Source organism: Centruroides vittatus, unplaced genomic scaffold, assembly GCF_030686945.1.
Source record: "Centruroides vittatus isolate TY-2023 unplaced genomic scaffold, ASM3068694v2 contig_300, whole genome shotgun sequence".
Classification (NCBI taxonomy): Eukaryota; Metazoa; Arthropoda; class Arachnida; order Scorpiones; family Buthidae; genus Centruroides; species Centruroides vittatus.
In genome coordinates this window covers 925,349-1,196,099 of record NW_027121917.1, presented here as the reverse complement: position 1 = coordinate 1,196,099, position 270,751 = coordinate 925,349, and the positions used below count along the sequence as shown (strand labels likewise).

General features: G+C 30.6%; 5 protein-coding genes and 1 long non-coding RNA gene across 13 annotated transcripts; 3 read left to right on the top strand and 3 right to left on the bottom strand.

The window, feature by feature from the left end:
- Positions 1-32,256: 32,256 nt before the first annotated feature.
- On the bottom strand, positions 32,257-34,500 carry LOC136972699 (uncharacterized). The gene has a single exon (XM_067267308.1). It carries the CDS (start codon positions 34,498-34,500, stop codon positions 32,257-32,259), a length of 2,244 nt encoding a protein of 747 aa, XP_067123409.1.
- A 1,539-nt stretch (positions 34,501-36,039) lies between these two features.
- LOC136972698 (uncharacterized) lies at positions 36,040-37,861 on the top strand. The gene is made up of 2 exons (XM_067267306.1): positions 36,040-36,066; positions 37,439-37,861. Exons 1-2 carry the CDS (start codon positions 36,040-36,042, stop codon positions 37,859-37,861), a joined length of 450 nt encoding a protein of 149 aa, XP_067123407.1.
- A 7,040-nt stretch (positions 37,862-44,901) lies between these two features.
- On the top strand, positions 44,902-85,198 carry PICK1 (protein interacting with PRKCA 1). 8 transcript variants are annotated; one of them, XM_067267269.1, is made up of 11 exons: positions 44,902-45,056; positions 49,448-49,554; positions 64,133-64,373; positions 71,424-71,490; positions 72,631-72,720; positions 74,638-74,754; positions 76,288-76,421; positions 76,493-76,585; positions 76,669-76,769; positions 78,510-78,604; positions 84,680-85,198. In XM_067267269.1, exons 1-11 carry the CDS (start codon positions 45,033-45,035, stop codon positions 84,922-84,924), a joined length of 1,314 nt encoding a protein of 437 aa, XP_067123370.1. In that variant the 5' UTR covers positions 44,902-45,032; the 3' UTR covers positions 84,925-85,198. The 8 variants fall into 8 exon arrangements, with proteins under 8 accessions (XP_067123370.1, XP_067123369.1, XP_067123376.1 ...); XM_067267268.1 differs by having other exon boundaries at positions 44,902-45,079; XM_067267270.1 differs by having other exon boundaries at positions 44,915-45,056; positions 49,445-49,554.
- Positions 85,199-94,749: 9,551 nt separating this feature from the next.
- Positions 94,750-101,053, bottom strand: LOC136972686 (octapeptide-repeat protein T2-like). Its single transcript, XM_067267294.1, has 3 exons — positions 101,016-101,053; positions 96,267-96,436; positions 94,750-95,429 (listed from the first exon to the last, which is right to left on the bottom strand). The coding sequence occupies exons 1-3, from the start codon at positions 101,051-101,053 to the stop codon at positions 94,750-94,752; spliced, it is 888 nt and encodes a 295-aa protein (XP_067123395.1).
- Positions 101,054-107,319: 6,266 nt separating this feature from the next.
- Positions 107,320-242,275, top strand: LOC136972674 (metabotropic glutamate receptor 6-like). Its single transcript, XM_067267276.1, has 7 exons — positions 107,320-107,729; positions 161,641-161,795; positions 187,886-188,056; positions 188,124-188,268; positions 207,646-208,182; positions 208,269-209,513; positions 241,939-242,275. The coding sequence occupies exons 1-7, from the start codon at positions 107,360-107,362 to the stop codon at positions 242,076-242,078; spliced, it is 2,763 nt and encodes a 920-aa protein (XP_067123377.1). The 5' UTR covers positions 107,320-107,359; the 3' UTR covers positions 242,079-242,275.
- On the bottom strand, positions 177,084-177,632 carry LOC136972671 (uncharacterized). The gene is made up of 2 exons (XR_010880373.1): positions 177,280-177,632; positions 177,084-177,205 (listed from the first exon to the last, which is right to left on the bottom strand). It is a non-coding gene; the product is annotated as an uncharacterized lncRNA (long non-coding RNA).
- Positions 242,276-270,751: the final 28,476 nt, after the last annotated feature.

Here is a 270,751-nt window from a genome sequence, read left to right as displayed (position 1 = left end):
AATAGACTATCGTATTAATCTGAGCTGTGTTCAATAATGCAGAATACTGAAGAAATTCATTTTGTTTTTTCATTTTTTGTCTTTTCTTCCTGTAAGCACCGTAAGTAGGGTTTCCGCTAGCAACAGCGCTTTAAAATATTACAAAGTTATAACAATTCAGAGACAAAAATGAAGAAAAGTATTAAAAAGAATTATATCATAAAATTTTATCCTCCGTGCTTTGATTTCTGCGAAGTTATATCGTCAAAATTAATTTTTCGCATATTTTATGTTCTATTGAGAATAATTAGATTTGGGAAAGAATCTGTATTTTTAGATAACATATTTAAACATTGTAGTGGAGTAACATTAGTTATACCTGCATACGGTACAAAATATTTTTATTTTCGTCGTATAAATCGTTACCATTTATATCTCGATTATAATCATTCTTCCGCTAAATTTAAATCAGTACAATATTTTGTAAGGTATCCTCGTTCATCGTCTGTAATATAGAGATATTGTAAAATAAACCAAAAATGGCACTATGCTTTTCAATTTGCTTAAATCTTTCTTCTATAAAGATTATTCCTCGATAGTTACCATAAAAATTTGTTTTGAGAGTATTTTACATGCATCCATTTCTTCATAATCAAAAAAACATTTTCCTTTTTTTTTTCATATGACTTCTTTGGATACAAGAAGAGTGTCGTATTTTGTACATATTTCAATTTGTTATTAACTTTGATTTTAAGAAACCATTTTCTCTAACATCCTTTAAATAATCAGTCAATCCCTTTAATATTGACGTTATCGGTCTCAATTTTTTGCATATTTTTGCTTATTTTATCTACTGCAGATAAAAAAATTGTATCATGTAACCGCCGACAGCACAAATTCAAAATTAATTTCGAATATTTTAAGTTTTTCAAATTTTTATCGAATTTTATCGAAACAAGACTTTTCGTGCCATTAGCGAGGTTGAGGCCGAAGTTTTAAACGCGAAAACGTGTACGTCGGACGTTAAGCGCTACTTTCCTGTAAGCCTAGAAGTTTGACAATGGCGTTTGGAATTTCGAGCAAGATTCCACCGACTTTCCAAACACCATTGTCAAACTTCTAGGCTTTCAGGAAAGCGGCGCTGAACGTCCGACGTACACGTTTTCTCGTTTAAAACTTCGGCCTCAACCTCGCTATTATTTTCGTATATTTTAATGTTTAGATTTTTGTAATTATTATTATTTTCTGTTTTATGAATGCATTAATATGGTGCAGAGAATTATTGCGGTTCAGTGTAGTTCCTGTGGAGCGCTAAATCTAATTACCGTGAAAAGGCAGGATGGCATAAAAAAAATTAAAAACTAAACTTTTAAGGGCGGGGTCCCGGGCAAATACCGCAGTTGTTCGACTCTAACTGTGGTACTGACTGAAAGCAGTTTTTTCAATGCTTATCGTGAGTTCGGCAGTGCTTATACAGTAATTGTGAATGAGCCCGATATATCCGTGGCTTAACACCCTTGAAAAATTTTTGGGATTGTTCGCCCAAATTCGATTCTCAGTTCAAATTTGGTAGAACTCTGTGGTCGTTAATGATTTTATCAAGGCTGGTTTTGATTAATTTTAAGTTAAAATGTTAATGTTTTTATCAAAACCAGCTCCAATCGAAACATTATACGAAATAAAAACGATTCTATTAGTGCAAGGTCTGGAACACGATATCGTGATGCATTGCAGCAGTCACCATATTGAGTCCTTTAAGGTCCTGTCTTAACCAAATTTTTTATAGAAATGCCGTATTGTTTTTTTCCGATCTCAATTAGTTGAAATTCTAGTTATCTATTTTTTTTAAATGGTTTGGTATTTGGCATCGAATTGTAAAAATTTGTCAGCCAAAGGTATGAGATTGTTCCATTTTCCCGCTTACAGATCCAGGAGACTGATGATTTAAGAGTTAATGTAAGTAATGGTTTATTAATGATTCTATACAGAGAAACCAGATTTATTGGAATTCTATAATAATAAATTTTCATCTATGTACTAAACTTTCTTAATCTACGTTAAGAAAAAACAACCTCAGCTTACATTTTAAAAGCCTTTTTTTAACAATGCTTTTAGGCATTAACATGCTTTAGGACATAAACATTGCTTTTTCAAATGTCAGAAAATATTTATCACAGGAACCACATAATATTATCATAAGAAATATTCACTAATCAATTATTTTTCAAAAACATTTATATTAATTATATTATTATTATTATTTATTAATTATTGTGAAGATTTCTGCTGAGTGAGATGTGTAATATGATAATAAATATTTTAATAAAAATAATGATTAACTTACTTAGAAGACTACAGAAAATTATTTTTCTCTTCTAATTGTTTTCCTTTATCAGAAATAACAGCCATTCAAGATTGCTTGAATATATTCAATAAGAAAAATTCAACTGAAATTTAGAGCATTTATAATTACTATTGCTTTTATAACTTCATATTTCGATACAAATAATGCTATTTGCTGCATATGATGTCTTTTAGTGTGACCATGTTGCATTTTCTGAAGTAACAGTTTTAGTGAAATTGAAAAATACTGTATCAGATTACTAATAGATATTTCTTTTAAATATTTCATGTTGTTAGACGAAAACAGAAATCCAGTATATAAACTGTTTTAATATTTAACACATAATCTAAAATGTTTGTAGTATGCATCATTAAAGTGGTTTTAATTACAACATTGAAAGTCCTCAGATCAGTACTAATCTATAGACTGTGGTAAAATTTTAGTTTTCTGACAGGTAGTATAACAGCATTATGTAACTTATTACACAGAATAAATATTATATAGACTGAAAACATACTTTAAAATTTATAATAAAATACAGTAATTGAAATTAAAGCTTTCAGTCATTTATTAATACTAAATGTTTACTCTTATCAGCCCTTTTTTTTCCGCCCAGTGGGCACTAAGAGGGCCTCTTATAGCAAGCCCATTATGGGTTCGGCCAGGCCCACAATGGGGCGGCCGGGTGGTGAGGGACGGGGACCGACATATCTGGACGGACCACCCCCCGAAAAATTCCTGGGGATTTTTCGACCCGTCCGGATTCGATCCCGGGTCCCCCAGGGCGGCAGGCTGCTAACCTTGACCGCTCGGCCATCCGGCCGCTCTTATCAGCCCTAGTGACCACTATATCATTAGCATTCAACCATTTTTAGCTTGGTTAATGCACAATTCTTTATGCTGCCTCCTAGAGCATTTTTCAGTTTTGAATGCCGTTTTCCATCTGTAATAGTCCTTATCTACTTCACACATACCTACAATTCCTCTTTCTACTTCCGCTACTACGCCTCTCCAGTTTCTATAGTCTTCTATTTATTAATATTTCAAAATAATTGAGAGTAATGTAACATAGTACAAATTGCATATTCTAATGAGTAATTATGTTGCTTAATGAACATTTTATTATAAAATAAACAATAAATGGAGTTGATATTTGTTGTTATTGTCTACAGTTTAATAAATTTTTATAGATATACTTATTTAATTCTCTATAAAAATAATTAAATTTAGTTTGTATACATTACTTCCTTCATCTAGGAACCTTCTTATTATCTCTTGCAAACGCTTTTGAAGGTTTATTTTACGTAATTTATAAAGTTTGTGAGAATGGTTTTCTCTTCTCCTGATCTAATTTTAAGTTATTGGCAAGCGCCAAATCCGACAGAGGGCGCTCAAAATGGCTGCCGAAACAGGTAAGGAACCGACAGGAAACGTTGTCTTGTAGAAGGTGAAACCGTTTTGGATGCTGGACACATCGTATTTTGTGGATTAAACTCTAACAACAACACTGAACATAGTTTTATTTATCATAATAGTTATGTTTTTATATTAGAACATGGTGTATACTGCTTAAAATATTTAAACACTTCTCACCGTTACACGTTAACAGGTGAGAAGTGTTTTAATTCTACACGCGATAGTCTTTTATTTTATTTTTAAATAATAATTCTTATGTAGTCATGACGTAGCGGTAATATTCCTATTCAAGTTTGAAAATTATTCTTTTGAAAATCTGAAGCCGTCCACATAAAAAGAAAAAAATGTCTAATTTTTTTTTTTTGTAAATGGACATGCCTGTCGAAAAATTGTTTTTGTACGCAGATCGGAAAGAAAATAGGTAAATTTTCTATCTTCATATACATATGTCGAGATAACTTTCCAGTCAAATTTTTAAAAATATTCTTAATTGAAAATATAAGTTAATTTACGTTTTTTGTTTTCATTTTAGTATTATGCTCGGCTATCACATGTTTACGAAAACCAGACAGCCCCGCTTTGCACGTGCATTCTCCCCGTAATTGAGATGTATTAAAACGACAATATCTGAGATTACAACACTAAAGCAACAACGTAAACTTTCAGTGTTGTTGTTAGAGTTTAATCCACAAAATACGATGTGTCCAGCATCCAAAACGGCTTCACCTTCTACAAGACAACGTTTCCTGTCGCCGATACAGTCTAGAATTTGACATAAATTCAATGTATTTAATAAATATATAAAAATATAAATACGGCTATACAAAGATAAAACTTGCTTCTGAAAGACAGAAGCAAAGTTTTATCTTTGTATAGTCGTATTTATATTTTTATATACCGTATTTTACGGACTATAAGACGCACTTTTTTTTCGAAAAATTGCCTCCAAAATTCAGGTGCGTCTTATAGGTATTTTTTAAAAAAATTGCTTAAAAATTCAGGTGCGTCTTATAGTCCGTAAAATACGGTATTTATTAAATGTAAATAACGCCGGCCATGTACACTACTTTATATTAATTATTTACTTTATAAATTCAATGATTTGTTCTCCATTTGGTCATCGCAGTAGTCGTCACGGATGGAAACTGAATCGGCTCAGGCATTGAACAAACACATGGTCGGTTCCTTACCTGTTTCGGCAGCCATCTTGAACGCCCTCTGTCGGATTTGGCGCTTGCCAATAAAAATGTTTGTTCTGAGCTCCTATTTTCAGTTTCTATAATGTAAAAATGCATGTGAATATAGAAAACTAAATATATTCTTATTTTAACAAATATCTCCAAATTTTTTCTCTAATTCTGCATTTCGAAACTAAATAAATTTATCTGCCTACTTTATTATACGAACCATTGACGTAGCTTTATATTTTGAAACTTATTTAGTTAAAGCCTTTAATTACAGACGGCCGTGTGGCCGTCGGCCATGTTTGTTGTATATTTTTCTACTTTTATTTATTAGTTTTAAGTCTTTCCTGTTTCTTTGTTCTAAAATTCTTTCTAGAACGTTCTTTCTTAATCCTTCTCCCGTGGGGGTAAGACTACTACTTCCGAGAACGTGGGAAAACAAAGGAGGGTGTTGAGCCTGGTGGCAAAACGGCTGAAAAGAAACCATTCTGGTGGCGAGATCCCGAAGAAGAGGTACGAGGAAGGCAGTGCTCGAGATTGCGCAAAAGAAAGAAAGAAAAAGAATACGAGAAACTGCAAGGAGCTGAGGGTTCCGAGAAAGAAGTGGAGAACAGCGAACATCTAAGTAGAATATCGAGACGAGTGAAAGATAAGAAGGTATACGGCGAGAGAGAAATCAAAAGAATATTAATATAAAAGGAGAAAAGAATCGGAAGTGTCTTACCCCGGCACTTGTGCAGTTTAGGGGGTACGGCTATTTGAGAGGTTTTCGTCCATAAAATTAATCAAATATAGACTGATTTCACTCGAATATTTCCAAAACACGTATAATTTGTTGGAAATGATCGATATAAAATATGCTACGAACAAAAAATTGTCGGAATACTTATCGAATGTACTGTATCCCGTTCGAAGACGCTATTGCTTAAGCTTGTTTTCGTCGCGGAGCGTCACATCGGACGGGACGCGTACGAAGCGTGTCACGTGACATTTGTCGGTGCTATTCGGTCACGTGACTACTCATCTCTGACGTGTTTCCTGAGAACTTATTCTTTTTGCGAAGAATTCGCTGAACTTTGGAGACATCATTAATAGAAATATTAAAACATCATTCCATTCTAAATATGGATTAAAATCATATAATAGCATATCATAATGTGATATATAACGAATAATTCTGCTCTGTTTTAAATGGTCTAATCTCTTTCATGTCTTAAACAAAATTGAATTATATTTATTTACATCAAGACATTAGACATCTTATGTTGCATCTGACTAATATTTATCATCATAATATATATATCATGATAGAATTATTATCGTTAGCCAGCGGTTTTACCTTTGTTGCTTCATATAATCAATAATAATAATAAGTCGTTTCTAATAACAAAAAAAATTTAATAGTATATTATGATCTATCACGTGATGTCTCCAAAGTTCAGCGAATTCTTCGCAAAAAGAATAAGTTCTCAGGAAACATGTCAGAGATGAGTAGTCACGTGACCGAATAGCGCCGACAAATGTCACGTGACACGCTTCGTACGCGTCCCGTCCGATGTGACGCTCCGCGACGAAAACAAGCTTAAGCAATGCGTCTTCGAACGGGGTATATTCGATAAGTATTCCGACAATTTTTTGTTCGTAGCATATTTTATATCGATCATTTCCAACAAATTATACGTGTTTTGGAAGTATTCGAGTGAAATCAGTATAGATTTGATTAATTTTATGGACGAAAACCTCTCAAATAGCCGTACCCCCTAAACTGCACAAGTGCCCTTACCCCAAGATTCATCGATTCGAAAAATCCCGGGTATTTTCTAGTCTTCCTCTCTGTCCTTTATCCCTAATTTCCATCTTTTTCATTTCCTTTAGTTATAAGTTAGTTGTAAGTTTAGTTTTTAAGTTAGAGTAAGTTAGATCGTTTTACGTTCATTTGTCACATCCTTCTTTTTGTTGGTTTGATTATAAAATGTTGAACGCCTGTGTATCTTGACTAGACATCAAACTACGTTATACTTTAAAAATTAAGGACCTAAACATATTTTACAACAAATCAACAGAAAAAAAATGAATACACGATAATGTTATACAGTTATTTCTAGTATGAACATTGGTTCTTTATACCATTTGGTGGTTCCATTTTTACATAGTAAATTACATAGAATCTGATGACAGATAATTCTGTGTTTGCGGTAACTCTTTGGCATCTGCTTCACTATCATGGACTGATTGCATTGTCAGATGATCAGATTCGAAGTTACTGTCAGGAGATCGGATGGCTGAGCGGTTAAGATGGCAGCCTACTGCTCTGCGAGGACCCGAAATCGAATCCGAACGGATCAAAATCCCCAGGAATTTTTCGGAGGGAGGTCTGTCCGGATATGTCGGGTACTGTCCCTCACCACCCGGCCGCCCTATTGTGGGCCTGGCCAAACCCATAATGGGTTTGCTTTAAAAGGTCCTCTTAGTGCCCACGGGGCGAAAAGAGTTAACTATTGAATCATCAAAGAACAGGTTGCTGGCTGAACAAGCGATCAGTAGGAAAAATTTTAGCTGTTCGCTGCATGAACCCGAACTAATTAGAGATGCAGTAAAGGAGTTTGCTACCAAAGATATAAGAAGCGACAAAAAGAGCATAAAGATTGTGCAGTATTGCTAATGGAAAAAGAAGAACAGAGCAGCTGTGAAATAACATTAACTACTGTGTAAATTAGGTAATAAATGGTTTTTTAAATTTATATTATAGTGTCTGTAATTATAACATTATGAATGTACTATGATAAAGTATTTATACAGTAGAGCATCGAATATCCGACCCCCGATTAACCGACTTATCGGTTAACCGACCGCGTTCTAGTCGGCAAATTCAAATGTCCGCTAGTGACGTGGCGCTACAATATTTGGCTATATCTTGGCTACTTTAATATTATTTTTGTTAAATTTTTGCACGTTTTAGCTGGCAGCACTGTCTCGACCATGAAAGGGAGGCTAGTATTTAAACCGGGTCTAATACACTATACTAATAATGTATTTTTTCATACTTTTTCGGTTATCCGACCAACCCCAGTCTCCAATTAAGTCGGATAATCGATGCTCTACTGTAATTACGTTTTAATCCTGAAGTTTTCTGAGTAAATAATCTGGGTTTTTTCCCATCCAGACCCAGGGTCGGATTTGAGGCGATTGGAGTGATTGGTGCCAATTGGGCCCCACATCACATCAAAATTTATTTTTAAAAGTAGTACATGTTACAAAAATAAATATCTAGGTATATTATTATTAAAAATAAAACAACATATTTCAATATGTTGTTTTTTAAACTAAATTAACTGTTAATTAATTTTGTTATTTAAAGTTTAAGAGGCCCCGCGAAAAAAAAAAAAAAAAATTCAATCGGACCTCTCACCTATTGGATCCGGCGCTGTCCAGACCCAAGTTTTCTTATACTTCGCGAATGGCAACCTTGGTCGAAAGAGACCGGCAGAGGGCGACCAGTAAAGCCAGACGACAGTTAAAAAAAAGCGGGAAAAGTGCCGACATTCTGAAGAATAGCCAACATAGCGGAAGGGAACATTCAAGGGTTAAAACTCGTCGACGTTATACAATTCAGTAATTATTACTGTTCCTACATTTATTTATTAATAATAATTATGTAATTTGAATTTTATAAATAATTTGTAAGAGAAGCGCCAAGTATTCCAAAATTCGAATTTGAAATTAGTTCTAAATATTCTAGAATAATTGGCCGGCGTTTTGTATCGAGAAAGTTGTTTTTTCTAATTTATTTAGTGAACAATTTATTTTATTTATTTAAAAAGTATAAAAGTAATCGTCCGTTTGATGAATATTGAATGTATTCGTCGTTATTCGGTAATTTTTATCGAACAGGCAGGAAAAAATTGCAACTCTGAATAAATAATTCAGTTTTATCTGGAAATATCAATTTGTTTCTCTGAGAATACAGCCTTATTTCGATATTGGATAATTAGAAGTCGAGTCTAGTCCCCGGCCAAGAGAATAGGACTTTGCATACATTTAATATTTATTTCGGATCATTCGAAATTATTATGGCACTGAAGTAACGCGTTTTTTCTTTTCTATTTCATATTCAAATATTTCTTTACGATTTGGCTGTTAAATTGAAAATACAGTGGAGCGCCGTTAAGCCGCGATGATTGGGGTCCAAACTGCTTAACCGCGGCTTAGATGGTCCGCGGATTAAATATTTTTTTGATAATGCATAAATTACAATAAATGAAGTGATTTACGTTATTCTCGAATTAAAAATAATACACTGTATTTTAAATACGAGTCTATTTTTTGCGGATTTACCGCGGATTAACTTTGTAGCATTGTAAGATGTGAATCGGTTACAATGGCGGCATCAGCCGTGGATAAAACAGATTAATATTTGAATTTCATTGTAAGTTATTTTATTGTATATTGATAAATAAAAGACTAATCTTCTATAAATACTTCTTTGAAGTTATAAGCCAGCATTTAAATATTTAATCCACGATAGTGCAAAATTGGGATCCAAAACATGTAAGCCGCGGAAAAATCCGCGGCTTAAGCGAATTCGCGGATTACTGGCCCGCAGCTTAACGGAACTCTATTGTATGTCGAATTAAATTAGAAGAAAATTATTGTGCATTTAGAACGAATTTTATAACAGTTACGAGTTAACAAGCACTAAGAACACTTTCGTACCTAACTTTAATTAATTAATTAAATACTTATTAAACAGAAACTGTCAATTATTATATCTAGGAAATCTCTAACATCAATTATTGGAAACGTGAAAATTACAATGAGATATTTCTTAGTGTCATTAACGATATTTAGCGTTGCATTCGTTTTCTGCCGGAAAAAGTTTGAATATTAAACGTATTTTCGGGGATTATATAGATTACTCCCTATGGAATTTCGGGACTTTGATTATTCTGTATACCAGTGGCATGCGGTGACTTTTGATGACAGGGAAGCTGTGTTTCTGTAAGAAGCCGACTTCCAGGGGCAATCAGTTAATTGCACGTCAGTGATGGTCTAGGTCAGGGTCGGCAGTTTGTCAAGTGAGAAGAGCCAAATTGTCATGGAAACAAGATACCAAAAGTACCAGAGAGCCGCATCGAGGCTTAACTGCTTGACCGATCGCCGACCAACTGTGTTGAAGGACGTCCCTAGTGCGCGTTACAGGCATTCCGTGACAATAATAAATTCCTATTACAAATATACTGAATTATCTATACTGTAGAGCATCGATTATCCGACTCAATTGGGAACTGGAGTTGGTCGGATAACCGAAAAGTATGAAAAAATACATTACAGTAGAGCGTCGTTTATCCGAATCAATTGGGGACTGGGGTGGTTCGGATATCTGATTTTTTTCGGATAACCGATTGTGTACGAAAAAATATATTAACCTATCCGATGTTGAAATTTTTCTCCGTTGCGTGTCGCTTCGTGTTGAATTTTCGTCGATTTTAAGCCTAACGAAAATTTTTATAATAATCGAAGCTATTGTGTCGTTAAAAATTATTTCTTTATTTTGCACAAAATAAATACAAAAATAAAGAAAAAATAGAAAATTAAGCCTGGTTTAAATACTGGCCTCCCTTTCATGGTCGAGTCGCTGCTGCCAGCTAAAACATGCAAAAATTTAACAAAAATAATATTAAAGTAGCGAAGACATAGTCAAATATTGTAGTGCCACATCACTAGTGGACATTTGAATTTGCCGACTAGAACGCGGTCGGTTGATCGGGGGTCGGATAATCGATGCTCTACTGTATTGTTATTGGCCATTGGCCAAAAGAATAATAACAATTTATACTGTTAATGTAAATAATTTATATTGTTAATTTAAATGTGTGAAATACGACAGGGGCGCCTCTAGTGGCCGTTTTCGGCATAACGTTACACAGACGGACGGACACGCGTTCAATAGGTTACATACAGGGTGGGCCAACGAAAACGAAACGGCCAAGTGTTCGTGTTCTTCCAAGCAAATCGCTCGGACAGGTCGATTTTATTCTCGAGGGGACATCTTATGCAATAAAGTTTTTGCGATTCTGAATACAACAGACAACAAAAAATTTTAAAAACTCATTTATTTTGTATTAACTAAACAAACATTTATTTCGAAAAAAAACTCATTTATTTTGTATTAACTAAACAAACATTTATTTCGAAAAAAAATGTTTGTTTAGTTAATACAAAATAAATGAGTTTTTAAAATTTTTTGTTGTCTGTTGTATTCAGAATCGCAAAAACTGCAAAAGATGTCCCCTCGAGAATAAAATCGACCTGTCCGAGCGATTTGCTTGGACGAACACGAACACTCTGCCGTTTCGTTTTTGTTGGCCCACCCTGTATATAGATATGCTTTAAATGCTACCACTCACATGCGATTCATATTGATCAACGCGAGTGGTCGTGTGCGGACGGGCTAAAGAATGGTATGCCGTACGAGTTGAAGTTTGTTCAGCAGCTCTATCTCATAAACTCGTAAGTTATAAGGCTGCTTGAGATGAGGTGAGATTGGAGTTTATGTCCGAAGAGCCGCACTTTTCTGACCCCTGGTCTAGGTTCCATTCATATTCATTTGTTCGATAAGCCAGTAAAAACTGTAGACTTCTCTAAATGTATTTTTAATATCACAATTACATTCTAAATCGCTAGCCACGATATAAGGGCTAAAATTAAAAATATATTATAAAAACTTACTTGGTGAAATAAAATGTGCGGTGGATATACATACCTGGTATAATATATTGTTGAAGTGTATTAATATACTTTTAAAGAAAATTATTATTAAATATAGCTTTGTAAAGAAACGTACATAAAAATAACATAAAATATTCTTTACTTTTTAAATTTTAAAACAATCCACTTAGTCAAATAGCTCGATACGAGTGGCTAATGGAAGGAATCGGAGACGGTCCAGGTAGGTGTGCAGTGTGTGCATGCCAAATCCCGAGGGTGCCGATACTGGTCAATGTCAAATGCCTCTTGTTGCATCACTAGTGTACCTCAAAGAATGCGACAGGGTTGTTGTAAATTTTAAATGTTTCTCACCAGTTCTCAAATGTTCTCTAGCTGTAAAAATCTAAATATGTTAAACTTAATATTAAGTAGATTGTCTGTCATTTGTTTTCTAACTAATTTGTTTTAGGATCAGTGTCTACAAAAATTTCCAAAATTTACAACTTTTTAGTCACTCTCATTAATTTGGATAAATTTCTGTCTTTATTACCTAATATTACAAAGAAATCAGTCCCCAGTGTACTCTGCTAAGATTGGTTAACTGAACCAATCTTAGCAGAGTACTTAAACAAAAACTTTAAAAGCTTTTGTTTAAGTAAAATTCTGGCTCTTTTGGCAGGGTTTTCTTTGCGTCCCCAATTCCCTAATCGCTTAATTATTTTATTACTTCTTAAGTAGACAAGTTGAAAGCAGTACTTTGTACCTGAATATTTGTAGTCTTGGGAAAGAAGTGGAAAGACAAATTTTTATGACAATGGATACATAAATTGTAAATTTAAGGAATATAAACTCTAGAGCTTCATTTGTACCTTGTGCATCTCATTCATTAAATTTGGTTGTAAATGATGCTGCCAAAGTAACAGTTAATTTTTTAACATTGTACAAGAATTGTACAAGCTGTTTTCTGCATCCCCTTATAGATGGAACGTACAAAATTGTACTATCACTGGTTTAACATTGAAATCCGTAAGTAATATAAACTCTAAAATGGCATAGAATGCACTGTGAAAGGCAAGAAATCATAAATATGATAACTTTATTATTTTTGGTCTCCAGTCCAAAAGTAGGGTACTGTTGAACTCTTCTCGGTCCCGAGTTCAGATATATACTCAGTCTCAAAATTCCATAAAGAGTAATCCAGTGTTTTTCAACTGGGGTGCTGCAGCACCTTAGGGTGCTACAGTGCCACGATTGGGGTGTTGCAAAGTTTAAGACCTTTAGGCATTTTCTTGGAAATTTACTTAAGTGTAGTTTCAAGATAACTCATTATCAGTATTTCGACAAAATTCAATGGACTTAAATTTTGATTTTGAACACAGAAACACTATTTTTGCATTAAAATGCTGCTTCAAACTGTCAATTTTTAAAATTTTCTTCCCAGGGAGGGGACTCCCTCCCCGGACCCCACCCCAGCATTGTACATAATATTCGTTTTCACAAAAAATTCATCTGGTCTGTTAGCGCCCCTTATTCAGATTCTAGATCTGCCACCAGTCAAGGGTGTGTTTTACCATATCCAAGTATTTTCTGATATTCAACTTCTGCAGTTTTGCAAAATTCTTTATAAGGCTTTTCAATGTTCAGTGTATATATAGAAATATGAATATATTTTTGTAATAATATTTTCCACATCTTCGGGCAACAAGTTGACAGCTGTGTTTGAATAGCGTTATGTATTATGTGCGCTTTTTTTTAAAATTCTTTCTGCCCTGAGACACTAAGAGGGCCTCTTTTAGCAGGCCCATTATGGGTTTGGCCAGGCCCACAATGGAGCAGCTGATGTGGTGAGGGATGGGGCCCGACATATCCGGATAGACCATTCCTGAAAAATTCCTGGGGATTTAATAACTCATCCGGATTCCAACCTGAATCCCCAGAGTGGTAGGCTGCCACCTTGACTGCTCACCCATCCGGCCTTTGTAAGTGGAGTTGCTGCTAAACTACAGCTCGTGAAGTAAGATGTCATTCTGACGGACATGAAAGTGGGAGACACTAAGTATTTGAACTTTGTAGCATACTTATCGACAGACTGGAAGTGGACGTCAATATATGAACATTTATTTTAATTTTTCCCTGTCATAATCAAATTGAACCCCGGTGCCACTGCTAGCAATAGAACTATGCAAACCTATTAGTGATTGCATTACCAGTAACCGGTTTACCAGTATACAGGTAAATTAGGAAAATTATACCTATTTATTTTCCTAAAATTTCCGTAGGTATTTTCTGTGGGAAACAGATTTCTTTTTTATTTTCCCCATAATATAGCGAGAAAACAGTGCATATGATGATAAGTCATTCCATTTGTAATTTAAGGTTATTAAAAGGAATTTTTTCTAATTTTTTTTTATAACTTGATTCCCTGTATTATACTCAGAAATCAAGACCTGTTTTTGGAGTATAATACAGGAAAATAACCCAGAAAAATTGAACAAATATAAATCACACGAAATATCTAATAATGTTAACAAAAATATAATTTTGAATAGGATTGTAGAAATAGTCAAGCACTTATCAGAAAATGAAAAAACAGATTCTAGTGAGAGGTGTTCATTGCTTACCTAACCAACTTCTCACATTGACAAGAGAACAAAGTACACAATAGAAAAGTCGAATTTAACAACAAAAGAGAAATTGGACTTATTCATTAAACATAAAACGAGCGTAGATACGATAACGGTAATATAAGTAAGTTTAAAAGTGTGAAAGATATAGTTAAGAAATTAATTATTTCTTAGAGCAAAGAATACAAGGAACGTATCTTAAAAAGTTTTCAATGCTCTAATGACAGTACTTCCAACTAGTATTGATTCTGAAAAAACTTTTTCTAATGCAGCTGCCATATGTATGAAAATTAGATCTAGATTAGACGACGAGCCTAAATTTATTGTTTTTTCAGAGCCTACTTTCAAAATAAAGGAAAACATAATAGACATTGAAATAATGCTGATAATTAATTATGTTATAATAATCGCTATTACAAAAATGTTGTTTGTTTAAATTGATAGAAAACTTGAAAATAAATGGTTGTCCAATAATTCTGTCAGCAATTCAATTTCGTTTTAAATCATTTGTTAGTACGAATTTACTGGTAATTCCGAATATAATTACCGGTAATGTAATACCCGGTAAATTTGCAGGCACTAAAACCTATATGCTTACTCTTGCTAGTTGCTAGCTTTCTAAGGCAGCAACAGATGAGAGCTCTGCGCCACGTAACATTTAACAAACAAAATGTTCGCTTATTTGGATAGCCTGTGAACACTCACTGCCCCATTGCTGCAGCTGCGTTCCCCAAAACATTTCCTGTCAGTCTTTGCCATGAACACAAAGGGTTTTGTCGGTGCGGCATTCTTTATTACCGATGCTCACACACGCCTTGGTACTGATATGTGTGATACAAAATGATCTTTATAAATCTTAAACATAAGACATAAGTTTATGACACATAATTGACAAAAACTTAATCTTTCCAAAAAGTCGGGACTTTTTAAAATGCCACAGGACGCAGGAGAAATTGTTAAAAATTGGGACTGTCCTGCCAAAAGTGGGACGTCTGGTCACCTTAGTGTTATGTTCTAAACGACTAATGCTGTTCTTGTTCTCTGCGCAGTTTAGATCTTGAAGAATTGTGAAAATAAATAAATATGGATTATAAAAATTTTTTTCTAAACAGATTTATTCTGGATTTTTTCAAAATAAACTGTATGAATGGCTGGCTTATACTTAAAAAGAAAAAACTGTAAATTGATTTATGTTTATAAATAGGATCATTATATGATATAATTTATTAAAAGAAATAAAAGTAACGAGGATAATTATTCTTTTTTTTTATAGAAAGTGCAGAAAATCAACCTGATGAAAGCATTAAACAGATAAGCTTTTTCTCAAAATCTTCTTTTACTTTATTGAAGAATGAATTACATAAAATGCAAACTGTAAAGGAAGAAAATGCAAAATTAACAAAAAATCGAGTTCAGTATGAACCTGTGGTGTGCTGTGACATTTGATGATAGGAAAGCTGTGTTCTTGTAATAAGCTGACTTCCAGAGGCAATTAGCTAATTGCTTGTCACTGATGGTCTATGGCAGGGGTGGCGAACCTATGGCACGCATGCCCAAAGTGGCATGTAAGAGAAATCATCTGGCACGTAATGTATCATATGATTTCTGTCCTTTTCAATCATCCTTTCTGTTTATCACCTGATCATCCTTTTTTCAATCAGATTTTTTACATTTATTCAAATTAAAGCGTATTCGTTTAATTTCTTTAAATATCATTATTCGAAGTCTAAGACTTTGGCACGCATTAACATCTTTAAAGCTAAGTATGCTTACAATATGGCACGCGGACTCAAAAAGGTGTGCCATCCCTGGTCTAGGGCAGGGGTCGGCAACCTTTCTTTTGTAAAGAGCCATTTTAGGAATTATATTTACTAAAATAATAGTTAAGGAGCTGCAAGTCAGCAACTTGAATTATGAAATATATGTTTTTAAAATTGAGCATAAAACGTGTTTTTTTTTTTTTGTTGTTGTTGTTGTTAAAATGGGTTTATTTGTGCTTTGCTTAAAGGTACTGTAATAAAATACACTGCAATTCAATTATTTATTATCAACGTTACAATAGTCAAAATTATAAAATATAATTATTAATTTAAAGTAAAAAATAAATAATTTTATACATCCATACATCTAAATTAACATTTTCCTTCAGTAAAACAGTATGCTGAGATTTCAAATATTTTATAATATATTTAACTTGTATGAATAAAAAAGTTAAAATGTAGAACTTCATAAAAAATAATAACAATATATAGTTTCTAATGAGATTTTTAATTCTAATGAGATGCTGAATTTCATGAGAAAGTTTGTCAAAATTCGGTAAATATGATGTTACCTTTATTTTCAAACAAGACGTCAGACTCATTCTGTTCAACTGATTTTTTAGTTTATTTTGAACAAAATTCATGTTTGAAAATGTCTGTTCGCAAAAATATGTCGATCCGAAAATCGATAGAAGTCCATTTGCATAAGTTTTTAATTGAATGTAAGTATCAGGCACTGTTTCAAGTATCAAAAACAACTTGATCTTGTCTTTTAAGATTTTCTATCTTAGACCATTTATGCTGTGAGGCAAAAGTAGATTTCTGTCTTTCTAAATTTTGTAATTCACTTTTAAGATTTACAAATTTTGAATTCCACATTTCTTTGATTATTCCATATTAATTAGAAAAAGTAGAATAGTGATTTTTCTACCAATCCAACAAATTACAAAAATTATCTTAACACCTGTTTTTTTTTTAATATCTTACATGCAAGAAAACAAATAGATAATATTCTCCGGAAATAATATAATTGTAATAAACCTACTTGATAATACAGTAGAATAACTTCTATATAAAAGATATCCAATAGAGCACAAACTAAAAGCAGAAAACTTACAGACCACTTACTAACACAAGAGCAACACTGTAAGTGAGAAATTCTTGAATCATTCGAAATAAAAACAGTCATAAATTCTAGGGACAAACATCATCTGTTTTTTTCAGTCGTAAAAGTAAGGAAACCTTTCTATTTACAGTACAATAAGCATTTCTCACGAGCATAGTCTAATTTTTACACTTTGTGCCATCTCAGACTTGATATTGATAGTTGCGACCAGCTGTTCCGTTCTTTATAAACGCTTTTATATAATATTCTTACTCTGACAGTGAAATTAGAAAGTCTTTTAAAAAATATTAGTGGCATTTAAGAGTTATCTTTTCCTTTTACTTAAAGTAAAAATAAAGTTATATGTATATTATTTACTAATTTAAAAAGAGTTTCAATTATACATTAAAAGAGCTGCAGGTTGCCGACCCCTGGGTTAAGCTTTTGTTTCAGTAAAATTTCGACTTTTTCAGCAGGGTTTTGTTTATGTCCCTAATTTCCTACTCTCTTGATTATTTAACTACTTCTTAAGTAGAAATAAGTCAAAATCTGTTACTTTGTACTTGAATATTTGTAGTCTGGGAAAGAAGTGGAAAGACAAATTTTTATGATAACGGATACATAAATTGTAAATTTAAGGAATATAAACTCTAGAGCTTCATTTGTACCTTGTGCATCTCATTCGTTAAATTTGGTTGTAAATGACGCTGCCAAAGTAACAGTTAATTTTTTAACATTGTACAAGAATTGTACAAGCTGTTTTCTGCATCCCCTTATAGATGGGACATACTAAATTGTAATATCATTTGTTTAACATTGAAATCTGTAGGTAATATAAGATGGGAGAGCAGAATAAATATATCAAATATTTTAATAGATTTTTTAAAACTCCAGTAAACTCCTATGGTTGGGTTAAGTCATAAATCTACTCGTGATGCATATAATGCAAGAGTGGCCAAATATCTAGCAGGCAGGCGGCTAACAGCCCAGAACTGGTCCTGGATAGAATCATTGAAAGCGTTTTGGTGTGTAGCTTCCACCAGCTAAACCACCTGAGGTTGGAGCTCTGTAAAACACATGCGCAAATGCCTATAATCTGGCTGCTTTACACCATTCAGTTATTCTCGCCGTGGAAGCTGTCCCATAAGCGCTTCCATTCTGCCACTGACGTTTGAATATACAATAGTAATCTTATCATTTTTTTACATGTAGTAGAGAAATTTGTAATAAGATATATAATGCAGTTATAATAAAATATTAATTTTAATGAATTTAAAGTACGTTAACATATGAAAATAATTGCACAATATGTATTTATCTTTTAGAAAATACAAGGGAAGCGGTGCTTCCACCGCTTCCAAGGACGGCATGCCACTGGATTCTAATGACCAATGGTTATAAATATTGGATTAATTAACTGTGTAAATCTTATTAATATTATAGCAGTTTGATCCTGAAGAATTTTATAGACTTCTAGAAGCAGTAGAATGTCAAGCCAAAATTATTCAAGGTGTTAGTAATGAAATACCTCGATACATCATTAATAAATTAGGACTCAATAGAGATCCAGTTGCAGGTTTGTTTTCATCTATAAACATTAATTAATTTTTTTTAATAAAGATTAACTAAAATGTTCTATATTTACTACAATTTGTAACATTTATAACTATTTTTTTTTTTTAAAACATTGTTTTTGTATGAGATCATTATTCAGAGTTGATGACCTATTTATACGTACAGTAGAGCATCAATTATTCACAATAATCAGAACAAGACACTCTTGGACAACCAATTTTTTCTGATGACAATATTTTTACTTTTGTTGGAACTATGTAATTCTGATACAAAAAAAAGAATACAGTACAGAAATTTAATACATACAATTGATGAGAAAATTTTGTCTGATTTATTAAAAATAAGCATTAGTCTTCCCTTGCAATCTATAACGTAGCTGCTGATAAAACTTTAAATTCAAAATTAAAAAAATACATAATACAAAAAATAATAATAATGGGATATCTCAATAGCATACCTATAGAAGATCATCACCAATCATTATTACATGAAAACTTCATAATTTCTGGAATTCGTACACTCTGAAGTCAATTTTCATTAATTGATTTTCCAATAATCGACACACTATTGTACAGTACATTAGTGTTAATCAGGGCTATTTTTCAGCAGGCCTTTGCTAGTATGCTGTAATAGCAGTTAGAGTGCAGTTAAAATATGATTAACAGGAATTTTGTTATCACATTAGTTGGATGCATAAAATCAGCATATTATTATTATTATTATTTCCTTATTCTGTTATTTATTTACACTTAAGATAACTGCAGCATTTCTTCAGTTGCCTATAATTACTCAAACTTATGGCTATAATATATGTATGTACTGACGGTACATAAACGTTAATTTATTCCAGGATAGCCATTGCTTAATTGATCAATCATTAATTGGATGTAAAGTTGTTTACATGATAAAACTCTTAGTAGGTTTGAAAAGTCTCTAGGTAATCAACCTTTTCTACCCACAAAATGTGTTTCAACACTTACTCAGTAAATTTGTGTTTTGATAGTATTTTGGATATGTGAGTAAGCATAATTGAGATTTTAAAAATCTGTAAAAAAAGAAGCATTTGAAACATGAAAATCTTAAAATCCAAGAACAATTTCTGGAAAAGAAAATTTAGTATTCAATATGAAATTTCGAATACTTATACACTAAATGTTTGAATTGTTCCATTTTCTTACATATTTTGAAATTATTTTTATTTAAAACATTTTTAAAGCATTTTATGTTTTATTGTCGGAATGAAGTGACGACTAATACTTGACTTCATGCATTCCTTGTCAACATTATCACTCTAGAATGAGTTGTCCGATCTTGATGAAATTTTCTAGGACGATTCATCATCACTCAAGGATGAACTGATTAAAATTTCAACTCTCAAAAATGATCCATTTTTGTAGAACTTGAGATAGGGGTCAAAACGAAGATTGCGTTTTTCTTCAGTATGGATCATTTTTGAGAGTTGAAATTTCATCCAGTTCATCCTTGAGTGATGATGAGTCGTCCTAGGAAACTTTGAGATTGGACAACTCATTCTAAAGTTATAATGTTGACAAGGAATGCATGAAGTCAAGTGTTAGTCGCTTCCTGCACGCACGTGTAGAAGCATCATCTAGTGGTCGGAAAATATGACAAGCATTAAAACAGTAATTTTGCAAGGTAAATGTTATTACTAACTAGATACGCAACAACAAATATAAAGAATTTTTATAGAATAATAAGTTTAAAAAAGTTTTCTTTTTAAAACGTGGAGCAGCAGCGATCAATATTGATGGCTTTACGATCCATTCTTTCCTTCGTCTTCCTATCATTAGTACAAAATTTCGATCTCTAAATGGAGAAGCTGCACAGAGATTCCAGAATAAGATGAAGTCGCTCAAATTCATCATCATCGATGAAATGTCAATGATTGGTGCAAGAATGCTTTACATGATCGAGAGAACATTGAGATGAGCCATTTGGTGGATTCTTTATCTATTTGGTGATTTTTCGTCAGCTTCCTCCTGTTAAAGATACTCCTCTCTACTCGAGTGTTTTTTACAATGTAATGTCCCAACAAGGTCCCTACCTTGTTGGGACATTACATTACATTCGCATTTGATTCTTTTCAGAAGTTCATTGAACTTAGTAATTCTCATAGACAAAATAGCACAGATAGTTCCTTCACAGATGTCTTACAACAACTAGCTTCAGGTGATTCTCTGATACAGATCTGAACGTTCTGACGACAAGAAATCGAGCCCATTTATCCAGAGATGAACTTGATCAGTTCCAAATGGCAGTAGAGCTATATCCAACAAACGAGCAAGTTAAACAAAGCAACGAAGACTACTTGCAGTCATCTGGATGCCCTCTTGCTTATATAGCATCTGAAAACACTCCAGATATTGCCCTGCCATCGTCCAAAGATGACTCAGCTCTTGGTCTCTCCAAGTATTTGAATCTCTCAGTTAATGCCAGAATCATGAGAGTCAACTTATGGGTGCAAGGAGGTCCCGTCAATGGTTTATTAGGAACTATATGCTACATTATATATGCTCGTAATGCTCGCTCTCCAGCTCTTCCTCTGTTTATCTTAGTGGAATTCGATAGCTATCAGGGACCTTTCATCTATGGTAATCTGTTTTCAATAATCCCCATAATACGCTCTTCGAACGATGGCAGTATATTGTGATCTCATAGACAGTTTCCCCTTACCTTAGCATACACGATAACTATACATAAATCACAGGGTCTTCCAAACAACTCTTTCAAAAATCAAAATAGACATAAGGAAAAAAGAGATAGCTATTGGTCTTACCTATGTTACATTGAGTTGAGTGAAAAAAATAACTGACTCAGTATTTTTAGAGTTACAGATTGACTCATAGCGATCTTTATTGTAAGTCTAAGGCCCATAGTGATATAAAGAGTTTTGTGAGACGTTGGCATTAATTAATAGCTTATTCTGACCTTATATTTGTACCTTTAAATGATCCAATAGAAATCAAATATATTGTTGAGAACGAATGATTCTTTTTTCTTTTTTCACTCATAATCTAGAAAATAAAGGTGTGAGCAGCTTCGTTCCGACTATACGCTGATACAGCGTTACTTAACTAGTTATATAAATTTAGGTGGTGATGTTGCACTAATGAATTTGATTCAACTGATTTTCAAATGGATGGAAATGAGGTATTTCATTTTAAATTATTTAAAAGAAAGTTTTACTTTTTTTAATAAATGGAATAACTAAATTTTGAGATTTAGAAATCAGTAATGTATTTTAAAATATTTTATATTTATAGAATTCTGAAAGAGTAACAAATAAACCAAAGTCCCCAGGAGAAGATGATTTTGAAACTGTAAAATTAATAAGCAATGGAGCTTATGGGTAAGAATTATTGACAAATTTTTTTGCATCTTTATTTCTAGTATTGATTTCTTCGATTTAATAGTAATTATTAAATTAAAACTTTCATATTAGTGCTGTGTATCTTGTTCAGCATAAGGAAACCAGGCAACGATTTGCGATGAAAGAGATCAACAAGCATAGTCTTACTCTTCACAATTAAGTCGAACAAGTATTTAAATGGAATAACTAAATTTTGAGATTTAGAAATCAGTAATGTATTTTAAAAGATTTTATATTTATAGAATTCTAAAAGAATAACAAATAAACCAGTTATTCTTTTAGAATTCTATAAATGTAAAATCTTTTTAAATACATTACTGATTTCTAAATCTCAAAATTTAGTTATTTGCATTTTTCACCGGATGCTCGCCCTCTGGTGTTTAAAAACAAAATTATTCTATCTGGGTCGTTTGATTAATTCTTGTGTATTATCAGCAGTAAAGATGAATAACAATAGAAAAAGCAAAGCTTTCTGTTGCATTCTAAATTGCAATTTCAAAGATTTACGGGAGCCTAATATAAGTTTTTGTCTATTCTCACACAAAAAACAGATGATTATTCGGAAATCGGTCGGTTATATTTATGAGCTTCTCCGAATTCTGAAAGAGTGGATTAGACTGTTAAGAATTTGCGGTTTTCCGATTGTCCAGCTTTACACGAACAAGTTATGCTGTCAATTTTAAAAGATACTTTCTTAAAGTTTAAAATGCCAGTAATTTTGTGTGGTACACAGGGTCAGATTTGAGCATTTCGAAGCCCTAAGTTGAACTCTGTAAGTCACCTTACCAACCATTTACAATTTTAGAAGTCAATCATAAAAAGAAAAGAATTAAATCAGACTATCTCTCTGATTCAATACGGTTATTGGAAGAAAAAGATGTGAGGTTTCACTAGTCTTCTGTTTTATAACTGAATTTAATTAAATTTTTATACCCATTCCATTAAAAATATTTTTAAAAAATTGGTTTTATCATTTTTTTAAAAGACCTTATGTTAATTCTTAGAAAAAAAATTAATGAAATACTACACAAAATAAAAAGTAAAGTATATTTTGTTGGTTTGTAAAAAAATGTTTATTACAAAATTCGACTTATTTTTTTTATTTTTTTTTTGTACAAATGTCTGAGGCTCCTTGAAAGTCGAAGCCTAAGCAACAATTTACATAGCTTTTTACTTGTAAATCTAACCCTGATAGGACAGTGTCAAAGCTGATGTTTTTAACACAAAGGGCACAAATATGTATAGAACGATCTCGCTCACTTGTTTCGATACTACATAATGACGTATCCCGCTAGCAATAATTGTTCTGCTACTATAAAATTTCTTGATAAACAGCTACAAGCAGCATATATCAATATATCGGACAGTAATATATGATTAATTTTACATTACTAGTTACAAGCGACCCAGATAAAGTAGCCATTTTGTAAAAATTCAGCACCCTCTATAGTTCATGAAAAACGCGAATTCCATTTATTAAAAAAAGTAAAAACTTTCTGCAACTACTTATTCAACTTGATTGCGAAGAATAAGACTATGCTTGTTGATCTCTTTTATCGCGAATCGTTGCCTGGTTTCCTTATGCTGAACAAGATACACAGCACTAATATGAAAGTTTTAATTTAATGATTACTATTAAATTGAAGAAATCAATACTAGAAATAAAAATGCAAAAAATCTGTCAACAATTCTTACCCATAAGCTCCATTGCTTATTAATTTTACAGTTTCAAAATCATCTTCTCCTGGGCACTTTAATAAACCAAAGTCCCCAGGAGAAGATTTCTTCGCAATCAAGTTGAACAAGTTTTTGCAGGAAGAGATATTCTGAGCTTTACAGATAATCCATTTGTTGTCAGTATGCTGTGTAGTTTTGAGACAAAAGTAAGATTTAAATTTAATAAATATATATGATATATTTAGTTAGTTTTAAATTTGGATTAAAAACTTGAATTTTGCTGTAGAAAAATTGATATAATTTTAAGTCAGAAAACAAAATTGTTTTTTAGACATTAGAAAAATACAAAATATAATGCAATGCAGTGCTTTAGTAAATCTCTTAAATTATACAAGTGTTTATTATATTATTTATAAACAGTTTATAGAACATCCATCTTTTATTTTTAGGAATTAGATAAATAATTGAAATTCAGTATAAATATATATCTGTTATATGAAAAATATGTTTATGGCAATTTTTTACTTTTTTAAGTTCGAAATTTTTAAATTATAAAAGCTCTAAAACAGTTTCAAAATCAATACTCAAATACAAAACTTCATTAAATTATGTTTTGTTGCAAATAAAGATCTTTAATCAAATTTTAAAATTTTTTAAAAACACATTATCAATCCCTTAATACAAAGATATAAGTTACCATAAACAGTTGTAAAGCTTATTACATATTTGTTTTGATCAATAACATGTATCCAAACAGTTTAAACTTTTTCAGCGCTCAAACTGATTCTAAAATGGCTAGAACTGTTAGAAAAGGTGAGCATCCAACTAAGTCATTTGCAGAATGAGTAATTATACTTAAATCTGTTAGAACAATTAAATTAAAAGATTCAGCTAGATTACTAATGCATAAACATTATAGACTAAAAGAATTGGCAAACTTAGATTCAATAATAAACAATCTAATAGTAATATAAGTATTTCTGATTGGATTAAGAAATATTTCCTTCAACCAGTTATTAACTTAGATGTTTGTTAAATATACATATCATCATTTTTATTGAACCATTTAACATTGAATGACAATTGAAGTTGTTTGAAGTAAAATAAATATTTGAAGAAAGACATATTAGAGAAAATTGAAAGTTTTACGGGGAATTATTAAGGGAACTTATTTTATATATCAAACTTATATTAGTATTTTCATTTCATATCAATTTTTATGAAAAATATGTAAAAAACATAAAAAATATTATGAAGTATTTTTCTCTGGAATTTTTTAAATTACTGTTCTATAATTTAACACTAGAAAACCCAATACTAGAATGTTATTTGACCACTTTTGATTTTTGGATGTGTTTTTGGTATTATCATTTTACCATGTTATAATTTTTAATCATTTTAGGGAAAGTTTATTTTTGACTAGAAATCATTGTTTTCTAGGATAAAGTTTCTAAGATAATACTGATTTTATCTTTGGCACCTGTTGGCAGTCAACTATGGTAAAATCAGTATTATGTAAGGTGTTTTCATGCACTTTTAATGATAACAGTTGACTAATTTATTACTTATAATCCAAAATGCTTTAGTATGTAGTACCAGTACAATAACTGATGAAAGACATTTACTATCCCCTGTTCTGGGGGACAGCTGTCATAAAATACCAAATGCAATGCAACATCTGTTTGAGTTGCATTGCATTTGGTATTTTATGAGTCATTGCAAAGAAACATTATGTATCCTTTGTTCAAGCATGATCTTACTACAAATGAAATTCTGAAACTGCAAGGTATATGTGCTTGTGTTTATGAAAGTAGTAAAAGTCAAAAATGAGAAAACATTGATTTCTTTTATTTCACAGACTATTCATAAAAGTTTACAATCACATTAAAAAATTAGTTTTCAACAGTGAAATATATTTGTGTTTTTTATGATCTAAAAAGAAAAAACAAATATAAATGTATATTATATGTTACCGGCAAAACCCGATTTTTATGCCAAACTAGTTTAGAATTATTATTCAAGTATATTAATGGTTAAATATATTAATAGTTAAAATAAAATTAAAAGGCAATCAATTAGATTAACAATATTTATTCAAACATAGCCTACTTAATTATAAAAAAATGAGGTTAATGTTACCCTAGATATCGAAGGTGGCGGCTCGTCTCCAATTCTAGCAAACAGAAGAAAGGAAAAGTGGGGACGCACGTTCTAGCCTAACCTAAAACCTATTCTAATAAATTACCATAATTATTAGCAACCAAATTATTAGAATAGGTTAGGTTAGAACGTGCGTCCCCACTGTTCCCTGTCTTCTGATTGCTGGAATCGGAGACGAGCTGCCATCTTCGATACCTAGGGTAACATTAATCCAAAAACAGTATTGATTAGAAGTGACACAACACTTGTACAAAACTATAAAATAAAAATAAGCTAATCAGTACTTCTCAGTTTGTATTTTTTTTTTTTTTTTAAGCCATGCATTGTTAAAGGTAATTAACTTTCGAAAATATTTTCAAAAATTCAAACGAAATAATAAAAATAACTTTTAAAATCAAACTAAAATTAAAAATGAACTTATTTGTGTTTTATGATGAACTTAAATTAACCATTAATATACTTGAATAATAATTCTAAACTAGTTTGGCGTAAAGTCGGGTTTTGCCAGTAACATATATACTGTTAATTTTTACAAATTCAAAAGCCAAAAAGACTTCTCAAAAGCTGGAACTTTCTTGTAGCAAAGTAAAGATGACTTTCCTTCCTTTTTTCCAGCAAAAAATGAAATATTTTTCATTATTTTGATGATGACAGAAAGTTAAAAAACCCTGGAAGCATTTTGTGCTAAAACCAAAGGGGAATGAATATATTATTAATAAAGAAAATGATGCATTGTCACTAGTCTGGCAATCTGTATTTGACAATCCCCTGCAACTAGACAACTCCAGCAGTTACTAAAAATAAATGATTAAATGAATACACATTTTTTATAATACAGAACATACAATATTGTTTGTTTAAGTCATCTGTGATAACATATAAATTTTATTTTTATTTCATTTATTTCCGTATAATATTTAAAATTTTTGTATTTGAATTCTTTGTACAATTATGTTGTTAAATTATTTCTGTAACTGTGTTTTAATGTTTTAAGAAAACATCATTTTAAATGATAGAAAATTGCATTATTCTAAACAACAAAAATATAAAGTTTGGAAAAATCTTTGTTTCTTGTTAAATACAGTCTGAAACCTGAAGCAGATCTCTAAATGATGCCAAAAATGTTTGTGTTAAAATAAAAATATTTTGCTGGAAAAAGTAAGGAAGGTGGTCTTTTGGAGAAATTTTGTAGCAAACAAATCAAAAAGGATCTTTATAATCAGCAGCAGATATCTCTGACTTAGTCTGAAGGTAAAGTCAGATCCAGGTGCAGTTCTGAGTTTGAAAACTTTAGCAAGGAATTTCAGCTTCTTAGAAGGATGAATAATAGAGATTTATTATTTCATCAGAGTGATCCTGATGATTCTTCAGATGTATTACTGGATCACATTGATATCCAGTCAAGTAAATAAAACTGAACAAGAATGCAAATAAATATAAATTTTACAATTGGGAGATGCTTATTTCTGCTTGGGTTGTCATGACAAACGCATTCCCCATCTCATATGTACAAGTGGTGTGCTTGCTCACGGGAGCCAGAGGTGGTCTTCCTTGACGGGTTCCTTGTCATCACTCAAGGAAGTGGAAAGTGTAATGAAAATACAGTAGAGCATCGATTATCCAACTTAATTGGGGACTGGGGTTGGTCGGATAACTGAAAAGTCGGATAACCGAAAAGTATGAAAAAATACATTATTAGTAGAGTGTATTAGGCCTGGTTTAAATACTAGCCTCTCTTTCATGGTCGAGCCAGTGCTGCCAGTTAAAACATGCAAAAATTTAACAAAAATAATATTAAAAGTAGCCAAATATTGTAGCGCCACATCACTAGCGGACATTTGAATTTGCCGACTAGAACGCGGTCGGTTGATCGGGGGTCGGATAATCGAATGCTCTACTGTATAATAGCTAACACAACTCTGAGATATATGTTTCCTCTTTATACTGGGTCTCTTTATATCTTATTTTGCTCAATTTTCTAGAGAACATTACAGGTTCTCTAGAAAATTGTTTTCAAGAAAGATCAGATATTGATGGTTAGGAGTTTGACATTGATGGGAAACCATGGCACCTGTAAACGGACCAAGCAGTAGAAGTCAGAAAAATGTTCTTTGAGAGAATGCTGGTTCTATAGATCTTGCAAAACTATATGAAAGAAGAGTTCCCAGCCAATACACTTTGCCTATTCGTTAGTGATCTGGTGTTGCATGTAATAAAGAAATGCACTGAAACATAATTCCACATTATGCTTAATGATAATTTATGGAATTTGAGCTTAGAGAAGTTAGAAACCTTCTTTGCTCCACTGTGCTCAAGAAGCAATTGGTGCAAGGTTTTTAATGTTCAGAGAGTAGTTGAATCATGAGTGGGGGTCCTTCCTTTTTCACTCAAACAATGGCAAAAATAAATTTTTAGAAATCATGCAATTCCTTCAATTTGACATTAGAGCAACCCATCAGCAAATAAATTTTGTTTAGCTTCTGATATTTGGAACAAGTTCATAGATAACTGCATTGCATGCTACAAGCCATCTGAGTTCCTGACTGTTGATGAGCAGTTATTCTCATCCAAATATCAATATCCCTTCACTCAGTACATGCATAACAAAGTATGGTGTAAAATATTGGCTGATTGAAATGCTAAAGTTAAGTATATTTTGAATGTATTTTCCATACATGGGAAACGATGAAGTGAGACCTGCAGATAGAAGTTTAAGTGAATATGTTGCTCTTCATCTCATGAAACCATTCCTAAATAAGGGATAAAATGTCACATCAAATAATTCCTTTACATCACTCAAGCTGGCAAAATAACTGAAAAAGAGAAATATGAAGAGCATTTGGAAATGCTTTACAATCATAGTGTCTTACAAATACTGTGCACTCTGTGGGCACACCTCTTATAAGGCAATAGACTGCCACTAATACACAAAGCACATGTGTACTAGTATCAGCTTAGTTAGGTGTCACCAGAGTGCATAGCAAGAGCACAGCATTTGTCAGTTGGAAAGTAGGGAAACACATGGATAAAATGGAAGGTGACTATCATGGACAAAGATAAACTGTGTGGTTTTTGTGGAAAGAAGATGATCAGCATCGGAAATTTATAGATGTTTAAATGCAATATATGATCAGGAAGGTTTTGCACGGAATACTATGTACAACTGGAATAAAAGGTTTGCCAGTGGCATGGAAACTGCACACAGAAATGTAAGTACTGATTGTCTGACTCCCAGGAACATTGAGATCATGTCTGAATTAAAGAATGAGACAAGCCACAGGCATGCAACCCAGAACACCACTATTCGTGATGATTTGAACATGAAAAAGGTGTATACACATTGGGTTTCATTGGACTTGACACAGGCACATAAGGGCAACAAAAGGATGGAAGACTGTCACTGGCTGCTGAAAATATACAATGAATATCTAGATTTTTTATTGATAAACCACTAACTGGAAATGAGTCATGGTGTCACTATCACATACCAGAGAAGAAATTCTAATCCATACAATGGAAACATCCAGGAAGTTCTCAGCCCAAGAAATTTCATGCTGTTCCCTGTCTTTTGGGACAGTTAAGGAATGCTGTTAATGGACTTGCTTCAGCAAGGAATGACTGTTAAAAATGAGGCACACTGTGAGATCCTTTTACGGCTTAGATACAGGATCCAGCAACAGCAAAAGAAGTGTTTTCAAGTTCAATTTTGCTCCGACATGACAATACACAGCCCCAGCGACACTGACTGACAAGTTGTCATTGCTGGAGTTTGCTGTTGTGCCACATTCACCAGACATCACTTTATCTGATTATGTTTTATTCAACAACATGGACTCGCTGCAAGAAATTCACTAATAATGAAACTTCAGGCAACTGTTCATGAGTGATGTCTTAGTACCTCTCAAAGAATGGTTCTATAATGTCATTATGAAGTTACCAGAGATGGCAGTGGTGCATTTTTGTTGATGAGGAGTATATTGAGTGACCCCTTGTGTGTTGAATCATGTTATATAATAAATAAGGTATAAAAAAATCACTATTATAAATCATTGCCAAATGCTCATATATTCATACATTGTTATGGCTGCATCCATGCATTGCTTTAATGTCTTCATTTCAGAAATTGGCTCAGCATACACAATAATTTTCAGATACCCACACAAGTAAAAATCAAGTAAAAATTCAGTGACTTGATAGGCTAAACAACAGGCCAAGAGAAAATGTCCAGATACTGAAAAACGAATTGGACCATCTGTCTTGGCACTAGTGAATTTTATTATATGTTAATAAGATTATTTGTAATAGTTTTTTTCAATGGGGTTGGTTGTTCTGTATATACAATTAAAATACTATGATGTTAAAGTTTTCAACAAGGAATTTTTAAAAATAAAAATTTCACAAATATACAAAAAACGTTGTTTTCATTTTCTATTGTTTCAACACACCAGTGACAATCCAAAACTTGTCTCTGTATGTGAAAATTGTTTTGGACTGTCACTGGTGTGTTGAAACAATGGAAAAGAAAAATGAAAACAAAGCCTTTGTGACCGTTGGCCATAGTAATGTATATTTTTGTATTTGATAAATTTATAAATTTAAGTTAGGTTTAAGATTTCTTTTGTTTCTCTCCCTTTCCTGTTGACAAAAAAAAAGACTTCCTTCTTAATCACTTTACTATCTAATTGTTTTACTACCTGATGGGGAGTGATGCCTCCGATGAAGAACAGTGTTGTTAAAAACAAAGTAATAAAAAACAGAGAGGAGAGGAAAAGAAGAAAGAAAGATGGAAGGGATCTCGGCTCTTGACGAGAAAGGTCGTGGAGCATGGGTTGTAAGTCGGAGCGACATGGGATAAGAATTGGAACTCGACGAGTGAGGTCGAGATGGAGAAGCTATCTAGTGTTAAGGTAGACAAAGAACTTCCTGATGAATTGCCAATCTTATTGGACGGATTTGACAGTGGATTTATTGACAAAGAGAACGAGAGGTATCTACTGAAATAGATGATCGGAGGCATCAGTAACCCCGCCCTGTGTCACGGAGCACCCAGAGCAGAAATCCCGGGTATTTCCACCTTCCCCTTTTTCTGTACTTATATTTTCTTTTTCTTCCATTCTTATAGTCTGCAAGTAGGTTTAAGATAGATAAGGACCCTTGTAATATTAGTAGTATTGTTTTATGTATTCTGGACTTTGTAATTTCACCGCCTACATGTTGGGATCCAGTGTAAAATAACCCTGTAGCGTAGCGTATAAAAGTATAGTTTTGTAAATTAACAAAGTGTGTTTGTTAATCCTCGCTTACCATTCGCTGTCGGTTATGACACCTTTTTGTATATTTGTAAAATTTTTATTTAGATTAAAACTTTAAAATACAATGTCTAGATGCATTTTTGCCTCAAAAAATGTTGAGGTAGAAAATACAACCACTTCAGGATGGCTGTTTTTATATCACACTATCTTATCCCAGCATGCATCCATCACTACTCCTGTATTCAAATATGTAAATAACATTAATTTGAATAAAGGAATAGCACTGGATGCATGATGGGATAAGATAGTGTGATATAAAAACAGCCATCCTGAAGTGGTTGTATTTTCTACCTCTAGATGCATTTTTGCCTCAAAAAATGTTGACATTGTATTTTAAAGTTTTAATCTAAATTTTCTTAAAATTCCCAACAATGAATTTTTAACATTTTGCTATTTTAATCCTTGAAAGTTGGTATTGATTGGGTATTTTAACTCAAAAGATTTTTCCTATAAAAATTTTTTAAGACTTTGTATTGTTTGTTCTGCTAGGAATATACAGAGAGCATCAATTATTCAAACACCGATCAACCGAAAGCATTTCAGTCAGACTGTGTCATGCTGAATTGAACATTTTTGATACTAGATTAACTTCTAAAGTATAAATTTTTTGTTTTTATATTTTTTGATATATTTATTTTGTTTTTATATTTTTGATATATTTATTTTGTTTTTATATTTTTGATATATTTATTTTGTTTTTATATTTTTCAGTATATTTATTTTGTTTGTATGAAATAAAAAAATAATTCTTTCTTCCACGAAAAACCTTGACAATTTAGTGTTTTTATACAACTGCTAACGTTTTCAACCCCTTCGGGGTCTTCATCAGGCACAGCACAAAGGTAGTTTCAAATGCCCGTGAATGGAACCAAGAAACCAAAGCGAGTTCTATTCCAATTTTTGAAATCAAAGAAATTGGAAGATAAAAATGGAACATTATGCACGAGCTATTATCTATTATCTACGCCTGCGTACTATTTACGTTCGCCGCTCTTTAAATTTAAAACAAATTAATGCAATATTAAGTTATTTGTGGGTGTGGACTTCCCTCATAGCAAAATTTCCAGGCTTGCGAGATGTTGATTGCATCCTTGTAGTTGATGCACGTGTTGTGCAAACCCGCTTTATATATCTCTAGGGTCTCCAGCGTTCTGAGTTGGTCCGTGTGTTGTGACATTCTGATTATACGGGCGTTTTGGAGGTCGGCAGTGATTCCCTGCTGTGTGGCATACGTTGCCAGTGTGGTAGATAGTTTATTGTTGGCAATGTCGTACCTGTGCTCTCGGAGTCGCTGATGGAGGGAGCGTTTGGTCGAACCCACGTAGACCAGACTTCTATTAAATCTGTCATCCCACAGGGGAACCTCATATACGCCCGGTGCGTGTTTCATGTCCAAATTGTCCTTCCCATTTCGAAGTAAGCTGTATACTGACCGCGGTCTCCTGTAAGTTATTTTATTTCGGGTGCTGGATGCGATTTCTCTGTATATCGCATCTAAATGGTGGTTGTACTCAACTATTTTTCTTGCACTAATATCTGCGGATCTTACCCCGGCTTGTAGGTTGTTACGAGTATTTCCCCGTGCGTACTTGCGTGCCATGTTGTACACTATTTTCCTATCATAACCGTGTTGAGATGCCACTTCCTGGATACGGCCTAGCTCGGCCACTGTGTCTTCATACTTCGAGTTGTGCGTGAACGCGCGCTTAATTAGTGCCCTAAAAGCCGCTATCTTATACGAATATGGATCCTCAGAGGAAGCTGGGATGAACAGAGGTACATGGCATTGTTTGTAAAATACTTTATGCGTGATTTTATTATCCCTTATTTGAATGTCCAAGTCGAGGAAATGTGCGAAGATGTTGCTTTTTTGTTCCAATTTAACGCTTAGCCCATACCCGTTGGTGTTCATTGCATTGATAAACCCATTTATGTCTGGTTCTGCCTTCCATATGATAAGGATGTCATCTACATACCTCCTGTAGAGGAGGATGTTGGTAAGGAATGACGGGATTATTTGTTGTTCAAGTCTCCTGATCACTAGCTCGCATAAGTCACCCGATAGTGGGCTACCCATGGGGACACCTCGTTTTTGTACGTATGTTTTGTTATTAAACCGGAAAAAGGATGAGTAACAGAGGATATGCGCCAATTCTAGTATCTGTTTGCGGTGTGTATAGGCGTGTGGTCGGGCGAGTAATATATCCCTGATCTCGCAAAAGCACGGCTGTATTTTAATGGACGGGAACAGTGATACAAAATCAAGAACGGTGATACACGTTGATTCTGTAGTGGTAAGAACCCTCAATGACTCCACCAGTTCGATCGGATTCCTGATAGCCCAAGGGTACGCCCTCATTTGGTCACACACAAGTTTGTGTATGGCCGATTCTAAAGCCCTGGTGGGGGATCTGGCCTTGTCTAGGACTGGTCTGAGAGAGGGTAGGTCCTTATGAGTTTTGGCAAAGGCGAACAGCCTTGGCACGTCAGGGGACGCCACAACCGCCCTACGCAAGCCCCACTCTCCAGCTAACTTGGTTTGTGTGAAACGTTTCACCCTTGCCTGTAACCTTTGGAGGTATCCATCTTCCGCGTTTTCACAGTCAGTGTCATTGATGTATCGTTGCATCATAGCCTCGTATGTGCATCTCTTCATTAGTACCAGGGACTTGCTTTTGTCAGCTCTGAGGATAACATTGTTTTGTTGCCTTAACCATTTCCTGGATGCATGTATAAGGCTCCAGAACCCGTCATCTTGCCTCCTCTTGTTGTTTTCGCTTATCTTGATCACCACTTTCCACCTGTAATATTCCTTTTGGACCTCTGGAAGCCCGGTAATCAGGTGTTCCACGTCAGGCATAACTTTTTCTGGTTGTATGATATGATCTCCAGGTGCATACAGCGGTCCGTGTTTTAGTGCACGAGTAAGGTACGAAGGGGGGGAAATATTGTCCCAGCAGACCAGCGAGAGATTCTGTGACGTCTTCTTAGGCTTCTGTTTACCAATAATCCACCTCAATTTCTTTCGATATCGTTCAGAAAGGCTTCTTTGTAGAATTTCTTGATACAGCGCTACCTTCCTGTTTAGCTCGATTAACATTGCAGGATTTTGTCTATGCATAATATTCTCTAGGTTAATCAGAGTTTTGAGTTTGGAGAAAACATTTTTTCTTACTGATCTTATGGCTTTTCTCAAGCATAATTCACGGAGCTTCGGTAACAGCGATTCACATCCCATCGGGAGTCTGATTCGGAACATCGACATAGGGTATACGTTTCTGTTCCTGCACTCTATAAGAAACTCCAATTTGCCCTTAGCTCTAGTTAGGGCTAACACCAATTTTTTGTATGAATTAGCCGGCATAGCTTGATATAACAACTATACTTCTTACTGTAGACTGGATGAAACTTAATTCTTTCTTCCACGAAAAACCTTGACAATCCAGTGTTTTTATACAACTGCTAACGTTTTCAACCCCTTCGGGGTCTTCATCAGGCACAGCACAAAGGTAGTTTCAAATGCCTGTGAATGGAACCAAGAAACCAAAGCGAGTTCTATTCCAATTTTTGAAATCAAAGAAATTGGAAGATAAAAATGGAACATTATGCACGAGCTATTATCTATTATCTACGCCTGCGTACTATTTACGTTCGCCGCTCTTTAAATTTAAAACAAATTAATGCAATATTAAGTTATTTGTGGGTGTGGACTTCCCTCATAGCAAAATTTCCAGGCTTGCGATATGTTGATTGCATCCTTGTAGTTGATGCATGCAATCTACAAGGATGCAATCAACATATCGCAAGCCTGGAAATTTTGCTATGAGGGAAGTCCACACCCACAAATAACTTAATATTGCATTAATTTGTTTTAAATTTAAAGAGCGGCGAACGTAAATAGTACGCAGGCGTAGATAATAGATAATAGCTCGTGCATAATGTTCCATTTTTATCTTCCAATTTCTTTGATTTCAAAAATTGGAATAGAACTCGCTTTGGTTTCTTGGTTCCATTCACGGGCATTTGAAACTACCTTTGTGCTGTGCCTGATGAAGACCCCGAAGGGGTTGAAAACGTTAGCAGTTGTATAAAAACACTGGATTGTCAAGGTTTTTCGTGGAAGAAAGAATTAAGTTTCATCCAGTCTACAGTAAGAAGTATAGTTGATAAAAAAATAATTTTTAACGATACAATAGCCATGATTATTATTATAAAAATTTTCGTTAGGCTTAAAATCGACAAAAATTCAATGCGAAGCGACATGCAACGGAGAAAAATTTCAACATGGGATAGGTTAATATATTTTTTCGTACATAATCGGTTATCCGAACGACCCAGTCCCCAATTGATTTGGATAGTCGATGCTCTACTCTATTTTAAAGTGTCCCTGTAGTTTGCAATTACCTCATATTCTTGATGACTATAAAGTAAAACTTTGGACTGATCAAGCTCTATGCAAATAGCATTCCTAAAAACATATCCCAGATAAATGTATGACATAAGTGATATAAACTTGTACAAAATTATATATATATAATGTACTGTACATTATATTGTGAAGTGTGAAGCGCGATAGGAATACACAGACACGTGAATTCAATTAAAACAAATTTAATTTCGCGATAAACAATATATACAGATGAGTTTTTGGATTTCCTCGGTCCAATTTCTCTTACTGTCCGATAGTAACAATAACCCAAGTAGCTTACGTTCTTCGCAACTACTAGCCCCGACAATACTAATGAAGCCCGCGCGATCCTTAACTAACTTAAACCTAAGGATAGAAAAGTATAGAGATAGGGAAATGAGAAGAATTGATAGGATAGTGGGGGTAAACATGTATTTTTCTCAGTAAAAATTTTTATAAATCTTATGTGAGCCCTGAGAAATTTCCGCTTTTGACGAAAAATGCAAAGCAAATGATGTTTCTGTTCGGAAGTACGTATGTTTGCGAACAATTATTTTCAACCACGAAATTAATCAAAAATGACCACCGATCAAGACTGAGTGATGCATGATTAGAAAGCTGCGTACATGTAGCTACCTGATCAATTTCGGCTGATATTGATCAGCTTGTATCGAAAAAACAGTGCCAAATTTCTCATTAAAAATTTCAAGTAAATTCGTTTTTCTGTTCTTTTCTTGTTTGTTTTTATTTTGCATTAAAATTTGTATATAAAATCTTTACTTTTTTTAAATTTTATATTTTTTTATTCTAATGTTTATTATAAATAAAGTTTTGTAAATTATTAACAAGTGTTACTTTATGTGCGGCCCACCAAAAAATTTTAAAATTTAAATTGATTAAAAAGGTTGATTAAAGGCCCGTTGATTAAAAAGGTTGCTCGCCTCTGGTTTAGAATATTTATTTTTATTAGGTTGGGTTAAGTGTTCTTGTGAGGCAAGGTGTGTGAAAGCAAATGGTGTCAATTTTGTTTCTTTTTCAGATTTACTTAATGAACAGTATTATTGCAGCATTCTTCAATTATCTAATACTAGAATATTAAAGTTAGTACTTTTAACCTCCATTATTGTTGCCCACCAGCAGCTCTGAATGGATAAAACTACTGAACACTGGTAGTTGGATGTGAGTTTGTCTCATCAGTAGACTGGCTAAGTATGAGGAAAACCCAGAAAACTACATGTGTAATACCTAAATATGGACCAGTTTTGACAGTAATTTAATTTTACAATATTTCCAACCAGTTCTCGCTTATTTTCATACTTAAATTTTTATTTATGCATTTTTTGTTCTTAATGATCTCTATACTTTCTTTGAATTTGCAGTTAGAGAGTTTAAGAAACAACAATATTAAGTTATTGTTTAAATCTATCACTTTTATTAATTTTGTTTTAAAATCTGTTTTGGTTTCATAAATACATTATTTTATGATGATAATCTTATATTGTGATTGAGTAAATATTTTTTTAAATTTTAAATTAACATTTAGTGTTTTGGATAGTGTAAGTTTATTATTTTAATTTAAAAATTAATAAATTTTGAAATAAGTTATTTTTTTAATCATAGCTTTAAAGTTCATGAGATAAGAGAAAAAGTTTTTCATATTAAAATATAATTTGACGTAATATAAATTTGATAAGTTATTAAATAAATATGTATATTTTACTTGAAATATTTTGCAAATAGATAATCATTGGTATAATTTCAACATAATTAATAATTTTATATTTTCTTCATGCAGGAAGTTTTAGATCAAGCAGGTGCAGTTATATGGATGGATGTTAACTTCAAAATTATTTCCAGTCAAATTGATGGTGTGTTACAGAAGGCTCAAAAGGAAAGACTTGTTTCTTGGAGCATTGATCAACCAACATCAACTCTAACGCATCCTAAAATGTTTGATTATTTTCAAACTAGACAAGATAATTTTTATTTTCATCGCATGGTGGAACCCAGTCACATATTACTCTATAATATTGGACTTATCCATCAGCATTTGATGCTCCCTTGGGTGCAGTGTGCCTTGACACCTGATTGTATAGCTCCTATTGGAGTTCAGAGTTCTGGATGTCGATTTGATAAAAAGCCACTCTACAGATATTCTGGTTGTCACAGATACGATATGTCTGCACTGAATGTGATGTTGCTTACAGTTCAATTATAGCATATTATGAAAACAATGATGAGTCACTTAACTTATTAATTTACTCAAAAGTTTATTGGGGATTATGTTTGATTACACTAATATCAACAAATTGTAAGTCATTTGGCAAATTCCATTGTTGCCTTAAATGTCACATTCAAATATTGCCAAAGATAAGTGAAAAATCAGAAGAGGGGATTGAAAATTTTTAATTTGTTTTTTTTAATTGCCTGAAGTAAAATTATCATTATTATTATTTTTTTTATTTTTATTTTGCCATATGTAACTCCGTCCATATGTTTACAAACATTCTGTTTACATTTCAATTTTCTAGTCGTCTACTATAAATCTTTTTTGTATGTGGTACATCAAAAGAACATTTTTTTCTCTTTGGATAAGTCTTATTGTGAAAATAGGTATGAAGAAAAAATTGAGACATTTTCTACTATAGACAAACTTAAACTTATAAATGATCATATAAAAATTTTAATATCCATTTTCTGCCAGATTCTTTTAATTCTCTTTGCACTTGATTGGAATAATATTGATATTAAATGAACACCTACATATGACGATGTGCACCACCAAAGATATACAGTGAACAATATGGTTCAACTCAAATCTGTTTTCCATGCAAATCAAAATCTGAGATGATGATGGTGATTTAAAGAAGAAAACAAATTGGAGATGATGGTGATGATTAAGCATACAAATTCATATTTTTCAAGAAGATATTGTTTCTCTTTTGAATCTCTAATTTAAAAAAATTAATGATTCATTAAGTTTTCAATTTGTCACGCTAGTCATTTATTTATTTTTTTTTATATTCATTGCTTGATAGTCATTTCTGATTTGTAAAAATTGTAAATTTTTGTTTAATATTGTTACTGGTGAGTATCGTCCACAAAACATTTTCTTTCTGGGAATTAAAATAATTTAATATACTACTGATCACAAGAAATATTGTTTGAAATCTTGAAACTCAGTTATATTCTTTTAATAATTGTAGTTATGTTTATTTAACAGAAATGTATTAATTGTTGAATTTCTCTTGAAAGTAAAGACAAATAAATTTGGTGTTGCTAAACTTTCATACTTTGCAGTTTTTTATATATATATATATGATTTTATTATGCAGTTCAATTATAGCATATTATGAAAACAATGATGAGTCACTTAACTTATTAATTTACTCAAAAGTTTATATAAATTGATATGATTTTGTAATAAATTATTAATCAAATTGCATCTTTTATATTTAAATTTTATTTGAAAAAAATTTATATTCTTCAATAGTTGAATAAATTTTACTGTTAAATTATCTTTAAAGATACTTCTTATACTCTTAAAAATTATTCTGGATACTTAATATAAATATTTTCCAGTTCCATATAAATATCTAACAGTATAAGAAGAAAATAAGATACTATTTTGAACTTCATAATAGGATACTACTTCATTGACGCTGAGAGTTAGTGATATCTCTTCTATGTTGCTTACAGAATTATGTTAGTTCTCAAAATCTGTTTGACCGATTTGATTAAACTTTGCCATTTTCCATTAATTGCGACGAGTAATCCAAAAATGTAATAAAAAAATGGGGTTAATTCAAGAGTTGAAAACCACTCTAAACAACATTTGCTAATGACACAAAAACTTACAATTTATATTTACATACAGTACGTGAAATAAATTCCTTAAAGAAGTGTTTACTAATTGTGACATCAGTGAATCTCTGTAACTGCCGTTTGTACAGTTACTACATACGACTGCTACAGCTGGATAGCTTAACAGTTAAGGTGACAGCCTACCGCTTTGAGGAATCTGGAAACGAATCCAAACGGGTCGAAAAATCCCAGAAATTCTTTCGGAAGTGATCTGGACATGTCGCACCACATTCCTCGTCACCCCTGTGGCCTGGCTGAACCCACAATAGACTTGAATAAGAAGGCTTTCTTAGTGCCATGAGGATGAAGAGAGTAAAAAACAGTTACATTACATAATTTCACAAATAATGGATAGAAACTAACATTATTATTACTGTATTTTCGCGGAATGACCGGCATGCCAGTTAAACTGCAACTAAAATATAAAAATCAGATATAACAAAACTAGTTGTTAATTAAGTGTTAAAGAAAACATTCTTCCTGGTACGATAAAAATAACAATGTAATTTGACTTACTTAAAAAATCATTTTACCTAAACTTTTGGGACAAACCTTAGACGTAGTTTTAAAGGAAATGTAGATTTGAATCCTATTATTCATAAAGGGAAACATACCTAATATTGCCACACAGCAAATTCTCCCCGCTGCCTGACCTATCAATGAGAGGCACGCTTGCTGAAACAGCATCACCCAACGCTGTTCATATCTAGACGCGAAACCCCAACGACATACGCTAAAGTCGTGTCAATTCCTCGTTCTCTCCCGCTAGATACGACCCCTCACCACCCCTCTCGGCAGGATAAGCGATCCATTCCCTTCACACCTGGGCAAACAGCCGATATTTCGACCTTGTCAAAACGCATTTCCCAGTTGGAATCCGTGGTCGAGGCATTACGCTCGGAACTAAGCCAGCTTTGCATGATTACCCAGTCTATCTCGCTTAACTCATCCCAGGATTCCCACCGGCCTATATGTGAATTAAATCCAGACAGGGAATCTGCCACACCCACCACAACTAAACGTCCCTCCCACCCAACAAGTCCTCTGACCTCAGCCCAACTTCCAAAGAAAAAGAAAAGCCTTAAATTTCGCCCTGCCGAACCATCGGCGGCATCTGACTCCAACGGCCCGCCCTTGGATATGGATCTCACGTGCTCCACGAGAATGAGTTCACTAGATGACCCCTGCACAGCCTCACCAGCAGAGCAGGCTAAACTTCGCCGCCGCCCATCCACAACCTCCAACCGAAATGTCTAATTTCTCTAGCTACTCGCACTACTTGCGTTTGGTGCACTGGAATGTGAGAGGTCAAACGCGACCTTCTTCTAGCAGCATCGTGGCTCCGTAACGTAGACGTCCTCCTGATACAGGAGACATGGTTAACACTGGACATAGTCTTTACCATTCCAGGCTTTACTCTGTTTCGCCAAGACCGCACCACTGCCCAGGGTGGGGGTCTCTTAACAGCGGTAGCTAACCAGTGGCCCGCACGCCTTTTGCCCCCGATGCCTATGAGCCAAAGCTCATAGGCGTCGGGGATTCGATGGGATTCGAATGGGATTCTTCTTGGGATTCGATGCCTATGAGCTTTGGCTCATAGGCATCGAATCCCAAGAGACCCTGATTTACGTTTCACGGGCCCCCTTCTCTCTTGTTAACGTTTATTCCCCACACGGCGTCCAGCCGACTACCCCTCTGGACTCCCTCTTGTGGGACGACCACTCCCCTTGTATTGTGTGTGGGGACTGGAACGCTCATCATCCCTATTGGGATAATGAGTGCAACCGCCCAGACGGCGCAGACCGCATCTTATTCGATTGGTTCCCATCAGTAGACATGCTGCTGGGACGGGGAGCCGACTTACTTTGTGGCTAAATGCCATTATTGTACTGTACAGTTGTATTTTATTTTATATTAGAATATATATTTTTCTTTATTTCTTCTTCCTATTACTATTATCTTCTCTTTCTGGAATTTTCTCCCACCGGTGCTTAATTAACGGCGCAACAGCAGGTGGTCTCTTAAAGACAATGGGATGGTATGCGGCCCTTAGGGTAGAACGGGGACCAAGTGGTCATTCTTTGGCTAGGAGTGGACGCAGGGCCGGATTTTAGGTGATTGGAGCGATTGGTGCCAATCGAGCTCCGCGCTTGAAGGGGCCCCGCATCACGTCAAAATCTATATATTTAAAAATAGTACATGTTACAAAAATAAATATCTAGGTATATTATTATTAAAATTAAAACAACATATTTCAATATGTAAATTAACAGTTAATTAACCTTGTTATTTAAAGTTTGAGGGGCCCCGCAAAAAAAAATTCAATCGGGCCTCGCACCTATTGGATCCGGCGCTGACTGGACGAGGAAAGACGCACCAAAGGTAGCTCTCCACCACGTTTTTTGGGACCACGTGGGGACGACAAAGAGGTACGAGGGAAAGAAGGAAAATCCCGATCGAGAAAAACGTTTAAGAGTATTTTTTTTTGTTCACATCTGTCAAGAAATTTACGTTTTAGAGAAGAAATTAACATTTTTCGCGATTAAGAAGAGATCCGTCCAACATATATATATCGCACCGTAATAACGCCAAAATATTTGGGTACCCCTTTCTTTTTCATTCTATTCTTTACTTTATTCTTCTACATTTATCTATCGTCCTACATTAATTATAATTAGTTATAAGTTTAGTTGTAAGATATACATATATTTTAATTACTCTTAGTAGACTGCTTATTTTGTAAAAAAAAGAAAGGAATCGTCGCGAGATTTAACATATGTCGGTATTCTCGCCATAGTGTCGGTAACTATACTAATATATATACCTGTCGGGGAAAGAGATTTTTTTTTGCTGGCATCCCACAAAAATTCCTGTATCCTGTTACGCGAATTAAAGATTCTGATTTTAAAAATTCCAGTTTCTTTGTGTACGGTATTCGCGCACCTCACAACTTCTATCCTAACGGCTCATCGGCCATTGACCTGACCTTCTGCTCCCCGGACTTATTGGGCTCCGCCTCGTGGCTCCCTTGCGCTGATACATTAACTAGCGACCACGCCCCGATCTCTATCACTCTATCCCTCCCGGGCACCCTTAGCCCGACGACTGCCCCACGTCTTCATCGTACCACAAATTGGAGTCAATACTCCAATAATCTTGATCAGCTTTGGACCTCCAGGGATTCATATCCCATCTCTTAACTCTTCGTCGACAACATCCACGAAACTATTAACGCTAACACGACAATTCGCTCTATTCCTCCCTCGGGTACACCGCCGTGGTGGACCCCCGAATGCAGCCGCATTAGAGCGCCAAAACGTCGTGCGTTCCGTCTTGCCTGTAGGCGTGCATCGTACTCCTGGTGGGACAAATATAAACAATTACAGGTGAAACTCCGTCAGAAGACCCTCCAGGCTCTCCGAGAGTGGTGGGGTCGTCTGTGTGCCTCTCCCCCTCTCAGTCTACGCTCTACCGCATCTTCCGCCGGCTGAGGTCACCTCCGACGATCACGGACACCCAACGTATAATCCAAACGACGGACACTCTCCTCAGTCCTATACAGCAGGCAAAAGCCTTTGCATAATTCTTTGGGCGTGCTCGTCCAAGAGGCACTTTCGCCCCTCTCAACGAACCCCGGTCAGGGTCTCCTATGTGCAACGATTCCCCCTTCCACTTTCTCGAACTTTGCTTTGCGCCGGCTTCGAAACACAACTCCGGGCCCTGACGTCGTGAATGCTCAAGCTCTACGGACCCTCCCTAATGTGGGCCTCTCGGTCCGGGATATAAAATTAGAAGCTTTATGTGTGAAGCATTCACCAGCGAAACCGGGTGACGTTGGTGCTCTGTAAAGCGCATGAGCCAATGCCTATAATCTGGCTGCTTGGAAGTTGACAGGCAGGCGGCTAACAGTTCAGAACCGGTCCGGGATATAAAATTAGATGCTTTATGCGTGTGTTGCTTCTACCAGCTAAACCGGGTGAGGTTGGTGCTCTGTAAACCGCATGTGCCACTGCCTATATAATCTGGCTGATTGGAAACTGACCCGGTTTCGACACTCCTTCCGCCACTGAATTATTCGAATATACAACAGCAATCTTATCGTTTTTTTTCACATGTAGTATAGAAATTTGTAAAAGATACATAATGCAGTTATAATAAAATATTACTTTTAATTAATGCAAAGTACGTTAAAATATGAAAATTTATATTTTATAAAATACAAGGGAAGGTCATTGGAAGGTGGAATCGGCGCTTCTATCGCTTCCGATGACGGCACGCCACTGTTATGAATATTGTATGAATAATGTAATTGCTTTCTCGCTAAAATTTAAAGTAGCTATAGCATGAACATTATTTCTGAAATAGGTTTCATTCGCATATGTATAAATTAAAATGATAGCTTTAAATATAAATAAATATATGACTATCAGTTACTTTCCGCCATCTTTCTGGATCTTTTTGTGAGCCGACTCCACCGGAATTCAGACGGTCGGCTATTTCTTGCCACAATTTCTGGCGATCTTTTACGGTAAAGGAAGCATCTAACTTCCCTGACATTAGTTTAAGGTTGTCTTCCATAAAATTAACGAGCATCTCGAACTGGCGACTTGTAGTTCGCTGGCTTCGTTCTCCTTTCTTCGACATTTTAAAACAAACTATTTCACTAGCGCTGATACACGACAATGCTAAAACCACAGGCCGGATGGCCGAGCAGTCAAGGTGGCAGCTTACCGCTCTGGGAACCCGGGTTCGAATCCGAACGGGTCGAGAAATCCCCAGGAATTTTTCGGGGGGTGGTCCGTTCGGATATGTCGGGCCCCGTCCCTCACCACCGGTCACCCCATTGTGGGCCTGGCCGAACCCATAATGGGTCTACTAAAAGAGGCCCTCTTAGTGCCCCTCAGGGCGGAAAGAGTTAAAAAAAATGCTAAAACCACGTGCTTCGCTTAGAAAATGGCGGGTTGCAGTCACGTGACAAAAATACAATGTTAACTAAACTATGATTGGTTAAAGCGTAACAGCTATCGATAGCATGGGACCCAGACGCATCTCAACCGACTACCCTGTAGCGAAACCCACTTAACGTGGAGCACAGAATAGCGATTTGTCTAAGGTTCATTAACTGCCTTTCGCTAAGGGGACTTATCGAATGTCCAGTGTATCGCTCTCGTAGAGTTATCAGAAGAGCTCAGAATAGGTCCCCAGGTCCCCAGAATGGTAGACTGAACTTTTATCACTTTGGCTATTCAGATGTTATAATAATAAATTAATTAATTAATTAAGTATTATAATTGAACAAAGCAGTAGGTCTTTCAACTCTCAGTGAAAGATTATAAATTCTTTTTTGGCTAATTTTTAAAATATTAGCTATAGGTTATGAACTGGCAACACTTTTGTTGAATTTCGTAACTAGAGGAAGTGAGAGAATGTAATTGGTGTGTTGTTAAAGTTCTCGAGTTATTTATTAAAATTGTGAACGATAAACACCAAAATAAGTAAATAACGATGCTCGAGTTTGAAGATGGATGCTTCTTGGAGGAAGACAAGATGTACGTTGCAATGTGGACAGGTGGTGGGTTCTGTTATGAATCGAGCATATGTTGCCATTTAATTTATATTGTGATTATTTCAATCTTCTAGGTAAACTTTATGGATGTTAAGCAACAAGATCAGAGATACACATAATATGAAAGTTAGCTTTTTAAATACACTATCAGATTATATTAAACACTTTCCATCAGTAATAAACATAGCTACACCGTTGTACTTTTGCTCATTAAAAATCAATTGTTTATTAAAAAATAAACAAGTAATTGAAAAGTGTTTTTGTAGTGAGCATTTGATAATTATGAAGACATAAGCAATGTTGTTCTAGTAAATTTTTTATGAGTTATTAACGTCATTCATGTTTATATTAAAAGTTTTCTATCTTTGGCCATGTAAATATTCATTTTTTTATAATATAAAGCAAAATACCCTGTTTTACAGATTGTACAAATAAATTTACATTGCTGTAATGTGGATCGGACTAATGCATTGATTCCCAACAATTATGGCACTGTTAAATAATAATGCAAAGTTTGTGGCACACTATTATTAAATATTATGGGACCAGCCAATGGGTCAATTATGAAGCTCTCTTTAATTCTTTTTTATGATAGTTTATTGGAACAAACTTCTGAAATATAGTTGGTAACTTGTAGAATTACATTAATTTGCTTTTACGTATTTTAAAATTTGTCTTTTTTTTTTTTTGTCGTATGGCATGCTAAGAATGGTTTCATAACACACACAGTGGATTAACTACCACTTGAGATTGCGTAGATCTCTTTGATCTTGCCCCTGTTTCATTCTTGAATAGAATAAAATGTCATTAAGTTATGTTAAATAAAATATCAATTGAACCATTAGTTTTCAGCTTTTATTTTTTATTTTATTTTTTTGTTTTTGGACCTCTTCTCTTGGGTTAAGCCTATTCAGCTTAATCACTAATTTCTGACTTTATAGCATACCAGTTGGGAACCACTGTACTAATGGATAAGTTTACTTTTTTGAGAAGTTTAAGGTAATTTGTGTAGAAATCATTATAAAAATATTTTAAATTTAAATGGGGATTTAGCATTTGACTTTAGTGTTTAGTTCAAAAATAGATCAATATGTAATAATAAATTTACTGTTTATTTTAAAATATTTTAGTTGTGCAAAACAGATTAACAAATTTGTTAACTTTTTCAGGTTTCAAATTTTAAATCATAATTTAAAATTTTTTCTCTAAGAGTAAGTATAAATAGCAAACAAGATTTTCATTATTCTCATATTTTTATTGTAGCTGAATATTGTTTGCAAATGGGAATATGATTTTTAACATTTATTATTATAAAAAGAAATTTATAGTGGACTGGCAAAGGATAAGTTAAAAAATGTCTATAAATTTTATCACCATCAATCTTTTTCTTTACAGAAATGATCATGATAAATTAACTATTCATTTTACTGTCTAATTATTAATTTAGATAAGAAATGGCACCTAAATGTCTACCTCTAGTAGCAAATTACTTATTATTAATTATTTTAAAAAATAGCAGATTTATAATCCAAGTATTTAAGGCAATTGTTTGGCTATGTATTTAACTTGATGCTTTGATTGTTCATAAAAAATCTTTAAATTATATTTTCATCAGGATAGATAACAACAAATTGTTGAAATAATTTTTTGTTATCAGGCCTGTTTGGCCTGTATGCAGAATTTGGAAAAGAGTGAGGTTTTTAAAAAAAAAATTACTTATTTTATAATATAGTTTATTAATTTTTACAATCTAAGTATTAATTAAATAGAGTAATGAGTAAAACAAAAGAACTGGAGAAAGTATGACTTTTTCAGTTGCAGAATATGCTATTACAGATATGCTATTGACACAGGTCTTAACAACATGGTTCTGCCTGTATTCAAAAGTGAGCATAATGTCATGGTATCAAGGGAAGATGCTAAGGTTATTAGTCTGACCACAGATCTAAACACCATAATGCACATGGAAATATTAGAAATTGTAAGGTTAACAGAACTTTTGATTGAGTCAACTACTATAATACACATTCTCTTTCCAATGTGTGGAAATCAGTTTATGAAGTCTAGATTACTTTTAACATTTATATTGTTATTTACCCTGTTTTAACTTTTGCAATTAGTTTTTATTTACATTATTTATTTTTATTGATGTTGTTTATTTTTATTTGTCCTTTGTTGTATTCTTATTAACAAATTTTAATTGTTCTTGTTGTTTTTCATTCAAATTTGTATGTTCAGTTCTGTAACTAATGAAAATCCATAAACTGGGTCAAAAATGTTTTTGTGTATTAAAATACAAGGCTACTTCTGGAGTAATTTAGGGTGTTGAGTTTTTATTCATGTAGAATAGTGCAATACAATAGACTAAGGAGAAACTGAACATATACAAAATATATATGTTATATACAACATATTGTTTTATTCATATGAAAAATAAATTCAAACTGGAGAATATTCTAACGATATTATACATCAATGTTTTTGTTTTCCAGCACAAGTTTAATGGGTTGACTAATGTTTTTGATCTGTTTTACAGTTCTTCAGGTCTATCTCTCAATTACCTTATTCTTGTTTTATTTTGTTAAAATTTGAATATTGAAAGTTCTTATGATTTTATTTTTATAATGATTTAATTCTTATGAGAGATAGATCTGAAGAAGAACTGTAAAACAGATTGAAAATGTTAGTCAAAACATTAAAACTGGTGCTGGAAAATGAAAAGGTTAGTGTATGATATTATTGTTATTTTAACATAACATTTTTCTGTTTGCATTGGCAAATTCATTTACAATGTCTTCACTAGAAAGACTGCAATTTCATTAATATCTTTAAATGTTTAACAAAACAAGGCCAGTTGGTTATTCTAATGATATGGAATTTTCAAGATATGCTTTTAGTTGGTGTAGGTTAGAGAACAATTTACTATCACTGTGGTAACAGGTAAAATGGTTTGGATTTTCAAAAGTTAACTTACACTGAAGAATACTTCACTTCCTTCACAAATGTCTACTATATGGAAGATGAGATCTCATTTCTTTTCATTATAATTTCCAATTCTTCTTCACCACAATTGCTTCTGCCATGAATTTGTTTACATTGATATTCAAGAACTGACCCAAATTTTGTATAGAGTCCAACTTCATTGAAGTTTATCTGTCTTTGAGGTGACTGACAGTTGAAATTGCTAAAAATTTTGCCTTGATTAATGACTCTAGGTTCAATATGGCTATTCATCTAAAAATGATATAAACGTTGTCACACAGTAATATTCTTTTGATGATTCAATTTTGATATTGGTTTAATATTGCTACTACTATCTTAATCTTGTAATGTTGAGAGTGATATTATAATCTTCCATAAGAGAATATGTTTTTTCAAATATATAGAAAACTTCAGTGGCCGGTTCCCTGATGTTTTTCTAATTCCCTGGGAATTTTGTACAAAGAGCATAGCTTCAGCCAGGTGCAGGTCTTCTTGTTGAAAGAACACACTCGGAGGTGTGAAGATGGCATGATGTGTTACAAGGATTTAAAAGCAAATTTGGAATTGACAATTTTTAATGGTATTTATTAGTTGAAAAACATCAGCTACCATTTTTGTCTTTTGTAACTGAGAGTTTTCTATGGTTTCTGCCGTATTTTTTTTTGCAGCTTGCAATAAATTGGCTTGGATTGGTCTATCTCATTGAATAGTATTTTTTCAAATTTAAATTACAGTGGAACTTCGCTTAACGAGCGTAATTCGTTCCAGAATCTGACTCATAATGTGAAACACTTGTTAAGCAAAACAATATTTCCTATAGAAATTAATGTAAAATATGATAATGCATTCCACGCCAAAAAAATACTCAAATATTTTATGTATAACATTTATTTAAAGAAAATTATGCAATATACATTGTTAAGGAGCGTGAATCATCATCATCTTTTCTTATAGCGTGGAATTAACAAACCTGTAATGCAAATTTGGTTTGCAGAAAACAAAACAATATGCAAAATTTTTTGGCTATGTATTATAATTAAATATAAAAATTTATAAAGGATTTCATATATCAGTATCAAGGGATCAATATGAGATTTGATATATCAATTAATATTATATATAATAGTAAATAAAAAGTAACCTAATAAAAACATTTCAAACAGTTTAAAATAATGTATTTATTTTTAAATTTAATTTCTTAACAAATGATTGTTTGTTAGCTAATTAAATTAAATTATTATTTATAAGTTCTCACTTTTTTTTTTATTTGAGATATTTGTCACTATTTCTAATTAATTTTATTTTTATTTTATTAAATATTTCTTTAATTCAGTTTGTTTGTTTGTTAATTTTTATATGCAGTAATTCCATGCTATTTTAAATGCTTAGTAGAGAGACATATTGAAAATGTTTGGTGATCCAAGATATCAGTATCATTTATTATCTACTATAGACTTGGATGATATGTATGCACAGTCGGAATTGTTTGAAGATCGCATGTATGTTTGTTTATTTTTATTTTTTAATTATTTTTTTTGTTTAAATTTTAACTTCTTAAGTTTGCTTTTATTATGTTGAGTTTAATCTTTATATAATAATTTCATCAATTATATATAATGAATTGTAATAGTGTGATTTATATTTGTTTATTTTTCAATGTTTTTTTGTAATTTTTCATAAAACTAGTAGATATTAAATCTCATTTATCTTAAAAGTTATGTAAAGTTAAATTTAGATTTTGATTATTAATTTAGGTGTGTTATCTATTAAATTTGTTATGACTAAGCAAAGCAAATTTAATTTTCTTATGATTGTTAGATAATATATAATAGTGATATTTTGTGCTTAATGTAATATGTGCTTAATATATAATATCAAGCACAAATAAAGTGCTTGATATTATATATTAAATGAAAGTTTTTTAAAATAAACTTCAATATTTGATTCATAATTTATATCTGCAATTTTACTTTAAAAAAGAAATTTGTTACTTATGTCACCACTTAGAAACTTCATTATAAAGTCAATTATTTAAAATTATTATTAAAACTGTATTTAATTTAAAAGAGTAAGTGTACCCAGACTATTTGGTTTTGCAAAAACACATAAGAATAACAAGATCAGACTGGTGGTTGAAAAGTGTAAAGGACCGACATATAAACTGGAGAAGCGCCTGCATAGATATTTATCGGAGCAGATGGAGAATAACCATTTTATTACGAGGAACCTGTTAAACTTAGTAAATGAACTCCAAACCGTATCTTTAATGGATGGAAAGATTGGTTCAATCATGGACTTTGAAAATCTATATTCGTCCATAAAACTGGATTCATGTTATCATGCACTAATTGACACCTTACGCATATTAAACCCAGACCTGGTGGCCTTCCCTGAGGATATGGAGGTGCTTGTGGACTTGATATGTTTCCAATCATTCTTCAGATTTGAAGGCAAGATATATAAACAAAGGAAAGGAGTGCCAATGGGAAGCTCAATGTCAGGCTTACTCTGCGAGTTGGTTCTACTAAATTAGAACAAATTACTATTAGGAATTTTAGAGAGGATATAATCTTATACAAAAGATATGTAGATGATGTATTCATTTTAGGGAGGAATTCAGAAGAATACAACATTTTTTGAATGAGATAAATTCTAACAAAGATGGTTTAAAACTAAAATTGGAGCAACTTAGTGCAACAGAAGTGCATTTTTTAGACATTAGCATTACATTTGAAAATAGTTCCTTAAGCACAAAGGTAAAGCACAATATATCAAGCCTACCCACGATCCACTATACATTCCTTCCTCATCCAATGATCCTCACACGTATAAGATGTTGGCATTTAGAGCTCTTATTAGAAAGGGCATTTAATTATTGTTCCAATGTGTACGACAGGTGGCAAGAATTAAATAGGATCAGAACCGTTGCTAGATCCTTGGGATTTAGAGCAAAAATCATTGAGGAGTTAATAAGATCATACTCGGATTCGGTGCCAGATTAAGCCTCTAGCGAGCCCTAGACAAAATTTAAATTGGGGCCCCATATAAATAAGTTGCTTGTAAACAAATCTTAAATAATGTCACTTAAAATTTTTATTAATAATAGAGAATACAAACACTAATACAATAATAATTGTACAACAAAAGTTTCTGATACAATGAGAAATGTACAGCACTTTGTCGTCTAGGAACGCATCTCTTGCTTAACAAGGGGGATGCGTTCCTAGGAAATCTGTAGCAAGTTCTTTGGTTCTTTGTCTTCAGAATCTCTATTTTCCAGTTCTACACGAATTCCTTGTTCTGCCAGTTCTTGACGTCGTCGTTGGTAAGGCTCTTACCAGAAACCTGCAGTAACTCCCCAATATCTTGCTCATCTACATCTGTGTCGATTAAGTTGACAGTTTTGTCAACCTAATGATACAGTGATAGACTCTTCTTGATAAAAATTCTTGGATATCTCCAACCATAACTTCTTCCACACTTCGTTCTGCATTTATCAGTTAATTCTTGCCAAGCAAAGTCCGTATTTCCTATGGCATCCATGATGTTATATTTTTTCCAAAATTGAACAAAACAAACATAGATTTAAGGGAAGTACAGTGCTACGACGAATTGTTACCTTTTGCTGATTGGTTCGTGTTTGGGAATAATTGTATTATATATGAATCAATGAAGTACCGCATTAATTTGAATCAGCATAAATTTTGAGCATTTTTTAGGCGTCAAGCAGACCGCGTTATATCAGGGTCTTACTGTATATAATTTTAGCCATTTATTAATCAGTCTTTTGAATGTTTAAATTTTTCGTTTTTGGATTTTCATTTCAGAAAATTGATCAATCTAGCCGCTTCAGAGTGTGTCTTTCTTTAGTAAGCATTGTTAAAGACAGCCTTTCCTGTCCTATCGAATTTCTTAAATAATTTTTAACTCATTTTAAAATAGAGAAAGATTCTGCACTGAAGCCTGGCCCCTTCAAATTACGGGCCCTAGACATTTGTCTAATTTGTCTATTGGTTAATCCGGCCCTGCTCGGATCCTAACAAAAAGAAGATAAAGGAGAATATGAACAAAGAACTTACTAAATTCACGTACAACAGAGGAATGTCCAATATCATGAAGGAAATTGCCAGCTACAAAAATACAAGATTAATATACAAATGGGCTCCCACGGTTTATAGTCTACTTAGAAACGACAAGGATAAGATCAAGAGGGAGGAACAATCTGGTGTGTACAGGATACCTTATAAAAATGATCAACTAGACATGAACAAAGAGTATATAGGTGTCATCACCAGAAATTTGAGCAAAAGGCTTAAAGAGCATGTATACGATATAAATAAAGGGCACTATAATACAGCACTATCCAGAGTAGCACAAACAGAAGGTTTGGTTGTTGAATGAAATGAAACTTTTTTTTTTTTTGTAAAAGTTGGCAGTTAAGGAGACACTCTCTTTCTGCTCAAAGAGCACTAAGAGAGTTACAAGAGTGTATATTTGGTTTCAAGAATGATTCACCAATGCATAGGGAAGCTGACCATTCGGTAGTCTGTGGGACAACAGATGTAATATACCGAGAAGAGATAGAGATGTAGAAGTATCACCAAGCCTCTGAGCATTCTATGAACTGTATATATAGCTTATTATACTAATCAAAATAAAAATAGAGGGCTAAATCTAAACTTATATACAAGAATAAATACTAACCTAAGACTTAAGTAACATATAGTTGTAGACACCAACACCCAAACATAATATACATATAAAGACAAGAAAAACAAAACAGTATATTTGGTTTTTTCTTTTTTTCTTTTTTTTATTTATTTATTTATTTATTTTTATTGTATTTATTTATTTCATTACTATTATTTTATTTATTTATTTTTTTTAATATCTTATTTTTATCATTATTTTATTAAACCTTTATAAGGAGTATACACAGCAAACGAGATATAAATGCTGGATTTCAAAAAAAACAAAACCACAAGTCGAACACTTCCCAAGCGTTTAGGACTGTGTGATATATTTTCGAATGATGCGTGCAGATCCAAGTAAGGTGGCCTTTTGCAGCTGACAGATGGTGATTTTGTCAATATTTATGGTTTGCAAATGCCGGCCAAGGTCTTTTGGCACAGCCCCCAGTGTGCCAATAATCACTGGGACCACCTGTACTGGTTTGTGCCAGAGTCGTTGCAGTTCAATTTTAAGGTCGTGATATCGGTTAAGTTTTTCCTGTTGTTTTTCATCAATTCGGCTGTCACCCGGTATGGCGACATCGATGATCCACACTTTTTCCTTCTCCACAATCGTGAGGTCTGGCGTATTATGTTCCAAAACTTTATCAGTCTGAATTCGGAAGTCCCAAAGTATTTTGGCACATTCATTTTCAACTACTTTTTCGGGTTTATGGTCCCACCAGTTTTTTCCTACAGGTATATGGTAGTTGTGGCACAGATTCCAATGGATCATTTGGGCCACATAATTGTGTCTCTGTTTATAGTCTGTCTGTGCAATTTTTTTACAGCAGCTGAGGATATGATCAATAGTTTCATCAGCTTCTTTACACAATCTGCAAGTTGGGTCATCAGCTGATTTTTCAATTTTGGTCTTAATTGCATTTGTTCTGATTGCTTGTTCCTGGGCTGCCAAAATCAGGCCTTCTGTCTCCTTCTTCAGTGCTCCATTAATAAGCCATAACCAGGTCTTTTCTTTATCAACTTTTCCTTCAATTTTGTCCAGGAACTGCCCATGTAACGCCTTGTTACGCCAGCTGTCAGCTCTAGCTTGTAATGCAGTTTTCTTGTACTGATTCTTTGTTTGCTGTGCTTTAAGGAGTTTTCTATTATTGACAGCAATCAGTGCAGGTTCGTTACTTTCCTTGACATATTCTGCCAGTGCATATTTTTCTTCTTCAACAGTTTGTTTTACTTGTAAAAGTCCTCTACCACCCAACTTTCTGGGCAAATACATCCGGTCTACATCACTGCGGGGATGTAATGAACAGTAAATGGTCATGAGTTTTCTCGTTTTTCTGTCCAGATTGTCCAATTCCGCTTGTGTCCAGTTTATGATACCCGCAGTGTATCTTATGACAGGTATAGCCCAGGTATTTATGGCCTTGATGGTATTACCTCCATTGAGCTTGCTTTTAAGAATTTTTCTGACCCTATGAGTGTACTCTCTGCCAACCACAGTTTTCACCTGCCCGTGTCTGATGCTGTCCAGCTGCAGTATGCCCAGGTATTTATAGGCTTCTGGCTGATGGCACTTTATGGATTGACCATTTGGCATATTTATACCCTCACTTTCAGTGATTTTGCCCCTCCTCAGTGCCACAGTTGCGCACTTGTCCAGTCCAAACTCCATCCTGATATCAGTGCTGAAGATTCGGACAATGTTAGTCAAAGAGCAGATTTCAGCTTCACTTTTTCCGTAGAGCTTCAGGTCATCCATATAAAGCAGATGTGAAATTCTGTGAGATTTTTTTGATATTTGATAACCAAGGTTTGTTTGTTTTAAGATTGCTGACAGAGGAATCATGGCAATGATGAAAAGCAGTGGTGACAAGGAGTCTCCCTGAAAAATCCCTCGTTTGATGTTGACCAATCCATAGCTTTCATTTCCAACAAACAGTTCAGTCTTCCAGTACCGCATCATGTTTTCAATGAAGTTAACAACCTTTTTGCAAACCCCAATAGTGTCTAGGCACTTGATTATCCAGCTATGTGGGAGTGAGTCAAAAGCTTTTTTGTAGTCAATCCACGTCATGTGTAGATTAGTTTTTCGGCCTTTGCAGTTTTCCAGAATCATTTTGTCAATTAAAAGCTGATCTTTTGTGCCCCTACTTTTTCGTTTGTTGCCTTTCTGTTCATCTGGCAAAATGTCATTCTCTTCAAGATAATCTTGAATCCTATCAGCTATGATGCCAGTCAGTAATTTAAACATAGTGGGTAGACATGTGATTGGCCTATAGTTTCCAGGAGCTGTTCCCTTTACTGGATCTTTTTGTATCAAGTATGTTCTACCAATTGTTAACCATTCTCTGATATTTTCGTTTTGCAACATCTCGTTGAATTGCTGAGCTATTTTTCCATGCAGACAGGTCAAGTATTTAAGCCAAAATCCGTGCAGTTGATCATTGCCAGGTGAAGTCCAGTTCTTAACTTTTTTTACTCGTTTGTTAATCATTTCAGTTGTTATTTCCATCTGTTGCATTTTATTCTTTAAGAATTTTACTTCAAACTCCTTTATCCATCCAGCATTTTTATTATAGTCCTTCTCATTTTCCCAGAGTTCTTTCCAAAACTCAATTGTTGCAGCTTTCTCAGGTTGTTCAGCTACTCTGTCTATTGTTTTACTCAGACTCTGATAAAACCGTCTTTGGTCTGACTGAAATAGTTGGTTTTGTCTGTACTGGATGATCCTGGCCTCGTATCTTTCGATTTTTCTCGCTGTTGCTATAATTTGTTGTTTTACGATTTCCAGAGCTTCCTCAATTTTTCTGGTATTCAGCCAATACTTTCTAACCAGGTATTGCTTGATTTTATCATTCTTTAGTTTCTTTTCTTTCATATTTTTCAAATTACTCGCTTCCGATCGTAGATTTTTGATTTTCAACTCCAGCCTGACCTTCCATTTTGGTTTTCCATTTGATTTTCTTGGTGGCTGCACTGGTTTTAGGAGCCCCAGCTCTTCTGTTACTATCACTGCAGTACTGTAAGCAAACTGATTTGTCTGCTCAATGGATGTTATTTGGATAGTAGAAAGTAATGTATTCACGTCCTTCATGATGGGTGCCAGGTATTTTCTAGGTATTGTTTTTAAAGGTGGAAGGCGCTTTCTTACTGCGTTTAATGCAGCATGAGCCATGATTCTGTCCTTAAGCTCTTGTTGCCTTGTTGTTAAGGTTCCTGGTTGTTCATCCAGTGCATCAGCTGCTTGTCCTTCAAATTGTTGTAAAGGGTTCACATTTACTTCCGGTTCGGTTTGCTCAGCTGCTCCAAGTGTCACCGGAGCATCTGCCACTGTTAGTTGTGAGAACTGCTGCCCATCAGTCTCACTGAGCCCCTGAATCTCTTCAAGTTCAAGTTCACTGAACACTTTATTTCTGATGATGAATCTTCTTTGATCAGCTAATCGAAGTTCAGTTATTTGTGAATCGGGGTATTCTTGTTTCCACAGTTGGTGCATCCTTTTTTGGTAACCACGTTTTTGAGGTTCTGATGCATAGTAGCATTTCATAACCGCATGGTTCTCTGACATTGTATATTTCTGCCGCTTCTGTGATTGTTCATTTGAATTCTGATTCTGTAGCCCACTTGTCGACGGCTGCCCAGAATCAGCAACATCCGCCGCGGCCCTTTTTATCCTGGGCGACGACCGAGCCAGTATAGACTTGGTTTTCATTCGTTTCTCCATAGTGATAATGGGTTGGGTGCACTTAGTTCCACTCCTCAGCTGAGACCTCTCTGGCTTGGTTGAACCTACTGGTAGTGAACTACCACCAGCACAGCACTCAGTCTCCTTGGAGCAGTTGAGCCCCCCCACCATGGCAAGGTGGCACACCATGGGGGGGTATTATCATTATTATTATCGTTATCATTATTATTATTATTATTATTATTATTTTTTTTAAATATAAATTTATATATACATACAAGTAACACAAACAAATACAAAACATAACAAATTATAAATTGATGAAAACAGTAGTCAGTAGTGGGTAGGTGCAGATCAACAAACAGAGTACAGTAAGGATAGGAAAACGTTACTTGTCTAGTTTGGTCCATATTTGTTGAAGCTTTCTATGATGCAAAGTTTGAAGATTTTAAGATCGTCTTCATTCTGTGTGAGTTCACTTAGTGCCACGGGCCAGGTAATTAATTTGTTTGTGAAGTGTGTAATGAGTTGCCTCCGCCAAGGGTCGAAAAGAGCACAATTATATATTATGTGTTCTACAGTGTCGGGTACATTATCTCCACAGTTACAGTTCGGTTGATTTATAATTTTGAATCTAGTTAGATAATTATTAAATTTGCCATGTTCTGTAAGTATTTGTGTTAGCCGAAAATCATGGGTTATAATTTTGCAGTTGTGTCTAGTTTCTAATTTCGGGAAGAACTTGTGTGTAATCTGTCCTTTATTATCTTCATGCCAACGAGTTTGCCATGTCCTGATTGACCAATGCTGGAGATGTAAACGAGCGAATACCACAGGTACGTCACTGTATTTAATTGTGTCATTTAGATAAGCGGTTGTGGCAAGCAAGTCGGCAAGCTCATTGCCGCCACAACCTGAATGGCTTTTTATCCAAGAGATTTGCGTGTTGTGTTTGGTGTAACTTGCTTTGAAGAGTAGGTAAGTGTTGTAGTATAGTTTACTGCTAATTTTAGGTGTGCTCAAAATTTTAATTGATACGTTTGAGTCTGTACATATGAGTGTGTCGTTATATTTATATTTTAGAATGTATCTTAGTGCGTGATTGATGGCTAATATTTCTGCCTGTGTTATTGTGCAGTGATTTTCTAGCTTAAATGTTGAACATTGAAGTACTTTATCATTCTTGATGTGACAGAAACCAGCACCCACACCATTTTTTTTATTTGGAGCCATTAGTAGATATGATGGAGCGTTTGTTAGAAGTGTATTTGACTACTGCTTGTGCATGTGTGTATGACGGGTGAGGGAGGGCGCGAAAATCGACTGGAGAGTCTATTTCATAATGTTTTGTATTTATGATTAATCTGTTTGTTTTTATTGTGTTGTGTAATTCCATTTTACTTTTTATGAGTATGTCTATAGGAATTTTATTGGCTATTACCAACGTTGACTCTCTTGAAAGTGTTCTGTATCCTTTTATCATTTTAATGCAGATTTTTCGTTGAAATTTTAATAATTTTTCACAAAGATATTTGCGATTTAGCGCATGACCCCACACCTGGCAGGCGTATGTTAGTTGTGGGAGGAGAACACCTTCATAGATAGTGTCTAATGTGTTTGAATTTAAACCCCAACGTAAGGTAGCGACTCTGTGTAGCATTAGCAGCATTCGCTCAGCTTTTTGTATTTTTGTATCTATATGTTCTTTCCAAGTGAGTTTTGAGTCGAGAGTGCAACCCAAGTATTTAATATCTTCTTGATATTTTAAATATTTACCTTGTAGTCTTAACGTAGGTATTTTGTGCTTACCTGCTTTGTGTATTAGCATTAACTTAGTTTTATCCGTATTAAATGTAATTTTGCACTCTTCCCCCCCGTTTTCAATTTTACGAAGGATTGATTTTGCTTTGTTTTCTAGTGCTTTAATGTTATCAGCAACAACTGTTACGAGGGAGTCATCAGCAAAGCAAAACAGTTCGCAATGTGCTGGTAGTTTGATATCAAATATTGTGTTCATTAGGATGTTCCAAAAGCCTGGCCCACAGGCAGAGCCCTGGGGCAGCCCAGGGAGACATTCCTGGTATAAGTGTTATTGTTGTGTATTAGTGTTGTGCATCTGTTTTTAAAGTAACTAACTGTTAGATCATATAAATTTTTTGGGCAGTTATATCTACGTAATGTGTAAAGTATCTTAGGAATCCAGGCACGATCAAACGCCGCGGAGATATCAAGGGATATTACTAAACAGTAATCTTTGTTATCTTGACTATTTTTAATTATTTTGGTAACTGCAGATAGGGCGTCTACAGTACTACTTTGTGGGGTAAAACCAAATTGTTTTCTATTAAGTATGTTATTTTTGTGAAGGTGATAATTAATTCTGTTTATTAGTAATTTTTCCAAAATTTTTCCCATAACTGGTAGGAGACTGATCGGCCTGTAGTTTTTGGGTTCACTGAGAATTTGGGTGCCAGGCTTTGGAATTAATTTGCATATTGCCATCTTCCAGGTATTTGGAAAGGTAGCTTGTTTTAGACAGCTATTGTAGATATTGTGCAAGATATCGGGAGTTATCTGGAATATATGTCTTACTATCTCTGGAAGGATCCCGTCGTGCCCGGGTGCTTTTTATTTTGAAGTGCTTTTATTACATTTTGGACCTCATGTATCTGAAACAGGGAGTCATTTTCCTTGAGATATGGTTCATTAATGCAGAGACGAATTGAGCTATGATTGCTATTGTCTGTGTTTTGCTCATCCTTAGGATAAAAGTAGTCAAGTATTGTTTTTGCTTCATCCTCGCTAGTCATACATTTATTTACATTTTTATCCTTTAATAATACAGTTTGTTTGTTGATATTGCTTTAGTGTTTTAGAAATTTATATACTTCGCCCCATGGGTTTTGATTTCCTACATCAGTACAGAATTCTTTCCAAGAGTGTGCTTTGGATTGTTTGATTAATTTTTGGTAATTATTTCTTAGCTGGGTATATGCTTGTCTTAGTGTCTCTCGTTGGGATTGTTGTTTACAGCGTTGGTACTTTCGCCTCGCGTTATTTAATAGTCTCCTCTGTAGGGTTAGTTCGCTAGACCACCAGGGAACTGATTGTTTATGTTTGGAGTATGTAAGGATATTTTTATCACAGCAATGTATGATTTTCTTCGTGTATTCTTCGACTATTTCGTTAATGGGTAGGTCTAATTGTAAATTATGTCTAATGCTTTGTGCTTCATTATTGTAATCCAAGTTAAAGTTATCCCAATTTGCTTTGTGTATATTATATTTTTTAGTTATTGCTGTGTTTCTTTGATGTTGATTTCCTATAAGAAAGCTAAATGTAATATATCTATGTCCTGATAGTGTTTCTGTTAGCAGTGTTGACCAGTCTGTAATATGCTGGCCTATGTTCCCAGTGGTTAGTGTGAGGTCTATATGGCTAGAACCCTGGTGGTTATAGAAAGTAGGCGGGCCTTTAGTGTTTTGTAGTGTGATGTTGTTGTTCAGTATGAATTCGAGAAGTGCAACGCCACGGCCATTTCCAACCCTGTTCCACCATGCTGTAGATCTGCAGTTTGAGTCTATTCCTATTAGTAATGGGTAGTTTGCTTTTGTTAAAAGGTATTTTATGTTTGGAATCTGCTCGTTAACATTGCCACTTGGTCGGAAATAGGTGGAGTTTATTAGTAATTTCGAATTATTAACTTCCAAATAAACTGTGGTCATTATCTCATTGCTGAGCTCTTCTATTAAAGTAGCCCGTAGTTCAGCGTTGCAAACAACAATGGCTGTGTATTGATTCTTTGTGTGTACTTTGAATCGCTGGGGAAAGCCCTTGACCTGATCTGTATGGTATGGTTCTTGAATTATTGCTACAGTAGAGCGTCGATAAGTGGAACCAATTGGGGACTGGGGTCCTTCCAGTTAATGATTTGTTCCAGTTTCCGACTTTGTACGAAAAAATACATTAACCTGTCCGATGTTCAAATTTTTCTCCGTTGCGTAGTATTCGCTTGCCTGTTGAATTTTTCTCCGTTACATGTCGCTTCGTGTTGAATTTTCGTCGATTTTAAGCCTAACGAAAATTTTTATAATAATCATCGAGGCTATCGTATCGTTAAAAATTATTTCTGCATTTTGTACAAACAAAATAAATATATTAAAGAATATAAAAAACATGAAAATTATACTTTAGAAGTAAATTTAGTATCAAAAAACATTCGATTCAGCACGACACAGTCCGACTGAAAATCGTTCCACTTTCCGGCCATTCCACTTACCGATGTTCCACTTATCGACGCTCTACTGTATATCTGTACTGTTTTCTGTGATATATTTTACCAGGTGGTCCGTAGCACTAGAACCTCTATCCAAGTTAATTTGTATGAAGTTAATTGAGTTTTTCTTTAATATTTGCATACTCTTGCTTTAACTACCTCACACTGATATTTAAAGACGGACAGTTGTGATTTCTGGCTCCATGATTGGTATTAACTTTATCTTGCTCTCTTCGGCATGATTTGTTATATTTCTCACAGTTGATGCATTTTAACTCATGTAACTCACACTCGCATTCACGTGAAGTATGACCTGCTTTTGAGCAGTCAGGGGCAGTGAATCCCGGCATTACATTCATTTCCAAGATGTCCATATTGAAAGCACTTGTTACAGCGCTTGAAGTTATAAAAGTCTCTTATCTTTGAGCTGTTCCAGCCTATTGAGATTATGTCTCCATTGTCCTTTAATTTCCTGCGACAATATGGCATTAGTTCCAACACCCAAGCACACAATTCCGTATGCTCGTTCTTGTTGATGGGAAAGAGTGGTCTGAAGTTGTCTTCTTGCAGTTCTGTGTTATATATCATCAAGTTCTTTTTGACGTCTGTGTTTTTCCAGCTCAAAGGTATTTTGTTTATTGTAACCCTTGGGTTTTGTTTTCTGGGAGCCTTTGCTTCGAATTTGTTAGAATTGTTTATTTCAGATTTTAGTCTCTCTGCTCCCTCCTTGGAGCTGCATCTCAGTATAACTTCATTTCTTATTTGTCTCATATCCTTGATGCCTACTTTTATTTCTTTAATGTCAATTGTCTTCTTTAGTTCTTCATCCATCTCGGTTGGTTTTATTTGTGATTCCTTTGGAAACACCATTATGTCTGTTTCTGTCGTCTTACGTATTGGTTTTTTCAAGATCTCTGCATATAATTTTTTCTTAGGTTCAGGTTGAATAGTCATGCTTTTAAGTGTTTTCAACTCTTCTTCAAGCTTAAGGGTTCTATCCCTTTCCTCATGGTAGAGTAACAATAAGTCTTCAAACAGTTCAGACACACAATCGACTGGTGTTAGGGCACTCTTTTTTAAAACTTTATTGATGTTTTTGCTTTGATTAATGCATCTCTGTATTTCTTTTATGCTGTTTCTGTATTCTTTTACTTTGTCACCTTCGTCTTCTTCTACTTCCTGGATATCCTTTGTTTCATCTGCAGACATTTTGAGCAGTGATTCGTACAAAAACAGCTCAAAAGATTTGCGTAAACACAATAATAAACTACTCCTTAACTAAATTCCCTATCCAATAATATAAGACAAACGGGAAATCAAGATGAGAAATTTTTACAAATTGGTAACTAGACAAAGAAATAGTTTTACTGAAAGTGAATTAAAAATAAAACTACTGAACTGATTTCAAAAATACAAATGGCGCGTTAATCTACGTAACAAGCCGGGTTCAACGATATTTTACTATTGATAACCCGCATAAAACTAAAAATGTGTCTAACACGTGTCTAACAACTAGATCCGTAAGCCTAACTAAGCTTAGCTGCCTTTGTTTAAAGGTAAAAACTTTAAACTCTAGTAGCTTTGCAAATAATTAACAGAAATTAATGAAATAACCAGTGAAATGCTCAGAGTAACTTAATGAACAAAACTGTGTATAAGAAACACTCACCAAACAGCGTTAAACCACTAAAAAAATCCAAAAAACGAGAAGCGCACGAAAGTGTGACCTCTCACTACTGAGACCAACTGCCAACCTTGAATGAATGTCAATGGAATGAGACTAGGATTGTTAGATAGGTGCACTCACCATCTTTAGCAATGACTGTAGAAAAATTTGAAATATATAGATCCAGTCTTACTGGTAAATGTTTGAACCACAAAGATGCCACAAGTTTACCATCAGTATGGAAATATATGATCAATAATAACCCAATATAATATAATATAATATATATAACATGCACTCAGTCAATATAATTAAGTATATTGTAGTTCTATCTTGAGGAAACCGTGTTTTGTATTTTCGTTTCTTTTCTTTTCTTTCGAAGACACAATGTAGTGACGTAAACTTAAACACTGGGCGAATTTTTCATCCTTTTTATTCGGTTGGAACGCTAATGTATTACCGAATAACAAGCGATGAAAAATTCGCCCAGTGTTTAAGTTTACGTCACTAACATTGTGTCTTCGAAAGAAAAAAAAAAAAAAAAAAAAAAAAAAAAGAGACAATATAATTAAGTATATTGTGTTGATATATTTGTATTTTTTGTTTATTTTATTTTACTTTACTTGAATACATGTATTTTAATTAGTTCAATTTAACATTTTTATATATATTTGTTATTTAAATGAATTGTTCGAATGGATATGAAAATTTGAATTTTTTTTCACATAATCATTCAAACCTGGAACCAATACAAAAAACGTTCCAGAAAAATTCAAAGTACCTGACAATGACCTGTAGATCAGGTTGAAAACGTTTGTAAGACAATAAATATCGGTTCTCAGAAGCGTAAGGTGTGTGTGTCAAAGTATTCAAAGAATCTGAGTGTATTTTGAAATGTTAAAGGAATTGATAATTATAAGAAGATAATTTTCTAATAGTAATTGTAAGAATATTATCATCACATAATAAAATTTTTTGTTGTACAACAACAAAAATGTTTATGAAAGTAACATTTTCGGTCAATTTTAATTACCATTAGATATGTTATTCAGATATCAAACAATTTGGAAAAGCTAACAATTTTGCTGCTGTACAAGGTTGTATGTAGTTTATTGAGTAATTTACTGAAGCAGTTAGTATTTGAATTAAAAAATTGAATTTTAAATTAGTTATTAAAGTTTATCCAAGTATATTAAGTACTTGGAATTAAAATTAGAGGGATGTTTTAAAAATTATAAGTAATACAGTTGACAATATAGTTTTTTTCCACTGTATTTATTTTCTTCTAAACTTGATTGATATACAGAAAAAAAATAAACAAATAAATATGTTTTAAGAATTATATAAGAAAAAGTAAACTCTTGAAAGAATGAACAAAATTATTATTAGCTTTAAATATTGAACTTTGTCTATTTTTGACCACATACCTTTACTCTTGTATAAAATCATTAATTGATTAAAGATTTCTCCTTATTTAAATATATTAAATGTTTTTTGAGCTTAATTCAGTTCAATCTCTTCAAACATACTTAAAAACTCAACATAATGTTAATGTTTTCAAATTTGATGGAACAAATTAAGTTTTTTGAATATTTTACAAATTTTCAGTAAATGTTTAAAACAAAACAATGTTTAAATAATTAACAGGTACTGAAGATTTTTTTGAAAGTTTTGTAAATTTTTTAATGAAAAACTTAATTTTATTATATCATCATAACATCATCATAATTGTACTTTTAATGAATGTTTTATATTTTAGGGGTATGACTATTACCTCAGGAAATGTGACAATTAAGAAAGATGACAGTAATTTGATAGGTATTAGTATCGGTGGTGGAGCACCTTATTGCCCATGTTTATATGTTGTTCAGGTATTTGATAATACACCAGCTTCCAGAGATGGTACCCTTCAATCTGGAGATGAAATTGTTGGTGTTAATTCAACATCTGTGAAAGGCAAAACTAAAGTTGAAGTAGCAAAAATGATACAAGCAGTTAAGGTATGTTTAATCGATTTTTAACCATTGCCTGTTAAAAGATAAACAAATATTTAAAAACTTGTATTTTTTGAGAGTTTCAATTGTAAAGTTTATAAATATTATTGAATATATTTTTTCAGCTTCATCTACTTCATCTACTATTCACACATGTACTGATGATTAGGAAAGTGGCTTAAGTTATTTTTCATTTGGAGTTAAATTTTTAATTTTTATAAATTCAAAAGCCAAAATATATTTTTTGATCATGAAAAAGAAAGCACAAATATATTTACTCTTGCAAAATATGTATTTTTTATGTAAATGTAAAATTTTACAAGTAGCTTGTGAAATAAGTTCAATATTTTTGATTTAGACCATTTTCATAAATCAGTGACATACACATATCATATATACAGTAGAATTTCCACTAGCCGTAGATGAGTCCAAACGTGGTAAACACTTTGGGACTCATCTACGGCTAGTGGAAATCCTGTTTTTATCCTCTGATTTTAAGAGGACACGTTAAACAACTAAAAAATGTATAACTTGAAGATGTATTAATTATAATTATTATTGTTTATTCATGTATATGTTATGTTGTCTATCAAATCATACAGATTTGTGTTATTGTTTATTAGACTTCTTTCTATTATATAAAATATATTTTCAGATATTTTCTCCTCTTATCAGCTTTTACATTCAATCTTCCTGTATTAAATTACTATTGTGTTAAAGTACCTTATACTTATAATAGTTAATTTAAATACCTAAAGCTTGCTCTGAAGTTTCATGTATTCTGTAAACACTATTTATTAAACAATAAAATAAATTATATTAAATTTTAAATTAAAACATTACATTGCAAATGCATATCCAATAACCATTAAAAGTTCAAGACTATATTATTTACAATTGTTTGATGAAAAACTTTCTTAAAAACTTAAAGCATAATTCTAGGATTTAAAATGTTTTTATAAGTGTCATTGCATCATGACACACAACACCAACAATATTGCATGCAAGGGACTTAATACTTATAAGTATTGGTACTTGTTACACATACAAAGTTGTTACTTTATTTGTATGCATTTGCATAATACTCCATTCCTACAATTTAAAATGAAGTTTTTTTTATGAAACTTTTAATTTTAATTATAACTATTTAATGCAAATATTAAACCAGTATTTTAGTACCTTAAATAGAAGTCTAAAAGAATTTAAAAAATAGGAAAAACTATAAACATCTTCATTACGTCCTTTCACACACCTCAAGAACAAAACTGTCTTTTTCTTAATGAAGCCAATCTTTTGTTAGAGGCTACTTGTCCACCATAATATGCAAAAGACCATTTTTTCACATATTTTTTATGTTCATATTTAAGATTTTGTTTCAATCATTGAACTTTGCCTGTAAAATCTATGCACATTGGATTTTGTTTTGTACCATCTTTCTCTTTATTTAAAAGTTTTATATAACCGTCATCAGTATTACAGTCATTTAGGCAGATTGCCTGAAATCTCTTATCTGTGCTGTCAAGTGACCAACACAGGCAGAACTCAAACATTTGCATAAATTTTACATAACACTGTGACATTCTGAGGGTGCAATTAAATTAATTAGTAACTTAAATTAACCAAGAAAAGGTCAAGTGATGACAAAGTGGAAAACCCTCACACATCCTATTTCTCACAATTTCTTGATAGATAAAACAAGTCAAATATTCCTCCAGATTAACAATTATTACTCAGGTTGTAACCTAAGACCTGACCTTAGTCAATATAGACAATTAGTCATGGGGAGAACTGTCAAAAAACCGAAATTTATGAATTCGAGCCACGATGATGGCTAGAAAATGGCAATAAATTCATCGATACATCCAATTCTTGACAGCTTGTATCCGCAACACCCAGACCTAAATTGAACTTTGAATGCATTACATCATGAGTTGCATCAGTCATTTCTCATGCGATTTGCGTATAAAAAGGGATTGTACCTGATCATCGGGCAGACATTCCTTTAGAGAAGCAGGAGAGTGAGCTTCCACTGGCAACAACCTTGCCTTGCCTGCTCCCGTCTCTGATGATGATCCTGACATGGACGACTATTCACCGCCCCTGGAAACATTGGTCTATGAGGTATTTTATACGTAAAGAATTGTAAACTCTCTCTCTTTGTGCCGAGATTAGGGCCTAGATTAGCAAGCATGCATATCGCGAACTGCATAAGTAATCTTTGTCATTTGGTTTATACTTTGTAACTTTTAATCGCATATAATCACCATATTTTGCCATATCTTTGTAACCTTGTGTATCCTAGCTTTAGATACATATTAAACTTTTGTTGTGTTTATTTTAAATCTCTCTACTTTCTGGAAATGCAAACACCTAATGACTTACTCAGCGCGTCTCCCCACTCGATTGTTTAATGAGCCCTCCTAATTAAAATAGTGTTACAAATCATAAGTTAGGATGCTAATTATCCTAACTGGTGTCAGTTCCTGACCAGAAACCGCCATCATGTGATTTGTGTGTTTCCGTTAAACTCCCAGCCATCCACTGACAAACAAGAGTGGATTTTGCCAATCCGTGCCGAGTACGTGGCATTTAGGGAACAGCCCGTGTCCCCGGCTACTCACAACAGAGTACATCACGATTTCAAGCATATTTCAACAGCCTGCTGCAGTTCAATTTCTAACTGTAATTGTTAAAAATAGCATTCATCCTTAGGTTTTGTCCATCAGTGTATACTTTTACATTTTCATAAATGTAGAAGTATATATTGATGAGACTTATCTTTACTTTTATTAACTTGTTCTTTAAGTTTTCTTGTTTTGGAACTAAATGTTCACTGTAACTATTGTTGCCAAAAGATCCACTGGATTATTTAACAGGCTATTGGAGATTTTGATAGACTTTAGGTGGCACTTTATACTTTTATTAATATAAATGGTCACCAAAATGTGATAGGATATGTGTATGCTACAGTTAGATTAAGTTTTGTTGTGTTTGTATTTATTTTCTATTTCTTAATTATTGTGTTCCTTTATAAATTAGTTATTATATTAAAGTCTAAAAATGTTACAGACAATAATTGATGTGTTTAACCTTATAGATCAAAGTTGTTAAAACCATTACATTTTGATTAAAATTTTGGTTATCATCATTATCAACATACAGTAGAGAGTCGTTAATCTGAATCATAATTGCCGGTTATCCGAACGATTTTCAGTCGGACTGTGCCGTGCTGGATTGAACGTTTTGGATACTAGATTTACTTCTAAAGTATAATTTTCATGTTTTTATATTCTTCAATATATTTATTTTGTTTGTACAAAATAAAGAAATAATTTTTAACGATACAATAGCCTCGATTATTATTATAAAAATTTTCATTAGGCTTAAAATCGACGAAAATTCAACACGAAGCGACACTCAACGGAGAAAAATTTGAACATCGGACAGGTTAATATATTTTTTCGTACACAATCGGTTATCCGAACAAATCATTAATCCGAACAACCGCAGTCCCCAATTGATTCGGATTAACGACTCTCTACTGTATTTTCAAAATTACAGGTTAAAAGTTCTGTAGATCCAAGAAACAAGAATAATACATTTTTTTCATATTTAGAAAATATCAAACCCTTGTTTTTGTATTATGTTTTTATATTTAAATAATTCATATTGTTATTTTGTTTCAGCTAGTATTTGTTAGGGATAAAAAGTATTGTTGCATATATTTAGTATCTATATGATATATTTATAGTCTATGATGGCAAAATTGTAAATAAAAGTAATATTGTTAAAGTAGCTATAATTATAATGATAATCTAAAATTTGAAATAGAACATAATAATAATGCTATTATTGTACACAATATTAGTTATATATATATAAAGTGTGAAAATACAAACATTGCACCAAGTTGTAAGCTGTATCTTGTATCTACAATATAATAAACAGTTAAACCATAAAAAAAATGTTTTGAATGAGTGTTGTCCAGCTGTTTTCCCTTTGAGTATTTTAACTGAACAAAAATGTGAGAATTCGAATTGACCGACAAAATAAAAATTTAAATTAGTCTTTATCTTGACATCAATAACCAAATTCCAAACCGAAAACCTACCCCTTCCCCTCGAAACTTGAAACTGAGTCACACTCAGAACTAAAGACAAAATTCGCTTATTGGCGAGAAAATTAATGAGGGGACGAAATAAAAAGGAGGGGAGCAAGAACAGAGGGGTCGTCGTTCGTAGCTCCTGCCTCTAGTCGGACTCGAAGCCACTACGCCGACTTTCTACGCCATTACGGATTTTGTATTGACTCTGTCATCTGACTCCGACACTTGTTGAGGTATGACGACCACTTATTTGTAAACTCTCTCTCGGGTTCGAACTTTCCTATGTTAGTATTTAATATCTCTGTCAATGTTATTCAGTGTAACTGTTCTTTATTGTTTCGTAATAAATTCTGTTTGTTCTTGTAACTGGTGTCATTTATTCGAATCTTGCCTCTGTCTTATCAACGATCCCGCTTTTTCCTCCTCCACTCGACCTGACAAGTAATTAGTTCCAGACTGGACAAGCCATCCTCGACAGTGGGCAGGTCATAACCGACCTGTGAACTGAGAAAAGGAGGTCCGACTCTGTTCGACCTCCCGGTGATCCCACAAATATGTTTTTGTACAGGTCTTGAGACAAGTATAATTTTGTAATTTAAACTATGCCATTATTGTTCATATGACCTGAGAGCAGAGCAGGGCCTAGATGTATTTTCACCTGAGGCAGGAAGATAAGTTTTTGTATATGTATATGTTTTTTATTTATAATAAATAGTAAATAAAAATAAACAAATAAATGATTTTGGGAACAAAATGCAGTCAAACCTGTTTTTATGCGGGGGATAGGGACCGCATTAAAAAAAACGCATTAAAAAAATCGCACGAAACTTCACGAGGGGCTATAAAAAATAGTTTTCGCAACACAATTAAAAAAATATTTTTTTATGCGGTGAATAGGGACCGCATAAAAAAAGTCTCACGTAGAAAATAACTCAAAACCGTACGAAATAGAATTTATTGACAACAGATGTCAGCACTTGACTGCATCGTCTGATCTATCGTCTGTTTTACATATTTTTGTCCAGGTGGTGTTTTGTTGACTTAAAAAGTAAATTATTTCATTTTTCGCATATTTATGCAATAATATTACTATAATAAGTGCATTTATGCTATAATAAGTTTATTTAGCTATGATAAGTCAACGTGAGACATGACAAATCGCACGAGACTAGTCGCCAACTATACCGCACAAATAAAAAATCGCACAAAAAAAACCGCACAAATAAAAATCGCACATAAAAAGAGCGCATAAAAACGGGTTTGACTGTATAGTTATTAATTATTAAATAAAAATGTCACAGAATGCTGTAATAGTACAACAGTAGTAGGAACATTTTATGTTCCTATTATTGTTAAGTTGCTGTAATTTTATTTGTAATATATGTAATTTTATTACATATATTACAAATAAAATTACAGCAATGTAACAAAAGAAAAACAAAATAAGTATTACACATGAGATGAATTAGAATATTACAAATTTTTCAGTAATTTAATTTAATAATACAGACAAAATAATATCTAATACTTATAGAAATAAATGTCTAATATAGAATCTTTTTTTAAAGTTTTACTTTCTTTGCTTTTAATGAAGCTAATTCATCAATTATTTTATCAAAATTAATTTGTTTTGTAAATTCCTGTTTGATAAAATTACCATATTTGACAATTTTTAGTTTACTGAAGTCTCTTTCACCAGAAGCTACAGTAACAGATAGTGTTAGGAGTATTAGTACACTGCACAAATAATGCACTTTAATGTACAATTAACTTGCCCAAATGAGTACACAAGTTTTGGCACTCTCACTTGATACTATTAAGTGCACCCAAGCAAGTATGCAAGTTTAGACATATTTGCACCCTATAGCTTACTAGGGCAATATCATTGCTCGCTCTTTGCTGCACTTGCTTTGTATACATTTTCCTGTATCTTTCATTTTTATTATGTTTACTACTTCTGTACATACACGTTTTCCTTTGTATTTATTTTTCATGTATGTTTCATGTATTTTGTGTTATGTTATTGTATTTACACATTTGTTACTTGTACTGTATCTCATCTTTTTCTGACATTGTACTCATGCTTGTTTGTATTTTCCTGGTTATGTTATACGGCACTGGTTACGTACCCTTTGTATTTCTTGGTACCATACAATAAAAATAAATGAATGAATCATATGAGAAAATAAGTGTATTAAGTGAAAGCTTCTGACACAAATCATTAGTGCACTTAAAGTATTTGATGAACATTGCAAGATAAATGTATCTTGCAATGTTTCATCAAATACTTTAAGCACACTAATGATTTGCATCAGACACTTGCTCAATACGCTTGTTTTTTATTTTTTTTATTTTGCAATTTATTAACTGTTATTTTTACCAATCTGGCACCTTTCCTGTTGTTCAACTGAGGCAAGTGCCTTGTTTGCCTTACTCTTGTCCTGACTCTGCCAGAGAGGATCTGCATGCAGGTCCTATGAAAGTTAATGGCATAGTGTACAAAATTCTCATCCTCAAATTATAATTACTTCATGTAAAAGAAGATGAAAAATGCATGGTGTTCAAACTAATGAATACTTATTACTGATTACCTATACTCCAGTGCAATTGCATTTAGTAATTAAGTTATGTAGCAGATGCAAGATACAGCTTGGTGTAATGTTTGTTTTTTCATCTTATATATATATAATTAATATTGTTTATAATAATAATAATAATAATACTGTATATATTGTATAACTAATACTGTTTATATAAAAAGTTTTTATACAAATTGAACACACAGAAACGGTGATGCAAAACACTTAGGTTGTGTTATTGAAGATAGTGAAGATTGGAGCTGCTAAATAGTTTTATTAATATTATTGATATAAATGCATAATTGTAAATGAGAATTGAAATTCCAAAACTGCTTAACATTATCATTTAAATTTTTTTTTTTTTAATTTCAGGAGCAAGTGACAATAAATTATAATAAATTACATGCTGATCCAAAGCAAGGAAAAACATTGGATATTGGTAAGATTTGAAATTTTTTAGAATTGATTGATTTCTTTAAACATTTGTATTCTATCTTTGAATCTCTTGTTAACTGTTTTAACTTATAATTATAATGTTTAAATTATAAATACTGTTTTTGACTGAACAAAATTTATCTAATTTAAAAATGTAATATGCTTTTATCATTTATAAATCAATTTTATGTTTAATTTAAAACATAATGATATATATTTAAGTTATTAATGAGAATTTAGTATTAACATAAACTTACATTGAAAATTTGCTATTGTTCATAATACATAATTAAATTTGTTTTCTAAAAGAAATAAAATTAGTTTTTATTTTGTAACATTATGTGCATTTACTTTTTTTTTATACACATGAGATACTATTTTTGCATTAATTTATTTGCTTAGTTTTAAAATATTATTGTATCTAAATAAATAAATTTGTCCAAAATGAGATTTAAAGTTATTGAATATGATATACAGTAGAGCCTCGATAAGTGGAACCAATTGGGGACTGGGGTCCTTCCAGTTAATGATTTGTTCCAGTTTCCGACTTTGTACGAAAAAATACATTAACCTGTCCGATGTTCAAATTTTTCTCTGTTGCGTATCGCTTCCTGTTGAATTTTTCTTTGTTGCGTGTCGCTTCGTGTTGAATTTTCGTCGATTTTAAGTCTAACGAAAATTTTTATAATAATCATCGAGGCTATCGTATCGTTAAAAATTATTTCTGCATTTTGTACAAACAAAATAAATATATTAAAGAATATAAAAAACATGAAAATTATACTTTAGAAGTAAATTTAGTATCAAAAACATTTGATTCAGCACGACACAGTCCGACTGAAAATCGTTCCACTTTCCGGCCATTCCACTTACCGACGCTCCACTTATCGACGCTCTACTGTAATAAGAAAAAAATATCTTATTGAACTTTGCCACAACATTTGTTTTAATTTTAAATTTTTTTACAAACTTAAAAAGAGAAAAAATAATCTAAAGTTTTTATATATTGTACTGTACATCCAATATAATTATATCTTTAAATATACTGTAATGAGTACTTCTAGAATTAATGACAAAATTATTTTATATAATTTCTTAATGCATGTTTTGATATCTCATTATAATAATAATTTTCTCTTTAAAGTTTTGAAAACTGTTAAGCATCGCATTGTTGAAAATATGAGTTCTACTACTGCAGATGCTCTTGGTTTAAGCAGAGCAATTTTGTGTAATGGTAAGAATATGCATGTTTTTATTTAATATTACTGTATAATTAGGGCTTAGACTTTTGTTACAACAAGGTTTTCTTGCTGATATGTAGGAAAGTCAAACTTTGGTATTTGACTTTCCCATTGATTTCTGAAGTGAATGACAATTTCATGTAACATATTTTTCCATATTTTGCCATATCCTCATATTTTCAAAATTTTCATTATTTTTGGCAATCAACTTATATTAAACTTAAATTATTTATTGTATTTACTTGCATATAAGATAAGGTTTTTATCCATTTTTTACTGCTTCAAAAACCTATATGTGTCCTATACCGGTCGTCCTATATGTGTGAGCAAAGGATTCATTTTGTTTTTGTATAATTTTTGTAAACTGTGTATTTGCATTTTTTCCAGATTCTCACTTTTTGGTGTTTAAAAACAAAAGTATTTTATTTGGATCGTTTGAATTGTTCTTGTGTATTGTCAGGAGTAAAGATGAATAACAATAGGAAAAGCAAAGCTTTTGAATTGAATTCCAAAATTACACGGGAGTCCAATATAAGTTTTAATTCATTCCCATGTGAAAACAGATGATTATTTGGAAATCAGAATTTGAAGAAACTCGTAAGTGTAATTGACAAAGAGTGAATTCAACTGTTAAGTATTGGCAAAAAAGATTCCCGATTGTCCAGCTTTACGTGAACAAATTATGTTGTCGATTTTACAAGATTTTTCCATAAAGTTTAAAATGCCAGTAATTTTCATGGGACAATGTGTGCATTTACATGCATTTGATATTTTATTTGTAATTAAATGTAATAAAATTAGAAGTTTTTTAATAAATCTAATTTTCTTTATTTTGATCTTTAAAGTCACACCTTGTCCTATATGCGAGATCGTCTTATATTCGAGTAAATATGGTATTTTAATTTAAAATTGGTGTATTTATTAACTATTTTGGAAAAAAAGTTCAATTTGGATTAGGACCCAAACATGTAATGCTGCTTACCATGCAGGTGCTTTATCAAATTATACTACCCAGATTTCCATCTGACTTTTGCTTTCAGGTTAATTAATTTAAGAGATATAACCAAACATGTCACTTGCCACAATGAGAAGGGTGACTTTATATCCATGACCATGACTTCAGCCAGTTAAACTTTCATACCAGCAGGTGGGGGTGAAAATATAGTAATTAACTAGATTGTATGCCTGAAGTTCATTTCATTATAGTTGTAATTTGGGCTTGGTTGTTTATATAAATTAATTTACGGTTAAATGTTTAATTATATGTAAATTTTAGAATAATCAGAATAGTTTTTAAATTGTAATATAGATACTGACCTACAGAAAAATGTATTAATTTGATATCTGAGATAATAAGTGTAATAAAAATTTCATATTATCAGTAAAGATTCAGAAACTATGTAGTTACTACTAGGAATCAAATGTTTTTGTTTTTGAAATGATTATAAAACTTTATTTTTTATTAATATTGATAGGCTTTCTTTCATCATTATCATTTGATCATGGATGTTTGCAGATTGTTAAGCTTTTATTCAATGAAAATAAAATATTGTTTGTTAAAAAATGGCCAACTGTAATTCACATAGTAAAAAAAATTATTTTCAAGAATACAAAAAAGTTTTGTCTTCATAATCTGTTGTTTCACAATCACCGTTGAAAAACTAAAAGAACAAAAATCTTTATTATACAGAGAATCTTTATAATTATACAGTCATCTCTGTATAATGTTTATTATTAGACAAAACTGAATGAAAATTTTTTATATAAGCATGTTGTTAAGTATGTTAATTGCTTAAAATAATTTAAGAAATATCTTAAATAGAATGTTAGGTTTTTTCCTATACAGTATCAAGAATTTTTTCCAAGTTTTAATTAGTTTTAAAATATTAACAAATACTTTATTTTTTTAGATAATTTAGTTAAGAAATTAGAAGAATTAGAAAGAAATGAACATTTATACAAAGGACTTGCAACCCATACTAAACAAATGTTAAAGAAGTTTTATGATATGTGTGAAGTTTATAGAGGTGAAGTAAATGCTTTTAATTAAGTTTTATTGTGTGTAGATTGTTTGTTAAATGTACATTAAGTTTTATTTTTTAATATATTAGTTATGAAAATTATTTATAATGAGATATATTAAGTGTTATTATTTTACACAATAGTTTATCTGTTGTGTTCTTTATTCACGCAATCAAGGCCTGCTCTAGGGGCGGACAACCCGGACATTTGTCCAGGGCAGCATTTTGGTTGTGAACGTGACAAAATATTTATAAGTTAAATACTTAATTAATCAAAATTTATATTTGTTGATTTTTTTTCTGTGGCTAAAATTACCATGCAATTTACATTTCGTATTTATTATTTTTGCCTAAAAGCTAAGAAAAATGTTTGCATTCCATGATTCTGAAGAAAACAACCATAAAAGAGGGCTTTTGGGCCAAAAGGAAAGCATAAGCAACAATGTTAAATTTTGACTGTACTACGAGGTACATACAAATACTTATGTATATTTCATTGACTTGCTTAAATTAAAAGAAAAGGTACAATGACTTGTATCTACAATATATCTATATATATCTACAGTATATGTAGTACAATGTATCTACAATATATCTATAGTGATGTTTAATGAAACTGCATCACTTTCATTTTTAATCTTATTTACATTTTTTAAACTATTTTATTATTAAAAATTATTATTATTATATATATTAAAAGTTACTTACAAAAGAAGTGGATACAACTACATTCTGTGAAGCATGGACAAAATAAGACATCTGATGTAATCTAATGACAAATTGTGCTAAAAGACGAATGCTTACTGAAATTCTTTCTTCCTCGGAAAACCTTGACAATCCAGTGTTGTGTGTTTATACAACTGCTAACGTTTTCAACCCCATAATATTCCATCTTATCTTCCAATTCCACGATTTCAAAAATTGGAATAGAATTCGCTTCAGTTTCTTGGTTCCATTAACTGGCATTTGAAACTACCTTTGTGCTGTGCCTGAAGAAGACCCCGACGGGGTTGAAAACATTAGCAGTTGTATAAACACCCAACACTGGATTGTCAAGGTTTTCCGAGGAAGAAACAATTATAATTCATCCCGTTTACAGTAGGAAGTATAGTTGCGTACTGAAATTGGTAGTGTGTGCTGCTTCTTATCTGTAACAGTTGTTTCCATTTAGTTGTAACAGTTTTCAATAGGGTTTAAGTCTGGAATGTTTCCAGGCCATTTGAGGCCATGTAAACCTCTCCTTGTAATATATTGCTAGAACTAATAAAATTATCTAAACAGATAACAACATTACAAAAATGCAGTAAAATAACAATATTGAACTATTTGTAGGAAAAAGTTATTGGTACTTACTGAGTCTGCTCCATCCCACAGATTGTGTTTTGACTCATATGAAAAATAGCTTTCTTTCACTGTCCATATCTATAAATGAAGTTTTTAATTTTATATCAATAAATTTTAATGTAATTTAATTTGAATTATTAGATTTTTGGGTTTAAAATTGAAGTATTTATGTGTTTTCTTGTTTAATTGTTTTAGCTTTTGGTGAAGTATTTGCTGAAATAGGTGTTAGAGAACCTCAACCATCAGCAAGCGAAGCATTTAGCAAATTTGCTAAAGCGCATAGAAATATGGAAAAACATGGAATTAAAATGTTAAGAACTGTTCGACCAGTAAGACAAAATTAAAAATTATAGTAAAGGAATCTTTTCCTGAGTGAGTTAATTTTAATTTCACTATTTAGATGCTAACTGATTTGGCAACTTACATTACCAAAGCAGTTCCTGATACAAAACTCACCATTAAAAAATATGCAGATGCTAAATTTGAATATTTGGTTAGTAGTTTGTTTATATTTCCATTATTATTCATTATTAGATTTATGAAAAATAGAAATAATTAAATAATTTTTTTTTTTAGTCTTATTGCCTTAAAGTTAAGGAAATGGATGATGAAGAGTATACATATCAAGCATTACAAGAACCATTATATCGGGTAGAAACTGGCAATTATGAGTATAGGTATTACATTATAATTATTTTAATTTAATCAAGAAAATTATTAATAAAATATTAATTAAATTTGATTAAAACATTTTTTAATGTGAAAGTAGAATTTTTATATTTGCTAGTGATAACAGACATTTTAAAAAATAATTTTAAACATAAAATTAAAAAAAACATTTTAAAGAGTATTTATAATTAACAATTTAAAATAGTTTTTTTCTTTAAAAACTTAAATTATTTCTGTTAAATAATAATTGCATATTATCTTTTTTATATTTCTAAATAAAATATTTTTGCAAAAAATAAAGAATTTATATTACAGAAGAATGCTGTATATTATGAAAATAAAAAAATAAATTGTATTATACTAAATAATAATTAAAAGAAAATCAGTTTTTTTTCCTTTTTATCTGAAAATTTAATAAAAAATAATTTAAGAATTAATTACTTTCATGGAGAAAGAATTAGCCTTGGAGCTAATTATCTTTTCCTATTTCAGCAATGTTGAAATAAATGTTTTTAATTTTTACTTTGAAATCATATATTTTTAATTATTCTCATAAAAATATTTCTTCTATAAAATATTTTTAATTTTTTTGTTTGAAGATATTAAAATTTTTTCTTCTAACAAAAAAATTACTTTGAATAATCTTGAAACAATATTTTACGTCATTTCAATGATTTGAAATATTGAATGTGGTTTAATAGATAATTTTTTATAATGTATGTAATAATATATTTTATAACAAAATTTTTTTAAATACTGCTTTTGCAGATTATATTTTCAAATATTAATAAATCATTGCTTAATTTTTATTATATGATGGAAAACATTTTAAAATATAACTCAAGTTCTGTTGGACATCCATTATATTACTAAACATATACATTTTCTTTTAAAACAGAATAGTTTCATTTACCTTTACTACTATTTACATATTTATTTTCTTAATGTTTTCTTTTCTTTTAAGGTTTTAAAAATTGTATTTAAACAATCAACTACATTGATAAAGAGTCTAGTATTTGAAGATAGAATTCAGAAAATTTTTAAAATAATTTGAAGCTATTTACCATTATTAATTGAAAAAATGAATACCTAGCTTTTTATTTTGTTTCAGGAAATAATAATTTTCTCTGAGAAAAAAAATGTTTTTAATAATTTATTCTTTCTATAATAGTTTTTAATAATTTAATAATGCTTTCGAATCATTTTAAAATGAAAATTTTAAGATTTTAAATGTCAAGTTTGTTAAATATTACTTAATGTATTGAAATAGATTGATCATTGTAGAAATTTAGTTTAAAAACTATTTTAAAATTTTTTATAATGCAAAAAGTTTTGCTTTAAATTTGTTTACAAAAGAAAATTAAAAAATTTAAAACTGAATTTATCATTAGCATTATTGTTTCAAAACTCTGAAGTTTTTTATATGGATTAGAGGAGTTATGTAAATTAACTTATTGTTAAACTCCTGAAAAGTCTCTTTATGTTTTGAAAATCTCTTAAAAAATAAGATATAAATTTAAATAATTTGATATATTTGAGTAAAAGCTCTTTAAAAAGTTTATTTATTATCAAATGAATAAATATTTAAATAAAATATATATATTATTGAAATTTTGTGTCTGGTGGCAAAAAATGAAGATACAAAATTATTAAAATATATTAAATATTTTTAAAAATGAAAGCTATTATTTTTAAAAAAAATTTTAATAAAAATTAAATATACTACTAATATTTTAATATATTTGTAGATTAATTTTACGATGTCGACAAGATGCCCGAAGCAGATTTGCTAAACTTCGCTCTGATGTTTTAATTAAATTAGAACTTTTAGATCAAAAACATGGTAAGACATTCTGTAAATATTTAAAATAAATTCTATCAATTATTATTTTGCATATTGCTAAATTTTAAAAATATTGTAATCCTTGTTTTAAAATAGAGATTTGTTGATAATAATTTGTTCAAGTTTTGCTAAAACCGAATTAATTTTCTTATTTTACTAAACAGCTAAAGATCATTTGATTTTAAAATTAGTTAATGTTTGTTCTAGTCTATATACTAGCAAAATATGACCTATTTTAACCTTTAACCGGTGCATACAAAGTTTAATCATCCAAAACAAACATTTTCCTATTTCCTTCTGGGTTCTTCTTCAGGTAAATTAGCTGGATCAAACTCTAATATGAAAATTTGAACTAAGCTGAACAATGTTATGTTTTGAATGTCTGATTCGTTTGCGTATTCTGTCATGTGACGTGTTCGAAAGTGTTTGAATTTAACCATCAACCTCCAAACAGTAGTGAATGTTAGGTCAAAATACATAAAATACATGTGTGAGAGATGAATCATCGATAATAATCTCACACGTTCCCAAGTTTTTTCTTTACCAAAAAAATTAAGAGTAGAATGCTATCTCTCCATATCTAGTAATGCCTGCTATGCCATGGAAAGGCCAATCTCGTCCCTTGTATTAATGCATGTGGATGTGCTATAAGCCTTAAAAATTTCCATTTCTTCTAACCATTTTAGGTAGTCAGTGTGTGGTGTGGTAACAATTAATTGTGCTCTTGTGAAGTCTGCACAATTTTGGGGTCGGTGGCATAAGTGGAGAGTGAGGTGATACATCTATTGCATTGTATATTGGAGATGTGCTCCTTTAACCTAACCCCCAATGAATGTTTAGTCGATCCTATGTATATCGAATGTCTATTAAACCGGTTATCCCTAAGCGGGACACTATAGATGCCTAGTAGTCTCTCCATACTGGATTGGTCTTTTCTGTTACGTAAGATGTCTAACAGAGTAAGGCATCTCCTGTAGGCAAGGGTAACATTACGTTTCTTTGCGATGGTACTGTATAAAGACCTCAAGAGGAGGTTGAAAAAAAGAGGTATCCTCACAATATCTATCCTCTGGTTACTGCTTTGTGGTACTGCAGAAATATACTAAATAACAGTGAAATATATTATCAGTTAACATAAAGTTTTGAAATGTATTGTCACTGTTATCTGAACTTTATAGTGGTTGTAAACCTTTAGTTTTAATATCTAAGTAACAATTTTAGAAATAATAATTATTGACTTTAGAGTATATTATGATCCTTCCTAAATAAAATTTAAATATTTTTGAACTAGAGTAGATATCAATGATGAGTACAAACTGCAAATGAATTAATTGGAAATAATAATTTTAATTTATTTGAGCCATTTATTTTGAAAGTGGGGCAAGCTCATTTTTGAAAAAATGAAGATTATGATAACAGTAGATAGAATTTAATATGATCTTTATATCTGTAAACAATCTATAGTCAAAATAATTCAGAATCCTTAATATTTTGACAATAGAAGTTTTGATGATTACTGGTATTGCAAACATGTTTATTTTGAAAATGGTGCAAGTCTATCTTGGATCAAAATTATTATGCTAACCAGATATTTTTACTGTATAATTTAGCTTAAGTAAAATTTAGCAATACTGGCAACACTATGAAAACTTCAAAATTGTGTAATATTTGGGTATTTCTTATTCAATTCAAATAGTGTACATATAGTGGTATAAAAGTTATTTAAAATTCTTGATTTTTACCATAATGAGAAAGATCAAGTATAAATTTTAAAATTATCTTTTTTGTATAAAAAAAATTAGTTCATTTACATACATCAGAAAAATATAAGGATATGATAGATTTATTACTATGTATACCTCCTATTTATTGTAAATACTTTAAAATAATAAACCCTAGATAAAACTGAAAATATAAAGTAATAAATAGATAATTTCAATTAAAATGACTAATGGTATTTTTTTTTTTAACAATTAAAAATTATAAGAAATTAAGTCATCTTCCTTTCTGTCATGTTCTATTACCAGGAACAAAAACGGTCTTCCTGCATGGACACATGCTTTTATTAGATGCTATGCCTCTGCCTTTTGTTCCTGATGATTGGATGTAATGAAAAGGAAGTCTACTCAGCTTCAAATTTTTAATTTTTTAATAGATAATTATATAATTTTCTATAATTATAGATATATCACTATTGATAGTATTAAACAATTTAAACTGATTATTTGAATTTTTAAAAATTTTCAAAAGGAATATGAAAAAATTTGAATATGCAATCTTTACACACACTGTCAATTACAATATTTAGTATTTTCAGTTAAAAATTTTCTAAATGTTGTTATTTATATATTACATTGTTATTATGAGCTAGAAACACATGAAAGTTATACATGGTGTCTATAATTAAAATATATTACTTTAGATCACTCTGGAGATAGAACTCTTAGAGCTAGATCAATAAAATTTTAATAGGCATGTTTATCTCGATACACGAAAACTATTGACAGAATATCAAAAGTAGTTACAATTTCAGCTGCTAGAGAACTGTAATGGTGCAACTATTGCAGCAACATTACAATAACAGTAGTGCTATAAAGACATGCTGCAAACTTTTGTATTTTCTAAACTACAGCAGAGAGGATGTTTGAGTGACATCACATATATACAAGATGGTTCAAGACTCCATACTGCAGCCAATGTGAGAGACATACTATATAACACATGTAGCAATGAAAAGGTGATCAGTTAGTCTTTTCAAATGCATTGGCCTGTTCATTTTTTGTCCAATCTCACACCTTGCCACTTCTGGTTATGGGGCTATTTCAAAAGCTGGGTTTTTACAGGTGAAGTTGTATATTGTCAGAACTAAAAAGGCAAATAGAAAGAAAAAAGCAAATCTCATTATTCCTGTGAGGTCCCAAGCCTGGTCTGAACTCTTGGAAATTTGCTCCCCAAGAAAAATTGGATATTAGAAATTAAATGCAGGGGTTATAAAATATTTTGTTTCAAATGTTTACTGTTGGAATTTCAAGTGACGTATACTTCAGAATACAGTACAGCATAGATTATCCAAATCAATTGGGGACTAGGGTTGTTCGGAAAATCGATTATGTACGAAAAAATACATTATTGATACAGTATATTAGTATATCCCATGTTGAAATTTTTCTCTGTTGCGTTGAATTTTCGCCAATGTTAAGCCTAACGAAAATTTTTATAATTATAATCGAGGCTATTGTATCATTAAAAATTATTTCTTTATTTTGTACAAACAAAATAAATATATTGAAAAATATAAAAACAAAAAAAAAAATTATATTTTAGAAGTTAATCTAGTATCAAAAACATTCAATTCAGCACGATACAGTCTGACTGGAACCGATGTTTTGATTGATAGGTGTTCGGATAATTGATGCTCTACTGTACTTGCTTTTGAGAGTGAATATGCACCCCTGATTTAAAGTGTGAAATCCTACAATCAGCAAACATTTGTGGTTGGGATTGGAATTTGGTGTCAAATTAAATATCACCTTTAACCTTCCCCACAGTCCAAGTTGGTCCTGAATTACTCTTGGAAACAAGTAAGAGATCAATCGAGAAGTGAGGGGGTGGGGAGCCAAAATTAATTGGGATGATTGTTGAGGGACCAACCCCATTTAAAAGCCCTTATCTCAAGAACAAGGACTTTTAAAGGAACTCGCTTGATCCCTCTTCATCAGTCTTCTTAATCAGTTATGAAGCACTGTTCTCCCTCTGAACTCACAATATGCCAAACTCTGTTCATCCTATTACTACTATAGATGGTTGGATCACTGCCATATTGCTTTGACTATTGTAGGCAACTCCTCATTGATCCACAAACCATGGATAAGTGTGCTCCCAGTCAACAGGATCAACTGTTTGTTGCCTTGAAAATTTTTGACATTCTATTATTCCCAACAGGCACATCAGGCCTCTGACTTGATAAAGACTCATCTCTAAACTTGGCTTGTGAAATCCAAGGAGAATTCAGGAAAATTATATAAGAACCTCTCTTTCAAATAAGCAGTCTTGCAAGCAACTAAAGTTCCCTGAGTGCCATAAAACACCTACATGATAAATTTCATTGATTGTGCCATCCAACCAGCCAACACTCTCCCTGGAGGAATTTTGGCTATTTCACAGAACATTTGATATTTGACCATGACAACCATTGCAGGACCTCACATTCCTGACATGTTACATTTGGCTGTTGCTAATGTGATAATTTGATTGTAATATGTGACTAAGAATGACAGAAAGCATGTTGAACAGTTTTTGTTGCTGCTGTGACAGTAGCACCATTTAGATACTGTAAAGTATTGGCTTGTAAACAGAAAGGGAACAAAGGAGGCACCGACCTCACTAATTGGATTCAAGGGTGGTCTGGTTGTAGACCACTTGCCAGGTGGTAAACACATGGCAGTAAACAAGATGGTGACCACCCACATTGGAGCTGGCAGACGTGAAGGTAAGTTTTACCTTCATCCGGTGAAAGCTGTTTGCAAGGAAGATCTGTAATTGGTCAGAAGTTCCCATCCAAAAAGTCCTTAAATTGGAGAGTAGGTGGGATAGAAGTGGAGAAAGGAGTCAGGACTCAATGCATACAAGTCTCAGATGCTTGGAAAGCCTGCTGAGGTTAGAGAGAAAGAGAGAGAGAGAGCATACTCCTCTGCTGAATATCTTGGATGGGTAAATGCTGAGACTGGACAAACTGTGCTGGTAGAGCCAATCCATCAATTGACTGAGATCCCCATGGACTTAATTTCTCAAAGGCCAAACTAGAACGTGAGGCACCATGCTTCATGTATCCTGTGTTTACTGTGTTTTCCAACTTGTATAGTCTATATATATTTTGTAAATAAAGTGTACAAACTGACTATCTCAAGTGTGGAGGTGTGCTTCCACCAAAACTATACCAGAACAATTTCAAGTCGTGTTTAATCTGACAAATCACTCAAGGAGACAGAGTTTAGGGAGGAAACTTCACTGATACATAGTAGTGAAAATTGTAACTATTTTTGAAACTTTGTCTATATTGAAAAATATGCCTACAAAATTTTATTGACCTATCTCTAAATGTTTTGTCTCCAGAGTGGTCTACTTGGTATACTTTAATTATAGACATCCTGTATTTATATTTGCATTATTGCTCATAGCTAGGCTTAAACCACAATGTATTTAGCAGCATTGTAGAGAAATGAAGAATGATACTGATCTGTGTAAGATCATAAGTAATTTATGATGGAGATTGGATTCAACTGAAATCAGATTACTATAATTCATAATAGATTTATGGATGCATATCTTCCCATATCACTGTTTTATCTAACATTACTAAATTGACTGAGAAGAGTTTATTTTATTTACAGATTCTCAAAAAGTTAGTAAGCAGTAATATATGCTCATTTGTAATGATATATAGTGCTAATCATGTCAGACATGTAATTATAGATCAACTAAATTCATATGAATAATTTACTTGAAAATATATTATTTAATATATTGATTATTATAATTAAAGTACTCGTATTCAATGTTGTATAGAGAGATATTTAACAGGCTGAATGCAACCAAATCTGATAGGTAACATTTTGGGACATGCAAAAAACATTTCTGTAAAAAAAGAAAAAAATTAATATCAAAACTCATCACTATGCTGTTTCTATATTGTCAAATTATTTTATTACTAATAAATTATAAACGTGATTGCATTAGTTTAGTTAAATAATATAAAATTTTATATATTGAGTAATCAAGTATACTAAAAACTTTGTTATATGATATTTGATTGCAAAAAAACTTCAGTAACTGATTTCGAAATTTTCAATTATTACAGATTACCGGTATCTTATAAGTTTGTTATATTTTTAAACTACTCAAATTATTGTATTTATTACATAGAAATTTTGAGTGATTTCTAGATAGCTATTTAGAATTTTATACATTTTCATTATTTTGCAATCTTTACTAATGTTGAATAGCAAAGTTTTTGTTACATATTATTTGCACCAACATTGTCAGTTAATTATTGAAATTAATCCATTTAATTTTCAGTTCAGGATATAGTATTTCAATTACAAAGGCTTGTATCAGCTCTTGCACAATATCATACAGAATGTCATACTGTTATGAAAGCGACTAATATTTTTCCAATTGAAGTGGATCTATCCAAAAGCACATTCCATTATTCCGATCCGGCAAACAGTGCTTATCACGATTTAGAAGACGAGGATGATGACGACGAGCTTTTGACGGCCGAAGAAGTGAAAGAAAATGAACCGAATTTACTTGGGGATTAAAATATTCTTCTGGGAATCAATTTGTTTAAAATGTTTGTTACTTTAGTATTATATTTTTTTGTGATAAGTTTAAAAACTAATTTAAATAAAACTAGTCATTCCTAATGTTAATTTCCACATTATTCTAGTCACGTTTCCTTATATTTATATATAACATTTTACTATTGAATTAAATAAACAATAGTTGTTTTTACTTTGAATTTTATTGAAATAATCAAATTATTTTGAAATATGTAAAATTTCTTTGAATAAAAATTTTTCCTTTGTTAAGAAATTATTATTTAACTTTTTCATTCTTTATTTTAGCTTACGTTTAAAGATAGATATTTTATTAAATAGAAAAATGAAAATCATTTTATAAGCATGAATTTAGGTTGGGTTTGATTTCAACTTTAGATACATTATAAATCAAAATATTCTAAAATTCGAATTATAAATCAGAAACCGTCCGTATAATTTCCAAACTATTTGAATGTTGCATCAAAATATAATTCGAAAAATAAGTCAATTAAAATTACACGTCCAGATGTGACTCGCTAGTTACTGCTTTTACGTGTAAATCCTCCAATACAGATCGGATCTCCTATAAACATCGACTATTTACTCTAAATTGCTAAATGGACGCCGGAATGAATATTGCTTGCAATGAAATTGCTATGCAATTGCTATGAAATTTCTTGCAATGCTTAAGAGAGTTCTGTTCGTGCTTTGGTAATTGTTCCGTGGTAACCCTTAAAAAATATTTTTTCTATGACTTCCGGCGCAACTGAAGTATGCGGTAAATAATTCGTGAGTGAGCGCATCTTTTTGTATTTTCTGTTTCGAACTCTACAACCGATAGGCCTTATAGCGTTGCTTTCAAATCGAACGCCATTGCCTACGCAAAAGAACACTCCAGAGAAGCATCATGGAAATTCGAAAGTGCATCCAAAGCGAATTCGTAAGCAGAGGAACAAACATGACGCTCTTAATAAGGCTATGAAGAATATGAGTGAAGCAAAGAATCTGGCAAGAGGAGGTGCAAGATCAGAGAATTAGAAGAAAAGGTTTCTGCATTTGATCTGTGAGCAGCGAGAGATGATGGACAAGGCTTTACAGTTAGACGAAAGTGATAAAGAAAACGTGGTGTTTACAGATAGCAAAAGGTGGCTAGAAAAATTCATGAAACGTAATAACTTGTGTCCAAGATACGAAAGACAGAGGTTGCGCAAAAAGATCCTATAACGCTACTCGATACGCTAGTGTGGTATATAATGACCATTTCCAACGTGCGAGAAGAAAAACGCATCAGTATCTTAGAAATCATAGATTTGGACGAAACATTTGATGCATATGAAAACATTGTTTTTTGATATGCATCTATGTATGGAAGCAACGCGATTGCAGCAACTGATAGCAATTGTGTTACTATCAAGACAACAGGTCACGAGAAATCATTTTATTATTGTTTTAGCAGCATCGCGAAAGTGGGCCTCCCTTCTGTACGAATATTTATGGATTGACATCGACATTCCATCGACCAATAAGTTTTCTATTTATTAAAATACTGTAATGAGAACTAGCAACAAGCTTCGTACGGATAGCAAATGCTTGTCAAAATAATAATCCGGCAATTTAAAAAATATTCGAAGAATCCAAAAATGACCATTATTACTGCATCTGAAATCGCAATTTAGAAATATATTTACATATTTTGTCGCGATTTTCTCATTTTTAAATTTTAACATTTTCTATTTTAGCTGGAAAACAGATACATTGGTATTGGGACGAATAGTTTTAATATGATCTGATCTTTATTTTGTATTCATTCCTGGTTATAGGACAGATGAAGTCATTACGCATCCTATATTATATTACAATAGTAGTAAATAATTATACTGCAATTACTAAACTTAATTTAAAATTTTGATTCAAAGAAATGCTTTGAATTACTTAAATTTATTGAATATTTGAATGTTTCGCGATAATAGCGAGGTTGAAGCCGAAGTTTTAAACGCGAAGACTCGTACGTCGGACGTTCAGGCCGCTTTCCTGTAAGCCTAGAAGTTTGACGATGGTGATTCAGTGGAATCACGCTCGACATTCCAAACACCATTGTCAAACTTCTAGCTTACAGGAAAGCGGCACCGAACGTCCGACGTATACGTTTACGCGTTTAAAACTTCGGCCTCAACCTCGCTAATAATTAAAATAAATTTACAATTTCATTTTAATTTCAATTGGTTAGTGTATTCCATTCACTTTTAAGTGAATGAAAGAAGCTAATAAGTCAAAATTTTAAGTTGTTCTTTAATCAAATTCGTTTATGCGTATTAATAAACTGATACATGGGTCATTATATTATTGCAACGACAGGAGGGATTCTGGATAAATTCGGTGAATTAAAGCTTAGACTGGATCGTTTCAGTCTTGATACAATTGTTGCTAGAACTGCATATCAGTTGTGACACATAGCGGGCAATTTTCGAGTCATTTCAAAGAAATCGAAATAAGTGCACTATACAATAAATTATGAGTTTACAGGTATGTACAGTACTTTTACCTATTCTATTATATACTTCACAATATTTACACGTTAAACAAGGCCCTACAGATTTTATATACTTTTTTGGAAGAAGCAACTTTTCTTGGATTTCCGGTCCGAATCCATCATTAATTTTTTGTGATATGCCTAAATCCTTCATTCTGTCTAGTAATAAGATTGTAGAAATTAGCCGAGACTTCTTGCTGTCTGAGGGAATATATGAAGACACGAGTGAATGAAGTTATGTTACAAAATCAAAGTTTTGAGCGAATATTTGTTGTGTAAATATATCCACGAAATAGTGTATCGTAGAATATTATAGTCTCATTTAATTTCTGAAATATTTGATGGTGATATATGAAAGAAGAATGTATTGCACCTTCATTTATGCAGGACAATTGAATGATTGTAACATAACACCTTCATCCACTCATGTCTTCACATATATTTAAAAACGAACAGTCATTTAGTTCACACACTTCTCACTGATCGAATTCAGCAAATGAGGTTTTAAATTAAACTTCGTGACCGCTATATGTGTAGAAAACTACAAAAATTTGATAATACTGTGTTTTGAGTCGATAGAGTTAACTATTTCAGCGATTTTTTATTTGATATAAACTGGCCCCACAATACACAGAAAACGTTTTCCGGATTTGAAGTAATCAGTTCGGCTCTATTAGAAATCGGAAAACTTTTGGATGAGGCCCAGGAGGCACGAAATAAAAATGTAAAACTTTATGGCAGAGAATTTTCAAGAAAATTTGAACAAAAACCTATAAAGATATAATTGCAGACCTAGAAATTCCCATTGGTGTTCGTCTATATCAGGGCTTCTTAAACTATGGGTCGCGACCCCATTTGGGGTCGCTTAGCGAAATCTTGGGGTCACGAGATTTTAATGTAAAATATTGAAAATAATTTGTCAGAGTTTGAAAATGGCATGCTTTGTGTCGTAGGTTTCGTGAGTTGCACTTTGTGTCACTTCTAGTGCAGCGAGACAACGATTCAGCAACACTGATTGTAGTGTGAACTAGTGGTGGTGTTGCTTTTCAGTGTATTCAGTTGTCTCTGTTCCATTGTAACACGAGTGAACTGTGGTAGTACACCATTATTGTTTTTGCAAATTTGTATATATCTTCAATATATATGTATATTTTCATTGTATTTCATATGTATATTGCAAAATATTTATATAACTTTATTTTATATTGGGGGTCGCGAAAAAAATCACAATCATAAATGGGGTCGTGAATAAAAAAAGTTTAAGAAGCCCTGGTCTATATCTCTATCGGTTCTTCCCAATCTCGAGATAGTTAGATAGATGAAATTCGAGACCAGAAATGGAAAGCTTAGGAGCCGGAAGCCCGATTGTCAATATACGAACGTCCTGTTTGGACCGGACGTTAAGTTATTTCAATTGAAAAATGTTCTCCAGAACGGTGGGACACTCTTGTTAACAGGAAAAGTATGATATACAGGGGCAAGACACTACTAAAATCAAGAGCATCGTGCATCGATATCTTAAAATTACAGCCCGGCATTGTGACGATGTCATAATAAATAATTCTCGTTAAAATATGCATCTAATATCATCCGATACTTACGTTTCTTCCGTACGAAAGTAGCCCAGGAAAAGAATCTTAAAGATCTTTTCTTTTCTCTCGCAGTACTTGATATTAAAAATAATAATAATAATTAATTTTGTTATATTAGACCTACCGCAACAACTAGAAAATACTTTTTTTATTCTATGATTTCTAATCATTTCAGAATAAGAGTTACTTCATATATCAGTTATTATTTTTCGGTTTGTTTGTCGAATTTTATTTTTCTTGTCGATTTAATTTTAGGTGTTTTGTTATTTATGTTAATTTTCTATTAAAAAAGTTATATTATTAAATCTGTCGTTCATCGGTTTCCATATTATTTCTAGTGGAAAGTTAAAATATTTTTCTTTTGTACAAAATGGCAGCTACAACTTCAACATCTGTTACAACCGAATGTATTGACAGTAAAATACAAAAGTTACATTTTATTATTTAAAGCATTTTATTTTTCTTACATGAATTAAAGAGATTAACATTTATTTGAATTTTAGAATATAAAAATAAGTTTTTCTACATTATGAAATCCATTATATGAATCCTCAATATTTATTGAAAAATAACATATTTAATTATTTTATAAGTTTAATATATTTAATAGTAATATATATATATATTGTAAGAAATTTAAAATGATTCATTTTGATGCTTAGGATATAGAGATGCATATATATATATTTTTTTAATCAGAGTAAAAAGTTTTAAACGTGGAAGAACCCCAGAGCGATAAAAGTAGTAAAGATATGAAATATTTTTATATTCTTTCGTTCTTATAAATATAAGCAAGTAGAAACTTTAAGTAAAATAAAAATTGCAGTCATTTATTTATTTATATTATTTTTTATTCATATAATTCAATATAGAATTTATGAGTTTCTCTATTTAGAATTCGTGCAACAAAGTATTATAGTTCGGATGGAATTAATGAAAATTAAATTATATATGACTCAATTTAAAATTATAAGGTCGGTTTTCTGCACCACCAGTGGTCGAGTGGTTAAAACCACTGAACACTAATACTTGGTAGCAGGTTCGCGCCTGAAAACGGGTAGGCCACGCGAAGTTTTCCGGATTTTCTTCACGTGTTTAACAATTAAAATCGGGCCAGTTTCCCGCAGAAAATTACTTTCGGGAGGCACTCCCTTGACATATAACCTTTATTTCATCAATCAAATTCGATTTTACTTGTAAGTTTAGCTTTGAGGTTAGGATTGGTATTTTGCAGTGGTTTATCTGTTTTTCTCGTGAATTTATTTATACTTAATGGCAGCATTGATATTAAATTACGAAAAGATTGAAATATAAATTGTAAATTTATTATTATTTAGATAATAATAAGAAACAGAACAAAGAAATGATCGACACAAAGCAAGGGTCGAGAGAATTAATTGAATTCGAGGACAGAAAATGCTGATGAGAGATATTCATGCGAGGTTGAATCCATGGCAGAAAATGATGATGAAGTAAAGAAATATTTTCTAATTTTCCTTATTTTACTCTTATAAACCCATTCTCATTCCTTGCTAAACTTTCAATCTCAATCTTTTATATTTTAAGATTTTCGCTTTTTTTTTTTTTTTTTTTTTTTTTTTTTTTTTTTTTTTTTTTTTTTTTTTTTTTTTTTTTTTGTCTAAAATGATTCTATACATTTTTCATTATTGCAAAACTGTTGGACTGCAAATTTTAAAAAAATTGTAGATTTATAGATTCCCACTGTCGTCCGTCTGTCCGTCCGTCTGTTAGTCTGTCAGTCTGTCCTTTCTTAATCTCGAGAACGTTCTTAAATAGATGAAAGTGGAGATCACATATGGATAGCTTAGGGTCAGAAGTCCCGATTACCTCTATACTAACTTCCGGTCTAGATCGGAACAAGTCACTATTAATTTGAGGTGGCGAGCTTATATTTTAAATTAAATAAATGAAAAATATGATTAAAAATTGCAGCCCGGCATTGTGACGATGTCACAATAAATAATTGCTTGTTTACAATAGATTTATTAAGATGAAGGAACTATTATAACCAGTTATGTTGGATGATTCCAAAGCGTAGGGGATAGAAATAATTTAAGAAATGATTGACTGTGAAATACATGACCAGAGTACTAAGCGGTGAAACGTGTATCAGAATATTAAAATTATTAAAAATATACAGATTAAAATTAAGGAAAAACATGATGAAAATAATGAAAACTTCGAGAGCAAAAGCCACGAACTATATTAACTGTAACTACTCTACTGTAACTATTGCTTTTCATCTTTCTCTGATAAATTATATGCTAATAAGATCATCAAAACTTGCAATTTTAAACATTATTATCTTGAAAAGTTTACAAGATATTAATGTTTAAAATTGGGAGATTGTGAAATTGGGACAAAACGCTGAAAATGGATCATTTATTTTCGGTGTACATTCACAAAGTTCATGGAAATCCGTAACATTTTGGCCCTGTCCTCCCTTTGAGAAAAATAGTTGAAAAGTTTCAAACATTTAAAATAAATAAGCAAATAACTAATAAATTAAGCTTAATAATAAAATAAAGATTCAATAATGTTTTATGCTTGAATTTACAGTTATATTTTTATGAATTATTCATTTAGATTAACTTTAAAATATAATCTAAAAAATAATTATATTATATTTAGTATTATTATAATTAAATCAATTCATAAATTTCTTAAATTGGATTAATTAATTAAGTTTAAAATGAGTGAAAATAGATTTAATAAATCAATTTTATAGAGTTGAAATTAACGTTGTATCGGTCACGTTTCTGAGTTGTAGTTTTAGTCGCTATATACATAAAGTTTTAAAAGTTTAATTTTAGTTTTGGTTTTAGTAACGATATAACGAGGAACTGCTGTAGTTTAATACAATTCTTCAGTAATTAAACGCAGTTACAAGACAATTCATCTCTCCATCATTCGCGCACACAATCCAGTATCACCCACGTATACTCTTTTGCTTACGTAGTTAGCCAATGAAAAAAGAGGAAGAAACAAGATTACTACAGCAAATACGACGATAATAAGTTAATTGAATTATTATTTATTTTAAAGATCATTAAAGATATTTAATATTTAATCTTTAAAATACATTTTAATGCGTGTTATGTAATTTATGTAACATGCAGCAGTATCTAATTTATAATAAACGTGCTCACAATATTCATTAAAAACTGATCTTTTAAATTATGTAAAAGTTTAAAATTAATTTGTACATTTTATTAAATTAAGAGATTATTAAATTAAAGTTTTAATTTAAAAACTGTAAAGAGTAATTGTTAAATAATTGATAAAATGTGCAAATTTTTTAAATAGAAATTTCTGAAGAAATCTATTAGAATTCGACTCTGAACAAATGGATATTGTCCAGAGGTTTGACTGACGGGAGAATAAAAAATGTCCGTTGTTTGGAGGTTAATTTGCATGCATTTTTGTTCAAAAAAATTCCTTAAAATGACCGTTATTGAAGTGGCTGTTCTTGGGATGTGTCCACCATTGAAGATTCGACTGTGTGTTATATATTTTACTGTAAAATTATTACACCAATACAGTCCAACAGTTCTAATATTGTAATTATTATCAACATTAATCTAATTAAAACCATTCATCTTAATCATATTTTAAAAATTAATCCATAATTTTTAAATATAAAATGAAACATTTTTGAGGATTATCATCATCATCATCATCATAGAGAGTTTAATAACATAAAAATAATACAATCCAAATTAGCAATACAAAAAGAGAACAATTTCTCTGTTATGGGGGGAATAATACAAGTGGTTGGAAAGGATTACATTTTTGAGGATTATCTGCTATATGTATAATTCAGTCAACTTAAAAGACTTTAAATATTAACTAGTGACATTCTTCTTGAGGTCAGAACTTAGTTATTAAAAGAAAATATATTAAAAAATAAATTATATAATCAAAAAGAAATTTTTTTTTTAAATATGATTGATTTTAAAATAATTAATATCATTTTAATCATTGTTATATTTTAAAGTACAGTGTAAACTTAAACATATTCTTTATAAAATCATTATTTTTTAATAAAATTTAATAGAAAATTTTTACTACGGATCTCTCTCGATAAAAAATAATAATCCTTTAAGCTTTAATCTAATACTTTTTAATTTAATTTCACCGGCCAGCCGGATTGACGAGGTGACTAGAACCAGCCTACCACGCTGGAGGATCGGGATCGAATCCATAGTGCCCAAAAATCGCAAAAGTAATTATAATTCTCTGTTTAAACTCTAATTTTTTCTGATCATCTTGTAAAGAATTTTTTAAGTTTTGGATTAATTTTAGCGTCATTAACTTCTTTGAAAATAAATATTATGATTATTTTTATGAAAAGAATTATAAAATAACTTCAAAAGAATTTTTCAATTATTTAATTTTTTCTTTCTTTTAAGAAAGAGATTATTTTCAAGTTTCGATTAATTTAAGTTTTTTAATATATACACAGAAAATAGAAAAAAAATATGTAAATTAAAGAAAAAATTAATATATTTAAAGCCACCTGATTTATTGTATACTGCTTTATGAAAATAATTAATTGACTGAAGAATTATTTTCATAATTCATTAGTACGATATGGAGTTAAATTAATTTTATTAATAAAATTTACGAATTAAAATAAATTGTTTAATAAACGTTAGAAAACATTTAAGTAATTTATAAGTTTCGAATTATATCTTTAATTATTGGAATAAATTGTAAATATAGACCCATGTGTTTTAATTTTTCATCTGCAATTTTCGATGGCAAAATATACCATCGATTTAAAACGCAGAAACACTTTTCATTAACTTATAATGCGGTAAATTTATCTCTGGAATTATCTAATTTATAAGTTTTAATTGAAATGTTAAAAGTATTAGCGCTATTTCCGTGCTTTTCCGCATACAAGTTACGTTTTCATTTCACCGCCGCATCATACTAAATCCTTTTCGATGGCATTTTAAATGACAGAGTCCAAATTTTAGTTAAATTTAACAATTATAATAATGCCAATTCGCGTAAGTGAAATGCAAACAAGATGAACAGATACAGCGAAGTTATGACAATCTCTCTTAACTTAAACCCATCAGTGACAAGTGGATAAGATATATGCTCTCCACCTCAAATTAGTAGTGGATTGCCCCTGTACAGTACATCGTACTTTTCCATTAGCAACAGAGTCGTGCAGGTCATTTAATCTAACTTCTTCGGTGAAAAATTTTTTGAATTGAAATAACGTGGCTTCTGATGCAAAATGGAAATTCATATATTGTTAATCGGGGGCGCCCTACCCATAATATTTACATATCTGGTTTTTTTCATCTATCTAATTCGTTCTCGAGATTAAGGAAAGACGGACGGACGACAGTGGGAATTTATAGGTCTACAATTTTTTCAAATTGCAGCCCAATGAAAAATTTTCTTGAACTGTTTTTAAAAAAAATTTGAAAAAAACTCAAACTTGCTTTGCTTTGAAATGACACGTGATTTTGGTGTTAATGTGACAATATCTTCCATATCATTTACGCGTTATAATTACTCTCAATGGCATTTCGCGCAGTTACAATTTGATAAAGAGATTTACTGGTGATAGTATTGTTTTAGGTTGTAATTCCATGAAAAGCGACACAAAAAAATACCCTTTCGAACAATTGTATACGCTAAGAAGAACACTATGAGTCGTCATGCCGGCCGCCCCGTCGCGCCTCCTCCCGCGCTCGCTTTCGTTCCTTGGGTACTGCTTGATGTCATCCTCGATCGTTTCTGCGCCTCCTCTGTTTCTTCGTTGGTACCTCTCGCCTGTGTCCCCCCTCGTCTTCTTCTTGTCTGCTTTCTTTGTCTCTGCCTTCTTCTTTCTGCCTCGCCCCCCTGGGCGGGTTCCTGCCCGGGCGGTGTCTCCCGGCTGGCCTGTTCATCTGCGCACCTCTCCTTGCCTGGTGTCGGCGTTCGCCCTGGCCGCCCTTCGCCCCGCTCATTGGCCCGCCCTCCCCCCCGTGCCCCCTTCCTCTTCTGGCGCGCCGCGCCCGTGCCCTGGTTTTCTTCCCTCTGCGCCGGTGGTCCCTCCCCCGTTTCGCGCCTTCCCCTCGTTCTTTCCTCTTTCCGCTTTCTTTTTCCTCTTCTTTCTTTTTCCTCTTCCTCTCTCTGCTCTGTCTTCTTTCTTCTCTTTCCTTCCCTTTCCCTCCTGTCCTGTCCCCTTCCCTCCTGGTCCGCTTCTTTTTCCCTCCTCTTTTGCCTGTCCCCTTCCGTCCGTCGCCCCCCCGTCCTCGTTCCTTTCGCCTCGCGCCCCCTTCCTCCTTGTTGGCTGTCTGCCTCTGCTCCTTCGCGTGCCCTGCCTTCCTTTTCCTCCTTCTCTTTGCTCGTCCCTTATCCGCCGCTCCGCCTTTTCCCTCTTTTCTCCCTTTGCTGCTCCTCTCCCTCCTTCTTTTGCTTCCTTCCCAGTTCTCCTCTCGCTTTCTTCCCCCTCTCTCTGCTTGTTCCCCTCCCCCCCCTGCTTCCCCCTCCGCCGCCTCCTTCCCTTTCTGCTTCTTCGTGGTTTTCTCGGCCTGGTTGCTGCGGCCCTTTTTTGCCTCTCGTTCCCCTTCCCCCTCGCCTGCTCGTCCTTTCCTTCCTCCCGTGTTCTCTCGCCTGTCTGCGCCGGTCTTTCGCCCTCCCCCTGCTGTCCCCTTTGCGCTCGTGCCCTTTCGGCTCCTCTCTGCCGCCCTTCCGCCCCCCTCGTCCCCACCCCCCCCCCGTCCTGCTGTCCCTTTGCCCTTGCCTGCCCCGCCCCCCGTCGTTTCCTTTCGTGGCCTCCTTCTCCCTGTGCTTTTCTCCGGCCCCGTTCCGCCTTTGGCCTCTGCCCGCCTCTCCCTGTGCCCCCCTCCTGCGCAGCTCCCTTCCGGTTTGGCCCTGCCCCTCCTTGTTTCGTTGCCGCTTCGCTCTTTCCGCCTTCACGCGGGCCCCCCCTTGCGCGGTCTCCCCTGCCCCGCTCCGGTCTCCGTCTGCGCTTGTTTGTCCCCCCTCCCCTGCTCTGTTCTGCGCTCCTCGTGGCGCCTTTTGCTCCCCCTTTTGTTTTCGGCCCTGTGTTCCGCCTGATCTTCACTGTCCTCCTCCCTCCTTCCCCTCTTGTTGTCTTTGCGGCCTGCTCCATTCTGTCCGCTTAGCGTTGCCTCGCGGTCGTTTTCTTCAGCTTCCCCGGTTCTCTTCTTTCTCGTCTTCCTTGCCCTTTCCCCCTCTTTGGTCCTCTTCCCCCCATCCTCCTTCTTTCCTTTTTCTCCCCCTCCCCTCCCCGCCCCTTTCCTTTCTTTTCCTTTTCGCTTTCCTTTTCTTTTCGCTCCTTTTGGTGTCTGCCTCCTCCTCTTCCCCCCCTTCCTTACTCCCCCCCCGCTCCTGGCTGTTTTTCTCCGTCTTTGGCTGCTCCTTTTTCCCCTCTCCCCGTCTTCCCTTCTTTTTCCCTCCCTCTTTTTCCCCTTCCCGCTCGCTCCCTTTCCCCGCCTTTCTTTTCTTCCGCTTTTCCTTCCTTTGCCCTTTCTTTGGTGTCCCTTCCCCTTTCTTTTCCCTCCCTGCCTTTGCGCCCCCTTTCCCCCGTCGCCCTTTCCTTCCGCCCCCTCTTTCCCGTGCTCCTCCCTGCCCGTCTGTCTCTCTTTTCTTTTTCCCCTCTCCTTTCCCCTCGCTCCCTGTTCTCTCTCCTCTCCTTTCCTTTCCCTTTTTCACTGTTTCTCTTCCCCTCTATCGTCCGCTGCTTCCTCCCTTTCTTGGCGCTGTTTTTCGGGCTTTCTTTCCCCCCCCCTCCCCCTTCTTCTCTTCGCCCTCTTTTTCCCCTGGGCCTCCCCCTTCCCCTCCTGATTCTTCCCTTCCCTTCTCCTGTTCACTCTTCCCTTCTTTTTCCTGTCATCCCTGCCCACGCCGGTTCCCCGCCCGCCCACGCTCGCGCCCCTTCTTCCGGCCCGCACCGTTTTGCTCTTGCTCTTGTTTTCTTTCTTCTCTTTGCCCTCCCGCCCCGTTTCCTCCCCCGTTCCGGGTCCGCCCGGGCCCCTCTATTCCCGCCCGGCGCCGCCCCCGGCGTGATCTGGTTCCGCTCAAGGGCGGGGCTCGCCCTCCGCGGTGCCTCCCGCCCCCACCGCCCTTCCCCCCTGCGGCCGTGGGCCCCCCGCCTTCCCCTGCCAGGGCCGGCGCCAATTCCTTGACCGGCCCCGCCTCCCTCCGACCCATTGGACCTCGCCCTGTCCGCGTGTCTTCCTACTTTCCTTTACGCATTACACATTTTCGAGTGTAATATATGACAACAAAAATTCGTTTAAAATTCAAGTTATGCAGATTTAATGGAAAATAATTTAATTGTTACAATTGCTAAATTAGTTGTATCTTTAAGGAACTGCCAATTGTTTATCATCTAAGTTTTTAATTTGTTGAATCAGCACTGTGCAACTGAGAATAAGAAGAAAGACAAACAAAAATAAATACTGTATGTCTTCGAGTGATAGAGAAAACAGAAGTCAGCATTCTTTTATAGTTCATTTTGAAGGCAGTAAATTGATCCATTCTGTTAAAAATAGTAAGATATTTCTAAGCATTTTTGAATAAATATTTTAATAAAATTATATAAATTTTACAACATTTTTATTTCAAATTTGTTTGATGACTAATCATTTTTGACAAAAATATAATTATCTTGAGTATAATAATTGTTTTGATGATCGTTTATTGTTTTTAGAATAATATAATATAGTCGAACATCTAATAACGACCACCTCTGAACAGTGGCCATTTTTTAGGAAGTGTTTTTAACAAAAATGTATACAAAATAACCTCCGAACAACGACCATTTTTATTTTCTCGTCATTGAACCTTATTTACAGGCTTGACTAATTCCATTTCGTATTAAGTTTTCTAGGTTAAATTTTTTTAAATAATTATTATTTTGTTAATATATCTTGAATAGATTACCCCTATCTGATCCCAAATTAATTTTGGCTACATTAAAAAATGAATATCGTAAGATCAGATACACAGTTCTATGGAAATATTATTTTGGTTACAAAATACACACTTACTTCTGTTGAAATTATAATGTGATGGTTATATCCAGTAAATTTTATTTAAATATTGTAATGATAGAAAAAATCACCGTGTAACAAGCTGGTCTCGGAGATGAAATTTTGAGAGCTCCATACTATAGCTTTTTATCCCGGGAGTAATTTCCCTCCAGTATTTAAAAGATAATAAAATAATAATATTCTAGCACTAAAAAAAGGACCAAGACCCGTAGAACTAACGTATTAAACATGTTTTAAATAGTTCGATCAGGACATAGATCCTACAGGGCCTTTTTCAGATAAGTAATTAAAACAAACAAATTCCTGGATATCAGCTATTTTTTAATCAACTTTATGACAAATTTAAATAGACAATTTATAATTATGAGAGAGAGAAAGAAGAAAATTAGCTAACTCCAGTCTAATAAAATAACCCGGAACGGAATGATCTAATTTAAATAAATAAGAAATAAAGATTAAATGAATCCTCTCGGTTACTTATAGAAAATTTAATCTCCTTATTGGAAAGGCGTATAAAATTAAATTTAAATGTAAACTTTTAAATAGCGTTAATAATAAATTACGCCTAATTAACTTTAGTCCAGAAAAATAATTAGTTAACTATTAACTAGATAGATTTTCTAATGATCGACTCAAAATAAGAATAATGAGGTTCTTATATTTATTTACGACTTCAACTTTTTGATTAACTAAAAACCATTTATAATTTCTTACGTAACAGAAAACCTTTCCTAAACATAACAATTTTAGATTTATCAATATCAATCTCCTTTTCAAACAATATTTGTGGAACAAATTGATTTTTCGTTGTAAACAGATTTTATTTGTTGATAGATTAACTATATCATCTGCATAAGCCGAATGGCTTCTATTATAATGATCTATTTGAATGTTATCATTGATAAATATGTTTTAAATTAGAAATGTAAAAAATAAAAAAAGTGTGGACTTAAATGACTGCTCTACCCGTGTGGCAACAGCCCAGTAAAGGTTTACATCTTGACGAATAGCTATTTTAAATTAAAATAACTATAATAAATGTCCTAATTTGCAGTATAATTTTTATCAACATAAGAATTAATCCACTAACTGGGACTGAATCAAAATCTTTAATCAGAAAAAAAAATCAATAAATGCTTGATTCTTTTTCTAAAACATTAATTGAATTAGATGTATTGTATCCATTGTTCCTCTTCCTCTGCTAGACAATACTGTAAAAGCAAACTGTTGAAAACAATAAGATTTTTGTTATCTAACTAACACAATAACATATCTTTTTTAACACTTTCTGAGAAGTAGGCAGCAAAGTTAATTGGACGTTAATTAGAAGAATTATTACTTATAAGAGAACTTATTTGTCTTTACTTTTTATAAATCATATTGTAAATTATTGTGTTACGAGATTCGGAAAGTTATCTCGGTTAAAAAATATTGCATTAAACTAATTTAAAAAATGTAAGTTTAAAGGGCTGATGTACATTTTAAAAATCCTGAGAGGCATCTCGTCTAAACCGGAGCAAATTTCAATTTAGATAGTGCTAGTTTCAATTCATCTACAGCATCCAACTCATCTCTAGCACAGAATACATATTATATATTAACATGTTTATTCGTAGAGGAAAGCCTGTTGGCTATTTAAAACAATTCAACTATTTATGAGATACACTGTACACGTTCACTTATCTAGAGCTAGAAAGATTGTTTACGACAATCTGAGCCAAAATAGAGCTAACTCTGATTTATTTCATTTTCAGAAATGTCTTCATCTTACAACGAGACGAATAATTTTATTCAAATCTTTTATAAATGCAAAAATTGTTACTTATCCGTGAAAAAATAAGGAAGAAAAGTTAACGAAAGGATCGATCCGTTTATTTGATTACTAAGATATTTTTATGATGTACTGTACACGTACACTACCTTACTATCCTCAATATAAGCGAAGAAACGATTTTTTGGTAACCTGTTTAACGGTGTTTTAATATACCAAATTGTAAAATAAAGATATGGTAATTGGAAAATGATCCGAAAATATGTCTAAATTAAATGTGAAATTAAGCACAGAAATCCAATTTGGAAGGCTTGAGAACACCAGATCTATAAGTTTCCTTGATTTGAAACTTATAAGTAAACTTTTCCGGATGATCAGTATTAAGGCTTCCGTTCAAAACATGAAAATCATTATCATTAGTGAAAGACATTAACTTTATACTTCTGATAATCATCCTGATGTTCTGAGAAGTTCTCTCGTTAATAACTTTATAATTCCTGTCGTGATATTCTTTATATAGTAAGTTACTGATCTATCCAATTAAGGTATATTGTTAAAAGTTTTATTTAATGATTCCAGTTTATTTATAAACTGAAAATAATTGAGCATCTAGTGACGAAGAAAGTGGAAAATATGATAAGACCAGTACAAGCTCGTGGAAAAAACAGAATATGTCTTACTGGATATCAGAACCAGAAGCGCAATTAGGGGACAGGCGTGTGTCCCAAGTGTAAGTAAGACGGTGTCTACAAGAAAGGGTGTGTAAGAGGGAAAGGGGGCAGGACTGACTCATCACATGTTGTCAATGTCTCATACCTCCGGAACAAGAGAAAGGACACGGAGATTTTAGTTTGTCTTGGGTAACAGAGAGCCTAATTGCTCCCCTATTAGAACTATAGGCTAATTTAATACCTAACAATACAAGTAAAAATGGTCCGATTATTCTAACGAATTATTAATCGACAAGATTAAATTACCGCTTAGACCATCAAATTTAGATAATATCTCTCTGGGGTTATAAAGGCCCGGTAATCTTTCTTATAAATTTAAATCACTCGAGCTCGTTCTCCATGTAGCAACTAAATCAATAACGTTATTGTTAAATATTATGTTTTTTTTTCTACACAGAATCTCCTCTAATTTACCTTCTACTACATATGTAAGTAGAAACCCTTCTTAGCATTACTATTAATATCTGAGAACTATATAAATTCAATTCTGGATCTATTTTGTCTGATTCTAAAGCGGTAACCTAAATCTGCGATTCTATTAACAGAATATTTATCGCTCAAAAGAACTATTTCAAAGAATTTTTAAAATCATATTCCCGATCGCTTTAGAAGTCGGTTTCAAATTAATTATACTTTTTATTTCTACTAGATAGCAATTTAATTCCCCTTAGAGAATCAAGATGAATCAATAATTCTCAAGTAAGAACTAATGTTCTAAGTTTCGAACGGAAAATTTACAAAAGTTACATTTCTTGATAATTAGTAATTATTAATTTCATCGCGCTCAGCAGTAACCGAATGGATAAAACCACTGAACACTGTTAGTTGGTCGCAGGTTCGTTCCTGATTAACTGGCTGGTTGCATGGAGTTTTCTGTTTTTCTCATGTCTAACAACTAAATAAGGACAAATTCTCCATCGAAAGTTTCCCGGGAGGCATTCCTCCTTGGCAGATTACCTTCCATTGACTTATTTCATCAATCCTATTAATTTTATCAACTTCAAAATCTAGTTAACTTTTATAATTTTCCGGATTCTGCTTTACCGATTCAGCTTCTCTTTTCTGGTCAGTTATAACAAATTGCATAAAAATTAATCGTTCATATACTTTTAAAAATTATCAACAATTAAATTTCAAAGCATAATTATCTGCGCCGAATCTATCATATTCTTTTTGGGAGGAAAAAAATTATATACCGGTAAATTACAAGTTTTAGACTTACTTTTTCCAGACTAATACTAGAGAGATATTTATCTGAGAGCAATTAGGAGCTTCACTCTGAAACAATTCCTTTTTCTTCTTCTCTCTTTTTAATATATTTTTTATTACATAAACACAAAATTTTACAATGTTATGTAACATTAAATAATCGAGAATTGATGTTTTAAAATTACTTTGAGAAATTTATATACAGTAGAGAGTCGAAAATCGGAATCAATTGGGGACTGGGGTTGTTCCGATTACGGATTATGTACGAAAAAATACATTAACCTGTCCGATGTTCAATTTTTCTCCGTTGCGTGTCGCTTCGTGTTGAATTTTCGTCGATTTTAAGCCTAACGAAAATTTTTATAATAATAATCGAGGCTATCGTATCGTTAAAAATTATTTCTGCATTTTGTACAAACAAAATAAATATATTGAAGAATATAAAAAAAAAAAATTATACTTTAGAAGTAAATTTTAGTATCAAAAACGTTCGATTCAGCACGACACAGTCCGACTGAAAATCGTGCCGATTACCGGCGATTCCGATTACAAGTGTTCCGATTAACGACTCTCTACTGTACTGTAATTATAATGATTTATTAAATAAATAATTTAATTTTAAATATACTAAAATAAAAATATATTACGAACTTCATCATTTTGGAAGTGTGTAAATACGTACAGTAGAAATATTTACATATTTTGTAATGTTTGGGGATTTTAAAAATACAGTCGAGTCCGCATAAGTCGATACCCGGATAACTCGACACATCGGATAAGTAGTCAGCTTTCTGTGGTCCTGGCCGACTTACATAGGCATTAATTTAAAAAAACTCCGGTTTACTCGACACCGTTTAACTCGTCACCACTGGATAAGTCGACATACTTTTGCTGTCCCACACTCCGATATGTCGTCACCCCCTCCTGAAAAAAATGAATTCACTCTGCACGTTGGTGAGAATCTTTTTTTTTCAGGAGTCGATTTATTTAATAATATATAATTAACTATTCTAATTATATCGTACTATATAATTAATAAAATTGCCTTACTTTTTTATTTTTCTGTATAAAATTATAACAGATAACAAAAAGAAAATATACAATCTATATCAACTTCACACCAGAATCCAATTTTGCATTTTCTCATGCCAGAGGCATTAAAGAATCCTTAGACGTTACTTGCCAACAGTTGACAATTGCGAAGATGATGTTTTCACGGACGTTGGTGATCAGTTGAAAAAGAAAGTCGAGACGGTTACGTTGCTCAAAACGAACAACACTAAACGAATTTTTCAAGTTTTCCATCTACAGAGTAACTCATGTAAATGAGAGGACACATATGTATTGTAAGCCTATACATACTGTTAACGCACTGCTGAATTTTACTTTAATTGTAGTTTTGTGGGTTTTTTTTTCCGACTTCGCGTTTAGTACGTCACAGGTCGGATAACTCGTGACACATCTTCCACTTTCCCTTGGGGTGTCACTTATGCGGACTCTACTGTAGTTTTATTGTATGAGTTTGTACATTAAAATTTTATGAAAGTAATAAATGCCAATTTCAATGATATAGAACTTTCATTATAGGAGGATTTGGATAAGGCAACGAATACATGAGTGATCTGCTAAGGGGGCCTCGGAAAGACTAAGCGCTACTTTAGATGTTAATAGTTGAACAACAACCGAAAGAATCCACGTGGCAGCCATTGGTAAGGAGCTGTATATTGCTTTGTATATGGCAACGCGACACGTAAGGGGAGATGACTCCGAGAGGACTTTCTATGGGATACTGGGGCCTATTAGGTGAGAAGAAATCCGAAAATTCACCGTGGCTAGTTCTGTTGATAAGCAAGAACCATCGACCAACTACTTATAGTATTCAGTACTTTATCCACTTCTCCCATTAGTCCAAGTGGATAATCGTAATGAATGAAAAATATGTGAATTGCAAGATGTTTATGCTACTTTTGCATAAATTTTACAGAAGAATAGCATAAAACTTACTATTTTACGCAATTTTTTATTCGTATATTTTTTACCAGATTTTAAATCTTTAAATTTTTAAAAAAAGAAAATTATAAAGATGGTTTTAAGAAGTGTATTCCAGAATTTTATATTAAATATTTTACAAGATTTAATGCAATTTTGAGTAGTATTTTTACGAATAACACATCTTGTCATTTATTTTTGAATTCAAATTGTTCTTTATATATTGTCATTGTAATCAAAATTCTGAATTTATCTCTAATATTTGTAAAAACATTCCAAGAAAAAAATTTTTAGCAATTTCTATACGTCTGAAGAATAGAACTACTTACAGAAAGATCGATGCTTTAATATACAGTATTCGCTTGTGCCAGTAAATATAGGTGGCGTATAGAGTCGACCAAAATGGCTGCACCAAGGGTATAACGTGGCTTGACAGCGTACGAGAATTACTTGTGTAGTTTCCTTTTTAATAAGTTTTCTTCTGTAGTAAACACGTTTATTCGCATTTGTATCGACATTAATCCTAGTTGAGTTCGTAGTTGTTTATGGTCACGATGATTACACTTTGTGACATTTTAGAATATGTGGTCTGATCGAAAAGATGTCTTACAGAAGGGAAAGCGAAGTACTAAAACTGATAACTTCACATCTATCCAGCTCTTTCTCAGCAAACAATTCACTTCAGTTTCACCATAGCTAATTTTGCTGACTTAAAATTCTTTTATACAAATGTTTTCACTCTATCTAATATAGGCCATCGTCAGGTTTATATTATAAATGTTCCAAAATGGAACGTACCGTTTTCGAATATTTTACATATTTAAAATTCAAAAAAATAATTTAACTTTAAAATAAATTGAAAGAAGTGTGTATATTAAATAAATAAATAAACAAATAAAACAAGAAAACAAAGCTAAGTAGAAAGAAATGATTTAAGGGTTTTTAAATGCCATTCTTTTTTCTATTATATATTTCCACGCTGTTGGAAGCGCATTAGCATCCATAGCATTTAGGCAAACGGTTTTTCATTTTACTTCTATAAATTTCCACCTTTTCCATCTCCAACGGCAATGGATGGAGAGTGCACCGTTTAAATGACTTTAGCCTCTTCCATTTTACAATCGCTCCTTCAGTCTGTGCCATAATTGCTAATAGTGTTGTGTCCTTTGTCAAAATTGTATGTATGTTCTCGCAGACGTACCGCCAGGTTTCTTCTAGTCACACCCACATAATCTTTTTCGATTCCTAACTGTTGATTTTCAAATGGAATTTTATATACCCCAGCTTTACCTTCCTTTTTCACGCTGTCTTTATCGTTCCGTAGCAAGCTACAGATATTAGGTGCTCTTTTATAGATCATTCTCGATTTTATAAAAAAAAGAGCATTTGATACAATGTTGACAAACGACACAACACAATATTATCAATTATAGCACAGACTGAAGGAACGATTGTAAAATGGGAAGAGGCTAAAGTCATTTAAACGGTGCACTCTCCATCCATTGCGTTGGAGATGGAAAAGGTGGAAATTTATAGAAGTAAAATGAAAAACCGTTGCCTAAATGCTATGGATGCTAATGCGCTTCCAACAGCGTGGAAATATATAATAGAAAAAAGAATGGCATTTAAAAACCCTTAAATCATTTCTTTCTACTTAGCTTTGTTTTCTATTTTTATTTGTTTATTTATTTATTTAATATACACACTTCTTTCAATTTATTTTAAAGTTAAATTATTTTTTTGAATTTTAAATATGTAAAATATTCGAAAACGGTACGTTCCATTTTGGAACATTTATAATATTAAACCTGACGATGGCCTATATTAGATAGGGTAAACACTTTCTATTCTAAAAATACTTTATACCCATAGCAGCCGTCATTATGTAGTTCGCGCTAATACCGCTAGGTGTCAGATCTATCGTTGGCACAAGCGAATAGACTAGTTTAATGTTTCTGCGTTTCTAAAAGATATCATCATCTAAATTTTATTTTTAAAAAGTAAAGGATTATATTTTATGATTCTTATATTATATTAATTTAATAAAATAAGAAAAACATTTTATTAAAAATTTAAACCAATATAATAAAATCCTTCTTTAGCTCTCAACAGATGGCGGTATTTGTCTTAATTACATACGTTGGAGACGATTCTAACGATGCTTTGAGACGTAAATTGTATTCATTGTATTTATATGAGATACTTTTTTCTGTATTTAGAATAATATAAATATATATATATATACTAAATTATGCATTTTTATGCATATTTTTCTTTTTATTCGCGAATATAATCCATGCAAAACATATTTTTAAAACACATTTATTCCAAATTGTATTTTTAACAAAGTGCTTAGTTTTATAAATTGTTGTAAAAATTCGCAATATATTTTATTATTTAAAATTACTACAAATTTTTAATTATATTATACGAGAAAAATTCTAAGGAATTGAAAACTTTTTAAAATATATTTATAATGATGAAACGAAATAATTTGAATATTTTTCTACTTTATTTCGAAAAGAAATTTTATCATGAATGGAAATTATATTGCCTCAATATATTTTTATTTCTCATTATTTATGAATATGTTTGAGAATTTCTTCAACGTCTTATAATGTAAGGTAAGACACTTTTACATACAAAACTAATTTTTTTTTTTAAAAATGATTATATTTTATTTACTAAGAAAATTTTCTAAAAAATAATTATATAAAATTTCTCAGTTAATCATGGGGGTAGGAAATTAGGTAATTAGAGATTAGAATAATGAGCTAAAATTTTTTAATAATTAAAAGCAAATTAATTTTTAATTATGTTTGTAATTCATTAAAGACGATAATTTGTGATTTTTATAAATGATACGATTAATTTAATTTAAAAAGAAGAAGAAGAAAGGAGTTAAGAAAATGATACTAATGTGGAGAAATTGATAAAAATTATAATTAACATTTATATTTCGAGTTAAGAATTTCTTTAAAATGTCAAAACAAAATAATTTTCTCAAATTTTCTTAAAATAAACATTCATTATTTAATAAAATGTAATTATAAAATTTAAAAAACTGCTGTGAAAATAATTATGGGTGATGTTTAAGTTAACAATAAGTAAATTTTATAGACATTTAATGGACTTTCTTGTATAACCCTTAATATGTTTTAAAACAGAATTTATGTTAAATCAATAAAAATATCTCATTATTGATTTAACGTAAATTCTATTTCTATTAAATAAGAAAACTTTTTTATTAATTATTTGAAACAAAAATTGTAATATATTAGAAGTTAAATATAAATAATTTTATTATTATTATTCTGTACTTAATATAGATTAAATTGAGGTATTCATTAATCTTTAGAAATAAAAAAATGTATAGGTTTCTTCCATATATATAAAACTTACATTCAAATTCAAGGTCAACCAATCACGAACGATCACGTGGAAATCCAGAAAGGCTATTGGACTATCGACTATATAAAGCTAAGTACGCTGGACGTTATCAAACAGTGTTTGGCTGGCATCAGAAATGCTTTCATCTGCTCAGGTTAACGGGAAATGGGATGAATATCTTAACATACGAATCCATATACGCGTTACTTTTCTTTTGTGTTGTGGGAAATTGTGTGGTGACTAAATGGACGCAATCCAGACATAATCTAAATATATCATGGCCCATTAAGAGAGTTGCGGAGATAGAAGGTGACATAGTGTTAGGGGGATTGATGATGGTGCACGAGAGAGAAGATTTATTAACGTGTGGCCCCATTATGCCCCAAGGAGGAATTCAGGCGTTGGAGTGCATGCTTTATACCATCGATTGGGTGAATAGTCAGAAAGATTTCCTACCTAATATCACTCTGGGAGCTTACGTGCTTGACGACTGTGATAAAGACACTTATGGACTAGAACAGGCTGTCGATTTTATTAAAGGTAAGTTCACGTGATTCTTTTTTAAACTACTATTATGAAATCAAGCGTATCATGATAATTTATCATGCTCGACTGTAATTATAGTTACTAATTTTATCAAAATAATTTATAGAATCAAGAATTTTTATTTAAAAATAAATATTATAAAGCATATATTTTAATTAAAGAGACAAACAAGAAAATAAATAAGATTTGAAAAATATTAAAAATTAAATTTAAAACTTTCTATAGTAAATATAGATATAGCTTATATATTAATATATTTCAAGATTTTACTTTATATATAAAGAAAAATAATACGAGATATCGAATATTTGAAGATGATGAAAAATTATCTCTACGTTGCAATTTATCAAATAAACTTACATATATATATATTATAAATTTATAAATATTAAAAAAATATACTTAATTAATTATTTATATAAATAATTAAGGTTATAAAATATAATTGTAAATTAAATTAAAAATTAAAGGTGTTTTTATAAAGTTTACTTAATTTTATTATTATTTATTTTCTCGTAAATAAATATATCTTTTCTTTGTTTTTAATAAACTTAGATTAATTAAATTACTGAAGACAAACTTGATATTGACTTTAATTAAATTGGAATACTTGTTTTAAATTATTTATTTTGATATGCATGAAATTATTTTAAGGCATTATACAGTGGCGGATTAAAACCTTCCGGGGCCCTAGGCATAGATGATTGGGGGCCCCGCTACATAATTTTACGACATCGTAAACTAATAACGTTTAATTATAGCTAAAGAATAATTTATAAATTATGATATACAGTTGCAGTGGCAAATTGTTTATTTTATTTTTTTTTAATTTTAGGGCCCCTAGGAATGCGCCTCACCTACTGTACTTGAATCTTATAAATATTTAGAAAAAATAATATTTTTTAACGCTACACTTCAGTAGAGTTTATTTTCAACATTTACTATTTTCACTGTACTTTATAGATATTTCTCACGCTAGATATACTCTTAACGCTATATAGATGTTATACTTTTTGTAAGATCTTAAATCTTGATTTAAAAAATTTTTTTATAGTCATGAATAACAAAATCTCAGAAAATATCATAAATATAATATAATACGACCTTTATAATACGTCTTCTTAAATTTATATGTAATTTATTACGAAATAAAATTACAATTTTAATCAAATGGAATTTAAAAGTTTTCGTATTAGACATAGATTTGTTAGGGCCCTCAGCTATAACATATATCAAGTCCTCTCCCTCCGTAGAATGATGATATATGTAAAAAATATGAAGCCCTAAATTATAAATTCATAACGCGAGGCCCTAAGCTACAACTTATTTAGCTAATTTAAATAATGTCCTAGAAAATTTTATTCTTTCAAAAATATGTTATAACTTTAAATACATTGAACTGTTTTAATAATTAAATTTAAACATACCAAAATTGAAATAATAATAATAATTTTACTGATTTAAATAAAATTTTCAGTTCTAAAAATGCCTTTACAATTTTTATCGAAATTATATTTTAAATAAATTTTTTAGGTAAGCCGAGCTTGAATTTAATAGAGTCAGAAAGGAAATTCCTTTAAAGAAGCAGAAATTTTTTCAGTGATTGAAAAAAAAAATGTGGGTCGACATTGGATCGTTTCTTATTGGAGTAAAACTGTAAAAACTTCAAATTAATTCGTTTTATTGTCGTTATTTTTAATAGAAAATCGGAAGAAGAAGAATTAAAGGATCAATTTTAGTTAAAAGTTACACGGAAAAAAAGACGCAAGCAAAATGCCAATTTTAAACAGATTTACTTAAATTCTATTGTAAATAGTTAAATATCAAAGTTGATCGTATGTAAATGTCATCGTATCGAATTCCAAATAATCGGAAGAAAGTACAATTACAAAGGCTGTGTACAGTTGTAGAGATGTTGCAGTTCGTTATGTGTTAAATAGATTTTGTCTTAAGAGAATGTGTCGAACCAAAAAGCCAAGTTAAAGAAATATTCATTTATTTTATGCATTTTTCCGAACAAAAATGCAAGTATGAAAATCAAGTTATGGGTAATATTGCTAATTATTTCATGAATTATTAACCGAGATCTGACGAATATATATAATTATTTTATAATATAATTTTATATAATTTTAAGAGCGTTATTTAAATGATAACACGGTGTCAAAAATCTGTAGTTTTATATAAAATAAAACTAATTACTTATAATTAATTAATAAAGATGAAAGAACCGGAATAGGATATACAGTATAATAATTTGCTCTTAATTATACATTTATTATAAGTGATGGATTTATTGTTTAAACAGCAACAGATGCTTAAACAATAATTGTTATAAGTTAAAGAGTCAAGTTAAAATTTATCATAAAATCAATCTTTTTTCCCAGTCATGCATGTATATACTAGGCAGTATAGCATGACAGAAGAAACATTTCATACACGTAAATAAATTCAATATTTATTCTTCATCAGTCGTTTAAGAAATAAGTGTATATTGATAATAAACTTTAACATTAGTAGAGAAATATATAAATATTGTTTATTTTTGATTTAATACATAGCGTATACGTATAGAGATATGATATATGTATATCTTCTGTCGATATCCACATAATTGGTATGATTAGAATACAGAGAAATCAGTCAGACTAATTATGGGAATAAGATTTATATTACACAATGATAATAGTTTAAGTAATAATAAAATTAGTAAATTCTCATACGGAACAGGAAATTTTATAAGAGATACATTAATCAGTTTGTTTCCAATTCGAAGCGAGTAAATACATCATTCGCTATTTACATTTTAATTTTGTTATTGTTACAAATATCATAAATTATAGTTTTGTAATAATTCCTGTGACAATTTCTTATGTAAGTTATGAAGAATTAAAAACTAATTACTTTTTCTATACGATACTTTATTAGAAATATAAAAATATTTTGTTATTTACTTATATTTTTATTATATTTGTTTGTTTAATATGTTTACCAATAAACTAATTATCATTTAGCATTAATCTCAATTGCTGGATATAAACGTGCTTGGAATATAAATAGAAGTGTTAACTTGAAGAAAATTAAACTTTTCTGTTAGTTTTTTCTGAATTTTGGCTTTTTTATAAAAGAATTTTGATAACAGTAAACACTTTATTTTCGTACAGCAAACAAATCTGATAAGGGAATTTTGTTAATATTTTGAATTGTCTTGAATTTTTAAACTGTTGCAAATTAATTTATTTTATTAATTAACAATGTTCATCTTAAACATATGCTAAACTTCGTAATGTTATAGTTCACATAATTGTTAATTTTGAGAGATTACATGTAACCTCTCTTGTTCTCTTAAGTTACTTGAATTTTATTTTCAACTGGAGTGTATAATAAATCACTTCTGTCTGCTTATTAAAACTATACGTTAATTATTAAATAGAACTTAATTAGGTTAACCACTTTCTTTACATAACACTTTTTACAGGTATAAATTCGTTTAGAATTACTTAAGGATAAATTATTGCGTAAGTGAATAATTAATATTATTTATTATGCTGTGGTTAATTTAAGTCATATAAAAATAAATGACAATTTACCTTAATAATATCAAAATTTTATCAAATTTTATTAAACGAATAAGATAAAAGTCTTGAAGATTTTAATGAGGGTGGACTGGCAATTTTATTGGATAACGCTGACGAGATTGAGATAACAGTGGTAGTATGAGCATTCTAATTCTGTTATCAGTTATCACTGAGGTAATTACAGCTTCTACATGTTATAGAGACATCAATGACATTTTCAATGAGAAAATTAAACTCAGACGAATAGAATTAAGCAATTTGTTTCTAAAAATGAATTTCAGAAGTTTTTCTGAACAATGCAGCCCTATTTATAATCCGTATTCGCTTCATGGAAGATAATTTACATATCGATTACTACTCGAAAGAATGCTTTAGCATGAAGTGCTTCTTTAAATTTATATCTGGAATTTTATAAGAACATAAAAAACATTGTAAGATCTATAGCTAAGATGTATTGCAATTTTTCTGCTTTATAAAGTAGAAATCACTTCTTTTGATGAAGTATTATTTTAAGCCTGAAATGTTTTCGGATTACAGAAATTTCATCTTCATGGCATCAAAATATATATTTTTTCTCTTAAAAAAGAAAACTCCCTTTATATTGAATAAACTATAAAATATGAAAAAATATCTAAATGTTGAAATAAAGAAAATTTATGTAATATTTAAGTATTATCTACAGAAAATGTCGAAAAGGTAATAACTAAAAAATAAAAAAGCTGATAATAAGATGACTTTTTCTTCTTATTTCAGAGAAATATTTTTGTTTTTTATTCTTATCTAATGCTCTTTCAATATAGTAATATTCGATTAAAAAAAATAAATTATGAACCCTTAATTACATTGTTTTATAATTCGAAAACGTTCTAACCTTTTATAATTTTTCTCATTGAATAATTTGATTTTTTCTTTATTTCGTTTTCAATGAAAAGACATGTTGCAAGTACTGTACATTAAGTTATAAGTCACGTAATTTCTACTTTTTCAGAGTTAAAAGAAGTTATCCCAACTGTATCAAGAAAAATTGTTATCTTAAAGTAATTTTGGAATTGTTTAAAAAAAACTTTTTTCTTATGCTTTTTGAATAAAAATTTAAGTTTTCGCCATTTAGATCTGTTCATTTCATAATAGATACGTTACATAAGCAGAGTGAACAAACAAACACTACTGTAATTTTAATTAATTTTCATTTAAATATAATTTTAAAACTAAAAGTACAGCATATTGTTTAATACTAGTGATTAAATTTCAGATCTAATATTAGCACGTTATTGTCTATTATCTATGGATTATGTTAAACAAGTGAGTTGAAAAGTTGGAATTTTATTTCTTCCCCGATTCTACATATAAATCATGTGGTATATCAGAGATCAACGACAATTGTTGTTAGAGATTCAACATGCTTCTTGACTTATCTCACGTGCTGTATTGGGATAACGTGATCCGTATACCCTTCCACACAAAATGATAGGCTGTTATTGCTAAAGAAATAAGTCTAACTGGTTTTACTTTATTTGTAGTAAATATTACGGAAAGTAAATCTTATGTTGTAATTAAATTAATAGATAGAAAAGGAGTCTTTTAAGATTTATCGTAAATATCAAATTAAACTTAATTTCTTCAGTCTAATTCTAATAAAAAGTAACTCTAGGATGGACGGCTACAGTTTTTTAAATTGGAAATAAATGGTATTGTATTTGTTAAATCTGAAAAATTTATTTTTATTCTTAACATATGTTGGGATTATTGAAGTTCATTTAATACGCATTTATAAATAAAAGAGAATACATGCATGGCAACAAAAAGCATTAATAGAAAATTATTGTATTGGCCATCTAACCCAAACAGCACGGTGTTTGGGTTAGAAATGACCACAGTGTCATCACACCCGTGAGAAACATGTTTATGAACATGTCACAGTTTGAGCGTGATTCTGCATCACATCCAAAAGGACAAATGATTTATGTAAGACTGTTTTCAGATTCAGTTTTAAAATAGTATAAACACCATTTATATACACTAAATAACTATGGTCATCTATCAGGGAGTTACAAAACAATAAACAAAACATTTATTTTACTCTTATCAGGAAGGTTTCTCGGAACAGGTCGCAATATACACCTTCCACTACACTTGTACCATTCTCACTGACTAGTGTACTGTATCTCGGACTTCCGGTATGTATTTTCGGAATTAGCGATTGGCAATCTTTCTCGAATGACCATCCGTTCCGGGATTACGCTATACATTAGTCTAGTTATTATCATATGATTTTATCTAAATTTATTCGTACGATTACGTTAATATGATAAAAGTGATTTTAATTAAAGAATCTGTAGATGATACACTATGAGTATCAGCAGTAAAACTTAAATTTCATATGTAACTTTTAATAATGTATTAAAATAGGCAAATTTTCCCTTCTAAAAATGTTATATTTTCGATAATTGTTATAAATAGAAAATCTATAATTATAATGATGCTTTGAAAGAACAACATCCAAAACAATGAAGTCTTTTAGAATTTATCATAATACATTCTATTAATTTTGATTAATAAGGGGAAATACAAACTCTAGTATCCTATCCTTCTTTACTTTCATTTCAATTGTTTGACATCAATAACTTATATATATATATGAAGATGTTTGTTTGTTCGCTGTGCGCTCCTAGACCGTTTGACCAATTGCTACAAAACCAGGCAGTTATGTAAAAACATGCTTCTAACTTAGATAATGTCGTACATATCACCACAAAATATTGATTTAATTTCTATACATCAATTAATTTCTGCCTACATACGCTTTTCTGGCTGCCATTTATTGGCAAAAAAAATTTAAAAATAATGAACTAAATACATTTTATACAAAAAATGATATAACTAAAAGAAAAGAAATATATATTCACTTAATTTCTGCGACAATGATATACCAGGACATTTTTTTACATGGTTTATAGGCATTCTGATAATATTCTTATAATGGGTTTTACCACATACAGTTTTGAAATTTTCAATTAATGACGCTGGATGTAACAAGCTAGTTTATCTTTAAATTAATAATTATATACAAAAAAATACAAATTATAAAACAAAATACCTAATCATGACTATTTATTAAAATATTACGAAACAAAAGAAAAGGAAAGAACAAATAAAATTAAAAATAACTAAAAATTTATCTCATTATTTAGGAATTAAAGAGTAATTTAAAAAATAGTGTAAAATCGAAAATGTATTTTACAAACAAACAAACAACAACAAAAAAAAATAAAGGATTTAGTAAAGAAAGAAAAAAATATATAGGCCTATATATATCAAATAACTAAGCAATTAACTTTTTCAGAAAAGTTTGAAAATATCTTATTATTTTTCCCCCTTATAATTGTATCTTTGCTACTTTTTAATTTTAAAACACTAATAAGAAAGCTTCTTTTAAAAATTTTATGTCATTCTCATTCACTTATGATGCCATTCATTATTGAAAAATAAAAATAATGGTTTTATAAAATTATTGAAACGATGGAAAGTTTAAAAGAGCGATAACAAGTTCCAATTATTTCGTTTACAAAAGTTTACTGTATATTTGTATAAATTACAATAATTGTAATGTTTTCTCATAGAGTAAACAAGATGGTGAAAAACAGAGATTAAAGTAACAGTAGTAGTTTAATTTGTATTGTTAGTTTTAATGTAATATACTGTACTTAACAAGGTGAGTCAGAAGTCCCTTGCACTTTTTTCAAAAGAACTGAAGATATATTTTGTTAATATAATTATTTAATAAAACATGCGTGGAGACTACACTGGAACCTGTTTTGTTAAACTTGAAAATGATTTTCAAGCTCATTTAAATTCACTTTTTACTTCTCATGAATTTAAAGTCATTTTTATAAAAGGATTAATATTGAACATTTACACAATACATTGAACATTTGTCTACACAATGCTGATTAAGAATCTAGAAAATGGTTTTAGACAGATTAAAATGGTGTTCTTTAACTTTGTTACTACATCTTTTACATTATCACTCTCGTTAATTTTTAAGCGGCCTTGAAAACCATTTCAAGGTTACTTAAAAAGTTTCTTTGTATTCTCATACATGTTTTCCTATGTAATATTTATTTTGTTAATGTAATATCTTCAGTACTCATGGAATAAAGTGTGCAACGGATTTTTGACTCACCCTGTATTTGGTAATTATAATTAATAAGTATCTTCTTGGAATCACTCAAGGATTAGGCGATTTCGTCTGTTCCAGTTTCAAAGGTCATTCTTCTTTTTCCTGCATCCATTCTTTCTCTTGCTTTATAGTTGAGCAGCTCTTTTGGCAGCTTTCTTCTGTCATTCTGTTTATATTTCTTTCTGTTTCCATTTCTGCTTATATTCTCTTATACGGTCATTAATGGAGAATATATCCAGAGTTCTTATATTTTCGTTCCGTAACATAAGTAACTATTTTAACTAATTCTGTTATAAGAGTCTCGACTCTTCATTTAAGTTCTATTTTATATGTATCTATAATTAATTTATGTTTTTTTATCACTAAAATTAGCAATATAATCAAAATAAAAAAATGTAGGTTACATAGTAATAACAAAAATTACTGAAATTAAATCATTTTAAAGTAAATTATTATTTCTCAGACCAATTTAAAATTTGTAAGCGTAAAACTTACACTTTCTTACTTAAAAAATAAACACAATTATTTAATATTTAAAATATATAAAGTGGTAATAAATTTATTATTAAATCTGTTTAGTAGATATCTATTCAATTAAGTAGATAATCTTTTGTATTTTTTGTAGATTTTAATTGATTTTGTCTTTTTAACGCTACTTAGAACAGAAATCTACATCCTTAATGTGGTCTTCCATCATTTATGAAAGGAAAATCATGACATACATGTCAGAATCTAACATAGCCTATCTCTATATCTCTATCTTTGTTTAAATAACGTATTTAATTGTTAATTACATTCTAGACATGATATAATTCACGGATTAAATAACCCATAATCCCATATTACATGAATGATAGAATATTTTGTCTCACTGGGGAATTCCATTGACAGATTGAACTAAATCTCAATTAGACATATCTAAACATGGAGTTTAGGTTCGTAAGGTGAAATAAATTATAACGTATGGAATTCGAAACTAAGTCTCCACGTGAAAGGAATTGATGAAGATAAAATTAGGAAATTCAAAAATTTAACAAAATTACAATTGTGCCATTGAAAATAAAGTATTTCGATGGCATAATTGAAATGAAATTTTATTATACAAATCTCTGACCAACGTCCACTGACGAGAATATAAAAATCGTTGTTCAGGGGTTATTTTGTATGCATTTTTGTTGAAAATATGCACCGCTGTTTAGAGAGGTAGCTGTCGTTAGAGGTTCGATCTATATTAATTACCGTATTATGTTATTATGCCTAAATATTTTATTATTTTATTTAAAATCATTATATTATTTTAGATAATATAATAACATATTTGTATAATTTAAGTTAAAAAAATTAAAAATTTAAAACAATTTGCTTTAACTAAAAAATATTTTTGTGGTTTTGAATATAAATTTTTTATTTTTAAAAAAAAAGAATAAAATTCGGGCAGTTTTCTAGTTTTGGATTCGATTAGATTAGATTTTATGGGTTAAGGCAACGCAACACGAAAGCGATGTCCCAAGAGGAGATGCTTTCCAGAAGAACTATCTATAGGAAAATGATCCCTGTTTACGTGTTAGACAAGTGGGAAAGCCAGGAAACTCCCAACTCGTTGGTGAGACACGAATCCGCAAGTAATTTCCAGTGTTCGATGGTATTATCCACTCGGCCACTGGTGGGTATCATGCAGATTTCGACGACTCGATTTAAAATCACTTTTATTATGTCAAATTCGCATTTTCAGCCGACAAAATAAAAATTTCGAGGTATTTTGAGGTGGATCCTTCTGCCAGTTTTGGTTTAGGTAATATCGAAATCATTTGTAAAAATTTTTATTCTCTGTTTAAGCTATAGTTTTAATATTGTTTTATGCATTACGATATATTCGGTGCAAAAACTAAAACTCTATTTTATCCACTTGAGAACGGAAATAACTATTTTTTATTCGATATTTGTATACAGTTTTAGAACATATTTCATCTGAAAACCAGAGATTATTTTATACAATTTCCGTTACAAAAAAGAAAAGATTTTTTAGACTGGTGAGTAAAAAAGTTAATTTAGTTGTTGATTAAATTCGTATTTTTCTGTTGACTATTTTAGATCAATAAAAATTTATATTTGTAATTTTTTTACACTGTCTGTCTACCACACTTTATGATGTTACGCTGAAACATTATCGACTATATTTTACCCTATTATCTTTTAAAAATGATTTTTAATAATTCAAGACACACAGGATAGTTAACATTGATAATTAGAGTCATTTTAGTTAATAGACATTAATGATAAAAAAAAAATTGAAAATATCGAAGATATAGCCTATTTAAAATATAATGTCAAATATTCAAAAGAAAATTTGCATTTATAAAGCATTTACACATATAAAACCAAATAAAAACAAATCCAGCAACGATTTGTGTAACTTTCTCGGCAAAAACATTTAAAATTGAATGTGGCGTCATTTGTTATTGTATTTTATTAAAAAACTTTTATATTATTAATTATAAAATAACAAACAGCTTAATTTTAAGGTGGAGATGACTTTTATAAAAAGTTGTAAATGCTAATGACATGTAAAATCATTAAATCCGATCGCACTTAAGATATGACCCTCCTCTATCTCCCCACCCTTCAACCATGAAAATTTAATAACATCAATCTTCCTAATATCCAAATCTCCAGGCAAAATTTCAGAAATTTTCGACAAAAGGCACAGAAGTTATTAAGCTTTAAAGTGGGTGAACAAAATCGTTTCCCTCATACACACTAACATCCATACATACAGGGGGGAAAACCTCCAAATTTTTGCATTTTTCGACATTTTAAAGTGACCCGAGTCCAGAAAACGTAAATTCTTGAGGTATCATTTTTTGACGGATTGCCATACTTTCCCCATGTTAAATATAACACATGGAAAAGTAATAAAAATAACTTAAAAATATTATTTACAAAAAAACGTAAAGATTTTAATGGAATTTTATTTTTAAATTTAAAAACGATTTTATTAATATATTCTCGTGACATTTGAATAAGTATTTTTTTATTTAAAAAAAATGTTATTCATATTTCACTGTAGGGTAGAAAAATGAGATGATGCATATAGGTAAAATTCTTATAAAAATAATAAAAATTACATATTTTTAAAAAATTATTTTTATTTAAACAATGTTCTGGCTCCATTAATATTTATAACTTGGTTTAAAATTGTCATATCAATAAAAAAAATTAGATTTTTTCATATTAAAAACATTCAACAACGAATTGCATAACTTTTCCGGCTAAAAAATTTAGATTGTGTGTAGCGCCATATTATATTTTATTTTAAAAACTTTTATATTATTGTTATGAAATACCAAAAAGCTTAATTTTCAGGATGGAGATGAATTTCATAAAATCTTGTCAATGGTAATAACGAATAAAATCTTCATTAACTCCGACTCAACTCGAGATACGACACAACCCTATCACCCCACCCCTCGTCCTTCAACCACTAAAACTTCATAGCATCACTCCCCCCAATACGCAAACCTTTCTGAAGAGTTTCAGGAAATTTTGACAAAAGATAAAGGAGTATTAAGCTTCAAAGTGGGTGAACAAAATGTTGCCCTTAACATCCATACATACTGGGAAAAAACCGATTTTTTTTTTTTCGTTTCTCAACGTTTCACAAGATGAGCTGAGTCCAAAAATGTAAAACTCTTGAGGGGTCACTTTTTTACCAATAGTCATACTTCTATCATATATAACAGCCGGGAAAGTAAAATAATAGAATAATAAATGCATTTAAACTTCATTTATTTTATGGTAACAGAATCACGTTTTGTTAAAAGCATTTGAAGTTTTTATCATCTGTTTACAATCATAGAATTTTTTCTTGTAAATACAATTATTGACGAAATTGAATGAAAAGAAAAGGAAAATATCATTAATTTAGACATAAGTTATTATTTTACGGGATCTGTCTGCATCTAGGTCGTGGAGGATTCAAATTGGAGGATTCAAATTATTTATACGGTTAGTAGAATAAATATTCTTTCGAAAATAGTTTTATATACACAGTATATCGGATAGAAACATGTTTACTGATTTCAGATACCTACCCAAAAAAGGTTTGTTTCTTGTAGTTAGTAGCGAAATTGAGGCCGAAGTTTTCAACGCGAAAACGTGTACGTCGGACGTTAGGCGCCGCTTTCCTGTAAGCCTAGAAGTTTGGCGTTTGGAATGGCGTTTGGAATGTCGAGCATGATTCCACTGACTTTCCAAACATCATTGTCAAACTTCTAAGCTTACTGGAAAGCGGCGCTGAACGTCCGACGTACACGTTTTCGCGTTGAAAACTTCGGCCTCAACCTCGCTGATATATTTCAATATGTGCACCTTTATTGTTCTGAGTATATTTAATTTCTGCCCATGTATCGTATATTACAGTACGTTCCAAAATGGAAACTGTAACGGTTGCAATTGTAGCAGTTACGCGAGCTTTCAGTTTTTCAACATAGTGCATACACGATATCTTACAGGGAAAAGTCTAGCGGCATGAACGTCCGGAGAACGGTTCAACGGCGGCTTAACGAAGATTACAGGGTTAAAAGGGAACTAAAAAGGAGCGAATGTAATATAAACTTATGAACAATTACAAATATATATAATACGCATGAACACAACTACTGTACACAATGATGCATCATACAGGATCCAAATATAAAATGTTCGAGACTGTAGAACAGAATCAGAATTCGATTCGCATTAAATTACTCTAATAACATTGACAAGACAGTTTGGGAATATAGTAAAAACTGCTTAGGCGACCACCTGCATTCGAGGGACAGCTGTCAAAACGGGCAAAAATTTCTGGTACGGAATAGTTTATGCAGAGAGTCTTCGTATAAGTTACCTGTATTAATTGTATCGTGTACAATATTTTATATCCCTAAAGAAAATACTAGGTCTAAGGTAAAATAAATTTTGTATCGCACAGTTAAACTTCGCGACTAATTGCCGTCGTGATAAACCATTTTCACTTTCTCTGATAACTTTAACCCGATTTTTTAACGACAGCACTTTGCATTTCTTTCGTTTTCGGACAATTTCGAAAAAACTGAAATGAATTTCCTTTGTTGCTAGACTAATTCATTAACACCTGCATCTAATTTCAAGGGTGGAGAAATGCCCGAGGTGGGTTCGAACAAGAGTTTAGACTAATTCATTATATTAGGGGGGAAAACATTGTTGAGATGGGTTCGAACAATAGTTTAGACCAGATAGATTCGCGGAAGTGGTCGCTTATTACAGTTGTTGTATGTTGTTTCGGACCAAAAATCGATGCCCACGGACGCGTTACACAAGTGGGTCGTTTAATACAGGTAACTTATATGAAGACTCTATGTATAAACTATTCCGTGCCAGAAATTTTTGCCCGTTTTTACACGTGCCCGTCGAATGCTGGTAGTCGCCTAAGCAGTTTTCACTGTATTATATTTAATTATCCATGCATTTCTCTTCATAAGACATATATGGCCGCGTTTCTTTATGCAGCGAGAGTGTAGCGAAAATGACGTCACGAGCAGCTATTGCTGCATCATAGTTTAGAAACTCTTTCCGCTCGAGCGAAACATGGACGCCATAATCAATCCTTTAATTCCTGTTACGGCCGAAAGTAGTCTTTATTTAAATATTGTAGTTTTTTAACTAAACAGTTATAAAGAATTGAGCATTTCTCTTTCGGAAAATGTGAACAAAGTAAAGAGATAGGAGATATATAATTATATTTAAAATATAGTATTTTCTTATTCTTCAGATAACTTTCAGAGTCATTTTATAAAATCCAATCTTTCTTAATCTTTCCATAATATTTTTACAGCATAATATCGTATTATATACACAAGCATCCATTTTGTTTTACACGTGTAGTGGACGTAAAAGCTGCTTTATTTTTGCTGCAGCGACCTCTTGCAGTAAACGCCTAGAAACGGTTCGCTTGCAGCGCTGCATTTAGAAACAGGTTTCAGAGTGTCCGCTGTAAAGCTCTCCTCGAGTGCTGCATAAAGAAACGCTATCAATGCATCAGTCAGTTAACCTCAGTTCTTATTAAAGTATCCTGCACTCCCATAACCGGGAATAAATTATTAGGGGCTAGAGGGGCAAAATGAAAAACATGTGACTGGTATTTTTTTTTCCTTCTTAACCAGCAGTAGGCCTATTAGCCACAGTTTAAGCGCCTGGTTTTCTGCTGTTTTATCTGCAAAAATTATATAATGACATCTAGAATCGAAAGTGTCCTCTCTAAGTACAAAAAGAAATCAAATATACATTCAGTTTCTTTTTTTTTTTTTTTTTTTTTTTTTGGAATTCATAACGTGCATAAACGTCGTCAATCGGTTTGTCGACAGAGTAAATTATCATATTCGCAGTCGTCGGTAACTGATGCTCGAATTAAATTTCTAATCTGTAATTCCCACATTTAATAACATTAAAACGACGTTTATCGCCTAAAGTCGGAGTGATCAAAGGCATAAGAGAATAATCTCGGGAATATGCCTGATGCGAAACATCGAATTCAAAATCTGAATGTAAACAAACCAATAGCGCAGACCATGTGGTATATACGAACACGGTTTCTTGTTGTTTACGTGTACATAGATATAGTTGTTAAAATGTTGAAAATTGAATGAATTCGCTTTGTAAACACCACTAAAAGCATCCTGGTTTACATTATCTATTATTAGATGAACAGTTTCCCGTGGAAGAGATTTTATAGTCTAGGAAATAGACAGCTTTCAATTTAACGATTCTTCAGTAGAAATATCTTTCAATAGGATGATGCGCATAATCTATTGACGGATCTTTTTCGTGAGCTATACAGTAGTTATAGAGGGGTTAAGCATGTTAAGCACCACTTATCTGACAAACAGCGAGGCGCAGATAATTCTGGACGTGAGCGCTAAGTTATCAGATTTTGTTAAAAGAATTTTGATATACCTTTAAGTATCTTTAAGGTTATTCCGTTAAGAATATACAGTATTTTGGCATGTAAGAAGCCCAAAATTCTAACTTTTTCTGTTAAAATTTTTTAAAAATCGTTCATTTCCGTCATTTATACCGTCCAATTTTCCGGCTATATAACTGCGACTATAACACGCAGTTATAGTTTAAAGATAATATGCATCTCCATCAAAATTTAATACTCTGTCTAATTACTGTACGCTAGGTAATTGTAAAGGACCCAACTGTTTTATTATTCAATGCAATAGCGATTTGAGTAAATAAGGTACGAAGCTAAGATAGATTATTAGCTGAAGAAATCCTATAAATACATAACTGTTTATCAATTTTGTTGATTAACTTTACCTTTATTATCAGCTTTAATAGGATAAAGGCTTGGGTCTATGTAATGGTTCGAATTACCGGCAATAATAAAATCGAGGGAAGTATTCATGGTCGTAATTTATTTGTAGAATACAAATTCTAAGATACCTATAGATGACGTAAAAGTATTCTTAGAGTTTGTAATAAAGTCATAACTATGAATTACCATCGTCGTCGTCCAAAATATCCAGATTTGCATCTCCTTTTTATTTTTCTACTGCCTATCTGCTCCGAAGACTTGCCTTTAAGCGCATCAGTTCCTGCATTTATACTTGATGATTTAGACATTCAACAAGAGTACTTTCTTTTTATCCACTCAAGAACTTTTCGTCTTAAATAACACGTCTCGTCGTGAATAATATGTTGAAGTTTGCCCGATGAATACTCATTGAATTTTTTCGTTGTTCAGATCTTCAAATGGATCTCTCGGAATTCTGCATTTTATGACATTTCATCGATTTATCCCGCTATATAGTATTTTCTAAATGGGGTTATTGTAACGTGTTCTTTATCGCGAACGTTAAACCTAAATTTTGGTCACTGAGTTTTCTTTCCATACAGACTATTGTTGAACAAGCAGTTTGTTTCGTGACCACTAAGTGGATTGTGTTGCTGTATCTGAATAGAAAATCATCCAATACGCCGATGTATATGTAATTATCTGTTTAGGTAAAATATCTGAAAGACGTGTTCCCAGAAGAAATGAGAAAAAGAATAAAAATATCTGAAATAGCGAAAAGACAAATGAAAAACAATAAAAAAAAACTAGTCTCATTAAATCTGGCAAATTTCGATTTTCATACACAGTTTTAAAAGAGAATTCTCTATGATGGAGAATGTTATTTTAAAACTTAAGAATATATCAGAAAAACATACAGTACAATTATTGACTAAATCCCTGATTCCTGAATTTTTCATTAGATGGTGTTTGGCCAACACACATTTCCACATACAATGAATGATGTACAGACAGTTTTATTGACGAAAAGAATTATAGGCCATTACTATAGAAACAACTATCACTAACTTGTCAGAAAATAATTTAAGCCTATAGTAATCCTGGTTAATCATGAATATGATTGTTATAACATGTAAACTAGCATATCATTTCAATTGGCTTAATGGAATAAAGCAAAGCAACGCTCGGACGATTTTCCACAGGGAAAACTTTCTAAGGGAAACTGGTCCCTATTTCTTCATGTAGGTAACAAAGTTCACTTTATCAGCCCGTTGATGAGACGCGAATCCATGATCTATGTGTTCATGTTGTAATCACAGCTAATACAAAGCAACACAAATTATTTTAAATTAGTGCTTAGGCATTTTGGTAAATAATTGTTAGAAAAATGTAAATCTGCATTAATCTGTTCGTTTTTGCAATTTGTCAATTTGTTTTTTGTCTGGTTTTTTTATTGTTCTTTTTGCCTCTTCATTGCAAATTTCACTTGACCAAGCACAAGCACATATTTAAATGTATGCTTCAGCTTTTCAGTTGCTGCTTCCAACAAGTCCTGGTCAGCACATATTGATAATCATTCTCTTTTTTTCTTCTCCTTGATATTTTTTTTCTATTAAATTAATGTTTTTTCCCTTTGAACTGTGCCTTTTTTTCCTGTTCTGTTTCGATTTTATCTTGCTCTTCATATTACTATGGTTTTTTTCTTCTGTTCTTTTGAGTAATTACTGTGATTGTTGTAGATAATATACTATCGTTAATCAACTTCCTGGTAATTGGAATCATGGAATTCAATTACCAGGAAATTGGACCAGGACTGTTATAAATTGCAACCACATTTGGACAGTAATATTTTAATGTACTGTTAATAAAAAGTGTGTTATTTAATGATCTCTCCTATATGGAAACTCTGTTATCCCACAATTTATGCTCTGAAACAGAGCAAGGCATTCCTATGTCAGCATTTCTATGAGACAAATTCAGTGCTAATTTGACTACTTTGGTAAGTAATGGTAATAGGTACTGTACTTCTCTTGTCCAAAGTCTTTTTTGTTAATAAAAACATTTGCTTTCAAAATAACTCTACAGAACTATCTACAATTTGAAATGTATCGCCAAAGGAGTTTCCAATCATTAAGTAAAGATACGTGTGTTGCTTGGCATTGCTTTTGCCGCGCACTTACAAGAATTATTACAGAAAAAAAACGTAAATACAAGCATCGCAATTCTCTCACGAAAATTGTAGTAATATGTTTTATTCCATTTATGTAGTTGCATGCTGCGATGTAATATTTCTGGATTGATTTAGAAACACTGATATATTTTTCTTATTAAAATTTAGAAGTTCTTTAATACCCTCCAAGAATAAAATACATTATAATGGTAATAGATTTTTTTTGTATAAAGATTTGGCATACTGTGTGTGCATACGTTTATATCAGGGGTGGCCAACCTTTTTGGGAAGAGTGCCACTATCTGAAAGAAAAAATTATGCCTGCCACTTCCAACTTTTCCAACATACTAAAAAATATATAAAGGTGAAAAAATGTTATGTATAGGCTGATTATGGGATTTTTACGCAAATAGCGCATGTTTTTTTCCATGTAAGTCTGAGTAGTGGAGATTTACAAAATAATATAATAAATAAACAAAAGTACAAACTTAGGTTTTATTGTTAATAAACATTTTTAAAGATTCAGTCAGTTAAGTTATGTTTACAATAAAAATGAATAACCTGAAACATTTAATTCTAAATAATTATTAAACAGTCGGTACTTAATTAATGTGGCTTTTGAATTTGTAGTTTTTTTACTAAGTCATCTATATTAGGATTAGTTCTTGAAGATGCTAACAAAATTAGGTGTTTTTGGCGCATATCAGTTAATCTTGAACGATATATTGATTTTCTTATGTTCACAATAGAAAACATTTGTTCGCAAACATACGTTGATCAAAACCTACAACAATATCTGATAGCCAAATCGTGTAAATTTGGAAAATTGCTTGTTGGTACAAATTTCCAAAATTCAATATAATTTGGATCACTTGCAGTTGAAATAAGTTCCTTATATTTGCTTTTCAGTGTAGTATGGTACTGTAGGTCAATAATTTCGATTTGGATTTCAGGTGGGTAACAATTAACGTTTTGCGGAGAAATTGAAAAAGGATTCGTGTAAAGATCAGCATTTTTTTTTTTTTTATGTTGAAAATCATCAAAACCTAGCACTGAATGAATCCTGCAAAATGGATATTAAATTTTTAAATTTATTATAGTTCGGAGCATTATTGACTCTGGTAGCTAGTTCCTGCATTAATGTGAAATGTGTTAATCTTTTTTCTCCAAAATCGAGAGAAAAAAGAAAAAGTTTGTTCACAAAAGATGATATATGACCAATTAGGGTAGGAATAATACAATTTTTTCCCTATAATCTTAAATTTAAATTATTTAAATGCCCCATAATATCGGCGAGAAAAGCTAAATCCCATAGCCAATCTTCATTCTTGAGTAGCAAGCACTCAGTGGGCAGTTCATTGTATTCTTCCAGATATTTTAAAAACACACTCCCTAAAATTCCAAAATCTCGCGAGTGCACTTCCTTTGGAAAGCCAGCGCACACTACAATGAAAGAGTAACTCGCCATCCTCTTCCGTTTGTTCCGGGAAAAGCTCACGAAATCGTCGTCGATTCAGTGCTCAAGCTCGTATTTTGTTAATACAGCGCGATACAGGGTCAACAACAGAAGACGGGTTTAAGTCCTTGGCACAAAGAGCTTCTTGATGGATAATACAATGATACTTAAAAACTTTTCTTCCCAAATAATTTTCAAGCAATGTAACAAAACCTTTTATCCTGCCAACCATGCAAGGCGCTCCATCTGTGCAAACACTATCTAATTTTGTCCACTCTACTTTGTTAACTTCAATTACATTTTTAACTTCTTTAAAAATGTCTTTACCTGTAGTTAAAACTAGTTGGCGCAAATCAAGAAGTTCTTCCATAATATCAAAATTATCATTCGTGTAACGCACAAATATGCTTAACTGCGCATTGTCTGTGATGTCACAGCCAGCTTTCAGTTAATGAAAAGTATTTGCAATATTGTAGTCCAGAGACAATTTGTGTGCTAACATTCTGGCCCATGTCATCTATACGATGCATGACAGTAAATCTAGACAAAGCTATTTTATCAACCATATTTTTGACGTTTATATCACCGACATTTTGGGCAAATATTAAAAGGCTATTTTTTATTATCTCCTCTCCGTCAGAATAGGGATTTTTCTTGCGGGCTAACAACAGAGAAAGTTTATAAGAAGCCTTCACCATAGTTTCCATTTCGTCATTTCTCATCTGGAACAAGGATTGTTGGCTGACTAAAGATTTCTTTTGTTTTTGTTTTTATTGATAAATTCCGATTGCCAGTGTGATCCGACAGGATATTTGCTGTTGAAATCACTATGCAGTTGTTTGAAATGTCGTTCCAGGTTAAATTTTTTTTGGCACAGCTACACAAATTCCGATATCAAACAAACAGGCTTGGAAGTATTTTGACGGGTAAACAAAAATTGTTATTCCCAGACATTTTTAAAATCACGAATTGCAATATCCTCTTCATATTTTCTTTTCGATGTCGAAGGTTTGCTCATGGACATAATGAAAATAAAATTTTTAAAACAACGACGCTCGACCAAGCCAAAATTTAAAAAAGCTAAACGTCTTGCTCGGCAATTTAAAATCAACTAGTGTTGCTCCCGTCCAGTTTTTAATTCATTGCCTTGAAACATTGTAAACTTTTATGTCTAACTAAAATCGTGTACAATTCTGCAATTCCTCCACACTTTCTACACATATTTCATTGTTTTTTACTGCATATTATGGCTGGTGGCTTCATTTTATAATTTATTCTTGGATGTATGTAGCTAATGCATCTGTGAGCAAATAATGGAATTTCTGTTTCTTAAAGAAAAGTCTGTGGCAGCAGAATTTGGAAGCATATTTTGAATTTTTGTTTATGAAACAGCAGAATAATTACTGCAAACAGCCTTCATAATACAGATTAGATCTGTAACCCTTTTATGAATACAGTCGATGGTGTTCAATTTTTTCAAATTTAATTGATGTAGTCTGCAACTCAACATTGTCAGAGATGTTACTAAAGATACAGTTAAAAACGCTGACATGAATGAAGATGTCATTGAATTTTTGTTTATGTTTCTGTTTTTCAGAATGCTGTGCTAGGGATTGGTAATTCTTGTTTGAGACATTGACAGTAAACTGGTACACTTTGTAAAATGCTTTCTTGTGATTACTGGGTACCACAGATTAATAGCATTTACATCTACATCCTTTTCTAACAACTAGTCTTCTAACACAGCTCCTGTATAAACTTTCCCGTTTATGAAAAATGTTGCTTTATACACTAAAGAAAAAAAAGAAACAAAAGTTTGTTAAAATTGAATGCATGCAAATATTGTAATACAGCATTTGAAGCAACAAAAAAGCAAAGTTTCTTAAACAAACTTAAACTTATATCAAACATTATATTATCACTAACTCAAACTCAGCCTTCTTACTAAATCTACTAGATACATCTAATACACCTTATTGCTGAGAACATACATTTATTACGTATAACGCCAATCATGTTAGTATCAAAACATTTTACATTCTACATCAAAATTTCACTTTACACGAAACAAATTTATGAAACATGAAACAGGTGAACAAGGTACAAAAGGCATGCATGAACTCTCTGTCAAATTACGGAAAGACCAGACCACAAAGATCACCCATAGAAATTACGTTTTGAAACAAAAATAATGATAAACTTGCCATTCTTACAGATTGGACACCATAGAAATATTTTTATATAAGATTATTATGCGGATCCAGACGCTTAGTGGTCTATAGGAAATTCGAGTTTCCCGAAAGGTCCTTTTCTATTGGCTCTAGTTGGACGTTTCCAAGTTTTATGTTCGCCTCTTAACTGGAATCTCCAATACCGCGATATAGCTAGAAGATGCCGCGACTATAATACTACTTCACTAAGAGAAGCTCCTCTAATTAACAAGCGAAGCAAACTCTTTCTGCTTTACTTCCGTTTTATTTGCTAACTGAGCAATTCATCGATGCATTAATATTGCTGTTAGGTATTATCCTGTTATTGTAGATTAACTTGTTTTGTATTCCACGGACTTTGTTTCTCTATTTTATTCTAAGTATCCTAAGATATCTTCTGTTTCGCTTTCGGTATATATTTTTTTAATAAATAACTGACTTATTCAGCATTCCTTCATTATTTTTTCTTCTTTTGTTTTTATAAGTTCCTCTTCCTTTTTCTCTTCAATTTCAAGGTTGATTTGCTTCTTATACATATCAAACTTTCTTTCTAATTCACCGTATATTTTTGCTTTTATATTGTTCAACTTCTTTCATCATCTGCTAACGCGTTATCCAATTCTGTTCTTATGGATGTTATTTCTTTTGCAAAAGGATCTACGATAATCTGACAGTGTAGTGATTTTAGATAGGTTTAGGGTACCAGAACCATTCTGTTGACCATATTAGAATATTAACTGACGTAGCAGGAATAAAAAAAAAAACTGATTTTTCGCGTTTGATAATTAAAGGAGAAAAAAGAAGACTTAGAGAAAAAATTAAATGGCCAACTCTTTAATTTTTTCTCTTATTTTTTCTCCTCTGACTCTTCTTTTTCCCATGTTTCTGATTAGACGTCTTTCTCATTTTTAATCACAATAAAGGAGATTGCCAAATAGTCCGGCCAATAGTGCAAGAAATTTTGGTACTGCGGATTCACTGCTTTGAATTACATTGATTTTATAGTTACGTTCGATACGTTTCTGTCAGCTAATTGGCGCAATTGATTCTTGTACAGTTTAAGTTTCTTTTTTGATTGATGTCAGTTGAACATTACCGTTTGCACTTCTATCACATATTTAGTATTTCCAGGAGATATATGGCATGCGAGATAACTATTGTAGAACATCATGCGTAATCTTGAATAGAACCAAATATTGATTTTTAAACTTATTGTATGCAATCTTTATTAATAAAAATAATAATCACCATAAAACTAACGATACGGTTTAAGCGATAGTTGAGTTTTGTGAACAGTTTCGATACATCTACCTCAAATGAACCTGAAGAATATTGAACTTAAGTTCTTACCTATAAATAGTATAAGTGAGCTGCAACCTGTCGATTTGAAGATTATTAAGAATTTATAACCCCTCACAGAAGATTTGTGGCACGTAATGTAATAGAAATTTTACATCTATTAGGCGAAAATGCTGAAGTTGGTTTAAAATTAAGCAATCTTTATGCAATATACTTCATTGAAAAATCATGGAATGAAATAAGCAGTCGACAATTTTAATTGCTTTAAAAAGACTGAGTATATACGATTCTAACGCAGAAAACTATATGGTTCTATACGTTTACGTTTTAGAGAAATTTTTAACAAAAGATTTTCTATAAAAAAGCATTAAATTTTTAACACTATTTTCTATAAATCGCGAGCATAACCAAAGAAGTATTACAATCAGTTTTAATGAGGTTATTAAATAACAGAAAATACAAAATTATAATGAGGAAGAAGAGGAAGAATTTCATCAATCCAATCCAAAGTCAACAGATTGGATTGGATTGGATTGATGGAATTCGGCAACGCAACACATGAGCATTCTACCAAGGAGAGAAGTCTTCGAGGAGAATTTTATGGAAAACTGGCTCCTATTTAGATATTAGACGAGTGAAGAAAACTCCATGCTGCTAGTCTGATGGTCAGGCGCAAAACCGTGACCAACCAACTTTCAGTGATGTTATCCATATTGATGGACCAATACTATAAATACTATAATTGACTTTCTATTATTTTCATAAACTACAAAGCTTTATGTAGGATTAAATTTATAATATTGTAAGAATCTGATTGTAAGATTAATTAAATTTTTCTTAATTTAAAATTCGATGTAATATTTCAACATTAAATTCGAAACTTTTCCCCTTTTCGTTAAAAATGTTGAGGAGAACAAGGAACAAACTTTTTCTTTTGACTGTTAGTTTCCTAATGACATAAATCTCTACTAATACCACTCATCTAGACATCCTGTCAGATGGTCAAAATACTAACCCAAGATTGGAGAGAATTTTTGTATAAAAGGGTTAGAAACCGCCACTTTTGCGCAGACCCTCTCATTAAACTACTGAAGATAACTACACGAATTCTTCCATATATCGGAGACAAGTCCAAGCCTTGGATGAATTTATCTCATCCCATAGAAAGGAAGACTTATGTCAACCATATAGAGGTATATTTTACTAAATAATGTAAACTTTCTCTGTCCGTATTAAGTAGAGGTGTATTTAGATAGGCCATTGACCTAGATGTTATGTTAATTGTATTTTTATTGTATTTATCCTGTGTTTTGCTTAGTTTATTAAACAGTTTTATTTGTTAATTGGAAGTTGAATGATATTAGTTTAAGATCGGAAGCCTATCGACGAACACATCGACCCCTTCCCACTCGACTTATTTGCCCTCCTAAACATCCAGTGCCGATCTGACGATTAGAGGATTAGAATATCTCTATGTCCTGGCACGTATTTTTACAATATAGAGTATCTCGTGTAGAAACGAAAGGCCTTATACATATCCTTTAATTTGTACTTTCCCGTAATTTACACTTTTTTCGAGGTCATCTGAAAAGTATAAATAACGGGTTCGACAGTACTTTAATATGAAAAAATTTAATGTACTATACAAAGAACAATATATGAGCAAGAAAATGGATTAGATTTAGGATTAACATTTATTTTTCTTAGCCAAATCATCTGTGAGAAATTTTTAATCTTTTTGGACGTGTTTATAGGAAATATTTGTGGAATGATAAAATTCATGAAATTTTCTGCATATAGAAAAATAATTTTGTTGAAAGGATGATTTAGATGAACCTGAAAATAGAAATTCAAAACTTGTATGTTTTTTTTAAATATTTCTTTTCGCTTAATCAATATTCTTTGAAATAGAAGACATAAGTGTTGACAGCTTTAACACAAAAAAATAAAAAATAAAAATAAAATGAATTTTTTTAGAGAGATCCGATATTTCAGTTCAAAACCTTTTAATATATATATATATATATATATACATTTCTGTATAAAAATGACATTTTTTATAATAAAAATTCTTTTTATTTTTAAAATATTAAATAACTTCTTTATGTGTACAGTAAATATATTGAGAATATGAAGTGAGAACTTGCGTAATATTCTGTAGAAAAAATACTCATAATTAAAATAAAAAACAGATATAAAGAAAATGAATTGCTTAATTAAGAAAGTAATAGTATTAAGAAAATAATTTTATTAAGTTAATTATCTTCACTTTACTGAAAGATCAAATTGGAATTTGTTTGCTGAGATGCTTGTTCTTTTGTTTTTTTTTTTATATTAACATTAACACAATTACATCTTGGAATTAACCTCATTTATTTATTTCCCAAGATAATAGTTTTTAAACAACGTTCATTAAGGGAAGATACGACTTAATTCGATTTAAATAAAAAGGAAATAAACAAGTAATTTTCTTTGATATTACATTCAAGTATAATCCAAGTAGAACATTTTCACCAAAAATGTTGTAATTACTATTTTAAATGTAAATAATTACAAAAGAACGTTGTAAAATACAAGAATATTCTTACAAAAGAAAGAAAGAAAGAAATAATAATAAAATTAAAAGACTATAAGAGGAAGAGTTAATCAACTGAAAACTTTACAAGCTAGAAAAGTTTTCAGCTCATTAACTTGTCCATTGAATATATTTTAAAATATTAGTAATTGTTAGCGTTTGTTATAAAAATTTAATATTTTAGATTATTTCTAGATCAATTCAGCAATTAAAATAATTATTGAAGCTAAAATGCTTATATTTATAATTATATATTTATTAATATTGATTTTACATCAAAATTGATCATCTTTATTTCTGAAAATTTCGAATTTTAATGAAAAAATTTATACAAAATAAAACATTATAATTGTTTAAAACGATAAATTAAGTAATAGCAATATGGATATCCTTATAATATACTGTATGTGGGTAGCCGCCCGGAGGTAGGACGAGGTCGTACTTCTTTTTGTTGACAACAGGTTGGTTAAACCTGCCCACTTGTCAGAGGACGGCTGGTTTACGTTCTATGATCCCGAGGGGTCGGGATTCTTTTTGTTAGGTCGAATGGAGGAGAAGAGAGGGGTTGTCGGTAAAGCGTACGCAATAAAACGAGCAAATGACACCGTTTAACAAGAAAAACAAAGATTCATTAGGTAACAAATAGACGATTACAATATCTACCAACGAGAATCTATCAACATCGTTCTCTAACTTCCGAATACAAGGAAGGGGGCCGAGAGACAGTTTACACGAGTTTTTATCACACCTCTTTAATGTTTCCTCGGAGGTTCGAATCAGTCCTTGATGTCGTCGGCTTACACAATTATAAAAAAGTCGCGACTAGATCCGTAACGCGCACTTAGTATAGGTAAAATCGGCAATACTGTTCCTCGGTCTATTCCTAATTGTCACAGCCTAGAGGTTCGATGAGAGACTCCCCTGAAGGGGGAGGAAGCGGGCTTTTACAGATTCGTCTTAGGAAAATACGTCATGTGATTAAATGTTGTCGGAGGTAAAGGTTACTTTAGCAGGTGTGAAGGTCAAGAGGTGTTCCCGTGACCAGAATAAAGTGCAAAAATCGGACGTAACTATAAACTTATCTCTTGCAATATTAGCTTGATGATGTTTGGACAGGAGAATGTTGACATTTTTGAAGGAGAGTTGTAAATTTTCCCAGCGATGTTGTTTTTTTTTCTTCGAGTTAGTGACGCTTAGACAAAAAAGAAAAAAAGTGTCTATAAAAATTCCGGATCTCACATTCATATTAACATTATATATTTTAAGAATTATAGGATTGCTTGGAATAATAATTCAGTGAAACAAACGTCTGAACGATAGCCACTAGCGAGAAATAAAGAAGTGGCCGTTTTTGGAAGTTCGACTGTATTTATGTAAACTACTGCCATTGTCGCGACTTCTCCCGGCTATGTTTATTACGGTACCGGGCATGTACTGTACCTTTATGTATTTGGTATTTTACTTTAATAAATAACTGAACTGAACTGTATTTATTAACCTGAATTTTTTTTAATCTTTTAAGATATTTTAAAATAGAATTAATAACAATGAAGTTATGAATTCGTTTTATTTTTATAATATTGATAGATAATAACCATTTCAAAAAGACAATACAGAGTGTTAATTGTTCTTTGACAAATACATTATATTTTATGTAACAATAATTTGATTTAAAATGATAATTTACATTCTTGAATATTGTAAATTTTGACATAAAGATATTAATGTTTACCTTAGTTAATTTTTTTACATATATAATTAGATATGTATATATTAAAATTCGCAGTATTATATTAAAAGGAACTCTACAAATTGTTAATATTTATAGTTCAAAAATATCTAACATTAAATAATTTTATTTTTGATTTATTCCTAAAATACTCAGCAGCGTGGCAAATGACAAGACACTCAATCTCCTCAAGTTTCTATAGAAAGTAAAAATATTATTGCACATTTTATTGAAGAAAAAGGTTTGTTTCGTCATCAGTAGTACGAATAAATAAATAAATAGAAGCGGGATTTAAGAAAAGTTTTTAAACTGCAGTTCGAAAATGTCTGTCTTCGTATTTTCGTTTTTTTAGGGATTATAAGCAAATCTTGTCACTAGATGGCATTTTTGTAATATATCCCAGGAAAGTTATAAATCACTTTCTGTTTATACTCTTTGTATTCTGGCAAACGGGACAAACATTTGTGTTTTGCTCCAATAGGAAATAAATAATAAAATTATTAAGTTTTATAAATTTTTAACTTTAATCCAGTTTATATTAATATTAATTTTTTATTTTAGTTTTGCAAGCATTAAATATTATTTTATTTCAGTAATAAAATCATGATGAAATACGATAATCAATTTCAGGAATGTTTTTACAGTAAAAAAAAATATATTATGTCATTTATTTTATAATAAATGATTTCATGAAATATTTTGACAAATCGAAAGCTATGTACTTTATATAGACTATATATAGATATGACTGCTTATAGATATCTTTATCAAATAAATATAAACCTTAATGTTGCCATTTCTGAGATATTACATTTTTTATAAATCGTGCTTAGTTGTATACGACGAGCGTTAAAAAAAGTTTTATTACAGTAACTAAATTTAACATGAAATGAATAAAATTCATTGAAATTTACAAAATACAAACTTTATAAATGAATTCTTTATATAGCTTTCTACTCTAAATTTTACTTTTAATTTTACCTCATAACTTTCTATTCTATTTTAACTATATGATGTACAGTACGACCCTAAACTTCACGCATTTACATATTCTGGATAAAAGTACAGTAGGATTGTTAGGGAATACTAAACTAAAGCAAGTGTCGATATAGCAAACTGTGTATGAAAAATGCGTTAAATAAAAGTTATTAATTGAGTGCTAAATCGTAGCCATCGTTATCTCAAGGCCGAAACACTCGATGTATGACATCACAATGCCGCCCGAAGATTCTACTTTAAATCTGGTTAAATTTTTGTTTAAGTAGGAGCTGAGGATAGCTTTTGTGACGTCATACATCGAGTGTTCTGGTCTTGAGATAACAATGGATACAGCTAAATCCGCGTCACATTTTATGGTGCATGAAGTCTCGCAAAATTGCGCTTAGTCATGCTAATTCTCGTTTAAGAAAAGCATTACTGTGACTCATTTCTTTGTTTTGCATTAAATGAGAGGACTCGCATCAGTCTTTGTCCGGAGTTCTGGCTTGTAGCACGTCGTGTTGTGTGATATCAGTGCTTTTCTCAGTTTCATATACGCTAATTACTTTGCAAACATGGCTCGAAAACGCGAGGATAGTGATGGTGGTAGCTCCGATAAGCCAAAGAAAAGCCATAAAGTTCCTACTAAGAGAGAAAAAAAAATAAAAAATAAAATTCTACATTTAGTGGAAAGAGGGAGAGTGCTTCTGAAAAGTTTTTAAAGTATTATTTTTATAATTTTCAGTATCACGTGTTTTATTTATTGATTTTTATTATTAATATAATATTTATTTCTTTGTTTATATATATATATTGAAATTATTTGTTTATTTTTAAATATAAATTGAGTTTTTGAGATAACTAACTTTTTTGCCGTTTCCTGTAGTTAATTGAAAAATACTGTAAGTTGCTGTATTTATTATTGTTAATTAATGCCTCGCGATGCATCGATATATTAGATATCACATAAACTTATATTTTTAGAAGCCATAACTAAAATAAAATTTTAAAGAATGACTTATCAAATATAGAATAAATCTTTGCAACTACGCGATAATACAAGAAAAATAACCATGTAATAACTACACCTCAGGCACATCGAAAGTCGTAAACAACAAGATAAGCTTGATGGCATGACTCAGTTTCTGACAACTACTGAAATTATAAGTAAAGAACAAATATCAAACTATATTTAAATGCAATAAATGCTAAGGAATATGTGTTTAATAGTGTTGAAAGTAATATGGATACAAAATACCTAGGTTATGTATGAAGGTAAAATATGGGAATTGTTCAGCTAGGAAGTCACTTTTAAAATAAAAACATAAATAATTGACATGAGTAAACTATACCAAATTATGTGAGCAAGAATTTCGTGAAAGAAAATAAAAAATATTTTCAAAACTAAATGAAGAAAAGGCTTTAATAATTAACTTTATTTTATATGAAGACTGTATGTATCCGATAGTTAAATCAGAGATCTGTTATAGATATACAATAAATCCTCTATTTAACCGACTTCAGATTTAACAAAGAAAATTTTTGGTCCATATGTCATATGTGAAAATTAACATCTTTTTAATTTCAAAATACTTTTTATATGTAACTAGGAATTAATTATTGTGACATCGTCACAATGCCGGGCTGCAATTATTAATCATAATCATATTTTTAATTTATTTAATTTAAAAGATATGTTCTCCACTTCAAATTAGTAATGTGGTGTCTTGCTCCTGTACATCATATTTTCCCGTTAGTAATAGAATCGTGACAGTCATCTATCTAACACCTTTCAGGGGAAAGTTTGAATTGAAATAACATGATTTTAGATTTGTATCGAGGCCTCCTGCCCTGAACCTTTCCATATCTGTTCCCCAGTTTCATTTATATAAACCCATTCTTAAGATTAAGGAAGGACAGTCCAACGGACGACAGTAGAGAATTTATAGGTCTGCATTTATAAGTTTCAGAAAATACTGTATTTAAATTTTAAACGTGAAAGATGAAGATAAACTTTCCACCAATCACACGCAGTGGTCTTGATATAGTCTGTTAAACTGTTCAGTGATCTTCTGACTGCAAATTCACACCATCAAAAAAAGAAAAAGAAAACTTCTTCATATTAACAAAACTTTTTATTCAGCACGATGATAACTGTAAAAAATTAAACAAAGATAGAGCCTATGTTCCAGGCACTCTGTATACATTAAAATGTTAAAGTTTATATAAATTTATAAAATATTAAACTTCAACGTAATAAATTGCATTTTATCTGTAGAATAAATCTTAAAATTATATAAATAAATCTATATAAAATTAAAACTGAAATTAATTTTTAAATTTAAAGCTTCAAAATATTAACTTATAACATCACGTGACATTATTTTAAATAAGTGATCGGGCTATATTTTTCATTAAAAAAATCACATAATTTAAAATATTTTGTAGAAAGGTTAATATATCGTTGGACGATTCCTAAAATATGTCAGACCGGGTACTTATCACAAAGAACGATTTTGTCTCATTGATTTTTCTACTTGAATATAATTAATGTTATGTATGTTTCGTATCACGAAATGGTTTAGTACATGTCTTCACTTGATGTAATAGTGTATAAATTCGTGAGAGCTATGTACATATTTATTATTATTATCGATAGTTTGTTGCTAACATGCAGGAAAATAAATTAAGTTAAACTTGGTCACATATAACTTTGTTATAAAGTTTACTTCAATCAAACAATTAATTAATGTTATTTATTTATTTATACTCATTAAGTAATGTTAAATAGCATGAATGTACTATCCAAAACCAAACAATTAATGTGCCCTATAAACACAAAAACAACATATGATTTAAAAAAAAACAATAAAATACAACAAAAATTAATATATTGACTGCATAGTTTACGCGAATTCATGAATTTCAACGTAATTTGAAAAAATATCGGTTATTTTAGAATCTGTGTTCGTCGATTCTTAATTTCTCATATAGAATGCTTTAAAAAATGCTAATGCTTATATTATAAAATATGTATAGTAACTTATGCATTTATAGCATAAGCTGTAAATCAAATACAATACGTTGTATACTGTATTTGCTTAGAACATGCTATGAATTTATATAATTATATTCCAGTGGACATAAATTTTTTTTAGATACAGCAACAGAGATTATATAACAATTAGGGTTTCGATTTACATTGTTTGCATCTGTATTTAAATGCCCACTAATCCAAAATACTTTAATGATAAATGACTATAAAACTTAAACTTGGTTTCAAATTATATTGTTTAATTCGAGAAAAAATTGAAAAATTATTGAACATTTAATTGATAATTAGAAAGTAAATTTGAATTTTTATTATTATTTATTTTTATTCTAATGAACTTCTTTTAAATCTGGGAAGATAATAAAAGTTTTAAATCGATAATTTTCTACTTATTTAATTAATTTAACATTCAATATTTATACAAAAATAAATTTAATGACAGAAAAATTTTAATTTTAAATTATTTTAATAATAATAATCTTTAATTTTAATATTAAATAAATACTGCAGTTTAATATCGTTATCAATATTTATTTTGAGTAAACATTATTTAAATTTGTAATTTTAATAATGTTAATTTTTAATTAATTAATATGTAAAATTTTAAATTAAATTTAGGCTTATAATTAATTTATGTTTAAAATATATTTTAAAAACAGAATTTTGAATAAAATATCTAAGCGGTTTTGAAAAGATTTTCTAATTTTTATTAGTTTAATATAACAATGTGAATAATTTTAATTTAAAAATAGTACAATAAAATTTTCTTAAAATGAAACTAGAATAAAACGGAAACCTGTCAAAAAATCGCACGGGGTGATTCCGGTTTTAATACAAGTTTTATTGTACAACATTATCTTGCTAATCCGACAAGCTTAGGATTGGAAGGCTGTCGGATTACCAAACGTCAATATGAGGGGGAATTACTTTCACTTTCTTTTCCATTAAGAATCTATTTGAAAACAAGATTGATCTGCCAAAGGAAAATGCCTTCAGGGAGGACTTTCTACGGGAAACTAGCCTTTATTTAGATGTACATGTACACATGGAAGATTTCACGTGGCCAGTTCACAAACACGACCAGTGTTCATGGTTTTATCCACTCAGAGTAATGGAAAGCTTTTCAGTCGGATTATCAAGAGTCAAAGAGTAACCGTATTATGTATAAATATAACTTATGTATATTATTAAATCAACTATAAAATTAGGCATCTCTTTCATTTTGTGAAATAAACTGTGTGAGATTTTTATAAAATATTTAAAAAAAGTACACTACAAGCAATTTTTCCAGCTGATTTCTAAAATGGAACGAACGGATAGAGAACGGTAAAAACAAATGTTCTTGGAAGTTAGATAAGTAAATAAACCGTTGAAAATGGACAGAGCTTTAAGAGAAAGGATAATAAATCTGTATTGATAACTTATAGCTAAAGAAACTGTTGTTTTGTAACATAATCATAAATAATTTATTCAAAATCTCAAATTTAAACTAATGACAATTTAAGGCGAGGAAATAAATGATTCTTTTAAAAACTATGCCCTCAATGGAGTGTTATATTCGGAATAATACAACAGATTTATATAATATATTAATTATGTTTATTTATTTTGCAACATATTTATTCGATATTTACATCTTACACTAAAAGATAATATTAATTAAATAATCTAATTTCCGAAATTTTTTTTTGAATAATTTTTATTTATCTTCTAAGTTTTTAAATCCAATTTTCCTGTTGACTTTTCATTAATAAAATTAATAATAAAACATACAAATGCGCTAGCAATTACCATTTATTTACTCATACACTTTTAATTTCTCACAGGTTTATTAAATAATATTGAGTAGTTATTTTTGGATTTCAAGAAGTTATTTCAAGTTCTGATAAACATTTTCTTATAAATAAAAATTTCTGGCATTAGTTTTTGTAATCATTATTTACTGAAACAATTATGAAAACACTAAGTATCTTGGTTTTATTTTTTTTTATACGAGTCTAGGTAATAATAGTGTACTTCAATATCAACTTAAAAGTTCGCATGTACAAAAATTCTTCTCACAAAATAACATGACATATCGATTTATATAAGATGGATGATATTTGGTAACATTCTAATTTAACATAGTTATATAAATTTTTCACGTTTTACTATTTTTAAAAATTAGATACGTATAAGTACAGTAAATGGAATATGTTAATAGTAAAAAAGACTTAATTTTATATTTAATAGTAACTATCTTATGAATTAAATCTTTTTATTTTGCTTTCTGTAAAGTTATTAAGCAAATTATAAAAATTTCTATAATTTTTAATTTAATTAATCATTTATAAAGAATTAAATTGCTTAAAAATAAAACAATTCAACACAAGAGCAGTTTTCTTTCATTTGTGCTGAATTGAGTGTAAGAAAAATTTTAATAATTAATTATTTAAATGTATAAAAATTGCTTTAGGCCTATATTATAATAAATAACGATAAATAAACTCAAAATAAAATTTGAAAATCGATAGTAACAGTTGTATTTGCGTAAATAACAGTAAAGATTTACATAATAATAGATATAGTTTTTAACTTAAACGAAACATTATTTTGGATAAAAGTATTATATATATATATATATATATATATAAAGAATGTAAGTATGTAGTTTAAAGAAGTGCAAACTATTTTAAAGTTGTGGCACGCGAATATATGCGAGTAGGCGTACGATAATGTAGCAAAATGTCATAACTTAGATTAACGATGCGAAATTTCGAAAGAGAGAAAATTGAATTCGACCCGCACGATTGTAGCTGAAAGAAATTCAATTAAAAATCTTTCATAACTATTGTCTTTAAACAACATTAAGATAAAATTAATAATATCATAGAATTTTATAAATAAAGTGAGTTAGTAGAGCTGAATGAAAACTACAAAAAATTTAAATAAATATAAATATATAATGTCCATTGACAGGAACATAAAAAATGACGGTTGTTAGAGGTGATCGTTATTGGAGGTTCGACTGTATAATCGTCATTAAGACATTCTAAGATATAAAAAATAATAAAGAAGTTAATATATCTGTTTATTAGAGACTTAAATTAGATCGCAATGCGAAAATATTTTCAATGTTCCAAGATATAATTTGATTAACCTAAAACATTGGTAAAAAAATAACGTAAATTTAACTTTAAAATATTTATATAACAAACTGGATAACGAGTTGGACCTGACTATTATCTTGAAAATAATATCAGAAATGATGACATAATACACAAAATTATTGTGAAAATAATTTAAAGGTGGAAAAAACATGAAAACTATGAAGAGAAATATCTACATCAAGTTTTTCTTGGAGGTAAAATTAAAATAATAAATTTTCCTTCAATATCATTAAAGAAAAGTTATGTTATCTTCCTACAGTCGAGAAGAAATAATACTTAGATAACAGCCACGAATAATGAAATCATATACTCTGGAATTATCAAGAATAAAATCATCAACAGTCATGGACTTTGTTAACGTAATCATTATTTTCAGGACTACTCTGGGTCGACTGTTCATCATTTTATTATAAATGGTTCTTTTAGCTTTCCGAGATAGGAAATGATTCTATAAATGTTTTTCCAACGATACAAATTGGACTGTGATGGACAATTACAGAACAAACAGTAAAAAACAAAAAAAATGGTATTGAAGATTTAAGAAGTTGTCTTTTATCGCTATTCATACATGTTTAATGTGAAAAAACAGATCTTTTCTAAAATTAAATATTATGCCAAGAATACACTTGCTGTTTTGAATAATATGGAGATGTTGGAAACATTAATTGATGAAATGTCAACCGTAACCATGATTGGACTGTTCCAATTTTGTAAGAAAATGATAAATTACATGACTGTTCTAGTAACAGTATTATTCATCACGTTTACTACAGCCGAAAAACATCAACATCGACTAAAAATCGTTAAAAAAAGTATATTTTTATTTATTTACGTCAACTGTTGCAAGTTTCCTTCTCTTTGTTTCTAAGAAAATAATAAAAATTATTATTTTTGTACAGGATGCTTTATCCCTGTTGCTTTTAGGATAAATTGTTACAATCTTTATAACGTGTTATTCGAATATTTTTTTACATTTTTATATAAATTTCATAGAAATATAAGTAATAAATATAATTCTTAGTCTTATTTATATAAAAATACGTGATAAATCCTTAAAAATAACCTAAAATCAATATAAACTCGAATGAGATATTCGCTGGAATGGATGGACGAACTAATGCTTTTTATAAAAATTAAAACAGTTTCAAATTAAAAAAAAAAAAAAAAAAAAACGTTTACAGTAAAGAAATTGTCTGTTATCTGGGGAATGCCAAATTTTATATTAATTAAAATCATAATAATCATTAGATTTATATTATATGTCTGTGACTATTTTACGATAGGAAAGTTTTCAATGACAAACATGCTGTAACTATTATAATTTACCATCATCACATATTTCTATATTTTATTTCTACATTCCATATTATTTATTAACATTAATACTTTTACAGCAATATTCAGTACAATATTTGCTATATAAAAACATATTTCTATATTGAATAATAAATTACAATAATATTAATATGTCACTAATGAAGCGTTAAATTTAAATTCGATTTTTTAGCATTACTGCACGAAGTAATCCATCATCGAAACATAAATATTCTTTTAAATTATGAAATATTAATCAAATCACACTACTAGAATATTTATCACACGAATATTTTATTTTATAAAAGTTTCTTATAAGAGAGAATAGAAATATGCAGCAAAAATCGATATGTACTTTAGCTTTATCTTCGAGAGAGAATGTCAATGTTAAGTTACAATATTTCATTTATTTTTAAAAAACTTTTACTGCAACTGATGACAATTTTTTAAAGTAAGATGTAAATCGATCGATGTAAAGTATTTGAATTTCGTAGGTTTTATTTAGACGAATTATTTATGTAAAAAAATGAGTTTTGATATGTTACTAATGATCCTTGACAAATGCTTTGACAATTAACTTTTGGCCAAATTACATTAGGTAAGCGAAGATGAGTAATGTGGAAAACGGATCCAAAAATATAAATGGACAGGTTTCTGATTGTCTTAATGTTTAGTTTCAAAGAACAAAACATTTTTTCCCTCATATTAAATGGATTTCGTATTATAAAAATTATAAAAAAAAAAGTCCATTAGAGAAGGTAAATATTTTTATTCAAATAACAAAAAATTAACATTAAATTGTTGAAAATGCAAAAAAAAAACTTACATGTTTATTTTTGGAGGATATCCTTATTACAGTAGTATGAGAATATATAATAAATATGTGACATTGTTTGTCTGTCCGTTCATTAGTTTCTCATTAAATATAGCATAGGAATTTTAACGGAATTTAATATAAGAATTATTATTTAAAATTTCTTAATGTCGAATAAATAAAATTCACAAAATTGAAAATTTCTTTCCTTTATTGGAAATGAGTACTTCTTAAAATATCTTAAGTGAAATAAATTTGCATATAAAACAGTTGTTGAGATTTATTCGCTAGATGAAATACTTTATTGATCTTCATTATAGAATAAACTAACGTTATTGTCGTAGCCAAATAATACTCTTAATTTAATACCAGGTAAATAGAACCTTTTAATTACACTAGCTAATACTTTCGATCGAAAAAGAAAAGGTTTGCCAACTATCCAAATGCAGCTTTTATCACAACTTGAGTACTAGAATTTATAATTTATTGAGAAATAATTCGTTACCACAATATTTTTTGTTCATTTTATGCATCAATGGTACTGTACATAGCCGAAAATTGCCACTAGCCCTCCGAAGATTTTGAATACCCACGGGAGGTAGGCGTACAATACTTGAGTAATCTCAGGCCAGTGTTTTCTAATCTATATACTGTAAGGGAAAATGGATAAAAGCAATACATTAATTTTGAATAAGTTTTTCTTCTTAACTATGTGACAATAGAACAGCTCTGAATGTGACAAAACAATAGGGAATTCACTAATTTCTATATTAAAAATTCTTTATACAGACTCATTTGAAGCTGATGTAATGCGAATATTGAATTTTACACATTGCGTGAGTTTCATTTTAGACAATGCGTTTAAAATGTTTCAAGGATTTAGAAAGTGAATTTGTCGTGTATTTGAATAATTTTTCTCTTTCAATCTGCATATATTTCAAATAAATTTCTTTGTCGACTAAGCATATTTATTAGTAATTATTTAATACAGTCAAACTTCTGAACAATGCCATCGATGGGAGTATAAAAAATTTGCCTTTCTTTAGATTGTTTCGCATGCATTTTAAAAAGAAACATTTCCAAAAAAAGGGTCGTCGTTATGAGAGGTTCGACTTCATATTTATGTTTATGTAAGAATATGCTATTAATAACTGAATCTGATATAATAAAAGATTTAAAAATTAACAGTATTTTTAATTATAAATAAATATTAATATAATCATAAAGTCTAAATATGATTAATTTAACTTAAAATTTTCGTTTTACATTAGTTTTAATTTAATCAAATTAAGTCTTTCCGAATGTATTTAATGTGTTTTTAGAATAGACTCAATAATTCTTGTTGAGTATTTATTCATGCTTACATTTCGAGTGAACATTCTCCTTTCGTAGATTTGATTAAAGAAGAATTTCTTTCGAAATTACATCAATTAAATGAATATAATAAAATTTCACGTTACTTAAAATATTGAATTCATTCTAATTCTCTTATCGCATGATTAGAACAATTGGCATAAGAGTTAATTTTCTAGATTGAACGGAAGCCATATTGATCGAATTTTTTCAAATTATAAAAAACAGTTGAGAGAAGATATTTGAAAATATCATTACTGTATTCTTTCTTTCTTCTTTCTCTAAATTATAGATAAAATAATTTATTAGATAAAGTTATAATTTTTATACAGAAAATTTTATATTACTCTACACCAGTGATTCCATTTCGATCCACCGTCCCCTTTGTTCTATAATGTTATACCCAACTTCCCCCAACCGTACCCCAACGCTCCCTAACTCATTTTCCCTTATGGAGAAAGGCTTGGAAATAGTCTTATGAAAACTTTCCTATGAACCTCACATTTTGTGTCTTTACCAAACATTGTTCTCAACATCTGGAAACCATTAAACGCAGTTTCTTCTTACCCGTTTAACAGAGGAAAAGGAAAGGCTGTCAATGACCCCAACCTTTTTATATAATCACTGTTCAATACCCTGCCTCCAGCGCCTCTGCCGCCTCTGCTGCCACTTAGTTTTTAGCCCCCTAGATTTACTCACCGCCACACAGGGACGGTAGCGCCCATTTTGGGGACCACTACCCTACTCTAATATATAGGGTAAGTCAAAAATCGCTTAACATCCTTATAAAATAAGTTGGGCCTCGAAAATTTTGACATGATGGAAACATATTGAACTTATGGATAAGTTGGTATACGTTTACATGGTATAAGTTGCAACCCAGAGTTCTACCATAGGTTGCAATTCATGATATTTCATGGTACTACTGATAACCTTGGGACAACTCGTGGGTTTCTTTGGATTACTTCTACCATGGATTGCCTATTTACTTCCATTATGGGGCAACCATCTTTGTGTGTCAATGAATGGCATAATAAAAATTTCTCCTAACCAGCTGAGTTCAATTTTTTGAAGTGTTAAAGCGACTTTTGACTCACCCTGTAGTTTAAATTCGATATAAAATTTTCTCAGTTAATTGTTCTAAAATTAACTGTTTTTAGGTTGAATTAATAATTATTATTAATTTATTATCACAAAAGATTTGTTACACGTCACAAATGCATGACGTGTATTACATTAGGTTAATGATTAGTTTCCTTCGAAACTCATTTAATTTCTTCTTGCTTTTTTATACAAAAGAAATAAATTGTGTTTAATATTTTTAGATTGAATTACGAGATACCTGCAAAACGCTGATGCGGGTATTTTATGGCAAATTTCCATTTTGTGTTCATTAAAAAGTGTGAAAGATATTGACTTTTGTTTTTAAACTTTTCGTTTTGTTTTTTTCCCTCTTATAAAAGAATAAAAATACGTTAAAGACAATTTTTCTTAAATTAAATTCTTTCGCCAATTTTATTTGATTACAACTTTCACGCAATTAATGAAAATATTTTTTGACAAATTAACTTTTCATCTTTCAGTTTCAGCTACTTTGTCTTTTACATTCTTTGATTTATTACGGCAAATTTTTGAAAATTACAGCCAATTTAAGAGAAAATTATACATCAAAGACAATTCTAACGATATTATAAAATTAATAATTTTATTTTGAATAAGTTATTCTTATTTTAAAAGAAAATAATTTTAAATGTTACATACAATTTATATAATTAAAGTATATACAATATGTAATATCACAATATATATTAAAATATAATTAGACTATTCTATTGTAATTTGACTATTCTATTCAAAGCTGTCTAATCCAAATGCTATGAAATTTGGTATAGTGACATTCAGGGCCGGTTTCTGCTATAGGCGCACTAGGCAGTCTGCTAAGGCAAAAATTTAGGCGTCTCACTGACAGCATCAAAGAAGAAATATTTATCGATTATTTTAATTAGACATATATATACGTTCAGAGCTGTCGCTTTTAGTTGAGCAGGTTATTCAATGCAAAAATATAGTAGTAATAGGGCGCCAAAATCTCTTGGCCGACTCTGGAGACATTTCAAGACGTGCAGAAAACATTTCTGTAAAATCAAAAATAGTGATAAGCTTTGAAAATAACTTTATACAGAAATGTCTTTTACATGTCTTGAAGCGTCATGAACCAGATTTGTTTGTATTTGGATCGCTAAATATCTCTCTAGACAGTGCAGTACCTTAATTATGATCACCGGGTAAAAAGATTATGAAAGCTTAGAGAATAAAAACAAATAAAGTTATTTTAAAAATTGTTGGTTGTAGAAATTCTGTGGTTGTTGATTCTTTTAAGCAGTGTCCTTACATAAAACATATATTAAAAACGGTTGACTAATTCTTTATCATTTTTGCACGGGCAATAAGAATGTGGCTGAATGAATGTTTATAATTTGTCATGCCAGAAATACCGATTAAACTATCGACATATTTTAAAATTTGTTTTTATTAAAAACTTAAGAAATTTATGATTATATTCTACATAATCTTTGGAATAATTGAAATGCCTGCATTTTGTTTCGTGGCCGTCCACACGGTAATAGAGCCCTGGAACAAAATATATATTAAATCCCCTAAAGCAAATTAAATTATATTAAATGAAATATATATATACACACAGGTGCGCTTAATTCATCGAGGCCCAGAAAAATTTTGTCCCACTTGTTTGGATTTTACATAAAGAGCTGCTAAATTTTATCATCAGTATTTTAATTCACACTTTAATTTTACTCTAGCTTACAAATATTCAAGTATTAATATGAATTAATAATCTTACTACAATCGAAACTATTAGCATTATGAATCGATTTATCCTTACCACAATAATTTGAATAATCCTTGATCAAGTGAAGTGCATGTGTTTAAGAAGCTTAAATGATATCGATAATGTCTCATTGGTTTATAAATATCTTATATTAATGTTTTTCGTTCGGATATCGATATATTACTGCTCATATTTTTGTTACTAATAATTTAATGATAAACAAGCTTTTATTATCTTTCAGAGAGTTACTTTATTTCGTACGTTGACTGTAGTTTACATTATGTATACTATTAAAGTAGGCCTAGTTCAAGAATTTAAAAAGATTTCTTGGCTAGCCTTTCGATCGAAGTTACAGATTAAAGAAAACGATTTGCATTTTCCAGATATAATTATTAAACTGTAAACAGCTAGAAGAGGAAAACTTGTAAATATAATCGTGGTATCTATTCTCAATACATAAATATTAATGTAAAATTTAAAAAAAAATATATGCTGTACTTTATTTTTTCTTATATTTCTTATATTTATTTTATTCTATTTGGTAGGTCAAGACAAAAAAAAAAAAAATGATTTTTCTTTCTCTTAGACACGTATGGCTTTTATAATAGTTTAGTGCAATTAACTGATCAATGAAAAGATGAAAATTGCAAAGTATATTTAATTAATCAAACGTATATATCTTTGCTATTTGTATTTACTTAATTAGATATAAATGTGAAAATTCGAACCCGCCGGAACCAAGCCGTTAATAATAAAATTATTTTATTACTTGGTTCCCACGGAGAAAATATGAATTAGGAGGAACAAGAGTCGAAAAACGCGGGTTGGTGAAACTGGAACTTGTGACCGAGAGAATAAAAAGGCGACGACAGAGAAAAGGGGGGTCGGTTACGTTTGTCTTTTAGACTGTGCGTGTGCGGACAAAATCGAGGGGAACCGCCTGAAATCAACGGAATATTGTCGACTACGAGGACCGACCCGGATCACGAGGTATGACCCGAATTTATGTAAACTCTCCCTCCGCGAATCCAGAAAGAGGCGACTGTCGCGCGCCCCTTTTTGTAATTATCCTGCTAGCTTAAATAAATTCTTGTTGTTGTTATTATCCGTTGGCTATGTCTTTTATTCGGGTATCGTCTCCGCCGCTCTATCGTCGGACCCATTCACTTCCTCCACTCGCATAAAAACGCGTAACGCGTAACTCATCCGAACCGCCATCTTGACGTGGGCAGGTCTCACGGACCTGTTAGCCGACAAAAAGGAGGAACGAGACTTTGGCCGCCTCCCGGCACCCACATAAACATAACTTAATACTGTAAATGAAAATATCTAAAAAGCAATACAGAGGGACTTATTTGTGCTCCTGTGGTTAGAAAGGACGTAAGAAGGCAGTAAATTTTATTTGTATTTAATCTTCATTTATATTATCTTTTATCTTGAATTTTTAAGCTTTTATAATTTAAATATATAATAGAAATATCTAAGAATACAATACATACGTTTTGCTTAAAATAATCAGTAGTTTATCAATTAAATCATTTTTAACGTATAAAATTAAAAGATTTCCGTAGCATCCTATCGTAACATAGAAGAGTTTTCTCTATTAGTGTTATCACATCTTTTTTAAATGATTGTCGTAAATAACTTATAAACTATAAATTAAACTGTTTTTATTTGTAGTTATTTAATTTTTTTTTTCATTTTACATATGGAAACATTAAAAGCCATTAGATGTAGTAGATAAAAGAGGAATTATTAGACTTTTCGCATTTAAATCAAAATCGCCTCTGTTACGTTTGTTTAATATATAAAGTAGATTTTACTCAAATTTTGAAAGGTCTAAAGTAGTTACATTTAACTGAGGAGATAGTTCAAAATGGGATAGTTTGGAAGGCAGGCACGTCAAGAATCGTCCCCTCCGTGAGAGTAAAATGAGATGAACGATGATGGTGATAAATTTTTATTCTTTATCCCTTTCAATGAACATTTCCAAAAAAAGTTATTTATTTTTTCGGATTATTATTTTGAAAAAAGTCTTTAAAAATAAAAAAAAAGTCATTAATTTGTCAAGCTTCAGGTTACTGTTGCCTCGCACTAAATTATTTTCAATTATGATGAATCTATATTTTAACTTATACCCATTTTTCAGATATAATTTTACAGATTAATTATATACGATACATTTGTTTTCATAGTTTAAATTATTACAAATTGCTATAGAGTTTGAATGGATTCTAAGCTAACAAAATATTTTATAAGCATTAATTATCGATGTCATTAATTTCTTTTAATTCTTTATATACTATATTCTCTTGTAATTTTAATAAATGACACTGATTAAGTTATTTATATCAGTTGAGGTTTAATTGCTATGAAAGTATATTTAATTTAATTAATTTTTGAACGATATTAATGCATTCACAATTGTTTTCGGAAAGATAAATGAGGCTATTTAAAAATAATTAACTGTTTGATAAATGTATCAGATAAATTATACATCATTAAGCAAGATTTTTTCATAATGTAGCTTACAATACCGTAGAGTTTATATAGAGTAACACAATACTGAATGTTCTACATAATACATATAGAGTAACACAATATTGTAGAGTTAGGAGGAACTGAACGGGTGTAAAATATAAAAGTTAATGTACTTGGTATATACAATATACTGTTATTAAAATTTAATTATTCTTAAATAGGGGGGTTAAATTCCAATACTCGCGTGCATAGCCTTACAAAAGTTAATGAGAATCGAACAATTTCAAATTAATTTAGTATCTTTTTTTTTTTTTTTAAATCTCCGTTCGTCAATTTGACTACTTTCTCATTAATTTATTATCTTAGAAAAATAATGAAAATATTTAACACGAGATGGCAGAATATTGCATCATTGTTAAAATTACCAAGTTTATAGAAAGTTTGACCCTTGTACAGCTATAATTGCTTTATTGATTAATCTAATGTACAGTACATATTATAAGAGATATTCATTTAAAATTTATCTTAATTTATTTATGATATTTATCTTTATTTCTGTTTTCTGTTTATATTGTTCAATTGTATTATTAATGTTATCATTGTATACAACATGGAAGGGGGTCAAAAGTGATCCAAAAGTCGTATACGTAATTAATGAATGGCCCTCTAGGATACAAACGGGCATGCATACAACGGACGTTTTTTCAAAGCAGGCAAACAATGACTCCACATTAACATTTTTAGATTACGAACCCAAAATTGTTAAGAAGTCTAAAAATTGTAATTCGAGAATCAAACTCAAGTCTGGTGTTTTTGAAAATTTGAGTGTTTTAATTAATAACGAAAACCTTCATAAATTTTGATGCAGAAATTATATCGTCAAAATTTTAATCAACTTAGTGATATATATTAAAATATAGTCTTAATAAAATAAAAAGCTAAATAAAATTGAACCTCGTGTGACTTTCAGAATAGTTATAGGCCTAAATCATGTGATTTTATGAAACATAAAACACAATCAATCAATTAAATCTGTAAATTAATTATCTATAAGTAAATATTTTAAAGGATTTTTTTTAAAATCATTGATCTATATTATAAGTTCTATTTTAGGAAAATTAGACGTTTATGGAATGAAGTTCATTACATTTTCTTTAACAAAGTTTTATCGAAGAAACCGGAGGCTACTCTCTTGAAATACATTTTAATTTAAGTAATACGTTGGAATTGTATAAGTGAATTCACTTATACAATTCCAGTTAGATAAATGCGTGAATTGTTATGTTCCACTAATTTATCGAAAGCGAATCACTCCTTTAGGAAAGATTGGTTTAAATGTAGATAAGGAGCATGAAAGCGCAATTGTCGTATTTATCATTAAGTTACGAATAGAATTACAATTCTTTAACGTTAAATATTGGAAATACATTTTAAAATAATTTAACCATTTTAATTTAAAATCGGAATTTATTAAGTTTGTAATTATCATATAGGACGTACTATCTAGAGAGACATTTAGAGAAACATTTAGAGAAACATTGCAACAATTGCATTTAGAGAAACATTTTGATATGGAAAAATTCATCAAAAACTGAAAACCTCTTAATACGAACATAAAAATATCAAGCAATCTCTTAAATAATAATCTTTTAATATAAGGAAAAATTTAATATTATCGACTTAATTCTTTAATAAAATATATTTTAATGGTATTTGTTGTGTACATGTAGTACGTGTAATGTAATGACATATTATAGGACTCATACAAGTCAACTTGATACATAGTGGTTCTATTATGTTTATATGCATGTTTATCCATATAAACACAATAGAACTACTATGTACCACTATATTTTTATTCAATAAATTAGGAGTATAAATACTAAAAAAGTACAAAAATAAAAGTATAGACAGACTAATATGTTGCTCTCGCGAAAATTATTCCGAGTTTTTTAAATTCTGTGCGTCATGTAATTACTTGTAAGAAGTAACTTTAACCAAATAATTTATCAATTTAACCTGAACTTTATAGTGTTTGTCTATATACAGGCAAGTATAGGTTAGTATAGTATAGTTTACAACGGATATTTTCAGCTCTGACAAAGGAGACTGTTACAGGAAGATTTCAGCAGTTAGTATTGGTTGTTAGTATAGTAACAGTAATGCATTGATGGTCGCGAATATATGTTCAGCTGAATTCCCATAATTCGGTGACGCAAACCTATACATTCCCACTGTCGTCTGTCTGAGCTTCGTTATCTTGAGAACAGTTAGATAGACGACAGCCGAGTCCAAACATCTAAAGCTCGATTAACTATTTACGAACTTCCGGTCCAGACCGAAAGTCATTCTGGATTAAAGACTTGAGACTAACTTTTTCAGACTTTTCAGGGTGAGTTAGCTGCTTTCAAATATCTGGAAACCGAACTGTTGCTTTTTCATGCATTGTGAGCTTTCGGTTTCGATTTGATGCCGTTGATAGACAATAAATTGTCTCCCTCTACGATCTCAGTCAGAATAGTGTAGAGTTCTGCTCAGTTAATTTTTGTGTCACATGGTTTGAGGAAATTATCCTCGCTTTCATTTCACTTTCAAATTGTCGAACATTTTTATAAACAATGATTTTGCGTACAACTGCCCGAACGGTGTTGTTTCCAGGCAGACTTTTATTTTGACGCATCAGTCACATTTTAATTTTATTGAAACTTAGTACTTTTTGTCTATACTCGATTGTATGGTCGTAATATGACCATACCGATGATAACGGTATCAAGTACAATCTTTTTATTATTTTATTATTATTATTATTATAAAACGCTTTTATCTAAGTTGCTTTCTATAAAGTCCTCAATTCTTGCAACTCAAATTTCATCGACTTCTAATTAAGGCAGAAGGCTGAAACTTTGAGGACATGCCTCAGCTCGATGATGATACTTTTTAATGGTGATTTAAGAGGTGGCTTCATCCCATCATCCTTTCCACTCTGAAACCCGATAAACATATAAATAATGATTAAATTCTATAATTGGCTATGTATAAAATGTATTGTAGTGATATACATATATATATATATATATACTTATTGGGTGTATCACCATTTCACCCCCCCCCCGAAATTATGAAAAATCAGCAATAAAAGCGTTTTTAAAAAATATATAGATCAAATCTATTCATTGCTTCAGTTGCATTTCCTATTATTTTTTCCGTAACTGAAATATGATACTCATATCAGAAGTTTAAAAAATCATAGTATATTTTTTACAAGTGTAACATGTTAATCTATCCGTACTTTGACGAAATGATCCATTAAATAATAAAAAATGTCTGTGTTCTGGATAAAGAGTTGTATTTCCTGCAACGCCGTACGGTGAAATCAATATCCTCCGTTTATTCGTGCAAAAAAAAAAAAAAAAAAAAAAAAAAAAAAAATACGGATTGTTAATAATTTAAAAATTTATTTGGAAATCACAGAATGTTAAGATATACAACAGCATATAACTCAGTCTAATCGATCAATCAAACAAAAGAAAGTTTTTATTAATAAAATAAAATAAAGGTTGAAGGTTTATTGCAAGGAATCTTCCCGTTTGTGCAATTTGTCCTTTATTTTCCTCAACCGTCAAACACTTCGCAATTAAACTGCAAATAACTGCAAAGTGACTCTATACTTTTGCAACGCATAGCATCCTTCGTAATATCTCTCCACTAAACTCTGCTAAAGAGTGTAAATACGAGTATTAAAATTAAATTGATAATAAAAATATGAAAAAAGTGCAAAAAGTTTAATAAAATAATTAATAATAGGCCTAAACATGAAAATTTTCGATATTATTCTTTGCTTGTTATTTATATGATTTGAATAGTATTTCAACTCTCCAATAATAATAATAATTTTAAAAAATTGAAGACTAAATACAAATAAAAATTTGATGTCTTCACACATCGTACACACAATTAACACGAGTAGAGTCGACTTTTCCTTTGGGGCTCTTTTCTGGTTACGAATATGTAAATTGATTAAAAGTCCCTATGGCACTGGATTCATTGCATATTTCTTAAAACATTTAAAAAAATTCAAGATGAAATATACTTAAAAATAATTAAATAATAATTAATCTTCCGATTAATGAATTCAACTTTTATTTTTAAAATAAAATACAAATTGTAAACTTAAATGTAAAATTTTGCTTCTTGCGATCTTCAAGTTATTTTAGCCTAATTAATTAATTTCGTTTTACTCTATTATTTAATAAAATATTCAACAATGTGATAAAAGAGCATTAAAATATATTGGGATGAATAATTGCATTTAATATTTCATCTTACGTAACTTGTGTGATTCAGCATATCAGCACAATGATCGATTTTGCGTCCAGTTTATTATCGATTTTCAAATGCGATAATATTCAAATTAATATTATGATGTATCAAATTATCTGAAATTACTTATATATAATTAATATTTAATAGACTCTGCCTCTAGATAGCAATATTATATGAAATACGATCGAACCTTTGAACAATGGCCACTGGCGGGAATAAAAAAATGGCCTTTGTTCGGGGGTAGCGTTATCTGGAAATTATTTTGTACACATTTTTGTTTAGTGGTGACCTTTATTAGAGGTTTGACTGTATTTCTAACTTTAGAATAAAGGTACCGTACATAAATAATAGCATCAATTTCAGACTTGCCATTTTAAATATTAACATAATAGTTTACATTGAAAATATTTAAACATTAAACTAAATGTTACTAATTTCTTTACCAATATTTTATTTTTTTAAAAGTAAATCAACTACTTAAAAAGTAAAATGCTATTTTGTATTGTTTCGAATTAAAAAAATTGCATTTCTTTTTCGAATCATTTAAGTGTAATCCGTTCATATCACATGGAAAGTATAACATTCAAAGAAATAATAAAAAAATTACATATTATATATATTTTTTTATTAATTATTATATAACTTTTTTGTAACTAAGGATTTTTAGTTAATTAGGACGATATTGATTCTATTTTTTCAAACAATAACTTATTATACACAGCGGAGAATCATTAAACATTGTACAGTACATCATAAAAAATCATGATTATAAAATAAATTAGACTTTAAATATTGAAAAAAATATGTCTATCTTTATTAAAATACATATTTTTAATTATATTCGTAACAAAAATTTCGTGACGATCCAACCCCCTCGCACCTACCTTCACTCTATTTGGTCCTCCCTCGCTTCGATCCCTTCACTCTATCTCGTTGGGTGGCGGTTCAAACTCCCCGGGAATGGGGAGTTAAGCGGAACCGCCCGCTTAACTCCCCATTCCCCTTCAACCCCTCTATTCCCTCTTACCTAGCTCAACCCAAACTCCCACTGGTTTTGTTCAACGTCTTCTTGCTTCGCTCAATCCTCCATTCATCTCGCTTACTTGTTCAAAAGTTTCGTGACAATATTACGATTTCCAGTTTCTATTTTGTTTTATCGTAACAGAAAAAGTGTCTTGACGATTTTAAGCTTGATTTTTTTTTTAAATATATAATAAAATAGATTTAGATAAAACGGTTTTATCGGTATGTTGTTGAAAGAAAACAAATAGCAAAATTTATAATTTCATAAAAATAGTGCATTTCTGAAATATTAAAAAGAGTGATAACATTAATAATTATAATCGATATTATCTTAAGATTAATCTTGTTGGTTTTATTCTATAATTTATCAAACTTATTTCTTAGACATCATTTTCACATTTTATATCCATTCAATAATCACTTATTAAATTTATTACATAATTGTACAGCTAAAACCTGTAAACAACGGTCACTGGCGAGAAAGTAAAATTGGACGTTGTTCGGAGGTTATCTTTTTATGCATTTTTGTGGAAAAACATCTATTTATAGATAATCGTTATTGAAGGTTCGACCGTATTTATTTGCTTATATCATGTAGACACACAAGTTTTTCATAATATTTAAAATGGAAATTTAATAAAATTTTTTATAAATTTATGTAAAAGTATAACGAATTTACTTTTTTTTTGTTTAGATAAATGGACGAACCTCTTGCGTGTGGCAAGTAGTGTTATATATTGTATCAAATTATTTTAAATTGCTAATGCCCCTCACATTTATATGCAGCATGTGAATCTATTATTATATTTATTTATTTTTATTTCTTTTATTCTCTTTGAATAGCTATGCAGACATTATGGCGCAGTATTCTTGTTCTTAATCTTTACATAAATTATAGCTTTGATTAGTTATTTAAATGCCTCATTAAGATGAACAAAAGACTTCTCATTTTATTCTGATTAGAATATTCCAAGCTTTAGGAATTATCTAAACTGATAACAATAACCGATTGATAACATTCAGGGAGTGCAATTAGTGAAAACGTTGTTTTGTATTGATTGACATTATAAGGACATATCATTGAAACAATTAAAAATTGTATAGCTGGAAAATTTATTTATTATAACTATTATTATTTATTAATAAGTTAGAAACTCGCCCAACGTTGTTGCCTGTTAAAGCCTTTAATTAACAAGTTAAGGTAAAAAATTGAAGCATGATATGTCAACAATTTAAATTAATGTATTGCAAAAAAATAGTAATTAAAACGACTGACATTTAACCTTCACAATAATATTTAAGACTGATAACAATAATTGATAATGAACCATATATTGAAGCTAATAACATGAAAGACAACTTTAAAAAATGATAACAATAATCGAATTTTCACTATCACTTATTTTATTATTTAAATTTTATGTTTTGTGGTCAATTAATTGTAATAACATTAAACAATTAACAAAACTATTCGTGATCACAATAACCGAACTTACTGTATTATTATATATCTTTACAGAAGTTTTTGTCCTTATCTCTGGGGTTATTTCACTATTGAATTGAGATTATTTTTACTTTTAGGTCAGTCTGTTTTATAGGCCTTCGTATCTACTCAAGTACATATTTAGAAGCGAACAGTCACTTAGTTGACAAACTTTCCTTTGATCAATTTCGACAAATGAGGTCTTAAGTTAAACTTTGTGACATCTATATGAACAGAAACTATAAAAATTTGAATATATTTGAACTCAATCGAATTACTAAGGATTTTAACGATTTTCGATCGGTCACATGACCAGTAGCCTATTATTAGAATATTTTGCCCAGTACGATAATTTGTATCCCAAATTAATCGTCTTGGCGTGTATATTTTATAAAAATTATAAACCTTTAAATATATTTGCAACGTTTATATTTATAAAAATGTTTACATTTTGTCACGTGACTGTTATTACGTACTTAACTTTGACGCTATTATTCCTAAGCAAAATGTTAAAGATGTTGAATTTATTACATATTCTACTCTAATGAACACAATAAAGTTTGATTAACTACTGAATTAAACAACTCTTTGGTTGCGAAGTCTCTGTTTTATACTTCATACGTAAGTTATAAACGTTGTTATTATAAAAATATAACTGTGATAACTGGAAAAATTTTCTTTTTCACTATAACATATCATTAATAACAATACTTTTTAAAACTGACTTATTTTTATTATTAATTAACTACACTAACTTCTTAAGTTTTCGACATTAATGAGTATCTGTTTTGAGTAGATATTACTTTTAGATACTTTATATAAATGCTAATAAATTTCTGTTATATTAGTTTTGGTAGTAAATGAAATAACTACTATTACAGTGCAGTAATTTGAACAAAATTTTTTACAGTTCTTCGGGACGACAACTTATGTAGAAGACTCTGGGAAGACCACTTGTCAAAAGCAACGAACACAGTTATTTAAAACAGTTATTTAACAAAGCACTAAACCATGTATGTGGATCGCTATGTTGTCATAACAATGTAGATGTTACAGATCACGTGCGCTGGTAGACACTTGTGACTATAGAGTAAAGATGTTTTATTCAATAGTTAATCAAAAGTTATATCAAAATTATTTTATGTTCATTAAGTATTTTATGAACATAAAATTATTTAACTTGCAGCGTGTACTGTATATTTCTCGTCGTACTGTGTTCTAAACTCCTAGTCGAGTGAAGTAAAGATCGGGTATGTTGTTGTAAAAAAAATTAGTGTTTGGATGGTCGAGCGGTTAAGGTTAGTCTTCTAGGAGACCGAAATTGAATTCGTACGAGTCGAAATCTCAGGAATTTCTCGAGGGGTGATCCGTTCGGATATATCAGGTCTAGTTTTTCACCAGCCGCTCCTTTCTGAACCTTATCGAATATGTAATGGGCTTACTAAAAATCCTCTTTGTGAACACAGACTGAAAGTAGATATTTAAAAAATCTTGCGATGAATATAATTAAAAAGGCACTCTTAGAACCCACAGGAAGTGAATCAAAATTAAAAGAAAATATGACAAAAATTTATCTTTTGGAAATAAAATTTTTCTTTATTTTGTGTTACACCGTTCTAACAAAATATTTTTGTATCTGTATATTATCTAAGTAATTTTTTAACCTTTGAAAATCTAATTCAAAATATATAGGCTTATATATAAATTATGACATGCTGTATACATTATGTAATTAAATTTGATAGTGAGTTAGAATTGAATAATATTTGATCTAATATTTTCTTTACATTCAAACTGCAAATGTCCAAAGTGCATTAGAGTGCAATCATTTTAAAATGGTTTGAATTTATGTGTTGCTAACAATCTCCAAAATTATTTATATCAGTGTTTGTACAAGAAAACGCAACAGACGTGATCATTTGATTTATCCTTTGTTTCGCGTTATACGTAGAAATCTATAATGACATTGTAAAGTATATAACATGTTTGTCTATTATTCTCTGTCAGTAAGAAGCTACTAAAAAAATACCCCCCCCCTCTTCCATTAGGTTTTGACAATAATCTTTTATCTCGTTCTCTTGTAAACAATTTTCTTACGTTTAAAGACAATCGCTTTGAAACATTTATTAAAGAAATTTTTTCTTTCATAAAAACTACTTATCAATTAAATTTGATAATAATAATATACTGGCAATAAAAAATAAAACTGATAACAGAAAAATTATAATTTACATCTTAAATTTTCTTTAGTATTTTACCATTTGTTAGAATAATTGTTATACTATGTTAACTGCCGTTACAACGCACTAAACTAGCAATCATGGACGTCTGCGAGGGACAAACGGCACGTTTGCCCCTCGCTAGTATTGAGTAAAAAATTCCCAAATTATGATCGTAAAAGTAATTGAAATACATAACCTTATACTGTCGACCTTGGTACGCATTATGTCATAAAATTTCTTATCTGACTTAAAAAACACCAAAAATTAAATAAAAATTTATTGATTTAATTATTTGTCTCCAAGCTTTGCCTGCTGAAACTTTTGCGGACGACCATGTTTGGAACGAATTGGATTGATTGAGTAAGGCAACGTAAAAATACGTGGGCGATCCGCCAAGGGTAAACCAGACCCTACTTATGAGTTAGACACGTGAAGAAAACTCAAAAACCTTTACGTGTCTAGCCAATTGGTTACATAAATCCGTGATCATATCAGTATTTAGTCGTTTTATCTGCTCGGCCACTAGTGGATTTATAGAATTCATTATATTCTTAGAGAATACAATGTCAAATAACAAAAAGATACCAAATCTTTTTTTCTTTTATTTCCAATATGATAGGTTTACATAATATTTTGTAATGCATTTCACGAAGCTTTCGTGTATTCAGAAAAATATTTTAAAAATTCATTATTATTTTGAATTTTTTGTTTTACCTAATCGATGATGAAACACTGTTCTTAATTATCCAGACTTAAAATAATAACAGGAAATATTATTTTATTATATTATTATATTGATTAAAATTGAATTAATTTTCAAATCTAGATATATCTACAAAGAATGTAAAACTATTTAATTACTTTATAAGAAGAAACATTCTATATTATATTTATTTTCTGCTTACCACATAAATTTCAGTGATAGTTTGATACTTATTGCAAATACTTAAATTAATCTTTATTTTATTTTTTAAAATATAATATATTTTTCTTTAAGAAATACGTCTATTAGTTTCTACGTATTCTGTTAGTTTTTTATAAATAAAAAATAAAAATACAAGGTCATAATATACTGATGAAAAGGAATGAATGTCCTGTTCAACTGGATAAAGTTAGACATATTTAACTTTTTTTTTTTTTAATTCCGAAAAGGAATTTCTGGTTGATAGTCGATAATCTTGTACAATAAATTTTAATGACAATCTGATCATGGTATATTCTAGGATTAACATTCCTCTCTTTGTAACTTTTATGTAAGCCGTTTTAATGAAAAGTTTAATAAATGGTAATAAAAGCCAATTGTTCTGATTATAATAAACGTTGTACGTTTATTCAACTAAATAAGGACCATGATAACATTGTCCAAATGATAACATTATCCATGATCACAATAGTAGCATCTATCTCATATCCGTATAATTACAATTTTCAACTGTCATTTTAATTTAATTGTGTTGTTGAATAATATTTAATTACAGTTATATTCTGGCAAAAATATATTTTTAAACATAAAGGAAATGAATATAAAAACAAATATTTTTTAAATATTGTTTTAATGTAGAGCTATAAATTCTCACTGTCAGTCTGTCGGTCTATCCTCCTTAAATCTTTCTTAATCTCAAGAACGGTGTTAGATAGATGAAAGTCGAAACCAGATATGAAAAGCTTAGGGACAGAAGACTCCGATTAACTATATTTTAATTTTCGGTATAAACCGGAAATCACGTGATTTTAATTCAAATAGTTTCTCCTGAATGGAGTTACATAGATGACAGGCACGGCTCGGTTTTTACCAGGAAAAGTATGAAAGCAAGACGGTACTAATTTGAAATGGAAAGAAAATATTTTAAATTAAATAAATTAAAAATATGATTAAATGGCCGCCGTTCAACCCCTACCAGAGATTAGAATAGTCTATTCTAATCTGTGGTTCTCCTTTCGACGTTCCGGAGTTTTTCTTTTATTTTTTACACAAAACTTAAATTTACTTAACAATAGAATTCTGTCGGATTCCCCTAATCCTAATAATCTGATTTTAAAGAATTATAATTTTTTTTATAGTTAAAATTTAAGTCGATAAATTAGAATTTTTTTTCTTTTTTATATTTTAAGAAACGTTATAAACTTATATAAGAAGTTTTCGCTTATTTATTATGATTTTTTTTTCTAAAAATCTTATTATTGCTAATATGTTACTTGATAGAAAAATATCCACGATAATAAGATCCTTGAATTCAAATAAAATTTAATTTATTTTTGTCATTGAAAAAGCTCAGAAGCGTATAAAACTATTTAAAAATAAATTAAATATTTTGAAAATCAGAATTACTTATTTCTTATTCCCCTCTTTTAGGTTACATAAGTAATTTAGACGAAGGAACATATCGATGTCCCGATGGATCTAGCCCAAGTATTCGACAAAAAATCGTTTCTGGAGTACTTGGAGCAGCTTCCAGTGTTACTTCCATTCAAGTGGCTAACTTACTTCGATTATTTAAAATACCACAAGTAAGTTGAGAGTATTTAGGCCTATTTAATTTATATATATATATAATAAATATGTACATGCCAGACATGGGCAAATACGGCTCATTTTGAGTTATATGCGGCTCTTGCTGAAAGTGTTAATTTCTGTTTTTTATTATTCTCTTTACAATTTTATTTTTGTAATTTTGTGAAAATATGTTTATTAAAAAAATTCAATTTTTGTTTTATACTATATTTATATTATATAATAAAATCACGCGCTTTACAATACTATCCGCCACACAGTACAGAACTGCGGCTCCCATGCATTTTGTAAAACCTACATTTCGGCTCCCACTGAACTCTTGCTTGCCCATCTCTGGTATATGCGGTTTCAAATTATTATATATCTGCCAACGAGAATTACATACAGAAGGACATTCTGTACGTAATTTGTGTTACACACATAAAAAAATACCCGAAATATTTCACACATTTGGAACGCATAAATATAAATATTGATATTTCTGCTTTTCAAACGTGTTTACCAGTGGTCGAGTGGATAAAACCTCTAAACACTAGTTGGTTGCGAGTTTGCACGTGAACAACACGCCATTCGCGTGGCGTTTTCCGGGTTTTCTTTACATTTTCTTCGCAAATAAGGGCAAATATCGTATAGAATGTTCTTCTGGGAGGCGTCGTCCTTAGCAAATCGCCTTTGTGTTATCTTATACCGTCAATACAATCTATTTTAATTGCTTAATTTCTCAACCTTTTTAAACCCAAGGACCAATAAAATGTTTGAAAATTTTACGTATCACTAAATTACGTTGTCCTAGCTTTTTTAAAACCTATATGAGTATTACCAACATTTGAGACATACTGTGTCATTTATAATATAATAACTATAAAAGCATGTTTTGAATACATCTAAAAACATAATTAAATTGGAAGTAAACTATAAAAAGTGAATCATCATTGAACAAAGTTTTAATTGTTAGTAGTTTGTCTGTCTACTGACAACAGGTTGAGAAACGTTAGCTTAATAGAAAAACAAAATACGGATTGTTAATAATTTAAAAATTTATTATTTGGAAATAACAGAATGTTAAGATATACAACAGCATATAACTCAGTCTAATCGATAAATCAAACAAAAAAAAGTTTTTATTAATAAATTAAAATAAAATCAATTCTAGAATTGAATATAAATAATCTATAATGTATTAACCAAAAACGCTACATACTATATATTTACAGTATAAAAGCATTTCTCTCTCCGCTGCAGTTACTTGGGTTAACAAAATTGCACTCAAGATGATAAGTTATTTATGCTTAGATTAAATTAATTTCCTATGGGATATGATCATAATACACACTCTCTCGCTACTTCTCGCATTTTAATGTCATAGGCAAGAATAAGTGCGCGATAAAATAAAATAAGAGCGCAATATTATCTTCTATTTCAAATTAGTTTTCGCAAAACTCACATAAAACGTCTTATACTCTTATAACAAAATATAAACACTCAAATTCAGTGAATAATATTTTTATATTTATATTTTAATAGTTTATATGCTCTAAATATATTCATTTATACATATTCAAAGGTGGAAATATTTTAAAATTACATTAATAATACAATAAACCCGTGATTCAACGGACTTCATCCAAATATTCCGCTAAATCAAGGGATTATTGTCTTTATAAACACATACAGTATTTATATTTTAAATAAGTTATTATAACATTAAAATCTTAAATTTTCAGAACTACTTAATGTTATATATTTATTTATGTTTTTATGGAGCCATTAAATTGACTGATAACTATCTAATGTTTAGTATTGAGTAATAAATTCAGTAACCACCTTTAGAGTCTATGTAATACTGGCTTTACAGATATTAAAGACTTGATATAAGAAGAAAAAGTATAAAAGATTAAGTAAAAGAGCTCTATGATGGAACATCTCTAGATCCAAATATAACATTATGGAAAGATATAATATATATTGGTTATTAGCGTAATGATTTAACTTGTTATTTTAATAAGCTGAATCATTACGTTAATAACCAAAACAATATGAGAAACATGAATCTTTATATAATATTATTGATCTTATAGTAGAACCTGACAGTAAAGAAAAACATCATATGAAAAGTTAATAAATAATATTATTTCAAGAAAATTATACTTAGTCATGCAAAGAATAACGTCGAAAAGATATCATTATGTACCTCATTATGTATTCATTAAACGATAACCTATAATAACTTAATTGGATCGATGCGAAAATCTTGAGTAATTAATTGTATACTTTATTCAAATTTTTCGCATTATTAAGCACAAAATTATTAATAAAAATGTTATAAAGTCTATCACAATTTTTTATTTTAGATTGTAAAAAATGGAAATCGTCATAATAATGTAAAAAATGCTAAATATTTATTATTTTATTGAAACGATCCATTAAAATCCAAGATATGGTTGAAATTACGTTATAAAATTAAACACGCATAAAAATTGAAAATATTAAATAAATTATTAAGAAAAGTATACGAAAACAATTTTTTATTCTTTTTAAAATTAAATAAAGATTATTAAAAAAATTAGTTTAATTTATTGTTATCTGAAATATTCTGCGAATTTGATATTATATAAATATTTGTAGTTTTTATATTTAATTTTATGTTTTTGATAAAATTAAAATTTTATTTGTTTAAATGAAATATAATTCATAAATTTTTCCATGTTATCTCATTTAATATTAGCGATATATGATATGAAATTGAAGAAATCAATGAATATACTGTACATAAGAATAAATAATGTACTGTATATATATATATATATATATTTATTCATTCCTTTATATATAGTAAACTCTAGAAAATATGCCTTTCAAGTTTTGAGAAAACATTAAATTATTCTGCGTTTTTAGTCTATAGAGATGTTTCAGTATTCAATGTAAAATAGGAGAGATATGCAAAAAATCTTTGAATGTAATCTAAGAAAAGTTTTTGAGAAAGTAGATTCTTTCAACTTTCGATAAAAAATTATCATCACTTATAAAAAAACGCTTGGTATTTTTACAGTGGAATAGAATTTCACTCAGCACTTCCCCTTTATACGATATCTATCTATTATATTGTGACATATAAAAAGTTATCGATTGTTATAATGTGAATTGTGTGCCGGCCGGATGGTGGAGGCGGTTAAAACGTCAGACTATGCTCTGAGGAATCGAATCTGGGCGAACGGCTCTCTAAGAATTTTTTCTGAAATTCGTCGGGTCCTATGCTTCACCATCTGATCGTCCCCATTGCAGACCTGGCTTAACTCATAATGACATGGAAAAAAGGCCCTTTTAGTGTTTATGGGGAGTAAAAAGAAATTTCAATTTAGTCAAAAAAAAAAAAAAATCTGTACAGTAGGTGTTAATTAATCTTTATATCGATTAATTTACAAATTATATTTGAAAAAACGTTTATATCTTTACTTCCTAAAGGCGTTAATTTGACATTTATTTTGTAGATAAAAGTATAAAAATAATTTATTTCTTGTAGAAAAAAAGTATTATTAAATTGTTAAATAGGATATATATTTTTCTGATAATTTTTTAACTAATAGAATTATTATATTATGTAATTAATAGAAAATATTTACAACAAATATTATCACAATCATATAAAGTTATATAACTTACATCTGCTTCCATTTATTTATGTTATCAATATATTATGTACAGTAGTGTACAGTACAGTACATTAAATGAAGAAAAAAGAGCAATACTTTAGCAATAAAAGAACAATTGAATACAGAAAAATAATCAATTTAAATTTGAAAATGATTTTTCTCTGTAACTAACAAAAACAAATTTTACAGTCAATAAAATTTAGTTGACGAACAGTATATATGGCGAGGGTGGGCCTACCTACCACCCCGCAACCTTAATCTCGAAAAATATGGTCAATAAAATTGATTTTTACAACTTTTTTAAAATATAGGCTACAGTAAAAATCCTGTCCAAAACGGAACCTTAATAAAACGGAAACATGCTTAAACGGGAAAAATTCTCAGGAAAGCAGCGATTTTCTGTGTTAATAAACCTGTTCAAACAACCAAATAAAAAATTCGGTATCGTACAAATCCGGTTTACATAGGTTTCACTATATCAAAATTATTTTAATAATCAATAATAATAATAATAATAAATCTTTAAGATGTTACAATACTATTTTTAATATTAAAAAGAATGATTTATAATGCTGTTGCTAGAGGTGTTTAATTGTTGCTCACTATTTATTTCCGACTAAAAGTAAAACTAAATTATGTTGCTCAATTAAGAAGATAAATGTCTCAACTATTATAAGTAATTTGAAATTTAAAGTGTTTAAATAATATAGGGGAGACCGGAGCAACTTCGGCATGTTAAGAATAATTTAATTTTTTTGTAACAAATACTGCTGTAAACTGAAATAAAAACGTTGTTTATTGTCTACTAGAATGTTACCTTACTATAGAACTGGTTAAAATAAGTTTGGAAGTAAAAATAATTAAAATAATAACAACTTTACAAAAAGATAGCAATTGCCGAAGTTGCCCCTATACCAGGGGCAACTTCGGCAACAGTAATGGGGCAAGATAGGCAGGTATATAAATTTGTGTTATTAACAATTTATAAGTTGGAATTCACTATTAAAACAAAGAAATACAAGTCCGAAAACCTATTTAATATTATTACAACGAAATGCAAGTTCAAAGATATTTATAAATAAATAAATAATGCAAACAAAAATTAATTAAAAAAATGAAACAGAAAATAAATGAAAACATCCTAAAGCAATGTAAAAGCAATAAAAAATCATATTGTTTATTCTCTTATTCTCTACACATATCACAAATAAATTGAGCATACTCATTTTCTACATCCGTACAGTCCACATGAGCCCACATTTTACATTTACAGCATATAATCCACTCCTCCTGAGTAATGCCATATTCCTTATTGCAATATATACAATAAGTATTTTTACCGTCATTTTCCGGTTCCTTGGGATCTTTTTGCCTCTTTCTTTTAGTTAACTTCGAATCCAAATTCTCTAAAACCGTTGCCCTTCTGCAAGATCCGGATTTTTTATTTTTTTTTCTTTGCTTCTAATGTGGTTTTATATGGGGATCCTGTTATTTCTTCTGCCTGTTGTTGTTTGCGTCCCCGATTAGAAACCGTTTGTTTGGGTTTCGGAAGTGGAGATATATCAGAAACTTTTAATATCGTTTTATTTTCTGTACAACTATTGCTTTCACCAGTAGACATGGTAATCTGAGATGAAGAAGAAGATGGCAACGGCTCAGAAGAGGAAGGAATCGGTGCAGGAGTAGAAGGCATTGCATTAGGAAATGCTGTATTTTGAGAATTTAATCAAACCATAGCAGAACACGATCCGGGCAAGATGCGGCAGTGTTGCCGATCTTGCCCCACTAGTCATGATTTTGAAACATTAAGTAGAACCCTGAGAACAGGGTACTAAGCCATGATCTGGCCACGTAAATAAGTTCAAGTTTTATCCTTCTAACAGATAAAGTAACTTTCGTTATTATGGAATTATAACAAAACATGCCAATTCTATATAAATGGAAGCAAAATATTATAGAAAATTGAATGAAAAAGACAACTTAATTGTTAATTCAACTGCGCTTGTTGGAGAACAATACAAATACCACACTCAACAAGCCACCTATAAAACTCAACTGCCTAACCTCTAACCAGAGTCTTCTTTTATTTTGTTTCTGAGAAAATGCGATTGACAAACTTGCCCCGTATGCCGAAGTTGCCCCGGTCTCCCCTATTTTTAGAGTCTTCAGTGTATCCGAGTCAAATTTATCAATGATTTAATTTCATACCTATGAACTTTATTCCACAAGAAACTTCTGTTTTGGATTCATTTATTTTGTAATTTATTTATTTTTATTACAAAAATTCGAAAAAATCTTTTTATTTCAATGATTAAAAATTATATATACGTTTATATTATTTAAATTAAATAACTGAGTATATATATTTTAACATTTTAAAAAAATTTTAAATAAATTATTGTGCGGCAATTTGAAAAAAATATAGACCTATAAATTCCCACTTTCGTCCGTCTGTCCGGTCCGTCCGTCCGTTATTCCTTAATCTCAAGAACGGAGTGAGATAGATGAAATCCGAGACCAGATATGGAAATAAATATTTTAATGTTTACTCTTATTACTACTTTATAACAGAAATGTTTAATACTTTAAAATGCCATTAAAGCTTAAAATACATTTAATCTTTTACAGTGTTAATAAGAAAAAGATTTATATATTTTTTTCTTTATTTAAAATAAATTAATCACTTAATACTCTAAAGTTTATAATAAAATTAAAATATTTTCGAAGGAGTTTTAGTCTTACTGTATATCTCGAAGTTTAAACGACAAATTTACATGAAAATTTTCAATAAATAAGCATAAAATAAATAGTCTCAATGAGTTTTGATATATTTCTGTACAAAACTTACGACATTATAATTACTAAAATTGAATGACTGATTATTCTAATTAATACTCAGATTAGAAATAAAGATAAATTTAAAACGGAAAATAAAATAATAAAATAACGTGTTAAAATTTCACTTATTACTAAATAATTAATATGAACACATTGATTCAATAGTAGTTTATACAGCAACGAACAGGGCAGTCAAGAACTTTTAGGAAGCCTGGAGGCACTGTCTTTACGACAGTGAAGGAGTTATCATAGATAAAAATTATGCAACTTCATAGAGATCCAAATCGACTGGGGGACCTATTTTGTCAAGAAGGGGAGCAAAAGCTCGGAAACAAAGTATATTTTGTACATTAAAATATAAAATATTGAAAATGGGTAATACCTGTATCAGTATTCAGAAGGGCTCCGAAGAGGTCAGGACTTCATAGCCGCGTTTGCATGGGGTCCAAAATTCGAAATTAATAGTTCTCTCTACCCAAACAGAGAGTACAGAGGACTTCTTTTGCTTCCTAGTGACCCCTTTTTGCTTTTATTTAAACAAATAAAACACGTAAAAAATGTTTCTTTGTTAATAAAAACCAACCTTAAATATTGTATTTTTTGTTAATAAAAGTAGCATTAATTTATAGCAGTAGAAACCATTACGGGTCCCTAAGTTTCTTCCATGAAATACTTTTCATCTCTTCATTTAGACGATTCTGGGAATAAAACATGTAAAAGTTTACTAATGAAAACTCTGTTTAATTTAATGTAGATTAATTAATAGCGTTCAAGTAATAATTTCAAAATACATAAATTTCAATTTATTTTACAGAATTACAGTAATTACTTTAAAAATATGTGATTAGTCACAGTAAGAAGATTCTTGAACGCCATTTTATTGAATAGACGTAAATGTATTCATTTTTTTAAAGTATATAAATTACAGTCGAGCATATTTAATTTTCACTTGGATCCGTTACATTTCAAAAATTACCGTTTTTAATTTAGTTTATTATTTAAAAATAATACAATATTTTTTTGTTTATATGGATTTCGAATATGTTCAGGAATAGAGCCTATTCAAGGTTCTAGGCTGAAGAAAGGAAGAGCAGAATTTAAACTTGTTGGACCCTGAACTTCAATATACAAGAGGCTTTTCCTTCTTCATCGAATAATAATGGGCAATATGTATAAACTATCTTTGATAAAAGAACGAAGAACGAGGCCCTAAGCACGGGGTTATTGGGGCCGAAACGTGCCGGAACGATGTTCCAGTACTTTTTCCAAGGAGGAAACGCGTTTTCTGTACCGATTTTTTCATAAGAAAAAAAAATGAAATTTTTCCTAAGTAAAGAACCGAATTATGAAATATTGTTTATAACTATAATGATACTGATAACAGTAAAGTTATTCTTAGTTAATAATCTAAATAAAAGTAAATTCTTTCTTATTGCTTTAATTATTACGCCTTTGTGTCCTTTATCATAGCTTAAATTTATCTTTGTATACTAGTACATTTATCAATTAACAGGACTTATTATACTGGAAATTATGGATGCAGATATTTAGTCTTACAGATCAGAAATAATATTTTTTATTTAGTTCACCTGTATAAAAAATATTATTTCTGATCTGTAAGACTAAATATCTGCATCCATAGTTCCAGTATAATAAGTCCTGCTAATTGATAAATGTACAGTACTAGTATACAAAGGTAAATTTAAGCTATGATAAAGGACACAAAGGCATAATAATTGAATCAATTCTCACTGATGAGTCTACGACACTGAGCAGAAAATTTACTTTAATAATTTTTTGAAATGCGAGGTAAATAAAATAAAAGATTCAGAATTCTTTCTTTTCGATTTAATGGAATTAACAGATGAAACATCGATTACCATAACAGAATGCCTTTCAAAATGCCTCGCAAACTATAGATTTTATGTCAAATATTTACCTCATAATTTAATTTCACTTACGAGCGATAACGCAAACGTTATGTCAGAAAAAATCAGAAATTGATAAACAATGATTGAATAAATATTCAAATCTGGTTACATAACACTGTGTAAAATCATCGCATACAGTTATTAACCATTTTCAAATATTTATGAGTAAATTATACGCTCCATATTGCCATTTCCAAAAAAATAAAAAGAAAAGAAAAAGAAACAGAGTTGGAATTGTGGGCAGAGAACTTAAGAGCAGAAATTAGAAAGATTGGGCGAGTGTTGGAAATAAGTCGGGTAACTAGTTCACTTAGTCTCTGCTGTTTGACAAACTTTTGAGTTTTTTATGCAATCATTGTTGACATACTGCTGTAGTTGAAAACTGTACAAAATCCTAACGATCTATGTTCGTTGGATTATATATACAAATTTTTATCTAAACGATTTCTATTAGATTTAGCTCTAATGTGTGACGTGTTATATGAATTATATTTATCATCAGAAGCTTTACAAAACAGAGATACAATAGTTAACGCAGATAAAATAATTCGAATAATTCGATGGAGTATTCCTTATCTGGAATCTCTAAAATATCACAAAAAAAAGAAAAATAAATTATAGAAGCCGTAAATGCTGTTAAAGAAACGAAATTTCGTTCAGTGATAATAGTAGACATTAGGAAGTTTCTATTATTAACAGAAATCAGTTCTTAACTACTATTATTAATAGCATGAATTGCAGATTACACAGCGATGTTTCTTTGTCCGAAAAATATTGTAACCTAATTACGAGTTTCGGAACAAGCGAATTCTGATATTGAAATTGGATTCGGCGAAAAAGAAATCGAATTACTCTGCATAAGATTTAATTTATTATCATCAAATGGTATCAGTACCAACAAAGACTATTTAGATAATGATGGAAGGAAAGTACCTGCAGATTAGGAGAGTTTATTTGCATGTTCCAAGCTCATATTCTGCTAGGTGAGAACGATTCAGCAATATGAACTTAATTTTTAAGTGAAACAAGAAATCGATTACTGACTGAACATCTGCAAATTTATTATTTATTAAGATGCATGGTCTACCACAACACTTATTCAACCTGGATGAATATGTTCGAACTTGCTACGAGTACATCGTTCTGCTGATGGCAAACGAAAAAAGGCAACAGCACAGGATATTAACATTAATCCACTTTGGGGGTAGATATAGAATGTTTAAAATGTTACTTAATAAAAAACAAATATAATTTGTTGATTGGTATAAAAATAAATATCTAAAGGAGATAATCTTTTGGATATAGGCTTACATTCAAATGTATTTTACAGTGCAAATTGGAGATGCGATAAAGATGCTTTTTAACTAGAGCAACAAGACGTCCCGGATTTCTCGCTTTCTTTTTTGGTAATTACTGTGACCATTCCGGTACTTCTTTTTCTGTAGCAAAACAGCACTGATTCAAAGCTATATCTTACTTAGCGTATACGTAAATCCGACCCTTGAGTGAAGGGATGATAAAGAGGAGAGGAGAGACGCTTCTAGTATATACTTGTCAAACATTCGATGAGTGCTTATGAAGTTTTGAAGAGAAATAAATATAAAATATGAATTTATCCTATTTAATATTTTAAAATAGATCAGTTAAGTACGATATTACTTCCTAAACATTTTAAAAATTATCTATTAGCGAAGATATGTACAGGATTACAAAGCGATTTATTTTTAAAATATTCACCTGAGATTATTAAGTTTATTTGACTATCAGTTTAAAATCAAATTTCATTAAAAAATTAAAAGATTTATTTTATAGATCTTCAACAAAATAATTATTTTTAATTATTATTGTTGATGTCAGTGATTATTATTTAATCTGTTTCTATATTTTTTCAATGTAATCTTTATAAAAATTACTTTAAATTATTCTTTATAAATTAACAAAATAAAATTAAATACTTAAATTTGAAGTTATTTAATGATAAGAAAAATAATTTTAAAATACAGCATACGTATTTAGAACATTTTTTAAGGTTAAAAATAAAATTCCAGACTTTTTTTTATTATCTTGTGTGTTATTGGTTTACAGAATTATTTATTATATTTTTAATTAAACTAATTAAACAATTCTCTCTTATCTAAATCCTACAACTCGAAATTATATGCGATTTTTAACGCTTATCTTGCATTTTACTCTAATTTGTTTTATTTTAAAATATGTTTATTTATAATAAAATAAATGTTTTGAGAGTCTTAGGGAAAGTTATTTATATATTCGATCAAGCAAAATTGACCTATGATGATGGATTGTTTTAATTTAAGAACAAAACAAGTTAAACTCTCAATTTTCAATTTCATGAAACGTATAATTCAGAATAATGAAATTTTTGCCGTTTTGATAATTGGATTCTCAAAACGGAGACAGTAGTTAAAATCTACATTTTGATGGTCATTTAGGACCGTCCATTAGTTATATAAACAATTTAAGAGGAAAGGGTCGCAAAAAGTATAACTTACGATGGAGAGGGAGGGGTTAATGTACAGTTTAATACTACAAAATAACGAGTCTTTCGATGTCCTTTCACACACCTCAGGAAAATAACAGTCTTACCGCGGTCAACCTTTTATTAGAGGCTGCTCATCCGACGCATTAGGGCTGTTTCACACTGTCACCGACTGGTCCGACCGGTCCGACCCGCCCGAGCCTATAATCGGGCCGACTAGTAGTAAAAGAATTCACACTGAGTACGATTATGTCGGTGGCCGACTCGTAAGGACCAATCGGAACGCGTCTTACAGATCAGAACACTAGCCAATCGTGGTAAGTTTTTCAATTTAAACAGAAAACATGGCCGTCTTTATAAGGTTGTCGTGTGTTCGCGGGCTAACGACACCATTTTAGCATTTTTAATGTCGCTTTCTCTTGTAAATGAAATGTATTATGGTGAATTAAAGTAATTCGTTTTGTTAATATCGATGAGTGCCTGCGTATTTCTTAATAAAGTTGTTCTTAAACGAAGCAAATAGACGGAAATAAAAAATCGTTCGTAACTTTTAAACGGTTGATCGTAAGTAATATTTTTTTAATACCAATCGATTCAGCGTATCAAATTACATTTAGATATGTCTACGTCTATTCGTTAATATGAAGTTTAAGACTATTTTTTTAGCTGGATACCTTTCGCTTTACTCTAACCAATTATTTTTTTCAATGTCGCCTTTATAATCGGCTCGCCGAATATCATAAAGCCATGGATATTTTCTAACTTCGTTTATTAAAGCTTCCGAGAAACTTTACCTTCCGCCATTTTCTAACTTCGGATAAATCTAAACTCTGATTGGTTATAGCTTCGAAGCTCTCATTGGCTGTAGCTCACCGACTGCTCCGACGCGACTACAAATATTTAACTTTTTAAATCTGTCCGACTGGAACGACCAGTCTGTCGACCGACTGCTGTTGCCATGGCAATACGACTAGGAGTCGGACCGGTCGGCCCAGTCGGTCATAGTGTGAAACAGCCCTTAGACTGTTATTCTTCTGGGGTGTGTGTAGTGTTATCACCCGTCCGGTTTTCACCCGGATAGTCCGGGAATTGACTCACAGTCCGGGTGAACTATTAATTTTGTCCGGAAATTTCGTAGAAATTGATAAATTACGATGAAACAAAGTTCTTGCAAATATTGTTATAAATTTACACCATTTGAACAATGAAAGACCTCACTCATTGAAACTCATCTGCCATTCCTCCATGTTACTCTGTTCATGATGACGTGCAACCTGCCTCTTGACCTTTTTTTCTTTTTTGCTTGTATGTTACCCCTACTCAAGTCCCTAGTCCCTAACTGTAACTGATTTAAAATCAGCATGCACGTTATTCTTCGCATTGTGAAATGACATTGCGCATGCGTCTGGAACTTCTGTTCGAACAAATCTGACCTGCCGTCCGGGTCAGCGATTTTGTAAAGGTGGCAACATTAGGTGTGTGAAAGGACAACGAAAGACTTATTATTTTGTAGTTTTAAACTGTATATTAATACTACGATTATGTGTTTAATTTCTTCATTTTGTCTTCTTTCTAACGACATAAAATACTCGTGAAATTCCGAGAGTGATTTTTTATGTGTATTTTATTGTTATTTGATTAAAAACGCAAAAATAAACATATTAAATTTAAGAAACTCGCAGTAAATTGTCTCAGCTTACACCGATTAACATCGGCATTGTGTGACATTTGAGAGGAAGGTGTTATTTTCAAAGTCCGGGTGGATGGTCAGTGTAGTCCACACTGACTTACGTAGTCAAATGAGTAGCACGAATCACAAAATTCCCATAGGATAACATGTATGAGTAGCACGAATCACAAAAATTTTAAATCCCATAGGATAACATGTATGAGTAGCACGAATCACAAAACTTTCCCGTACGATAACATGTATGAGTAGCACGAATCACAAAATTTTCTCGTACGATAACATGTATGAGTGGCACGAATCACAAAATTAGTTGATAATAATTTTTAGATCGCGAAATTTTTGACTTACCTTCTCGAGTAAATAACACACGCGTTTATAAGTTCGATATTAATTTAAGTGTTAGAAATTATTTTACTTTGTCGAGTAAATAATTTTTAGATCGCGAAATTTTTGACTTACCTTCTCGAGTAAATAACACACGCGTTTATAAGTTCGATATTAATTTAAGTGTTAGAAATTATTTTACTTTGTCGAGTAAATAATTTTTAGATCGCGAAATTTTTGACTTACCTTCTCGAGTAAATAACACACGCGTTTATAAGTTCGATATTAATTTAAGTGTTAGAAATTATTTTACTTTGTCGAGTAAATAATTTTTAGATCGCGAAATTTTTGACTTACCTTCTCGAGTAAATAACACACGCGTTTATAAGTTCGATATTAATTTAAGTGTTAGAAATTATTTTACTTTGTCGAGTAAATAATTTTTAGATCGCGAAATTTTTGACTTACCTTCTCGAGTAAATAACACACGCGTTTATAAGTTCGATATTAATTTAAGTGTTAGAAATTATTTTACTTTGTCGAGTAAATAATTTTTAGATCGCGAAATTTTTGACTTACCTTCTCGAGTAAATAACACACGCGTTTATAAGTTCGATATTAATTTAAGTGTTAGAAATTATTTTACTTTGTCGAGTAAATAATTTTTAGATCGCGAAATTTTTGACTTACCTTCTCGAGTAAATAACACACGCGTTTATAAGTTCGATATTAATTTAAGTGTTAGAAATTATTTTACTTTGTCGAGTAAATAATTTTTAGATCGCGAAATTTTTGACTTACCTTCTCGAGTAAATAACACACGCGTTTATAAGTTCGATATTAATTTAAGTGTTAGAAATTATTTTACTTTGTCGAGTAAATAATTTTTAGATCGCGAAATTTTTGACTTACCTTCTCGAGTAAATAACACACGCGTTTATAAGTTCGATATTAATTTAAGTGTTAGAAATTATTTTACTTTGTCGAGTAAATAATTTTTAGATCGCGAAATTTTTGACTTACCTTCTCGAGTAAATAACACACGCGTTTATAAGTTCGATATTAATTTAAGTGTTAGAAATTATTTTACTTTGTCGAGTAAATAATTTTTAGATCGCGAAATTTTTGACTTACCTTCTCGAGTAAATAACACACGCGTTTATAAGTTCGATATTAATTTAAGTGTTAGAAATTATTTTACTTTGTCGAGTAAATAATTTTTAGATCGCGAAATTTTTGACTTACCTTCTCGAGTAAATAACACACGCGTTTATAAGTTCGATATTAATTTAAGTGTTAGAAATTATTTTACTTTGTCGAGTAAATAATTTTTAGATCGCGAAATTTTTGACTTACCTTCTCGAGTAAATAACACACGCGTTTATAAGTTCGATATTAATTTAAGTGTTAGAAATTATTTTACTTTGTCGAGTAAATAATTTTTAGATCGCGAAATTTTTGACTTACCTTCTCGAGTAAATAACACACGCGTTTATAAGTTCGATATTAATTTAAGTGTTAGAAATTATTTTACTTTGTCGAGTAAATAATTTTTAGATCGCGAAATTTTTGACTTACCTTCTCGAGTAAATAACACACGCGTTTATAAGTTCGATATTAATTTAAGTGTTAGAAATTATTTTACTTTGTCGAGTAAATAATTTTTAGATCGCGAAATTTTTGACTTACCTTCTCGAGTAAATAACACACGCGTTTATAAGTTCGATATTAATTTAAGTGTTAGAAATTATTTTACTTTGTCGAGTAAATAATTTTTAGATCGCGAAATTTTTGACTTACCTTCTCGAGTAAATAACACACGCGTTTATAAGTTCGATATTAATTTAAGTGTTAGAAATTATTTTACTTTGTCGAGTAAATAATTTTTAGATCGCGAAATTTTTGACTTACCTTCTCGAGTAAATAACACACGCGTTTATAAGTTCGATATTAATTTAAGTGTTAGAAATTATTTTACTTTGTCGAGTAAATAATTTTTAGATCGCGAAATTTTCAGAGTAAGTTGGTTGACTTACTTTTGATATAATGTACAGATCACAAAATTGTTAAGTAAATAAATTTTCACCTTTTATAAATAATTTTTATTTATCAAGTATGGTAGAATTTATTTTATCTAGTCAACTTGCTAAGTGGAGCGCTAAACAAATTGACTAGGTAAAATAAATTTGTATTACAAAGAAATTTAAATCGCCTCGTCCCAGCGAAGACGTCTTCGTTCCACTCGATTGAGGATGGTTTCTTATCTACAAATAAATATTATTTGAGTACATATAGTAATTGCATACAAAACAATATTCGGATTCGTTTTGTGGCTCATCTGTAAGTTTTCTAAATAAATATATTATTTTAAAATAAGCACCCATCTGTAAGTTTTATCTAGAAAACATCTTTGTAAATTATTTTACTCACCATTAGCGGGCACGATTTTTTCTCGGAGAATACATTTAAAGAGCTAAACAGGAGAATAAAAATATTTTAAACAATGGTTGTCAGCGGTTTTAACTAAATAAATAAAAGTTAATTTACACAATGCTTCAAAATTATTGGTTTGAAGCCGATGCTCGAAAAGTTCTCGGCCACAACCGGGCCGCGTCCGGGTGATCCCAGGGATCTGGCGTATCCCCGGTATCTCCTGGCCACCGAGGAGGCACTATCTCCTCCTCGGCCCACCATTCCGCATAGCCGCCTGTTCGCTCGGCATCGGCACTTTTTATAGTTTTTTTTACTAATTTCAGCATGTCTCTCTTCACCCTCTTGTCTTCATTCTGTATATAAATGATCTTATTGTTTAAATTAATATAAATATTTTATCGCGTTGTGTGTATAGAAATAAATTATCTAACCGTCTTTCCTGCTGTAATTGTCGTAGTTATAAAATTCGAATTATATACTTCTCTCCACAAGTCACCCGCTATTTTTTTTCCCCCGCGGAAGGACTATTATTTCGGAATATTGAGATTTTTCAACTCTTTTTATAGCCTGCTCCACGCAGTTTCGATCAACTGTGTCTCTATTCTAAACATTTTATTTAAAATTATTTTTAATAAAAATAATAAAACGCTTACCATTATCAAGATGACTGTTGAGCTTACCATTGTCAAGATGAAATTCGGAGCTGTGAAACTCCTTGGTTTGCGCAATTATTTATACTCATTTTATTTTCCTTTAGGTTAATTTTTTATTGCGTTGTATATTAAATATTCTTCCTTGTACAATTTATCATTCTCGAACACGCTAAAGTTATTTCCGTAAACAAGATCTATGTTTCTCACGGGCTAAATTCTGGTATGTCAGATATTTATTTTTGTTAATAAGGTCTTCGCAACTGCTACAAAAATGAAAGGAAATTACCCTCCAAATAAGAAAGGCTTTGATGCCATGAACGAGTATTTGCAGGGAAAATGTCTAATGTTTTTAAAAAAAGGCGATATGTATTATTAGAAAGCGAGCTTTCAAAGGATAGTTGAAAATATTGTGCGTGGAAGAGAATGATATTACGCGAGTAATTTATGATGATCACTAGACAAACATTTCTTCCAAATTAAATTTATCTCTTAATTCTATTTTAACTAAGAGGCTTAAAGTTTGTTGACACAACCCAGTTAGATTTTTTCCCGATGAGGCTCCGCCGGGATCGAAAATTGTTAAAGGGTTTTCCGGGCGAGAGGGGCTCAGCTCGGGTTGAGAACTGCGGACTTCCTAGTTCTAACCGTCTACTGCAATACAACACAGCTAAGAATTTATTAAATAGAAAATGAATTTAATGCGAAACAGACTGCCAAAACCTAAAATTTCTGAAGATCGGGAGTCGAAAATTTGACTTAGATCTAAGCATGCATAATACAATAATAATGGTAAGGAGTTTAAATTATATAAGAATATTTAGACGAAAACATATAGAGCGTTTATTACAGAAAATGTTTTAGCTAACGATCATTTTTGTGTGTAGAAGAGAATGATATTACGTAAGTAATTTATATATATTTGTAAGAAAAAATTTCTTTCAAATTTACATTATAAATTCATCTCTTAACTAAGAGGGTTAAAGTTTGGTGACACAACTCTGTTAGATTTTTCCTCGATGAGGCTCCGTCGGGATCGAAAATTGTTAAAGAGTTTACGAAATTAGTTTTTCAGGACAAAAGTTTTACGAAATTAATTTGCCGACACAGTTTAGGGTTTTCCAGGCGAGGGGCTCCGTCTAGGTTGAGAGCTGCGGACTTCCTAGTTCTAGCCGGTATAAACTGGTTCCGTCTCCCGGCTTGCTATATATACTCAAGCCGTCTACTGCAATACAGCAACCAAGAAAACATGTTGTCGGTAAGAATTTATTATTAAATAGTATGTAATTTAGAAAACAGAGTGTCGGTAAAAAGAGAGCCAAAACAATTTTTACACTTTAAATGCTTTTATTATTTTTCATTGAATTACAGCATTGGTTATACGTTACAGTAAGTGGGCGCGCTAAATACAAACGGTGTTTAACAAAGTTTTGTACAAATTCGTCGTTATAGACTTTATCCGTTTCACTTAATTCGTTTAAACATTGGTTTCTATTCATTTTATATAGAAAATACAAACAAAAATAGCCGCAATTCGTCGAATATAAACTCTGATGAACGTTATTATTCCAGCAACAAGTTTTAGAATTGCGTGTTATAAAATTTATTATATTCTGTTTCGATGGCTTAATCCCATAACTATCGTAGTAAAAACAGATTTTTCCGTCAAAGAATACCGATATCCAGTGAGTTCCGGGTTTATTTCTTTCGTCTAAGTTAATTATATACGATTTATACTTAGCGATGCAAACAGGTAAATCATCCGATGCAAAAACTCCTCCAAAAGTTTCTCTTATTTTCGGATCGCTGGATGCGAGCCTCCACAGCGTGACGGTGTTCATTAGTAATCGACAAAAACAGTCCTCGAAGCATCGATTTCTAGAGTATTATTGTATTCGAGTAAACAAATAACGTTTACAGTTTCTAGTAATGCCGTTGCGAACTTAAATTCGATTGAGATGTTTCCTATTTGATTTATACTCTTATGTGATTCGGAGGCGGCTCGATCCTGTGTTAAGTCGAAACTGTAGAGAGTATATCCGTCTTTATACTCTTTGTAAGATATGTTAGTATATTTATGGTGATTAATACATCCTATATCTTCAAATAATGATATAAAATTCCTTCCATAGGCGTTGCCTCCATAATTCGGAGAATATGGTTGAGGCGGAAACATTTGGTTGTCTTTTAATAAACATATATAATTTAAATTGTAATTTTTAAAATTGAAAGGATTATATTTTACATTTCCGTTAAATGCGGTATTAGAAACTAGTCCGATAGTCATTCTGTAAGGCAGCTGGCCGATTACGGCGTTTGAGATATTAGTAGATTGTATTCCGCTACTTAGGGTAAAAACTTTTACATCCGTTCTTCGAAACGGCATTTTTATGATGCCTGTTTGCAGCGCTTTTTCTATTCCAATTTGAACAGACGAACTAACGTCTACTTTATTAATTTTTAGAGACGCGTTTTTTATAATTATTTTATAATTATTGCTGGTAGACATTAGAGCAAAATCGTCTTTAGATCTTTCTAATTTAATTCTTAAATCAACGTTATTAATTAACAATTTAGGTTGATTAGACAAATCGATATGAAGCCTTCCGATTAAATCTATTAATTTACTTTGTTTAGCAATATTAAATCTTTTAGCCAATCCTTCATTATTATCGTCTAACGAGTCCATATATTGCGCAGTATCTTTATAAAATAATGCGCTCGTTAAAAAAGTTTCCTGCGCATCTTTTGAATAAAATAATAATGCTTCTAAAATAGATCGGTAGCAGTAATTAGTCTGCGAAATTATTTGTTTATCATTTAAAAACACGCTGCATTGAGAAAATAAACTATTTAAAAAATAATTAACAGGTGCGACCTTTTCTTCGGCAGAAACGTCCGTTCCGTCGTTTTTAATAATTTTTGCTTGAACGTGGAGATAAATCGAATGCAAGTCGATATAATTTTCGCCAGAACCGGATATGTAAAATTCTATCGGGGCACGGCTATCCGATATTGTTGCTACGGGATGAACAATAACTTCTGTAGTATTGTCGATGGCCAGTTGCGTCGAAACGGTGCTAAATAAGTCGAGCTCGCTTTTGGTGCAGGGGCAGGAATTCGGGTCCATTTTTCTTATTCCGAAAATATATCGTGTACTTTCCGTCTTTTATTCTGCGTCTGCTTCAGTCTCTTCGGTCGCTTTCGTTTTATACCCGATCCGCCTTGCACTTTTTTAACTACATCATCTTTAATTTCAGAGCCGATATCCTTTAGATGCGATTTTGCCGATTCTTTAAATGATTTCCCCGCAATTACGTCCGATCCAACACCCGACGCAAAATTTAATGCTTTGCGCCCCAGATACGATCCGATTCGGCCCAGAATCGGTACTGATTTTCTAAAAAGATCGGCGAAGAATCCATACCCTCGCTGAATTTGAGGCCCCGCAAAATAACCTCGTCCCGTCAAATGTTGCCTCAAATATAAATCGGGAGTCCATAACGTACCTCCTGCTTGATTACAGTAGTAATTTATACAAGCTTTTGGATCGAGCTTCATTTTGCACTTCTTAAAGACAAACTAATGCTAGATATTAAACTAACAGGTATTTATAACTGTTTAAAAGATAAAATTAATATTGTTTTTCCTCCGAAAAAGACTATCTCTTTTCCGCTCGCAGATCTCAGTTCGATTTCGATTGTTTCGATAAAATTTTTCCTAATAGGAAAATACAAAGGTTTGGAATAAACTTTGACTATCTGATCTTCTTTCGTGCCCATAACGGGTATAACTCTTAATAACGGCGCTGTTATATCTCCTACGTGATGAGAAGAAATAATATTCGAGTAAATAAAAATTTCCGAAATTCCCGCCGACATTTCGATGGGATAGCGACTTATATATTCGCCGGGTGGAAATTTTGTAGCCGTAAATCCGAGAAAATCTTTCAATTCATCTCCAAATTCTACAGAAATATTCCACGGAACTTTTAAAATAATTTTATTATTAGGCAGCAACGCCAGTTTTATATACTTAAAAATGCTAAGAAATTTTTCGGGAGACGAGTATAATCCGATAGGAATAAAGATTTTTTCGTCTTTATAAACTTTCTTAATTACTTCTCTCTTTCTATTTTTCTCCACCAAATTAAAATATTCGTTAGAGTAGTCCTGAGTCGACAGTCGAAAATTATGAGTCGAATTACCCCTTAATACAGTATCTTCGTTAGGTAAGTTTAGCATATAAAGTAATTTCGACGAATCCTTTACGGTGATAAATAACTCGTGCTCGTCTTTTATATTTATATCCACAGTTTGATTATTTTTATCGAAAATAAATTCTGCCAAATTAGAATTTGTTAGACTAACTATGTTCGAATTTATTATATCAAACAATTCAGTTTTATCGCCTTTAATAGAAATTAATGGAATCAAATATGATTTATCCGGCAAAGGTTCGTCTTCTTCTTTCACGCTTTCTTCGATCGTCACAATATACTGATTATTATGATTAGATATATTAAACCAGTTTCTCGGAATAATAGCTTCGGCAAGACCGACGGTCCAATTTCCGTGTAAATTAATAGGAGGACTCATTTTCACTGTGAAATGCGACTGCGTATTCCCCGGAAACAGGTCCATACTTGCATTACTTATCAGCGTCACGAAAAAATCTGATTGCATCATTTTGTTACCTTTTGTAATTCTTCGGTATAAAACCTTCCTTCTAGAATCTCGTTATTCGCATCTTTTAATACGTAAGTCGGAGGATGTGATAGAAATCGGTCGTGAATAACAAATATTTCCTTCGTCCAGCCCGGCAGATATCCGCGACTAAATGTTTTACGTATTTTCGAAATTCGAACTAAATCACCAATATTAAATTTAAATTTACTTTTCCTTTTTATACCGTACAGCCTATCAAAAATCGAACCGTAATGCAAAAGACTAACTTCAGATGGAGCCATCCCGATACTTCTATGAAAACTATTATTATATCCTTTTACAATATCGTTTAATTTATCGATATATTGATAAGAATTACGATAAGTAATTAATCTATATATTTTATTTCGTAAAGTTTTATTTAATCTCTCGACCACCGAAGCCTTAGTATCCGAATGGGTCGAATAGTGATTAATTTTATATTTTTTAAACAAATTTTTTACTAATCTATTATAAAATTCGGTTCCCTTATCGGTTTGCATATTTTTAGGAACATTGCGTTTAAAAATAATTTGAAACGCTTCGGCAACAGACTTAGGTTTTTTATCCTTTATTGGCACAACGTAACAATATTTACTAAATACATCAATTACTGTTAATAAATATTTTATACCGTTATTATATCTAGAAAATTGCTTTAACACAATTAAATCGGCTTGCCATAGGTCGTTAGGATAAAAAGCTTTAGTTTTTCTTCGCGAATATTTAACCCTTACAGGTTTATGCAACGAATAAACAGGTTGAGAAGACAGCCATTTTTCGACAGTAGATCTCGGAAATTTAGAAGCTTTAACTAGTTTACTCACTCCTCCAAACGATGCCGAAGATTTGGGGTTATAATATAACCGTCTCAGTAGTTTCTCCATTCCGGACTCTTCTTCCTCTTTTTCGACGACTTTTTCCACTGGTAAAATACTCTCGGAGAAATTGTAGAAAAAATTTCTTCGGGACTTTCGACTTGTATCGGTTGATATCGCGGTTTTTCGCCGATTTCGGGTAGAGTCGACAAACTTTTATTTCCTATCCACTCTCTAGGAAAATTTAGTTTTCTTACAGCTTCCCAAAACACGTTAAAACCGATAGGCGCAATAGATGTTTTTCGATTGCGAAACAAATGAGATAACAGATCAATTATGTGGCTTCGTGGTACTGGAGTGCCGCTAACTGTTAATTCACCTTTTGTATTCCATCCGTAGTCGTTTTGTCTCAGTTTATCGATTAAATGAGGAACGTATTTTTGATATAGCTGGGGTACAGATATAGTTATTTGTTTAATAAACGCATCCTCACCGTTATCGGAGGTAGGTGGTTTTTCTTCGGGTAGCTCCGGCGGTTTTTCATCGGGCACAACGGATACTCTGACAGGCTCCTTCGGCTTATGGACGGTTCTCTGATATCTCGAAATCAACTGACTTAATAATTTAACTTTACTATCGTCGGATAAATCGGTACTCTCGAGTAATTCTTCGATATTACTTCCAATTCTTATTTCGGGTTTAATTTGATATCCTGCCAGCAACTCGGGAGGGACCAGAGCCATTTGCTTCGCCATTAGATTCTTTTTCCTATTGCTTTACCGATTAATCCTCCTGCCATAGACAATAACGGCGCCAGTAGAAGAGGAAGGAATCCACCCGATTGATTAATCAAAATTTTTTTCTTGATATTTAAAGGAACACGTTTTTCACTTAATTTCCTGATTACTTTTTTATATTTTCGTAATTTATGAACGTCAGCAGGTATATTTCCTCTCAGAAAATTATCGCATATTTCGCACAAAACTTTAACTTGGTCGGAAGTGGCCTCTTTCAATATCGCTCTTCGTTGAGAGGGAGTAGTTTTGGCTAAATGCGCCAACATGTGATAATTTTTCTTTACGTTCTTCATTTTATCGGTAAGTATACCCAATAAATACCTTGTTCGTCCGGAAAACACGAATCCCGCACCGAAAGTTTCTTGTCTGTTTTAGGATGAAAATCCAGCAGCAAATAACCAAAATCCTTTTCTGTCGCTTTTTTATATGCGTCCATAAAAAAATTACATTTTCCTGCGAAAGCTTGGCGTCCCAAACAGCTTACTTGACTTTCGTCTCGATTATTTTTAAACAAAATCAAATAATGCGTATTTAAAGTAATATCTCTCATAATTCTATTTTTCGGAAACAGATTTTGCATTATCAGGATCACGCTTACATTATAATGGTGAGACTCTGTTGTGAACAGAAACGCAGTTTTTGAACTGAGTTCGTGCATCAAATCATCGATTACTACTAAATCCCATCCTTGCACAGATTCAGGTAGGCCGTACATAAATGTAATACCTTTTTCATCTCGAAAAAACGGTAAGTATACAGAATAACACCATAAAACTTTCTTTAACTGTTTTTCATAAATTTTACAACGAATAATTTTTCTTACTAACGTAGTCTTTCCACATTGCGACGGTCCGGCGATTATGCAGTTACTCGGGTGCTTAAAATACATGTCAATCGATTTTACTGACTTTAGCAAATTTATAATGTTTCAATCCGCAATTTATCTCTCTAAATATTAATATATTCTTTTTATTCTTTTCAACGTAAACTTCTCTCATAACATCCGAACAATCTTCGAACGAATAATATAATTTATTACTAACGTCGTTAATTCTTCCGTCTTCATCAACAATTACAAAACCGAACTTTCCATCTTCCTTCCATATATCTCCGTTAACTTTAAAATAACGCAAAACAACGGGAAAATTATCGGGAATATCGAGCGAAAAATTATTTACCGCAGCTATACAGGCGTCCAGAGACTTGTACAACCGAGGAGAAACAGAATAATTTCTGTCGCTGTCGTAGGTAAAAATAAAGCCGTATGCTTCCATGTTCGATCCTGGTATTAAAATAAATTCTAACGTATGTTAAAAATTTATATATGTCGACAATCAACCAATCACATTTTATAGTAAGTATGTCAAAAGGTATTTGTAATACATTATGAAACCGGAGGATCTCTGGGATGCAGGCAGGCTTCAAACCAATAATTTTGAAGCATTGTGTAAATTAACTTTTATTTATTTAGTTAAAACCGCTGACAACCATTGTTTAAAATATTTTTATTCTCCTGTTTAGCTCTTTAAATGTATTCTCCGAGAAAAAATCGTGCCCGCTAATGGTGAGTAAAATAATTTACAAAGATGTTTTCTAGATAAAACTTACAGATGGGTGCTTATTTTAAAATAATATATTTATTTAGAAAACTTACAGATGAGCCACAAAACGAATCCGAATATTGTTTTGTATGCAATTACTATATGTACTCAAATAATATTTATTTGTAGATAAGAAACCATCCTCAATCGAGTGGAACGAAGACGTCTTCGCTGGGACGAGGCGATTTAAATTTCTTTGTAATACAAATTTATTTTACCTAGTCAATTTGTTTAGCGCTCCACTTAGCAAGTTGACTAGATAAAATAAATTCTACCATACTTGATAAATAAAAATTATTTATAAAAGGTGAAAATTTATTTACTTAACAATTTTGTGATCTGTACATTATATCAAAAGTAAGTCAACCAACTTACTCTGAAAATTTCGCGATCTAAAAATTATTTACTCGACAAAGTAAAATAATTTCTAACACTTAAATTAATATCGAACTTATAAACGCGTGTGTTATTTACTCGAGAAGGTAAGTCAAAAATTTCGCGATCTAAAAATTATTTACTCGACAAAGTAAAATAATTTCTAACACTTAAATTAATATCGAACTTATAAACGCGTGTGTTATTTACTCGAGAAGGTAAGTCAAAAATTTCGCGATCTAAAAATTATTTACTCGACAAAGTAAAATAATTTCTAACACTTAAATTAATATCGAACTTATAAACGCGTGTGTTATTTACTCGAGAAGGTAAGTCAAAAATTTCGCGATCTAAAAATTATTTACTCGACAAAGTAAAATAATTTCTAACACTTAAATTAATATCGAACTTATAAACGCGTGTGTTATTTACTCGAGAAGGTAAGTCAAAAATTTCGCGATCTAAAAATTATTTACTCGACAAAGTAAAATAATTTCTAACACTTAAATTAATATCGAACTTATAAACGCGTGTGTTATTTACTCGAGAAGGTAAGTCAAAAATTTCGCGATCTAAAAATTATTTACTCGACAAAGTAAAATAATTTCTAACACTTAAATTAATATCGAACTTATAAACGCGTGTGTTATTTACTCGAGAAGGTAAGTCAAAAATTTCGCGATCTAAAAATTATTTACTCGACAAAGTAAAATAATTTCTAACACTTAAATTAATATCGAACTTATAAACGCGTGTGTAATTATATCAAGAAGTGTCACCAACTTACTCGAAAATTTCGCGATCTAAAAATTATTTACTCGACAAAGTAAAATAATTTCTAACACTTAAATTAATATCGAACTTATAAACGCGTGTGTTATTTACTCGAGAAGGTAAGTCAAAAATTTCGCGATCTAAAAATTATTATCAACTAATTTTGTGATTCGTGCCACTCATACATGTTATCGTACGAGAAAATTTTGTGATTCGTGCCACTCATACATGTTATCGTACGAGAAAGTTTTGTGATTCGTGCCACTCATACATGTTATCCTATGGGATTTAAAATTTTTGTGATTCGTGCCACTCATACATGTTATCCTATGGGAATTTTGTGATTCGTGCCACTCATTTGACTACTACTCACACTGACTTACTACAACTATCAATAAGTCGCTAATTGTTTTATTGTCTTGTTTCCTGATTTTAAGTCAGTCATATTACAATGTTATTATTTTATTGTTCTCGGAAGAATGTTTTCTTTAACGTTTAATTAACAACTAGTTTTGTTAGATCTGATTAATTTTATATTTTAGTCGCAGTTTAACCAGCATGCCGGTAACCCCGGGATTTCCGGCATGCTTGTCTCCCCGTTTTTATGCTGGTCATTCCGCGAAAATATGGTAAAAATGAAAATTAAGAAGAATAATCACAAAATTATTGTTTCTAAATTATGAAACAGGTACTTAGACTTTCGAATTTATGTAGCCTAAAGAAAATGCTGAATATCTAACTAAAAGTATAGTATACAGGAAAATTATTCATTGCGGAGAGATAACGTATAATTTAATAGTAAAATGACTTTTTTAGATGATGCTGAGGACGTGTAAACTTTCTTTTATATAAGCTATAAAATTTTCAGCAGCTATAATATGTTATTTCTAGGACGAAAATATTGACAAAAATACCGAATAGGTGTCATATTTTCGTAATATTTTATTTTAGTATAAAAAATAATAATACTAAAATAATAATATGTAATAATATTTATAGGTGAGTTTCTTCTCTACATCTCCCGAATTGAGTAATAAACAAAGGTTCGAGTACTTTCTACGTACAGTTCCTTCTGATAAGAATCAAGCTCACGCTATGATAGAGATCGTCAAGAGATTGAAGTGGGCTTACATCTCCATCCTCTACGAAGAATCCAATTATGGAGTGAAGGTGTCTATAATACTTTATTTCCTATATCATATAGATCACAAATAATAATAAATATCTTTGGTTTCAGGCATTCAGTGTTTTAGAAGAGTTATTGGCTGAGAATAACATTTGTATTGCCATCAAAGAGAGATTAATCAAAGATTCTGGAGTTGCCGTGGAGCAAGCTTACGATAATATCGTACAAAGACTACTATCTAAACAGAGTGCTAGAGGTATATTCTTTCAACTATAGAATTTATAAAAGTTTTGGATAAAGTTTATAATTATCTATAACGTATTAAATAAGTTTCTGCGATATAGTCGTGACTTCATAAAATGGTTGCTCATCAGCAAATAACAGCTATTTTTTATGTTTCCGTCAGTGACTATCGTTCAGAACTTTGAGTGTATTGCTGTTCATCGCATTACTACAATTTCCTGCCTTTCGATTATTTTTGCCACGCCAAGAAGTCTTCATATCGTAATAAATCGTAACGAGATGTTCTATTATTTACCTATAGGGCAGACGTAAAACACTAGAGGTAATAATATTAAATAAATAAAAATTAACGACAAAAAATCAATAATATCAATTTCACATGAAGATTGCAATATCTCTAAGATATTCGGCAGAAATTAGGGTAATGAGCTGAACAGTAGTATTTATTTATACTTTATAATATATAAATTGTAAGAATAAATATTCTACAGTATTGTTAAATAGTTTTAAATTGTTGAATATAAATTATAAATACGTACAACTTTAATTTTTATATCGAGTACTAGATAGGCGTATCAGTATCCTAATGCTTGTGCCTACACTATTCTATTTATTTAACTTACAGCGTAACTAAGACAGCATTTACTGTATACATTTGAAATGAAAATCAAAGTTAAAAATAGCACAGAAAGAAAATTCTTACTTCGATAAAGATCAAAATATTTTACTACAACTAATGTAATTTTGTGACACTCCACTAAAACTCATGTAAAACTCGTTTAAAATGTCTGGTGACGGCACAATAAAAAAGAAAACGTATATTTAATAACACGTTTTATCACAGTGCCGCCATTTTTACGAGTTTTACACATTGAGGCGGAGGAGAGCTTCGAAATAAAGGTCAATTTCGTCCTGCAGCTTTGTTGTGTTCCGGACAAGTACGCTTTTACTTTAAAGCGATTCTTTTATTTTTATGAATTTTAACAATCTTTATACTTTATAAATTTACCGAATTTTGATGAAAATATTTATCATATATTTAATTTTGAAGCTTTGCTATTTTAAGGTTAACGCTATTCTGTTGCTTTGAAAATGCATTTCATGAAATATTTCTTTACGCGAATATTTTAAATTTATTAAAAATATCGTATTAAAACTTAAAATATTTTTGAAAGAAACTGATTTATTCATATATTCATTCAGAAAGGCAATTTTATTTAATATAACATCTCAAATTTATATAATGAAATTAAGTTGTAAGACAATTTTTTTAGTTCTAATTTATTAGTAAGATTAATAGCAGAAGGTTTTGATAATTTAGAAAAAAAATATCTTTCTGAATCCAATTTAAATAGTAAAATGGATTTATTAGACTCTGGTTTTATTAAACTTTTAATACATATATTTGCGAATTATAAACTTATTAATCTGTTCAAATTGGATAACATGATATAATCTTTATATATATATATATATATATATATTTCTTGATGTTTCCTTCTTTATATTTGGTTTATATCTGTTTCTAAAGTATAAATTATGTTAAATCTAGTAATGTTATAAAGTAGCCTTCGACTTTTTGACAATCGTTTTCAGTCTTTTCTGTTCGGTACATGATAATTAGATGTATTTAACTCAATCTTCGCCCTCCAAATTTTCACTTCTGTGTATTTTTTTTCGAAAAACAAAAATTTCGAGCTATCGTGCGATAATGTTTTCTTCTAGTTTTGCTTGTTATAACAAAATCATTTTATACGGTCTAATGGCCAAGGCTGTTAAGGCTTCGACTACCATTCTGGGTATTAGTTATGAGAAACGTTGTTAAAATTGTTAATTTTTCTGGAATAAACGCGTGTTTTAACATTACTTTTTAAAATTTCATTTCGCTTTTTAAAAATATCTGGCAGCACTGATCCCGGCCGGCGTAATCATTCGCAACTTCATAATTTGCATTATTCTTATTCTTTTGATTGAAATATTTCATAAAAAATCACAAAAAAGACTAATAACAAAGATAAGCTAACTGTCTATTTAATTTCTCGATCGAATCTCAAGATACTGTAATATAATGTGTTTACAACACTAATACTGCAGTGTGGTTACATTACTCTATCAATACACTATTAATATCTGTATAATGAAATGGGCTGAAACGATTGTCTAAAAAGAAATTATTATTAGTATTACAGCGATGAAATATTTCCGAAGATTTTTTCAGTATTGTCAGTATTATAATTTATAGAAATATGTAATAAACTTTATTTTTACATTTTTACTTTTCCAGCTATTATAAAACGGGAAAGTACAGTCAAACCTGTTTTTATGCGCTCTTTTTATGTGCGATTTTTATTTGTGCGATTTTTTTAATGCGAATTTTTAATTTGTGCGGTATAGTTGGCGACTAGTCTCGTGCGATTCGTCATGTCTCACGTTGACTTATTATAGCTAAATAAACTTATTATAGCATAAATGCACTTATTGTAGTAATATTATTGCATGAATATGCGAAAAATGAAATAATTTACTTTTTAAGTCAACAAAACACCACCTGGACAAAAATATGTAAAACAGACGATAGACCAGACGATGCAGTCAAGTGCTGACATCTGTTGTCAATAAATTCTATTTCGTACGGTTTTGAGTTATTTTCTATGTGAGACTTTTTTTATGCGGTCCCTATTCACCGCATAAAAAAATTATTTTTTTAATTGTGTTGCGAAAACTATTATTTACAGCCATTCGTGAAGTTTCGTGAGATTTTTTTTTTAATGCGTTTTTTTTAATGCGGTCCCTATCCCCCGCATAAAAACAGGTTTGACTGTATTGTAATCGTGTCAAATGTGGAGGGATAGAATGGATAGAATATCATATCTCAAGTGAAATGGAACTTACTCGTTATTGCATTTACAATCTTTTAAGACAACGACTGTACGCTGAAAATAAATTAATAATATAAAATATATTTTTAAATTATATCTCATAACAAATGGTGTCATACACAATTTTAACTTTAAGGTTAAAATTGTTTTGTTTTTTTAACGCTTTCCACCTATGAACACTAACTAATAAAGTAGTTTTTCATGCTCATCATGAGCTCATGATAAGCATGAAAAACTACCTTATTAGTTCATCAAGTTCAAACCTCACCAAATTGCAGTCCAAAAACACTGTGTTACAGTGTTTTTGGACTGCAATTTGAAAAAATTGTAGATTTATAATTTACTACTATCGTCCGTTTGTCTGTCTTTCCTTAATCTCGAGAACTAAGTTAATAGATGCAAGACGAGACTAGATATGAAAACCTTAACGGGAGGAGGTCCCGACTAGCAAACATCCGATGCAAACCGGAAGTCATGTTATTTCAATTCAAATCTTTCCCCTGAAAGGTGTTAGATAGATGACCGCCACGACTCTATTGTAAAGGAAAAGTATGATGTACTGTACAGTACAGGGACAAGCTACTACTAATTTGAGGTTGGGATAATATATTTTAAATTAAAATAAATTTAAAATATGATTAAAAATTTCAGCTTGACATTTTGACGACGTGACAATAAATAATTACTCGTTAAATTTAAATAGTTTTAAATGGAGATTTTTATCATAATTCTACAAAACTACTCCATTTTAGCTTTTGTTATTACTTAAATTTTATATCTTAGTATAATTGAAAATTATAGGGTTTCCTAAAGTTTTCTTAATTTCCTATTCGAGTGCCTGGAAAGTCGAAAAAGAGTTCATGTTTATTATTTTGAGAAAAATGTGTTTTTACGTGTTTTATTCATGGGGACATTTTTAACAACTAAGCTCTGGGGGACCCGAGACAGGATCCGGGTGAAAAACAGGTGGCAGGAATATTTTGGTGAGGTCTGAACTTGATGAACTAATAAGGTAGTTTTTCATGCTTATCATGAGCTCATGATGAGCATGAAAAACTACTTTATTAGTTAGTGTTCATAGGCGGAAAGCCTTAAAAAAACAAAACTATTTGTAAAAACTAATCTTCATTGTTTGTTTCTTTGTTTACGTTGTAGTTTTAACATTTTAAATAATGAGCGAAACCTTCTTACAGCATAAAACAGTAAAACTTTTCTGTTTTTATAAGAGATTATATTGTTTTTCCTTCTACGAAAAATAATAAAATCTCTTATTAAATTGTTTTTGGGAAAGGAGTGTCCTTATAAATCTTGGAGTATTTTTATTTCTAAATCAATTGTTTTGCATAAATCATAAATATCATTTCAGTCACCAATACAGGCTATATATATATATAGAAAATGAATATATTTATATTTTCTGTCACAGTTTTTCTGAGAAAGGTCAAGATAAATCAATGAAAAGATAAAAATCGAAACGACTAAGTCGAATTTCCTCTTATTCAAATTTCACTCGTTAGATTTAAATGTGAGATAAAAACAGGTAGAACGAAAAAGAAAAGAAAATTAAATCGAATTCAAAACTGAATATTGGAGTATTTTAAAATTTTTTCCAACGTAGGCCTACTTTATAAGTTCTCAACTGTTTATCATCCTTCTCTACGTTTTCAGCTTTCATTCTTATAATAAATCAAGTGAACAGAAAGAAAGGAAAATGTTGAAATTTCTTACATTTTCTTTATCGGGTTACGAGTAGGGCCTACTTTGAAATATGCAAATTTGAAATCAAAATTAAGAGAAAATCGAAGAAAAATATTGTTAAATGGCCCTTGTATCTTATATTAGTAAACATGAAAGTACAAATTTTAACTACTTATCAGGAAAATCAATATTCGTATTAAATATGAAAATTCTCAACTTCCTGTATTACTTTAATTTTCTTCATTTATATTGCTTATTGAAATTTAACGTAACTTTTATAATATTTTTTTTTTTTTATTGGATAAGATTTATATTTCATTTTTATTTTAATATATACATTAGCATATTTTATTATTTAAAAATATAACATATTTATGTTAGGAGACACTTTTATAGTGTCGTTTCTAATATATATTATATATATATATATATATGATTTTCACACAAACTATTTCAATGACTTAAAAATCAGAACTTGAAGTTGTCATTATTCATTTAAATTTAAAAGCATTCAAGATTTTTACCTTATATTAAAAAACAGTTATTAGATAATTATTGCATGTTTTAAGTTCTAGTTTTCTTTGCTTCAGTTAAATCTGTAAATTATGTATATATCCACTTTCATTCGTATAGACAAGTTCCTTGCAAACAACTTAGGAGTGCTTTGTTGTATCAAAGTTATTTTCAAGGAAATTGAAAATGGATATATGCATATGTCGGGGTGGAATCGTGTAAACATGATTCCCGCCCTTTCCTTTTGGTCTGGTAACGATCAACGTGACAAGAAGACGGTGGAGGGAGAGACTGATGAATATGGACGGGTAAACACCGGGTGGTCATCCGACCCGTAGCCGACGAGTGTGGAGGGCAAAGGTTGAGGCGGGAAGAGAGGAGTGGACGCTCGGAATGTGGGAAAAAGGAGAGAGAGAGACGCATGTGGTGGACAGTTCGCCCGGACGGTTGGCGAGAGAAGTTTCTACGATCGTTTTGGACCCGATAGTGGACCCTTCAGGTGTCGAAAGATTCGCAAGGTGTCTTCCCGACGGACCTGAGCAACGGTGTTTTCCAACAGGACACACAGAACTTCATCGGATGTTATTGGCGCACGGGGTCGGTCGCCAATAGTGAACACATCGGACGACTTTTTGAACTTTACTGCATAATTTACAGATTTAACTGAAGCAAAGAAAACGAGAACTTAAAACATGCAATAATTATCCAATAACTGTTTTTTAATATAAGGTAAAAATTTGTTATCATTTCTTGCGAAAAATGTTTTCTGAATGCTTTAAATTTAAATGAATAATGACAACTTCAAGTTCTGATTTTGAAGTCATTGAAATAGTTTGTGTGAAAATCATTGTTTTACAGTAAACTGCTTTAAGTCATTTTTTTAATCAATTAATCCAAACAAAATCATCTGAGATATAAAAACATTTCGCCAAGTAAAAATTTATGACCATTTAGACCATGGTCAAAACTATTCTTAGGAATTTTTATTTGGTAAAGATAAAGTTGGAGCTTAAAGGTGAAAGTTAGGGCAAATACAGGCAAATCTTCTGGGTACCACCAATCGACGCTTTCGATACGCCGTTTAGAAAAATCGTTATAAAAAGTTGTAATTGGCATAAATTTGAACTTTTGCAATTTCGAGTAACATTTTGAATAAATTAATTTGTTTCCATGCAATTTTATCCTTATAAGCAAAAAATTTAACTGTAAAACTGAATTAGCTGTATGGGAAACTCCCGTAAACTTTGACATATTGACCGAAAAGTTTCGCCAGAACCTTACTGATAACGAGAAAGGCTTAAGTTTAAAGTTTGAGCTTTCTAGACCCAGAAGTGTTTTCCTTCTGAACGTCTGTAGTGCCGGATTAAGTAAAAGAAGAAAATACAGCTTTTTTGGTGATTTTTGCACTTCTCAATTGCTTATATTTCGGCAATCGCTTTATAGAAAATCTTGAAATTTTGCACACTATCTAAGAAAACAAATGCCTTTCGAACGAGATATTCGAAATTACTTCACGTGTTTGGAGACGGAGAAATCGACCTCCCAAAAATCGACAACTCTGATTCCTGTATATATATATATATATATATATATCCTCAGTGACTTTTTAATTGGCCGGAAGTCACCGCCATGACTCCTGATTTCTTCATATTTTTTTTCCACATCATACTATCTCTAAACAACAATATAAGCCTGTGTAGATATTTAGACGTTCTATCTTAGAACATTCTTAATTAAATTTTCGTCCGCTACTCTTTTGAAAAAAATATTACTTTTTGTTTAGATTATATTAAAATATATTACAAACGAGTTTAAGACGTCAGAAAGTAGGGAAACGAAAAAATAATAAAGTTAAATTGAATAGAATAACGCAACACCAGGGAGATCTGCCAACGCAATTGTCTCCTGGGAGAACTTTCCATATGAAATTGGCCCTCTTTGTGAGTTTTAGACACGTAAAGAAAACTGGAAAAAATGTCACGCAACTAGTCCATTGGCGAGGCTCGAGCCAGCGACTAAATACTGTTCTGAGGTTTTTATCCACTCGAGTACTGGTGGGCAGTTTGTTAGTTTTAATGAAACTTGTATTTATGTATTTATGTTTCGTAAACAATAATTTTATTCAAACGATTCAGTATAATTTAAAGAATAGAATAAAAATATTAAACGTAAACAATTGTGTAAACTCAGCTCTATACGAATTCATTTGGCGAAATAAATTTAGAGTTAATTAGATATCTCTGCAAACTTTTCTATAGAGGTTACCTTTACTGAAGTTATTTATAAAATAAATGAGACAATTATGCAAACGAAATTGGAAATTTTGTTGGTTTGAAGAATTGTAATCTAATTTCGAAGAAGTTGTAATGTTTCATACGATGAGATAAATGAAATGAGTAAGTTGTAAATATAATTTAAATTATCTCGTAAACTGAAAACAAACGATTCACTAGAAATTTAATAGATGCAATATAGATTTTAACATAATATGTAATTTAACTACCGTACTATTGGATAATATTCTTATGTAGCTAAAGACGTTTAAGTGGAATTCTAAATATCTAAAATTAACGAATTTAATAACGAATTTAATAGGTTATTAAATTCGTTAATTTTATATATTTAGAAACAATTCTGAGTTATTATAAACTTGTTATAATTCTGTCAATTAGACAAACTTCACTTTTATCAATATTTTTAGATTATATTCTATAAAACATACTACACTTAATATTAACAGTTTACTTAAATAAAATTTATTTTTATATATTTTAAGTGGTTTACGAAAATAAATTCGATGTATATATAAATTTTATGAATTATATATTAATTAATTATTACTTTAAATATAGTATATATATTTGGACATTGTTTAGATCAGGCTTTTTCGGTCTGATCGCTAGCGACTCCCGAAGAATCATTTGATTTATATAGGGGTCGATACATTAATAAGATCGTTCGGGCATGCAGCTCAGGCCTCAGCCTACCGATCTGGGAGATCTGGTTGGATGGTCGAAAAATCCTGTGAAGTTTTCGGGGGTGGTGTATCCCGGACATGTGAAGGTCTATCTCTCACCATCCAATCGCCCCATTGCTGGTCTGGCCGAATGCATGATGGGTATAATTAAAAAGCCTTATTATAATCTACAAGGTCTTAAGATTTAAAAAAAAGGTCGTTTGAGAATCAGTCAAAAGAATTAATTTTTATTACATTTAAAAATATAACAACATCATAATAATTAATATAGCCTATTTTAAAAAATTTTAGTAAAGTAGACAATTTTAAATTTTGATTTATGTTTAATAAAACATTTATTATTAATTTCTATTTGGATTTTTGTTTTTATTCAGTTTGTAATTTATTTTAACTTTGGATCAATACAGAAAATGTGAATTAAATGTAATTTTGGAAAGGGTTAACAAACAGAAAAGTTTGGAATTTTTGATTCAGTCGTTGGAAATTTATCTCTATTACTTATACGATAAAGGCATTCACTAACAATGTTTTAATGTTTTAGAATAGACTCTAAAATCTCCATTCAATACATAACAAGAAATTATTTATCATCATATTGTCACAATGTCGGTCTGCAATTTTTATCATATTTTTCAACAATCACGTGACTTCCGATCCATACTGAAAGTTCGTATATGTTGATCGAATCCTGTGGTCCCTAATCTTTTCATATCTGCTCTTGATTTTAATCTACTAAATCCGTTCTCGAGATTAACGAAGGACAGACAAGATACAGACGGACGAACGACAGTGGGAATGTATAGATCTTCAATTTTAAAACTGCAGCCCGACTAAATAATATTTTATTTAAAATTATATATGTATATACATATATTTTGTCAATTTAATAGTTCGATAGATATTCATTATTGATAGCTAGATCTTTTCACTCAACAACATATGTCATGAGAAATTTCTTTTATCAATTCTACGAATATCAAATTAAAGTAGCCTCTTTCAATTGAAAATGCATTTCTGAAAAGTTATACAGTATACTGTACAAGTAGTAGCCCGGGACGCCTCCTAGTGGGCGTTCTAACAGCATTACAAATTCCTATGAAGCACGTTTGATGCACTTAATATATGAAAGTTTTATGCTCAATATTTAAAGGTTGCACTTAATATATATAAATGTATACAATTCTTCATCTTAAAAACTAAACTTAAAAAATCAATATACAAACAGTAAACAGTATTTCTATATTAGAAAGTGAAGATATTCTTTATTCAAAATAGTTCAAATTAATAGAATTAATATACTTTAGAAATCGAGTATAAATATATACAAATCTTTATCTTAAAAACTCATCTTAACAGATGAATACATTCGTTATTCGCTCCCTAGTGCACATTACAGGCATTCCGTGACAATAATTAATTCCTATTACAAATATACTGAATTATTTATATTTTTAATTTAAATGTTTGAAATATGGCACACGATAGGGGCGCCTCTAGTGCCCGTTTTTGGCATACCGTTACGCGGAAGGACGGACACGCGTTCAATGGGTTATATCAGTGATTCCCAAACTCTTTCGATCCACCGCCCCGTTTGATCCATAAAGTTATACCCAACGCCCCTAACCCATTTTCTCTTATATGAGAAAGGATTAGATATATTCTTAGGAAAACTTTTCTATGAATCTCACACTTTGTGCCCTTACCGTACATTGTTCTCAACATCTGGAAACCATTAAACGCAATGTTTCCTCTTATCAAACAGAGGAAAGGGAACGGCTGTCAGTGACCCCAACTTTTGCCTTTGGTCACCGTTCAGTACCCTGCCTCCAGCGCCCCCTAGATTTACTCACCGCCCACAAGGAGGCATTATCGCCCACTTTGAGAAACGCTGGGTTATATATATAGATATGGATATAGTAAATAACCAACTAGCTGTGATTTATTTCTGGAAGAAAGTCATTAATGTATTTTTGAAGTTTCTTCAGTTATATAACAGAACAATCGGAACAAACTCCAAAAATATTTTAGAATTGAAGATTGAAGATTCATTTAATAACTTCTTATTACGTTATGGTTAAATGTAGCCTCTTTGGTTATGCACGCGGTCTCCAGCAGATGGCGTTCAAAATTTAATGCTTTTTTCCATGGAAAAATCCTTTTCCAAACTTTTCGAAAATGGAAACAGATAGATGCAAACAGTTTTTTGCTTTATAAATCGTATTTAATTCTTCTATCAACGTAAGGTTCTGAATTTTGAAAATCGAATTCATTATTTTTCAATAAATTATTAAAGTCGTAGAAAAAGTAACGAATTCTATTTTCAAAATTCAGAACCTTACGTTGATAGAAGAATTAAATACGATTTATAAAGCAAAAATTTGTTTGGATCTATCTGTTTCCATTTTTTCGAAAAGTTTGGAAAAGGATGTTTCCATAGAAAAAGCATTAAATTTTTAACGCCATCTGCTGGAGATCGCGTACATAACCAGAGTTTACAGAATAGTCATATGCATTAAGTATATGATTAATGCATATGACAAGTCAATTTATAACAATCGTTATTCTGCGTTTCGTTATCGCGTTTCATCGTTATTCTGTAATAATAAAAATTATACAGAATGCAGTATAATAATTTGTAATATTTGTTTAACATACGTTGTCTGTCGTACTACATGATATACTGTACAGTACATAAACAAGATGCTTATAAAAGACCAACAGCTTAGTACTTTTTAAAATTAACTAATTATCAACATAACTTTTATAAGAGGATTTTAGTCAGATTTTTAAAATTATTGACTTATTAACACTAATCGTATGTTACAAATATAATTTTTAATGTTTTTATAAATGTTCAACAAAATCTGTATTACTGTATCGTGATGATTTATAATCTTTCAAAAGAGCTATATATGAAAGAATTTCTAGGATTAGCAACAAAGAAAAATGGTTAAGGTGTATTATTCCAAGTGTATATTTGTTAAATAAAATTTTTCATATTTAAACTTTACATTTTTAATTTTAGTCTTAAAAGTTGAACATTACTTTAGGCAAGAAAACACGCGAACTAAGTCGTATATAATTTGGAATGCGATTACTTCAGAAAGTTCCAACTCTCGAAGGAAACATGCCAATTTTATAACTTCGTAAATTACATAACAAGAATATATAATTTATAAACTTTAAAATAAGTAATATGTCAGATTTTATTCTAATTTATCTTCGAATGCGAGTTTAAATTTTCTTTTCCAGTTATCCAAGATACAGTATAATTTGTTTTGTGTAAAACAAATTTTATTTTAACACGTACTGTACAATAAATTAATAAATATTTGTAATTCTAAGACACACACACACGCTCGTCGTTCACGCCACAAGAAAACAAAGTCCTATAACGAAATTTCACCATTTTTGTTTTTCTCTGCGTATATGCAGGCCTATACATATCGTTTGTATGCTTTTAGGAGGGGACGAACCAACGGAAGATGGTCGATTATGTTAATAACTTTGTATTCCTGTGGCATAAAATGCACGTGTTTAATTGCATAAAATAATTCAAATTAATTTTTTGTGTGTTGTGTTTATTTGTAGATATTTATTAATTCTACGTCATGGTTTTGTTGTTTTAAGTAATAAAATTTTTATAGTTTATTTCAACAGATTCTTGGATTTCTACTTATTTATTCTAAACACTGCATTAAATAATATTTCATAATGCACGAATATTTAATTTATCCCTACATTTAAAAAAATCTATTTTCTATTTTATATTTTGGGTACAACGTAATTGATAAAATCATATTTAATCTATTTTATTCATAATGATACGTTAATCATACATTTTCAAATAAAAGTGATATCAGTGATTGCTATACTTCTTCACGTAACTCTTTAGATCGGGGTCTCTAATATTTTTTTAGAAGGATCACGTCAGTTGTAAAAGACAAAAATGGGGGCCAGGTAAAAAAAAAATATAGTCAAAGATTTTTAACAACGAACGTAAATCAATATGAAAATTTCAACTGTTTTTTCGAAAAAATGCCACCAAAATTGGGATAAATTTTGTGGCACCTAATATTAAAACCTTTTACGGCCGGTTACGGAGTTGTTAAAGGGCAGTTTAACACTCTAGGAGAACAGGTCGAATCCGGACAAATTGAAAAATATGTCTTTCTTCATTCCTCACCCTTCGACCGAAGCGGTCGGCCATTGTGGGTTCGATCAGGACCACAATGGGCTTACTAAGAAGATCCTCTTAGTGCCCACAGGACGAAAAAGTTTTAAAAATATTAATATTTCGTTTAGATATTTGTCGGGCAGTAATGTTCGATATTTCGATTTTATATCTTCCAGTCTTGAGAAGGTTCGTTTGCAAAAATACTAAGAGCATAAATAAATAATATCTCTCGTGCAAACTTATTAAGACTTAAAATTCTTTTCTGGTAGAGATGCGTGAAAATTTAACAAATTATTTTTTAAAATAACTTTTCATACAAATTATTTGAAGAAATTTCTATTAATTCTTTTCGAACATGTATATACTTTGAACAAGTTGAAATGTTGATGATTAAATGTTTCGATAAAAACGATCTACGCGGCCTTAGATTGCATACCTCTGCATTAAATAATTGAAAAATAATTAGCACAAATTAAATTACTATCCGTACAAATTAAAAGTAAAATGAAGATACTTTTAATTTGCAAAACTTTTAGTTTATCAATTAAAAATTTGAAGAATCCTATTCTAAAAATTTGAGAAGAATTTTAATGATAATTTAATTAAAAATTATTTAAAATTATTTTTTAAACTGTTTAACAATAAATACTTAATAAAGTAAAACTTTAGTTATAAATATTTAAATTAGGATTACATTTAATTTGGGTTGTTGGTTATAGTGTATTACATATAATGATTTCAACTTGATTTAAGATATTCAGAAAAATAAAATTAAACATGTCACTTAAGTGATATAGAGTTATGCACTTTCAAAACAATTTTATGTAATTCAATTAATACTTAATTACAGGTTTGCTGGCTAGGCAGAAAGATAAGATAAACCAGTTTAATTAGGACAATTAGTCACAATTAAGAAAAAAAATCTTTATTAAAAAGAATTTTAATGTGGATACATGGACTTACAGCAACAGTGGTCACAACTTACACAATTTGCGTTCACGATTTACTACTTCCTTTTCTGTGCCTCCTCCGTTTCTCTCTAACTTTTGCCATCACCCTATTGTCCACCAGTGGCCGAGTGGATAAAACCACTGAACACTAGACGTGAGTTTGCTCCTCATCAACAGCTTGCCATGTGAAATTTTCCAGGTTTTCTTCACTTTAGTAACACCTAAATAGGAGACATAAAAGACCTCCCGCGAGACATTTTCCCATCGGTAGATCGCCCATGTGTCGCGTTGCCGTAATCGAATAAAACCTATCACCCCATGTTCTTTTTATTTAACTTCCCACATAAATAATATATCCTTTTTATCGCGTTTTTATATAACACGATTTTGATATTGATTATTATTGCTATGAAGACGTTAGATAAGTATTAAAAGTTGTAACAGGAAAAAGAAAATTGTTTTTAAATCCTATTGTTTACGAAATGTTTTCATATGTTCTACTGAAAAAATCTCAAAATATTGCTACCATGAAAGGATCTTATACAATTAGCTATCGAAGATTTGTTACTTCTTTCAAAGATTAACTGCAATTCAGAAGCGTGCAAAAAGCCATTTATTCCTTTAATGGATCTACGGAGGATAATAATTTCCAATTTTCTTTTTCAATTCGATTGTCTGATTGTTAAACCTTGACATTTTTCTTCGAAATTTTATTTCTTTACATAATAATAAATGCTTCAAAATTGAATTTCTTGTTTCTAAAGATAACAGTTTCTTACATGTAAAAATCTATATATTAAAAATTTATTTTCAATCGAATTTTTGAGTAATGTTGATAAATTAATAAAATTGCAAATAATTATTTTATTAATATTACTTATTTTTAATTAGTATTTTATGAGGTCTTGATATGATATTCTTTTATTTACTCATTAAATATCTTCAACGTACAATCCTATTGATATAAATAAAAATCCAGCATGGAGTTGCTGAACTTTCCAGGCAACCTTTGGTGGTGCCATTTGTTACGATATTTTATTAGAAAGAACTTTTTATATTTTTAATTATTATAAAATGGCAAAAAGTTTAATTTTGAGAATAGGAATGGGATTTATAAAAAAAATTGTAAATGCTAATAACAAGTAAAATCGTTATTAAATCAGACCCTAGTGGAGATATACACGATCCCCTTTATCTCTCCACTCCTTCGACCTTTAACCACCAAAATTTAATAGCATCAATTCCCCTAATACACAAATCTTCTTGTAAAATTTCAGAAAATTTTGACGAAAAGCACAGAAATTATTAAGCTTCAAAGTGGATGAATAAAATCGTTCTCTCCACCACTAACATCCATATATACAAAACGAAAAAAAACCAAATTTTTCTAAATTTTTCGACGTTTCAAGGTGTTCTAAGTCCAAAAATGTAAAAATATTGTTGAAGGAAGTCATTTTTTGATCGATTACTATACTTTTCCTGTTATATATAACTGTCGGGAAAGTAAAACTTGTGTCGACTAAAAATCAATTTTTTCATCTTTAAACGTTTAAATCTTTATTTATTTATTAATTAATTTTACAATAATTTTCACGACAATATGATTTTCATAGCAAGAATAAAATTGAAATAAATAATAATAATTTTTCTATGGAAGAGAATAAATACATTTACATCATAAATTGAAATCAATATAGTCCTAACATTCCTTAACTTGTATTTATTTTTCTTTCCGTCAGTTTATTCGATATAATGAGCATTATTTCTTGTTTATAGATGTTTAGTTGTTGTTATTTGGGCTTATGAAAGTACTGAATATTAAGATTTTAGATATTTGAAAACTGAAAATGATCTCGAAGACATAAATATTTATATTCTTAGTATGGAAATTAAAAATAAAACATAATATTCATATATTTTTACAAAGTATATGTATGCAAAAATACAAATTTACAATATTATATTTTAAATTGTGATATACATATATAATTTTAATAAGAAAATATATAAATTTTTAAAATATTGATTTGGATTATTTTGTGAATTAAAGAATGAAGTAGTGTCTAGTTTTATATCCATCTTATCTGTATTCCTCTATGGTTGGTTCTCTCAAGCAATGTTATGCTTACTTATAACAATTACAACGAGAATAAAAAACAACCCAGTATAAATATTATTTAAACCTTTAAAGAAGTATTTTTTAATTGAATTGGTATTTAAAAACAATTGAATAAAAATTTTTAATTCAATTAGTTATGATTAAAAATCTTATAATCTTCAATTTCTTTTATACTTGATAACAACTTTGATCCAGTTTTAAATTATATTCTTTCTCTACTATTTACGGTATAATCAGGGAGGTTATGTTCACAGTTTGTAATCAGAATTATCCTGGCAATACTTGAAGTATTCTCGTTTATGCTATCTCTGAGATTCATTTGAGAAAATATAGAGAGAATATGGGATGAGAGAGACCGAAATTCCCCGGATTTATTCCCGAAGATTTAAAGTTTTGGTCCATATTTTCAATAATTTACTACTGTATTTTTATGTACGTCTTTTTATTCGTCTTAAATTACATTCACTTATCTACAAACTTTATTCTAAATAAACTGTAAATAATAACTTCAACCAGTGTAAAATCGAAGTCGTAATCGATAAAACTATTTCGACTCCTACCTTGAATTATACTATTGCTAAAATGTGAAGTATGAAAAATACTTTCTAATTAGTATTTACAGAATTATTATATGTCTACTAGAACAGATCGTATTAATAGGACCTATAGTACTGGTGTTCGGTTTCTGCAACCGAGGAAAACTTATTTGGAGAAAACAAACAATGTTTATTGTTCACCTGGTATTTCACCTATACACTTTATTTGTGTTTCGAACTTTCAGGTCTCTCTTCAGCAGGTTTACAAAAACACGGTGCTAAAAACAAAATTTATAAAAATTTACAACAATACAATATATTAAGATTACCCGACAATAATATATAGATTGGGTACTCTTAATATATTGTATTGTTGTAAATTTTTTATAAATTTTGTTTCTAACACCGTGTTTGTGTAAACCTGCTGAAGAGAGACCTGAAGGTCCGAAACAGAAATAAAGTGTGTACAGATGAAATACCAGGTGAACAATAAACATTGTTTGTTTTCTCCAAATAAGTTTTCCTCGGTTGCAGAAACCGAACACCAGTACAAAAGGTCCCATTAATACGATATGTCCTAGTAGACATTTATATAATAAACTGTATAAAATGAGGACGTAAAGGCATATGAATTAGTATTTACAGAACTTATTAGAAACTTGATACTTCAACAAATTTAAATATCGTCAGATATTCTCCTATAAAAGCCATTTCCAACCAAAATTTTATGGCTATCGCACAGGACTTGCTCTCTACTTTCAGAAAATAGCTTTTATTAATTTAAACAAATAGCCTATATTCACAATGCCTAGAGAGCTGTATCCTTGATATAACATACAGAGTTAGGTATGCTTTCGTTATTACCAAACCAAAAATTACGAAACATCGCGCAATATTTGACTGACTTTGCATTTGTAAAAAGTATATTAACCTTTATATTTCATTATTATTTTTTGAGTATCTCGTAGTAAGTAGCGCATGCGCCACTCAAAAAGCAAATGATTTTTGAATTTGTGAGAGTATTGATTGAATGATTTTAGATACTAGCACGCAACACGAGGCGATCTGCCAATCGAGAAATGTGCCTTCCGGAGGTCATTTAAGAGAAATTGGAATCTATTCGGGCATTAATTAATAAAAGTGGAATTCTTTTGGTTGTTGAGATAAAGTGCGTTTCTTTATGTAGCCTAATCGAAAGTTTTTCTAAGGTAAATTCGTTATATCCATTTTACGATTTTCGCCATAAATTTTAGTACAGTTTTAAATAGAGAAATTTTAAATAAATATATTTGGTTACCCATTGCTACCTTTCTTATAAAAGACTTTCAGTTTGACACTTAAAAAAGGGGGAAAGGTCGGAGTCGATGTAGCACATTTCAAATTTTCCGGAATCGAACTTTTTCTTTATCGACTCCACCACACTGGCTTCAACAAATGTATTGAACTTGGAAAAAGTATTATTATGAATATATGCTAATAATATCAAGTTCAATGCGATGTTGGTGTGTTGAAATACATCTCCACATTATCCACATGTCAGAATCAGACGCTATTTATTACTATTAATGTTCATTCGAACGCTCGAACGTAGAACAAAGAACGGCGGTTCTTTGTTAGAAAGCTCAGCATATAAAACTCTGTGAATAATTGAATTAAAAACACATTTAAATATATCTTTCTGAATATAGTTAGTGTTTCGAAATGAATTTTTATAAAAATTCAAAGTATTCATACCTGAAACATAATGTACTGTAAAATCAACGTAAAGTATAATTTTAATTATTTATATTTATCAGATCGATTAAGGTTATCAAATAAATAAATGATTTTTTTATAGAAAGACATTTTATTGCGAATAAAACGTTTCTATTACATTACAATAAGGCACTAAAATTATCTAAAATAGTGAATTATATAACAGCGTAACTTTTAAACAAATTATTGTTTAAATGTTTGAATAATAAATGATTTCATTTTTATAACAATAGTGTTTATAACATCATAAGCAAAATTACGCGTCAATTTTCAATATTGTTTTTATATGCAACACGATCATGGGCTGTCAACTTTCAGAGATGAAAATTGGATTAAATTAACTTTTCAAAAACTTTTAACAGTTATTTGTTTAAATCTAATGAATATTTTAAAATTATTTATTATAAATAACTTTGTTTTCAGTTTTTAGTAATGCGATATCTTATTAACATATTCTTTAAGTAGCATGATAAACTAGTATCAACGTACAGTACAATAGAAACGCTTAAATCACAATACAATATATAAATTTGAGAGAAAGGTAGCTTAAAATTCAATTCTATACACGTAGAATGATACTGTATTCTAAGAGTAATAAGAAAATTTTAAGAAAGAAAAGGGGAATCATTATATTACAAAAATTTTTATTTTTAGCTATGGGCTTTTGTTGTATTCCGAATAAACTCTAAATTTTATAATGTAACTTTCGTTTCTTTCATAAACACAAGAAACAAATATTCTATTTGTAATAGAAATTGTGCTTTAAAGGCTACTTCTGTTTCTATTTTAAAGCACGAATAAAAAGTAAAAAATATAAAAGATAATACAAAATGATTAAAAGATTTCATAACTTAAGTATCTCTAATTTACACCTTCATCAATATTATTGTAAATAATTGGTGTGGATTGGATTGATGACAAGGCAATACAACAATGGTCGATCTGCCAAGAGCAAGAATCTCTTCCTTACCTGGAAGGACTTCTATGGGAAACTGGCCCCCATTTAAATTAGAGAAGTGAGAAACCCGAAAAATTCCACGCGGCCAGTTGGCGAACCCATAGAAAGTGGTTTTATCTACTCGGCCATTTGCAGGCTGTAGTAAATGATTAGTAAATGAAATACAGTATTTCTTTGTCGATACGAATATTGAAACTATTGTCTGAAAAACATAACCTCAAATACTTATTCTAAGATTAATAAAAGTGTAATTTAAGTTATGAAAGAGTTTATTTTTTATTTAAACTATAAATGAGAAGTGAAATATCGAGCTATAATTATGAAACCAATATTTTATTTATAATATACTGTATATGTTTGGGAAATCGGATATTATGTCATAAAAATTTGGTTTTTATTTTTTATTATTAATTTTTGTCATTATAATTTACTATTTTTTTATCACATCTTTTATAATTTTTTAAATACAAAAATATACTGTATTTGAAAATTATCTTGTACTCTACAACATAATTTTTAAATTCGTTTTTTATTCTTAATTTCATTTAAGATATTTTTGTTGTTTTATTATTTTAATTCATTTTTATAATGAATAATTTTATATACTAAATATTTATTGACGTAATTATTACGATTATAATTTTGTTAATAAGAAAGTAAGACAAAATATTGTTTTTGAAGAATGAAACAAGTTCTAAGTAAAAGCGTATTTTCTGTTTCCTATTTTGGTTTTCTTCTTTCGATGGAATTAATATATTATAATCTATCTTTTATATATTTTTTGTTTATTGTAAACATTTTTATATTAAAATAATAATTTATTTCCAGGTGTAATAATTTTCGGTTCTGATCAAGAAGTTGCTGGAGTAATGAGAGCTATTCGCAGGAACAATGCAACAGGAATTTTTTCTTGGATAGGCAGTGATGGATGGAGTGCAAGGGCTCTGGTATTCGAAGGTAACGAAGATCAAGTGGAAGGTACTCTTTCTGTACAGCCAAGAGCACATCCTGTAAAAGGCTTTGATGAATATTTTCTTAGTAGAACCGTCTATAATAATCGAAGAAATCCTTGGTTTATAGAATATTGGGAGCATTATTTTAATTGCCGATGGCCAAATAGCACAGATACTCCATTCAATGGAAATTATACTCGTTTCTGTACAGGAAAAGAGCAAATGAATTTTGAAAATGGTTACGAACCAGAAGGTCAACTTCAATTTGTTAGTGATGCGGTATTAACTTTCGCTTATGCATTGGAAAGAATGCATCAAGATTTATGTCAGGGGAAATCTGGATTATGTCAAAGAATGAAGCCTGTTAATGGAACAATTTTATTAGAATATTTAAAAACAGTATCTTTTACAGGTAACATTAATTTTAGTTATTAATAATGAAATAATCACATCACTGTATATATATTCAAACCGTAATTTAAAATTTTTTAATTATAGGTATGAGTGGAGACGAGTTTCGCTTCTCTCCGTCTGGAGATGGTCCTGCCCGTTACAACATAATTCATTTCAAACAAATATCTCCTGGAAATTACAAATGGATTCAAGTAGGGGAATATAAAGAGGGAGAACTTGAGTTGAATCTCTCTCAAATCAGATTTAGAATGGATAATCCAGTTCTACCTATTTCAGTCTGTAGTTTACCCTGCAGTAAAGGTCAAGCTAAGAAGTTCTTGGAAGGAGAAAGTTGTTGCTGGCATTGCTTCAACTGTTCTCGTTATCAATTCTTAAAAACAGAAACACTTTGTGCAGATTGCCCTCCAGGATTTTTACCGGATGTAGAACAAGCGTCATGCTTGCAGATACCGGAATCTCATATGACACCTGGATGTTCATGGGCTTTGGGTGCTATGACATTCTCTACTCTAGGAATTATACTAACAGGATTTTTCACTACGGTATTTCTGAAACATAATGACACTCCAATCGTTAGAGCTTCTGGAAGAGAACTCAGTTACGTCTTACTCTGTGGCATATTCATGTGCTACATTATGACCTTTATTTTGGTGCAGAAACCATCAGATATTATATGCGGTGTTCAGAAAACAGGCATCGGCTTGTGCTTCGCAATCGTATACAGTGCCATATTAACTAAAACTAATCGCATTTCACGTATTTTTAATGCTGGAAATAAAACTGTCAGCAAACCAGCATTCATATCTCCTCAATCTCAGTTGGTCATTTGTGGGGCTTTGGTTAGTATTCAAATATCAATCACATCAGTTTGGTTAGTATTTACACCACCTCGTGCCATTCATTCATATCCTTCACGAGAAGAAAATCTTCTAGTTTGCGCTGCATCCATGAATGCAACATACATGGTAGCTTTCGCTTATCCAATATTTCTGATTATTATCTGCACCATTTACGCTATTTTAACACGAAAAATACCAGAAGCATTCAACGAATCGAAATATATAGGCCTTACCATGTACACAACATGCATTATATGGCTGGCATTCGTTCCTATATATTTTACAACTTCTTCAAATGTAGAAGTTAACATTACCTCTATGTGTTTGACGATAAGTTTAAGTGCAACAGTGACATTAGTGTGTCTCTTCACCCCGAAAGTCTATATCATAATATGGCATCCAGAAAGGAATGTTCGAATGAGCATGATGAAACAAAAGCGAAAATGCGTGAATTCGATAATAGGTGCTGAAGTTTCTTCTCAAGTTGACGGTTAGTATATAAACAGTTATCTTTAATTTATTTCTATAATGCTCACAAAATTCGAATTGAATACTAAAAGTACATTTTTACGAATAGTTTATAGAATTTCTTTTCACCATATATTAATGAATGCATTTAAATCTACTTATCAATAGTAAAAGTTAAGAAAATAAGTTAAGAACGTAATTGAAAATTGTTCATTTTTATGACTAATATAAATGGGTAATATTGCTCTAAAAAGACTTATAATGGATTATAAAAAATTCTACAGTTAAAATTATATAATTTAAATGATTGGTTAATAACGTTAAACGTTAATTTTATATCATGAACCATTTATTTTTAGTTATTGAAATTGTTATGAATTTTATTAAGCGATTTTAGTAATAACGTCACATTAAAAATTGCCGGGACGAAAAGGTCAGTTCCGTCGTAGACTTGTTATTGCCTTTAAAAAGCGTGTGAAGGGACTGGAAGGATAAGGACTCGTGTAAATGTATAGTCTTGTAAGAAATTATATTTTTTCTTAGTAATAACGTCGCTTAATATAATAAAGTTTTTCTACTTTTTCGCTTTAATTTTACATATATATATATTTTAAATATAATAATTTAAAACGTTATTTTAAAACGATTGAAAGTAAATAAGTTATACTCTTTTCTAAGTGTTTTTTGCGTTATTTTGAAATTAGTAATTATTCGTTATTAACCTATATGCTATGTATAACTATAGTTATTAACCTGTGCATGACGCTGTTTTACTGTCTTTCAAAACACTTTTTTACTTAGTATTTATCTCTATTTAAGCGAAGTATTGCAGAAAATAAGAACAGCTTATTAAGAAATAGCATTTACTTTTTACTTTTCCAGCTGTTATATAATATATAACAGAGGAAAAGTATGGCGATCGGTCAGAAAAGTTCCCCCAAGATTTTTACATTTTTGGACTCATGGGAATCTTGAAACGTCTAGCAATGCAAAAATTGGGTTTTTTTTTTCTGTATGTATAGATGTTAGTATGAGAATGTGAGTGCGTATGTATGTGTATAGATGTGTGTGCATATGTGGCATGATTTTGTTTACTCTCCTTAAAGGTTAATAACTCCCGTGCTTTTTGTTGAAATTTTATTAAATTTTGCAGAGAGAGGTTTGCTTATTAGGAGGATCGATGCCATTAAATTTTGATGATTAAAGGTCAAAGGGTAAGGAGATGTAAGGGGTGATGTCTCCCCACTCCTTTATCTCCCCATAACTTCAGTGGGTTTGAACTAAATGACTCGTTATTAGCATTTACAATTTTTTATAAGTGCCATCCTTACCCTCAAAATTAAGGGATTTTTTTGCCATTTTTTAATAATTAAAATTATAAAAAGTTCTTTGTAATAAAATATCATAACTAATGGCTCTACCAAATGTTTCCGGGAAAGTTAAACAACTCGTTGCTGGATTTTTAATTCAGAAAACAAGTTTTGTAAAATGAGACAAATGTTTCAAAACTAAGCGACATGTTTCGAAAGATGGAAAAAGATTGAAAAAAAAATTAATCCCAGTATTGCAAAATATGAAGAGAACGTTGTTTAAAATAAAAGAAATATGTGGGTAAATAGACGACCATTTGCCAAATATGAGAAAGATGTTTTCCTATTAAAAGAGACAACTTTCCCAAATTAAGAACGATATTGTAAATATATAAGGAAATGATCAACAGCGTTTTTTTACATCCTTATTAGCGGTTAAATGGAAGAACAAGGAGGTAACTTCCTGGAACTAGTCCATAAGGTATCTTTACTTCCAATTTCAGCAAATCAGAAAATGATTTTCGTTTTCTACGTTACAAAAGTGCTTACATACGATACGTAGGTTCGGCAATATTTATATCTGTATGTGCTGTTACTAATCGAAGTTTCGAAATGTTTATTTTCTTTTGTGTTGTGATAAATTGAGTTGGAAAGGTAACGTAACGAGTTCCGAGTGCCAAATCGAATAGGCTACCATAGTACAGTATATCCGAAAAAGGACTATGTTTTCGCTTTGGCAGAGCTACATTCCAATAGTGCGTGGATAACCGTGATCACAGAAGACAAAAAAAAAAAAAAAAAAAAAAAAAACGGATAACATTCGATGAAATCAAAATATTGTTGTAAGATATAAAAATGGTGTGAAAGCAACATACGATTCCATACGTTTGCTATTCGTTTATAGGACTTACGATACGATACATAATAGCGAAAGAAAGTTAAAGAAAAAAAAAACTTTTATAGGGCTTTTGAGTGATACTCTATATATCGAGTTTGCTAACGATGTAAAATTTATTTTCACTGCAATACCGTCTCTCATAAATACACTAGTAAGAAGTGTGTAATGTTGTGACATTGATTAGCACATAATGTACAGTATTTTAGTTCTGATTTCAAAACAAAAAAATCCAGCAACGATTTGCCTAACTTTCCCGGCAACATTTTGTGGCGCTTTCTGTTAAGATATTTCATTAAAAATAGCTTTTTATATTCTTAATTATTATAAAATGGACAAAAAGCTTAATTTTCAGAGTAGAGATGGAATTTATAATAAAAGTTTAAATGCTAATAACGAGTAAAATAGTCATTAAGTCCGATTTTACTCGAGATGCGACACACGATTCTCTTTTATCTCCTCATCCATCGACCTTTAACAACTAAAATTTAATAGCATCAATTCCCTCAATACACAAACTTCCCTGCAAAATTTCTGAAAATTTCGACAAAAAGCACAGGAGTTACTAAGCTTCAAAGTAGGTGAACAAAATCGTTCTTTTCATTTTTCGACGTTTCAAATTCCCCTGAGTCCAAAAATGCAGGGATGGAGAGTGGGTGTCGGCAGTCGAGAGTCGAGGAATCGGAAAAACTTATAGACTCCCGACTCCTTACGTTGCTTTGACGTTGAAAGTAAAATTTAAAAATTTTAAAAGCCATTAATACAGTTATTTTTGACTTTTTTTAATAATACAAAATGCAGCCCATGTCACTGCCTCCTACCCAAGTCAGTGTTGAACGATTATTTTCAGCTCTGCGTTTAATCTCACTTGCACGCTAACTTGATATTACACTGTACATAATGATATTAATATCTCAATATTAATATCATTATGTGTTAAATATAAATGTATTACTATACTTAAAATAATAAAAATTTAATAAAGTTTTTCAGTTTTTTATAAGGACAAAACTTACATTATTAAATATGTATTACGCATTTGCAATAGCAAAAAGGCCCAAAACTAAATAGTATTCTAAATTAACATTATCATTTAAAACGGTTAAAATTTAAAAACAGTATTCAAAGTCAATATTTACTGCTTTTTAATTTTTATCATTTAACTAACAGATAGGCCCGGCATTGCTCGGGCAAAAGTAATGATAGCGAAGATTAAGATTATTACGTTATAGTCACAGCAGAAAAAGAGTAATTTCATCAACAAACTAAATATTTTTAATAAAAGGTCGAATTTGAAAATCGAATATTGTAATATTGTTCGATTTTCACGACGTGTTCTGATTATATCGTTCGATTTTCATCGAATGTTCTAAAGAAGAAAAGTCGAGAAAAACCGAACTAATCTGTTTAAATTTGAAAATTGAATATGTTCTAACATATTACTTTTTTTTTCCTCCAGCGCCCGTAAATCTTGCACGTCGCCTTCTCTTGTTTTCCATTGTTACTTAACACTTCTATTGATACTTAACACTTCCATTGTTGATGGAAGTGTTAAGCCTTAATCCTGTCCCTCTCCCCGTGGGGAGAAATTCCGAAAAATCCCTTCTTAGTGTGCGTTAGTGACGTACCATAACTATGTACCAAATTTCAACTTTCTACTCTTAACCGTTTGGGCTCTTAACATTTCCATTGTTACGTAACACTTCCATTGTTAACACTTCCATTGTTGACACTTTCATTATTACTTCATACTTCCATTGTTGCTTCACACTTCCATTGTTACTTAACACTTCCATTGTTGATGGAAGTGTTAAGACTTAATCCTGTCCCTCTCCCCGTGGGGAGGAATTTCGAAAAATCCCTTCTTAGTGTGCGTTCTCGTGACGTACCCTAACTGCGAAATATTTTCATTAAAATTTTAAAATCCGATTTCAATTTATTTCATAATGAGTCCTAATCTCGAAATCATTAGATGCATTAGTAGAAATTTTTTGCGATAATAACGAAATCTGTCTTTTCTCAACGTCTCTCAACGTCTTAGTTTTTGTAATATTTTCTCTTAACACCTACAAACTGTCTCCTAGTTTTGAATTTTGTCTCATTTTACTAAACGTGTTTTATGAATTTGAAAAAAAGTTTACACTATTTATTGATAAATTATTCTTATTTTCTACAACCCTTTCCTTAAAAAGAGATAAAGACCGTAAAATATAAATATTGTTGCGGAATTTTTTGTGTTAAAATGGTGAAAAGAACATAATTTTATAAAATTTAAAAGTTGTCATATTCCGAAACCTTGTTTTCTTTTAATTATTCTTTACTTCACAATTGTGTGCATAGGTAGACATCGAGGATCTTTAACATCAATCTTTATTCCTGAATAAAGAATGGCGTTAAAGATGTTCATTATCTACCTATGCATCCAGTTGTGAAGTAAAGAACAATTTTAAAAGGTCATTTTCATTAATTTGTACAATTTGTAACTATTGTACATTAATAAAATTCAAAAATTTCTAAAATGCTAATTAAATGAATTGAATTAAACAGATATTAATAATTAATAATTATTAATAGTTTATATTAGCCTTCATAGTTCAGTTACATATAAGCAAGTCAGAAAATTCGTTTACACGTCTTATGATTCAAAAAGTTGATCTTATTAAAATGTTTACGATCATATGAGTTACCAATGAATTATTTGAAGCTTATGAGTACAGTGAAGCATTTTAACTTTTAACTCATTTAAAAGTTAGTCATATATACAAATCTGAGCAGTTTTATAGCATTTTTACGGACGAATTACGAAAAGTCCTTAATCATCGCGGAAACTATTTTAAGACATAGTATATCTTCACTTATCTTTGAGCTTATTTGTGCATAAATATATACTTAAAAATAATTTTTAGAAGATAAAACGAATCTTACAAAATACTTTAGCATAGGGAGCAAAAATGTAACGTTGCATGGGAATATTTGAAGTTTATGCTGTTTATGAAGTTAAGTTTATACGGATTGACTTGTGCAATTAGAGTCAATATTCATTCTAATGATTGTAGTTTCTATTTCATATTAACAAATGTGGTTGGTTCCATATTAGTATATTAGTTGTTTTATAAAAATATTTAATTTGGGTCTATTTACGATCAAATTTTTAAATTTAATTATAATTAAAATTAGAAATTTTTACTGAAACAACTAATCAAGTAAGTATTATTTAGTTAAATACTTTTATTATAATTGAATGCATAAATTAACAGCACATTACGAAAATTATGCTTCATTCATTCATAAAAAAATACACGATTCCGAAATTCTCCTTTCTCGGCAGTCTACCAATGGAGGAGTGAACAGAACCATCAAACACTGGTAATTGGTCGCGGGTTCGCATCTGACCAACACGTTGACTAGAGGAGTTTTCCGAGTTTACTTCACGTTTCTAACACCTAAATAGGAACTAGTTTCCTCATAGAATACTCTCCAGGAGGCATTCCGCCCGTGACAAATCGCTCACGAACTGAGACGTACGGTATCCCATAAAACCAATTTATTTTGTCACTTTTATTAAAAAATTTATTTAAAATAATAAGATATTGCAGAGAAATATTGGAAATCACATTTACCAAAAAATTTTCTAATGACATTCTTTTATTTTGACAATGATTCATATTCAAAAACAGCCAACGGTTGTTCGCTGTTTTTGAATATGAATGTCATCAGGTTTTATTAAATTCAACATCTGGCTGTTGAATTTAATAAATCCCTGAACAGGGTACTACAGTAAATGCGTTCTCTATTTCAGATTTTATCGTACGTAAGTAATGTTAATACAATAGACATTGTTTATTTTTTCATTCTCTAATATAATTTGACAATATCAGGTTAAATGATCAAAATAACATGAAAAATGCGTGTGTTTAGTTCTATTACTATAATTAAAATTTTTAATGTTTATATATATCGGGAGGAGAGATATAAGGCTGACACCATGTTAGACTTACATTATGTGTAAGACTTTCTGGAAACACTATATTATAGTATTTCCCAGAAAGTCGTACACATAGGTCATAGGCTAATACAAAGATGCAGAGGGTTGAGTCAGTTAATACTGGAGATTTGTTATGAAAATAGTACGTAAATGTACAAATATGAAACAAATTATATATGAACGTTAGAATCAACCAACGTTCTGGAATATTCCATTGGCAATTTTGTTGAAATTGAAATATTTAACAATTTGGCTTTATTCTTTTGGCTATTTTGTTGTTGATAATTATACCAACAAAAATAATATCATATTGTAGAGTAAATGTGTAGACTTTCGATGCCAAATAGCCTTCCCGTGTTAGTAAAAAAGTTTTCAGTCTTCGTGTAAGTAAATCAAGTGCGGGCAGCATTATTCAAAAGTGCAACAGACTACGTCCTAAAGCTTGTGATCTAAGAAACAGCGAAAATGCTGTCCTGTTCGTTAGAGAAAATCCAACAAATCCTCACCAGTGTCTTCGAGGAGAATTCCATTACATAAAGAAGCTTGTCCCAAAGGCTGAAAACATCATAAGCTATAGTAGGGCGAATTATTTGGGAAAATCTTGATTTTGAACATAGACAAAAAGCCAGTGGACACCATCATACTAAAAGCTAAACCATGTTGAATGCTTTACCAATGTGAGACTGTGAAAGGATATTTGCTAGACGATACGGGACATTGATGGTCATCGTGGACGTGACACATGAACTTCATTTCTCTGACCAGGTTCTAAATCGTTCTTTGAATACAGTTTGTCACGCTCTGAGATGGAAATCTGTGATGTGATCGATTTTACTTATTTGTCTCCAAATCTTAATTTTCCGTTTCATCCTATTTAAGTTGAGTTCTTCACCCTTGATATAGTGGTGAACAACAAAGAATTAGTTACTGTAAATATTCTCTAATGAAATTTGTTAATTTAAAAGCACATATATTGAGTTTATATTTGTTTTGTTTAAATTTAAAAAATAAATTATTAAAAGGAAGATAAATGTCATATAGATTTATAAATCTGTTATAAAATGTTATATCTTACAAATCATAGTATGCTGTAAATTATTTCAGGATACAAATTACTGTGAGCAAACACTATAATAATGAATTATATTCCTTATCCAAATCATAGATTCATTTAACAATTTAAATCAAAACGAAAAATTTCATGAACTTTCATTTCTATTGTAATTTTAGGTCATAAACAGACAATTATAGATAATAAAAGTTAATTATACAAGATGGAAATAATTAAAGAGTACCTGAGAGATGTACAGAGAATTCTGAACATCCAGGTGGATGTTCACAACTCTCTGTAAATAGGACAAGTGGACAAGCTTAACGAAATTTGGTATAATACTGTCTTGAGTCATTTTTCTGGGAAAATTTTACTGAAAAATTAAGTCGCTAGAACGAAATTTGACTACGATATTGCCTTAATGTGCATATTGCGTACATTTTTCTAACGAATTTAGGGAAGGAAAACAAAGTGCAATAATTTTATTACTATTACATATCAATCTGCCAAAAAGAGGTGTCTCTTGGGAAGATTTTCTATGGCAAACTGGTCTCTAATTAGACAGGCAAAGAAAACCCGAAAGACTCCATGCGGCCAATCCGTTGGTTAATTACGAATCTGCGAACAAGTACCAGTGTTTAGAGATTTTATCCACTCGGTCACTAGTGGGCCAATTACACATTTGATTACAAATGTGGATTGTGAAATTGACGACTGCATCAAATTTATAAAGTTTTAATTAAATGCTTTGAAACTCTTTTTATACCTGAAATATGTTAGAAAACCAAAATAATTTGCACACCAAGAATGCAGCGTAAAACTTACTCTAGCGACTGAATTTTGAATTAAAACTTTTTCCAAAAATCGAAACCGTATACTCAAAACCGTATATATACCAAATTTGGTTACGATTTGCCCAATAATCCTTTCCACAGAGCGCGATAAACATTTTAGACTTTAATTATGCAACGATTAATCTACTTATATTATTTAATCTACAAGGAAAAATAACTTTTTACAAATTCAATTTGTTGCAAATCAAAACAATTTGTATAAAAGCATAACAAACTGATGTTTGCAAAATCGATTCATTATACAATTAAAAATAAAATAAAAACAAAGAATGAAGTTTATGTAAACTTTTTCAATTTCCTTTAATTTGTTGTAAAAGTTTCTGTTCAAACAAGCATCTAAAATGAAAAGTGAAACATTGCATAAAAACCATTCATTAGAAATTTAAAGAGTAAGTTAGAAGGCACATTTCTTTCTATTCAATAGATAGTTACCGGCCATTTTCTCAAGGTTCGTTACTTTTTATGGTGTTTTCAATACTAATGCCGACAATAAAATTAAATGAAATCTTCGTTCAGCCGAATCATCTGAGTTAGGAATTTATTACAGACTAAATTTTAAAACATCGAAAATTTCAGAAAAAACACAATTAATTTTTTTATGTTATAAATACATTTGTGCTTTTATTATGTATGCCTTTTGTTCAGAAAGTATACGTTTTTAAGTTAATTTGATATCTCTCTTCAGTTTTACAATGAATAAATTTAAAACGTGATGTCAATTTAATGAAAAAGTCTACACTATCTCGACCAAACGAACAAGCCTAAAATGTCGATCGGATTTAGGAATTAGGTTGATGCAATAAGGCAACACAGCTATAACTCGGCGATCTGTAAATTGTTGGGGTGCCTGTAATGTGTATTGTATTGGAGATGTTGAAATGTAAATTATTAGTGAGTCCGCCAGGTGGCGATCGTCGCTGATGCATCATGGAAATGGTACGTACCTGAGCGCTCACCTTAAATGTAACTACGAGATAATAAACATAACAGTGACTTTTGGAAGAATTCTAAAAAACTGGCCCCTATTTAATTGCTAGATACGTGAAGAAAACCCGAAAAACTCCACATGGCTACTCCGTTTGAGATGACCGTTATTGGAGGTTTGACTGCATTTATATTTTAATTAAAAAACTTGAAGTTATTGATTAATAGCGAAGTGCGCATAAGTCGACACCCCAAGGAGAAGTGGAAATGTGTCGAGTTATCCGATGTGACGACTAAAGCGAAGTTGGGAAAAAAACCACAAATCTACAATTAGGAAAATACAGTAGTATAGGCTTACAATACATTGTATCCTCCATTTACAATTACTCTGTAGATGAAAAACTGAAAAATTCGTTTAGTGTTGTTTGTTTTGAGCACTTAACTGTTTCGACTTTCTTTTTCAACCATCACGAACGCCTTGAATCATCTTCGCAATTGTCAATTGTTGGCAAGTAACGTCTAAGGGTTCTTAATGCCTCTAGCGTGAGAAAATGCAAAAGTGGATTCTGGTGTGACGTTGATGTAGATTGTATATTTTCTTTTTGTTTATCTGTTACTATTTTATACATAAAAATACATAAAATGTTAAGGCGTTTTTATTAATATGTATATGTATATATATATATATATATATATATATATATATATATTAATCAATTATTAATGAATAAACCTACTCCCCCTCCTGAAAAAATGAATTCGCTCCGCACGTGTGGTGCGAACTCATTTTTTCAGGAGGGGGTGACGATTTATCAGAGTGTGGGACAGCAAAAGTATGTCGACTTATCCAGTAAGTGAAGAATTAAACTGTGTCGAGTAAACCGGAGTTTTTTTTAACATTAATGCCTATGTAAGTCGGCCGGGACCACAGAAAAGTGACTACTTAACCGATGGTGTCGAGTTATCCGGGTGACGACTTATGCGGAGTCGACTGTATATAAGAAAGAAAATATAATTTAGTGCTTTACAAAAAGGCATTGTGCGTATTGTTTTCATATAAATCATAAAACGATATTTAACTTATATGCTGTGATTGATTACGTTCATAAATCAGAGATAAAAATTAAACAATAAGGGCTGAAATTAGTCTAAAGGTCAGCCCATTTATTATTCCTTTATAATTATGACTAGGGAGATGCTTTATACGAGTAATTTAAATAGGAATTTACACGAATGTCGGACTCGAAAAATATTTCAAGAATTATGAAAAGTGATGGAGGAAATTAATCACAGAAACAGAAAGGAAATATTATCTTGAGAATGAAGGCAATATTTGGATTGTAAGGAACTAAATTTAACATTTAAAGAATGGTTTATTGTCGATTTTCTCCCAACGATTAATTAGCAGGGTGTATTATAGATTACCACATATGGAATTTCAGGACTTTGATTATATATTTGAACTCACGGGACCGAGACGAGTTCAACGGTACCCTATTTTTGGACCGGAGACGAAAAATAAAAAAGTTATCATACTTTTTTAATGCTCTCATGAAGACGGCTCCATAATTGCTAGTACTGCCATCTTGCGGTAAAGTCTGCAAACCATGACGTTGGACTACGGTCATCTCCAGTAGGGTTAAACACGCGATACGAGAGCGGAGACAGCGACGCGACTTCCGATCATCGCGCGGTTAATGTTACTTATGGCAGCAAACATGGCGGCCGTTCCCACTGTTCGTGCTCCCGACTGACCTCTCGGAGGGTAGCCGCCGGCAGGCCGCCATGTGCTAAACGTCACTAGTTATTGATTCACGGTAGTTCCTGAACAAAGTAAAAAAAGGGGAAACGTCTACTAAAAGCAATTTTAACGGCAAGCGACGCGACTGCCGATCGCGATAACGAGGTCGACTTAGCGGAGAGAGCGACGCGACTCCCTATCATCGCGCGATCGCTGGAAAAAAGTATGATAACTTTATTATTTTTCGTCTCCGGTCCAAAAGTAGGGTATCGTTGAACTCGTCTCGGTCTCCTGAGTTCAGATATATCCCGAAATTCCATAGGTGGTAATCTATAGTATCTCCAATTAGCATTACAGGTTGTCAGATCTTACATTTTATAATAAGATTCTATTATTTATCTCGTTTATGCAATATTAAAATAAATAAATATTTTTTGTTTTTAACATTTACCTTTTTAAAAGAAATAACAATAAAATCTGTGTAAATCGGAATTGCATCATACCAAAGATTTCCGCTTAGGCAGGTTTTCGTTTTACATAGGTTTCACTGTATTAGGAAATTTGACATCAAATATAAGACATCATATCATTTGTAATCATAGTATTATTCTATTATTTTTGAAAATTTATTCTAATTGGAGATATTGTAGTTTAGAATTGAAGAGTGAGTACAGGTCTTAATGTTTTGTAAAAAGTAGCAAATTGGAGTAGCAAAATGGTTTTATAAACCTGAGCCATAAATATTTTGTATTAGTATATTCCATATATACATAGAATAGGTCTATTTCCAGACCGTACCTAGATATTTACTCACCTGAAGCAAAAAAGAACGTCTTATATTTACAATGCAAAATTAAATATGTATTTATACTTTTTATAGTTGACTAAATTTTCAGGTAACTGTGGTAAATCATAGCACTATAGGCCTAACCATTTTAGAAAGTTTTGATAGCAGGTTTTTAATGCCCAATAAAATAATACGTATAATGAGCATCAAACACAAGACCGTGTTATTTATTAAACACTTGGCACTTTTCCACTTCTATTAGTTGAGACGAGATTTTATTTCACTCGTTTCGGGCATTTCGCCCCTCTTCAGTCAACTAATAAAACAATATACAACATTTCAAGTAATATAACACACACTAACAGATACCACAAAAATTAATTTAAAACGTACCGTTAGTTCCTCGAACTCAAGGGTGCGCGTGCATAGCACAATTTGGACCTCAAAGTTACAGCAACAAATGTAAATGTTCTACGTACGGCTAATTAAATTGTAAAATTTCTTTTAAAATATATAAACATACAGGCTTATTTTATACATATCGGTATATTAAACATATTCGGTATCTTACTTTTTTTAAAATCGAACGCAATAGATCTTTAATCTTCTTTTTACTAACTTTTTTCTTTTCTTCATTGTTGTTTTATCTTGACATAAAGCAATAAACGTTTGGACCTGGTGTTAACTAAAAAACTCACTTTTCGTCTAGTACTGGCTCATTATTACGCAGTTGTTTGTTGACCATTTGCATATTCTGCTGGTTATGACGATCTGAATTTACATAATTAACTGTATAGCCAAAAGTAGCCAAGTTAGGCTGGATCTGTTGCTTATTTTTTATATGATTATAATATTCTTAACCAATTCTTGTTTATATTTATGCTTAAATTTTTATTTATAGAATTACTGGACTTTATGATGGCCACGCTCTCTTTAAATTTTCTATTATAAGCGTATTTTTCTTTATATAAAATTTTTGTACCATCTTGATCTATATTACAATTATTAAGTAGGCAATGATCATGAAAAACAGAGTTTACTCGATTGTATCTTAAGTCGGCGACATGTTCCTTTAATCTGATATTTAACTTACGTTTCGTTTCTCCAATATAAATACTATTATTCTTACAAGTACACGGAATTTCGTAAACGACATTCTTTGTTTCTTTCGCTTCTGTTCTAGTTTGCTGTATACTCTTTTTATTTTTTAGCCGGGATTTAAGTTTCTCATATTTAGGTGCGAGTTTTATGTCTACCTTTCTTAATTCTTTATTAATTTCTTCATATAATCCTTTTACATATGGAAAACTAATATATCTTATTCCTGAGCCTTGTTTTTCTATTCTTTGTTTGTCGTTTCTATTTGTTTTATCATTTATTTCTTTTTCCCATTTTGTAATTATATAGTTTGGGTATCCATTTAATACAAATTTATTTTTTAATTCTTTTATATATTTAGACATATTACTTAACTTACTGGTTCTATTTTTAATTTTTTCATATTCCATTGCAAAGACGTTATATTTGATATATAAAGGTATATTAGAGTTATATTTGATAGTCGTACTGATAGTGCAAGGCTTTTTAAAAGGTTCAAATTCGATACTATTTCTATTCCTTGTAATCCTAACGTCCAAGTAGTTAATGCTATTATTAATACTGTCTTCTTCTTCTGTTTTAAACTGAATTCGTTTATTTAAATTATTTATAAGGACTTCTATCTGGTTGATTGTAATTTCAGAAGTATTGTACATAATCAGAATATCGTCAACATATCGCTTGTAAAATTTTATACCTTGAATTTTATTAATTATTTCATCTATATCAATCATTACTAATTCAGCAAGTTTAGGTCCTATAACTGATCCCATACTAATACCTTCATTTTGGGTGTAATAATTACCTTCTATTTCAAAGTAATTACTCATGTACGAAAACTCTATTAGTTGGGTGATCTCTGGTGTTATGTTAAGTTTTTTTAATTTTTCTTCAATTATGTCCCATGTTATGGAGGGATACATTTCAATTATGTCTAAACTAGCCATTTTAAAAGTGCTTTCTATCTTCATATCTTTTAGATCTGTTAAAAGCTCATCAGTATTAGATATGGCAAAATTAGAATTTTGGTAAGACTTAAGTTCTTGCTTTAGAAATTTTTCAAGATTATATAACGTTGAATATTTGAAGTCCACTATGGGTCGAACCTGTTCGCCATCTTTGTGAGTCTTAAGTTGAATATTAATTTTTGGTGTGCGATCATTCTGATCGTTTAGGATAAATTCTTTTTCAGCTTTTGTTAATTTATTCATTTTATGTAATCTTGTGACTCTACTTTTTAGCTCTTTATATATAATATCTTTTGGGTCTATCGGGAGTTGCCTAAACTGTTTACCTTCGACTAATTCACATTTCTTATTTTTTACCCAATCAGCATATACAATAATAACTTGTTTCGATTTATCTGCTTTAATTATCTCTAGTCCATTATCAACCAGGAATGTTTGTACTTTGCTAATGTTATTTTTATATTTATAATAATTTTTGTCTTTTATAACAGTTTTGCTTTTTTCTTTTGTTATGTATTTCTTAATTTTGCTACTAAGACTTGATTTAATAAGTTGCGATTCTGGCTCAGGAAGGTTGTTACATACTCGATCTAAGTCTGGTATAATATCAAGAACTTCCCATCTATTGGGGCCACTAAAGTCCAGGCCTGCACGAATTGTTTCAAGGATGTCCTCAGGAATTTTAACCTGTGATTTGTTTTTTACTAGAGATTCTTTCCATGCGCTAATCTCCATGTTGGGCGGATACTGAAATCGTTTTACTAATTTCTCATGTTTATTGGCTTCGTAATCGCTTAAATTTATAATCGGGTCGATTCTTTTGTTTGAGTATTTCGAATTTTTGTCGTTTGATTTTTTAAAATTGCGCTTTAATCTCTCTAAGCTTTATATATTTATACTTTATGGCCGATCTTAGTATTTTCAAATTAAAATAGTTCCTATCCCTTGTCGGGATTGCTTTAGCGATGGACTTAGGAAGGGAAAGTGTTTTAAGTGTTCTCTTTTCCCTTAGATGTGGTTTTAATAAAATAATTATCGATATAAACTACTTAAAAACACATCTAAGGGAAAAGAGAACACTTAAAACACTTTCCCTTCCTAAGTCCATCGCTAAAGCAATCCCGACAAGGGATAGGAACTATTTTAATTTGAAAATACTAAGATCGGCCATAAAGTATAAATATATAAAGCTTAGAAGATTAAAGCGCAATTTTAAAAAATCAAACGACAAAAATTCGAAATACTCAAACAAAAGAATCGACCCGATTATAAATTTAAGCGATTACGAAGCCAATAAACATGAGAAATTAGTAAAACGATTTCAGTATCCGCCCAACATGGAGATTAGCGCATGGAAAGAATCTCTAGTAAAAAACAAATCACAGGTTAAAATTCCTGAGGACATCCTTGAAACAATTCGTGCAGGCCTGGACTTTAGTGGCCCCAATAGATGGGAAGTTCTTGATATTATACCAGACTTAGATCGAGTATGTAACAACCTTCCTGAGCCAGAATCGCAACTTATTAAATCAAGTCTTAGTAGCAAAATTAAGAAATACATAACAAAAGAAAAAAGCAAAACTGTTATAAAAGACAAAAATTATTATAAATATAAAAATAACATTAGCAAAGTACAAACATTCCTGGTTGATAATGGACTAGAGATAATTAAAGCAGATAAATCGAAACAAGTTATTATTGTATATGCTGATTGGGTAAAAAATAAGAAATGTGAATTAGTCGAAGGTAAACAGTTTAGGCAACTCCCGATAGACCCAAAAGATATTATATATAAAGAGCTAAAAAGTAGAGTCACAAGATTACATAAAATGAATAAATTAACAAAAGCTGAAAAAGAATTTATCCTAAACGATCAGAATGATCGCACACCAAAAATTAATATTCAACTTAAGACTCACAAAGATGGCGAACAGGTTCGACCCATAGTGGACTTCAAATATTCAACGTTATATAACCTTGAAAAATTTCTAAAGCAAGAACTTAAGTCTTACCAAAATTCTAATTTTGCCATATCTAATACTGATGAGCTTTTAACAGATCTAAAAGATATGAAGATAGAAAGCACTTTTAAAATGGCTAGTTTAGACATAATTGAAATGTATCCCTCCATAACATGGGACATAATTGAAGAAAAATTAAAAAAACTTAACATAACACCAGAGATCACCCAACTAATAGAGTTTTCGTACATGAGTAATTACTTTGAAATAGAAGGTAATTATTACACCCAAAATGAAGGTATTAGTATGGGATCAGTTATAGGACCTAAACTTGCTGAATTAGTAATGATTGATATAGATGAAATAATTAATAAAATTCAAGGTATAAAATTTTACAAGCGATATGTTGACGATATTCTGATTATGTACAATACTTCTGAAATTACAATCAACCAGATAGAAGTCCTTATAAATAATTTAAATAAACGAATTCAGTTTAAAACAGAAGAAGAAGACAGTATTAATAATAGCATTAACTACTTGGACGTTAGGATTACAAGGAATAGAAATAGTATCGAATTTGAACCTTTTAAAAAGCCTTGCACTATCAGTACGACTATCAAATATAACTCTAATATACCTTTATATATCAAATATAACGTCTTTGCAATGGAATATGAAAAAATTAAAAATAGAACCAGTAAGTTAAGTAATATGTCTAAATATATAAAAGAATTAAAAAATAAATTTGTATTAAATGGATACCCAAACTATATAATTACAAAATGGGAAAAAGAAATAAATGATAAAACAAATAGAAACGACAAACAAAGAATAGAAAAACAAGGCTCAGGAATAAGATATATTAGTTTTCCATATGTAAAAGGATTATATGAAGAAATTAATAAAGAATTAAGAAAGGTAGACATAAAACTCGCACCTAAATATGAGAAACTTAAATCCCGGCTAAAAAATAAAAAGAGTATACAGCAAACTAGAACAGAAGCGAAAGAAACAAAGAATGTCGTTTACGAAATTCCGTGTACTTGTAAGAATAATAGTATTTATATTGGAGAAACGAAACGTAAGTTAAATATCAGATTAAAGGAACATGTCGCCGACTTAAGATACAATCGAGTAAACTCTGTTTTTCATGATCATTGCCTACTTAATAATTGTAATATAGATCAAGATGGTACAAAAATTTTATATAAAGAAAAATACGCTTATAATAGAAAATTTAAAGAGAGCGTGGCCATCATAAAGTCCAGTAATTCTATAAATAAAAATTTAAGCATAAATATAAACAAGAATTGGTTAAGAATATTATAATCATATAAAAAATAAGCAACAGATCCAGCCTAACTTGGCTACTTTTGGCTATACAGTTAATTATGTAAATTCAGATCGTCATAACCAGCAGAATATGCAAATGGTCAACAAACAACTGCGTAATAATGAGCCAGTACTAGACGAAAAGTGAGTTTTTTAGTTAACACCAGGTCCAAACGTTTATTGCTTTATGTCAAGATAAAACACCAATGAAGAAAAGAAAAAAGTTAGTAAAAAGAAGATTAAAGATCTATTGCGTTCGATTTTAAAAAAGTAAGATACCGAATATGTTTAATATACCAATATGTATAAAATAAGCCTGTATGTTTATATATTTTAAAAGAAATTTTACAATTTAATTAGCCGTACGTAGAACATTTACATTTGTTGCTGTAACTTTGAGGTCCAAATTGTGCTATGCACGCGCACCCTTGAGTTCGAGGAACTAACGGTACGTTTTAAATTAATTTTTGTGGTATCTGTTAGTGTGTGTTATATTACTTGAAATGTTGTATATTGTTTTATTAGTTGACTGAAGAGGGGCGAAATGCCCGAAACGAGTGAAATAAAATCTCGTCTCAACTAATAGAAGTGGAAAAGTGCCAAGTGTTTAATAAATAACACGGTCTTGTGTTTGATGCTCAACATATAAGAAAACACGGTTTCAAGAATACCTAAAATACGTATAATATTTTTATACTTGAGTGAAAAAAAACAAAAAATATTTTATTGATAATTCAGTCAAAAGACAAATTTACATATAAGTAACATAATTAATTTCAAAATATTGCTCTAATTTTAAAAATCTTTTATAATTTACTTTTACATGCTTTTAACAAAGCATAAATCTCAAATAGCAAAAGCATAAGATTTCAGATAATTTATAATTATTTTAAGTTTTCTGAAACTCACCAGTAGCTACAGTAACTGGTAACGTAAAAAGTATTATTAACTAAACTTATAATTTCGTATACATTTGAACAGATTAGTCATGAATTAGCTTTAAAATATTTAAACTTGTAGCTGTTTTAATTTATCCAGAATTACTGAAATTGCGTAGGTTTTAAAACTAGACATTTCTGCAACATTTATAGTAGTTGGATATTTAAGTGCTAAGTCATAAGCTCCTTTTCTTAAATCTAAATCGGTTGATATTAATTAAGATATTTACTTTTCACATTGGTTTTCGATTTATGCTTACAAATGCAAATCATTTAAACTAATTTTTCAAAGAGCAATGAAACTTTAAAGTAATGTTTTTGGATCTGTTATGAACATCTGACAGTATCACATTCTATAAAAATAATGATTTTGTTAAGAAAAATCAGTTTCGTTCTTATTTGGCAATATGTGTCAAGGCTAGTCTAAATATTTTTGATCTTTTAGATAACATAAAATTTTTAAATACTGTTTCCGTAAAATACTAACGATCATATTACGTTATTTCTAATATAGACGTTGTCTTTTTGTTATAAATGTTTTTTTTTGGTATTAAATTCAGAACTATATTTTAGCTAAATTTAAACATAAATATATAATTAGAATAGATAATACAATATTCAATGAAAATATTATTTATTTTATAATAAACATTAAAAAATAACACAAACTTAGAGAAGGAATTCACAAATATAGGATGTCCCAAAAAAAGATGTACTCACTCTTTGATTGTCAAATATATAAATATTTTTTTGTAAATAGACGTGTCTTGACAAACACACAGTCCTAAGAAGTTAAATCAACAAACAAATAAATAAATACATTAATTTAAAACCTATTACTAAATTTAAAAAACATATTATTAATCGTCTATCAAAGAGTGAGTACATCTTTTTGGGACGCCCTGTACATGTATTTATTTTAGAAATGCTAACGTGTTTCTACATAGTCATTTCTAATTAATTTATATGCGATTAAAGTATCATTTTACTAAAATAAATGCAAATATTATATTAAGTGTTAGCTGAAATAATATCAAACTGGCTTTCACTATCTAAATATTTGGATAAAGTTTAGTGATTTATTCATGCATAATAGCAATCTTTTCCCCAGATAAGTTCTATTTTTATCCGAAATTGCCTTTGATCTTTCTTCTTCTTTTCCTTTCCTTCCCAAATAACTGAATGTAATAAAGCTCGAGTTAAGAAGAAAAGAAAAAATTCAGCAACAAGTTGCGTAACTTTCCTGGCAAAAGAATTCACAATTCTGTGTGGCGCCATCTATTATGATATGTTATTTTATGAACTTTTTATATTATTAATTATTATAAATTGGTAAAAGCTTAATTTTGAAAGTAGATTATAAAATTTTGAATTTTATAAAATTAAGGCAGAAATAACGTATGAAATCTTCAGCAGGTCCTAATTTACTCGAGATATGACACACGAGCCCTTTCTATCTCCGCACTCCCTAGATCTTCACACATGAAGATTTAACAGCATCAATCTCTTTAATGCCCAAACCTCCCTGCAAAATATTAGAAATTTTCGACAACGCACGGGAGTTAAACAACGCTTCAAAGTGAGCGAACAAAATCGTGCCCCCATACACTAACAGTCATACGTTATGATAAATATAGAAAAAACATCTATGTTTTGCATTTCTCGACGTTTCAATTTCCAATGAGTCCATAAAAGTAATTTGTGGGCTAATACGATTTTAATTTAAATAGATGAAAGAAGTCGTAGGGAAACACATCGAAAACGTTACGAGGAAAGGAGACGAGATGACATTGCCAATCCAAATACAAGAGTTTCTACAAAGGCTTCGCAAAGCTAGATTGATCAAATTGTAGTAGCCTATCTGTGCACGCAGTTTTCTTTCCTACGCTTGATGATCCATATTGGGTGTTCTTTCAGATTGAGTAAAAGATGCCTAAAAGGGTTCTGCTGGACCGCTCAACTTTCCCTTCTAGGCGCGCCATTAGTGTTGTACGATATTGAGGTTTTAGAATTGATGTCAAATATCAATGTGAAAACCTACATCAATTTTATCATTAATAACATCGATGAAAGCATATTGTGTAATACAAGGTATTAAGTAAAACAACTAAAACCAGCTCTGCAGATATTCGTTTGATATAGTCATTTTCATTAACTTCCACTTATCTCTAACCATATATCCTGGTGATTCTCTTTTTTAAAAGTCATATATTGTTGCTGTAAATCACTCATAGCATAATATTATTACATATTTTTGTTGAATTGAATGAGATCGAAAAATTACTTTCGAACACAAGAGCTTTCAAAATAGTCAATAAATAAAAAGTGAAATACCACTCACCAATCTGCGCAGAAATAGGCGATTTGCCGAGAAAACGCCAAATATGTAATGAAAACGCCAAATAATGAAAATTTGTGACTGGATTTTTAAAACGTCACGTGCATGACATGCCATCGCGTATCCTATGCGCTGAAAGAGTGTTAGGCACGAAACAATATTTTTAGTTTTGTATCTGTATCGTTCTCGTTATTATTTACCACATAAAACTTTAGGAACTGTTAATTAATTAACTGTATAGTTTAAAGGGGATGGGAGTCTCGAAAAGTAGGCTACATCATTGAACACAATGAGGGAGGAAATCGATTTTTTGCGTGGAATTTTTTCAAGATATTAGTGACATACGAATTTGTTCTTTTAAGTCTACATACTAGCCACATGTGAATAAACTATTAGTTAGAAAATATTTCCTTAATTTTTATAAGTCATCTTCAAAGTCAAGGGGTACCGTACCTGTACATGTAATTGAAGAAGTGGGGTTTGCACTGAAAGAGGAGGGAAGAATTCAAAAATGGCTCAAAACCTGCACACATAATTAATAGACTGCATAATTAATTTTTATTGTGTTTTTTCCGTTTTCGTTCCCGTCCATTGTACTCCCGTATCGTTTCCGTTCTTATTCTCCATAATTATAAAGCAAGCGTGGAAAAACTTTTAATCGGCACTTATTATAAAGAAATAATATTACTGAAATGCTAACGTAGTATTTAAACAACGACACACAAACTGAGAAGAAGAAAGCAGTTGTAATGAAAGCAGAATGAACTTATAAATTAATTGTAATTAAACGAACAGAATTTATAAGTAGCCTATAAAAATCAACTTTGATAGCAAGTTGCAATTATCATAAAACAGCATAAATAAGTATATAATAATTAAAAAAATAACAATAAACATCAAACTCTTAAGGAATAGAAAAAATTTTAAAATTACAGTCTTAAAGATTATAATATAAAACTTTTTTCATCTTTTTATTCTGTCAAATTAAAAACTTCTCCAAGCTTTACAGCTAAAATAAAAATGAAATGTTTTAAATTATTTAATAAATATAATTTCTAGAAAATAATAAAATATAATAATATTCACAAATTAGAAATAACAATAAATTTCTTCATATTTTTATCTTTCTTGTGTTCCCGAGGTATTGAAAACGGACAAAGATGTTTATTGTTACTTCTAATTCGTGAATATTGTTATATTTCGTTGAAAAAAATCGTACTTAATTTTAAAAATGCACTATGGATTCGCAGTCTTAAAGCATCACAATGTTAATTAGTTCGATCAATTGTAAAATGGGTGTTTCTGAATGGCTTTTTTCTTAGAGACATGTAGTGAAGATAAGTCATCCATTTATCACTTTGACACCTACTCTCCTACAAATAGTTGAAAGGTCGATTCTTCTGTTTAGAAGAGAACTTAGTTATGTTGAAAGAACTTTACCACAATCAAACATTTGCGCTTTTGTGAATTCTATTCACATTCCATTCCCGTTTCCTTATTGCACGTACCAATTTCGGTTCTGCTCCGTACATTTCCACGGAAATTTCTAAAAGGATCTAAACCATATCGTTAATTTTCAAAATTAAAAGGAACTTCATTTAAACAAAATATTAAAAAATCTATATATTTTTTTAAATAAATTTTATATAATAATTAATGATTTATTATTACTGTTAATAAAACAATCAAGTAAGGAGCAATATAAATATTCCAAAATAAAATTTCTTTGAAGTTGGTCCCCAGAGTTTTAAGTCGACGCTTTAACCTACCATTTCTGGCGAGATGTTTACTCAGGATCGAATTCGAACGAGTAACTCTCCAGAAAGTTTTCATGCCCGGTCTGTTTCCGATATGTCGAGCACCCTCTCTAATCAGGCTCACAATGGGAGCATTATTGGCTTAACAGAAGCCACTATTGGTACGAGAAAGAACGCTGTCTTTAAGGCCTTTCTCCGGCCAATCTGTGAAGGTAGAAAGCTTTAAAAAATCCTTTGGAAAATTGCTTCATACCTGATCATATTTATTTTTAGCTGTTAAGAAAATAATCTGTGTTAAAATTTGAAAGCAACGATTTTTATTATATTTGTACGTGATTAAATTTTGATAAATTTATTTCTTTATCACCATAAACATAAACACACTTTATTACTTATTTATTATTCGATATCAAATAAATTACAGAGAACAGTATTACATTCTTCCGCTATAAGAGTAAAATATTTATCCATTTATCTAATTCTCCATTGTCTTAATGTCATTTTTGAAAATTTATTATGTATATAACAGTAAATCCTTTAATGCTACTTAACATTTTGGCTTTTATCAACAATAAAGGATAAAATATATGTACTGTATTACCTTTTTTTAAATATTTGACATAGATTCAAAAGTTTAATGAGAATATAAAAATCTCGTTAAAAATTTGTAAAACCTCATAATTTCAGAAATTATATTACATATTTATTACAATTTTAATATCTTAAGTTTTAATAAATTGTATATGCTTTAAATTTTAAATACGTAATAGAAGAAATAACATCTTTTTTTACATAAATTTTTTCAAGTGCTTTCTTCATATCAATTATTATTTTTAACTGATTGAAAATTTTATTAAAAGCATTTTGTTCTAAAATTAAATTTTGTAAAAAAATGTTATTAACCATATATTTTATTTACATCCTAATGTTTCACAGATTAAAGTACAAAAGAAGTTAACATAAATAATTAGCGATCCTTGCAAGATTTTCAATTATGTAAAACAAAGCATGTAAAAAGCTATTTTTTTCAGTGCTATTTGTTCTGATGGAATTTTTTAAATAGTTCGATCTGCTCAGAACTGCTTTAAGCAAGTTAAACATTTAATATAATCTTGTTGCTTCAAACACAATTGAGTGTTACGAATTAAGACACTTGGCGGTTTTTTCATCTTAGTTATTCAAGATGAAAAAACCGCCAAGTGTCTTAATTCGTAACACTCAATTGTGTTTGAAGCAACAAAGTACGAAGCACGGTTTCAAATTATAAAGATTATATTAAATCTTTAAGACAGGATGATTTAAAAAAATGTTAACACTTTTATAGCAAGTGGAGTGACGTACAGTACAATCGTAATAAAGCTTAGGTTAACTCTCAAGGAACGATCCAAGTGAGGGTATACCAATTCTCCACGAAGATCGAGATATTTCGAGAGCATTTCAGGAGCAGCTATCGTTGAAACTAGCTCCGTTGAAGAGGATTGCTTCGAGAGGGGAGAGTTGGGGACTTTTCCCCGGGCCTGGAGAAAACTTAGGAGCCTGTAAGAGTTTCTACCTCAATAAATTAACCAACAGAAAATAAAATATTTTCTGTTGGTTTTTACCAACAGAAAATAAAATATTTAGGACTGTTATTTATTAATAAATAAACATTCTTCACTTATTTCATTTGTTCAAAAAAAAAAAAAAAACAGTTAAAAGGAGCCCGTCTTATCCAACTCTCCATGCCAAGCTTTCGACGGTCCTGTGTAAACTATAGCGGTGACCAGTAAGGTTTATACAAAAACCGACTTTTTAAAAACCAGTTTTCGAATCTCAACTTTTGTACGAAACCGATTTTAACCGGTTTTCGAATTTTTGCCCAAAAAACGGAGATAAGGGATATTTACAACTTATTTTAAAACGTTTTTATTTATTTTATATTTATAACATTTTAAAAGTGCAGTAGAGCGTCGATAAGTGGAACCAATTGGGGACTGGGGTCCTTCCAGTTAATGATTTGTTCCAGTTTCCGACTTTGTACGAAAAAATACATTAACCTGTCCGATGTTCAAATTTTTCTCCGTTGCGTATCGCTTCCTGTTGAATTTTTCTCCGTTGCGTGTCGCTTCGTGTTGAATTTTCGTCGATTTTAAGCCTAACGAAAATTTTTATAATAATCATCGAGGCTATCGTATCGTTAAAAATTATTTCTGCATTTTGTACAAACAAAATAAATATATTAAAGAATATAAAAAACATGAAAATTATACTTTAGAAGTAAATTTAGTATCAAAAACATTCGATTCAGCACGACACAGTCCGACTGAAAATCGTTCCACTTTCCGGCCATTCCACTTACCGACGTTCCACTTATCGACGCTCTACTGTATAACAAAATAAAATCGACTAACGTCTACGCAAAACAAACCAAAAGAAATGCTAGAATATCACGTTACACTATAAAATTTACTCTATAGAAAACCATGAAGGAAATCGAATAACAATGAATTCTTACAAAATATTATTTTATTTCTTATTCTTCGCAAGAAAATATGATTTTAGAAAGCAAAGAAAGTCTATAGATCTATTGCTCAACCGTGCCTTTTTTCCACAGAAAATTGCCAGAGATAGAAAAAACTCTCTCGCTACTGAGCTGGGTTTAATCGTCTTTAAAGCAATAAATAATGAATCTAAATTTTTTGTTCTTATGTTTGTATCCTCTAATACTAAAAATTGCTTCTTTAGTGTCTTAGGGTTGGACGAAGTCACTTTTTCAAGTTCTTGAAATATTTATGTGATCGATCTCGAGCTACCCGATTTTGGGAATGTAACTCGCGAAGGGTTACTTATAGAGGTGACTTTTTGCTCCTATAGCTATGCTCTACAGCTCTGATAAAGTCCTAACCGTCTCATTCAGAACTTGACTTGCCCGGAATTGGATGCTTCTTAGGCATAGGGGGAGTGTTTTTGTTTTATAATTAGTTTTATAGAACAGTATTTAACAATATTCCCGTTTTTTGCCAGAGACGATTTTGTGTCAAAATGTTGCTTTTTTAATCAATTAATTAATTAATTATGTTTTAAGTCTAGGCTTGAAAACCGGTTTTCTACTTGGGAAAAACAGTGTATAAAATTATACAAATTTTTTAAAGAAACCAGTTTTTCAAAACCGGGTTTTAAAAACCGACAAACCCTAGTGACCAGGTAGAGACGTTCTGAGCTGAAGTTTATTTCCAAACTTTAATTCTTCCACTTTTTGTACACTATCATATTGCACAGTTTTGAAAATAAACTAACATTCTTAGCACGTTATAAAAATGCTAACATTTTTTATTTTCCCTGTGTAAATATAGGATTTTTAAACAATCCAGCAACGAGTTGCTTATCTTTCCGGGCAACCTTTAAAACTGCGTGTATGGCGCCATATGTTATGGTATTTTATTTAAAAACGTTTTATATTTTCAATAAAACAGAGCTTAATTTTAGGTTAGGGATGAGTTTTAGAAAAAAATTGTAGATGCTAATAACGAGTAAATCGCCATTAAGTTCAACCCTACTGGAGATATGACACATGACCCCTTTTTTCTCACCACCCCTCTCGACCTTTATTCATCAAAATTTAATAGCATTAATCCCCTAATAAGTAAACCTTCCTGCAAAATTTTATCAATTTTCGACAAAAAGCACAAAAGTTATTAGGCTTTAAAGAGGATGAACAAAATTGTGCCATCACATACACATAAAAACACGAATACACTAATGTCTGTATAAACAGAAAAAAAGACTCAACTTTTTTTGTATTTTTCGACGTTTCAAGGTTCCCTGTGTCCAAAAATAAAAAAAATTTTCGGGGAGTTATTTTTTGACCAATCGACAAACTTTTCCTCTGTTATTTATAAAGGAAAAGTTTATGACAGAGCCGGGAAAGTAAAAATGTCAGAGTAAGAAAATTTAAATATAATCAATATCCTATAATCATAGTCAATTTTTATCAAATATATACCAAAATATCATTTATTAAGGGAAATGCAATCTGCTAGGATATTTGTGCTTCTATTTTTACGTATATTTTTATTTATTACCATCATTTAAAAGTACTATCTTCATTTATTACTATAATTCTTTTTCTAAAAGTTACGTCTTGTTCTTATACTATTCGTTTTGTGTTATATTTCAATAAAAAAGAATGTAATCAAATTTTTAAATTTATTAATATTTAAAAGATTATTTATATATTTTTAACATTCGTAGTATGGGTGCATTCAATAATACAAGATTAATATTAGAATATATTAATAATAAATTTTATACTAATTATTTTTCTTAAAATGTTTTATTAAGTTTTAAAAATATATTGAAATAATGAATGAATTATATATATATATCAGTCGGACTTGCAATAAAGAGCACGTCAAAACAGCTAAATAGCAACCATTTTAAAATTTATTTTTTGTTTAATCTAAAAAACGAAGGAATAAAAAACAAAGTAAGTTTGAAATGTTATAAATTAAAGTAAAATAATTTTGAATATTTTAAAATGTTTGAGAATCGTCAAATAAAATGACGGAGAGTCAAGGATACAATACAAGATATTTTGATTTAGAACGGTTTATAACTAATTATTTTTTGGTCTTTCAGGAGTGATCGAAGATACTGGAAAAAAATTATTCTTCTTTGATAGTTGCTATCCAAATCTGATATATAGGCTAAATACTCTCAAAGGAAAAAGAATAAGTTTTATTTCTTTTTGTGCCATCTAATAATATAGAAATTCACATTTTACATAATTTTTCTAATTTAATTATACTATTTACATAAATGTAATATATATTTTATAAATTTATAAATGTTTACGCATGCTACATTATTCCGAAAATTATAGAACAAATGAGTGTTTAATATTTTCAAAGATAAATTCAAAATAAATTTATTTTCAAATTTCTTCATTATTTTGTATTATAATTGTTGTTATATATATATATAATGTATATATCGCTAGACTGTTTCTAAGGGTAATATCAATTTTGACAGGAAGTGATTGTGGAGTTTGTGTAAAGTATATATAGAAAATCTTTTGTATTCGCTATGGTTTAGTAAAGACGGCTTTTAAAAGTTAAGTGAAAATTTTATTTGTTAACAATTAAACAATAAGCAGATACGTGCTCTATGTTAACAAGACAGAAAATAAGCTATCAAAACGAGCTGCCTGGCAATGTTTGATAATTAATTAATAAAGATGATGTTCAAAATTTCCTTCTCTCTCACGGAAACACATCCCAACCCGTCGACGAACAGAATGTTATTCAACAACTGATGTTATCGAACTTTTGCTGCGGCAGCATGAATTATTTGTACAAGTTTTTTGTTTTCTATCTCAGAACTGTACACTTCTTATTTCATACAACCCACAGAAAAAATCCATTCGTATCAAATTCGAAGTAAAAACTTTATTTCAACAAGCAATTATTTATTATGACATCGTTACAATGCCGGGCTGAAATTTTAATCATATTTTTAATATGCTCTCCACCTCAAATTTGTAGTGCTCCTGTACATCATACTTTTCCGTTAGCAGTAGCGTCGTGCCGGTCATCTTTCTAACTCCTTTCAGGGGAAAAGGTTTGAATTGAAATAACATGACTTTCGGTTTGTTTCGGAATTTCATATATAGTTAATCAGGGCCTTCTCTCCCTACGGTTTCCATATCTGCTTTGGATTTCATCTATCTATTCCCATTCTCGAAATTAAGAAAAGACAGGCGGACAGATGAACGACAGTGGAAATTTATAGGTCTACAGTTTTTTCAAATTGCAGCCCAAAAACTCAGAAAATCCTTGTTGCTCTATAGAACATCCTATATCCGAGTGGATTGAATTGATGGATGTAACGTATGGGCAATCTGCCAAGGGAGATGCATGTCAAGAAGACTTTTAAGGGAGGCCGGATGGCCGAGCGGTCAAGGTAGCAGCCTACCGCTCTGGGGGACCCGGGATCGAATCCGAACGGGTCGAATAATCCCCAGGAATTTTTCGGGGGTGGTCCGTTCGGATATGTCGGGCCCCGTCCCTCACCACCCGGTCGCCCCATTGTGGGCCTGGCCGAACCCATAATGGGCCTACTAAAAGAGGCCCTCTTAGTGCCCACAGGGCGGAAAGAGTTAAAAAAAAGGACTTTTAAGGGAAACTGTTCTCTATTTAGGTATTTGAGCTTTCCTCGCATGTCTAACACCTAAATAGAGGACAGTTTCCCGTAAAAAGTTTCCCACGCGGCCAGTCCGTTGTGAGGCGCGAACCCATGGATGTTCAATACACTTAGCACACGTTCTGCGTCATTCCCTAGCCCAGGGATGGCGAACCTATGGCACGCGTACCCAAAGTGGCACGTCGGAGAAATTGTCTGGCACTTAACGTATCATACGTTTTTGGTCTATTACCTGATCATCCTTTGTTTTCAATCAGCTTATTTACATTTACTCTAATTAAAGCATGTTCATTTTATTTATGTAAACATAGTTATTAGAAATCTAGAGCTTTGGCATGCATAAAAATTTTTAAAGACAAGTACGCTTACTATATGGCACGTAGACGTTAAAAAGTTTGCCATCCCTGCCCTAGTTTATTCACTTTACCCTTTGAAACCCCCTTTATAAATGTGATTTATACTTTATTTTTAAATTTTATATTTTGCGAAATGGAAGTCATTATATAATTTATTTAATTAAATAAAGTTTATTTCAAAATATGAAAAATAATATATTGTAGAAGAAGATCGTGACTCTATTCCAAGAAACGAGAAAAACTTGACCAGAATTTGGCGAATAAAAATTTGTTCGTTCTTCAGAAGTCTGTGATGATAAATGGAGAATAATGAATTCAATCAATAAAGTTCGGAGAGGAAACTAAGTATTGAGTTAGATCGACTAAGAAAGAATAAGGAAAGAAGAATAAAAATGAAATAAAGAGAAGACTAAATAGATCTATAACATTGAAATGGAAATAATAGAGAACCAGAAAATATCTAAGAAATTAATTTTAAAAATAAAATAATTTAAGAAGGAAAATACAAACATTACTATTATATTAATTCTAAAGAAACACTTAGTTACAGTTACTATAATATTAATGACTTATTAGATCTCTTAAAACGATTAACGGAATCTACATTAGGACTACGTTAAGAAATACTCTAAACGAATGTATGATGATTAGACGTTACTGTTAAACAATACTTTTAAGAGCAAATGACAATTTTACTGAAAATGGATCAGGCTCTAATTTGATGCATGGGATCATATTTTATCATGGATTATATAAATCAGAAGTGTTTCATCTGTAGTGATTGAACTCACTTCTTTCAAATTATTCCAAAAGTAAAAAACTGGAAAATTTTTCTTGAGTTCTAGAAAATACTGGAAAAATATTGTACAAAACTGCATAAGACTAGCAATTATGTACAGCACGGAGACATCATTTCTAACGAGGACAAAACACTAATAGGATGAGAATCGCAGCAACAAAATGCTGTGATGAATGTAGAGAACGACAAGAATAGACTGGATATAAAAGTAATAGACTTAACCGGAAAAATGCAACAGGACATATGAGAAAAGATATAAAATATGTGGAAAGAAAAGTTGTGGCGATGGAAATTAATAGGAAATAGCGAAGTCCAAGAAAAGATAAAGGTAAGTGATTAACGAAAACACGAGAAAAAAGAAACTGGATGAACAATTAATGGATAAAAGAGCGATAAATCTGAAAAATACTCATTAATAACGACGATCGTCTATAAAAAATGGGATAAACTAAGAGAAGTAAAAAATTCAGATTATTTATGATCAACAAAAATAGTTTCAAATTTCTCAGTAAAAAGTAAATACAGAAAATATTTTTATATCCTTAGAACAGACATTAATAAGTTAAAATATGGCATAACTTCCGAAGTTACTTTTTGAAATATTATATACGGCATAAATTGTTTTTCATATAAATAAATTTATTACTAATAAATGGTTGATTCTATGTCAAAGAAATTTTTTTCCAGTTTTTCATTTATTTCTCTGGAAATTGAATTTAAAATTTTAAAGTCAATTTTAACTCTATTCGAATTACATTTTAAATTTTTATACAATTGAGGGCATAACAAATACAATTTTCTTTTAGTTCATTACAAAACTTTCTCATCATCTTAAATCTTATACTTATTTCACGTTCAAAATATTCTGAAACGAATACATCAATCAAAATCACGGCACTACTTTTATCACGAAAAACATTTTTCCCCATATATCATGAATTATGAGAGAAACGAAAATGAATAATGTGTAAATTTATTTTAAAAAACTATTTCATGTAAAAACTTGATATTACAGACTTACAGTATCTTGCCAAATTATTAGACACGTTGACTAAAATCATACTTTTTGTACTATTTTCTTCTTTTTTCGTAATATTGTTTAAGGCAGTGATTCCCAAAGTGGGGGTCGTGAAAAATATTTGGGGAGTCGCTGAAAAATTGATGCCAGATCAATTTTTTTTCAAATATTTTATAAATTTACTATTGATTCATGTTTAGAAATAATAGAAATAAAAAATATATAAAATAATTTTTACTTAAATAAATTGCACATATAAATAATAAAAACAATATAAATATTTAAATACGAGCCTAAATATAATAATCATAAATTTGTGCGGTATTGGAGAATTCCCCAGTTCCAGTCTCCGCCTAAACTATGATAGAACAGTGTTGTCATTTGGAACGGTGTTCGCTAGCAGCGTTGCGTCTGTAGGCAAGTCGAGTTAGAAATACAGTAGAGTGTCGATTATCCGAAAACCGATCAACCGAAAACGTTTCAGTCGGCAAATTCGAATTTCCGCTAGTGCTGTGGCGCTGCAATATTTGGCTCTGTCTTGGAATATTCCGATATTATTTTAGTTGATATGCGTTTTTAGCTGGCAGTACTGGCGCGACCATGAGAGGGTACTTAAGGACGCGCCAGTATTTCAAGGAGACTTTTTTCCCATCGTGAGTGGTAAGTTTTGCTTGTTTTTCTGAGGACTGTGTTGTGCTGAATCGGAACGTTTTGAGACTAGATTAACTTCCGAAATATAATGTTTTTTGTTTTTATATTTTTCAATATATTTATTTTGTTTGTGAAAAATAAAGAAATAATTAAAAAAAATTTCGTTAGTCTTAACATTGACAAAAATTCAACGCAAAGCGACACGCAACGGAGAGAAATTTCAACATGGAATAGATTAATTAAACAAAAGAAATTAACTCCTCCTGAATTTAAATTAACCCCCTCCCTCCGGGATGTTTTTCTACACATACTCATTCTTCGGGGTCCTTTGAAATTTTTAAGTGCAAAAGGGGGTCGCGGACCAAAAAGTTTGAGAAACACTGATTTAAGGAATATGTGTTTTTTTTGTGTTATTCTTATCATATTCGAAACACTTTTAATAAGTTTTTTACATAGCAACACTGTAAATGTAAAAAAATTAACTTTCTAGTACAAAAAAGTGATAGAGGTTCATAGTAAGGTATGACAGCATAGCCCCATTTATGAGAACAAAAATTAAAAAAAATTCCTTGGTGATACAGAAGCACTGCTGGCTGTTAAAGATGGTCATTCAAATTTTCATATGCAAAAACTTACTTTTTATTTTATAAGACACAATAAAACATTAATATTTTAAATAATCTTATCGGCAATTTCATTTTTGTTATTGCATCAGAAACTAACAGATCATTCATTTTTTTCATGGGTCTAATAGTATGGCAAGGTACTATACTTTGTTAATTTTTATGATTTTTGAATGCATTATTTCTTCTCTATGATTAAAAGCAATTTTAATTAAGTTATTAAAAAATTGCGTAAATTGTTTTATTAAAACTTATTCTTGTTTTCAACAAATTAACTGAAGTGTTTAATATTATTTTTCAAGTTTTATGTAGAAATAATGCGAGTAAGAATTGCTCCACAGTTTCTCATCAGTAAAAACCTGTAATTAATTATTTTTTCTGAGTAAATAGATCTATCAAATATTTCACAATAAAAATACCATTTTATTTAGAGAATAATGATAGAAAAAATTTAAAAATTCACTTTATAGAAATAAAAAACTATATTTTAAAAAATGTTTTAAAAATTTTTTTGAATAATTTATGATCTCACCATAAATTAAAAAGTTTTCTCTACCAGTAATAGGATGGATGAAACCGTTGGTCGTGGGTTCGTGCTTGACCAACTGACTGAACGCGTGGAGTTTTCCGGTTTATTTCACGCATGTAACATCTAAAAACGAACCCTTTAATCATAAAAAGTTTCCCTCAGATGGCCCTCTCCTTGGCAGATCGCCCATACCTTGCGTTGCTTTATCCCAACAATCCAGTGGCCTTATGATTTACTTGTGATCTCTCTTTATAAATATTTAGAAACATTATAAACTTAATGTATATTGATTTATTTCCTTAAGACTATGTTAATTATGCAAATTTAATATATATTGAATATTTTCTAGATGTTAAGCAGGAGAAATCATTGCAGTCATACGATATGTGCGTTAAAATGAAGAAAACCGATTGTGGAACTCAGACGTTTACAACATTGCTCAACAGCGAAAACGATGTTAACAAATGCCAAAACGAAATAAATCTCTAAAATATATCTCTAATATTATCATAAAGTCAAAATTATCATACGTATTTATTATATTTTATTCAAATCTTTGGAGGATCGCTTGATGGTGATACATATTGTTGTGTAAATTATTGTAAATATTTATATAAATAATGTAATAAATTTATTAAATAGTACTTATTACATATCTACAATTAAGTAATATTTTTTATAAAATATTTTTTCTTCCACTTCGTTAAAATTGTAATAAATTGTGCTTGTAAATGATAGAAAAAATAATTTATTTTAAATTTAAACGATTAAATTATTATTAAAATTAATTTCATGTAAAAGAAAACTATACTTTTGTCATTTTCTTATCTCTTTTAGTTTTTTTAATCAATAAAATTTGTCTGAAATCATTTCTTTTAGACTGATTTTGTCATTTTTAATAAATTCTCCATTAAATTGCTTAAGGAAAAATCTTGGCAATTTATTAACACATGAGTAAATACATGCATATATGATATGAAAAAATGTAAAATATATATCATTTATAAAATTTTAATAAATAAATAACAATTCCATATTTTCATCATAAAAATTTGCGAATGCAAGCTAATAAAAAATTCCCTACCTAATAATTTTTAAATATTACTTTTAATTCTCTCAAGTTAAGACTAGGAAAAGGTTTAGTTAAAAATTTAAAAAAATTCTAATCAAATTTTAAATATTTTTAAATTTTAATCATGAAATTTAATTATATTTTCATACATAAATTTATGAGTGAGATTTTTATTCCTGATTTTTCTAATCTAAAAAATTTTAACGGAAACTGCTAATAATCAATTATTTGTTAAATTTAAATTGCCTAGTAAAGCTCTAGATAAGCGAGCTGATAAAGCCCGTTTTACCCGTCCCGTTATAGATGAAACGGATTATGTCTTAATTTGATTATCCACGTGTATTAAAGCCTCTTTGAGCAGGTGATTACCTGATTTGCAACATTCATTTTTCGTGTTTAAAGTGATCAAAATATGTAAGTTGTTACTCAAATTCAAATAAATTGTTTCTGTATTAATATCATTTCAGTTTAACAAGTGAGTATTGCTAATTAAACAAAAACAATTTTATTGTAAAGTTCTTCGCATTCGAAAAACTATAAAGAAAAAAAAAAGAAACAGGCTTATAACTTTATAGATGAATGCCGAATTAAATCATAAATATTGAAAAAAAAAGATGTAGTGTAACTGAATGTTTTATTATTGTTATTTGTCTCTCCGCGATCGTTTTTCTATTGTTATTTATTTTATGTGGTTTATTAGGGAAAGTTTTTTCTTGTCCTCTTGGATATTGTCTGTAGAAATCTGTAATAAATAAATAAATATATTTAAAATAATAATCAAGTTATTCTAAATTTTACATACGATTCCTGATGTAACAGTTAAATTCAGCTGGATTATTATTCAGAATTTTACACAGTTCAGATAATTAGCTAAATATACGGACAAATGTAAAGACAATCTTAATATATATATTTTTGTAAACAGTTGTTTTGAAGACCTTAAACATTAATTTCGAAATATCGCTACAAAAATTTTACTGCCATATGTCACACTTGATATATTATTGTTTATAATTTAGTTTTATATTTCATTTTTATGCGAATGGAAAGCAAAATTTTTTGTTTATTTAAATATATGTATTTTTTTTTCTTTTGTGAATTATAAATTCAACTGGCGGCAACACATACTTCACTGTTTGAAAATTTGTTCTATTCTTATTTGAAAATATTTAAAATTTTTAAATTTTATAAAATTACATTTATTATTCGAAAAACAAAACATAACAAAATTTTAACAAATTTATTTCTATATAACTAGTTTCTTTTGTAATTTTATTTTATGCATTTAAAAACATTATTCCCAGGAGGAATCCGTGACCTTTACCTGACTGGAAAATGGGTCGATGGAATAAAAAAGGATAAAAATTCAAATTCAGAAATTTTGGAGCAAATATGTTCGCATCTTTTCAATTTAGTTTCCTATTGTATTTCTGGGATTATTAATAATTATCAGCTAGTTATTAATATGTCTGTAAATGTAATGTACAGTGTTTACTGATTATTCGATAAAATACTAAAATTGGTAATATAAGAATGGAAATCAATACGTAAGTGCAGTAAAATTGTTATCACATTGATAACGAATTTTAACGTTTCTAAGTATCTTATAAGTTACATATAGCGTCTAAGACATAAAAAAGGGGAGAGAAACCCATAAAATAAACCTACAACCAGCAACCGATGTTCACTGGTTTTATTCATTCGGGCAAAGATAAGTTTGATCACAAATGCATTATGTATTATATTTTATATGAAAAATGTATCGTTGTTCAATCTGACATATTTTAAGATTTTTAGAATGTATACTTTAGTGTTGTATTGAAATGCATAATCAGCAGTTAAAAATAAAAGTCAGTAAATCCGAACATACATTTCAATCCATATGATATCTTCAAGAATTCGTGTTTGAATTATTTTTAACGTAACTCCTGACTGATTCTTTTATAAGCAATAAATAAAACGAATTAATATTAAAATATAATATCACATAAAGTTGAACATTTTTAGTATAAGCATAACCAAATAATCAATTTAATACACCAAAGCTTACTTACAAGCGCAAACTAATGCATATACACACATACATATACATATACATAACACACTATAAATCCAGCTATAATTACTGACGAGACAAAAAATAATGCAAAATGTCTTTTAATTAACATGTAATTAACAAAATACAAGAATTCAGAATAGGGGTGAGCAACTGATTGTTCTAACGATTTAAGAAAAAAATAATCGCTAGATCCACATGCTTAATATTGTATCTTTGCCACTCCACCACTTCCGAACGGTTGTGAATTTTTCATTTCCGATTGCAAAAGATTCATTTACAGGGAAAGAGCATTATTTTGATACTTTAACCATGTTTGTATCTTCAGCAGTTCTCTGAAACGAAGTTGACAGGTATTTGAGGCCTAATTAATATACAGATATACGTAACAATTTTAAAATTAAACTAATTGAAATTAATTCAATTTCCAACATAATTTTTTAAACTAAAATATTGTGTAAAACCCCTCATTTTCTTGTTTATAGTTTTAAATATTTCTATTTCTGATTGCTAGGTTGTAAGAAAATGTTTTGTAAGCTGAAAGAATGCAATGATAGTTTACGATTAAAATGGCTACATTCCTTTTGACTACTAGAAGTTATGCATCCAAAAAAAAGCAAAACAACACACAGAATTCATCCTTGAAATAGTTAAATGTCAAAGAAAACATAAAAGATACATAAAATATTTTTACTACATTCTTTCAGTATCTTATGCAAAAACTAGTTTCTATAAAGAGAGCAATGGTTTTAGCCTAATCGTTTTTCAAGAAGTTTGATCAATTTTTATTTTATTATTCCTGTCAAAATGAAAGGAATTTCTTTATTTTCTTCTTATAATTTTTATGTATTCGTATTAAAAATTCAATGGCATACAATAATGATAGAATATACAGGGTGTTGCAAAAATATTTAGCCAAATTTCTCTGGCTTATAGAGGAAAGAAAATCGATTTAAAAATCAACGCTTTTTTTTCTAAAGAAGCTTAATTAACGAGTTATTAATCATTAAAGTGTAGTGACATCATTTCCATTTTTAAGTTTATGTAATGTATCATTAATTAAATTTGTTAACTAATTACAACTTCTTTATTAAACAGCTCATTTTTAAATAATTCCAACCTTTTAGATTTGAAAATGCTTTTTCAGAAAGTTAATTTACTAATTCCATGACCCAGAAAAGGCTACTACAAGGAACTTGCCTTAAAACGAACGCCAATAAAACGAATTTTCGAGTTAATGCGAATGTTGCTGTTGCCCTGGCAAAATGCCATTGTCACAACGTTAATTGTAAAGCTAGATTCACATTAGCATACGAATTGCCACGAACTAACAAAAAACGAACACTAATTGTTGTTCTCATTGTTCCACGTGACACAAACTAATGTGAGATCCAGGATTTTAGAGATGTTTTGCCTAATTTTTAAGTAATTTTAACAATTCCCTAACACGATCGCTGGAAAAATGGAGTGAATGACGCACTTCCCGTTAACAGAGGTTAGAGAATTCTAACAACAGACCGTAAAACGATAACAATCTGCTGTTAGAGAAGGAGAAAGTCCACTGAGAAATGAGTCAATAGCTACAATTGGTTGACTTCATATTGCCATCAACGGTAACCCTTCAGTTTACACCTGCAGGTTCGGCAGAAAACAGTCGATCGCATGACTATTTTCCCAGAGAAATCGGATAAAAGGGACACTCAGAATGGTGGACTTTATCGGATGCCATATTCAGGTGAACATCATCAGACGCCATATACGGCAACCTCCACCAAGACTCTCTTCCCTCCATATCCAAGGCGGACATAGCCAGGACCGGATCTCCCCGGACTCATTTGACGCTGACACCGCCATAGAAGAGAACCCAAGGCTTGACATATTCCAGGACCTCCACTCAAGAAGTCTCTCGACTTGGCACGTCTTGGCCAACGGACCTTTCTAAGAAGCGACCGATCCAGCTCCCTCTCTCCATATGAAGACCGACACGACCCGATACGCCCCGAGGTCGACGAATTGGTTGTATCCTAGCTTAGATATATTAAACTCTTGTTTGTTACGTTTAAACCTGTCTATTTCTCGGTAACCGAGACACCTACCGACTTACCCATCGCGACCTCTCCACTCCACTACTTGCCCTCCTAAGCCATCTGACGACACCGAGATCAGGTCCACCAACCCGTGCCGATTAAGCGGTATTTAGGGAACCCCTTTGCACCCGGCATATCTCACACTAAGCTAAAACATGATTGAACGAAATGATTTAATTTGCATCACTCAATTCTAAAGAATTTAAGGGTATTTTTAAGAAGAGAAAATTTAACTTGTCGCTTTTAAACGATTGCTATTTTTTATAGATTAATTTAAATTCCATATAATCAATTTAGAAATATATTACTGTTAATCGAGTAGTATTATTGTATTGATACATAATTTCACATAAAGTATCATATATGTCGAAGTTTTCTTTGCTGAGTTTTGTAATTTGCTAATCTCACCTAAAAATTATACGGTTAATGGCTCCTATATCCTGTCAAATTCAAATTACTAAATGGACCTTAAATTTAATTCACTTTTAGTTGCAAAAAAGAAAAAAAACCTGTGTGGGCGAAATCAGTTTTCCAAAGACGTCTACAACAAAGCAATTGTGACAATCTGATCGAAGAAATGCACTTACAGGATCATAAAAATTTTTTAAATTTTTTTAAGGATATCCCCAGCTATATATTCGACAAATTATTAGCACTACTAAGACCATATCTAAAAAAGAAACAACGCAATTGAGAAAACTTATCTCTGAAGGTCAGCATTTGGCCATCACATTAAGGTAAAAATAAATTTATAGTTTTATGTTAAATATTATTACAAGTATGCTTAAATTTACTTCGTACATTATAGATATTTAGCATCCGGTGATACACAGGTATCACTATCTTATAGTTTTAGAATGAGTCGATCAATAGTTTGCCAAATAATTGAGGAAGTCTGTAGTGCAATTTGGCAAGTACTTAGTGAGATATATTTATCAATCCCTTCAGCTCAAAAATGGCAATAGGTATCAAAAGATTTTGAAAAAGATGGAACTTTCTAACTGTAGTGGAGCAATAGATGGAAAGCTTATTGTGATGCAAGCTCTTGCCAATTGTGGTTCAGAATATTTTAATTACAAAATGAAAAAAAAAAAAACATTTAGTATCGTTTTCTTAGCAATGTATGATGCTGAATATAATTTTACTGTGATAGATGTTGGTAGTCTTGGGCGATGGGAGACAGTAATATTTTCAGCAATTCTGAAATTGGAAAGTGATTACAAAATGCAAGTTTAGATATATCTACATCACAAGAATTGCCGGATTCAAATGTCCAAATAACTGTGGTTGTTGCTGGAGATTTGACAGAATTAGAAATTAAGTTTTTATAAGAGGTTTTTATATGAAAAAATTAAGCCTGTAAATTATTTTAATAAAATCATTATTTGAATTTCTAGTTTTATCTGTCTACTGAATTTTTAATATGTTTTTAATGTTTATATGCATATAATTTTTTCCATTTATATAATCAGTAATGATTTACTTTCTTTTATCACTGCAAAGAACTTTAAATCGTGAGTTAAAGTTATCAGGGAAATGTTTAAAACATTTCTCTGATAACTTTATCTCACGATTTTCACTTCAATTCTTAAAAAAACAATAATATAATTAAAACAAAAACTTTATATACAATCATAATCAAAAATCTGTTTATAAATATATACAATAATATTTACAAATCTATCAAAGATATATTTGATATTTCTTTATTTGAAACAGATTCGTATAAATTCTGTTGAATTTTGGCTTTAGTCGAAGCTTTTTTCTTGGGTGACATTTTTTAATGTTGCAGCAACATAGTACAAGTAAATTATCTTCATCTTCAATCTTTAACGATTTATTGAGATTTTCTAAAACAGTTTTTAACTCCTTCTCAAAACAAACTTTTCATTTTTCATTCGTTCTAGTTTTTTTCATTAAACTGAAAAAATTTCATAAGATAATTCTGCATTCGCATTTATGTCTATTGTTTCCACACTTAAATTATCATTTTCAGTTCCTATTGATTCAATATTTTTCGCAAGTAATATTTCTAACTTGTCATTTGGAACTTATATAACTTAAATACCTGATTTTATGTACTTGATTCTCCGTGAAAAATAAAAGTTATGGTAGATACTTACTTTAAGTTAAAGTATATAAATATTGTTTAATGATATAAAAGCATATTTTAATATATCAATAATAATAATTTAAAAACGTGTTATATATTATATAGAAATATTGTACATCGTAGAATATCATATAGAAATATTGTACATCGTAGAATATCATATAGAAACATGTTTTAATACAATTCAATGAATAAATAGGGTGACGTTTAAAATCAAAATTATATATTACAATTTTTGTGTTAATACACACTTAAATTTTTAGGGTTTATCACACTGACTAAGTTGACAAGAGAAGTTGATTATATACACCCATTTATGTACATTACAACAGTACATAAGTCAATGATATACATTAACTTTTATGTACAAAATTACCAATCTGAAATGCATTTCGGGCTTTATAATGGCCACTCTTCAGTCATACACAGTGAAAAATTCTGTCTTGCGGAATATTGCACCATCACGCAAGCAGAACTCTTAGCCATTAACCAAGCTATCAATTATACAATAAGCATAAGTTCAATAATCAACACATCCAGATATTATCTGATAGCCAAACTGCCTTAAAAATGATTAATAACCAAAACTGTTTCCAATCAATAACCATTAATCAAGAAATAAAAGAAAATACTAACAATCACTTTGCTTTAACATGGGATAAAGGTCATAACGGATTAAAGCGAAACGAAGAAGCAGATTACCTCGTTATACAAGCAGCAGAATCACAAATCCCTGTTAGCTTTAATGGGATAGCTAAGATTACTTTCAAAAACGTATTTTACAATGCGGCCATTTATTTCCCTTTGGCAGAGAGAGTGAGGAAAAAAAGAAAGACAAACATTTGTTTTCATCCCTGACATCCAAGAAAGGCATTGTCGACCTCCCCACTGCATGTTACAATGTTTTATATAGGCAATTATTACGAGCCCTTGCATAGGGCACTTCTTTATAATTCAAATTGTATATTTAATAACTGTATGTATATAATTAGTTAATCTCCTACTCAGGGTCTTTTCGGTTCTTCCATTGCAAGTCGCAAGGTGTTTTGCATGGTTACTACGTTCACATGTCTATTGATTCGCGCGCTTCTGTTACGCAAGTCGCGTGTTTGTTAGTATAAACTCCTTGTTTTGCTCACTAATGGGCTTTGTCGGTTCCCCCATTTGCAAGTTACAATGTTTTTTATGTTATCTGTTCATGTGCCCTACGGTAAGTGCGCTCTGTTACGGGTCAATTGTTTTTTATTGGTTGTACTCTGTTATTTGCTCTGTCTGCAAGGGCATTGTCGGTCTCCCCATTGCAAGCTTCAATGGGGTTTTGTAAATATGTTATTTTCGCGTGCCCCGACCTCAGGGCGTTTCTGCTGCACTAGTTGCCTATCAAATTATTGTATATGTATTTTAAAATTGTTTTCAAATAAAAACGATGCAAGCGCTTATGGGGCTTCCCGTTTATCCCCTTTCTTATCCTTCTTTATAATTTCACTTTCATCATCTTCCTCTAAAATACCTTTCTTCTTCACTTTCACCCCAAGGGCTGAAACCAGGAACTTTGAGTAGTCCTGGTTACAACCCCAGATAGGGGTTGAAACCAGGAAGGTTGTGATAATGACGATTGAGATTAAAAAGAAGCTATCGTGATGCAAGAAAGCAGTACACCTGTGGAGAATCTGGCGGCCATATTTAAGATGCCGAAGTCGACGGTATCGGACCACTAATTGCAATTTTTATTTCATTATACAGTATTTATGCATTTTAATTATTGTTTCGTGTTTTTGTTTATTATAGGGAATTTAATTACGCTACTTTTTCTTTAAATTATAATGTATTTGTTGTTTTAAGTTTATCGAAGTGGGTATTGTTTAGTTTGAGAATGGATTAATTCGCTTTCACTTATTTCTAATAAGAAAAGTTGATTTAGACTTCGAACGATTTGGAATTCAAACGGCTCCCTGGAATGAATTAAATTCGAAATAAGAGGCACCACTGCATTTCTCGATATACATGAAAACTAGAAACTGAATCTAACAAAGATGCCAATAATTTATGGATTGATAAAAATAAGTTGATTGAATACATTAGAGAGATTCTCATGAAATCCATAGTGTAAACGAAAATGCATGCAATGCAGATTTTAAGTGACTTAAACAAAAAAAATGACAGTAGAACAGAACAGAGATCGTTTATAAATTACGTAACCCTATTTTCGTACTTTAATAACTATTGTCCACTCCCTGTAATTCTTCGTAACGCTGTCGCACATATTCACCTTCAAAATTACACAACGCATATGCTCGATCAACTCCCTTAATTGTACTAAGGTATAGACTATATAATACACAATACGAAATACTCAATGTTACATTTTATTAATTACATGTACAGTATAACGTATAACGCAAAGACACAAACAGTATAATTTGCTATGCAACACTTCAGAAGCAAAAATGATTCGTTCAGTCACCTAAAGATTGGGACCCTAGCATTATGTAACGAATTTCTAATTTCGTACCCATCCAGTTGTAGAGGCTTCGTAACGATTACCTGCATACTCACTTACTCATATCTGCGTTATGTAATTTATGGACAACCTCACTCTAAGAAATAGTATAAAGGAATTGATTAATTAAAGAAGCCCAAGAATAATAAAATTTAAAAACACTTGATACGTTGGGAAAATAAAATGAAAGTAAAAATAATGCAAAGTAAAAAAACAATTGAGAAGAGATTTTAAATTCAATTAAAATGGAGAGATCAAGAGGATGCAACTAAAGAAAATATTTTCAATAATAAATAATGTAACATTGGACATTTTCTCGAAATATATATATATATTTTAAAACCTTGAATTAACAAAATTATATGTTCGAGTTGGAAATAAAAGATAACAACAGAAGCTCGTACACGATAGTGCGAACTTTCGGCTGTTCGAAGTCTAAATCAATTTTTCTTATTAGAAATAACAAAGCGAATTAATCCATTCTCAAACTAAACAATACCCACTTCGATAAACTTAAAACAGCAAATACATTATAATTTAAGGCAAAAGTAGCGTAATTAAATTCCCTATAATAAACTAAAACACAAAACAATAATTAAAATGCATAAATACTGTATAATGAAATAAAAATTGCAATTAGTGGTCCGATACTGTCGACTTCGGCATCTTAAATATGGCCGCCAGATTCCCCACAGACGAATGTTTGTACTATCTAATTGAAATATCTTGAAAATCAAATAAATAATAAACAGAATTCGAGTAATGGATGAATTCTTTTTATTATTCAAGAATTTATAAAATTAAATTTAAAAAAAAATAAATTATATAAAATTTCAATCCTTTTGTTTCTTCAGCTCATAAATTAGTTGAGTTTAAAGGATAAAAATGAAATTCAATTATAAGCGTATTAATTATGTTTAATTACAAGCAAGTTAAATTTAGGCCTGACCGGATGGCTGAAGAGATTAAGGAATCAGCCTACCGTACTGATTCCTATCAGCCTTCTACATATATACCTGTACTCACAGGTCAGAAAGAGTGTGATATATATATATAATACTCTTTCTGACCTGTGAGTACAGGGAAAAAGAGAAAAAAGAAAATAAAATTATATATAAAATTATTACATTAAAAAATAATGATAAAAATAATAATACAGACTAAAGTCCTGTATTATTTTTATTTTTTATTGTAATTTATTTATTTTTACATTATTATCCAATCATCAGTGGACATTTTGTCTTTTACATAATTTACTGAGGTTGTTGCATCAAATTAAACTTTTTGCTCACTCGACCATAACTACCGCATAACGATTTTGACAAATCCACAGTATCAAGTGGCATTAACAGTTTTTAATGATGTTTTAGATGATCTAGCATCTCTTTGCAAATTTGTACAAAAAAGTTGTTTAACTACGATTGAAGCATTTGACTATGTTAAGGTAAAAATTAATAAATTAAAATCACAGTATCTTGGTAACACAATTTATTGGAGTGAAAAAGTAAAAAAAAGTTTTTGAAAAAATTGGATATGATGTGGATACTGCATCTATTATTCGATTTGTCGAACGTCTCATCATTTAAATAACAGATTTCCAGATGATGAGTTAAAAGAGTGGCAAGCATTTAATCTTAATGCCATTTTAAATGCATCGAGTTTTGAATTTGGAAATGAGAATGTCAAGCGATTGATTAGAAAATATTCAATAATTTTAAATGTTGATAACAATGAAAGTGCTGCCTCAAAAATATTAGAACAATATTGTAATTTTAAATTCATTATATCCCAAAATTGGAAAATTGTTCAATTAAGACATTCACTGATATGTTAAATAATGTACGTAATAATGATGAGTTTAAAGAACTAGCAGTTCTTATCGACATCATTGGAACATTTCAAGCATCTAGTGTTGACTGTGAACGTGGATTTAGTGTTATGAATTCAATTAAGTGTAAAATCAGAAATAGACTTTAATCGGAGCATTTATGTGACTTAATGAGAATTCGAATGCATTTTTCCTCTGGAGAGGAAGCGAATCTTCAATCAGTCTACAAATACTGGATATCAAAAAAAGATAGACGTGAAAATATTCATCAAAATTGAAATATTTTTTTGTGATTAGTATGTGACTAAATAATTTACATTAATAAAACTTTTTTTATAATAATGTGAGAACGGGGAGGTAGGAGGAAGTCGTATCTCCCCTTTCCGATAACGGGTCGTTGACCTTTCACTTGTCAAGATGGCTAAAGTTTCGAGTTCGGTCCCGAGAGTCGGGACTCGTCTTGTCGGGCGAGTGGATAGGAGGTGAGACGAATGGGGTCGACGATAAGGCGAAGCGATATTCGAGACAAAGAGGACACCAGTTAACAACAAAAACAAGATTTATTAAATTTAACAAAGGACACCAATACAAAATCTGACTAAAATCCCTATGTCGCGTAGGGGTCGAGAGAGAGAGCTTACAGTTCAGTTCATACCTCATTAGTTCGTTTCCTGACGGTTAGCACTTGATATTCTCGATGTGGAGATTAGTATCCGAAATAGGCATAGTTTTATATATTCGCGACTGAGCGCGGAGACGTTAGGACAAGAGGTCCGAGCAGTGACGACGTGCGACGGCGTTTGTCCGGCAGATGATATAAGACTCCCTGGAGGGGGGGGAAAAGGAGTGTCTTTTATAGTTTTTGTCTGGGAAATTAGGTCACGTGATCGTAAGCGGATGACGATTTGTGTCATAGGTGTTCCCGGGATTCAAAATACATGACGAATTCGAACGTTAACTATAAACTAAAGTTGCAAGACGATCTAGGCTACAATTTAAGAACAAAGGATTGTTGACAGTTATCGGGCCGGGGACGCATAGTTTCTCGTCCAGGGCCGTTTCTCGACAGGATGTTTATATTAGGGGAAAATTCCTACAACGAATTATTACAAAAAGTGACTCTGATAAAATCCAGATCTCACAATAAAATAAATTTTAATCTTTACTTCATAATTAATTATTTTAGTTTTTAAAGGAAAAAAATAAGATTGTCTATGTATTTGCTCAGCAGAAATTTTTCAGAAAAGCGAAACACGTACTTTTCAGAAAAAGTACGTGTTTCGCTCAGCTACAAAAAAAAAAAAAAAAAAAAAAAATTAGAGGGAACACTGATTATATCTAAATTAAAACGTATCACGAATATAATTAAAAATAGGAAACTTTTAAAATACGGCAAAAAAATAACGCAAAATATCATATGTTTTAATCTTGATTTTGTTTCTGATGTTTAAAATTATTATAAATTCTAACTGAAAGAAGCATATTTTGTTGTAAATTCTAATTAAATTAAAATTGTTGACGTTATTATTATAATCTGTTCTTGTTATAGCTTTCTGTTGTAAATTGTAAAATTACTCCGTATTGCATTATTATGTTTCTAGAAGAGGGATTAAAAAATCTCGAATTAAATTTTGAAATAATAAGTCTTAAGTTTTTATAACTACAGTAGGGGGCGCTTCTAGCCATCATCAGTGTTGGCGACTTTTTCAGTGACCTGCTTCAGAAAACGTATTTTTGTGAAACGTTCATTATACAATAATTTTAAAGGTTTTTTTAAGTTATAATATTAACTATGTTATCATTAAAACTAATATTATTGCTCTTAATAATGGCTGGAGTCGAAACTAATCCTGGCCCGATTCAGCACTCGCCAGTTCACACAAGTCAAACTGATATGCAAAAAAGGGGGCGTGGAAGACCGAGGAAGGAACACGCACAGAGTTCTGAAGAAACAAGCCAGCTAGTGGATCTTATTAGCGAAGAATATACTCCAGAGGAAGAAATTGGAAATAACAAAAACATTACGGGTAAATCTAGAATTGAGGATTATTTTACATCGGAGCACCTTGACCAGATAAGTGACAGTGATTCGAGATACTCGTTAAAATCCATCTATAATCTAATTCAGGAGAAGTTTGAATTGTTGAATCAAGAAATTCATTCAATTAGGCATGATATTAGCTGTATACAAAGAGATAATATGAAAATTAAAGAAGAAATGGATACGATTGTACAAAAAATTCAGCAATGTGAAGATAAAACAAAGTTTTGCGCAAACCTAAAAGGTATGTTTGAGTTTGAGTTGGATAAACTTAGCAATGCAAATACTAATAGAAATCTGGTTATTACTAATTTCCCATTTAATACTGATGATAAGCTGCGAGAAATTAAAAAATTTATTAAGGTAGAACTTGACCTAAAGGACATAGAAATAGAAGGCTTAATTCAATTAGGAAAGAGTGGTTCAGATTATCAAATGATAAAATTAATAACAGAATCGGTTAAAGATAGAAACTCAATACTTAAAAAGTTCTGGACTATGAGACCAAATATAAGACAAGAGATAAGAAAAACTATCTTTAGAACAGATCTATGTTATAGATCAAGAGCTAGGAAAAAACTATTACTTAATAAAATTAAATTAGAATTCTCAACTAATACCAAAGTGAGAATCAGGGATGACTATTTTATTAAAGATGATCTTGTATGCACGTTGGATATGAACACGAATGAATTTATAGTTATTAATTCTTTTTTAGGTCAAGATACCAAAGATTCACAAAGAAAGTAGTAACAACAACAACAACTATGCAGCCTGATATTCAGGAAAACAATTTAATTAAGAATAAAAACTGTAAAAAAATCGAGAATGAACGATCCTCGGATAAATATAATTATATTCAAAATAATAATGTTGGGATTGATATGGTGACAAACTATCTTCAGATTAGGTTTTGGAACTGTCAGGGCCTTAAAGAAAAAATTCATAAGCTATCAACAAAAAAACTAATAAATTCTAATACAATTATTGGTTTGATGGAAACGTGGATAGAAAATTTAAATTTAATTGATAAAAACCATGTAGAACAAGAGAATATCTTGATTTCCGGTGACGCTCATCGATTAAGTAAATTTGGTCGACCTTCGGGAGGCATACTTCTCATTATGAAGAGAAACGTTGGTGAAATCATATATCAAAATATAACAATGTACAGTCTAGGCCACTGACGTTGACGCCAGGTAGATCGATTGCGCAGCTCAGGCAGTTGATCGCTTAGTATGCCTGGACGTCCTATCTGTTAGCATAGGCGTTTCAGGTGGACTGACCCGATTTCCGCCATAATAGGGGCGAGGAAATCGAGCTGGAGGGACTTACCTGTGCAGTCAAGCGTGCTACAGGTTGACAAGACTAATCGCTCATCGCTTGCCTAGCACTGGGATCGAGGCATCGGTCGTTTGTTTTTTTTTAATTGTAAATTTCCGTCACTGATCATCAGAAATATAATTTTAGCTGTTATTTTCATACGTTTCTTTCCTTATAACGTTTTATTCGCGTTTATTTTCCTGTAATTTGAGACGATACAGCTTTAAAATAAACAGATCAGGTCTCACTTGCCAATAGACTATCTCAACTTTCACAGATTGTCGTCGGTTCCTTTGTAATCGGAGAGGAAAAGATCGTGTGTCCGTGTTAAGTGTTTATTGCTTTTGCGGTAATCTGAGTAGAGCTGGAGAGGTCACTTAATAAACCGCCAAGTGTTTTATTATCCTTTAAACAACTCCTCCCCATTTGTTATTTTTAGTAATCAGAGAAGGGTAGATCGTGGGTCAAGGTCGGTGAAAGTTTATTGCTTTAGCAACAGGGTGTCATATGAGCTGCCACCCACTCCCACCCTTAATGACAACAACGCCTAAGTGTTTCATTACTAAGTAAACAAAAGCTCCTTTCTCTGTCAGAAATGGGTCAAATGTCAAGGTTACTGTTTGATTGTATTGAAAACAATGTTGTCCTTGATATTAAGAATCAGTTTTGTCAGAACTGTTCACTTTTAATACCTTTTTTTATAATTTATTTCTGCCTCGGTTATAAAATTGTTTTTATCATGTTTTAAATCTGCGCGTTTTATAATACACTTGTATAAAGTAACGAATTAAAATTGAAATGCACATTTCATTGTTTCATAAAATATTTATTGATTATACAGAGTTGAAGTTTGCAAAAATGTTTCCATATCTCTACATCTTCGTTATTACATATATATGAATAAAATATATTGCCATTTTATAAACAGATCTTATTGAATTCAATTTGTTTTATTTTCTTGTATTTATATTCGTATTGTATTCGAATTCGCCATTTTATAATTTGTAAATATGCACGTATCACATTATATTTCATTCGTTTAATTCTATACTACTTATGTAAAAACTATTTTTATATCATTTAATTTCCTTTTATATGTTTTAATTAGTTTTTTAAGCTAATGCGACCTAATCTACGAATGGCAGCTTCCCACGCATCACATAGAATTCTACGGGGAAGCCATCATTGCAGGCGTAAAGTTGCCTCTGTAAAGTTGTTTATCTGGGTAACATACCGATCAGGAATCCTTTTCGACATTTTAAAAGAAAATAAATATACACACTTGTTTAAATTTTTAATGAATACTTTTTTATTTTAACAAAGCTATACATTTTTCTGAGCACGATTTCGATAGAAGCCTTCTAATGAAGAAGTTAACATATTGGAAACAATCTGAAGATGTTTTGAACTACAATGACAATATTTATTCTAAATGGCGTAATTAAGAGCGAGTTTTGTTAACGAGTTGTTTGTAACTAGAGTTAATAAATGTATTTACTCATTTCTAATCTGATTGTTTTGCAAAGAAGTCATAAAATCGTTGCAGAATTAAATGTTATAATAGTTATTATAACTGTTACTTGATATTAATGTGCATTGCTGGCAGATTGGTCGCTTACATATATTTGTGACCTCTGATTGGCGATTCTGATATAGGTCGGTAATGATTTACGGCCAATACGCTTTATGCAGGGTGTGACCAACAATAATGACCAATCAAGCAATTAGAAGAAGGTGTGGCTAAAACCATTTAACAAATCATGTTCAAGGAAATTTTCCAATGTTTTATTGGATAATAACAAACCAATAAACTTCGTGTTTTGTCTGTCAACTTTCAAAACTTAATCAGTAAGCAATACAGTGGTGTGTTTGCGAAAAGGGGAGGGGAAATAAAATTCAGAAAGAAAAAGCGATTAGGAAAGAAACGTAGATGTGGAAAAAAACAAAAGCATGTCACCTTTATAGTTGAACCTGTTTACTTAGAAAAACAAATTGGAATCTTAAAGAGTGGGTCTTCGAAGCAACACATGAGTCCCAATTTCCTGTCGTTGCTCTCCAATTAATTTCTTTTCTATATCCAGGTAACGGCAGACTAGATCAGTTGTAGAGAAAGGACAATGTTCGATATTCATCAACCGAATTGTAAGAATAAAAGTTTCATTACCTGGTTTGACATTCGTAGCATTACAAATCGTGTGTTTGTCGAGTCAACTCAGAACCCGAAAATTGATGATGACGATAATGCGATGTATCGCTCTCAATTATGCCATTTAGAATAAATATTGTCATTGTAGTTCAAAACATCTTCAGATTGTTTCCAATATGTTAACTTCTTCATTAGAAGGCTTCTATCGAAATCGTGCTCAGAAAAATGTATAGCTTTGTTAAAATAAAAAAGTATTCATTAAAAATTTAAACAAGTGTGTATATTTATTTTCTTTTAAAATGTCGAAAAGGATTCCTGATCGGTATGTTACCCAGATAAACAACTTTACAGAGGCAACTTTACGCCTGCAATGATGGCTTCCCCGTAGAATTCTATGTGATGCGTGGGAAGCTGCCATTCGTAGATTAGGTCGCATTAGCTTAAAAAACTAATTAAAACATATAAAAGGAAATTAAATGATATAAAAATAGTTTTTACATAAGTAGTATAGAATTAAACGAATGAAATATAATGTGATACGTGCATATTTACAAATTATAAAATGGCGAATTCGAATACAATACGAATATAAATACAAGAAAATAAAACAAATTGAATTCAATAAGATCTGTTTATAAAATGGCAATATATTTTATTCATATATATGTAATAACGAAGATGTAGAGATATGGAAACATTTTTGCAAACTTCAACTCTGTATAATCAATAAATATTTTATGAAACAATGAAATGTGCATTTCAATTTTAATTCGTTACTTTATACAAGTGTATTATAAAACGCGCGGATTTAAAACATGATAAAAACAATTTTATAACCGAGGCAGAAATAAATTATAAAAAAAGGTATTAAAAGTGAACAGTTCTGACAAAACTGATTCTTAATATCAAGGACAACATTGTTTTCAATACAATCAAACAGTAACCTTGACATTTGACCCATTTCTGACAGAGAAAGGAGCTTTTGTTTACTTAGTAATGAAACACTTAGGCGTTGTTGTCATTAAGGGTGGGAGTGGGTGGCAGCTCATATGACACCCTGTTGCTAAAGCAATAAACTTTCACCGACCTTGACCCACGATCTACCCTTCTCTGATTACTAAAAATAACAAATGGGGAGGAGTTGTTTAAAGGATAATAAAACACTTGGCGGTTTATTAAGTGACCTCTCCAGCTCTACTCAGATTACCGCAAAAGCAATAAACACTTAACACGGACACACGATCTTTTCCTCTCCGATTACAAAGGAACCGACGACAATCTGTGAAAGTTGAGATAGTCTATTGGCAAGTGAGACCTGATCTGTTTATTTTAAAGCTGTATCGTCTCAAATTACAGGAAAATAAACGCGAATAAAACGTTATAAGGAAAGAAACGTATGAAAATAACAGCTAAAATTATATTTCTGATGATCAGTGACGGAAATTTACAATTAAAAAAAAACAAACGACCGATGCCTCGATCCCAGTGCTAGGCAAGCGATGAGCGATTAGTCTTGTCAACCTGTAGCACGCTTGACTGCACAGGTAAGTCCCTCCAGCTCGATTTCCTCGCCCCTATTATGGCGGAAATCGGGTCAGTCCACCTGAAACGCCTATGCTAACAGATAGGACGTCCAGGCATACTAAGCGATCAACTGCCTGAGCTGCGCAATCGATCTACCTGGCGTCAACGTCAGTGGCCTAGACTGTACTATATAATAGCTATAATTAGATTAAATAATCAACTCAAATCCGTGTGGAACGAATCTTACTTAGGAGTTATTGTGATATATCTCCCTCCATCGGTTAATAAGAAATCGATATTCATGAAAATACAACACTGTATTGATAGATGGGCCTTTTTGATACAAGTCTGGTTGCTCGGAGGAGACTTCAATTCTCGAATTGGAGAGATGATGGATACAAAACTATATATAAGTTATGAAAATATATACAACAGCAGACAGTCTAAAGATAAAATCTTAAATAGTGAAGGTAAAGCTCTAGTAGAATTTGTTAACGAAAACCAGCTTATTATACTTAATGGCAGAATGAGAGGTGATGTTCCAGCAGAATACACATACATATCACAAAATAGGAAGTCAATCGTAGATTTCATGATATGTTCCGAGAAGTTAATCGAACATTGTCAGACCTTAACAGTTCTTGATGAAGACACATCGGATCATTTTCCAGTAAAACTCACATTATTAACTAAAAAGGATATAAGAAGCAATATTATTAAAAAAGGTTATATATCAGAATTCAGCAAAAAATGTGAATCCAGAATTGATAAGCAAAAATGATTAAAAAGAGCTGATTTTATAACAGCTGAAATACTTAGGCTGGAGGAAAAAAATAAACCGATTGTCAATTACTAAAGACTAGTTTCTAAAATGGTAGAATGTTGTGTCATGAGACGTAATCACGCGTTCAAATTGAAAACTAAAAATCAATGGTTTGACAACTCTTGTTATCACCACAAACTTAAAAAGCAAAAAGATCTTAAAATTTTTAGGAAATATAATACTCCTGAAGCATTATCAAACTATGTGAAAAGCAAAAAAATATACACAAACTTAATTAAGGCAAAAAAGAAACTTTACTTGATCAATATTAACAAAAAATTAATAGAATCAAGAGACACGAGAACTTTTTGGAAATAATAGTAACGACATTTATGGGCTATACAATATTGTCAATAGGTTATTGAGACAATATATTGATTGTTAATTAAGCATTAAGGCTAACTAATAAATTGAAAAAGGCATATAATGTTAAAGAAGAACTATAATTGTAGATTATAATACCTAAAAAATGTATAATTAACCCCCTTGTAACAGGCTAATGCCTACTACGTTAATAAACTTAATTCAAATAACTACAGTATTTTAGAAAAATTTCTACTGCATTTCTAAGGAAAAAAAAGTTGGAGATTGTTTATAAATTAATTAATTTGGACATTATTATATAATATAACAATACGAATAGTTTTCTTTGTGTGTGATAAATATATTTTATATGATGAATAAAATAAAATAATTTAATTTTAAAAACACATTATTGCGAAAAATGAAGTTTATTATTTAATTTTCTACTCTTTCCAATATTATTTATTTAGTTTTATTTTTTAAACATTAATTCTGATTTATTTTCTACTGATAGCATCATATGTAATTTAATTATCTTTACAGCCTATAAGAAACAGATGCTGACAAAAACGCATCAGAAGTTATGGATTAGTTAAAATATTGATTCAGATAATTGCTATTTTTCTTGACGCATTAATTTTCTAGAGAGAAAATTACAAATTAAATAAAAAACTAAAATATTAAAGTTACAACTTTTAAAACTTATAGTTTTAATACATATTTATACCATAAAATCAAACGATAATTTTAAAATAATCTAAGTTTGTCTATAAACTAATACAATTAAATAATTTCTGATGAATAACTTAAAAATATACAAAAAATTAATTATTCACAAGTATAAATTCGTAATCATTTCATGTTTAAAAAAAATTGAATTAGATTTCGATTTCAAAGACCAAACAGGCGAATCAAATTTAAAATTATCGTAGATAAGACGAAAGGAAAAAAAAAATGATGATAAACTTCATACATTTACCTATCTAAGATCGTATCGAATGGAATTTTTATTTTGTATATACTGTATAGCATTACGCTACACACAAAAGCTTGAATTTAACACTTCGTGTGTTAACATAAAAACTACACTGAAATCTAAACATTAAACTGACAAGGGCGTTTTTACGGAGGTGTTTTTTGGTGCTGTAAGCGCCGCCTTGATACCAAATCACTCAGTTTTATTACTTTTAAAATAAAAATAAATATAATAGCGTATAACGCATGACTTTAGTGTCCCAATATTACCTAATAAAATAATTATAAGATAAACGAGTAACATTCTCTGAAAAACGTAAGGAGGTATGTGTCTTGATTTCTAGAATATGACTTGAGCAGCACCCATATTCAGAAAATCCTGCATACGCCAGTGTAAACTGATTTAAGTTGAAGTGTATAACTGCACTCATTCATGAAATTGAAGAGTATATTTGTCCTGAAGATAGGCATGACACGAAAGGTATTTTCAAGAACGATAAAAACAAAAAGCACGAAAGGTTTTCTTTTTCATTCGATCGTCATTTAGTTCTGTATCTTTAAATAATAACAATGTACTCAAAGTTTCATTATATTTTGAGTGAATACGTTATCAATTATCCAAAGCTACGTATCGATCTACTATTTTTTTAAACATAAATGTAACGTGGGTGATTTAACTTTTCTGAGCTATTGACGCAAGTGGTGTAGGCATACAAATGTGAGATAAGCAGAGGATCAGGGGGAAAACTTCGCTGACCACTTACGCTGCACGGGTTGGTAAAACCCGACCTCGTTGTCGTTGGATGGCTAGGAGGGCAAAAAGTGAGTGGGGAGGTGCGTCAGTAAGTCGACAGGCGTCTTTACTTTGACAGGAGACAGGTTTGACAAATAACAATAAAGGTTTATTAACTAACAAAAACGCACATACACTAAAGATACACATAAAATAAAGAATACAGATAATTACTGCTAACATGCAGATAATATATGCCTAGTGCTAACCGCGAACTAACCAATACAGTTTAGTGGGAGAGAGTTTACAAAGTCAATATACCTTGATAGGTGGTCCGATGACTGTATGCGACGACCTCCTGGACTATGGAAGCTGGAATCAGTCTTATGTCCGGGACTGGAGACACTGGATTCAGACCTTCCTGGATGATCGCCCTCTTTCCAGAGTCGATCAGGTTTTTATACAATCGTTGTTGGCACTGAGCCAGTCTATTATTCAATGTTCGATGACTAATTGGCTGACTCGTGATGACCGTGACTTCTGTTTTCTCTTTTTGATCTGATCGCGATGCTTTGGATTTTTGGTTTCTCTTTCTGATCTGATCGCGATGACTTGGATTCGAACTCGCGGGTCCTGAACCCCTTTTTAACTCGAATTTATGCCCTCAAAACCTGCGGGCTCACACAAACATTAACATAAAAACATCAAAACATTGTTTGATGTGATTTTAATCCTATTACTTCCTCGTAGATCTAACTGTATAATTCATAATTTCCGATAAACATACTTTTAAAATGTAAAATGTAATTTTCTTTATATTTCATTTGCAAAAGAGCTAATGTAATATATTAGCAAATTAATTAATATCTTGCTAAATTTCGAAAATGTTCTTTAATAAATAAACAGGAAATAAATCATTGTGTTAATATGATAATCTATTTATATTTAATTTACTTGTATATAATAAACATGCATTCATAATGCACCTAATTGAAGTAAAATTTTCTTTGAACTTCATATAAAGACATTAATCTTGTTTATTCGTCTTTAATAAGCCTTGTATAGCTAATTACATAAGAACAATGTCTTTATATGAAATTCAAAGACGTTACCAGCTCCCTCAAAATAAAAAAGTATATAAATATATAAAATTTTCCTGTTTAACTTCAACAAGTAACACAATGAAAAGTAAATTTAACATAAGATTATAAGCGATATTATTTATAATAAGAAAAATCTAGAAATTATAGTTTTTCCCAAAATAAGAATGAATCAATGTTAATTAGTTCAGGCATATATATGCAAAGGAAAATAGTTTCATGTTCATTACAAAGTACAAAATAATATAATGTATATAGAACATATACTAAGAAATTATAAGATGTTTAAAGTGTTATAATATATTTAAAATTTCTGACAGTTTTTGCAAGAAATTTAAGATTATAACAAACTTATACGATGTCACGACATGTGAAATTTTATAATTTTTTAGCGAAATGATATAAAGTTTAAATCAAACATGTCGGATCCATTCTTATTCCGTGAAACAATATTTCGTTTTATTGAACAGTGAATTAAACCAATTAATAAAAAAAAATAATAATACAATGGTTATTAATTTAAGCTTCTATATCGGTTTCTAGTTTGAGGACTTATCATACTTTTTGGGAGATGTTTTTACTTGGACACAAGAGACTTTTTGGCCATTCTACTTTATTAAATATACATTTCGGACAGTTTAAAGTAGTTGCTTAAATCTCAAAAAAAAGGACAAGAAGCAAATTTTTATAAAAATGTATCTCAAAAATTGGAAAATTTAGAACTTTATTAGAAACAAAACATCAAAAGATTTCTAAATATAAGCATTTTTCCCTATATGAAAAAATATTATGTTTATCGAATACGTTTAATAATATTGCAATTTATTATTGGAAAATTATAATACAGTACGGTATATTTATTTTGATAAAATATTAAGTTTTATTCCATTATTCATATTGGCATTACTTTAACGTTATTTTGTATAATATGTAATACATATTATAGTCTGTAAGTGACAGATATTTTTTATTACTTAGCAGAAAGCAATTTGTACAAACTCGCAGAATAATAAATTAGACTGAGATAAACAATAACGAAAATTTATGATTAATAATGAAGTAAAAAACTCTAAAATTATTAAAAACGGTCATATAAACTTTAATACTGAGAACTGTTAGTAATTTATTTTGTATTTATTTACAGTAGAGCGTCGAAAATCGGAATTAATTGGGGACTGGGGTTGTTCCGATTAGTCATTTGTTCCGATTACCGACTTTGTACGAAAAAATATATTAACCTGTCCGATGTTCAAACTTTTCTCCGTTGCGTGTCGCTTCGTGTTGAATTTTTCTCCGTTGCGTGTCGCTTCGTGTTGAATTTTCGTCGATTTTTAAGCCTAACGAAAATTTTTATAATAATAATCGAGGCTATCGTATCGTTAAAAATTATTTCTGCATTTTGTACAAACAAAATAAATATATTGAAGAATATAAAAAACATGAAAATTATACTTTAGAAGTAAATCTAGTATCAAAAATGTTCGATTCAGCACGACACAGTCCGACTGAAAATCGTTCCGATTACCGGCCATTCCTATTACCGACGTTCCGATTAACGACGCTCTACTGTACTTATTTTCGTATTCTTAATCTAAAAAAAATCATCAAATATAATATTAATTTAAATACGCTGTTTTATAATTCATGATTTACTATATCTAAAAATGTCGCGAAAATACGTCTGCCAGAATTTCTGATTATGAATTCAAGAAGACTTCTTAAAATTAGAGCATTTTAAATTCTCCACATTTCTTTTAACTATATTTTATATTAAGCAACAAATTTCATTAAATAAATCTTTAGTTAACAGAAATGAATTCCATTTATTCGTTCAGTTTAATGACAACATGAACAAGAAAATATATAAGTTAAAAATAAAATACAAATTTAAATAATTTTATTTGATTCTACAAGTCACAAAAATATGATCTTTTCTTGTTAGTTTAAGATGCTGAATAAGATATTAGTTATTTGTTTATTTTTCAGAACTATAAAATTTCTATTTAGAATTTATTTAAAAAAATAAGTAAATAAATAAATAATTTTTAATTAAAACATGTTTGTTCATATGAAGTTTCTAAAATAATTAGGAATGTTGTGAAAAAGCTGAAAGAAAAAGCAACAGCTTTAACAATAAAATTCATAAATATATTGGCAATAAAAGATATCAGATTTGAAAAAATTATAATTTCCAATTATTTTTTTAAAGAATTTAATATATATAAAACTGTTATTTATACAATGTCAAAGCATGGAAAAATAATCTTCTAATTAGATTACTTTTGAATTTACGTAATTCTATAATTTATTGCCTCACGTAAGAAGTAAACGTAAGAAGTTATGTAAAATAATGTAAGTAAGGTGATTATTATGATGTAAGAATATTATATATGTCGGATTACATCTGTAACAAACAATACTATCTGTCTTAGAACCTAGGGAGTTTTTGCCTTTAAATTAATATGTGTCCTGAGGGCAGAAAGTATTAGGAAGGACAACCTAATGGACAAAACAATGGACAAAAAATCAATAAAGAGACTACATGGAGACAGAGTTTCATACTAAAAAGTAGTGTAAAGAATTTCAAAGAAATTCAGCAACGAGTTGCTTAACTTTCTCAGCAACATTTAAAACTGCGTGTGGCGCCATCTGTTGTAATATTTTATTTTAAAATATTTTTATATTTTTGATTATTATAAAATGACAAAAAGCTTAATTTTGAGGATAGGGACGAGTTTTATATATATATAATTGTAAATGCTAATAACGAGTAAAATCATCATTAAGTCCGACCTTACTAGGAATATGACAGACATATCGACCCTCTTTTATCTCACCACCCCGTCGACCTATAATCACCAAACTTTAATGCATTAATCCCCATAATACATAAAGCTCCTTGCAAAATTTCAAAAATTTTTGACAAAAAGTACAGACGCTATTATGGTTTAAAGAGAGTGAAGAAAATCATTCTCCCCAGACACTTTAATTCATTATGATTTCATAATTTTGATATGATTTCAAGAGTTTCATTTTTAAGAACTTGTACAATAATTAAGTCAGAGCGGCAATAACTTATTGTGCACATTTGTTGTGTATTGCATAACATGACATTTAAGAGAAAATGCCTGTTATATCTGAAGATTTTAATAAATAGATTAATAAATTGCCCAACAGTAATAATTGATTATGGGTTCATATCTGACCAACGATTTCGTCATGTAGAGTATTCTAGATTTTCTTAGCGTGTGTAACACCTAAATAAGGGCCAGCTTCCGATAGAAAGTCCTCACGAAAGTTATCCCCCGTTGGACGATCGTTCTGTGTTGCCTTGCCTCATGCCATCAAATCAATATTAATTAATTAAAATATAATTTATATTTAGAATTCACAAATGTTTGCCTCATGCCATCAAATCAATATTAATTAATTAAAATATAATTTATATTTAGAATTCACAAATGTTATTTGGCTACTATCTTAGTATATCGAAACAAAGGTAGTAGCCAAATAGTTTGCACAAAAGTATTCTATGAGCTAGTCCCAATTTCTTTTCTAATCAAATAAAGCAAAAAACGCAGGGTTTTCAATAAATAAATAGAAATAAAATTATTAATTCTCACGTATCCTATTTTCCATCGTTAAACTTAATGTGAATTTCTTTTAAAACTGAATATCCTTTAATTATTCCGCTTCCATTTCAACAAACTTTCTCTAATTAGCTTTTCGCTTTTCAGTTAGTTAATGAATAATTATGTACAAAGAAATGCTAAACTTTAATACCTTTGTATATACATTCATAAAACAATCGTGCGAAAGCATTACCATGCGTTAATTAATTTCGACAATAATATAAGATTTTTTTTCTTCTAAAATCAGAAATGTTTGACATTAACCATTCGTGGAAAGTCAACATATGTACAGTACATTTTCCTTAAAAAGTAATAATACTCGTATAATGAAAAGAAAATTAATTTTAAATAATGTTATAAATTAGAAAATGTTAAATATTAATAGAAGTATTTTTTAAAAAAAAAAGTTTATTTTTTTAATTTTTAATTAAAAACATTAGTAAAATTTTAAAATCCTTTTTTGCAATAATTATTTTTATTGATTAAAACATAATAAAAGTTATATTCCAATATATTTTGTGTTCAGTCGGATTGTGGATGTGATTAAGGAGTCAGTCTACCGCTCTGGGGATCCGAGATAGCATCCAAGTAGGGTCAAAAAACCCCAGGAATTTTTTGAAGTAGTCTGTTCCAGACATGTCTAGCCCCATCTTTCACCATCCGGCATACCATTCTGGGGTTGGCCAAACCGCATGATAGGCTTGAAGAAAGGCCCGCTTAGTGCCTTCAGAAAGAGTTCAAAAGAAAAAATGAATATGTTATTATGTTTATTAACTGAAAACAATATGGATAATATTATTTTAAATTATTATTATCTATTCGTCGCATATAAAATGCAACTTTTGTCCAAACTTTTGTTAAAAAATCGCCTGTATTTTATATATGAAGTTGCGTTGTCCTATAAACTAATGAATTCAAACGGTCTTCACCAGCCTACAGTGTAATCTTTACCTAGCCAAACTCTTGAATAAAAATGTTATTGTTTAGTTAAACATACTGTTACTAATTCTAATTATTTAAAACAAAATTATCGTAGCTGTTAGTTGGATAACGTGAGAAGATTATCAATCGATCGTTTGTCATATGCATCCAACTCTTCAACGTTAAGCAGTAACCTTTTCTCACCACAGCCTACACGAGTTACCGGTGTTACTAACTATTTACGTCATACCTTGCATTAGTTATCTTATCATGCGGGATGGCTTAAATACATTAAATACTTATTTCCTAAATGTTCTGTGCTGAAACGGAGACACCTCATATGCTGTAAAATAAAGTAATTAAATTATATAAATTATTTAAGAATAAAAAGATCCACAGAGTAATGAAGAGATGATGATTCAAATATCTGTGATTTTTTTCATTTTGGTTTAAGAAATGAAACACATAACATTCTTCTAACTAAATTCAATGAAATCTGTCTTTATAGATATTAAATATTTTAAAATACTTTTCCTTTAATAAGTCGCAATTTTTAATAGCCAATTGCTTATAAAAATTGCATGTATAAATAGCCACATCCTTAAATTGTTTTCATTTATTCAACGTCTCTATTTATCTCATGTAAAGGATTTTCTAATAATAACTTAGTTTCGCAGATTTCAATTTATTAAATGTATGTTTGATTATTGTTCGTTTGATTTCATTAAATAGTTCACTCACCGTGCAGTTTATCTAAATTATTTGTTAAAAGATTCTCTTATATATTAATATAATTCAAAATGAGTCAATAACACATATATTACCCCTTATAACCAGCTTTAAAATAATTATAGTAAAACCTTTAAACGTGAAATAAATAAATAAATTTATTTATTTATTTATTTATTTCACTTATTGACTCATATATTGACTTATTATAATATTGACTCATTATTTCACTTATTGACTACTTATATTCAGTATTCTAAATGAATATGTATTTACAGTAAAGTAAATATAACGATATACTTACATAAAGTAATGAAAGTAATGTATCTATAAGTACTGTATAGGCTTATACAATAGTTACCTTATATTACTTTTATACAAGTATTATACATAGTTAAATTGATAGCCTCGTGAATTTCGAAAATTTTCATAAAAATGACCCGTGAATTAGTTTTAAAAATTAAATAAAAATTACTAAATTTTTTTCTACTTAGAAGGAATAAGTATGGATTAAATTTAGATAAAAACGTCATATAGTATTTTTATAGGATTAAAATTAATAAAATATTTTAGTAGAAATATTATAAACACTAATTGTAATTGTGTTAAAAAATATGAAAGTTTACTTTGAAAATTAAATGAAAAATGTTTTGAAAAAAATTTAATTTGCCAGGAATTTATTTGATCTTTGTAAAATAAAATGATTTAAATTAATACTATTAAATTGTTTAATTACACTAAAGGATAACAATATTAAATGCATTCTTCGTTTTACAGTAATTTCTCTATAATTAAACTAAATTATGTAGATGATATTTAAACACAAGAGAAATATTTATATTCTATGTAATTACTAGAGTTATTAACATTTTATGTGTTGAATATTATTGGATTATATAGTAAATATAACACAATATATACTATATATCTGATAGAAATTATGCATAATATAGTTTCATAAAGTAGACCAATTAAACAAATGACCACTACTCGAGTTTAATGTATGCTATAATTGTATTCATAACAGTTTTATACCTTATCGCATGCAAATAACAATTCTATTCATAAATTACATATGCAAATTTAGTTAAAGAATTTCGTATAATTAAATTAGCGAATCTGATTTGAGTACTCTTAAAAAATCAAAAATCAAAATCATTCTGTATGAATTACACACAAATTAATTAACTGTTGTTAAATAGAGTTTATCTCTGTATAACAGGGCTTTCTCGAATCATCGTATGAAATAGTTTCGA

Excerpts from the sequence above, each read along its gene's own strand:
- PICK1 (XM_067267268.1), top strand. The coding sequence starts at position 45,029 with ATGGATGCTTCTTGGAGGAAGACAAGATGTACGTTGCAATGTGGACAG. Across the intron at positions 76,586-76,668 it reads ATGCTAAATTTGAATATTTG|TCTTATTGCCTTAAAGTTAA; the intron begins GTTAGTAGTTTG and ends TTTTTTTTTTAG. Across the intron at positions 76,770-78,509 it reads ACTGGCAATTATGAGTATAG|ATTAATTTTACGATGTCGAC; the intron begins GTATTACATTAT and ends ATATATTTGTAG.
- LOC136972698 (XM_067267306.1), top strand. The coding sequence starts at position 36,040 with ATGAGAAGAATTGATAGGATAGTGGGG. Across the intron at positions 36,067-37,438 it reads GAATTGATAGGATAGTGGGG|GAAGTTTTAGATCAAGCAGG; the intron begins GTAAACATGTAT and ends TTCTTCATGCAG.
- LOC136972686 (XM_067267294.1), bottom strand. The coding sequence starts at position 101,053 with ATGCTAAGAAGGGTTTCTACTTACATATGTAGTAGAAG. Across the intron at positions 96,437-101,015 it reads ACTTACATATGTAGTAGAAG|CCAGGAGCGGGGGGGGAGTA; the intron begins GTAAATTAGAGG and ends GGAGAAAAACAG. Across the intron at positions 95,430-96,266 it reads GGACCAAAGAGGGGGAAAGG|GGACGAGCAAAGAGAAGGAG; the intron begins GCAAGGAAGACG and ends GCGGCGGATAAG.
- LOC136972674 (XM_067267276.1), top strand. The coding sequence starts at position 107,360 with ATGAATATCTTAACATACGAATCCATATACGCGTTACTTTTCTTTTGT. Across the intron at positions 161,796-187,885 it reads GATTATTTAAAATACCACAA|GTGAGTTTCTTCTCTACATC; the intron begins GTAAGTTGAGAG and ends TAATATTTATAG. Across the intron at positions 209,514-241,938 it reads AGTTTCTTCTCAAGTTGACG|ATGTTAAGCAGGAGAAATCA; the intron begins GTTAGTATATAA and ends AATATTTTCTAG.
- LOC136972699 (XM_067267308.1), bottom strand. The coding sequence starts at position 34,500 with ATGTCGATGTTCCGAATCAGACTCCCGATGGGATGTGAATCGCTGTTA.